At 37.0% G+C, this 243,793-nt stretch overlaps 2 protein-coding genes, 3 long non-coding RNA genes, 1 other non-coding gene and 1 pseudogene across 13 annotated transcripts; 4 read left to right on the top strand and 3 right to left on the bottom strand.

Moving 5' to 3' along the window:
* Positions 1-344: 344 nt before the first annotated feature.
* On the bottom strand, positions 345-25,276 carry LOC132694681 (uncharacterized). 4 transcript variants are annotated; one of them, XR_009617434.3, is made up of 5 exons: positions 25,203-25,276; positions 16,191-16,278; positions 16,040-16,106; positions 4,390-4,501; positions 345-2,629 (listed from the first exon to the last, which is right to left on the bottom strand). It is a non-coding gene; the product is annotated as an uncharacterized LOC132694681 (long non-coding RNA). The 4 variants fall into 4 exon arrangements; XR_009617431.3 differs by lacking the exon at positions 25,203-25,276 and adding an exon at positions 17,153-18,616; XR_014137921.1 differs by lacking the exon at positions 4,390-4,501.
* Positions 25,277-33,216: 7,940 nt separating this feature from the next.
* PLBD1 (phospholipase B domain containing 1) lies at positions 33,217-86,259 on the top strand. Its single transcript, XM_060658314.3, has 11 exons — positions 33,217-33,942; positions 45,866-46,085; positions 56,818-56,901; positions 58,040-58,178; positions 63,778-63,918; positions 64,363-64,507; positions 78,871-79,071; positions 79,178-79,318; positions 83,844-84,029; positions 84,646-84,752; positions 85,964-86,259. The coding sequence occupies exons 1-11, from the start codon at positions 33,834-33,836 to the stop codon at positions 86,144-86,146; spliced, it is 1,656 nt and encodes a 551-aa protein (XP_060514297.1). The 5' UTR covers positions 33,217-33,833; the 3' UTR covers positions 86,147-86,259.
* Positions 62,333-69,226, bottom strand: LOC144616939 (uncharacterized). The gene is made up of 5 exons (XR_013556860.1): positions 69,134-69,226; positions 68,846-68,976; positions 68,703-68,768; positions 67,317-67,437; positions 62,333-62,661 (listed from the first exon to the last, which is right to left on the bottom strand). It is a non-coding gene; the product is annotated as an uncharacterized LOC144616939 (long non-coding RNA).
* A 711-nt stretch (positions 86,260-86,970) lies between the features above and the next one.
* ATF7IP (activating transcription factor 7 interacting protein) lies at positions 86,971-207,699 on the bottom strand. Of its 5 annotated transcripts, none has more exons than XM_060658310.3 (15): positions 207,563-207,699; positions 153,750-155,293; positions 147,957-148,040; positions 146,319-146,464; positions 144,856-144,993; positions 127,641-127,706; positions 116,164-116,240; positions 115,485-115,573; positions 111,350-111,988; positions 106,703-106,767; positions 104,939-105,017; positions 102,747-102,902; positions 101,165-101,347; positions 95,524-95,636; positions 86,971-91,637 (listed from the first exon to the last, which is right to left on the bottom strand). In XM_060658310.3, the coding sequence occupies exons 2-15, from the start codon at positions 155,284-155,286 to the stop codon at positions 91,218-91,220; spliced, it is 3,792 nt and encodes a 1,263-aa protein (XP_060514293.1). In that variant the 5' UTR covers positions 155,287-155,293; positions 207,563-207,699; the 3' UTR covers positions 86,971-91,217. The 5 variants fall into 5 exon arrangements, with proteins under 5 accessions (XP_060514293.1, XP_060514292.1, XP_060514291.1 ...); XM_060658309.2 differs by lacking the exon at positions 207,563-207,699 and adding an exon at positions 190,899-193,981 and having other exon boundaries at positions 147,957-148,037; XM_060658308.2 differs by lacking the exon at positions 207,563-207,699 and adding an exon at positions 190,899-193,980.
* LOC132660524 (U2 spliceosomal RNA) lies at positions 164,497-164,706 on the top strand (annotated as a pseudogene).
* On the top strand, positions 176,123-176,238 carry LOC132660493 (small nucleolar RNA SNORA40). Its single transcript, XR_009601833.1, has one exon. It is a non-coding gene; the product is annotated as a small nucleolar RNA SNORA40 (small nucleolar RNA).
* A 161-nt stretch (positions 207,700-207,860) lies between the features above and the next one.
* On the top strand, positions 207,861-222,268 carry LOC144616940 (uncharacterized). Its single transcript, XR_013556861.2, has 3 exons — positions 207,861-207,983; positions 208,575-208,646; positions 219,838-222,268. It is a non-coding gene; the product is annotated as an uncharacterized LOC144616940 (long non-coding RNA).
* The last annotated feature ends 21,525 nt before the right edge of the window (positions 222,269-243,793 follow it).

Raw genomic sequence — 243,793 nt, 5'->3', positions numbered from 1 at the left:
ACATCGAGGGGGAAATTACAACAGTCATATATTGTCAAACAACTTCTCACTGAAACCAGAATCCAACAGGGTAATTGGCCCTTAAAAATATAACAAAGTAAGGGGCACCTGGGTGGTTCAGTTGATTAAACGTCCGACTTCAGCTCAGGTCATGATCTCACAGCTCATGAGTTCGAGCCCCGCATTGGGCTCTGTGCTGACAGCTCAGAGCCTGGAACCTGCTTGGGATTCTGTGTCTCCCTCTCTCTGCCCCTCCACCACTTGAGCTCTGTCTGTCTGTCTCTCTCTCTCTCAAAAATAAACATTAAAAATATATATAACAAAGTAATGGGTATTGAGTTCTATTTCATAAATGAACATAAATAAGATAGAAAAGAAACATGCTATGGCCTAAGTAACATGCCTAGTGTGCAGTGAGAGCCCCACCCCACAGCCTCCCTGAGGGAAGCAGAGGCATAAACGATTAATGGCTGGATCCCACAAGATGTGAGAAGTAGTATTTTCAGTATCATTGAGTTCTAAGTATTTTCAAAGTTTGCTTATTATTTCTTCTGCCGCCCATGAGTTATTAAATGTGTGTTTTTAAAATTCTTAAATGTTTGGGGGAGGTTGTCATTACCTGTTTGTTACTGAAACTTATTTAATGCCATCGTATGTCTATACTGTCAATTCTCTGCAAGATATTGTTGGAGGAGGTCAGCAAGAGGACGTGACTGCAGGTTGACCCATGAGCTGGACCCGGCAGTCGGAGGCTCCTCGCCTCCAATCCTGTCCTTGGAATATACACTCCGCTGGCCTTCCCCACTTCCAGAAGCTTCCCCAAGGACACGGCCTTGAGATAGGTGGTGATGAGAACACCCGCATGGTGTACATGACTGAGCCCAGGTAAAGCCTCCATATAAACTTCTAAGATCTAGCTGGTGGTGCAGGGATTAACTTGCTCCTCAGGACAAGCCTCATATGTAAGTTCCCTTGTTTATTAAACCTGCCACCCACCGACCTGGAGTGGCCTGCCTCTTTCTCTGGTTTCCCCTTTCTTTCTGCTTGCAAGGCCAGTTTCAGATTTCACCTGGGAAGCTCGGATGGGGTTGTGAACTAACTGTTGAGCCAGCCAGGACACTAAAGAAATGGGCCTTGGGAGAGAGGCATTCTACAGAACAATCCTGAGTTGGCCATCAATTTCTGCGTGCGGGGCATGGCGTCCCATGGATTAGAGGCTTGTGGACCACACGTGAGTATGGGGACACCTCGAAAACGCTGGTTGTCTTAATGCACTTGTTTGAGAAACTGCATGTAGCTCACTGGGGGCAAAGAGAATCCCTCGGGAGGTGAGCAGAGTGAAGAGCAGGATGTGGTGACTAACAGTGAAGCGGATGTACTGTCCCCTGCCTTCGAACCCCAAACACAAAGGAAAGCAAAAGCCCAGCAACAGCAACCCCAGCCCCCAGGGAGCCCCCAGTTCAGGAAACATTCATGAAGAGAGAAGATACTCCCCCTAAGCTTATTGGGATAGCTTCCAAGTTCCTGAAAAAGGCCCGGGAAAGTATCCAGGTGTGGCTAGCACAGCTATGAGATGAAGGGGCCATGGGATTTCTCTGACTGGGCAGGAGGATGAGAAAATGAGCAACATCAACCACATTCGCTGCTCTCTGGCAGCACCTGCATGGTACTCAGGGGTTCAAGGTACTCACTCCCTTGTTGATTGGGTTATTCTAGCCTGCAGGGAAGCTCAGCCCAATGAGGAGGCCTCTTTGGGCACCAGGGACCCTGGAAATCTCTACAGGAAGTACAAGAAGTTCTTAGAACTTCCTCTTTCTCTTCCGGTCCCAGGTGCTTCAGGAGTTCCGGGCTTCAGTACAGAAATTGCCCAATGCAAGAACCACACCACACACAACCAGTCACAAAAATTGCACAGAAGTGAAGAAACCCCAGTCACAAAGATATGAATATCCCTGTCTCTTTTTTTTAATGTTTATTTATTTTTGAGAGAGAGTTGAGCCGGGGAGGGGCAGAGAAGGAGACACAGAATCCAAAGCTGGCTCCAGGCTCTGTGCTATCAGCACAGAGTCCAATGTGGGGCTCAAACTCACAGACCATGAGATCATGACCTGAGCCAAACTCGAACATTTAACCAACTGAGCCACCTAGGTGCCCCAAAGATATGAATCTCTTAAGGGAGTGGACCCCAAGTTCCTGAGGAACATGTGCTTTGCCAGAAAGCACAACAAGAAGGGCTAAAGGAGATGGAGGCCAGTAATGCCAAGGCCATGGCTGTATGTGCTGAGGCTATCAATGCCCTTGACAAGCCCGTGATCCCAAAGGTTGGCAGCCGCAAGCTCAATCAACTTGCTTACATCACTCACCCCATGCTCTGGAAATGTGATCATGCCTGTAATGCCAAGGTCTCAGGCTCTACCAACCAAAGGCCAAGGCCAAGGTTCAAACCAAGGCCCAGGTTGTGGCTCTGGCCCCAGATGTAGCTGGAGGTGCCAGGTCCCTGATAAATGCTCTAATATGGAGGCTTCTGTCTGCCAATGTGAGGACAGAAGGACTGGTGTTACCCTGGGCTTCTATCTGCAGGGGCTGGTATCTTTCTGTGCTAGTTGCACAAATAAACCTGAGGCAGGATCTGTTGGAAAAGAAAAAGAAAAGAAAATTCTTAGAGAATTGGAAATGAAACAGACCATCATCTATGCCCCTGTCTTTGAAGGCCCTAATCAGGCCCACATGCATTGCAGGAATGAAAACTAAGATTCTCTATTCTGCTCCAGCACCCAGTATGGGATGCTGATGTCTGTGCTGAGCCCAGTCATGGGACAAACGTTTATGATGTTGGCTGATTCATTGCTGATCTGAAGGGGACTGACAAATGCCAGGAATGAGGATGGGCTGTGGAGAAGACCCAAAACAGAGAGGGAGCTGGAAGAGCCAAAAGGCTGTAAAGGATCCTATGAAAGTAACCTGAATGAAATGTGGTTTGACCTCACTGCTGCGGGGATCCCATCTGAACAGATAGACCAATAACCCAATGCTGTGTTGGATGTCGTATGGGAAGCTTTAAAGCCTGAACAATTCAGACCTGCCCCATCTGCCTCTACCGTCCCTGATGCCCCACCTGCTCCAACAGAGGCTTTAGGAATACAGTCTTATTTACGGTGGGTGCCTCCCAATGCCCTGGGCATAGGATGCAAGCCAAGATTACCTCCAGGTGAGGGTCAGTAGAGGTGACCAGAAGCCTCGTATAGAGCTCACTATTCACTGGTCCTCCAGAAATAAACAAAGGGTAAACTCTGGTAGACCCTGGAGCTGAATGTACTCTAATACATGGTAACCATCAGAAGTTGCCTGGCCCCTCACACCATTGATAATTAAGGAGGGCAAATAGTTATGGTCAGAAAGGTCTTTTTGACACTGCAATTGGGTGTTCTCCACCCCTGCCCAAGAACATGAGATTTTTACCTCCCCAATACCAGAGAACATATTGGGCATTCATACCCTCCAAAGTCAATCTGCAAACCTGTATTGCTGAATTCCACCTGTAGTTACAGTAATCAAATAAGTGCTGACAGGAAATGCCAGCTGGGAACTGGTAAGCCTGCCACCCCCATAAGGGGTGGTAACAGTCAAACAATATAAGTTCCCTGGGGGCATAAGGAGATAAGAGAAACTTATCCAGGAACTGCTCAGAGTGAGTATCATACTTCCTGCTCATCATGCTTTCCATAGCCCAGTAAGATCTGTAAGTAACCTTCATGGCAGATGACAGCGGAATACTGAGAACTGAACAAGACAGTGCCCCCATCCATGCAGCTGTTCCCAACATCGCCACCATCTTAGATACCTTGGCCAGGGTCCTAGAGTGTATCATGCTATGCTGCACTTAGCAAATGTCTTTTTCAGAAACCCCCTGGCACCTGAGTCACAAGATTAATCTGCCTTCACATGGCGGTGGGGGGGGGGGGGGGACAACAATGGAACTTTCAAGGACTTCTCCAAGTAGCCCAAGATCTGTCGCTATTCTCCTTCCCCTCATCAGTACAATGGGCCCATGACATTGACGATATAATGTTAACATGCAAAGATATGCTTGTTGCAGGACACCTTGCAGGTGATACACTTACAAGGGAGAGAATAGACAGTGAACCTACAGAAAATTCAAGGCCCAGGCACTACCATAAAGTCTTGGGAGTCATTTGGTCAGGGAAGACACGTGTTGTCTCGGAAGCTGTGATCGCTAGGTTGTGAGCCCATCCAATCCCTTTAAGTGTGAAAGAAGTACGAGCCTTTGTAGGGATTTGGTGGTTTTAGAGAACGTTCATTCCCCACTTGACACAGTGCCTCTATTCCTTATCCTGCCTAGAAAAGAAAGGGAATCAAAGCAGCAAGAACCTTTGAGAAGACAAAAGTACTAGTGAAGCAGATGAAAGCTCTGGGCATCCCCAAAGCAGGGCCAGCATTTGAGTTAGATGTGTCTGTGACTCCAGAAGGGCTGGGTCAGGCACTGTGACAGAGACAACAGAAAGACAGAGTGCCCCTGGAATTTTGGTCCTAGCACTAGAAGGGGGTAGAACCCCGATATACTGCCATAGAGCCCTAGCAACTGACCCTTCCGTAGATACAGGAGATTGGGTGCACAGAAAGATTGGGGCCATTGCACCCAGGCAGGATGACATGTTGCTACAGACTCTGGATTGCCCTTGAAATAAAGTGAGTTGGTTTAATGCAGCAACAGCATGTCCTGTGTGTTCTACACAGTGTCCAAGGCAACCACCAAAGGAGTCTGGGACCAGCCGCCGGAGTTCCTAACCGATGAGAGATTGATTACATTGGCACTTGCTCCTCTGATCATTCATGCCCACATTATGATCATCCCATGCAAGATAAATATTTTTGGTGCTGGCTGTGCCAGTGGGAGGGGCACTTAAAATTCCTCTACTAAAAATAGTCCCTTCCAGTTTTTAGCCCAAATTCCTCAGCACCATTGCCCTTCTTATACTCTTCTGAGTGGTCCCCCTTTCCACTCTCCTCCACAGTGTTTCCTGTGGTCTTGTTGATATCAAATATCATCCAAGCTACACCAATAACTGTTGTTCTAGGGAGTATGGAAGACCTTCAGTCTTTTTTCTAATTTTTAATGAATTTTATAACTAATTCTAACTAATTTTTAATTAACTTTTTCTATCAATAAGGTAGTAGCTACCTGATTGCATAAGTAGCTCATCTTTATTTGGGATAATTTTGAAATCATAGATAAAGCACAAAGAAAAGAAAGAACACTCATGTTTCCATAGAAGTTTCTTTATATAGGAAAGCCACTCATAATGTTTTATGTATACTTTAATACCTTGTTTCTATGCATATATACCTAATTATTTTACGTAAGTGGATAATATGAATAATACTCTGAATTTATGTTAATATAATTTATCTGGCTCTCACAGATTCAGAGATATTCCACTCTCATAGCCACAGTGCACTATTTATTTATTTATTTATTTATTTAAATGTTTATTTATTTATTTTGAGAGAGAGACAAAGAGAGCATGAGCTGGGAAGGCGCAGAGAGAGAGAGAGAGAGAGAGAGAGAATCCCAAGCAGGCTCCACACTGCCAGTGCAGAGCCTGTAATGGGGCTCAAACTCACAAACCAACCATGGGATCATGACCTGAGCTGAAGTCAAGAGTGGGGTGTTAACCAACTGAACCACCCAGGTGCCCCAATAGTGCACTGATTATTTAGCACGTATGCTCTCCCATGGTAATTTCTTTCCCCTGAAGCCTTAGCATGACTTCAGTTCATGGCACTGCCTGAATATGCGCTGTTTGTGCCTATTCCAGAATGCATTCTCACCACACACTTATCAGCCCAAGACCTGCCTCTGTGTCCAGATCTCATCTTTCAAATAACCAACAGTGAGAATTTGTGTATATATGAAACCAAATAGACTAAGTTTTTGAGCAATCAGAACAGGAAATTGAGCTCATGTTGCTCAGACCCTTATGTGAACCAGACAGATGCCCACTAGCTAACTCCTTTTGTTCTGATTTCAGGATCCCAGGAGACAAGTATTTAGCATGTCTGTATGAAGGAAATGTACCACTCATGACAGGGTGAGTATTTCAGTTTGTGCAAATTTCATATTTCTTATTGTTAGTGAATGCATTGTAGCTTATAAATTTATCTGTTATTTTTTTATTAATTTTTAAATGTTTATTCATTTTTTTCTTCTTTTGTTTTTTATTTTTTTATTATTTTTAATTTTTAATTTTTTAAAATTTACATCCAAATTAGTTAGCATATAGTGCAACAATGATTTCAGGAGTAGATTCCTTAGTGCCCCTTACCCATTAAGGTGCCCTTTACCCATCCCCCCTCCCACAACCCCTCCAGTAACCCTCTGTTTGTTCCCCATATTTATGAGTCTCTTCTGTTTTGTCCCCCTCCCTGTTTTTATATTATTTTTGTTTCCCTTCCCTTATGTTCATCTCTTTTGTCTCTTAAAGTCCTCATATGAGTGAGTTCATATGATTTTTGTCTTTGATTGACAAATTTCACTTAACATAATACCCTCCAGTTCCATCCACATAGTTGCAAATGGCAAGATTTCATTCTTTTTGATTGCCGAGTAATACTCCATTGTACATATATACCACATCTTCTTTATCCATTCATCCATCAAAGGACATTTGGGCTCTTTCCATACTTTGGCTATTGTTGATAGTGCTGCTATAAACATGGGGGTACATCTGTCCCTTCAAAACAGCATGCCTGTTTCCCGTGGATAAATGCCTAGTAGTGCAATTCCTGGGTCGTGGGGTAGTTCTATTTTTAGTTTTTTGAGGAAACTCCATACTATTTTCCAGAGTGGCTGCACCAGCTTGCATTGCCACCAACAATGCAAAAGAGATCCTCTTTCTCCACATCCTTGCCAACATCTGTTGTTGCCTGAGTTGTTAATGTTAGCCATTCTGACAGGAGTGAGGTGGTATCTCATTGTGGTTTTGATTTGTATTTTCCTGATGATGAATGATGTTGAGCATTTTTCATGTGTTGGTTGGCCATCTGGATGTCTTCCTTGGAGAATTGTCTATTTATGTTTTTGTTCATTTCTTCACTGGATTATTTGTTTTTTGGGTGTTGAGTTTGATAAGTTCTTTATAGATTTTGGAAACTAACCCTTTATCTGATATGTCATTTGAAAATATCTTCTCCCATTCTGTCGGTTGCCTTTTAGTTTTGCTGATTGTTTCCTTTGCTGTGCAGAAGCTTTTTATTTTGACAAGGTTCCAGTAGATTTTTGCTTTTGTATCCCTTGCCTCCGGAGACGTGTTGAGTGAGAAGTTGCTGCGGCCAAGTTCAAAGAGGTTTTTGCCTGCTTTCTCCTTGAGGATTTTGATGGCTTCCTGTCTTACCTTTAGGTCTTTCATCCATTTTGAGTTTCTTTTTGTGTATAGTGTAAGAAAGTGGTCCAGGTTCATTCTTCTGCATGTCGCTGTCCAGTTTTCCCAGCACCACTTGCTGAAGAGACTGTCTTTATTCCATTGGATATTCTTTCCTGCTTTGTCAAAGATTAGTTGGCCATATGTTTGTGGGCCCATTTCTGGGTTCTCTATTCTGTTCCATTGATCTGAGTGCCTGTTCTTGTGCCAGTACCATACTGTCTTGATGATTACAGCTTTGTAGTATAGCTTAAAGTCTGGGATTGTGATGCCTCCTGCTTTGGTTTTCTTTTTAAAGATTGCTTTGGCTATTTGGGGTCTTTTCTGGTTCTATACAAATTTTAGGATTATTTGTTCTAGCTCTGTGAAGAATTCTGGTGTTATTTTGATAAGGATTACATTTAATATGTAGATTGCTTTGGGTAGTATCGATATTTTAACAATATTTGTTCTTCCTATCCAGGAGCATGGGACCTTTTTCTATTTTTTTTTTTGTGTCTTCTTCAATTTCTTTCATTAGCTTTTGATAGTTTTCAATGTATAGATTTTTCACCGCTTTGGTTAGATTTATTCCTAGGTATTTTATGGTTTTTGGTGCAACTGTAAATTGGATCGATTCTCTTTCTGTCGCTTCATTGTTGGTGTATAGGAATGCAACCAATCTCTGTGTGTTGATTTTATATCCTGCAACTTTGTTGAATTCATGAATCAATTCTAGCAGTTTTTTGATGGAATCTTTTGGGTTTTCCATATAGAGTATCATGTCATCTGCACAGAGTGAAAGTTTGACCTCCTCCTGGCCGATTTGGATGCCTTTTATTTCTTTGTGTTGTCTGATTGCAGAGGCTAAGACTTCCAATACTGTGTTGAATAACAGTGATGAGAGTGGACATCCCTATCTTGTTCTTGACCTTAGGGGGAAAGCTCTCAGTTTTTCCCCATTGAGGATGATATTAGCATTGGGTCATTCATTTATGGCTTTTATGATCTCGAGGTATGCTCCTTCTCTCCCTACTTTCTTGAGGGTATCAAGAAACGATGCTGTATTTTGTCTCAATCTGCATCTATTGAGAGGATCATGTGGTTCTTGTCCTTTCTTTACTGATGTGATGAATCACATTAATTGTTTTGCAGATATTGAACCAGCCCTGCATCCCAGGTATAAATTCCACTTGGTCATGGTGAATAACTTTTTTAATGTATTGTTGAATCCGGTTGGTTAATATCTTGTTGAGGATTTTTGCATCCATATTCATCAGGGAAATTGGTCTATAGTTCTCCTTTTTAGTGGGGTCTCTGGTTTTAGAATCAAGGTAATGTTGGCTTCATAGAAAGAGTTTGGAAGTTTTCCTTCCATTTCTAATTTTTGAAACACCTTCAAGAGAATAGGTGTTAACTCTTCCTTAAAGTAGAATTCCTTTGGTAGAATTTCCCTGGAAATCCATCTAGCCCTGGACTCTGTTTTTTGGGAGATTTTTGATAACTAATTCAATTTCCTTACTAGTTATGGGTCTGTTCAAATTTTCTATTTCTTCCTGTTTCAGTTTTGGTAGTGTATATGTTTCTAGGAATTTGTCCATTTCTTCCAGATTGCCCATTTTATTAGCATATAATTTTTCATAATATTCTTATTATTGTTTTTATTTCTGCTGAGTTGGTTGTGATCTCTCCTCTTTCATTCTTGATTTTATTTATTTGGGTCCTTTCCTTTTTCTTTTTGATCAGACTGGCTAGTGCTTTATCAATTTTGTTAATTCTTTCAAAGAACCAGCTTCTGGTTTCATTGGTCTGTTCTACTGTTTTTTTGGTTTCAATAGCATTAATTTCTGCTCTAATCTTTATTATTTCCTGTCTTCTGCTGGTTTGGGGTTTTATTTGCTGTTCTTTTTCCTCCAGCTCCTTAAGGCGTAAGGTTAGGTTGTGTACCTGAGATCTTTCTTCCTTCTTTAGGAAGGCCTGGATTGCTACATACTTTCTTCTTATGACCACCTTTGCTGTGTCCCAGAGGTTTTGGGTTGTGGTGTTATCATTTTCATTGACTTCCATATACTTTTTAATTTACTCTTTAACTTCTTGGTTGGCCCATTCATTCTTTAGTAGGATGTTCTTCAGTCTCCAAGTATTTGTTACCTTTCCAAATTTTTTCTTGTGGTTGATTTCGAGTTTCATAGCCTTGTGGTCTGAAAATATGCATGGTATGATCTCGATGTTTTTGTACTTATTAGGGCTGATTTGTGTCCCAGTATATGTTCTATTCTGGAGAACCTTCCATGTGCACTGGAGAAGAAAGTGTATTCTGCTGCTTTAGAATGAAATGTTCTGAATATATCTGTTAAGTCCGTCTGGTCCAGTGTGTCATTCTAAGCCATTGTTTCCTTGTTGATTTTTTGATTAGATGATCTGTCCATTGCTGTGAGTGGGGTGTTGAAGTCTCCTACTATTATGATATTGCTATCAATGAGTTTCTTTATGTTTGTGATTAATTGATTTATATATTTGGGTGTTTAAATATATATATATATTTGGGCACATAAATATTTACAATTGTTAGGTCTTCTTGATGGATAGACCCCTGGATTATGATATAATGCCCTTCTGCATCTCTTGGTACAGTCTTTATTTTCAAGTCTAGATTGTCTGATATAAGTACGGCTACTCCAGCTTTCTTTTGTTGACCATTAGCATGATGGTTCTCCATCCCCTTATTTTCAATCTGAAGGTGTCTTTCGGTCTAAAGTGGGTCTCTTGTAAACAGCATATAGATGGATCTTGTTTCCTTATCCATTCTGTTACCCTATGTCTTTTGATTGGAACATTGAGTCCATTGACGTTTAGAGTGAGTAGTGAAAGATATTAATTTATTGCCATTATGATGCTTGTAGAGTTGGAGTTTCTGGTGTTCTCTGGTCCTTACTAATCTGTGTTGCTTTTGGTATTTTTTTATTTATTTATTTTCATTTTTTTTCTCCCCTCATTGAGTCCCCCTTAAAATTTCTTGCAGGGCTGGTTTAGTGGTCACAAACTCCTTTAATTTTTGTTTGTCTGAGAAACTTTTTATGTCTCCTTCTATTTTGAATGACAGCCTTGCTGGATAAAGAATTCTTGGCTGCATATTTTTCTGATTCAGCACATTGAATATATCCTGCCACTCCTTTCTGGCCTGCCAAGTTTCTGTGGATAGGTCTGCTGTAAACCTGATCTGTCTTCCCTTGTAGGTTAGGGACTTTTTTTCCCTTGCTGCTTGTGTGAACCAGACAGATGCCCACTAGCTAACTCCTTTTGTTCTGATTTCAGGATCCCAGGAGACAAGTATTTAGCATGTCTGTATGAAGGAAATGTACCACTCATGACAGGGTGAGTATTTCAGTTTGTGCAAATTTCATATTTCCTATTGTTAGTGAATGCATTGTAGCTTATAAATTTATCTCTCATTTTTTTATTACTTTTTTTAAAGCTTATTTTTGAGAGACAGAGAGAGACAGCATAAGCAGGGAAGGGGCAGAGAGAGGGAGACACAGAATCTGAAGCAGGCTCCAGGTTCTGAGCTGTCAGCACAGAGCCTGACGCAGGGCTCGAACTCATGAACTGAGATCATGACCTGAGCCAAAGTCAGACAAACAACTGAACCACACAGATGCCCCTATATCTTATTTTTAAATTGAATTAGGCCTCAAGAGATTGGTCATCTCTTATTAGTTGACAATCAAGTTTCTGCACCATTAAAGCTGAAAACCATGGTGACATCATCTAGGCAATTCCATCAGTGGTAGTAGCATATCTGGGCTCCCAGCCATCGGGTTCCTTAAAATATGTTGTGTCACTCTGCCTACAGCAATTCCTGGTATGTTCCACTCCCAAAGCAATAAAGTTTTGACTCATCCTCCTATTATCGTGTAATACCTTGTTCTTTACATATCATTCAAATAGGCCAATGAGTTACAAATAACTTTTTAGTAGTAAAATTTTTTTAAATTAAGCAACGCATGAAATTCCAGAGTCTTTGAGTTGAACTGCATAGACAGAGGGACTTTAAAATCTTTTCCCTGCTTTCCTCCTCTCTTTCTTCTGCTAACATCTATCTACTCACTTTAAGAACCAGCTCCAGACTTGATGTACCTCACCCCAGGCTGTACGCTTCCTTCTTTCAACTCCCAAAATACCTTGTGTTGATCAATCACTGCACTTACCACACTATAATTACATGCTTATGCCTTGACTGCCCTGAGAGATCATTGAAAGCAGATTTTGTCTTATTCTTCTTTGTAATCCCTAACACCTAGCAAAGTTTCTGATGCATGTTCCTTTATGAATAAAGGAATGAATGTCTAAAGCACTAGCCCACATGTAGTTCAAAGACAGCTGTGTGACTTGATATTTATTTCTGTATTGAATAGGTAGGCTTTCAAATTTGGTTGCACACATCTGCCCATCTGACAACATAATTACAATTACAAATATAATGATAGGTAAAATTTACTGGGCATGTACCATGGTAAGTAGCTTTATACCCATTAGCTCATTTAATCCCCACAACAATGCTGCAAAGTAAATGTTGTCATTTAAAATGTTCAAGTAAAGAAACTGATTCCAGACCCACACTTATGCCATATTGTTCATATTGCCTAGTTCACCACAGGCAAGCATACCTACGGCCCCTCAGATTAAATCTAGCCACACAGCCCAGGTACCCTGTGGAAGTCTACAGCTATCTCCATGTTTTCTTCAAGCTCTTCCACTTCTCAATAACTGTACGCTTCTGCATCCATGAGGATTGTCTCTATTTACCCTTACAAAATCATCTGACTTAAGAAATTAGGCTGTGAAGAGGAGGAGAGACATATGGCCATTTTTAGAAGGGAAAATAAGATGAAGGATTTTGTTGGCTTTGTTTTTAATGATGGGTTTCAGGAGGTTTGTTTGTTTTGCAAAAGAATCGAGAGGCCACAGACAGGGAAGAGGGAATAAATAGGTGACAGCATGAGGCTGAGTTAGGAGTGAAAGGGAAAGAAGACGGGAGGATCTGACACTGTTGGAGAGATTGATCTTAGCTAAATGGGAGGAAACACTCCTTTACTGTAACAGGCTAGAACAGAGATGGGTGGAAATCCAGATGCTTATGTAAAGTTGTTAGAGGGAAGAGAGTAAAGGGAGTTTGAAGTAATCTTTGTGGAAGGGAGAAAGCAAACTGACCAAAGAAACAATAGCATGGCTAGGCAGAGATGAGGGTTCATTCTGGGTTGAGATTTATGAACGCCTAATGGCACCAAGCTTTTCGCCTGATTGGTTTCCTCCATCAGAGGTTCAGATAGTGGAATGGAAGCACAAACAGACAGACAGCTGGATTCATGCAGGTAGTCAGCTGGGTTGAACTGGTAATTGTGATGCCATTAAGAATGCCTAAGTAGGTCCACTGTGATGCAAGGTTGTCCTCTTAAAGCTTCTGTAACCCAGTGATGCCAATTCAGTCCTTTTCGAAGCAAACCATTATAATGCAAAGAGGTTAGTTTAGAAAAGTGTGAAATAAAATAGAACCATAGCAAACCTTCCCCAGATTAAACAGCACAGAACTAAAGACTTAGTTATGCTGACATGTATAGTTTAACTCTAATGGAGACCCATGTGCTTTCATTCATCTATTTATGTGAAATCTAAAGCTATTTTACTCACCACGTCTCCAATGCCTAGCACAGTACCTGAAGCATGTTAAATGTACAGTAAGTGTTTCGTGAATGAGAGTGTCAATATGACTTGCTACTGAAATGGTAAAAAGTATTGGAAACATAAGATGACTCAACACCATAAGGAAATTAGTCCTTCCTAAACTAACATAAAATGAACACCATTTCAATAAAATATCAACAAAAGTTTTATGGAGTTAGATAAGTTTTTACTAACGTTCATATGAAAAAAATAAACATGCAAGAATAGATAGGGAAACACAAAAAGAAACAAAAACGAAGGGGACTAGCTCAACCAAATATTAAAATACAGTGTAAAGGCTCTATAATTTCAAGTGTGGGGATTGGAACATAAATAGATGGACCAATGGAATAGAATAAACTCAAGTACACATAGAAATTAGTGTAGGATAAAGATGGACCATTTATTACCACTGGGTAATAAATGATGCTGGGACAACTGTTTGACCATTTGGGAAAAAAATAAAATGATATCCCTGCCTAATGCGGTACACAAGAATAAGCTTCAAATGTATTAGGAAAATAAAAGTAAAAAAGGAAGCCATACAAGTATTAGAACAAAACACAAATGATTTTTTTAACATTAGTATAAAGGAGGGCTCCACACTGAGCATGGAGCCTGCTTGGGATTTTCTCTCTCCCTCTCCCTCTCCCTCTGCCCCCATCCCCCACTCATGCACTCCCTTTCTCCCTCTCTCTCTAAAAGAAAAAAGAGCAAAGAAAGAAAATTACTGTCGGGAAAGCTTTGAAATTATAAAAATTATTAAATGATCAAAATCCAGAGGCAATAAATTAAATATTTATAAATGTGACTATGCAAAGATACAAAATTTTGTAGGGCAAAAAAAAAAAAATACCATCAGATTGTCACCTATTCTGTTGACAAGACTTTGTGGAAGGAGGCATTCTCTTATTGGGTGGTGGAAATACAAACTGGTACACTCTCTTAGAGGAGGCCCTGGCACACAAGTTAGGATAACAAAACTACATGTGGACTTACTTTTTGACCCAGCAATCCCACCGCTAGGAATTTACACTGAAGATACACCTCCAACAGTCTTCCATTGAAGATACACCTCCAATACATATGCACATTGCCGTGTTGTTTGTAATTGCAAAAACACTGGAAACAACCTAAATGCCCACACGTTGGAAACTGTGGAATAAATTGTGGCCATCCAGAAAATGCTGTAAGAAATGATGGTCTCTATGAACAGTTGTGGATGCATTTTTAAGCGAAAATAGCAATGTGTAAAAGAGTATTTAGTATGATAGCTTTCCGTTAAAAAGAAGGAAAAATAAAATATACACATATCAGCTTATTTGTGAAAAAGAAACAGGAAGGATAAACCAAAACCTTAGAAGACTGGTTCTCTATAGGGAGTATATGGGAATGGGTTATAAAAAATGTGGGAATTGGAGCAGGTAGAAGGGAGGGGAGGGGAGATGTAACACTTCTGTGGGTGTAACTTTCTGTTTTCTGAATTTGAGAACCATGTTAGTGTTTCATCTACTCAGAGAATACATGTAATTTAAATCAACCAGGATTGAGGAGGGAGACCATACTAAAACCAGGATAACAACAACAATAAAACTATTTAAATGTATCACGGGTGAATGGCATAACTACACTGAAGGGGTTGGACAAAAAAGAAATAAACAAATGAGGGAGGGGTAAAGGGTAGGGGAAGTAGAAGAAGAAGGAGGAAGGAAAAATATTCATCAGTATCTTGCATCGTGTAACAAAAAATAATTCAAAAAAGATTGTAGACCTAAATATAGAACATTTATAGATGAAAACATTGGACTTCATACAAATTAAGACCTTCTGCTCTTTCAAGACACTGTTAACAAAAATGAAAAGGTAAACCATAGACTTCAAGATAATATTTGCAAATCAGATATCTAGTAAAAAGTCTTATATCTGTAATATATAAAGAACTCTCAAAACTCAGTAAGAAGAATTAATACTGAGTGACATCAGCAAGATGGCAGAAAACTCTGGACCCTCCTTCCTCCCACAGACCCATCAATTCAATTCATAATACACAGACAAATTCCCTTTGTGAGAAATCCAGGAACCGGATGAGAGGCTCCTGCACCATGAGCGAGTGCAAAAGCATCCACATCAAAGCCAGTGGGAAAACTCAAGTCACCATGATCCTTCCCCTCTGGCACAGCACTGCCCAGCTGGGAGGAAACCCTCATCCCAACTTGTTCCTGGGGAGGGAAGAAAAGGACTGGATGATACATCCAACATTCTCACTTTTCTGAAGACTGCCCAAGAGACTGGTTTCTGTCTTACCTGAACTTGAGCAATAACAGGTGAGGGCCCCAGACTGGGAGCCACTGAGAAAAGAGGCAGCCCCTTATTGGAACTGGCATGCAGGCAGCAGTTTGGACTAGCATGTACACATTTGCCATAGACCCTCCTCCTGGCTCAGTGTACTGTGAGCGAGTAGAAATCCTCATATCCTAGCTTTGCTCTCTGAGGAGGGAGAGGTGGACCTTGCAACCAACATTCTAACTTTTGCAGGAGTGTCCAAGGGACTGGCTTCTGTCTTACCTGATTGCTTCTGAGAATGTTGATGAGGGGCACCTGGTTCACTCAGTCAGTTACGTGCCAGACTGTTGATTTCGGCTCAGGTCATGATCTCACGATTCGTGAAATCAAGCCCCGGGTCAGGTTCTACACTGACAGCATGGAGCCTGCTTTGGATTCTCTCTCTTCCTCTCTCTGCCCCTCCCTTGTTCACGCACACATGCGGGTGCGGACTCTCTCGAAATAAATGAATAAATAAACATTAAAAAAAAAAAAGAATGTTGATGAGACCATGCACACTCTAGATGACTGGTGGCTGCTGAGGATAAAGGCAAAGGTTTGGAATGGCATTTACTTACTCACAAAAGCTCCTACCCATGATTCAGCACAGCCCAATCAGGAAGATCCCCAGCTCCAAGATTATCCCTGATGAGGAAAAGAGAAGACAGAAATATATATACAACATTCAGACTTTTTAGGTGACTGCCTGAGAGCTGGTTCCAGTCTTACCTATCTCTGAGCACGGATGGGACCTGGCATACTCTAGACATCTGGGGATCACTGAGGACAAGGTCATGGGTGTGCTGCTCCAGAAGATCTATGGTATAGCAGACAGATATCAGCGGGAGGAAGGGATTATAAAATCCTGCAATAAGAAACCAGCAAGTCCCTCTGGGAATTTAAACATACAAGGGAAGGGAAGGCATATAAACAAAGAAGATTTGAGAGCTCCACCCCCCATATTTCTCTGGCAGGGCTGACAGTGACAGTCTCCTCCTGTATGAAGCCAGTCCAGGAAGATCGGGAGAGGTGGATGATACCAAAACAGAGTCAAGGAAAACAAAGAAAAACAGGGAAATGTGCCCCCCCCCAAAAGGAACAAGCTAAATCTCCAGAAACTGACCCTGATAAAATGGAGATATATGAATTATATCACAAAGAATTCAAAATAACTATCATAAAAATGCTCAGTGAGTTCAGGCTAACGATGCACAGAAAAAATAAGAATTTCAACAAAGAGACAGAAAGTATAGAAAAGAACAAAACAGAAAACTTGAAGCCAAAGAATACAACAGTTGATCTGAAAAATTGACTGGAGGGGTTCAACAGCAGATGAGCAAGCAGAAGAAAGAAGGGGTGAATTCAGAAAGGTCATTTGAAATTATCCAGTCAGAGGAGCAAAAAGAAGAATGAAAAGTTCATGGGGCTTATGGTAGACCAGCAAATGGACCAGTACTATGGGAATCCCAGAAAAAAAGAAAGAGAATTGGCCAGAAAGCTATGTTAAAAAAGAATGCTCAAAAACTTTCAAATTTAGGGAAGGATATGGACCTCTGCTCCAAGAAGCTCAACAGTCTCCAAAAAAAAAAAAAAAAAAAAAAAGATGAATCTGAAGAAGTCCATAATGACACACATTATAATCAAACTGTCAAAAGCTAAAGACAAAGAGAAAATTTCTAAAGCAGACTTACCAGATATGCTGAAGGAAGTTCTTCAACTTGAAACAAAAGGATTCTAAACAGCAACACAAAAGCAAATGAACCATAAAACTTGCTGGTAAATGTAAACATGGATAGCAATGCAGAACCTGTAATACTGTAATGGTGGTGTATATATCACTTTTGGTTCAAGTGTACAAGTTAAAATACAAAAGTACAAAAAAAAACTATGACTATAAAAACACATGAAGTAGATACACAGTAAAAAAAAAAAAAAGGTTGTAATATTTGACGTCAATAACATAAAGTGTTTTAGGGGGAGACATAAAGGTATAGTTTTGTGATTGAAGTTTTTGTCAACTTAAAGCAGAATGTTAAAAGTTTAAGAAGTTTTATGTAAGCTCCATGGTAATTACAAAGAAAATACCTATAGAAAATACAGCAAAGAAAGTGAGGAAATGAGAAAGCAATCAAAGCATGTTATTAAAAGAATAATAATAATAAATTTAAAAATTAATGAACCACAAGGGAAGACAGCAAAAGAGAGAAGAAGGGACAAAAGACTTACAAGATAATATCACACAATTCATAAAATGGCAATAAGAAGTCCTTCTCTATCAATAATTACTTAAATGTAAATACATTAAACTCCCCAGTCAAAGTACATAGAGTTGTTTAAAGGGAAACAAACAAACAAAAAGATCCAACTATATGCTGTCTCCAAAAAACTCACTTTAAGGACATACAGAGGCTGAAAGGAAAAGATGGAAAAGATACTCAACAAAATAAAAGCAAACTAAATTTGACAATATATTAAAAGGATCACATACATAACCAAATGGGAATTTTCCCTAGGATGCAAGTTCAGTTGAACATAACCAAATCAATGTGATATACCACATTAACAGGGTAAAGGGAAAAAATAGCTGATCATCTCAATAGATGCAGAAAAGACACTTGACAAAATTCAACATACTTGCATGATTAATAACTCTCAACAAAGTAGAAGTAGAAGGAAATTGCATCAACATAACAGAGGCTATATATGAAAAGCTCACAGCTAACATCATACTCAACAATGAAAAACTGAAACTCTTCCTCTAAGATCAGGAATAAGACAAGGATGGCCGCTCTTGCCACTTTCATTCAACATAGTACTGGAAGTCCTAGGCAGAACAGTTAGGCAAGAAGAAATAAAAGGCAAAAAGAAATAAATGGAAAAGAAGAAGTAAACTTGTCTGTTTGCAGATGGTATTATCTTATAGGTAGGAAATCCTAAAGACCACTGAAAAACCGTTGGTACTAAAAAATTCAATAAAGTTGCAGGATACAAAATTAACATTGCATTTCTATACAATGAAATCTGAACAGGATATTTAAAAAACAATCCCTTGGGGTGACTGGGTGGCTCAGTCAGTTAAACTTCAGACTCTTGATATCAGCTCAGATCATGATCTCTCAGTCTGTGAGTTTGAGCCCTGTTTTGGGCTCTGTGCCAACAGCTCAAAGCCCGGAGCCTGATTCAGATTCTGTGTCTCCCTCTCTCTCTGCCCCTCCTCCACTCACATTCAGTTTCTTTCTCAAAAATAAAAAAATTAGAAGAATTTTTTAAATAAAAAATATTTTTTAAATCCCATTTACAATAGCATCAATAACAATAAAATACTTAGAAATAAACTTAACCAGAAGGTGAAAGACTTATACATCGAAAACTATAAAACATTAATGAAAGAAATTAAGGAAGACATAAATAAATAGAAAGACATCCCATATCACGGGCACTTTTTGCAAAAATAGTAAAAACAATACTGAAATTCATATGGATCCAAAAGGATCCTGAATAGCCAAAACAATGTTGGAAAAGAAGCACAAAGTTCGAGGCATCATGCTTTCTGATTTCAAAATATGTCACATAGTTACAGTAATTAAAACTGTATGGTACTGGCATAAAGGCAGACATATAGACTAATGGAAGATTATGGAGAGCCCAGAAATAAACCTATGCATACACAGTCAATTGATTTTTGATAAGGATACCAAGAATACACATTGGGAATATGTATTCAAGAATATATCTGGAAATATCATACACAAAAATCAATGTAAAATGAATTAAAGACCTAAACACAACATCTAAAACCAAAAACTCCCAGGAGAAAACATAAGGGGAAAGTTTCATGAAATTGGTATTAGTAACAATTTCTTCACTATGACACCAAAAGAACAAGCAACAAATATACCTGTGGAACTACATCAAACTAAAAGCTGCATAGCAAAGGAAACAAATCAATAGCGAGAAGGCATCCTATGGAATGGAGGAAAATACTTATAAACCACATATCTGATAAGGGGTTAATATCCAAAATATATAAGAACTCCTGAAACTCAATAGCAAAACAACAACAACAAACCTCATAACTCTATTTAAAAATGGGCAAAAAACTTGAATAGGCATACCTCCAAGGAAGACATACAAATAGCCAAGAGCTATATGAAAAGATGTTCAGATCATCAAAGAAATGAAAACCAAAACTACAATAAGATATCAGCTCACACCTCTTGGGATGGATATTATTAAAAATAGCAAGTGTTGGTGAGATTGCGGGGAAATTGAAACCCTCTGCACTGGTGTTAGGAATGTAAAATGGTGCAGCAGTTATGGAAAACAGCATGGATGTTCCTCAAAAAAAAAATTAAAAATCAAACTACCAAACGATCCAGCAATCCTACTTCTGGGTATTTATCCAAAAGAATTGAAATCAGAATCTTCAAGAAATATTCACACTACCATGTTCACTGCAGCATTATTCATAATAGCCAAGAGGTGGAAACAATCGAAATGTATCTGTAGTTGAATGGATTCAAAATGTGGAATGTACATACAGTGGAATATTATTCGGCCTTTGAAAAGGAAGAAATCCTGCCATATGCAACAACTGGGATGAACATTGAGAACATTATGTTAAATGAAGTAAGCCAGTCACAGAAAAACAAATACTGCCTAATTCCACTCATGTGAGGTGTGTAAAATAGGCTCGTAGAAACAGAGTAGAATCATGGTTGTCAGGAGCTGGGAAGAGGGGGAAATGGAGAGGTGCTGTTAAATGGGTATCAAGTTTCAATTAAGCAGGATGAAAAAGTTGTAGATATCCACTGTACCACGTTGTGCTCAAAGTTAATACCATACCACATACTTAAAAATTTGTTGAGAGGATGATCTTATGCGATCTTATCACAATTAAAAAACAACTTAGTAACAAGGAAACAAAAATAATTTAAAAATGAACAAAAGATTTGATATTTCACCGAAGATTAAAAGATGCTCAACATCGGGGCGCCTGGGTGACTCAGTAGGTTAAGTGTCCAACTCTTGATTTCAGCTCAGGTCATGATCTCACAGTTTGTGGGTTCAAGTTCCACATCGAGCTCCATGCTGACAGTGTAGAGCCTGCTTGGGATTATCTCCCCCACTCTCTCTTTCCCTCCCCTGCTTGTGCTCTCTCAAAATAAATAAATAAATTGAATAAGTAGAAATAAACTTATTTCTATAAATAAACAGAAATAAATAGATAATAAATAGAAAATAATATAGAAAATATTAGAAATAGTATTTATTATATTATTATATTATATTATTTATTATTATATAATATATTATATATTATATTATTTATTATTATATAATATATATTATATTATTTATAATATATTATATTATTTATTATTATATAATATATATTATATAATATATATTATATTATTTATTATATTATTATATTATATTGTATATATTATTATAAAATATTAGAAAATCAAAATAAATAGAAAAAAAAGATGCTCAATATCTTTCTTCATTAGGAAAATGTGAATTGAAACCACAGTGAGATACTACTACGCATCTATTAGAAAGGCTAAAATTAAAGACTAACCATACAAGTGTTGACTAGTATATGAAGGAACTATAATACTCATATCCTGCTGGTGGAAATGTAAAATGGTACAACCATTTTGAAAATCAGTTTGCAAATTCCTAAAAAGTTAAATGTATATCTATCACATAACTTGTCTATTCTACCCCTAATTATTTTCCCAAGATAAATGGAAGCCGATGTCTACACAAAGACTTGTGTGTATATGTTCACAGAATTTTTATTTAGAATAGCCTCAAACTGGAAATAACACAAGTGTCCATAAATAGTAAATGAGTAAGCAAATCATGGTCTATCCATACATTGGAATATTACTTGGCAATATAAAAAAGAACATGGGATAGATCTCAAAGAACGCTAAGTGATAGTAGTCATATAAAAAGAATACATCCTGCATGATTCCATTTACATAGAATTCTAGAAAATGAACATCACAGTGGCATAAAACTGATTAGTTGTTCCAGATGGGACAGTTGGAAGGGGTGGGAGGGAGGGATTACTAAGGAAAGGTGGGAAATTTCTACGTGATAGATTCTTTATCTTTAGAGTGATGATGGTTTCATATGTGTATACTATGTGAAAATGTATGTACACTTTAACTGTACACTCTAAATATGTGTGGTTATGTCAATGAGACCTCAACAATGTTTTTTTTTTAACTGATACAACATAGATCCATTCAGCAAAAGTGAGAATATGGAAACTCTACAGGACAGCAGCCTGGTATCTCTAACAAATAAATTGTAAGGAAAAAAATATGAAAGGGAAGTGATACATTAAAAGTGACTTAAGACACATATTAATGAAATGTAGTCTATGCCGAGTAGACTCTGTCCGGATCCCAATGCAAAGAACAAAAAAAAAAAAAGAAAGAAAGAAAGAAAGAAAGAAAGAAAGAAAGAAAGAAAGAAAGAAAAAGAAAGAAATCTAGGAGGTAATTGGGGAAATCCGGAAACTGAGTAGTTGATGATATTAAGGAATTGCTGTTAATTTTTTTATATATTATAATGGCATTATTATGTTTTTAGAAAATGGTCTCTAGCTTAGGTGGGATGAGGATATGAGGTCTGGATGAATATTGGCCAAATTATTGAAGTTGGTGACGGTACCTGTGTTTTTATTCCGATTTTGTTTAAGTGTAAAATTTTCCATAATACTTTTTAAAATTATATCTAAGCTGCATTTTGGATGCATACATTGTATTTTCCATGGTGATATTATAGAGGAAGAAAAACTTCTCCTTGACTTTCTCAAGGTCCCTGGCTGGGACTGGAAATTAAACTGATCAAAACAGATTAACAGGAGAAAAGCACACAAATTTTGTTGAATTTCTCCACGTACATGGAAGCCTTCACAAGAGAATAAAACCTAGAGAAGTGACTAGAGTAGGAAGCTTTTATATCTTTAGGACAAAGAAACAATAAATGGGTGAAAAGTTGATAAGACAAAGGGGTTTGGGCTGGGGACAGTCCAACGAGACCTAGGTGGTCCCTGTCCTCCTTAAATAAGGATTCGTTTAACAAGTTTTGTTTGCAAATTCTTCTGGTGCCCTCTCTGTCACCTCTTCTGGTGCCAATAAAGTCTGTTTCCAGTAAAAGGAGAATTTATTTTCTGCCTTCGTGCAGAAAAGGAGGCCCTTTTTCTGCATTTACTGCTTCTTAATTGCCTTCAGCTCAAAATAATTTTTACTTCATAGAGGCCTATTTTGGGGTGATATATTGGAATACAATAAAGTCAAAACTAAATTAAAGCAAAAAGGTACTTTTCTACTGAGATTAGCTCCAATCTAAAGATTCAATAGTTTGAATTCTTAAAAGGAATTGTCTTGCATCATTTGTGTACACAGAATCTCCAGAAATTGGGAATGTAGAAAGCCATTTTTTTGTAAAAAAAAAAAAAAAAAAAAAAAAGTAACATTTATTGAGTGCTTTACATGTATCCATTTATTTCATAATTATATGATATCAGGTATGATTATAGGTTCTTTGGATGGCCAGACTTAGCACAGTGACCCTCGGACAAAAGGCAGAACTTTGTCACAGCTTCAAACTAGAAAAGGCTGCCATGCAAGTCACACAGCAGTTTGTACCTGGGACTGAGCCAGCCAGCAGAGCCGAAAGGACAGTTTTTATGGCCAACAGAGTGATGTCAGCTAGGTTTTGTGTCTTTCTAGGGACTGGGTATTTTGAATAACTCCATGGGCCCAAAGATCAGGCCATCCCTGGGTGTTAGTATCCGGGAGCCTCTGGCAGTTGGATACTGGATACTGTAACCCAAGGGTGTTAGAGCCTAACAAGGGAAGTAACTGGGGTAGGGGTTTAGCAAACTACCTGGAAGAGGAATGGAGAATTTCTAGCTCTGACTCCAAAACTGGATCAAGAGAGCACTTGTGAAATGTTATGTTACGTGGATATTGTCAAATCACTTTAGTTCTCTGAACTCACAAAATGCCTATGAGGTAGGTACTAGCATTATCATTACCATTATATAGAGGAGAAAACAAAGGCAAAGAGATAAATATACCTGCAAACTGAAGTTAGTGGCAAAGTTAAGATTTGAAACGGTGTTGCATGGAAAGCATTAACAAATAGAAACGCAAACTCATTCTCTTAAGAGCATCAGAATTTCTCCATCTGAAGCTAGTGAAGCAATTTGGATGAAAGGAAGACCGGGAGACCAGTCTTGGAGGTTACAGAGCAATCTTTCTGCTTTTACTTAGCTTACTGTTTATTTGGAAAGGCTTAGTGGAGTCTCTTTTTTATTTTTTTATTTTTTTTTAGTTTTATTATATTTTTTAAGAGGGAGGAGGGGCAGAGAGAACGGGAGTGAGAGAGTCTTAAGCAGACTCCACATTCAGCACAGAGCCCGACACAGAGCTTCATCTCATGACCCTAAGATCATGACCTGAGCCGAAATCAAGAGTGGGACGGTTAACTGACTGAGCCACTCAGGCGCCCCAAGTCTCTTTTTTAGAGTGTGGGGCACTTCAAGTTCATTCCCCTGGTGGAGCCATTGCATTCCCATCATCCATGCTGTTGGATAATCCATCTACGTTGGGATTCAATTCCATGCAACCCAGGTATCCCACTATTTTGGGCTACCCTGGGGGAAAACAAAATTCATTTAAGAGTTGCCTTTGATTTCAAGTTATTTAAGGAGAGTACACCCACATAAAACACACATAAAAAAGAAAATAAGGGCCAAAATTAGTGCTATAAATAAGTACAACAATAATTTAAGGCAGGAAAAAGTGAACACAGATCAAAGCAACTTCGGGATAAAGCTCATTCTACCCTCTTTGCACCTCATACAACTCGTACCTGTGTGGCACTTAGTATTATTCTGTCTGGCATTGTAGTAATCTGTGTACTTACCCAAATCCCACTGCCAGGTAGTAAGTTCTTCTTCCAGGGCAGTAGCTACAAACCTTCTCATTGAGCAGTATCTAGCACAGTGACTCATTTTTTACTAAGCCCTCCAAAGTGCTTGTTGAACAGAGCGGATTTGGGCCTAGAGCTGAGCCTTAAATGACAGCTTGGTTTGGAAAGGAAGGGAAGAAAGGAATAAGCTAGGAGAACAAGCTCATCAAAAATGGAAAGAAAGGGCAAGATGTTTCAGACCTGTTGTAGACCAGAAGAGGGTTCACCCAGGAGAAACGAAATGAGATAGAAAGGCATAGAGTCATATCGTGATTTGAACTTTCTTATATAGGCTGTTGGCTTTCAACAGCACAGGCTAGGGGGAATTTGAATCTTTTGGGAAGTTTTTAAAATCCCAGCCCAGAGAAGATCAGACTGATAAGGGGCATTAAGTGACCATGAGCATTTTGAAAATGCTTCCTAGATGATTTATACCTTCAACTGTTGCTTTTGGCGTTGAAGAGGCTTTGAAAAAAAGTGTAACAACAACTACAAAAATAACATGACTTAAACTGTTAATATGTTCATTCAAAGTGAAAAAGCTTGATCGAATATATACTTTAGGGCAGATGCTTGGCTGGCTCAGTTGGTAAAGCGTGCAACTCTTAATCTCAGGGTTGTGAGTTCAAGCCCCGAGTTGGGTGTGGGCTTGAAAACAACAACAACAAAGTGAGAAAACATACTTTATGTTTCAAAGTATACAATAGCCAATTTAAAACTCCTGATTCTACTTACAGTCTATTTAGAAGATTTGTTCAGTCAGGACACCGTCAAATATTTTCACTTTTTTATATAAAATGAAATTTCCTGTGGATATTTTAAAATAAAAATAAAATTTTTAGATGACAAAACTACTATGTTCTTGTCATAAAAAATTTTGGGAAATACGGACATGGGGAAAAATCACCCCAAATCCTACAACACAGAAGCATGCATTACAACACACTCTTGTAATTCTTTCCTTTGCTTAGCTGGCTTCCCCTTCTCCACCCCATTTAAAATTTGTATCCATTTGAATATGTAACAACTTATGCATGCAGTGAGACAAATTCAGGTTTGGTACAATTGTCAATTAAGTCCCATCCTTCTTCCAGCCACATTTCCATTTCATTAACCTTGCACAAGCATGTCCCTTATATTAAACTATTTAGTTTTGGGGCTCTGCTCATGGTATCATGGTGAGGCTTGACCATAGGATGCATTTTATCTCAACAGGGTCAATGCAATTTGGTCCTCCCTGCAGTTTATACTTAGTGGAAGCCATGTGAACAAGGAAAGTATTCTCTTCCCCACTGCACAGCCCCTGCTGTCGTCTGGCACAATGATCTAATGGCCCCAAGTCTCACAAACTCCTTGACATTTGCTTTTTCTGCCTCTGCCTAAAGCCCCTTTCTCCTCTGAGAGCTCAAATCAAGTTAACAAGGCAGGCAAGTTATGGCGAGACATCATGCTTTTCTCTCCCTCCCTTCTTCCTTTTCCCCACCCGTTCTGTTTTTCCCCAAGAGCCCACACACAAACCTAATTGTCCAGTATCCTTCTTCAGTACAAACCACCTCAGGTAGGTGACTACATATGGGCTCATGCATGCATCAGACACATCCAAACATGAATTCTAGTTTAGCTCAGCCAAAGATCCCACACTACCAAAGCCTAGTTAATAACATCATTCCCTAGAAGATAAACAGTAAGAGGATGGGCTCTGGGACTGTTAATAGATCGCCCCTGAGTCATTTGCTTCTCAGAGCCGATTTTTAAAAGCATGACTCGTTATTCAAGAGGAGTTATAAGGATGTAAAAAAATCATTGCTCAATTTATTTGGCAATGAAAATGGCCATTATGGTTTTTATGCAACGTTGCTTCTGTTAGGTAATTCTTGTTGACCTAGCGTTCCAACCAAGTTGCTTGGTAGCAAGTGCTGACCAGAAAAGCATCGACTTGTGCTTTAAATGGTTATCAACCACAGCAAGGAAGTAATCTGCCCTGTGCTATGAAGTATGCAGCTTGAGAAATGCACCTTGTGTCACAGGGCAAGAAGAGGAAGCAGAAAGAAAACACAGTCTTGGCGAAGGAAGCCCTGAGGCCACCCTGCCTCTAGCTTGTGGAGCCCAGCTGAGAGCACAGCGAACTTGATCCCTGAATTTGGGGTCTTGAATTACCAAACCGAGTGAAAGATCCCCCTCTCAATTTTTACATTATGTCTTCCCCATTCTTCTGGCCTGAATTTTGACGTGTCAGTCAGTCGAAGACTATCAAAGTAATTTTTTCAAAAATGATTCAGAGAAGTTCTATTTTCTGAGTCATTTAATATCTGTTACCTTAATACATGAACTAAAATTAACCCAGTATAAAATTTCATGACCACAACCTTTCCTCCCAAAAAGTATGTATGTAGATGATTCTCCTGTGGCAAAGTTAATCTGATGTTTCATGTTTTGTAGGTAACATTTCCCACACACAACCCCCTACTGGAAATTTCACAGTTTTGTTTGGTTTTGTTTTTGCTTTGGGACCAATTCAGAACCTACTCTTTTCTTAGAAGTGGTATGCAATTACCCCTAAGGGGAGAACCACCTTTGTTGAGAGAAAGCTTTGATGAGCCTGAAATGTGTTCTAGCCTCCAGGGCAGTAAGACTGATGGATTGAGGCTTGAGAGAATCAGTTTTAAGGGAAGGATCTGCTGGCTGCCGAGAGAGGGCAGGGCAGGGGTGCCCGGAGCTTAGGTATTGGTGGTAGCGTGGAAAAGGGGATTCTGAAGATGTAAACCAATTAGGAAGTGTTTGAGAGAGAGAGAGAGAGAGAGAGAACAGCCCCAAATTAGAGTCACTTGTGCTAAGCCCCACATGGGTAAACTTAATGTCTATGACTTAATGTCTAACATAACAGCACTTTCTACCTCTCCAGAGATGGTGATTTTTAACCAGTCAACCTGGAATTACCTGATCAATACCAGTGAGGTAGTCTCCACTTCTGCTCCCCTTAGGAGGGGGACCTTTCCTGAAACTGTACTCTATGCAGGGAGAATTTCCTTTTTCCACCCCCTTTCTGCCTTTAAAAACCTTTCCTTTTCCACAGCTCAGTGGAGGTCTTTTCTATTTGCTAGACGGAGTGTTGCTCGATTCATGAATTGTGGGATAAAGCCAATTTGATCTTTAAATGTACTCAGTTGAATTTTTATGATTTAACACAAGCCAATGAACAGCAGACAGTTTCTCAACAGAGAGAGTATTCAAATTTCCTTTGACACCACTCCCTCAGGACTCCCTTCTCAGCCTACAGTTGTCTGGAAAATTAATATGCACCATGTACACTCCATTTCCTGTGTCCAGGAGAGGCAAATCTAGTTTACGCCACTAGGCTAAAATAGGATCTTTTCCTAGTAACATTTTCTGGAGTTTTGACCCGGGTTAACGGTGTTGACTTCTAGACAGTTTGCAAGAATTAACTGCCTAAAAGTTTCTTCTTACTGTCTTTGTTTTAAAACATCAGGAGCAGCCATCCTTATCAAATATTTATCAAGTATTTTTCATTTATTCATTGTTATGTACCATTCAGGTTTAAGTCCTTTCTTATAACCTGAAAGAAAAGCAGGGACATGCATCACCGAAATATTTCACATCTATAGTCAAGGTTAAGCCCCACGAAGGAAAGGTTTAATTTGCAGTTGTTTTTATTGGGCATTTGTACTTCTGTCTATAGAATGAAGAGGTGATGCTAAACTATTAACAGTAGAGAAAAAAATAGAGGAAGCCAGTGGTAGGTACTCCAGGATGTAGCCACTTAATTTCGGCAAGAGCTAGAAAAAGAGATTTAGAACATTTTGAAAAAAAAGGGCTGTCTGGCACCAGATTACATCCTTAAACAATGCAGAAAATCCTCTGTATCCTAAAAGTATTTGGGAGTGACTTTTTCAGCCTCTTTGGAGGGACAGATGGGTATAAAGATGCCTATCGGCAGGGTAAAAAGTTCGTGTGTGTCAGCTGTAGGAAAAAGAGTGATCACAAACTACTGTGTCAGTATTCAACTTGTACAGAAACTTCTTTCTTAAGTGCTACATCTCTGGCTGCAGTAAACCATTGCTGATACACCTCTCACCTGTATGCCATGACCCTAAAGCCAACACATGCTGATTACCCTACAATCACTGACCAAGGGCAGCCCCTCTTTCGTGTATGCAACTTGCAAGACATGTGCAGCCTGGCAAGTATAATGGGTGGCAGCTTATAGAAAGGGCAGGCCAGTGAGTAGCAGAAAGGACAGGCACACATCACAGTACTGTGTGGGAAGTAGTCAAAACTAGTTCCACAAGCATCAAACCCAAGTCCAAGATTTCTCAGGCATGTCCATCCTTTCTTCGGTTCTGTAGCCATCTCAGCTCTATCTTCTGACACCTATAGGCCAAATGATAAGTTTAACTACCAAAACGGCCTACACACAATAATGGAGGGAAAGAATAGAAAAGACGAGAAGAATTAGTTATAGAAGTAAACATACAGAATAGTTGGATAGCAGTCTAAGACATTGCCCTACACATTTGTCTTCTGAGAAACTGTTTAATCTTGTAAAGCTTCCTTCACTCTATTTATTCCAAGAGTCCAAGGCTCATTGCTCAAGGGAGGAAAAATGAAAATACTGAAAGATCAAAGCGTAAAATTTGTGTCTTTTTGAGGTCTTGAGTAGACAAAGACCGTAGTCTTCAAAGCTGTAACCTTTCTTCTGGGAGAGGAAAATATTTTAAAATATTCAAAAACTTGGTTTGGAACCTTTAAAGACATAGATTTAAATAAAAGGGCATAAAGCATATTCGAGAACAATAAATTGGGGGGACACCTGGGTGGCTAAGTTGGTTAAGCGTCCGACTTCGGCTCAGGTCATGATCTTGTGGTTTATCAGTTTGAGCCCCAGGTCAGGCTCTGTGCTGACAGCTCAGAGCCTGAAGTCTGCTTCGGATTCTGTGTCTCCCTCTCTCTCTCTGTCCCTCCCCCACTCATGCTCTGTCTCTCTCTCTCTGTCTCAAAAATAAAATAAAATTTAAAAAAATATATTAAAAAGATAAATTGGAATAAGAAATATAATAATGTTGAATTAGTTTTATCCAAAGAAGTAAAAAGTTTGAAGAGTTGATAAGAGAAATGTGTAGTGGGTTGGTGCAAAGGCCAGTACCACCCTTCCTTTGGGGGGGGTGAGTCACCTACTTACTGGGTGGGGCTGCGTGTGGAAATATTTGGTAACAGAAACCCAAGATAGGTCTCGAATTACCAGAGGAAAGTATGTTTAAAATTTCCAGAGCATAGTTCACGAACTTGCAAAACTTAGAATGAAGTTGTGTGCCCCTCACGGCACCTGATTTGTAGAGTAGCAACAACTGGGGGAAGTGTCTGGGGAGATGTACCCCCAGAAAGGCTCACTAATCGACACACATTAGAGTATCTTTGAGTCCCTACTGCCACACCCCAGAGATCAGACACACTTGAGAATGAGCCAAAGGACCCAGTAGAATCCAAATCTGGATGGAGAGGTTGCCAAATAGTATCAGAAACAGCTAGCTGCCCACAAAAAATCATGTTTCCCTACTGGGGGGTGATGTTCCAGGTACAAACTGTTGCATTTCCCAGCCTCTCTGGCATATAGGTATGGCGATATGTCTAGAGACTGCCAGTGGAATACGAGCAAAAGTGATTAAAAAGCAGGGCTACACTATACTCTTTCCCCTTCTTCTGGTTGGAAGAAAAGACTCCAAGGTCCTAGGGTGATTGTCTCTGCCTCTAGTGTGACAACCATAATGAGTTCACAAGACGTGCCTAGAATATATTAAATTTTCACAGGAAATAGTAATACCAGTAGGTCACACCATAATGAACTGAAGAGTGTATTTGGGATATTATTGATTTTTGAAGAAAGCATACCACTGTCCCAGGACACTGAGAAAACTACTATTATTAAGTTGTTTAGCACTAACCACTAAATAAAAGGAACTATTAGATATTTCTTTTGGTCTGCAGCCCCAAGAATATATTGCTGAGACCCCAAGGACACTATGAACCAACAAAGTTTGGGAGCCTCTGCCTCAGGGAATGTGGAACCACAAGATGAAAGGAAGCTGGGTTTCTAAATTTCTTTTTCCTTTTTCTTTTTTTTTGAGAGAGAGAGTGAGAGTGAGACCAGGGGGAGAGACAGAGGGAGAGAGAGAATCTTAGGCAGACTCCGCACTCAGCGCAGAGCCCGGTGCAGGACTCAATCCCACGACCGTGAGTGACATCATGACCTGAGCCGAAATCAAGGAGTCAGGCGCTTAACTGACTGAACCACCCGGCACCTCTGGGTTTCTAAATTTCTAAATGAAAGGAAGCCACATACAAATTAAGAACTCCCACACTGAACTGGGATATGAGCCACACATAAACTTCTGTTGTATTAACCCATTGAACTTTTGGAGTTTATTTGTCACAATAGCTAGCATTACCCTAACTAATACACACAGAATGTGTAAGAATCTAGACTCAAAGCCAAGAACCACAGATAAAGGATCAGAAAAGATAAACCACATCTCGGTGGAGGCCACTAAGCCCAGAGGGTGACTCACAGAGTAGATGCCTCTTATCCAATATCAGGTCAATATGTAAGATGACTGAAACTGAGATCAATGTCCAGGAAATGGGGAAGGATACAGAGAAGGCAAAGGATGGTAAGGACTTAGCCCAAATAAGACTGAATAACCCAAAATTTGACCTGTGAAAAGCTCTCCTGTCAGTGGATAAGTGTTTGAATGCTAAGTTAGTTATGAGAAGAAATAAATTTACATGTGTGCATTGCATTCTGGAACTGTACACTTTTGAATCCATCATATATATGTTACAGCAAGGAAAGAAACACAGAGGTCACCATCTCTGTTTCTGTAACTGGTCACCCAGCTATAGACTGGGGCCAGTATCTCAGCCGGCTGGGGTTGTTTGCCTAGAGGGGTGAGGAGACTTAGTCCCTGGTGGTGCTGCCTAGGTGAGGTGACAGCACATTCATTAATCACTTCAGTAGGAACTCCCCTGAGCTTCTTCTACTGCTCCCTCCTACTACTCTGTAGCTGTATTTCCATTTCATTGTCAGGCTCAACCACTCTAACCAACACAATAATCCCATTCGCGTCCTTTTTATTTTTTTCCAGAGAAGCCCAGTGAAGACCAAGCGGTAATTTCAAATCCCAGCTCAATGAAACTATTATTGTGTCTCTGGGTGGAAACATGCCTCCCTCTTGCTCACTGAAACTCCTAAACCAGTGGAGCCCAGATTCAGGAAAAAGTAGCACCAGGAATAAGGTAATGGCTGGTGAGACGCCCCAAACCACACATGTCTGCCAGAAAAGTGATAAAGACCTTTCATAGTCAACATCTTCTGTGGTCCTTCTCTTCTCAGTTTGGTGTGAGTTTGGCTGCTCATATCCCTCCCTGAGAAGTAACCCTCCTGCCCCGCCTCCAATTTAAAGAAGGTAAGATGTATCATCATCCAATCCAGTGATTCTCAACTGAGGGCAATTTTGCCCCTTAGGGGAGCATTTGGCAATTAGTCTGGAGTCGTTGAGATCGTTACAACTTGGCGGGAGGGATGATACTGGCACTTAGTGGATACTGGCCAGGGGATACACAGGACAACCCCCAACAACAAAGAATTGTATGGCCCAAAATGTCACAGTGCTGAAGTTGAGAAACCCTGATTGAATTAATTTATTTACATAATTTGCTTCCCCCACTAGAGCGCAAGCTTTGTGAGAACAGAGATTTTGTCCACCTTGCTTATTGCTCTATGTCTGGAACATGGAAGTCAACAAGTATTTGATGACTACCTAATAGATGAATGCATGTCTCATAGCTCCCACCAGGTATTTTTACATACATGATCACATCCAAATACTTGGCTCCTTGCATTGGAAGGATTAGTAGGATGAAAGAAGGTGGTAGAGGGTAGCATGACTCAAATATCTGGGGCGGCACAACTTCTTTGAATGTCCCACGTAGCTCTCTTCCCAAGGTGGCACAGCCAGAATCCTCATAATTTGCCTTCACTTTAATTTTCTAACTTGAAGAAACATGTGCACTTTTTGCAATGTCCTCAGTTCCTTCATTCGTTAAGTGACGTTATCATCCAGGTACTGTAATCGGTGCTGTCACCAAACAAAATGATGGCTTAGGACTTGTGTTCAACAATTTGCAGAGATGTGGTGTAATTGTTCTACATCTTTTCTAACAACTGTAAATGTATCTCCCTCTCTAAGAAAGCTGCTTCTTGTCCTCCCTTCCCATCTCCCCTTGACATCTCAGTTAAGCTTGCAAGAAAGACCAAGAGAAAAGAGTGGGGTACCTAGCGCCTCCCCACCCCACTCTGTAGTGGCTTGTCCCAGTCCTGGGTTCCCACACTGTACCTTAACCATAGCTCTGTTACAGTACTAATGGCAACTTCTGAGCACCCGCTTATTTATAGGCCTTTGTCCCTTCTTGTCTGGTAGGACATGCTCTTGGTTGTCTGTATATCCCGGGCACCTAGCACATAAGATGGGCTCAACAAATGCTTATGGAAGAAATAAAATGCATTTTGCCTACTTCACAATGTCACCTAGGGCACCTTTTGCCAACTTCACAATGTCACCCAAGGCATAGTTTTGCCTACTTCACAATGTCAACTGACCCCCCCCCCCCCCCCCCCACAGAAATGGGAACTTCGCGGGAACTCAGGGATAGATCTAGTTTCAGCCCCGTCTGAATCACATTGTAGTGGTGGCTCCAGCCAATGGAGAGAACGGCAAAGGAGCGAAAGTCCTGGGCTGCAGCAAATGGATCTAGGTTAAACAGCCGAGATGGAGGGGCACTGATCACTGAGGGATTAGGGGACCCGTGAAGACCACTGCAGAATGGCAAAGAAGCAGAGCTGCGTATAGGCATGCCTGTCACCATTGCCCAGGGTGCCTCATCCCAGCAGCTACAGACGAGTGGCCGAACCTGGCGACAGAGGCTAGCGGTGTTGATGTGAACTGGTTCGTTCAGACCTTGGGCCGCAAAACTGCCCGACGAGCGCAGGGAAAGTGGCACGTACCCTCTCCAGATCGCATAAGCGCAGCTGGGGAACTTGCCCAGCCCAGCCCACAGGGTGCTAAAGGGTCAGAAAGGACCCGCCTTTCCCAGACTGGGGCCCGGCGGGGCAAAGGTTGTTCCCAAGGCCACGTGAGGCTTCCTCGCCCCTAAAAGCCCCAAACAGGCAGGGCTAATGGAAGAGGGAAGTTAGGGACGCCCCAACCTCGGAGACGCTGCGCGGTGCAGCCGGCCCTAGAGCCGCTCTCACGACAGCTGCCTCGTCCAACCAGGGGAGGTCGCGGCCGCCGAGCGATGGCCCGCCGCAGCCGGGACGGGCGCCCCGGGCTGTCCGCGCCGCCGACCCCGCCGCTGCTGCCGCTGCTGCTGCTGTTGGCCGCCGCGGTGTCGCCGAGCCTGGCAGGTGAGTCGTGCGCGCCCCGAGGACCTGAGGCCCCGGGGAGGGGGAGTCCGAGGACAGGCGCCTGCGTGCCCCGCGCTGCGCCCGCCGCCGCTCCGTGCGCTCCCGCCCGCGCCCGCGCCCGGGCTCGGCCAAGTTGACTCCCAGCGGGTGTCTGGGTTCTGGGAGGACGCCGCGGGGCGGGGGGACGGGCCGGACCCGCTGCGGCCCGCCGCAGCTCGGGGATGGCCCCCGAGAAGGGCACGGGGTGTCTTCTGCGAACTTAAGAAGTGTTGGCCAGAATTCTTGGCCAATAAATCAGTTCGCTCCTGCACGACACTTGGCTTGCTGAGCCTTTCTCTACTGGTCCTAAAAGAACCAGTATAAATAAATATATTGATAATAAATATAATAAATAAATATATAATAAATTAATAAATTAATAATAAAATATAAATAAAATATAATAAATAAATAATAAATAAAATATTTAAATATAAATTTATTTATAAATAAAATGTATTTATTCACATCTTAGAGGTCTGATTGCGGACTGCCAGTTTTTCTTCTCAACTGCCAATGACTTTGGTTTAAAATAACCGCAACCTGGTATTGTCAGCTTGATATGTGCCAGGCGGTGTGCTAAAGGGCTTTTCCTATAATGCTTACCACAACCCTAAATAGGATTTGTTATCCTCATTCTACAGAACGTTTGAAATTGAGAGAAATTCATTGTCTGGGTTCAGATACGCAGCAAGTGAAGTCGTTGCTGAGTTGACAAATGGCATTTACTTAAATACAACCCCCTTTGTAAAACGGGTGTTATCCTTACAGATATTAACACCAATCTATACCCTTTGTGAAAAAAACAAAAACAAAAACAAAACGAAACAAAAAAGCAAACAAGAACAAAAAAACTCCTGGATTTATCAGTTTTATTCCCAATGGATAAGACCAAGATTAACCATAGACACTTGAAAGACTTCAACAGTAATATTAAGGGAGGATTAAGTTTATTTCATAAGCCCTTTTCTGTGCTGAACTTGTGCAAGAGTAGGGTGGAGTTCGGGAGAGCAAACCCCTTCCCAAATGAGTGTACTGATTCTTACTACACCACCTTCCATCGACAAGCAACCACAAATATCAGATTTCAAGCTCTTTGCTTTCACAACTTGCCCACTTACCACTCTTAAATCTTTCCAGTCTTTTAAACTGCCTGGGCCTCTGGGATCAGCAGCCATGCACCCCCAGACCCCTGACTCCTGATTTACCTGCACATTCTGTTCCTTGCCTAGGATATGGAGGTGGCGCTCATGCCACACTTTTAGCCCAGCTGCTCATTCAGACATGCCTGGGACAGGCTAGAAAGTGCTCCAGAAACGGAAATGGCTTTTTGTGTCCAGAATGATGAGTGAAACCCTTCTCACTTTTCTGTTCTCTGGAGTTTTCGGGTTTGTTTGTTTATTTGTTTATTTTTACATTTATTTATTATTGAAAGACAGAGAAACACAGAGGGTGGTGAGCAGGGGAGGGTTAGAGTAAGGGGGAGACACAGAATCTGAGGCAGGCTCCAGGCTCTGAGCTGTCAGCACAGAGCCCGACGCGGGGCTCCAACTCACAAACTGCGAGATCATAACCTGAGCCGAAGTCGGTCGCCTAACCAACTGAGCCACCCAGGCACCCCTGGGTTGTTTTAAATGTTCATTAGATGGAGGGGACAGCCTGAGGAGTGAGGTAGAGATGTTGTTTTTCTGAAGATGAGGCACTGTTTATTTAAGAAGTTATCACCTGATAAGAAACAGCTGCTTACACTAGGTCTCCAAATAATCAGCTGACACCAGGCCAGTTTGGTCAGGAGTCAAGGCAAAGAGCTCGGAAGTTTCTGCGGCCAGTGATCCTGACAGCACTGTGCCTGGCAATCCGGAAAAGACTTCTTACCACGGTCTTGTGGAACAGCTGGTGATGCCCACACTGATTACTTAGAACAGACGTGATCTGTTTCCTTTGTTCCACCCATAGTAACCTGCTTTCCGGTGCAACTTTTCTGCTCTGTTTTACCCTTCTGCTAGACTGACAGCCTTTGCTACCTCTTGCTTGTCATGTTTTCTCTGAAGTGCCCTGCTCGGTACTCTGAATTTGATGAGTACCCAACAAACACTGAAGGGATTGCACTTTCATCTCCCTGGGATGATTTTGATAGCTACCAGTGTGCACCTATTAATCCAAAAACATCCTTAATTTTTATTTATTTTTTTTAATTTTTTTTTTAACGCTTATTTATTTTTGAGACAGAGAGAGACAGAGCATGAACGGGGGAGGGTCAGAGAGAGGGAGACACAGAATCTGAAGTAGGCTCCAGGCTCTGAGCCATCAGCACAGAGCCCGACGCGGGGCTCGAACCCACGGACAGTGAGATCGTGACCTGAGCCGAAGTCGGACGCTTAGCCGACTGAGCCACCCAGGCGCCCCATCCTTAATTTTTAAAGCTTACTTGGTAGCTTCATTCCTACAGAAACATTGGCAAATAATTGCACATTCATCCTTGCCTGTCTTTCAAACTGTTATACACTTTAGCCATTTAATAGCATTGCCTTTATCCTTCCAGATTGAAAAGCCCCATATTTGTTTTTAGGAATGTCTTACATAATTTTTCTAAGTGGTGTGTATAGTGAGGTCACATCACTAGGGAAAGAGATGAGTTGGTTGCCGAGAACTTTTAAGTTGGCATGTGCTTTGGTAAAACTGGTTCCAAATCTGGCCCCTGGACTTGCAGGGCTAGATTCTGGAAATGCATTCTCTCCCGAGCTCTAGAGCTGATCAGATACAAAGAAGCTGATTCACCCTGGTATGCGCCAGAGTCTCTTCACCAAAATACCAATAATTAAGTTTGAGCAGATTGCCCCAGCCACTTTCTTATAATGAAATTACACCAGATAATATCAGGGCTTCTCAGGCTGAAGGCCTGATTGATTTGCTCCCCAGTAAGACTGAGGCTTCCGTTGGCCTAGACAACACTTGCCTGGCACAGCTGGCCCTTGACTCTGGGACACTGCCTCTTCCACACTTCCATGACTCACCGGTGCCCACCGGAGACCATCATTGCCTCTCTAGATAGGCTAATACCTTTATGTGTTGTGGGGGATTTGCCGTCTTGGGAGCTGTTCAGTCTCCTTCAGGTGCCTTGGTAGATCTTTGGTTGAGGCTATTCTCAGTTGATCCTTTAACTCTGAGGCCCTTCTTATTTCCAAATTCACTTGAGGTAGTTGTTCCATGTGTTCATTCTTTCTGTGGCAGTTCATTTTTGGAAGTGTAATATGAGAGAGGTAGCATGGAATTCTAGAAGCAGAAACCATGGAGCCAGACTGCCTGTGTTTCAGTCCTGGCTCCCATACTTACTGTGTGACCTTCAGCCAGTTATCTACTATCTCTATACCTCAGTTTCCTCTTCTGTAACGTGGGTATTGTAGTGTCTGTGTCATAAGGTGGTTGTGGGAGACAGCGCCCCGAACGGTGGGGGATGTATAACTGAGTGACCGTTACTATTGGCCGTTGGCGTTTCCCTTCTCTGGAAAGTCATCATGGCTCTTTTGATAAGACAACCAGGATTGCAGATGATAGTCTACGTGCTGTGAAGTAACAACTTGTTATAAAAGCAGGGTTTTTTCCTTAATCATGGTCCAACGTTTCAGGGATTTGGAGTACACACCAGCATGTTAAGCAGGTGCTGCAGAAAAGTGAGCAGTGCCCTAGGTCTCTTTCCTGGGTTATAACTGATGGATTGAAATCACCTTGATTTCTCTAAATGCAATTTTTTAAATGTTTTTTAACGTTTATTTATTTTTGAGACAGAGAGAGACAGAGCATGAACGGGGGAGGGTCAGAGAGAGGGAGACACAGAATCCGAAACAGGCTCCAGGCTCTGAGCCGTCAGCACAGAGCCCGACGCGGGGCTCGAACCCACAGACCGCGAGATCATGACCCGAGCCGAAGTTGGCCGCCCAACCGACTGAGCCACCCAGGCGCCCCTCTAAATGCAATTTTATTCATCATGATTTAATCCTGAATCAAGAATTTCCCAACTCTTTTTGGTCTTTCTGAGCCTCACTAAATCTTCCTACAGCTCATCCCCATTGTCGTGGGGTTTCAGACTCCAAAGAAGTCAGTGTTCTTGGTAAACTTGAATATTGTCTTGTGCTCTTCCTCTATCAGTTTGTTTATAAAAATGTGTACAAGATAAGTTCCAGAACAACTTCTGGGGAAAGTGCCCATTCGCCTTTATTATTAAAATTAGTTTCCTGGTCCTTCTGGAAATGTGAATCTGACGGCAAAGATCAAAATCTTTCTCCAGAAGAAAATGTAAGAGGATCCTCCTTCAAGTCTTTAAATCAAGGTAGAATATTTTTTAAAAACTTTTCATAATAAGTAAGCTATGAATCATGTAAACTCCAGCTTGGAACCATGTCTGACGTACAAAACAGAAATTTTTGTTTTCACACTTTTTTACGCATCATTTTTACTTTTGTCACCTGTTATCTTTTAGGGTTTTTTGGGGGGTGGAGGAAAGATTCTAAATTATAAAGCATTAACTATTAAGATAGCAAAAGAGGTAGCAGCACCAAAAATGGAATGAATCTCAAAGGATTTATTTTGTTCAATTTTTTAAGTTTTTAAAATGCATTTGTGCTTCATCTTTAAAAAAAAAAAAAATGGAGTGAGTTCCAGTTGCTCCTACAACTTATATTTCACAATCACTTGAAGATTGAACTTTACCTAGCCTCCTGGGGTGCCTGGATGGCTCAGTTCGTTAAACACCCAACTCGTGATTTTGGCTCTGGTCATGACCTCACAGTTTGTGAGGTCGACCCCACATCAGGCTTTGTGCTGACAGTGTGGAGCCTGCTTGGGAGTCTCTCTCTCTCTCTCTCTCTCTGCCCCTCCACTGCTCTCTCTCTCTCAAAATAAATGGATAAAAATTTTTTTAAAGGATGTAGTTAGAAAATTTATTACTGTTATTATGTTGATTCTTTGTACTACTGCAAAACAGGAACTTAATGCAGTAAAAGATGAAACTAAGAGAGGTAGTGAAATTATGAGGAAACTTTGATCTAAAACTTGAAATTCATCCGCACAAACAGCAGGTATCACGTTACAGTCTTCCAGGGGGAAATTGTGAAAGTCTCTTGATTCAGGGCTTGCTCCGAAATGTGTCAGTTAGCCTTGCAAATGCAGTGACAATCCCAGCACATGAGGTAGTGGCGAATTGTTGCAACCAGCATTTGCAAACCTAAGATACCAAAATTCGAATTCACCATTAGAATTAATATACAGACAATACCAGCCTGTCCCCTTCCCAGCTAGGGTGAAAGTGTGACCTTCCCAGCTGGTGTGAAAGTTCGGGATGTAGGCAGTCACATAATCAATAGAACACTTTGATAGGCCCGATGGAGTCAATGAATGAAGTAACAGACGCCACCTCTGATACTCAAGGAGCTTGTAATTCAAGTTTGTGAACCAAATTCACCCAAATGCATGTAAACTAAAGAGTGTTCTAGATGAGGAGTGAGCTAAGAGTGCAGAATCAGAAAGGGGCCAAGTGGATAAGACTTTTAGCAAGAATTTTGATTTAAACTAGCAGTGAGGAATAGGTACGTTCCAAGGGAATGAAGGAAAGGGATCATTCCATATCCAGGCAAATGTCTCGGCATTTTTCTACATTAGCGTTTTGTTTCTTCGACTCTATTTTTTTAAATGTTTATTCACTTTTTTTGAGAGAGAGAGACATAGAGCTTGAGTGAGGGAGGGGCAGAGATAGAGTTCTGGAGACACAGAATCCGAAGCAGGCTCCAGGCTCTGAGCTGTCAGCACAGAGTCCAACGCGGGGCTTGAACTCAGGAACCAGGAGATCACGACCTGAGCCTGAGTGGGACGCTTAACTGACTGGGCCACCCAGGCACCCCTGACACTATTTTTTAAAAGAAATGTCCCTCTCTACTTACCTAATATATTGGGCACGTTATGCATTGCACCTCACACCTTCTCACTGCCCTTTATTTGAGCTTCTGAAGCTGTAAGGTAAGGCACATTACCCTAGCCACGCTGTAGGGATTCCTTGCTTTCTACCTCAGAGCTTCTCTGGCGTGGTAACCACCTAGCACTGGAGCATCTGCAAACCGGGGAAGAGGGATTTAACACCCCACAGGGCAGCCTTTGCCCAAAGCAGGATGGAGCAGGTGGATAAATGCTCCTCCTTCCATCCCTGGGATGGGGTCATCAGGGGTTTATCTACACCGCTGTTCGGGCCATCTCAAATCGCACCTTCGAATTAGCTTTTCCCTCCTTCCTGGCCTCACTTTCCCCATTCCCCATCCCCATTCCCAGGGAGCACTTTCCCAAAATAGTCCTCCATCCAGCAAGAGTCCCAGGCTCTGATTTCCGCTGGGAGTGAGAGCTGAAACACTTACAATTTTGCTGCCTGGAGGTCGTTCGTTCATGAATCAGTTATTTTCTTAGTGATTCTGTGAAGAGCCGAATCAAATCTAAAATCCAGATAGCAGTTTACTGAGCCCTTCCCGAGAAGGGAAGTGGGGAAGTATACTGCCAAGGTATGCCAAGAGATACTGAGAGATCATGGTCAGTGGACATAAAGGAGAAAAACACTTTAAGGACCAGAGTCAACACTACTTAGCAAAACTCAATCTGAATAGCTTTAAGTTGCAACCTTAATTTTTAAACTATTTCTCTTACCTATTTTGTATCCTTCCTCCCCTTTCTTCCTCCTTTTCTCTTCCTAACTTACTGAATATATTAGGTACAATTTCATTGCTCTGGGTTGAAAACCACTTACTTTGTCATGAATGAAGTGCTTGGGAAATTAGGTTCCAAATATGGGAGAGGGCGACTTAAGCCACTTATGACTATTTTACAAATGCTAAGACAGTGTTAGGATTTTTTTTTCCAGCCGAAAACAACTCATAGAAAATGTTAGAATACACAAGTCAATAAATTTAATGTGAGCGTTTGGGTTTTGATGTGCAGAGTAATATAAAAATGAGGTGACCTCTTCCATTTTTATCTTATAGAAGAAATATGCTTTGTTTTTATAAAGTAACGCTCCCAGATATTTATCAAATGCGTTGGCTTTGAAGACGTTGCTGTTAAAAAGTTTTAAATCTCATTTCCCTGTTAAGAACTCTAGGGAATATATCAACAAGTGGCACTTGCCCCTTGGGTGTCTGAACTATCCCCAAACCCCTTCCCTGAGCTTGAAGACATAATGACTTGCTTTGACTAACTTCTGTGAATGGCCTAATAAACTTCACTTTCATTTTAAGAACACATGCAATTAAACTAGACTCACCCAGAAACAGTATTTTGCCAGGTGCAGCGCTCCCAGGGTATACATTGGTCAGCAGGACCATTCTGTCTTCACAGAGTTGGTATAAAGCTAGTTTGGGATTAAAAGTATAGTTTTCTACCTGTTTGTTATTGCTTATCCTTTTCACAACATCTGCCTCCCAACATGGAGATGTATAAAAAAAAAAATAGAGGAGCGCCTGGTGGCTCGGTCATTTGGGCGTCCACATTTTGGTGTTAGCTCCCGTCATGATCTCAAAGTTCATGAGTTCCAGCTCCGCGTCGGGGTCTGTGCTGGCAGTATGGAGTGTGTTTGGGCTTCTCTCTCTCTCTCTGTCTCTCTCTGCCCCTCCTGCTCGCTCTCTCTCTCTCTCTCCCTCTCTCAAAATAAATAAATAAATTTAAAATAAAATAAAAATTTTAAAAATTAAAAAAAATAGAAAAGTGCAATAGCTTAAACTACTAACGGATTTAATTGGGGCACCTGGGTGTCTCAGTCCATTGACTGTCTGACTCTTGATTTTGGCTCAGGTCATGATCCCAGGGTCGTGGTATCGAGCCCCACACTTGGCGTGGAGCCTGCTTAAGATTCTCCCTCCTTCTCCCTCCCCCTCTCCCCACCTCTCTCTCCAAAAAAATAAATAAAATAAAATAAAAACTATTAAAGGATTTAAGAACATCAGAAAGTAGCACAGTGCCAGGAAAACCAGAAAGAGTTGATGCAAGGAGAAAACCTTGAGGCAGGGAATACCTCATTTGGTGGGGGGAGTGTAAAACTTAGATGCTGGCTAGATTCTCAAGGCACGTGCTAAATCAGTCAGTGTGTTAGCAGGAAAATTTTTATCACCGAATTCTCTTAAGGGAAAAGGTTTCTTTCGAGCATGGAGGCGCACTAGTGTCAAAAACAAGCACAGATTTGCAGAAGTTCATTATTTGCGGTCAGGAAGTTATGGAGTGCCGGCAACAGTGAACACACAGCCCTTGAGTGCTTGGGAGAGGGAGCAAGCCAAGTTTATGTCCAGAGGGGCTGCTGGAATGGAAGGTGAAGTTGGGGAAGGCCACGGCCGGTGTTCAGGGAGAAATGCTGAGGTTTCAGAGAAAGGGAACAAACCTAAAAGCATGCCTGTGGGTGGAACAGAAAGGGAAGAGCCTGGCGAGGCTTGCTCACCTTGCTTCTTCCCTTTACACTTTCTGTTTCTGTCTCTGCCCCTGATGCAGCAGTTGTGAGGGGGGTGGGGGGGGGCTGCTTTTATATAGTCAGCCTGCTTTCTTCACTTTCCTACAAGACTCACTGGAGGTGAGGGTAGAAGAGAAGGTGTGAGGAAAGCTAGGGAAAGACTGAGGCCAAGGCACTGTGATCCAGAATCAATCTGGAAAACATATTTATTGCATTTGGTAGCAAAAGAAGAGAAGTTGCTATGGATGCTACCCACAACTGTCAAATTGCAGCCAATCGGCTTCATTAACAAGTAGACTCTTATTTGTCACCCAGAGTTTAACTAAGTACTGTGAATCTACCTATGCTTAGTAATGTCATTATTTTCACTTGGCCAAATTTTTTTTTTCATTTGAGAGAGAGAGAGAGTACACACGGTGGAGAGGGACAGAGGGAGAGAGAGAGAGAAAGAGAAAGAGAGAGAATGAGAATCTTAAGCAGGTTCCACGCTCAGCTCAGAGCCAGACACGGGGCTCAATCCCACAACCCTGGGATCATGATCTGGACACGAATCAAGGGTCAGACGCTCAACTGACTGAACCACCCAGGTGCCCCAACCACTTAGCCATTTTTAAAGAAAGGCCATCAGGGGCACCTAGGTGGCTCAGCCAGTTGAGTGTCTGACTCTTGATTTCAGCTCAGGTCATGATCTTACAGTTCATGAGTTTGAGCCCCAAGCAGGCTCTGCACTAACAGCACAGAGCTTGCTTGGGATTCCCTCTGCCTCTCTCTCTCTCTCTCTCTCTCTCTCTCTCTCTCACCCCCTCTCAAATAAATAAATAAGAAAGAAAGAAAGAAAGAAAGAAAGAAAGAAAGAAATGAAAGAAAGTCCACCATTATGGTCATGACTTTGCTCAGAAGTAAAATGACTTTCCTGCTAAGAATCATTCTTCAAGGGTCATTATTAGCATTAGCTTCTAAGCCTGACCAAGTCCCAGCCAATCACCCAGCCCCCTTGGAACAAGGTGCTTTGATACTCTAGTTTTAAGATTATATTTTTAGCACTCATTTGATAGGCAATCTTTGCATCAATACAATAAATCGATAAATAAAATGTTGAGTCCATTTTTAATGTTGACAACAAAAAAACGTTTATAAACATTGAATCTGAACTTTCTAGTATCTTAACCACTAAAAACACAGTATGTCCAAAACTAAATTCATATTCCCTCCCTCCCCATCTGCTCCCTTTCTGAGTCAATGATACAACATCCATCCACTGGGTCTCAGTCTGGAACCCGAGAGTCATTCCGGCTTCTTCCTACCTCTTTGAAGACCTGAATATGAAGTTGGTCTTTCACCTGAGCGGCTGTGCCATAGTTTCTTAGGCCAAGAAACAAATGCATCACGTACCATTTCCTTTCTACATTTCTTTTCTCTTTTTCCTTTTCTTCCTCCGTCTCCTTTCCTTTCACAAATACTTACTGAGTATCTGCCATAGGCTAAGCAATATACTAGTGCTGAGTCTTTGGCCTCGAGGAGTTCATAGGCTAGAAGCAGCTGAAGACATGTGAGTTACAGTGCAATGTGATAGTCCCAAAGAAGATGCACCTACGAGCAAGTTACATTGAGCTTGTAGGGCAAGCGAGCCTCCATGAAGTGGGTGCTACTTCCTACATCTTAAGTAGCAATTTTGAGATTGCTGTGTGGTTAACAAGGCAGAAACTCTCTGGTAGAGGAAACAGCATATGCAAAGTGAGAGGTGTTGGACCAGCTAATGGCAGGTTGGACAGTGGTATACAATGGCTTCCAGATCACCAAGTGCGTGGGGTAGTGGATGAAGATGCATAGGTAGGCAGAAACCAGATCATGAAGGCCAAGAGTATAAGCTGAAGAACTTTATTTATAGGAAATGGAAGTCACTGAAGATTTTTGGTAGGCAAGTAAACAAATCAGGTTTGCATTTTAGGAAAGTCACTCTGGCAGAGTATGAAGAACGAATTACAGGTCAGAGGGACCTTCAAAAAGGCCTTTTTTATGGTTAAGGCTAGTTGTGATACCTGAAGTAACATGCTGCAGAGGAAGAGACTGGAGGAAGAGATACTTAGGAGGCTTTGATTCAACATGAGTTTGCAGAAGAGAGAGGAGGCCTGGATGGGCTTGGGTCTCAGGTGGAAAGATCACAGAGATAGGAAGCAGAAGGTGGAGGATGGGTGAGAGAGAATATGAATTCTGTTTTGGATATTTGGAATTTCTTTCGTTTATGGAATCATCCAGCTAATGTTATCAAGTGTGCGTTGGGCGTACAAGATAAAGAAAAACCCAGGGGGAGAATGAGGGTAAAAGCAGGCAGAAGAGGAGGAGACTCAGGAGATTCATGCTGTCCCAGATGCAGGGGAGGAAAGAGTTTTAAGAATAAGTGGTCACCAGCGTCAAAGGCTTTCGGCAGTTCACGCGACATTAAGATTCAAGGATATCGTCGGTGACCCCAACCAGAGCAGTGTCGGTAGCATGATGCGGATGAATACCAGTCTGCAGCAGGCGGAAGGGAGGAAGTTGAGGAAGTGGTGTGTGAGCATGTGCCTCTTTCTAAGAGGTGAGGTCTGGAAATGGGCCAGTCATATTCGTAGCTCTCTCACCACACTTGGCATAGCCCCTGACCCAGCACGCCCTAGAATATATTTGGAATAATTTCACGAAGGGAGTGAGAGATTCTGGCGATGGCCAGATCTGGTCCCAGGCTCCAAAGAGACCTTTTGTGATTGGTTTTCCCTTAGGCATGAGACAATGGAGCATGTCAGTCCACTTCAGTGGGAGGAGCCATGGCAGGAAGAGAGCTTTAGGGTACAGGAGCAGGAAGACACAGGATGGAACCAAGTTCCCCAAAAAAGTGAGAGGGGTCAATCCATAGCATGGGTAGATGGATGGAGGTGAACCAGTAGGGGGAGATGGCTACAGGACGTGACAGGATAAATTCACAAAAATATCAAGAACTCGAGAGGCTCACAAGCAATAGTTTATATTATTTCCCGCAAAATAGGAATCTAATGTCAGGTGTGAAGAATTAGGCAAAAGAGAGACAATAAGGAGCCTGAGAATATGGATGCTTTGATACAACGGCTGAGGGGATCAAAGGAGCCCCGGCCCTGGCCTTGCCCAGAATCCCATCTCTAAGGGTGAAACATTGAGACCCACCTCTGCGATGCTCTAATTACTTCCCCCCACCTTTGACCTAGTTCTCCATGTTCTGAGCTCATCCCCCTTCATCAGGCTCTGGTTTTTCCCCCACTTGTAACAAGGGCAAACTACAGTGGCAGATGTCCCGATTCTAATACAATGGGATTCCTTAAAAGCAACTATGTTGGAATCGTTGGTTACCTGGGAAAAAGTGTATCGGCAAATCAGTTAAATGGCATCCTGTTATTTCTTTTCTTCCAGGAGTCCACTATGCAACTGTGTACTGGATGCCTGCTGAAAAGACAGTACAAGTCAAAAACGTACTGGACAGGAATGGGGACGCCTATGGCTTTTACAATGACTCTGTGAAAACCACAGGCTGGGGCGTCCTGGAAATCAGAGCGGGGTATGGTTCTCAGGCCCTGAGCAATGAGATCATCATGTTTGTGGCTGGCTTTTTGGAGGGTTACCTCACTGCCCCGTAAGTACTCCGGTCATGGTGAAGAACTACCAGGCAACTTCTGTCCCTTTCTTTGTCCACCAATGCTTCTTGTCTTCCTGACATTGAACATTAGAACTGGAAAGTAGCTGAGGTCCTCCTCAGCGGATAAAAACATGATCAGAATTACATTTACACCAGTAATCAGGACCTTCCTGGAAGGAACAAAGCCCCCATTGTGGCATTCTTCAATTCTCATGGTACTTAAAATCTTTCCTTTTCATGAAACTGTTTTGTTTATTTTTTTAATGTTAGTTTATTTTTTGAGAGAGAGAGAAAGAGCATGTGCACCAGTGGGGGAGGGGCAGCAAGAGGGGGAGAGGGGATCTGAGTCAGGCTCCATGTTGACAGCAGAAAGCCTGATGTAGGGCTTGAACTCACGAACCAAGATCATGACCTAAGGACCGTGAGATCGTGACCTGAGTCAGAGTTGGATGCTTAACCGACTGAGCCACCCAGGAGCCCCTCGTGAAACTACTTAAAACAGAGCTAAGCTGTTTTATCCCACTAGTCATTTATTGTCTGGCAGAAGGAAAATGATAGGCAGAGTGACCGAGAAGCACAAAACATGGAAGATTTAATTTAAAATATAAGAGCATTTTTTAATGGTCTTAAAACAATAATTTCAAGTGGGCAAAGATTTTAAATTGAAATTCTGATGTCTAATATAAATATCCCTTCCAGTTCTATTGTTACTTAATTCTCTCGTCTTTCCCTTGTCTTGTGAAAATAACAAGGATGTAGTTCATAATAATGCAATCAGGGCACATCCCTTTCAGAGATAAGCTCTTTAAGGAAAAGAAGGTCACAGCTCATTTAATCAAGCCTCATCCTTCCTTTGATATAAAAAGTGTCTTGACGATTTGGCTTTCTCTGTGACCTAGACCAATGAGGACAGTTTAACCAAACCCTATTTTGCCCCATTACCGCCTGAGTAAGGCACGTTAGTAAGTTCAGTGCCAATCTCACCTGATTCTAAGTACTGGAGATTATGTCAAACGTTGAATAACTAGTTACTGTGCTCTGGTCGCTCTTTTTTAGAGAACTAGAAATCCCTTTTTTTCTTTGTTACCAAATTTTTGTTACTCTACCATACGAATTCCCTTAACGGTATATTACTCAGAGATGTATAAAACTTTATAGATTAAAACCTGTTTAAAACTGTGTATAAAAGTGTGTGTGTGTGTGTGTGTGTGTGTGTATAACTTTTCATCCTTGTCTCCAAATCTATAATTATTGTGTATCCACTTGTTCTGATTGCATTGTTTAAACTGGGTTGCAAGTTTGGAGAAATAATTTGGGCTGAAGTTGTGTGACTATAAATACATTAGGTTAGGGGTACCTGGGTGACTCAGTCGGTTAAGCTTCTGACTCTTGATTTCAGCTCAGATTATGATCTCACGGTGAGTGAGGTCAAGGCTTGCATCTGGCTCCATGCTGATTCTTTCTCTCCCTCTCTCTCTGCCCCTCCTGCACTTGCACATGATCTCACGCTCTCTCTCTCAAAAATAAATAAACTTTAAAAAATAATAAATAAATAAATAAATACATTGAGTTAAGTCATGTGGGGTAGACATCATGGGCTTTTAGGAGAAGCTGTGATTTGAGGGAGCAGCTCTATCTAATCTGAGGCTGTTGTAGGCATAAGCAGGTGTTCCATAGGTCCGGGTATCACAGCAGCAGCTCAGGGAGTTTGACAGAAGGCTTCTGACACAGGAAGAACATCAGATACTCTTATGTCTCAGGAAACATAAGTGTTAACATCTCACTTCTTGGGGTGGGGGTATGACTTTATCATTTTACCCTTATTTCTAATATAAAGCATTGACCTATCCTTGGTGCCTTTCCTTTATCCATTGATGAAGAAAATCCATAGGATATGGGTTCATATCCATTCTATTTAGTAACTTTTTAAATATTTCTGTATTAGAGTAAAAATTACTGAAATTTTATTTTGTAAAAGAAAAACACTTAGCTACTATTCAGTAACTGGTTTTTGTTTACTCTGTCTTTTTGCCACATCCTTTCAAAAAAAAATTCAATATGTGTAAGCGAGTCTTTTAAGATTAAAGCAAACAACTTCCTGCATTTTGTGACCCATTTTGAGGATCTGGCAAGTGAGTCTTCCTTCCCCTCAGACCACTAGCAGCAGCCTGTGCCTGAATGATCAGGAGTGAGGGAGAGGTGGGTCTACTAATCTCAGTAAATACTGGATCGTGAAGGAAAAGTTGGGAGACTCTCCTTGGGAGCGTTTCTGCTGCAGAGAACAACCTGGAATGAGTGCTTTAATCATAAATACTATAACACTCCAAGAAAAAGGCCCCTCATGGGCCAAAACAGTCAAAGAAGGCCTTGTGGAATGAGTGAGTTGTGGGTCTGGGGTTTGATAGATGAGAATATTTGGCCTGTCCAAGAAGAGGAAGAAATCATTCTAGGCAGAAAGAAACAGAACCAAGTACTGAGAAAAGGCAATGCATCTGAAATGAGTAGTTGCATTTACTCATGCAACTCATGCAATGAAAAGTTGCATTTACAAATGAGTGAGGAGTAGAGGAGTAGCCTGCCCATTCCACGGGTGCCATCCTTTATTTCGATGGTAGAATGCTCAGAGGTTTCTCAAATTTGAAAGATGACCTCTCTGTTATCTTTGTTTTGTATTCATTACTGAGAATTCAAGGATGTCACCTGCTCAGGGATGGACTTCCCATACGTGTAGTACTAAGAGTCTGAGAGGACCTCTGCCCTGCAGGGACTTTGCTAGAACAGAGGACGTTGGCGAGCAGGAAGACGCATGACAAGGAACCGAAGGGGCTGGATGGAAGACAGAAGTCAGGAATGTGTATATTTGAAGAAGGAGGAGAAAGAAAAAGAGGAAGAGGAGGAGGAGAGGACACAAAGGAAAAAAGGAAGGGAGCGACGGAGGGAGGAAGGAGAACAGAAGCAAAAAGAGGAGAAGGAAGAATTATAACCAAAGCTATCTTTTGAGAGGCTGTCATTCTAATCACATTCTTGAAAGGTCAAATAAAGAGGGGAATTTCTGCACCGTCCACAGTAAACTGTCCTCCCCAGTCCCGACTGAGAGGCAGGGTGGCTCCCTCGGAGCAGAGGTATTCGCATTCTCTGAAGCAAAGCAGGGAGCTTAAAATGTAAACCATCCGGAAGCTGTGATTGTAGTCACAAACCAATAGCGGAGGAGGAATACAAGTCACAGGCTAGGGTTCGGTTTGTGTGTTTGTTTTCAACCACACATGGGCAACTGTCTGAGGAGCAATAGCATCTTCATACACAAACATCATTTTATCCACCTAAAACCTATACTCCTGGGGACTGTTACTTGGGGAGTGTTTGAGTAACAAACGTACTTGAGGGTATGATTCCACTTACTGAGACACAGCCTTGGAGCAAGAGCATCTGAGCCTGGGTGGGAAGGTGAGTATATGCCGAAGGCGGAAGGAGAGAGTCGCCTGTTTTTGTTTTCCTCTCAGCTTGCAAAGTAGCTCAGGCAACTGCCGGAAGCAATGGGAAGTTTATGGGTGCCATGTTTTTCCTATATCACCACATTTCTTTATTTCTTTCGTGTTTACTTATTTTTGAGAGAGACAGAATGGGAGCCGGGGAGAGGTAGAGAGGGAGACACAGAATCCGAAGCAGGCTCCAGGCTCTGAGCTGTCAGCCCAGAGCATGATGCGGGGCTCGAACTCATGAACCACGAGATCATGACCTGAGCCGAAGTCGGACGCTCAACCGACTGAGTCATCCAGGCGCCCTTCCGACATCACCGCATTTAAAATGGAGTGATATTCCTTATATCCTCCAGAACCTTGGGGGAAGAAGCATATGCGAAGTGGGGTATTGTGGAATCGACAATTCAGATATTCAGATAAAGTGCTCGCTTTAACCACCTCAGAGGAAATAGTTTGCTCTTTCAACCTATGACATACTTGGGAGGCCAAACGAAAACATACAAAGAAATAGCCTCAAATCCTCCATCATTTCATTTGAAGTGTTCAATAATGTGTTGCTTCCTTGAACTCTTACAACGCTCTCCCGATAACAGTTGGGACCCGGGGCCAGCCCTTTGTGCTGTATCACAAAGCTCCAGGCCATCTAACATGCTGCCGCTGCACAGTTATCCCAGGTACAGTGGTAGCAGCAGGTACACCTGCACCAGAGCTTGGAGGCAGCACTAGATATTTCCAGGGGCTTCTCTCACCGTCTTGCCCTTCCTCACGCCCTCCCACCCCGACCCATCTCCTGAGGAGGCAGTACCTGCGGGATATTGCCATTAGCCTGCAAACCTTCATTCCAGGTGGGGCCCTGAGCTATCCCATGCTGCTCCTTCGGCCTGTTACACACCCCTTTCCAGTAACTCTTAGCACTGTGTTTTCTGAGAACCAGATGCTGCCTGTCACATCTCCACTGATTGAAATATTACTCAACCCCCTCAAGCAAGACCCATCCCCCGTGCGATCTTCCCAAGGCATTTTCTGATTCCATTCCCAGTGGACTGAGCTCTGTCTCTCCCCTCCACTGTCTCTTAGTATTTTAGGGGCGGGTCCCCAGACACCTGGCACAGTACTTCTGCCCCCAGCAGTTACTTAATTACATGCTGATTGGGTTTGATTGAATCCGATGTTGTTCCAGTTCCTTAGAGATGAACGAGAAGTGGGAGGTACATATTTCCATGTAATGCAGTGTCTAGCAGCCATAGCCAAATGGAGTTTCTTCCTTGTTTTTTAACTTAAAGGGGTGGCTCCCTAATCAGAGTATCTCTTGTCTCCTTGATGATGTAAAAGCTGATGAATAGCCCCAGATTGTTTTTAATAAAATGAGTCATGAAACCTTTCTGGAAAGAAGGATGATGAGGGTGTGGGTACCAGGTCCGCTCTAGTCTTTAATAAAGTGGCTTATATCGTGTGTGGCCGAGGCAGCTGCTGAAATATCTCCTCGGATATTACCTAATTTGAGTAAGCCAATTCAATGCAACCAACACTTGTTGCATGGCCTTGTGCCAGGCTCTTGGGATGGGGAAAGAGGAGGGAGTGAGTTCGCTCCTGAGCACATCCTTCCAAGAGAATCCCTTTTAAGTTAAGATGTTGACACAACAGTTGCTAAAACTGTGATGGAAAGGGGTTCTAGCAAGATTATGGCACACGTAGAGAAAGTCATCAAAGGTGGGTCCTTTTTTGTTTCTGGCCAACTACCAAGAAAAATCTCCTCCCTATCCCCCCAACTCGCTCCTTTGACGTTAGAAATGAAATATGCTTCCCACTCAAGCCTGGAAGCAAAGCAAAGTGAGACACGGTCCCACCCTCAAAAATATCAAAGGGTCCCTCAACTAGTACTGATCTGGAATTGAACATGAACCACAAAGTGCTGCTTCTGATGATAATGATGGCAACAACTGGCCTTTATATAGCATTTAAAATGTGTGCCAGACATCGTTCCAAGCATTTTACCTATGGTGAATTACTTCACCCGCAACACTGTGATGTACACACTCCCGTTCCCATATTATTGACATGAAAACTTGAGCACAGAGAAGTTAAGTAACGAGCTGAAAGTCACAAAGCTAGTGGGCAGAGACCAGGTTGTACAGCTACAGAGTTTGAGCGCACACATCCACGGACATAGGCGAATGGATTAATTGCTATGGAAAACACCAAAGGATCTCAGACCCAGAAAATTAAAGCAAGTAGAAAAGAGAAGACAGCACCGACAAGTGCTAAATGATACTGTATTAACATAACGCAGAGAGATTCAGTAGCGTGGGAGTACGTACGTGTGTCTTCCCGATTCTTACGTGTGCACGTCAGAGACGTAAAGTTAAGCAAAGTCTCAGCCCACTTGGGAGGACACTTACTGACTTGACACACCACAGGGCTGAGCTTAACGTAACACATCCATGAGGCGGATACTAGCGTTGGCTCTGCTTGATGACAATTTGGAGGCACGGAGAGATTGGGACTCTTGCTTACGGTCATACAACCTAGAAGTAGTTGAAGTCAGCCTTTGAACTCAGAATTCAAAGGCTCTACCCTTAACTGCTGTATGAGGTTACTCCATCACACAAAAGTGCAAGATCCAAGACCCAGGGATCAGGGAAGAGCCTCAACCTGAGGGAACTGCAAGTGGTCTGGATTCCTCTGAGCTCCTGGATGCTGCGGGATCCGTTGAGGCCACTTCTGACCCCCAGGTGGACATTTCTCTTCCTCTGCTCTGAATGTCAGAATCAAAATATCTAGTCCCCCCACTCCCAACAGAAAAGAGAAACGTTCAATGATTCCAGACAAGTTACCCTCCTGTACTTGCATCTGTCCTGTCTACTGTTATGTGGACATCGTCCGCAAGTACCCCCAAGTCAAGATCAAGGTTCCTCGCTTTCAAAGTTTCTCAGCCTGGGCACTATTGACATTTGGGGTTGAATAATTATTTGTTGTGGGGGCTGTCCTGTGCATTATAGGACCTCTACCCACCAGAGGCCGGGAGCACTTTCTCCCCCGCCACCTAGGGTGACAACCAAAAATGTCTGCAAACATTGCCAAATGCCCCATGGAAGGAAAAAAATCACTCCTGTTGAGAAACCTGGCTCCATTCTGAAATAGACTGAAAAATTGAGAGGATTTAGCACTCTGGATGGAGCTAGGCAGGGTACAGTGATGAAGGTTTTGGATAAAAAGTATGAATTATTTGCTTCTTTACCTGAGTGGGCATTGTAGATCCCACAAATTATTTTTTCCAAAATAGAATTTTATTTTCATATAAATCATTTTAATTTTAAGAACCCGTTCCTCTTAAAAACAAACAAACAAAAACAACAACAACAAAACCTTCCTCCTCATGGCAGAAAAAGTTACCGTAGCCATTTCTGTACAGAGAAAAAAATTTATTATTTAAACTGAATCAATTCAGAATGGTTCACTCCCCTCCAAACACTTTATCTCAGAATGGATTGGTATTACTGAAGCATCTTGGAGGGAGGGAAGGTGTTTGATCAGCGGTTGTCCTGTAGGCTTCTAACGCAGAAAACATTTGACTGCTCCCAGGGCTCACTAAGGTATGCAGGGCTCATGAGCCCTGACGGCCCAGGCAGCCATCTCCACTTCCCCACGTAGTCCTGGGGTGGGAAACCGTGGAGTTATTGCCTTCCCACACAACTAAATCAAGTCATCCAACTGACAGGGGATTTATGTATTCCATTCACCTGCCCTGTGAGCCCATGCACAGGATCCCTTCCTTGTCATCCACACACCTGTCTAGCTTTACCGCTGTTCTCTCCCTCAGTTTTACAGGTGGCGGATAGAGAAAAGTGACGAGCTTGATAATATAAATGTGGCAGCATAAATAAATACGTGAACAAAAGTTAAATGCGATAATTCAGTTTTTAAATTTACAAATAATTTGAAGGAAAAGCTCTCGTGAAGTGAATTTATTGAACTCAGGGTTAGATTTCAAAGGATTTTAATGTTGTTTGCCTAACTGGCAATAAAATGATTTTCATTTTAGCAGTTCCAGTTCTGGAGATTACTAAATAAGGGGTATCTAAAGTTCCAACGTACGGGGAGCTGAATTTCTGTTCCTGTAAATCTGAGTCACCTCCTGTATCAAATAAAAACCAGAACTGAGACCTGAGATAAACTTGCAGTCCAGAGAGTGCAAGAGGTTCACAATTTACCCACTTTGCTCCAAACTTGTAGCAAAAGGTAGATACGATATATAGAAAGAAAGCATTATAGTAATATAGTGGGCCCCAAAACAAGATTAAACATATTTTGAGGCAGAAATGGAGCAGAAAACAAAGTGATGAAGTGTGGATCTGCTGGGCCTTTGGCATGAAATGGCCAGAGACCATCATCCCTGCTGATGCGTGAAGGCCTCAGTGCTTCAGTGAGCTGAGTCAGGGCCGAACCGAAGCAACCTTGCTGCTTTTGACTGTATAAAATGAAGAGGCCACAGAATAACTTGTGCTGATATGCATGCTAGGCTTCAGATTATAAGAAACCATGAGCTTGGGATCGGGTGGGGGTGGGGGGGACAAGAACCAAATCATTCACGTGCTGGTTCAATTACAGATACATCTGCAATATTCCATAGGGAAAAAAGTCCCCAAATTCACAATCAGAGAAATAAAATCTGAAATCAGAAATTAGTATTGAGGAGTTTACATAAAACATTTCCCAAGGGTAAGATAAAGGGTAAAAACTCTGAGAGAGCTGTTGTTAGAACAGTTTGATTAAGAAACTCCAACATAAGTCTGTTAGGAGTCCCAGAAAAAGAGACTGGAAGAAATCACAGATAAGCAATAATTGACACGGTAATAGTGGAGAATTTATCAAAATTTAAAAAGACCTAAGTCCTTAGTTGGAAAACACTACAATGTAGTGGGTGAAACTACAGAAAATTGGGGCTAAATAATCTTACAAGCTATTAGAAAGAAAACACATTGACTACAAAGGACTCTCAGCTAAACTGACAGCATATTTCTCATCAGCAACAATAAAATGAAAGGTGATATGAAAATAATATCTTAAAACTACTACAGGAAAATAACTTAGCTTAAATTTTAAAACCATTTAAATCACCCAAGAGCAAGGGCAAAATTAGGATATTTTCAAATCTATAAATTAAAATGTTTGATCATCCACAAACTTCTATGAAACTAAATAAGATCCATGTTAACAAGAATAGCGGGAGGGAAAGTTTGGGATATAAGGAGCAATAGTTAATATAAGAAAAACGATGTTAATAAAATTTCATTGTAAAAGTTAAAAAACTTTCATAGAAAATTTTTTATTAAAAGGGTAAAACTAAATCTTTGAACATAAACATGATGGGGTGTCAATGGGCAGCTAAAACTTGTTAACATATGAATCATGTTCAGAGGAGGAGAAAAATAGAAAATTCATTTAGGCTTCATAAGAAAATTCATAGTGATGAATGTTTCTAAAAATTTGAGTGATCATAAAAGAAGAGAAATACATTTCACGACTTTTAAATTAGCAGAAGTAAAAAGAAGGATAGTAAAAATGGTATATAAACGAGGAAAATGTAAAAAGGAGGTCAAAGAAAGAAATGGCGAATGGAAAACAGAAAAGATTGTAGAAATACATCCACGCATATTCTATCACAGTGAATGTAAGGGGATTATTTTCACCAATTAACTGGGGAGATGTTGTTTAAGGGTGCAAACTTGTAACTAGTAGATAAATAAGTCCTGGAGATCTACTGCACAACATAGTGATTATAGTCAACAATACTGTATCATAAATGTCAAAGTTGTTACAAGACAAACTTAATTGTTCTCACCACAAAAGAAGAAGGAATTTTGTGATGTGAAAGAAGCGTTAACTAATGCTACAGTGGTAATCATATTGCAATAAGTGAATGGATCAAATGAGCACATTGTACACCTTAAACTTACACAATGCTGTATGTTAATTATATCAATTAAAAATGTTTACAGCATATGAGACACATTTAAGTTTTTAAAGTTTTATTTATTTTTATTTTTTAAATTAAGTTTTAACATAAAGAATCCCAAAGAGCCAATATTTGTGGAGGCGAGGGGGATGAAAATTAAAACAATGAGAAGCCGTGTAAACCCTATCTAAATTGCTGAAAATTTAGAAGTCTGACCACACCAAGTGTGGGTGAGACTGCAGAGCAAGGCAAAGTCTAATCTGTAGCTAATGGGAATATAAATGGGTACAGTCACCATGGAGAACAACTTGGCAATATATAGTAACTATAAATATCGAGAATATTCACCCCGGCAATCCTACTTTCATATGTGCTATATATATTCTAGAAGAACATGCAAATATGTAAGGAAAGACATTACAACAGTGTTTGAAGTTGCATTATGATAGCGAAAAGTTGAAAACTGGTTGCATACATGAACTCTTATATAGTCAGACCGTGAATGCTATCAGCAGATGAAAATAATAAATTTAAACTGCAGAAGATAATGCATTTCTTCCAAAATGTGTTGACGGGCACCTGGGTGGCTTAGTCAGTTAAGAGTCTGACTTTGGCTCAGGTCATGATCTCGCAGTTTGTGGGTTTGAGCCCTGCATCAGGCTCTGTGCTGACAGCTCGGAGCCTGGAGCCTGCTTCAGATTCTGTGTCTCCCTCTCTCTGCCCCTTCCCCACTCATTCTCTCTCTCTCAAATAAAACCTGTAAGAAATGTGTTGACAGAATTGTTACAGTATAGTATGAAATTAACTATAAGTACCACTGTATACTATTTGTTGTTAAATCTATAGTTAGTGATGGTACAGAAACATTCATGATAGAAATAAATCACCAATTCAAGATTGGAGTTACCTCTGTGAAGAAACGTGTGGAATTAGTGTCAGAGAACTGTATACAGGGGTTTCAACTCTATCTAATGTCTATTTCTGTTTAAAACTATATGCCAAACATGGCAAAATACAACGATTTTAATAAAATTGGGTAGAGATACTTGGGTGTTGATTTTATTATATATGCTTTTCTGTATATTTCTCAATTTTAAATTGTGTGTTCATTTTATTATATATGCTTTTCTATATATTTCTTAATTTTAAATTGTGTGCTTGATTTTTAAAAAGATGGGGAAGGTTTGCAATAAGGGACCTTCTAGTTAGTCAAAAATTTGTGTAATTTACTGTGATGGACTACTCTAAGGAGAAAAATAGAAATGCAACCATTTTTTTTTTTCTGTTGTTTCAGACACATGTATGACCACTTCGTTAACCTCTACCCACAGCTGATTAAGAAACCTTCCATCGTGGATAAAGTGCAAGATTTTATAGAGTATGTATAATAGCTTTCCTCTTGTTATTCACACTACAGGGCCTGAATCTGTCATTGCAAACAGCAGTTTTTCCTTCACCAGTGTCCTTTTCTGGCTCTTAGGCAGGACTCCAGAGCTGGTCTTGTAGTAAGGTATAGCACTTTTTGGTAATGACATGAAAACTGGCTGTCCTCTACAGCATGCCCACACAGCATGTCCTCTAACTTGGGCTCGTTCAAAGGTCACGTTGAATATCATTATCGGCTGCCGGCACAGCTGGAGGAAGCCACCATGAGAGTAAGGAAGGCAAAGTTAAATGCCTGGACTGCCTCCACCTAAGGGCCCCACTCCTTTAGGGATCACCGATCCTCCTCCCTAAGGTGCTTCGGTTTCATGGGCCTGGTGACTAATCCTAGCTAAGGTACCAGCTGTTATCTAGTCCTAATTCACAACATAACTCTGAAAACATTTCCATTTTGATAAAGTTTTGATAAAGCTTTCTGAAGCTAACAATTCTCAATATTCAGATTTCTTTTCTATTTGTTTTATACGTGGGATTTGTTCTATGTTTGTGGCTGTGATTAACTTGGGGACAAAAGGACTCTGGTTTGACCCTCCAAATCATACACTAAGCAACCCCTTCATCAAATCTAATGTCCTGCAGCACATCATTAAAAATTATTGGACTAGATCCCATGAAGCAATGACCTTGTATTCTAAGATTGATATAGAGAGGTGCTGGGTGGCTCGGTCAGTTAAGCATCCGACTTTGGCTCAGGTCATGATCTTGCAGTTGGTGGGTTTGAGCCCCACGTTGGGCTCTATGCTGACAGCTCAGAGCCTGGAGCCTGCTTCAGATTCTGTGTCTCCCTCTCTCTGTGCCTTTCCCCTGCTCATTTCTCTCTCTCTCTCAAAAATGAATAAACGTTAGAAAAAAAAGTACTTAAGATTGATGTAGAGATAGCCTGAACAAATCAGAAAAGCTTTCGGTATACAAAGTTATGTCAAATCAATAAGTGATTGGAATGTTGTAAGGTCCAGAATTTAAATTACACTAGCATAACTATCTGAATATATAATCTGTAAATGCCTGGGTTGAATTTAGCTTTGGATGAGCAACCATGAAGATCCCTAGTGCAAATCTAATTTCTCTTGCAGGAAGCAAGATCAGTGGACCCGGAAAAACATCAAATATTACAAGGATGACCCATTTTGGAGACATACAGGCTATGTTGTGACACAAATGGATGGATTGTATGTAGGAGCCATGAAGAGGGCTACGTTAGAAAAGACAAAGGTAAGATTTTTAAAAAGCTACTCAGAATTTATACAGTATGGCAAAAATATTGAGAATTATCTTTAAAATAACAATCTTTCACTGGGTGTTGTATGGAAACCAATTTGACAATAAATTTCATATATTAAAAATAAATAAATAAATAAATAAATAAATAAATAAATAAAATAACAATCTAACTTAGAAGCAGATCAAATTAGGACTAGCACATTAATTTCTTGTACACAGGCACTATCTTGTTATATTGCTAGCACCTGACTCAGTGTCTGCCCTAAAATTCAAGCTTAACACACAATCTCTTTATCTCTTAATTTCCTTCATAATCCTGTGCTCTGGAGTAGGGTAAAGAATATGCTGAATGAATATTCTAGCTGTTTAACCTAATAAAGCTGCTACTTTCATTGATATAATTTTTAAGGCAAAATATCTAAGTGTACAAATTCTATGCTTCCCACCCTCTACAAAACACACACACACACACACACACGCACACACACGCACACATAATAATATCTTGCAAAGCTTTATTGAATAATCGAAGATTCAAAGGTACACTTAATGTATTCCCAAAAACTATGAAGATTTTGTTTCCTGGGGGTAATACACACACACACACACACACACACACACACACACACTCAACCGGGCATATACACACTGGAAAAAATATACAAAATATAGTTCATAGAAACGTGATGCAAAAAATTGTTAATCATATAAACCAAACCTTACTCATGAGTTTAGAAATGCAAATTAAAACCATAACTGAGACATACTTTCTCACTTATCAATTTGGCAAAAGTTCTAAAATGTGAATGTATACTCTGTTGGCAAGGCTAAAGGTGAAAAATACTGGTAGGAATTCTCAAAATATTGGTAGGAATACAAAATGGTATATTCTCTATGGAGAGAAAAGTAGGCACTCAGTACCCAAATCATATGCTTATTTACCCTTTGATCCAGCAATGCCACTTCTAGGATTATCACAAAAGTTCAGTATGGCATATGGGCCAGTCTTGTCATTGCAGATAATTTGCAAGAGCAAAAGACCAAAGACAGCCAAATACATAGAAGACTGGCTGTGTAAATGACATAGCTGTAAACAGGAATGAGGGAGATCTCCAAATACTGCTACAGGGTGATGTTCGGGATCTGTTATTCTGTTATGAAGTGTAAAAAAGTGGGGTGCCTGGGTGGCTCAGTTGGTTAAGCATCTGACTTCGGCTCAGGTCATCTTGCGATTCATGGGTTTGAGCCCCACGTCGGGCTCTGTGCTGACAGAGCCTGGAGCCTGCTTTGGATTCTGTGTCTCCTTCTCTCTCTGCCCCTCCCCTGCTCACATACTGTCTCTCTCTCTCTTTCTCAAAAATAAACTTAAAAAAATAATAAAAATAGTAAATAAATAAAAAAGTAAGGTGAAGACCCGTGTAAATTATTTGCTACTTTTTACATAAGATACAGAAATAAGATAGATGATGATAGAGAGATGGATAGATTTGCTTAATTTTCCAAGAACAAACAACAATGAAACAATAAACCCAAAACTAAAAAAAAAAAAAATTACCTATAAAAAAAAGAAGAAAAGAAAGTGAAAGGGACAGGAATGAAAGGTACATTTCTCTGAATGTATCTTTAAACATTTGACTTTAGAACCATGTGAATGCTGTTCATAACTATAAAACAAAATTTAATAACATAGAAGAAAAACAGTCCCCAAAATCTTAAAATGAATGGACATGAATATGTCTAACTATATGTCAAGTTGATAGCGTAACCATGCAGAAAGCAGTTATTTCCAGTGACCTGAACACAGTTACTAGGGTACATCCTTAATGGGATAGATCCTAAGGACAAGAAGAACCACCAAAACCAAAATAAACCTTAAACTGTATCCAGTAATGTCACTTTGGCAATAATATTGATGTTGTCATTTTGAAATTTGATACAGTTAGATATAGTAACTAACTATAAAGCAAATATATTTATAAAACAAATAACTATGTTGACTATCAAGATTTTCAGCATAAGAAAAATCAGTGAAGTCAAGACCTTGTAGTTTTTATATTAATTTTTTTTTAACGTTTATTTATTTTTGAGACAGAGAGAGACAGAGCATGAATGGGGGAGGGTCAGAGAGAGGGAGACACAGAATCTGAAACAGGCTCCAGGCTCTGAGCTGTCAGCACAGAGCCCGACACGGGGCTTGAACTCACGGACCGCGAGATCATGACCTGAGCCGAAGTCGGACACTCAACCGACTGAGCCACCCAGGCGCCCCAAGACCTTGTAGTTTTTAAAGTTGTATAGGTAGGAAATCATTACTTTTAGCTTCCTTAAAAAAAAACCCATAGTTTCTTGCTTTGCCCCTTGAAAAGGCTTAGAAATAGTGAGAATAGCATTGACCCCGTAGCACTGAGCATCATCCCCTAGGAGACTATGACTTAGGGCAAACAACAGCATCTCAAACAAAGCAAAAAAGCACTAGCTGTGAAGAAAAATATAAATTCAGCTAATTAAAATAAACTTCTTTTCATCAGAACACACTATATAGAAAGGGAAAAGATAAGCTACAAACCAAGGGAAAACATTTGAAATACATTTAACCAGCAAAGGATTTGTATCTGAAATACACAAAGAACAAATAAATTTTTAAAAAGAAAATACCCAATTGAAAAATGGGCAGTGGGCAAAATTATCAGCAGGAATTTCACAGAAAAGGAAACCAAAATGACCCATAAGCATGTGGAGAAATGCTTAATTTCAAAGAAATATATATTAAAACCTCAATGACATCCTATTACACACCAGAAGTGGGGAATCTTAACCACTACTGGATTGAGTAAATTGTCCCAACTGCTTTGGAAAAGAATTGGATGTTACTCAAGACATTTAAAGATGATACATATTCTACAACCTGGCAAATCCAGAGATTAACGACATTCTTGCCCATGGGGGGCAGGGGGGGGTCCCCGTACTAAAAGTTCACAGTACCATTATTTTGCTACAAACTGGAAATATCCCAAATGTTCATAAGTATATCACGATACTATATACCCTTATATGAATGAAAATGAATGAACTGTTTCCACACTACCAACATTGATACATGTCAAAAAAAAATAATGTTGAGCAGAAGAATGCACACAATATGATTCTATTTGTACAAACTCAAAAGCAAGCAAATTTAAAAATAACCTGTCTATGGATGTGTACATAGATGATAAAGTAACAGAAAAGAGGGTAATGAGCCAGAGTGCTTACTACTGATAAATAAGGAAGGAGAGAGATGAGATTGGAGGTTTCTGAGGCACAGCTAATGTTCTATTGCCCAAACTGTGAGATGGGTTCATTAGTGGTCTTTTTCATTATTTCTTCTTAAATTGTGCATATGATCTTTATCCTTTCATAAGTATGATATCATTCTTAAAAATAAAGGCAAAAAATTAAAGGCAAATTAAAAACTGGAAAATAATATTTGCAATTCATATCAAACAATGAACAAATCTCCCTAATATTTAAAGAACTCCTAAAAGTTGATAAGAAAAAGAATAAGAAAAATAAATAAGGCATATGAACAGTTCACACACACAAACAAAATTCAAACGTTTTTTAACATGCTCTGCCTCACTCACTCGTAACAAAAGAATTGCTAAGGGGCATCTGGGTGGCTCAGTCCGTTGAGCATCCAACCCTGGATTTAGGCTCAGGTCAGGATCTCGCATTTCGTGGGTTCAAACCGTGCATTGGGCTCTGTGTTGACGGCTCAGAGCCTGCTTCGGATTTTCTCTCCCTCTCTCTCTGCCCTTACCCCACTCCTCAAAGTAAATAAATAGGCTTTAAAAAAAAAAAAAAAAGAATGAGGTACTGTTTTTCACCTATCAAATTGAAAAAAAAAAACAAAACTCAATGTTTAATATGTCGTTGAGGCTGTAAGAGTGTCTGTTGAAATAAGCCCTCTGTAGACAACTTGGCAATATTTATTAAAATCGAAACTGCCTCTAGGTATCTATCCTACACAAAGACTCACACACATATGAAATGATGTGTCCAAGATTGATTTTTGTAACACTGTTTATAATAGCAAAAGACTAGAAACCACAGGAAAGCCCATCAGTATAATACTGGTTAACATATAATGTATCCGTTCACTAAAGTCCTGTTCAAGAGAATGAGGAAGATTTTTACATCTAATTATGGAAAATTCCCCCAAACAAGTGAAAAATATGAAGAGAGAAAAATCAAAGTGAAGACTGAAGCATGTAATACACTACCATGTGTTTAAAAATGTATTTATAAGACACTGTAGAGGCACCTGGGTGGCTCAGTTGATTAACCGTCCAACTTCGGCTCAGGTCATGATCTCCCAGCTCGTGAGTTCAAGCCCCGCGTCGGGCTCTGTGCTGACAGTTCGGGTCCTGGAGCCTGCTTCAGATTCTGTGTCTCCTTCTCTCTCTGCCCCTCCCCTGCTCACGCTCTCTCTCTCCTTCAAAAATAAATAAACATTACAAAAAAATTTTTTTTAATGTATCTATAAGACACTGTAAAAAGTCTAGAGATATACACAGAAATCAACACAACAAAATTCCACTATAAATCTCATTATAATTTTTTAAATCTTTAATAATGCAAGTGTTATATAGTCAAAGAACAAAAAAAAAAAAAGAGAGAGAGAATATGTGTATAAACAAATAATCAGTTTCTGGTTTTCGCTTTTGTTTTTTTGTTAAAATGTCATTTGTGTTTGTCTTGTCACCAAGTCCGCCTAAAAACCAATTTTTCTGTAAGATTCTCGGCCCCTGGCTACTCTGGTGGATTAACTCTTGGCGGAGCAGGGCTCTCTAGCACTAAGTTCACGTTCAGGTCTGACCATTGCTTTGGGGTAAATGTCAAGTCAGTTAGTTCTACATTAAACACACAAAATCAAAAAGCGTCATGGGGCACTTGGGTGGCTCAGTTGGTTAAGCATCTGACTTTGGCTCATGATCTCGAGGTTCATGAGTTGCACCCCTGCACAGGGCCCTGCGCTGACAGCTCAGAGCCTGGAATCTGCTTCAGATTCCGTCTCTCGCTCTGCCCCTCCCCTGTTCATGCTCTGTCTCTGCCCCCTCAAAAATGAATAAACGTTAAGAAAAAATTTTTAAAAATAATAAATCAAAAAAAAAATTAAAAAGTGTCTTAGTTGAATATTTTGCTGTAAAGCAGTGATTCTCAACTGTGAGCAATGTCCCTCCAGGGCAGAGTTGGCAATGCCTGGAGACACTTTTAGTGATCAAGACTGGGAAGGTGCTAACTGCTATCTAATGGGGAGAGGCCAGGGATGCTGCTAAATAGTTTACCATGCACACCCCCCCCGCAAAAGAATTATTTGGCCCTAAATATCACTAGTGTTTTGGGTATCAACCCAAACAGATGCTAAAGCATCTCTTATAAACCCTAAGATAATAGCTATTTTATAAGCTACAAGAAAATCGAATGCATTTGTTACATTAGGGACCCTTGGCAAAGGAATAACCGAGGGTATCCCTGACAATGGGAAAACTAGAAAATGGCATCCTACTGCCACAAATCACTGGTAAGAGTATTCTTTGTCTCTCCCCAGCCTATGACCCTGTTCCAGATTCAGTTCCTGAATGCCATTGGAGATCTGTTGGATCTGATTCCCTCAGTTTCTCCCACAACAAATTCCAGTTTGAAGGTTTTTAAGAGATGGGACATGGGACATTGCTCTGCCCTTATTAAGGTGAGACACAAAGCCGCCTCTCTCTTTCCTTGTTCTGGAACACACAGACTTTTTCCGTATGGCAGCCCAAGTGTGGCAACATCTCATCACCCCTGGCTACAGCCCTATTATCAGCTTATGGCTCCTCTGTCTAGAAGTTAAGAACAGGAAGAAACTGATGGAGGGTGTTGGAAGTACATGATGTTAGCTCTGTTTCTTCCACCATTCCTCCCGTGCTATGTGAACCTGCCCCTCCCCCTCCCACAGTCTTCCCTTCTGGATGCTTGAAGGATAGAGTCTGTCTGTTTTTGCGCACATTAAAGGTTAATTTTGTGCTCTTGGCCATATTTCCCGATAATAAATATGGCGGTGAATAGCGAAATTGACACAATTGCTCTATGCGTCCTACACTTGTAATCAGTTATCTGTATACCTCTGCATCATTCACTATGATTCTGGCTGTAGGTTCTTCCTGGATTTGAGAACATCTTTTTTGCTCACTCAAGCTGGTACACGTATGCAGCCATGCTCAGGATATATAAACACTGGGACTTCAACATCAATGATAAAGACACGAGCAGTAGTCGCCTCTCTTTCAGCAGTTACCCAGGTAAATAAATTTCGAGGGACATCTGAGTACTTGGAGTACTATTTCAGGATAAAACCTTGGTGATTTGGAGTAACCGGAATGGGGGAAGAAATCTTTAGGGGTTGGTATACATTAATGACGATTGATTTTCTGAATGCTTTTTGAAGAAATATAGCTCTAATGCTTTTATTTAATAGAATCGTGTGATCAGTTAATAGGTGCCAAAAATTGAGTTGAACAAATGCCAACTGAGGTACAAGGCACTTTCCGAGGCTCTGCAGTGGAAGCCAAGATAGGCAAAAGAGATCCTGCTCTCAGCATCTCCTTGAGGGTTTCTTTCTCTTATTCGTCACAACATCCTCAGAACTTAAGCTAGTGTTTGGCATCTTGTCCTTAATCAATTTTTGCTGAATGGATGGATGAATGTGTAAGCTTCCAAATCCTTACACTAGCAAGATAAGTACAATACAGATAATAATATTATTGGGTACTGTGTGGGCTACAAAAAATATGCAAGGAATGTTGTGAGTAATCAAAAGACAGTCAGCTCACATTGGGTTGCTGGGGAAGGAAAGAGAGGATGACACTTGCGATGAACCGTCAGTGATGACTTGAACTTGAACAGGTGGACATGGGCGGGAGGGACAGCCTCTGTGGAGTGGGAGTTACAAGCTCCTTTCTTAAAGGGGCCAGGAGGATGAGGTAAAATGAATAAAGGGGGGGGGGCGTGGTATAAGAAAATGAAAGTGAAAACAATTGTAGCAAACACAAGACCCCTTGGAAGAGGGCCACCTGCGGAGCTCCCACTGACTGTTGTCACCCAGCAATATGGAAGTCAGTGTTGCCAGATCCTCCAACTTCTGAAAACAGAAATATGGATATAATGAATAAAACCCACTGTGTGAACCCAACAAAGCATGTCTGCTAGTGGGAATTATGCCCTCAGATGCAGGTTTGCAACCTCGTCAGGGAACATCATGGGTAAAGGCAAGAGGAAAATTCTCACCAGACATATAAGAGTCCAGCGTGGATACAAGGTGGACGCTTTTGACCTTTAATTACACACTTGTAATTTACAAAGTGGTTATACCAACCAACGGTTGTTATCTATCTACCTTTGTCAGAGTATTATTGCCCTTTCTGGTATTATTGTTCTTGGCATTAATACCTTCCTATTAGGAATTCTGATCAGTGGCATAACAATATTTTTCTGTCCTTATCACCTCATCCTTCCTTTGAAGACACTTCGGTTTCTTCTTTGTCATTGCTTGCTTAATTTTTTTAGTACTGAGGGGGACTGGGGACTCCTCTCTTGGAGACAGACCGTGTTTTGATTCTTTGTGTTCCTTTAGACTGAAATTTAAGGACAGCAAGAGACTGAGGCTAGTCAAATATTCATATTCTTCTTCTTACTTGCAATAAAATGCAATGTTCAGATGTTACCTGCACTGCTTCAAAATGTCTACAGAATAGTGTTTCTCTGTAGTCTTAACAATCCTGGATTCCAAAGGTAGTGATGGGGAAGGAAATGGAGGAATTTCCTATAAAATGTATAACTCTGTTGACATTTGCATATATGTACATATCTTTCCAGAATAGATGAACACATAGATAATAGAGATTTTTTAGAGCATTTAAACTGAGAGAAAACAATACTTTTTTTTTTTTTTTGACCCCAACGTTTTTTACAGGAGCTTGTATAGCAAAGTGATTCATATTTTCTTTAACTGGACAGTTTTGTTCTCAACAGAAAACATGAAAAACGTGTAGGATCTTATTTCTATAACAAAGAATTGTTCAACTGATGGATCAGCTGCATTGGATTCATCCAATACATATGGAGCTAAACTTTGCCCGGAACTTCATGCCAGAACAAAGCTCGGTGGCTTGTTTTGTTTATTGTTGTTTTTGGTGGAGGAGATTGAGTGGATTAGGAGTGTGGTGTCACTTAGGTCATGGAGGCTTTCGTGATATGAGCAAGGATATTAAGAATTACTGAGACAGAACAGAAATAGCAAGTCATGAAATATTTGTGACTTGGCTGAGGCACATGTTAAACATGACCGTAACTGGGATGGTACAGATACCATGATCCTAAAGATACAAATAACTCTGAAGAATTCAAATGCACCTATCCATACTTTTACACTATATCATGACACCTTTGCCCAATTCTGTAGAAGTGACCACCAAGATGATTGGCATGGAAAACACTAAAGCTTCAAGACACAAAGACATTTTTTTTTGTTTTGAGGTTTCCAAAAAGGAAAATGGTAGACCTCAGACAACTGCTAAACTTCCACAACGTACAAAATCCAACTATTTCACTTTGGCGAGCCTCAGCTTTTTTTATCTGTAGGATGAGACTAATATAAAGGCTTACTTCATCAAGTTGTAAACATTATGTAATTTACTTATTCATCTACAATTTTCTATGAAATTGCCGTGTTAGGCAAAGTATGTATGATGAGAAACAGGGCAGATACAGATCCTATTCTAACAAAATTTGCATTCTGGTGAAAGAGACACATTTTTAAAAACCCATTAAAGTGTGGTTTGTGTAATACTAGGGAGGACTAGTTTGGAGAGGTTGAGATAGCTTCCAAGAGAAAGTAAAATGGAAGTTGAGGCACAAAGACAAATGTAAGTTAGCCAGCAAATGGGGACAATGGGGGGATGACGTTCCATGTGGAACAGACAGCATGTATAAAGGCCTGTAGGCAAGAAAAAAAAGTGGAGAAGGCCAGAAAGAGGGAATGGGGGACAATTCAAGACCATTAAAGTGATGAGGGGTAGAAGTGACGTTCGTAGACTTGCATTTTAGAATTACCTGGTCCACGAGAGAGGACGAGAGAGTCTGCCGACAGGACATTTCGAAGTCCGAGGTGACTCAAGCCACGTAATGTTTTTTAGATGGTCAGTAAATAGGTGCATGGAAGACTGATATCCATCTTCAAGAAGAAAACAGTATCAAAAATGACTGCTGAATTACTATAGCAATTCATGGATTTCTGTGTGCTCCCACTGTCCTAGCCAGAATCTTTGAGGGGCATTGACCTACTGAGAATTGTCAGAAGGGCACTCCCAGAGCTGTACTCCAGCCGAGAAGAATAGAAGGAACAGTAATAACCCAGCACCCTCAGCCTTAATCTAAACCAATCTTAATCTAAGTCAGTCCCATGCTCTGTGTTCACAAGAGCTCCAGGTGACTCTGTAAAACTGGAGGTCGTCATGTCAAGGAAACAAATTAAATAATAACCCCCGTGTTAATCTAGAAAGGATTAGGTGACTTGGTCACTTGATACTTTCATACTTTTTCAGACTGTTTTTTAAAAACTGAGTAGGAATTTCCTTTACCTTTGGGGAAATTATTTCAGCTGAAGATACTAACATAAAATTTCCTGAGAAAGCCAAAAGTACCCCACAAGTATGCTAGGTACCGATAAACCTCAGTAGTACCCTTAGGCCCAGGTGAGTGATGTCCCAGCTTTGAAGTGCCTTCCTCAAACTTTTCTAAGTCCCTCTCCAGTGCCCCAAGAACAGCCAAGTTGGCAGTACTGGGATATCCCGGCACTGGCCTGTGTCCCTTGTGTTTTCCAGAAATTTTCAAAATATCCTTCTAGTGCCCAGTACTAGCCAGATGAGCAGAGCCATCCAGGTGGGGCTAAGCTTAGACAGGAACCCATGTGGGTCCTGGTCCTTGGATGTCCCTTTTATGAGAGCTCCTCCCCTCTCCCTCTACCTATATGTGGGTGCAACAAGATGGTGCTCGGGGCGCCTGGGTGGCGCAGTCGGTTAAGCGTCCGACTTCAGCCAGGTCACGATCTCGCGGTCCGTGAGTTCGAGCCCCGCGTCGGGCTCTGGGCCGATGGCTCGGAGCCTGGAGCTTGCTTCCGATTCTGTGTGTCTCTCTCTCTCTGCCCCTCCCCTGTTCATGCTCTGTCTCTCTCTGTCCCAAAAATAAATAAATAAATAAATAAATAAATAAATAAATAAATAAATAAAAAAAAAAAAAGATGGTGCTCATCAACATGAGGAGCTCTGGGACTCAGGCCTATGAGGTAGTCCTGGTGAGGAGATCCTTCCTGTTGGCCCTCATGGTATATTTTCTGCATGACCAAGCTGACAGAATATTAGCGACATGATGATTTGAGGTGGCCCTCATGTTAGACACAGCATGTGTTCAGGGCTCTAGGCTATCGAAGGCTGCTCTTACCCTCAAGCTTATGCATGTATGTAGAACTCTGCTTTCGCCTTGTTCTCACTGGCACGGCCCTGCTTCCTGAGGGCAAAAGAGGAAGCAACAAGTGAATTTACTGTGTGTGGCTCCAGTGTTGGCCCCCTGGGCAGTCACCTCACCCCCTGCAGTTTCTGTCCCTCGTGTTCGTGTTCCGCAGTTCTCTGAGGAAGGCCGGGCCCGGCCCTCACAAAGGCTTTTGAGAATCTTGCTCTGCGACACAAATAGGCCTTTGCAGCAGGTCTCATGGTTTCTGTGGAGCAGGACTTTAGATTAGGGCACAAGTGAGGATGGCTTGTCTCTACTTCTCTATACCTGGGGCTTCTGCCGAAGACTCAAAGAGTGAGGGGCTGAAATCCATGATAGCTTAACTGAAGCTAGAGGATACACTTCCAAGGTGACTCACTTACGTGGTTGACAAGGTGACATTGGTTCCCCTCTACTTAGGCGTCTCCACAAGACTGCTCCAGTAATCTCATGACGAGATGCCTGGCTTGCCTCAGACCAAGTGATCCAAAAGAACAAGACAGAAGCAGCAATGCCTATTATGACCTAGTCTCAGAAGTCATCTATTGTTACTTCCACCACGTTCTATTCTTTAGAGGCACATTAGTATGATCAGCCCACACACAAGGAAAGGACATCAGAATCGATCTTTTAAAGGGAAGAGTGTTCAAGAATTTGTGGACATTTTAAAACCTCCCCAATATAGAAACATATTTTTATATATTTCCTGTGTATCCTAAGACTTCTCTAAATTCACTTGTCAGTTCTAACAACTTTTTTTGTAGATTTCTTGGGATTTTTCTGTATACATAATCATGCCATCTCTGCATAACTTCCCTTGGGTGTCTTTGTGTTCTTGCGTGAGTGCACTAAGACCTCCAGGACAATGTAGACTAGAAGTGGCATAGAAATCCTTGTCTAGTTCCTGATCTTACGGGAGACATAGTCAGTCTTTTATCATAAAGTGTGATGTTGGCTGTAGGTTTTTGGAGATAGTCTTTATAAGTTTAAAAAGGATTTCCCCTCTTCCTATTTTGTTGAATGTTTTTGTTTAATGCATTTTTGTGACATTCTCAGCTTCCATTAAAATGATCATATGATTTTTCTCCTTTATTAATGTGTTAAGTTCCATTGATTGACTCTCAGATATGAAACCAACTTGGCACTCCTGGGGTTTACTCCACTTAGTCATATTATTCTTTTTATTTTTTATTCAACTTACTAATATTTTGTCAAGAATTTTTTCATTTACATTCATGAGAGATATTGTCTATGGTTTTCTTGTGATAGTTTTGGTATCATGGTAAGCCTGTCCTTATAATCTGAGTTTGGAATTATGTTTTTCTTCTATGTTTTCTGAAAGAGTTTGTGTTGGAGTGGTAATATTTTTTCTCTTAAATTTTTAATAGAACTCATCAGTTAAACCATCTAAACATGGGTTTTTTTGTTGGAGAGTTTTTAACAATGAGTTCAGTTTCTTTTGTTGATAAAGGACTTTTCAGGTTTTCTAATTCTTCTTGAACCAGTTTTAAAAATTTGTCTTTCAAAGAACTTGTTAATTTCTTAAGGTTATTCTGTTTATTGACATAAAGCTATTTATAATCTTTTTATGAGTCTTTTATTATCTGTAGGATCTGTAGCTAAGTCCCTTTAATCATGTATGATCTTTTTTGTATTTGCTGTACCCTGAGGTGTGTCAATTTTATTGATATTTTCCAATAACCAGATTTTATTTTCATTGATTTCTTTCCTATTGTTTGCTCATTTTTCCTTCTCACTGATTTCCATTCTTATCTTTATCATTTTCTCTTTTCTGCTTTGCACTTAATTTTTTTTTTCTAACTTCTTAAGGTAGAATCTCAGATAATTGATTTTTATCTTTGTTCCTTTCTACTATATGAATTAAATTTATAAAGACTATAAATTTCCTTCTAAACACTCCTTTCAGTGCATCTGACAAATTTTAGTATGTTTTGTTTTCATTTTCATTCAGTTTAGAATATTTTATAATTTCTCACATAATTTCTTTAATCAATGACTTACTTGGAAGTATATTGTTTAATTTCCCCAAATTTGGAGACTTTCCACATATCTTTGTGTTTTTGTTTTTGTTCTTGTTTTCTTGTTTAATTCTGTTATGAGTAAGCTGTCTTTCCTTCAAGCTGCCCCAGGACCCGATGCATAATTTCTTCATTAATTCAATAAATATTCGATAAATATTCATTTATTCCACATTCACCCTGTGGCCCCAGAGGCAACACATGGCATTGCACGTTGTAATCATTGACTAAATATTTATGGAAGCTGAGAAGGAAGAAAGAAGGAAAGAAGGGAAGGGAAAAAGGAGAATGGGAAGAAAAAAGAAAAGGTGAGAGACAATAGATAATGGATGATGTATTCCCATGTGGACATAGCAGGAACTGCAAGGGGGAGAGAGGGGTAAGCCAAGTAAAAGGTGGAGGTGGGGGCTGCCTAAAACATCATCTTCTCTCTAGTACTGCTCTCCTTTTTACATCTTTGATTTGAAAGCAGGAGTCCAAGATATTTAGGAATTGTTATCAAGGCATTTCATATGCATTCCCGATGTTTAGCGCAGAGCTGGACCTTGAAGCCACTCTTTTGTGGCCACCCTGATTATAAATGACATGTATAGGACCTAACTAGTTGGTTTTTTTTTTTTTAAGTTTATTTATTTTGAGAGACAGAGAGCATGAGGGAGAGGCAGAGAGAGAGAGAGAGAAAGAATCCCAAGCAGACTCTCCACTGGCAGCACAGATGCAGGGCTCGATCTCACGAACCATGAGACCACGACCTGAGCCAAAATCAAGTCAGATGCTTAACCGACTGAGCCACCCAGGTGCCCCAGACCCTAACTAGTTTTATGGGATTTAGGCAGCACCCAAGTTTTAACTAAACTACTATTAACTTGTTTGTGCTCAACTTGTTATTGAAATAAAAAGAAAAAACAGTATTTGTTTATTTCCTACTTATGAGCCTGCCAATGTGACTGACACTGTGCTGAACATTTCGTCTGTGTGATGTCATTGAACTGTCATGAAAACCTAACAAAGGAGGGTATTGTATCTGCATTTCCAAAGAAAAAAGAAAAAAAACGTGTTCAGAAAAGTTAAATAACATACTCAAAATCACTAGACCTGGCTGGAGACTGAGTTCAAACACAATATATATGACTTTTAAATATCTATTGTTGGTTGTTGTTGTTATTTCAACAATGGTTCAGTGTGCTTTTTAAAAGAGTTTTTTTAAGAATGCGTATTTATTTTGAGAGCGAGAGAGTGCAAGCAGGAGAAAGGCAGAGAGAATCCCAAGCAGGCTCCAGGTTGTCAGCATAAAGCCCGACACGAGGCTCCATCCCACAACTGTGAAGTCGGAACCTGAGCCTAAATCAAGAGTCAGAGGCTTAGCCGACTGAACCACCCGGGTGCCTTGTTCAGTGTGCTTTTAAGTTAAATGGTTAAAACGGAAAAAAAGCCAGGAGCTCAAAGACCCTCAAAGGCTCTTACCATGTGGGTGGAGCTCTTCACTGAACAAAAGCTGGAATCCATTCAGAGTCTTAATCGAGGATTCCAGTAACAGTGATTCCTAAGAAGCTGAGTCTTCCAGTTTAATCATCCAGACACGAGGCTCTCTGGAATACTCTGTGTCTCACCAAGCCTGCAGGCATTCCTACTTTGCATAACACCCAGACATCCCATCACCACCCGCGCACCCCCCCTTAGGCTTAAAATCCCCAGGGGAGCTGGCTAAAATTGCAAATTCCAAAGTGCCGTCCATCAACTTCTTATTCAGGTGGTCTGGGCTGAAGCATTTGTAACAATCACACCGGGTGGTTCTAACATCCTGGATCCAAGCCCATCCACTGAGACTCTGGTGGCTCTACTGGTCTGCCGCACAGACTTTGCTCAGCCTTTTCTCGTACTAAGCTCAAGTACTTGAAAGTAGGTGCACAGGAATAAGAAAGGATGGTCTCAAAGTTCCAAGAAAATGTAGTTGCCTCCCTCATAGTCCATAAGGTTATTTACTTTCCTAAGGTACAAAATTGCCAACTTAGTGCACTATAATTACTTTTGCCAATTTCATGTTACCTCTTTTATCTCAGATACTTTAGTCTTAAAGCCGAAATATATACAATCTGCGAATTAATATAGGCCAAGATTTATGTCTTCTGCCTTTTAAGAAGTAGAATCAGGAGCACCTGGGTGGCTCAGTCGGTTAAGTGTCCGACTTCAGCTCAGGTCATGATCTCGCGGTTCATGAGTTCGAGCCCCACGTCAGGCTCTATGCTGATGCGTCAAAGCCTGCAACCTGCTTCGGATTCTGTGTCTCCCTCTCTCTCTGCCCCTCCCCTGCTCATGCTCTGTCTCTCTCGGTCTCTAAAAAAATAAATAAATAAATAAATGTTAAAAAAAAATTAAAAAAAAAAAAAAAAGAAGTAGCATCAAGGGAGGAAAAGAAATAAAAGTAGAATGAGGGCACGTATTCCGAAGCATGGTGGATAGATTTTGCAACACTTCATTTCTGTTTTCTTAAGTGCCTTTCTTTTGTTCTCTGGCACCAACCCAGGACGCTGATGTCTTCACCCAGGCCATACCTGTCCCTCTCCATCTTGCTCAGGAAACTTCCTCCCTTCTATCTTTCTAAAAACTCTATGTTACTTTCCATGGTTTTCATAAGGTGATTGTCCCCTACTCCACCTTGCTTAAGCCTGCAACTCCCCATGACTCACTTTCTTTTTCATTGTTTCTACTACAGTTGCTCCATTGCGTGTGTTAAACGGTGTTGTTGCCATTTGCATGAGTACATGCCTGTTCTGTCACATTTGTCAGGCTTCAGGTACAGTGGGAAAGGCATGTGTTGAAAGTCAATCTCAGATTTATTCCTGAAAATGCTGTTTATTAGCTTTAAATAGATGCATATTTTATTTTATTTTTAACATTTTGAGAAAGTGAGAATGTGAGCAGGGGAGGGGCAGAGAGAGAGGGGGAGACACGGAATCTGAAGCAGGCTCCAGGCTCCAAGCTGTCGGCACAGAGCCTGACACGGGGCTCAAACCCACGGTCTGTGAGATCATGACCTGAGCTGAAGTCATGTGCTTAACTAACTGAGCCACCCAGGCACCCCATAATAGCTGTGTACTTTTAAAAAGAGCTCATCGAAGACCTCTTTTTGTGAAGGTCAAATGATGGTATCCATCCTTCTAAAGCAAGGTATCTGGTGTATAGTAGGTACACAGTCAATGTTAGTCACTACTATCTTCTCTTTCTTCCTTAGATTTAACAGTTATTTATTGAGCACCTACTATGTGTCAAATCCTCTTCTTGGTGCTGGAGTGAACAAGACAGAAAAAGTCCCTGCCCTGATGGAGCTTACATGCTATGGGATAGATGGAAAAGAAAACAGTAAACAAATTAATATAAAGTAAATAAGATAATTCATTGTTGAAGAAAAACATTTCATTTTGATGTGGATAACAGAATGTTGATTAAATATAAAGCTGACCTCTTTAAAAAAAATTTTTTTTTAGTTTTTTAACGTTTCTTTATTTTTGAGAGACAGAGACAGAGCGAGACAGAGCGTGAGCAGGGGAGGGGCAGAGAGAGAGGAAGACAGCATCCAAAGCAGGCTGTAGGCTCTGACCAAGCGGTCAGCCCAGAGCCAGACATGGGACTCGAACTCACGAGCCCATGAGATCATGACGTGAGCCGGAATCAGACGCTTAACCGTCAGAGCCACCCAGGGCCCCCAAAGCCAACTTTTTATAGTCACTGTAAATAATCTTTAAGAGACCTACCAATTGCTGTATGTGGACCACTGCAGGATGCTCAGACCCCACAGTACCGCCTTCATGTGCTTGAATATACGATAGTGTGACTCCTCCATTGATCACATTCCTCCTGCAGGATTAGGCAGAAATGTGCTCAAATAAATACTTCGTTGACTGAACGATAATCGCTGGAAGAAGCGGAGATTGCTTCTCACTAAATGCCATTCTGGAAGGGGGGGAAAGACTGAGGCCATTGTTTAGTAGGCAAAATAAATGGCTGAGGGCTTTTGTGTCCTGGGATATGAGAGAGCCCCACCGGCTTCCCTTCCTGAGAGTGGGGAAGGAGGGGTCTCCTGCTTCAGGCAGCAACCCTGGAGCAGGGGTTCTGGTGGAGCCTCTGAGGGCAGGCGAGGGGAGCAGGGAGGGCAGTCTGGGCGTGAGCCTTTTGGGAAAGCTCCTGAGGAGATTCTGATACAGTCTGTGAGCTGGGAATTATTGCGTGGTGCATGGGATATAGTCCGTGTGTGATGGGCAGTAATTTACTGACTGATTATCGCACTGGCTTAGAGAAGGCAGAGAGCCGAGCTGGGGCTGAGAACCGTCCCTCTTCAGCAGTGGGAAGAAGCTGAGCAGAGAGGCTGACCATGATACAAAGTTGTTATTTTGTTTTTTTCTTAAAAGAAAAAAAAAAAAGAGGGAAAAGAGAGTTCCCACAGGGTCACAGCCACCTGTGTTAAATCAAAGGGCAGTAAGACATTTCAAAACAAAATATATTGTGTAATCGGATAGTTATTGTATCAGTTTGCTTTTTCTGTGGAAAAAAATAACCTCTAAAACTTTGTGGCTGGAAACAATTTGTGATTAGTATTGCTCTTGAGTCCACAGGTCAGCTAAGTGGCTCTTTCTAGACAACTCAGCTGGTCACATTCATGCATGTGTGGTTGTCTGTGGCGGGGGTGGGCAGTTCTGCTGACCTTGGAAGAACTCCCTTGCACATTTGGGGGTTGGCCGGCTAGAACTTGGCCTTGGCTGAGAGGGTCGGTCCTCCTCCACCCGGTCTCTCATATACAGGAGTAACAAGGTTACAGGAGAGTAAGCAGAAATGTGCAAGGTCTCTTGAGGCCTAGACTCAGAATTGGCACATTCCGTTAGCCGAAGTAAGTGCTAAATCCAGCCCAGATCTAGGATCTGGGGACCCAGACATCTTTTGATGGGAGATGCTACAAAGTCACATTGCAGAGAATGTGGGGGGAGGGGGTGAAGAAATCCAGCACGATCCAGACTACTGATGCTGAGTTGGAGGTTATTTATGTTCTTGGTCAACACTGATTCTACTCTTCTGGAAAAAATGAGTATGTTTGGTCTGGAGCTTTGGAGCAGTTAATTAATGCAATATGGGAATGGGCACACTTTAAATGCACCTGACGGGACAATAAGGGTACATTTTTCTGGGTGGTGCTAACCAATGGGTCTAAATGGCATCAGAGGGTAGTGGTCACTGTTTATTTTTGTGATTCAAGCGATTTTTGTTTTAAGTCCTGAGATTTATTAACTGTCAGGGTCCCCTTTGATTTCTTAATTAAATTCAGCAGTAAGCTTCCTACGAAATGTTATTTGCTGGCTGACTTTCACACTTGAGTTTCTCCTGATTTAAAATAGTCTGCCTTTCAAAGCTGCTAATGGCAGATAAAAGCAAGAATATGATTTTACATTGTCAAAGAACATTTGTTTCTCTTGTCATGTTTTAGGGCTTTGTTCCCACTCAGCCTTTTCCTTTTTATTTTATCTTAAACTCCAAACTATAGAATTAACCTTCTTAACTAGAGTTGTGGTGCAAGCCAGTTCATTCTCTTTGTTCCAGAACTCTGGGAAGCCTACATTTTTCCATCTTTAATAAAGTCTTGCTCTTGAATGAACCACTGCTCCTTACGTGTTAGTACTAGTCAGTCACTCATGCATATTAAAGAATGCCTGCCCTCTTGTGTTCATGGAGGTTGCTACAAGGAGTGAATTCATAAGTTTATTAGGCCAGAAGTACAACCTTCCACCCTATGGAGGTTCGGTACCAGAGGGCTTACCCGAGAATGCCAGGTGTGGTTGTATAGTTTGCACACTGCAAAATGACCCCAGCTTAGGAGGTGAATGAATGGTCATTGAAATCCATCCCACACTTTGCTTGTGAAGCCATGCATCCAATGTCTAGGCTGTATCTACCAAGAGGAGTTTTGCCCATTAAAGTCCATTCAAGTGTGGCATCCACTCATTAAGCACCTGGAGTGTGCAAACTTCTGTTATGCAAACTTCTGTATAGGCTAATGACAGCCTTGTGGAGGTTCATTATGAGCTGGTTGGACACTGCTCTCATCATGTAACTTTTCTACTTGGAGATTTCCAGAAATTAAAGATACTCTGTTAGCGCTGATCACTTAGTCCCAGGTTATCAGAGGAAGGGAATAAGGAACGGAGAAGCTAAATGAGAAGTGCCAAATTTGCTAGTTGTGAAGCAGGGAACTAAAATGTAGGCTTTCGGACTCCCACTGCAGCTCTGAAGGCTTATCTTTAGCCTCAAGTGATCCCATTATTTCGTTGCACCCTACCTAATCCTACCAGGCCTAAAGCGGAGGCACGATAGCTTGTTCGTTGAGTGAATAAACGAATTTCCAACTATATTTTCTTCTTTTTTAATTCCAGTGTAGTGAATATACAGTATTATATTATATTATATTAGCTTCAGGTGTACAATGTAGTGATCCATACATTACTCAGTGCTCAGTAAGGTAAGTATACTCTTATCCCCATCATCTATCTCACCCATCGCCCCTCCACCTCTCCTCTGGTAACCGTCTGTTTGTTCTGTATAGTTAAGAGAATGTTTCTTGGTTTGTCTCTTCCCACCACCCCACTCTGTTCATTTGTTTTGTTTCTTAAATTCCACATGTGAGTGAAAGCATATGGTATTTGTCTTTCTTTCACTGACTTATTTCACTTCGCATAATACACTCTAGCTCCATCTTTGTCGTTGCAAATGGCAAGATCTCATTCTCGTTTGTGGCTGATAGTCCCTTGTATGTATATATACCACTTCTTTATCCGTTCATCTATTGATGCACATTTGGGCTGCAATAAACACAGGGGTGCATACGTCCCTTCGAATTAATGTTTTTGTATTCTTTGGGTGAATATCCTATAGTGAGATTACCGGATCATAGGGTAGTTCTATTTTTAACTTTTTGAAGAACCTCCGTACTGTCTTCTAGAGTGGCTGCACCAGTTTGCATTCCAACAGTGCGTGAGAGTTTCTTTTTCTCCACATCCTCACTAACACTTGTGGTTTCTTGTGTTTTTGATTTTAGCCATTCTGACTGGTGTGAGATGATATCTCATTATAGTTTTGATTTGCATTTCCCTGATGATGAGTGATGTTGAGCATCTTTTCATGCATCTGTTGGCCATTTGTATGTCTTCTTTGGCCAACTGTATTTTCTAATGGTTTTTTTTGTTTGTTTGTTTGTTTTTGCCTCTGCCTCCCAAAATTTCCACTCTCCCTATGGGAGTTTGGAAAACACCAGAGGAGATATTTACCTCGGTTCCTTCTAACTCTCTCACCGGGGACCTTCTCTGATGTTTCTTCACCACTGACAATTCGTCCATCACAACTGGTGGCTGGTGACAGTATATTCTCTCCCATTGTTATAGCTGGGTCTGATATTCTTTGATTTCTACCACACTTATCAAAGCATAAAGCGAAAAACAGACCTTTCAAAAAGACTTGTGGCTTCACTGATTTTCCCGTATTGCTGCCACCTTTTATAAAAAGCAGTGACTGACCCAAGTGTCAAGATCCTATTTTAAAACCATGTTTACCAACGTAAGTATAGATGTTTTTCCTATTTATAAAACTCATGTAGACTCACGAGGTAAAATTTGGAAAATACAGAAATGCAGAAAGAGAAGAAAGAAGGCATCCATAATCTTATTATCCAACAATGAACCCCATTAATATCCCTCCCTAGTTAAAAGTTCTGCAAAATCCTAGTTAGTGGGGATCTATTTCTATTTATCATTTTTGAAAATTGGAATAGTCCTGATTTAATATATTTTTATCGTTCAAATTATAAAATAAAAAATTATCAGTAGAGAATCTAAGGCCAGAGGTTCACTGGCATCTTTATAAGCAACTGTTAAATAACTGTCACAGAGGTGAGTCCAACCTAGGGGAGGCCTGCTACAGATAAGGATCATTATAACTAATACTCTTTGCAAAATGCATCGTGTACGCAAAGCGCTGTGCTAATGACGTCGGGTTGAATATACCAGGCATACGTACGCTGATTTGTGTATTTCTCTCTCCTGTAGGATTTTTGGAGTCTCTGGATGACTTTTACATTCTTAGCAGTGGCTTGATATTGCTACAGACCACAAATAGTGTGTATAATAAAACCCTACTGAAGCTTGTGGTACCCCAGTCTCTCCTGGCGTGGCAAAGGGTCCGTGTGGCCAATATGATGGCAAATGGTGGCAGGCAGTGGGCAGAGATCTTTTCAAAGTACAACTCTGGTGAGTGGCCCGAGAGAATAGCTTTTAGACATGTACATATGTTTAGATTTTGAATTAACCAGTAGAGTCACATTCACATTCTGCTTCGTGTCTCCCAATATTTCAGGCACCTACAACAATCAATACATGGTTCTGGACCTGAAGAAGATAAAGCCAAAGTACAGCCTTGACAGTGACACTCTGTATATTGTGGAGCAAATTCCTACATATGTAGAATATTCTGACCAAACTAATGTTCTACGGAAAGGTACTTTCTTCATGCTAGAAGTCTGGAAGTCTGATGAGTGTGTGAGTGTGTACGTGTATATGGTGGGGAATGTGTGGCGTGTGAATGTGTCATGGCGGGTGGTCTATAGTGGGAAAGAAAGGATGGGAATGCTGTTGCTAGTTACGCTGGGAAAGAATTACCGGGTTCAGCTCAACATGTAAAATCTACACCTCTAACTCTTTATGTGGCATTGTATAGTTTGTGACAGAGCCAGACATTTATTTTTTTAATGTCTATCTATGTATTTTGAGAGAGAGAGAGAGAGAGAGAGAGAGAGAGAGAAAGCACGTGAGCATGAGTGGGGGAGGAATAGAGAGAGAGAGGGAGAGAGAGAGAATCCCAAGCAGGCTACACGCTGTCAGTGCAGAGCCCGACGTGGGACTCGATCTCATGACTGTGAGACCATGACCGGAGCCGAATCGAGAGTCAGAAGCTCAGCTGACTGAGCCACCCAGGAGCCCTCAAAGCCAGACATTGATAATCTTATGACTTCTCATAGCTCTAATATTACCTTCTCTCCTTGGTTCCTGAGTAAAGCTTTTAGTCAAATTCAGCAAATATTTATAGAGGTGCTACCTCGGCTCAGGGACTGGAAAAGCACGGATGCAGGTACAAAATCCCTGACCTTTAGAAACTCAGTCTAGTGAGGAAGCAAGGCACATAAAGCAGCCATTAGAACCCAGAAAGGGAAGAGCAGTCATAAAGTCTGGGTGTCCCAAGCCCAGTGGGAGCTGCTGTCAGTGGGAGGGATCAGAAAAGGCGGGTCTGGAAGGCAAGACCAGAACTCATATATTTGAAGCACAAGGTTTGGAGTGACACTGCCTTGATTTGAACCTCTGCTCCTCCAAATCTCAAACAAATGATCCCCTCTCTCCAAGTCCCACTTTCTTCATCTGTAAAGCATGACAGTAGTGGTACAGGCCCACAATCACTTATTTGTAATTTTGAAATCTCAAAGTTTTTGTTGTTGTTGCTTTTGTTTTGTTTTGTTTTTTCCCTAGTAAACTTAGTAGCAAAATATGACCTGACCTGAACTCATTTGGGTAGCAAAACCTACCAGTTTGGTAGTTTGGTAGACTTGACCTGCCCATTTAGTCTTTATTTCCTCTCGTCTAGGGAGACTACACATTAGGCTACAGAAATTTCAGGGCCTTTATGAGATATTCCCCATGGAGGCTGCAGTGTCATATACAGCAACTCCATTGCTGTTCTAAAGTCTGCAAGACCCTGAATTCTGAAACATCTGGCCCCCAAGAGTTTTCAGATGTGGGAGTGTGCACCCTTGTAACTTCACAAAGTTGTTATGAGAATTAAGGGAGATGATTCTTGAGCACATTGCTGACACAAAGCACGTACTTTTATTTTGCATTGAACCTGCTGTTTGGCACACATATTTGCACATTTGTTGAACAAATGGGAGCGCAGATGATGTCTGAGTGACGATCAGAGGTTAAAAAGAGCTCACCAATTTGATAAGGGGATGCCCGGACAAATGGAGGCACGAAAAGTGTGGTGTGTTTGATAAACTGTTAGCTCGAGATAGCTAGAGGGAAGGCTATGACGTGGTGGGTAGTGGAAGGTGAAACATACCAGCCTTGTATATCCTGCTAAGCAGTGTAGACTTTATCCTTTAGAAAATGGGAGTTGTTGAAAAGGGAGAACAGACTTGAAGTCAGAGAGAAGGCAGGAGTCTAGTTAGGAAACTATTGCAATAGATCACCTGATAGAGGAGTCGGAATGGAACCAAGGTAAGGTATGGACCCTGGAAATCAGGGCCTGGTCCTCAGGCTCCCAGGTCCCCAGAGATTTTATAATGACATCCAGGGAGAGCCGTCTCAGCAGAAATGGCTCACACACGCTACATGCTCATAATCTGCATAAAACAGAGTTAATGGAGGTGGAAACTTCAATTGCCAAGCAGATCAGATACCACCAAGAAGCAGACCTACCTCCTTTTTTGAAGGAAAATTGACCTGAGAAGTCAAATCATGAGGCAGTCACTTGGTTAGGATGACAATTCAACACTGAGAAGTCGGCTGTCTGAGCCTGAAGCCTGGTTCATCCAGCCGGTAAGAGCCTTATAAAACTAGCATGCCTCAAGAGGGAGACGCGTGTTGAAGGGGACAGATTATTCAAGGCCTTTTCTTGGACTGCTGCTGATTATTGAATGGCAGATTCAGGTTCTTTGCAATGTGGTGCCTAGATCCCATGAAGAAACCTACCCTGGGACTAAAATAAAAGCTGGTGCTGATCTGTTTGTAGTTATTTTGCCAGTGGTGGGAAAAACAGAGAGTTAAATTCATTGTCTCCTATATACTAGGCAGTCCCTTCTGGGCCTTTTACTTACTTTCCGTTGTTTGGTCTTCATTAACATACTTCCAGATTAAGTGGCATTGTCACCATTTTACTGTAAGGAAAGAAAGGCTCAGAAAGAAATATGTGATTTGCCCAAATAATTAAGTGATATCATATAGCCATTATGATAAAAGACAAAAAGTCCCATGAGCCTCCTAGAATTTTCTTTTCCTTTCTTTTTTTTAAAGTTTATTTATTTTTCAGCGGGAGAGAGAGAGAGAGAGAGAGAGAGCAAGCACAAGTGGGGGAGGGGAAGAGAGAGAGAATCCAAGCAGGCTCCGCACAGTCAGCACAGAGCCCCATGTGGGGCTTGAACCCATGAACCATGAGATCATGACCTGAACCAAAATCAAGAGTCACTTAACTGATGGAGCCACCCAGGCCCTGCTTCCAAAACTTGGAAGCAACTGTGGTATATCGATAGAAGCCCTTGATCAGAAGGGAGGCATCTGTCATCTCTGAAGCTTTATTTCTTCCTTTATTAGGAGGGATGGTAATGCTTATACATCATTAGGTTGTTGGGAAATATACAAGATACTCTATTTTAAATGTTTTTGTAAATCATGAAGCTTTATGAAAATGTGAAGGATAGAGCAGCTATTTTTATTATCCATTTGATCTGTGTTCACATAAAGAGAAATATAATTATAGGGGTGCCTGGGTGGCTCATTCGGTTGAGCATCCGACTTTGGCTCAGGTTATGATCTCACAGTTAGTGGGTTCAAGCCCCGCATCGGGCTCTGTGCTGATAGCTCAGAGCCTGGAGTCTGCTTAGGATTCTGTGTCTCCCAGTCTTTCTACCCCTCCCCCACTCATGCTCTGTCTCTGTCTCTCATTTAACATTAAAAAGTTAAAAAAAAAGGGAGAGAAATATAATAGTTAATATTCATCTAATGCTTACCAAGTATTAGACACTATTGTAAGTATTTCATCTGTTTGAACTTATTTCATGCTCATAATAATCCTTATAATGTAAGTACTGTCATTGTTCACATTTTATAGATGAAGAAACTGAAGCACAGAGAATTTAAATACTTTGTCTACGGTCACATACCTAATGATGGCAGAACCAAGCTTCAGATCCAGGCAGTCTAATTCCCAAATCTATATGTAGCCTAGATATACTATATTATACACATGATTTTAGCCTGTCATTTCAATGTTGTCTTTATCTCAGTTCTTCCTGATGCTGGTCTGTGTCCTAGAATCAGCACCATCGAATGTCTTGTCATTTTTTTAATCAGTGACCTCACCCCAAAGTAGGGGGTTCTATAAAACAGTAAAAAAAAAAAAAAAAAGGAGAAAGGCAAACCAATGCCAAGACAATATGAGGGTGGGAGGTTAGCCCCTGAACGATGGAGGAGTCACTGTGTTGACTGACTGTCCTATGGACGGTAGCCCAGGCCATTGTAATATGGGATGTTCCTGAAATATTGATTGTACCAGAGCTGTGTCACATGTTTGATGCTTCGTGACTAATGGGCTCTGTGGTCTTGGCACATTATGAAGTTCTGAATGAAGCTAAGCCTTAATGAATGCTTACAAGGAAGTTAAAACCCACTGGAACCTTAAAGATCATCTCTAGTCTCTTCAAACCATGGATTCTTCCTTTCCCTCTCCCTGTTAAAAAAGAAAATAAAGTGACGTTAACTGCCTAAGACCTAGAGAGTCAGCCCTGAGACTAGAATTCAGGTTTCCTCAACTCTAGGTACTGTGTTCTTCCACTATCCCATGATTAGCATCTGGCCTGTTCCCTGGTGGGGCCACATTGTGAAACCATCTTTTGGCATTTCAGTAACTAACTTAAACCAACTTAAACCAATTCCCCCAGACCACTCTGTGTTATGCTTCATTTTGCTCTATAGATAATAAAGTTATTTTCTGGTTAACAGATTGCTTTAAGAATTTTGAGAAACAAAGAATTCTGATGCTCTTCTTTCCCTAATGGAACAATCTAGAAGTGTACTGATTCTGTAAATTTAAAAGGATCCAGTGTGAAGGCCAGTGTTCACATTCAAAGCTTAATTTTCTTTATATCATTTTGTAATTACACACCTGTGCCAATTTTCAAAAGAAACTATCGTTAATAACATCTATTTTGTCCCATCTCTCTTTTCTGTCTCCCTGCTTCCTTTCCATTCCAAATCAGGATATTGGCCCTCCTACAACATTCCTTTCCATGAAAAAATCTACAACTGGAGTGGCTATCCAATGTTAGTTCAGAAGCTGGGTTTGGAGTACTCCTATGATATGGCTTCACGAGCCAAAATCTTCCGGCGTGACCAAGGGAAAGTGACTGATATGGCATCCATGAAATATATCATGCGATACAACAGTACGTAGCACATTTCTCAAGAATCATTCTTCAAAACTCCTTTTCTTCCAAAGGGATAAAGAATCCATGTAAGTTTCCCCACGTAAAGAATCCATCTCTGTACTAGAAGGAATTATAAGAAGTTAAGTATTCAGTATTCAATCAATAATATACATATTTTATTCTGAACAAATAGAATTTTGTCCTATTTTATAAAATGACAGGGAAAAAGATTCTACATGTTTTTTTAACTGGGAAAAAATATGTAAAACACAGAATAACTCATACAGTGTACTTTCTTTTTACCACCCCCCCACCAACCCTAACCCAGGTTTTCTTCTAAGGACAAAAGCAGCTAATAAAACAAAAATTATTCATGAATACTTTATTTGTGATGAACAGCATCAAATTTGTATTTATTTTGTAGAAAAACATTGATGCACATTTCTCCTTTATTACCTCTCTTCTGTCAACTCTTCACCGTGCAAGTTTCTTGAGAGCAGACTAGGTCAAAGAGGCCACTGGGGTATACTCTCTGATCATCTATATACTTCAGCAGGTCCAAAAAGCTTACCAGGGGGGTAGGTGTATCTCCGAATAGCCAGTACTCACCCTTTTCCCCATCACTGTTTTCTAGATTATAAGAAGGATCCTTACAGTAAGGGCGATCCCTGCAATACCATCTGCTGCCGTGAGGACCTGAACTCACTTAACCCAAGTCCTGGAGGTTGCTATGACACGAAGGTAACATGCTTATTGGCTTTTGAATTTAATTTTCACAAGCACATAAACCTATTCAAAGGCAAAGCTGCAGGGATTTCTGCGGCGTAAAGCACAATACTGTCTCTGACCATAAAGTCAGTTTCAGGAGTCAGCTTTTTAAGAGATTCTGATAGTAGGTCCCATCGCCTAACTTCAAGGCCCTCCTCTGCCAAATAATAGTAAATTCCACGATCTTGTAATGCTTGTTTCCCTATCTGGAAGATGGGCATAATAATAGTACTTGCCTCATAGGCTTCAGAGTAGTCTCGTTCCTACTCAAGCTACTTTTTAGCTACAGGAAAGCTCTAGTCTTAATGTGTAAAGTAAATATGTTGTGTAAAGTTAAAAAAAAAATTAGTGGGTATAGAGAGCCTGGCACACATGAAACCCCAGTGAATGTTTATTTCTTTTTAATGGTATTTGCAAACATTCAGTAAAGTGTGCAAGAAGTGTTCTAGCCATTCCCGAATACACAAAGAGAATCATGTCTGCTGCCTTTCCTGAGAGAACCCAAGCCAAGCCTCCATCTGCCAAATTTACTTTCCTCTGGAGAGAGGAGTCTGCCGATTTTCATCAGAAGAGTTTCTGCTAAAGGATATACTTAATTTATTAGCATTTTTCTTGAGCCATTTTGAATACGTGGAAAATCAGAAGTTAGGAGACATGTTCTTCCTTTTTCTCTAAGGTTAAGATCTTGTTTAGGTGCTTTTGAGAACCACAGACCTCCTATTTTAATAGAGTTCCTTCTACTTTAAAACTCGTTACTGCCCTAATAACAACTTTTATTGAAGTCTACATTCTGCTTCATATAAACTGCTCCCTAACTCCTTCTGACAACCCCTCCAAGAAGTTGGGTTATTACCCTTTTGCAAATGAGAAAACTGAGCGAAATAGTGGTTATTTTAAAATAAGTTTTGGAGCTAGAATTCTGAATATGAGCACTTTGACTCCAGACCTCACACTTTTGGCTACGTTAACCTAATGCACTTCTGCTCAATTCACATTGGAACGCCAAATGGTTATGGAAGAGCATATTGTGGGAGCTTGCAAGATTTTGTTTTAAAAGGGGGGCTAATATTGTGACTTTGGAAAAAAAAGGATAAAAACAAAAAAAAAAGGGAAAAAAACGGGGATTTAGTGAATTTTTTTCCAAATGTTTTTTTCTAAAATGTCCCTCTCCTTTCCCTTTCCAGGTGGCCGATATCTACCTAGCATCAGCGTACACAGCCCATGCCATTAGTGGTCCCACAGTACAAGATGGCCTCCCTGTTTTTCACTGGAACCGTTTCAACAAAACTCTCCACCAGGGCATGCCAGAGACCTACAACTTTGATTTTATTATCATGAAACCAATTTTGAAACAGGACATAAAATGAAGGAGGGATTTGAGGGAACAGAGGGAATAGAAGGTCGCAAATAAGATTCCAAAGGCACTATTTTAGCTATGTTTTTTCCATTCAGAATTAATCTTAATAAAATATATTAAATTTTGTCTGTCACTTTTATTTTCTACTATTGATTTTGTAGGTTTTGACAACAAACATTCACTATAGGGTGACAGAGTGTAGAGGAAATATTCTAGAAGATAACTAACTGGCTTCAGCATACAAGTTTATATACAGGACGGTATGGCAGAAACTGCTCAGCCAGATCCATATTCTCCTTTTATGCCTGGCCACACAGAACACATCACCCAGGTTCCCCTAGATAGTTGTGCCGTGTGACAGGGTTCTTGCCAAAGGAGTCCAAAATTAGTGTCACTTCTGGGCTCGGCCCCTAAAAACCTGTACTCTTCCATGCTCTTTCTCCTTCCCCTGGCTGGATATACTTAAGGGCAAAGCCCTAGGGGATGGTGGAACTGCGTTTTCAAAGGAACCTCTAATGGAAATGCAGTTAGTGATTTTTCTGATCATTAATAAGCACCAGCTGATTCTTCATGGTGCAGACTAGGCACACAATATGACCTTAATGTTGTCTCCCACTAGTTAAAAGCAGCATATCTAATCTGGGAGCAAAACTGTATAGAGCAATTTTTCTTTCAAAGCTAGAGAACTGTATGCGGTTTGAGTGATGAAATATTGCCAAGTAGGTTAAATAAACAATATTACACAGTATAATGGGTGATTCTTAATAAGGTGAGAACTTCCAAAAGCAACACAAGGGCTGAGAATAATTACAATGAATCAGAATACTCAGAATGTTAAAAACCCAGTAGTTTATTTCAAAGTATAAATGTCAGGCTTGCTGGACAAAATCCCACTACAGTTAACACTTATACAGACACCACTCTACTGTACATTTAAAAAAGAAAAAAAAACCCACAAAAACCTTCAAAACCTAATAAAAATAGGGCAACTTGCTATAGCCCAGTTTATATTAGACATTAGGAAGGTCTTAAACATTGTCTTACTATTTACACTTTCACCTGCAATAAAGAAAAATCAGGATGCAAGTTTCCTACAAAAGATCTACTTTTATATTTAATTTTGAAATGGCTGAGAAAATAATAAAGCCAGGATCCCCAAAAGGTGTTTGATTGCCCAGTTACCTTATGTACAAAAACTAAAAAAAAAAACCAAAAACCAAAAACAAAACAAAACAAAAACAAACCCCCCCCTCAGCATTTAAACATAAATGATGGGTACTTAGCTGACTCTACAAATTAAAAAAAAAAAAAAACACAAAAAAACAAAAACTTACGTAACATGATAAAACTATTTGAAGATGAGAAGACAAAACGTGTGTTTTATCATCCTTTCCTCCCCATTGGCTGGCTCAAGGGGAATATGTTTTAGGAATTAGATCTATGTCTGTCACACTAACAAAACACCTGTTCTTTTTGTTTGTCCAAAAATTTTAAAAAGTGGGAGAGGGGCATCACCCACCCAGTAAATAGTAAGGAAGGCAAAATCATACATTGCTTTTAGAGAGACTTATTTCCAACAATCCAAATTTGGGGCATGGTTTTTTCTGGAAATTAGAATAAAATAGGCCAATGACTGGTCAATGATGGAATTAAAATAACAAATAACTCATATGATACTGAAACAGCCCAAGAAGGAAAGTTGGGGAGAACACTTGGAAGGTCTTTTCAGTACTCTACTGTGCTAAAATCACAGTGTATCAAATATCAAAGTAAGATAAGATACCACAGGCATTATTTTGTTAATTTTGTACAGTACTGGAAAATTCGTGGAACAAGATAAGTGCATATCATGCAATATTAACATTCACCTGGCTGCATAAATGATAATTTGGAAAATGTAAGCAAAAGAGCAAACGACAAAAACTAAGTTAACACTTTCCCAATACAGTAAGAGAACTGTATAGTACAGCCCATCTAAGGAATTTGCAGACAGATGTACCAAAGATTCTAAGCTCCTTGCTTTAGGTCACGTTTTTCATTTAAACCTTTTATTTATTATCCAGCAATCGGGGTAGGGTGAGTGGGGAACACTCTCTGTGAGGCAAATGACATCCCAATAAATACTTTTCAAGGAAGAAAGCTGTATGTCCTCACTTCTCTCATAAACGTCTACTGTGTTAAACAGTATTCTGCATATTTTAAAGTGAGTCCAAAGAAACAGGGATATAGTTACCTCATAAAGTTAACAGCTAACAACAGATGTTGTCTTTGTAATTTATAAATTTACTGGCAAGAACATAATTTTTAAATGAGGCTTACACTTAAAACAGGGTGAAAGTTACTCTGACAAAGTGCAAAACAGAGAGTAACAAACATCACTTACTTTTTAAAAGCCATATGAACACCCTACATCTCAGGTCAATATATCAGAAGTTTTCAGAATTTCCAATAAGGCAGCACTTGGACAAGTATTGTCCAGCTACAAATGCAGCAAACTTGCATTCCCAAAATGGGATAATCAAACTTATCTGTAATACTTTGTGAAAAGGTACCATGAAATAAAAAAGGTACCATGGAGTGTGAATTGCTACAATATGGTCTGTAATCAGTAGCTATTTCTAGTTGAGTCTTCCATTCTTTCTCCCAAAAGAAATGAACCAAACAGAAAGTCAGCTCATCAACATTAAAACCTGCCCAAAATAAAAGCCAACAGTTCTAAGCTTAGCATTTTTCAGTAAATTCAATATAGATGTTGCCTATAAATCCCATGGCAGGCTAATCTGAGGAAAGCATCTCATAATAAACGCTTTCCTCAAATAATTACAGTCTCTCTTTGTAGCTTCCTTCCTTCCACCTTCTGGAATAAAAAGTTTGATTTTGCTATAGTAAATATATTTTTAGGGTTACTATTTGGTAATTTATTATTTCTTCCTTTGACAGAAAACACACAATATAGGCTAAAATACTTTCATTCTACTGGGCTTTTTTGCCTGATTACATAATGCTATGAAAGCTTTAAAAAAAAAAAAAAAGATTAGTGAATATAAATAAAAACATTCACCAAGGGAAGCTTTTCTAGGCTAGGGCAAATTGTCATCACATGACCATAAACCGGCCAATAAAGAACAATTTTGAACACGGGCCTTCCATTCTGCAGACAGGAATGATCTTGATCACATAATCAACAACGCAACCATTGCAGGTAAAAACATATATACATGCAGATATAGATAGGTGTTCATACACATCTAGAAGGTCATCAAATTCTCCCTTTCAGAATTTTGATTGGCATGACACTGGCAACTTCTTTACCACCATCAGTCCTAGAATGAGTAACATCTACATGCTTGGCAAATCTGATTGATAAAAACTTTAATTCTCATTGTGGTCTCATTTTCTGAAAGTGAAAGGAAGGTTTTGGAACATTTACAATTTTGGCAATCTGTAGACTTTCTTCAGCATCAAACTTCACACCTAATGTGACAGTACACTGACCGGTGAAAGTCTCTAATGAGAGTTTTACAACTAGAATGCTTCTCATTACAAGCCATCAAAGTTGCAAACAAAGCAGCATTCACAGAAGGAATAGCTCCCTCCTATAATTCCAGGGAAAACTAAAGATGAATTTATTTTGAGAAGGTAGGAATTTAAATAAGGTAAAGGAAGATGACTTGAAAAACTATTTCACAAACTCCATGAATTCCTTTCACACTATTCCCAATCATTCTCTCTCATCCCCAAACTTACCCCATTTCTCCTGCCCTAAACTATCTACCCTCGAACACCTACCTGAAACCAGGAGAGCTGGCACTCATACTGAAAGTCCAGGACCTAAAATGAATTTGATTAACTTTGAACAGGAACAGAGACACACAGAAAGTTATACCTAACTGTTAAATAAAATAACCCCAAATCCTATCTAAAGCTGACAGAGGGTAAATCAGACAAAACTTGGCACCATCAAAATAAAGTTAAAAGGTTAAAACAGAAAGAATGATATGACAATAAGGAAATAAAGCTTTCCCTTTGATATTTAGTTCACTGTACTTTGTGAATTTTATTCTTTACTACATTTGAAAGAATACTATGCTTTGAGTGATAAAGAGAACTAACACTGCTTTTATAATCTCTAACACAGTATGCAACATAAATCCTAAAATATGTTTGAAAAACAATTTTCTTACATAATATGGTCTTTCTTGGTCCATTTTACACAGTTAATTTAAATAGTGACCAAAGATAAAAGCACTTACATTATTAGAAGAAAAGAGCAAGTCAAATTTGGAGAGTTAAATGTAGTGATGCCACTGATAACAATATACCTAAAAGGATTGGTTTAAAAGTGACTTGAGAGGAGGTGTGCTATATTTAGTGGAGATGAAGGAGAAATGAAGGGCAAAAGCCTGAAAGAGAAGATCAACAATGGACAAATGGTCATGTTTATTTTTGTAGTTAATCTCTAAGGCACAAAATAAATGTAAGAGCCAGATTAGGAAAGAGAGGGGCCACTGCAGATCTTTTTTACCTAATGAACAACCAACAAAAGAAAAAAGACAGATCCTTTCCTGTGTTCAAATGAACCTATTTTAAACTATTTCACCATTTTTCTTTTTCTTTCTTTCTTTGGGTTTTGTTCAGATTCAGTTAAAATCATTTAACCATGAACTACAGATCCCTTAGAAGTAGAATCGTGCCAGTTACATACCATACTTCTGATCCCTCGATCTACTTACTTAATACCTGAAGAGAGGTAAAATTGAGAATGGAAATAGGAGGTTCCACCGCAGTAAACATATAAATAGGGAAAAACACACATAAACACCCACACATATTCCCCAGCCTTAAAACTAAAGCAAGGTGCACATTTACATTTCAGAACCTTGAAGCTTCAATTGTCCAGGAGAAGATTCTTGCTTTATGGGCTGTTTATTTTACTTCTGATTATAAACAAATGTAGTGTATATACACAGCTGTCCAAGAAATCTTGCACAATGTGGATTTTACAATGGATATCATGCACAAGATTAAAACAAGACCAAAAAGTGGAAGTCAGAAAGAGGAAGAGATAGAGGCTCCAAGGTTTAACTGCTCTGGGAAGAAGAGATCACGTCTGTTGACTGAGGATCACAGAAAGGTCCAAAACGTCCATAAATATCCTTGGCTCGTACTGCAAAATAGTATTTGCTGCCAGATACAAACTGGGTGAGAGTGCATGCCATGGGCAAGGGAAGTGCCTTTACTTCTCCAATCTTTTTCCATTGTGAGGGCACAGTGGCACTGGGTTCCTCATGGTAAGCATAGAGATGATAGCTGTCCACAGTGGCACAGCTTCGATCTACCTCCAGGACACTCCATGACAGTACAATGCCGTTTTGACTCTGAACTCGTGCTAACTTCAAGTGTGGCTTCTGAGGCAGAGATGTGCTGGCAGCTTCTGGGGGCAGACGCTGTGGCTGTGGGGCTTCTGGTAAGGGTGCTGGGTGAACAGGGCGGGGGGGCTCCTAACAAAAAAAGAGTCATGTTGACTTAATAATGATTACAGAAAGGACTATTTCTGAATGCTACAACTAAAACATCTTAGAGGTCATTTAGAGAAATATCATTTTATATCAAGAATACCAAGAAATACCATATACTATGGCACATATGGCTAGTCCTATTTGGTGATTTGTAACCAATCATGCCATAAACAATGGTGCTGAGGTTACTCCTGTATACTTTCTACATCTAAAAAATTGCGCTTTCCTCAGGAAATAAAAGCCTTTGCTAATGGAACATCATTTTGATAGAAGCTAAAATAATCATCTATCTTGAACAAAATAATTTATGTTTACCTATGTTACAGATTCTTATTTTAGAATAATATAACATTTTAAAATATCACGTGTTATGATACAGTCTATAGTAAATAATTTGAGTATTTAACTCTACTTTTATTTTTAGGCCATTTTTCTATCTAAAGACAGTAGCATACCATGAATAAGCACATTTAATGCTGAATGTATATTATGTTCTTGGTCAGTCTGCACAAAAATGGTCACATTTAAAGTGCACTAAGAACGGTAAGATTTAGAAATGCAGCAAGAGCCATGTTCTTTTCTGCCAATAGGTAAAGCATGAATAAGGGATAGGAAAGTAAAGGGATTTAGGGGCAAAAACAAACATTAACTTTTACTTAGAAATAGGGTGTATGAATAAAAAAGATAAATTTGAAAAGGTAGCTGTTAAGGCCATATGAAAAAGCGTGAATATTAAGTGGACCAATTCAAACTGACTTGTTTAACACTGGACATTGTTATCATTATACCTAGATTTTAATAAAGATTACAATGATGATAATTTTTTCAAAAAAGATTCAAGTATAAACCAGGAAACAGGGATACGAGTGATCTTTTTTTTCCCAAGTGAAACATATCACTGCTCACTGACTTTAGGCTGAAAGTCTGAAACAAAGATTTCCTTAACTGAAATTCATTTCACAAGAACTGTGTTTTAATACGCATTTCATAAAATGGATAATTTATATACACTAAATAGTGAATTCTGTGAAGGTCTGATATCTTTTTAATCTCTATCCCTTGTCAAAGCTTAGTAGCAGTAATGTGCACATAGTAAGAACTCAAAAAGGATAATTTCAAGGAATACAAATCTGCTTAAATTCATATGCCTGGTGGAAAACATTCATATACACATCTGGAAGAGGATACAATTCACAGTTAAAAAGCTAAAATAAACATAAAGTCAGAAGGGAAAAGAATAAAATTTAAATAAAACACTGAAAGTTGGAGAAGTAGGAGTGATTTGAATACTGGCCATGTTGCTATATTTTCTCTTTCAAATTGTCTTTTTTCCTCAAATAATTTAATCACATAAGTAAATAACACTAAATAAACATATAATCAGCAAGATCTAAGAGAAGATGGCTGAAGCCATGAATCTAACTGAAGGTAGTAGAGGAATTTGACGAGTCTGACAACAGCTTTAATAGCTGTTATATACCTTCTAATTCTTAAAATTCTAAGACTCTGAATCTGCTCATATCTTAAAACTTAATATTAAGTCAACTGAGTTTTGTCTTTTCATTCTTGCCACTGCAATGGAGATTTTTATTCAAGTTTTACAAATGAAATGATACGATAGGGATTTGCTTCAAAATAATCCAGTATATATTTGGGTTGCTGGAATAAATGGGTGAATACAGATGAAAAAGATTAGCCATACGCTGACAAGTGTTAAGATGAGTGATGTGTAAGTGGGAATCACTATAGTATACTATTTTTATATATATTTGAAATTCTTATTTAAAACCATCTTCTAAATTAATTAAAATAAAAGAATGTTCCTCCTGTAAGATACAGTTTATTCTACTAAGACAATACACATGGGCTCCTGTTTTTGTGGGTTTTTTTAGTGTTTTGTTTTTTTTTTTTTTCTTCTTGAGACAGAGAGAGAGGGGCAGAGAGAGAGGGAGACACAGAATCTGAAGCAGGCTCCAGGGTCCGAGCTGTCAGCACAGAGCCTGACGCAGGACTCAAACTCACTACCCGTAAGATCATGACCTGAGCCAAAGTTGGACACTCAACCGACTGAGCCACCCAGGCACCCCATGGGCTCCTGGTTTTTAAAAAATGTTCTTGACCAAAAAAAAAAAAAAAAAAAAAAGCTCTTGATGGGTCATCAGATTTGCAAACTATAAGGTATTAGAGATATTTACTATATAGTTTTTGAAGAAATATGGAATGAAAGAAGTTATTTGTAGCTGCAAACAACAGTAATGGTATATTCACCACATACCCTAACAGGGCCAGATTTGAAACACTGAAAACACACTGCAGGTGCTGGGATCAGACAACCTTAGTTAAAATGGCTCTGACATTAGTTTGGGTAACGACCCTGAGTAACCTAAGTAACCACTTAACATCTTTGTGACACTGTACCCTTTCCTATCAAAGGAGAATAATAATACACCTAGGGTTGTTAAATAAAATAATACATGTAAAGTGCTTGGTAGAGCTCCTGGTATACAGTTAGTGCTCTGTTAACATTAATTTTTTCATTGTAGTGGAATAGTAAAAATAACAGCTGTTAAGAGGATAGGCTCTAACGCTGGAATGCATGGGTTTTCATGAGTTATGACCTTGGGTTGGTTATTCAACATCTTTATGCATTAGCTGCCCTATCTATAATAAAGAATAAAAAAGGAGAGAAGAGTCCTAAAGGATTGCTCAGTGAGGACCAAGTATATTAACAGTGCCTGGCACAGAGGAGGTGCTCAAGAAATGCTAGCTGTTATTATGTATACTTAAAAAAGGACACTTGGATGAAAAGTGATATGAAGCCTCAATCTACTCCCTTCTCATAAAGCCCACATGTCCATTTACATGGTGTACCATACCAAATGCTGTTCTAATCATGTCACGGAAGATTGTGACATTGTTTTGGAGCCTAAATCTAAGGAGACATTTTTGATCCATGTCATCTCTTAATAAATGAATTCCCAATGTCACTGGATTAATAAAAAACAATAAAGTGATGGCAATATACCAGTTAGAACTGATATAAGGTTCTGAGGAAAAAAATGTTAGAAAAAATACTTTTTAAAATACTCTTTAAATGCTCAAAATACTCTTTTCAATTTAACCATGAGATTTTTTTTTTTTAATTTTATTTTAATGTTTATTTACTTTTGAGAGAGAGAGAGAGAGAGAGAGAGAGAGAAGAGCACACATGGGGGGAGGGGAGAGAGAGGGAGAAACAGAATTTGAAGCAGGCTCCAGGCTCCGCACTATCAGCACAGAGTCCTGATGTGGGGCTCAAACTCAGGAACCGTAAGATCATGACCTGAGCTGAAGTCAGACGCTTAACTGACTGAGCCACCCGGGCACCCCTAACCATGAGCTTAAAATGCTCTATTTCAGGGGTGCCTGGGTGACTCAGTCGGTTCAGCATCCGACTTCGGCTCAGGTCATGATCTCGTGGTTCATGGGTTCAAGCCCCGCATCAGGCTCTGTGCTGACAGCTCAGAGCCTGGAGCCTATCTTTGGATTCTGTGTCTGTCTCTCTCTCTCTCTCTCTCTCTCTCTCTCTCTCTCTCTCCTATGCTTTCTCTCTCTCTCTCTCTCTCAAAAATAAATCAAAAAACATAAAAAAAATTTTTTAATGCTCTATTTCACTTCACACATACCAGCTGTGGACTCTTCTTATACACTGTACACCACCACAAGCAGAATCAATGATCCTTGATGACCAACATCCCTAAGAAAATTTGTCATAATGGTAAGATCTATATTCTTAAATTAACTTCTGTTGCCTGAAGAATAAATGCTAACTACAATATTTGACAGGTCTACAGATAAAAATTTTGGAAATACGAGCATCGACACTAACAGTATGCACTTGTGGTGGTCGGTGATGCACTGTGAGCTGAGGTCCTGTTGATCCCAGGGTTAGTCCATTGTTTACAACATATGTAGTTGCTTGAGGCACTCGAACTGTGACACCTACAAAACAAAATTAAGGCTTTTATAAAACTAGAAATCTATTCTAAATCTGGTAAAACACTGATTAAACACTTGAAGCCAGCAAAGTGTTGTTTATAGAATTTGGAAGGAAAAATATTTCTAACCTAGAAACCTATACTCAACTGAAGAATTAATTGAACATGAAGAGAAAGAAATTCTCCCATATGCAAGCAACCAAAAAAATCTACTTTCTCAAGTTGTCCTTCGAAGACGTGTGCCACCAATTATGAGAGAAAATCAAGAAAGAGGAAAATGGGAGATACAGGAAACAGGAGATCTAACACAAGAGAAAAATAAATGGAATCCCTACCAAGAGGACTATGAGAAAAAATCCTAGAATAGAACACAGCCGCACATCACATGTAGAAGGCAAAGCGAGAACGGAGCAGTGTAACTCTAATGGCAGACAAATTGAAGCTGTCTTCAAAAATATCTCTGCTGTCTCATCTTTTCAACTAGGACAGAAATCTCAACTGTAAGTTATCCCTGATGTATATTAATGAGGTCCCTCGCTTTCTGTCCATGCCATGCTGAACAGCTGAGGATACTCAATTCACTGAACAGAAAACTATTTTGACATATATTATGGTAACAGAAGCAGACTATTTTTTTAAGCGTTTACTTAAATTCTAGTTAGTTAATATATAGTATAATATTGGATTCGGGAATAGAATTTAGTGACTCATCACTTACAGATAACAGCCAGTGCTCATAACAACAAGTGCCCTCCTTAATACCCTTTACCTATTTAGCCCATCCTCCACCCACCTCCCCTCCAGCAATCCTTAGTTTGCTCTCTATATAGTTAAGAGTCTCTTACGGTTTGCCTCTCTCTCTTTTCTTCCCTTCCCCTATATGTAAATCATTTTGTTTCTTAAATTCCATGAGTGAAATCATATGGTAATTGTCTTTGACTTATTTCACTTAGCATGATACACTCTAGTTCCATCCATGTTGTTGCAAATGGCAAGATTCCATTATTTTTGATGGCTGAGTAATATTCCAGTGTGTGTGTGTGTGTGTGTGTGTGTGTGTGTGTGTGTGTGTGTACACACGTACACCACATCTTCTTTGTCCTTTCATCAGCAGATGGACATTTGAGCTTTCTCCACTGTTTGGCTATTGTTGATAGCCAAATTGACTACTATTGATAACCAATAATATCAATATTGGTGTAGGTACCCCTTCAAATCAGTATGTTTATATCCTTTGGGTAAATATCTAGTAGTACAATTGCTGGGTTGTAGGGTAGTTCTATTTTTAACTCTTTGAGGAACCTCCATACTATTTTCCAGAGTAGACGTACCAGTCTGCATTCCCACCAACAGTGTAAGAAGGTTCCCCCTTTTCCACATCCTTATCGATATTTGTTGTTTACAGGTATGAGGTGCTATCTAATCCTGGTTTTGATGAGTGATGATGAGCATCTTTTCATGTTGTCTGTTGGCCACCTGGATGTCTTCGTGGGAAAAAGGTCTGTTCAAGCCTTCTGCCCATTTCTTAACTAGATTATTTGTTTCGGGGTGGTGAGTTTGGTAAGCTCTTATAGATTTTGGATACTAACCTTTTTTTTTTTTTTTTTTTTTTAAAGTAGGCTTCATACCCAGTGTGGAGCCGACACAGGGCTTGATTGTACAACCCTGACATCAAGATCCGAACTGAGCTAAGAGTCGGATGTTTAACCAACTGAGCCACCCAGGCGCCCCTGGATACTAACCCTTATCAGATATGTCATTTGCAAGTATATTCTATTCTGTAGGCTGCCTTTTAGTTTTGTCAATTGTTTCCTTTGCTGTGCAGAAGCTTTTTATCTTGATGAAGTCCCAATAGTTCATCTTTGCTTTTGTTTCTACTGCCTCCAGAAACGGATCTGTAAGAAGTTGCCATGGCTGAGGCCAAAGAGGTTTGCTGCCTGTCTTCTCCTCTAGGATTTTGATGGCTTCCTGTCTCATACTCAGGTCTTTGATCCATTTTGAATTTATTTTTGTGTGTGGTGTAAGAAAGTGATCCAGTTTCATTCTTCTGCATGTAGCTATCCAGTTTTCTGAACACCATTTGTTGAAAAGACTGTCTTTTTTCCATTGGATAGTCTTTCCTGCTTTGTCAAGTATTAGTTGACCATATATAGTTATGGGTCCATTTCTGGGTTTTCTATTATATTCCATTGACCAATGTGTCTGTTTTTGTGCTAGCACCACCCTGTCTTGAGGACTACAGCTTTGTGATATAGCTTGAAGTCCAGAATTGTGATGCCTTCAGTTTAGCTTTTCTTTTTCAAGACTGCTTTGGCCCTTTAGGGTCTTTTGTGATTCCATACAAATTTTACGATTGTTTGCTCTAGCTCTGTGAAAAATGCTGATGGTATTTTGATAGGGATTGCATTCAATGTGTAGAGTGCTTTGAGTAGTATAGATATTCTTCCAATCCACGAGCATGGAATGTTTTCCCATTTCTTTGTGTCCCCTTCAATTTCTTTCATAAGTGTTCTACAGTTTTCAGAGTACAGATGTTTTACCTCTTTAGTTAGGTTTATTCCTAGGTATCTTGTGGGTTTTGGTACAGTTGCAAATGGGATTGATTCCTTGATTTATCTTTCTGCTTCTTCATTATTCGTGTATAGAAATGCAACAGGTTTCCATACAGCAATTTTATATCCTGTGACTGCTGAATTCATGTAGCATTTTTTTGGTGTAGTCTTTTGGGTTTTCTACATAGAGTATCATGATGTCTGCAAATAGTGAAATTTGGACTTCTTCCTTGGCAATTTAGATGTCCTTTATTTCTTTTTGTGAGAGTGAAACCCATGTCTTGTTCCTGACCATAGAGAATAGTATTAGCTGTGGGCCTTTTGTATATGGCCTTTATGATATTGAGGTATGTTCCCTCGATCCCTGCTCTGTTGAGGGTTTTTATTAAGAATGGATGCTGTATTTTGTCAAATGCTTTTTCTGCATCTATTGACAGGATCGTGTGGTTCTTATCCTTTCTTTTCTTTTTTAAAATGTTTTATTCATTTTTGAGAGACAGAGAGACAGAGTGTGAGCAGGGGAGGGGCAGAGAAAGAAGGAGACACAGAATCCGAAGCAGGCTCCAGGCTCCGAGCTGTCAACACAGAGTCCCATGCAGGGCCCGAACTCATGAACTGGGAGATCATGACCTGAGCTGAAGTCGGATGCTTAACCGACTGAGCCACCCAGGTGCCCCTCCTTTCTTTCATTAAAGTGGTATATCACATTGATTTGCAAATATTGAACCACCCTTGCAGCTCAGGAATAAATCCCACTTGATTGTGGTGAATGATTCTTTTAATGTACTGTTGCATCCAATTTGCTAGTATCTTATTGAGAACTTTTACATCCATGTTAACCAGGGATATTGCCTATAGTTTTCTTTTTCAGTGAAGTCTTTGTCTGGTTTTGGAATCAAGGTAATAGTGGCCTTGTAGAACAAGTTTGGAAGTTTTCCTTCCATTTCTATTTTTTGGAACAGTTTGAGAAGAATAGGTATTAACTTTTCTTTAAATGTCTGGAAGAATTCCCCTGGGAAGCCATCTGGCCCAGGACTCTTGTTTGTTAGGAGACTTTTGATTAGTTATTCAACTTCTTTGCTGGTCATGGGTCTGTTCAAATTTTCAGTTTCTTCCTGTTTCAGTTTTGGTAGTTTGTGAGCTTTGTCCCTTTCTTCCAGATTGCTCAGTTTGTTGGCATATGATTTTTCATATTATCTTATAATTGTATTTCTGTGTTGTTGGTTGTGATCTCTCCTCTTTCATTCGTGATTTTATTTATTTGGGTCCTTTCTCTTTTCTTTTTGATAAGTCTGGCTAGGGGTTTAACAATTTTATTAATTCTTTCAAAGAACCAGCTCTTAGTTTTGTTGATCTGTTCTACTAAAGTTTTTTTCTTGTTATTTCTCTATAACTTATTTCTACCATAATCTTTATTAGTTCCTTTCTCCTGCTGCCTTTAGGCTTTATTTGCTGTTCCTTTTCTAGCTCCTTTAGGTATAAGGTTAGGTTGTGTATTTGAGACTTCTTGTTTCTTGAGGTGGACCTGTATTGCTATGTACTTCCCTCTTACGTCCACTTTTGCTGCATCTCAAAGGTTCTAGACTGTAGTGCTTCCATTTTCATTTGCTTCCATGCATTTTTTTTCTTCTTTAATTTCCTGTTTATCCCATTCATTCTTTAGTAGTGTGTTCTTTAACCTCTATGTATTTGTGGTGTTTCCAAATTTTTTCTTGTGGTCGACTTCAAGTTTCATAGCATTGTAGTCTGAAAATATGCATAGTGTGATCTAAGACATTAGTTGAGTCATTAGCTGAGGCCTGATTTTTGACCCAGTATGTGATCTATTCTGGAGAACGTTCCATGAGCACTCAAAAAGAATGTGCATTCTGTTGCTTTAGGATGAACTGTTCTGAATATATCTGTTAGAAAATTTAGTTGCCTACTGCCTGGACCACATTCCTGCCATATACTCAGTTCCTGGCCTATCCTATAGTTCTGCCTGGCACCCTGACTATGGTGAGCGCAGTTTCCCAGAACTCATTCATGACCGTACTGATTTCCCAGAAAAAAACTCTTGTAAGCTGGAGAAAACTGAAGCCAAATTGTGAACCAGAAACTCTGCTTAGTTTATTTTCTCCTGGAAATCATCACATAATAATGACAGTTTCTTTAAAAAGCATTTAAAAATGCCCGTGTTATTAAATTTTATAAAGCTGCTTTTTTGGGAAGCCTGGGTGGTTCAGTCAGTTGAGCGTCCAACTTTGGCTCAGGTCATGACCTCATGGTTCATGAGTTTGAGTCCTGCATCTGGCTCGCTGCTGTTAGCACAGAGCCTGCTTTGGATCCTCTGCAGCCCCCTCTCTCTGCACCTTCCCTGCTCATACTCTCTCTCTCTCTGAAAAATAAAATAAAAGCATTAAAAAAATAATAATAAACTTTACATATGCTTTGTATATAAACCTCTATATGCACAATATATTTTACTACCAAATATAATATATATATAAAGTATGTATCTGTATGTATATATGTATATAAACACATGTGTTGTGTGTGTGTGCATGTGCATGCAAACAATAGATTTCCTTTAACATTTTCTGATCTTTTACTTCTCAGCCCACCTTCCATATCTTTAAGACTCTCTCATTGGAAGCTATTCTTTACCACTATTTCCATTATCTGGGCCAAGCCACAATTGATCATTCCCACTTTAATTAGGCAATGTATCTCTTAACAGAGTACAGACCAGTATCAAACAGAGTATTTTGAGAGTATAAACCATAAATACAGTTAAATTGAAGACAACACCTGGAACACAAATCATATAATATACATGTCCAATTTTTCTGGTTAAGTCTCCAAAGGGAAGAAAAACTTAATATTAGTTTTGTTATGATATTATAAGCATTTTTTCTCAAATCTAATGTTAATACAAGCCAACTAAATGCTAAAGAACTACATATAACTTGGGGCCCTACACAAGAAAAGAGTCTCTTACTGTTTTGGGGATTGACCTGCCGAACAGCAGGAGCCTGCATAACAGTTCCTCGCAGGGGAGCCTGAGCTGGTGGTGCTGGGAGGGTTGTATAAACCACTTGGTGGTTTGCAGGCGCTCTCGGCACAGGGAGTCTTGTGGTCACCTGAGTTACTGGACGATGTGTTACATTCACGGTGGTTGGAGCTAATGAAAAGCAGAGAAAACATATCAAAATGCAGTTAAGTTCTATGTTAACTAAACAGTATTAATTGTAATGAATGCTGTACAAAATCTAATTAACTATAATAAAGACAGAAATACAGATAACAGTCTCTTTTTGTAATCTTGAAACATAAAAGTAGTAAAGCCAACCAAAATTAAGAACACTATTATTATAGTCCAAGCTTCAGAAGAAAAGGCTGCCTCAACCATGCCCAATGCCTTTCCCACTCTTGTTTGACTAGGTAATAAGCACGTGAAGATAAAGACTTAAGAGCATGATCTTAAGGGAGTGACTTAAAACAGCAAATTTTCACTCCTTAATGTTTAATTATTCCTAGTAGAGTGGAATTTGGGCCCCTTTAGGCTTTCTACTAATGGCATAAATCCAAGAGTAACTGTATACTCACAGTTCACGAAACTGGCTAGCTATTGTTACTGACATTTTCTTTAGGTGAACTGAGCCATCCCTTATTCAAAACAATAAAACATCAATTAAAATACAGAATTCTTCCTTCTCTACTCCAGCATTCCTCCTAATCTATGTTCCAAAGAACATTCATACCTTGAGTGATATTAACATATATCTATCAAAAAAGTCCTAAATGTTCACCAACAGCATGGAACTATAATAATTACTTTAGGAGTTAACATTTTCTTGTTATTAACTCTCTGAATTACTATCACATTTTACAAATGATCACACATTAACTATACAATAAAAATAATAAATCTACTTTTATATGGAAAAATGCATTCTATAATAAAATAAATTTGTAGGTAAACAGTGGATATGACAAAGATAAAAAGGTTTTCTTTACTAATGGCTTACTTACTAAAGTCTTTAGTCTTTACACTAATAAAATGATGGAACATTTTATTAAAAAAGGCAAACCGTCTTGATTGGCTTTCAAACAGTTTAGGAGATCTAGGGTACATCTTGAAAATGTCAGATTTATAACTTCTGGAAAGGCAGTCAGTAAAATACTAGTATGTATCTCCCAACGATAGTGTTAGGCCAGTTAAAACTAGTTCAAGTTAAGAATCATTTAAAATTTCTTATTTCATCAGTCACTTATTACTTCAAGAACCAGAACAAATCATTACACCCATCCCTTCCAGAGAAACTATATTCATTTCTGCTGCTTACAGTGGCAGATGACAAAGACATATACATTTTTCTTCTTTATAACCACTCCGTATCAGTGCCATTACTTAAGATGGTCAGCAAAACTAAGTTATACTCCATTCAAAAAGATGCACTGTCTTCAAAATAACAGAAAATTATCCTTAATCTCCTGTCTATTCTTTCCACTTAATTCCATAGTCGTATTTCACTGGAGGCAAAACTAAAAGCTTCAACTCAATGATTCAGCAAGTCTACCTGTAGGTAGTAAATGTATGGTTGTCTGTGATGGTCCACTTGTTGGCACCCCAGATGGTTGAAGAGGTGGTGCTGGCTGGATGGGTTGCAATGGTCGAGACACAGGCTGAGAAGAACCCACGGTTGACACAGGGGTATGATTTGGCTTTTTCGGGTCTATTAATTAAAAGTGAGACATTGTGATTACTGATAGAAAAAAAAAATCAGAAATACAGGTTCTTCTCGTATTTGTGAATTTTGTGTTTGCTTGCCCCTCAGTTACAATTACCACTAAGAAAACAATTTATTTCCAATTTAATTATGTGTATATTTGCTAGGTTGAAACACCACATCACAACCTTAAATAATTCACTGTTGGTTCTATCACATCTTCTAATTCACATTTACAGAGATACAATCTTACATTTTTTTATGAATGAATACTATTTTTGAACTCAATACAATATCATGTCAATCAGAGTAATTTCATTTCCTAATTCATATATATCTATGTATCTATTGTCAAGGACAATCTCCTAAACAAATACCTATAAATCAATGAGCTTTTCACCAGCAATCTTGAACTCCAATTACTGTTGTTTAGGTTCTTTTGTTTGATAATACAGATGGTTGCTTATTTACACTACCCAGTCTTTAAAATAAGATACACATAGTGTCTAATCTCAAAAAAAGTCTTATATAGCCTATGGAATAAATGTTTGCATCTCAGAACAAGCCTTAAATACTAGGTAACCACTATATGGCATAATGTAAAGAGTATAACCAAAAGCCCTCTATCCAAAATGATCCCCATTGATTTCTGTCCTAAGGAATTCTGCACTAAAATGTAAATAAAATTTAAGGCTGTAGCTATGTTAATTGGGTCCTGATGGAGGGAGGACAGTACAATGGAAAAATTTAAGGTGCAAAGCTGAGGCCATAGGAAAAGACCCCATGAGGCAGGGATGCTAGAAAGGGAGCAGTCAGAGCACTGAAAACTTTTAGAATCAGCCCTGACTGTGTCCTCTAAAAAATAACAAGTATTTATTTTGTCCTCTAGGGATTCATTATATTTAGACTTGTCTATAAAAATAAAAAAAAAGAAAAATCAATGCAAATAATTTGAAACGTTTTATGTAAAAAATAATCATAGTGGTATGAATTCAATTCTGACAAATGATGGCATAAATCTTCCAATTTTACATCAGTTATACAAAAAAATTGACTTCCTATCACATAATCAGCTTGTTTTCCTAAAACCAATGAATCTTATTCCCTAAAATATTTAAACTTTAGGTGATTTTTAAATTTAATGTCTTTAACATAACAATTAGCTGACTACCTTATCTTAGTTTTTCCATATGCATTATATAATTATCACCACACAGTTTCACAGATATGTCTGTGAATAGTTGTGCAAGTAAGTTTGAGAAATACTTTATATCTTGAATTTCTCTTGGAAAAATTATAGATTAGCATAGAAAAGCTCAGAGAAGTCTGTATAAAAGGAAAAAAAACCATACAATTTTGTTTCATTCAGCATTTCTCTAAGTATATTTAATTACTGAACTTTTTATTCAGATTACCTATTAACATTGGAGAAGAATAACTAAGAATATTGGTTGTAATTTCTAAATACTGTAACTCAAAATAATATTGAAGAATTTGGTGTGCAGGTTTTTAACATCACCTTCATTTTTGTTTATATAATACTAAATAAAGAAAATTAATTCAAATAACCAAAATTAAATGTATACACACGTGATAGTACCTACATTAAAGGGCACCTGAATGTGCATGTGTGCACACACATACATATGCAGAAAGAACACTTAATTTAGAGTCAGAGGACATGGGTTTGATCCCCAGCTCCCTAATTGACTCTGACTTGTTCTCTTTGAATCTACTCTCAACTATAAAATAGGCATTATACGGTTACTGCAAAGATCAAGTGAAATAAGATATAAAAAGAGGAGTGTTCTAGAAGTTAAACAGTCTCTTAACTGCTCTGTTTTTCTCTATGCTTTGTTCATATTCATCCAGATTAGATTTCAATTTTTAAATTCTAATATAAAAAACTCTCTTTCTAACATAGATACAAATGTATCAAGGATAATGCTGTAGATATCTGTCTTCACTGATTATCATACTGAATTAAGAGAAAAAAATGCTACAAAGCATTCCTTGGTACTGGTACCATTACTTGTAAGTACCTTGTGAAGCTCCACTCTCTTCATCATCCATTGTGAGATCAATGACACCACCTGAATCACTGCCTGTGGCTTTTCCACTCTGAAAAACAAAATTTCTGTATTTTGCAAAGGAAACTCTAGCAGACATAGAATAAAACTTAAATACTAAGGGGCAACAAGAATAAATGAGTAGCCTGGTTCAATCTGGACCCCCCCCTAAAAGGCACTACCTGAAAAAAAAAGAGTTTGTCAGATAAATGATCCCCGAATACTCATAACATATGTCATATAAAAAATAATTGTGAAACATTCTCACAAGAAATTCTACAAGTTGTTTTTTTTTTCTCTAAATCTGTCAATTGCATAGAGCTATTAAAGTGATTAGGTACTTTAACTGGTAAGTGATTAAACACAAACACTATATATTTTCCAACATTTAAAACGTTGATGAATTCTACAAACATTACATTAATATTATTTACTACACTAATATTAATACCAATATTAATTCACCAAAGTGCCAAAAGCAACTTCAAAGCTAGAATTAAGTTACACAAAATGACCTAAGTTTCTTCCCTAAAAATTTTATATGGTAGGATAAGATATGGTGTGCTATACTATTAACTAACATCCAATTTGACCAAAGTCAACCCATTGTCCTAAATCATCAGAAATGCAATTAAAACAATTTTTTTTAACTCCACAATAGCAACAAAAAAGGAAAGTAGTACAACACAGACCTAAAGAACCAGTATCTTTGAGTCAAAAAGACCGATGGCATCTTTTAGTTCCAACACATATTAGCTATGTAAATTTATGTTAAAAGGTAATATCCTCAATTTCCAAAGTATGGATATGCGATCTGTTATGAGGACGATTCCAAATATGCATAGAAAGAGCTTAACACTAGGCATAACACGTGCTGTGTAATAAATGCTAATCATAATTACTTTATACCATACTGAGATCAGCTCCAAATGATTAAGGTTTTTAAAAACTGCAAAACTCAGACTTCACAAAATTAAAGGAAACAATGCCTTGACATTAAAAACTTCAGGCCCAATCTGAAGGTAATGACGTAATTCTAAATCTTTCTATGATGATGACTTCATTGAAAATGACTTGTCAACACACACCACAATCTAAAATCCAAAACTAAAAGTTCTTAAATCCTTAAAGAATGCAACAGAATCCACTTGCTGCAGTGTATTTTATAAGGTCCACTTTTCAAAATTTTCTAAATTTTAAATTTATCAAAAATTACTAACCATGCAAAGCCCAGTAAAAAAGAACCCAACTAAAGACAAAAGACAGTCAACAGAAAATAAGTCCAAGTAGAACCAGATGTTGAATTCAGCAAAGGCTTAAAAGCAGCTTTAAAAAACAGGTTCAAAGAGGGGTTGCTGGGTGGCTCAGTTGGTTGAGCAACCAGCTCTTGATTTTGGCTCAGGTCATGATCTCAGGGTTGTGAGATCAAGCCCCACATCAAGCTCTGTGCTGAGTGTGGAGCCTGCTTGGGATTCTCTCTCCCCCTCCCTCCCTCTTCCCTCCCCCCTCTCTAAAAAAAAAAAAAAGTTCAAAGAAATGAAGGAAAATACAATATTAATGAATGCACAAGTAAGCGATCTCAAAAGTAGAAACTGAAATACAAAAACAAATTCTAGGTCTGAAAAGTATGATTAACTTAGAATAATTTTCATTGTATTAAAAAATATTGATGGAAATCCATTATCCCTGAGGACTATAACTGGAATTTTACTTTGAAATAGAAGGAAAAAATCTTACCTGTGATGTGCTATCAGCTGCTTTCTTATTAACAGAAGCATCTATTGTTTTGTTTGTCTGGTTTTCTGAGGAGTCAAAAAAAAAAAAAAAACCCATTTTAAAAGCACCTACAAAACGTAAAAAGGTTGGTTGTTTTATATGCAACAATTCATGTAACTTTCTCCAATTATTTTTTTTCTGTCATCATGTCATATATGCAAATGAACTCTCTCATAGACCACTGCTACAGTAAATTTCAAAAGAGCAAATTTACAATAGAGAAAAAAATTTCACATACCCATTGCCCAGAATATTTAATTCTATCCTAGAGAATATCTTTGGAAATAATTTAGGATATGTATAACTTAAACGTCCTCACATAAGTAAATGGTTAAATAAAATACAATTTTTCCATACTATATACCTTTGGAGAAAAAGATTTAATGACATGGCAAAAAGCATAATAAATTCATTAGCAAAATCATTACACGAGGATTCTGAGAAAATTTACATGCATAATCTCAGTAGTTAAATCAGATTTTTCTTTAGTCATTTTTCAATTAACTTACATTGAGTTTGTGATACACATGCATACATACACACAAAAGTTACTTCTAGAACAGCAGAGAAAATCAATCAAGTATGGTTTTCTGACTCAACTTCTAAAGAGAAGGTATTAAACTTTATCAAATGTCTTTAGCATCTACTGAGGTAATTATTTAGCTTTTCCTCTTTGGTAATGTGGTGAATTTCCAATGCTGAAAAATTCTTATCCTTGCTTTCTGTAGATAGTAATATTCTTGGTTAAAATATGGGAATTCTTTCATTTCAAATCATCAGAACACATATAAAGTAAATTATTTATGCTAAAAGGAAACAGTACTATGTATTTCATTATATATAAAATACACACATACATACACACACACACACACACACCTGTATGTCAAAAAATTTTGGATAAACATCTACCTATTAAAAGAGGGTTTTCCAGGCTACAGAAGTAAAAAGGAGGCCCTTGTAATTTCTCCCTACCCTTTTTAAATTATCTTAGTTTTCTTGTAGGAAGAATATATTAATATATTCCTTACTTTTTAAAAAAAATATCTTAAAAGTACTTCATTTATAATGCATCAGCATCTGTTCTGGACTGTGAAGTCCCTGAAATATTACTTAGTAAAAAACAAATTCCATTTTACTGATCCTACATGGCAGAGTATTAATATACACTGATGACATTACAAAACATCAGTGATTTACCACCAAAGTTTTTTATATATAATGTTAGAATATATTCATTTGGGCTTAGAAGGATTTTATTCCCATAACTGTAATAATCTTCCTTAATCTAGGTTTTTAATAAATATTCTCTGTGCCTTTATTGTAGACTTTTTTGATTCTTAATGTAACAGTTTACCATTTCACTTATAATATCTACTTCAGATGACTGTAAATCTATCAATAAAACTGGTCAGGGTGAGAAATTAGAAATTGTACCTTAAAATCTTTCTATCATTTGGGAAACCTCTCTATTTTACTATTCTTAAAAGATGATGTCATATTTAACCAACACTGTATTTTTACTGAAGTCATAAAAGGGTTTTTACAGAAGTGCCAATTAGTAGTATTCCTTATTAGGTGCTGGATATTTGGTGTATTAAAATGAATTGAATGCAAAACTTTTAAATCATTTTCACAACACCATCTCTCATCTGGATTACTACCACAGCTTCCTAACTGGTCTCTCTAACCCTACTTTTATCCTCGCCAAAGCATTCTTCTTATTGCAGCCAGTGTTCAGGGATGTCACACTCCTCTGCAAAAATCCTTTAATTCCTCTGCCTATCACCTTTCCATATATTATCACATACCTTTTCCAGATCTCCCACATCCTCTCACAGGAACCTCATATCTTAACATTCATCACATTTATAGTTAATTACTTATTTAATGGCAAGGTTCCCTATTTAATTGTGAGTTTGGTGAGAATAGGAACTATTTTGTACATTTCTGTGTGCCTGCAGGATTTTAGAAGAGTTACAGGTATTCAATATTTCATGAATAAATAATATTAACTACAACTTATACCCTAAATCTCCTAGCAGTCTTTAGGATGATTTTTTTCTTTACTATAGAAACAGAAAATACTGACTTAATACATAAGGGGACATGAACTATAATAAAATACAAATTCATGCATTCTAGTTGGATAGCTTATGTTCTCATTAAATCAATAATACCTACATAAGACTTAAAATGTTTTAATTATAGAACTAATATATTTAGCATACTACAAATGTATTAAAGGTTGGCTTCAACCTTCATATTCAGCCAAAATTTGCCATATGGCTTCAGTTTAGGTTTTGGGAAGCCTAAATAGCTAAAGGCCTACTTTAATGTCATTGATGGCACCTCTAAAATTTTGCATGATAAAAAAAATATATCATTGCATCGGATGTCACTTTTTTTTTTTTTAATGTTTATTTATTTTTGAGACAGAGGGAGACAGACAGCAAGTGGGGGAGGGCAGAGAGAGAAGGAGACGTAGAATCTGAAGCAGGCTCCAGGCTCTGAGCTGTCGGCACAGAGCCTGATGTGGTGCTTGAACCCACCAACCATGAGATCATGACCTGAGCTGAAGTCGGACGCTTAACTGACTGAGCCACCCAGGCGTGCCACATCAGATCTCATTCTAATTAACATTATGAACAGTATGCAAAGAAAGCTTATCATTCACATTTATGGTTAATATCCAATAAGTTACTTTCAAATGTAGGTAAGCACTCTAAATAGAACTTGAAACAATGATCTCCTTAAAATAATTTATACAATAAAGTACATAATATGTGTTAAATAAATATATATTAAAAAATTAATTTTAAGTGTAAGTATAAATGTATATTATCACATAAGTAGAATGATGTACTGATTAAAAATGATTGTGAAAATTATTAGTTTTACATACAAAACAATTAAGAACAGTCAAGTCATTAAATGAATATGAAACAAACTGACACTTACTATGACTAATAGAATACCTTAGCTAGGTAATTTTGGGAAACATATACCCTTTGTGTCAACAAATGTTCATAAGTATTTTAAGAAAACAGAATAATTAAATTATAACTCTGATACCTGTAGAAGTATTTAGGGTATGAGCATTCACAAAACTAAACAATATCTTTTAAGTTATTTATTTCTTTTCAGGCCATAGTCTTTTAGGAAAACTTCTATATTTAAGGATTTGTCTTATTTTGTGACCATGAATTAAAAAGTGTCAACTTAGGCTCAATCTTTCATAAAGTGGAAAAACTCAAAAATCACATAAAACAATGTCTAGGAGAAATCACCTTCTACCTGACATATTAAAAAATACTAAGGATTAGAAAAAAAGAAGTTAAAGAAAAATGAAGTAACCCCCTTAAAATCTTGTTCACTGACCTCATTTAAAAAGCAAGTATCTTTCAGTGCTGCAAACATGGATTAGAGTGTCTAAAGAATAATGTGGTAGCAGATAAGGCTAACAAATACTGTTACTGTACTATGCAAGCATTTACATTTTAAATACTCATATTAATAATTGCATTTTTATATAAAATTTCAGATTTCTTCTTATATCCCAGATGTAAATTTGTATGAAGCTGACATTTAGCTCCAGTCCACTGTTAATTCTGATCAGCCACCCATTTATTCTCTCAACAGCCTTGTGAAATACAAAATACAATCACTATTTATATGAGTAAATATACTTGAAGGGCAAATACACTACTAATGGCTACATGGGAAATTAAAGAAAACAAAAGGCTTGTATATCTCACTTACAAAAGTAATTTTGTATTTTAGAATGTTTCTTATATTTCATGGTCACTATATCAATAAGAGATATTACAACAATTTCACTATACACATTATGCCTACCCATTTAGCCACTTTACAATAGTGGAAATAAATGTGAGGCCAGAAATGAAGAATAAGTAAGTTCAATAACGCATACAAAATGTGTGCTTTCTAAAGACAAGGAAGACATAGAGTTTTACAGATTTTAAATACAGGTAAAATCCATTTCTCCTTTTTGCAATTCTGGAGAGTATACAGACATATACAAACATAATCATATACTATGTCACAGGGGAAATATATAAAAGATAAAACAAGAAGCAGTCAAACATTTTATAATAAATTAGAGAGAAGAACCTATTTTTAAATTGTTCAAATTTAGAAGACGTGAGTGATGAATGCACAAAGGATTTTTCCACATGCGTAGGGAAGATATGTTGTTTGTCATTTCCTCTTATATGCATATATTCTGTAAATTAGATACTTTAAAATAAATTTGTTCTATTCAGATATTCCTGCCAAACGCATAATAAAAGAAATTCATAATGCTTGCCTCAAAGCCTAAAGGAAAAATTTCACCCAGATTAGGAAAAATTACTAAAAGCTACATTACAAATGCTAACTTTTCATTCAAAATAAACTGTATCTCAAATACCATTTTAACAACATCATTTCTTAGGTAGCTAAAAACTTACTAAAAGTAATCTCCAGGGTATTCTATTTACTTTCTTCTTCAAATAAAGATAGCACTTCCACAAACACAAATATTCAATTATCTAAAGGCCATTAACATGCTTGTATTTCTATTATTAAGCCTATATAGTGACTTACCAATTCTTGGGGTAGTAGTGCTGCTCTGTTCTGCAGGAGACGAAGTACTAAAAGCAGAAATTGGAATTTTCATCTGTATAGGACCTCGATTATTTGATGGACTATAGAGTCCCGATGGGCCTACTGTAGGTAAAGAAGTCCTTGTGGCTTGTACAATAGAGTGTGCTGTTGGAACAGCCTGTACAGCAAGTGTTGTTCCTAAGGTTGCAGCACTGGCAGGAGAGTTCCTTTGAATACTAGGACTGGCCACAGAAGGAACATTGTTTGGTTTAGAGGGGTTTGGCAAGGCTGGCAAGGATACTGGATTTTTGGTGAGACCACTCACAGTAGGTGGGCTTTGTACAGAAATGAACTCAACGTTGCCAGACGGTTGATTGGTCACTAAAGTCCCTGGATGGCTCTGTAGGAGTTGAGGCTGGGAGGATACCGCAACAGGTACATGCAAAATCACTGGTAAAGGTTGTAAAGAGATTGTAGGTTGGGGATTTCCACTAGGCACCTGAGTAGTAGCAACTACTGTAGCTGTGTTGGGTGCAGGAAGAACTGACGTTGCTGTCAGAGAACCCGAAGTAACTGGAGTCTGCAACTTAGGTTGACTACTGACAACTGTTGGAGGAGTGACAAGATTGGTTGAAGATACTATAGAAAGAAAAAAGAAGTCTCAGTTTAAATGGCTGTCTTCATTTATCAGCTAGGATAATACAATACAAATTTAATGCACTGCAATTGCTACAGTAAAGTCTTTCATAATACAATTTCTTCAAGACTTAAATTTTGGAAGTCTTTTTTAAACTTTATTTATTTTGAGAGAGAGAGAGACAGACAGACGGACAGACAGAAAGCAAGCCAGGGAAGGGCAGAGAGAGGGAGAGTGAGAATCCCAAGCAGGATCAGCACCGTCAGCACAGAGCCCAATGCAGTGAGGCTTGAACTCATGAACCGCAAGACAATGACGTGGGCAGAAATCAGGAGTCAGACTCTCAACTGAATGAGCCACACGGGGTCCCCTTAGATTTTGGAAATTCTTAGAATTAAATTTATAGAAACATTTTTGCATCTATTTTTGGCACACAGCTTATGACTAATATGGAAGACTAATCTCTCAGTATCAAAACAGTGCCTGAAAATTACTATCGTCATTTCAGAGTAACTGGTAAAATGACTAAAAAACACTGAACTTGGTGAAGCTATACAGATAATTTTGAAACTACACTAAAAATATAAATGCCTTAGGACAATGACAATATATAAACTCAAATAGACAATCTAGGAAGAATCATCACTATTAATGAATAAAGGAAGCTTGGCCATGGTATTTTATCATTCGGACCATGTGTGAAACCTCTATCTGTGGACTAAGTTTTACTGAATTACCTGGGAGGAACCAAGAAGGGGAAGCTGCCTCTACTGAAACTCTAATGACATTATACAATATAGGACATAACACACTGAAGGTGGGAGATGAATTAAGAAATAAGGGAGTTAATACCAAAACCAGAGAAAATCAAAATGCTGGTCACTGAAGTTTTATAGTAATTTTGGCTCAACTATTTATCTTTCTTTTTTTTTTTTTTTTTAACGTTTATTCATTTTTGACAGACAGAGAGACAGAGCATGAGCAGGGAAGGGGCAGAGAGAGAGGGAGACACAGAATCTGAAGCAGGCTCCAGGCTCTGAGCTGTCAGCACAGAGCCCGACACGGGGCTCAAACTCACGAACTGCGAGATCATGACCCGAGCCGAAGTCGGACGCTCATCCGAATGAGCCACCCAGTCGCCCCTATTTATCTTTATTTTCATTTGAACAGGTTTCAAACTGATGACCAAGCTTCTTTCTCACTGATCTGTACTGTTTCCAAAACAATAGGCACACTAGAGCAGCAATTCTCAAAGTGTTATCCAGGGGAACACGTGCAGATTATTGAGACCCTCTCAGGGAGCTGGTAATATCAAAACTATTTTCATAACAATAAGACATTACTTGATTTTTTTCACCATGTAAATATCTGCACTGATGGAGCAAAAGCAATGGTGAGTAAAACTTCTTGATGCCTCAGTACAAAAATCAAGGTATTGAGTGGTACCAAACTGTCAATACATTCTTTACCCCCAAATGTTCACAGTAAAAAACAAAGTCAGTTTCACTCAAGAATGTCCATGATGAAGTAGTAGAAACTATTATTAAATCTCAGCCCTTGAGTACAGGTCTTAGTATTCTGCATGAAAAAATAGGAAATCTACAACAAGCATTACCACTGCATGCCAAAGTAGCATGTTTGGCTCAAAGCAAAATGCTTGTACTACTGTTTGAGTTATAAAACTAAGCTAACCACCTTTTTCACAGAAGACCATTTTTAGTTGGAAGAATGACTTAGACATACTGTGATTATTCACACTGGGTATTTAACAAATTTTCTTTCTTTCTTTCTTTCTTTCTTTTTCTTTCTTTCTTTCTCTTTCTTCTTACTTTCTCTCTCTGTCTCTTTCTCTCTCTTTCTCTCCCTCTCTCTCTCTTTCTTTCTCTCTTTTTTCTTTAAGTAGGCTCCACACCCAGCATGGAGCCCAAAGCGGGGCTTGAACTCATGACCCTGAGACCAAGACCTGAGCTGAGATCAAGAGTTGGATGCTTAACCAACTGAGCTACCCAGGTGCCCCAACAAACCTTTTCTTGAAAATAAACCTTGGCAGTCAAAGAAAACAACTAATAGTATTTATTGGCAATAATACAATTTGAGTTTTCAAAAAAAAAAAATTAGAACTCTGGAAAAACATGTATCTGCCACTAAGCGCATTACAGATTCCCAAATCTTCAAAGACATTTCTGACAAAAATCAATGTGATACTTATTTTTTTTTAAGTTTTTTTTTTTTTAAACATTTATTTAGTTTTGAGAGAGAGCACAAGAGGGAGGGGGCAGAGAGAGAGAGAGAGAGAGAGAGAGAGAGAGACACGAATCTGAAGCAGGCCCCAGGCTCCGAACTGTCAGTGCAGAGCCTGACACGGGGCTCACATTCATGAACTGTGAGACGCTTAACCGACTGAGCTACTTGGACACTCCAGAATCAATGTGCTTTTTAAAAAGTTTATTGAGGTGTCAATAATAGAAGCCTTACATAACTCATTGAGTATTTTCCAAATGATTGATGAATGATATTAGTAGAAGATCCATCCAAGACAGACAAATAGATTTTACTGAAAAACTTAGAAAAGTTCATTGATATGGTTTCACATTCTACTTTGCAACTAACCATTAATAAACTACTTGACTGTGTCAAACAATATTCACAAATCATCTAAAATGGCTAGCCCTTTCCCAAGTACATATTTGTATGAGACTGAACTTTATTCAAATACTTCCACCAAAAAAACAAATTGCAAGAGATTGGATGCAGAGACAGATAGAAGAATCTAGCTATCTTCAACTGTCTTAATGTTTTAAGTATAAGACAGATTTGTAAAACTGTAAGACAGTAACACTTCCACTAATTGCTTTAAGCTTGGGAAATAGTTATTTTTTCGTTAAAACATTATCTGTGGGGCGCCTGGGTGGCTCAGTTAAGCGTACGACCTCAGCTCAGGTCATGATCTCATGGTTCGTGGGTTCGAGCCCCTCATCGGTCTCTGTGCTGACAGCTCAGAGTCTGAAGCCTGTTTCAGATTCTGTCTCCCTCTCTCTCTGCTCCTCCCCCACTTATGCTCTGTCTCTCTCTCAAAAATAAATAAACACTAAAAAAAAATTTTTTTTTAAACCATGTTATTTGTGTTTACATGATATAGGTTATTATTTTTAAATGAATACACATGTAAAAGTTTGTATTTTAATTTCTACTCCAAGTAAATATCAATTACTATAAGCCACAAAAACAAAAGTTCTTTGGGTTTCTTAATAATATTTTAAGATTATACAGGGATATGGAAACCAGAAAGTTTGAGAAGCACTAGAGACTTGAATTCCTATATTTTCTTGCATATCTGTAATCCTGATTTTTAAATAAAATTTTGTACTCATTATTTAAGTTTAGATAAATATGCTCAGTTCCTTAGATCATTTCAGTCTCAAAATAATGTAAGAACAGAGAACTAAAGCCTTTATAAAATTCCTAAGAAAATGTTATTTTGTTGTTTAAAAATATTACCTGTATTCACAGGGGTTGGAAAGGATGTTGGTGCACTCTCACTTACATTCCTTTTGGACTCCAGCATCTGTCTCACTGTGCCTGCATTTCTACAAAATATACATATATATATATATATACACACAAATAGTCAATGCAAATGCCATTCCGGAGGACATCAATTTATAGAGAAAGCAGTGGTCCGTAGGGGGAAAAGGGCGACTAGATTTGGGTACTATAGCACTAAAGTGCAAATGAATATGCTGAGGCCAAGATGGCACATAGATTTCAGCACGCTGGGGTCTATGGCATTAAGGAAGAGTCTTTCTCTTAGATTCTAATGTCCTTAACATTTTTACCAAAAAACCAAACGTATATCCTAGTATTTGTAGACATTAGTTCTTATTACCCCTAATCAAAGCATTTCTCAGTTACTTTGAAAGAATTCTATTTAACACAAGTTGTTAAATCTTAAATGACCAAAGAAAAGCCTTATAATAAATTAGCAAAGCCAGTCACCAACCACAAATGAATAATTATAGCAAAACAAAACAAATAAACAAACAAAAAATCTATTTAATTTAGGATACTAAACTTCTCTACAAAATAACTAGAAATATACTCCAAAACATTCTTATAAAATAAAGAGAATCAGAACCTTGTTCTGTTAAAAATCTGACAGATTGTTTACAATTCTCACCTGTATGGCACATTGTTATTATTGCTGTTGACGTCAACCACAGACTTTCCTGGTGATACAGGTGGGTTTGGTGGATTCTGGGGGAGAAAAACACCCAGGTAAAATAAAACCCAATACAAAAGGAGTCTTTAAAAATAAGACCTTAACTAGACTTACTGTGATCATTTCATAATGTATATAAGTGTTGAATTATTATGTTGTGCACCTGAAACCAACTTAATATTAAAAAAACAAAACAAAACCCTGATGTGGTTTCTCAACATATTATCTGTTACTTCCATAATATAGTAGAAAATATTACTACATGAGACAAGAATTTGAACCTTGGCATTACCACTTGTTAGCTGTGCCTTAAACAAATTAATCTGTTGAGACAACTGCTTATCATGTGAATGATTAATATAATAATTCCTATACCTCAGTTTTTAAGATGAGTAAATAAAATGATGTGAAAACGGTTTACATGCTGATAAATATTAATAATATGAACCTAAAGAATAACTAGACATACTCATTTAATAAATATCTAGTGAATGCCTACTATATACCATGCATAGCAGGCACCAAATTACCAACAGAAACTCAACAAACAAGGTACAAATGTATTCCTTCCCAAAATAGGTGATTACCAATTAAGTGGTGCCTAAGGTCACAAATCAAAATTCTCAAATCAAAATTATTTTTACAGTTATTGTTTAAAAAATAAATACTTGCCACTAGGTGACATGTAACTTCATAAAAAGATGTCTCAATTCTAAACTTAAGTATCAACTAATTTCATCCTTTACCCCCAAAAACAGGGAATATAGAAATGGAATTCTTATACATGTAAATAAGCATTACTTGGGCCTCCATCAGTAATTACACTATAATTATTTACTTCTTAAATGAAAAATATAAATAACTCTCAAGACTTATTTAAATATAATAATAAGTATTAAAACAAATTAAATATTGAAGTGCTTAATATTACATCAAGTACATGCTATTAATCACTCTTTTCAATCAACAAATCTTTTCTTTTTAATTTTTTAAAAATGTTTATTTATTTTGAGAGAGAGAGAGAGAGAGAGAGCGAGCACAAGGACAGGAGAGAGAGAATCCCAAGCAGGCTCTGCACCATCAGCGCAGAGCCCAACGTGGGGCTTGATCCCATGAACAGGAGAGATCATGACCTTCGCCGAAATCAAGAGTCAGAAGCTTAACCGACTGAGCCAGTCAGGCACCCTCAATTAACAAATCTTGATGCTTTTTATAGGATAAAAGGATAATTTTCATCAACAAGTATGGCACTGTATTAGTTATACATGTAGAGAGGACAAAAGATACAATTACAATATATTACTCTAAAGGTGTTTAAAATCTGTGAACAAAAACGTATTAAACAAATAGAAAAACAAATTAAAGTAACTGTGCACTCTCAATTTTAAAAAAGTTTTTAAGGAAAACCTTCAAATAGGTCTTTTGAGTAATTAATTAGTACATTCAAAATAGTTAAGATGAAGGCAAAGAACATTTCATGGAGAAAAACAGAAAAAGAAAAAAAGCATAAATAAATACAATTGGCTTAGAACACAGTATGGTCACTGGATAGAAGTCCTTAAAATAAATACTAGTGTGGTGACATCAGCAAGATGGTAGAATTGGAAGACCAACACCCTCCTTCTCTCATGCGATGGACCAAATTTCCTTTGTCAGAATTCCAGAAACCAGTCAAGAAGTATAGGACCCCAAGCAATAGCGAGGCCAAGAAGAGATGCACTGTAGTGAGTAAGAAAGTCTGTTGCACTTACCTACCATACCCCAAACCCCTCCCAACACAGTATGGCACAATCAAAATTCCTCACTTGTGGCTTCTCCTTCAAAAAGGAAAGAGAAGAGTGGAACATTCACGCAACATTATGGCTTTTCAGGGTACTGACCGAGGCACTGGTTTCTGTTTCACCTGACCTGAAGGAAGTAGTACATGCTGGATGTCTGGAGGCCATATGAGAACAAGTTAAACCTATCAGCTTGGTACAGCACCAGAAAAATTATAGTAGCACAGACAGAGAGCAGGGGGGACCTCCAAAACAATGGCTTATAAAATGAAAACTATAATATGGAAGACAGATGATTGGCGGGGGGGGGGGGGGGGGGGGCGGGGGGAGGGGGGGGCTCCCAAGTAGAAACAGACAAGACTCTTCAGATAAGAGATTACACAAACAACCTCAGTGAAAATGCATCTCTAGAAAAAGTTTGAGAGGTTGCTAGAGTATCTACCTGAGTTGAATAATAAAGGTCTTTTTCTGTATAAATATACTGTGAAAAGACAGGGAAAGGTGGCTGTTTTTTCAAGTGCCCAAATTTCAACATAACAGAAATAGACATACAAAGAAACAGGGAAATATGGCTCCACCAAAGAAATAAATCTCCAGAAACTGACCCTAAAGAAATAGGGATCTATGGATTATCCATTAAACAATCCAAAATAACTGACATACAGATGTTCAATGAGGTAATAGAGAACAGAGACAGAAAACTAAATGAAATTAGAAAAGTGATGCATGAAGAAAATAAGAATATTAACAAATAGAAACTAAAACAGAACCAAAAGAAATTTTGGATCTGAAGAGTAACTGAAATGAAAATTTCACTACAGGGCATCAGCACCAGACTGTACTGAGCATAATAAAGACTTAGTGAACTTGAAGACAAGCCATTTGAAACTATGGAGTTAGAAGAGCAAAAAGAAAAAAGAATGAAAAAAAGGGGAAAGAGCCCAAAGGACTTATGAGAAAATGCTGAAAGGACCAATACATGAATATGGGAATCTAAGAATAGAAGAGAAAGAAAATGAGCAGAAAGTCTTTGAATAATGGCCAAAACTCCCTAAATTTGAGGGTGAAAACTGATAATACAAATTCAAGAAGCTCAGAAACCTCCAACTAGAATAGCTCAAAGAGATCTACACTGAAAAACACGGTCAAGGTGTTAAAGGTCACAGATAAGGAATTCTGAAAGTAACAAGAGAAAAGCAACCCACCACATTCAAGGGAGCTCCCGTAAGATTATCAGTAGTTTTCTCAGCAGATACCTAGAAGGCTAAAAGGGAGTGGAATGATATATTTAAAATGCTGAAAGAAAAAACTACCAAGCAAGAATACTATATCCAGCAAAACTTTCATTCAAAAATGTAGGCAAAATTAAGACATTCCTAGATAAATAAAAAGCTAGGGAAATTTATGACCATTAGATCTACAATGCAATACAAAAAAATGCTAACAGGAGTCACTCAAGTGAAAACGAAAGGACATTAGACAGAAACTAGAAAGCACACAAAAAAGATGAAATTCTCTGGTAACGGTAAATACACAAATACAGAATCCTGCATTACTATAAAGCTGGTACATTAAATCACATTTAATTCTTGTATAGAATTTAAACACAAAAATAACCACATTTTTGTTAAAGGATACACAATATAAAAAGATATAATAAAACCAGTAACAAAACTGTGAGGGGAAAATATAAAGACTAGAGTTCTTAAATGTGATTGAAGTTAAGTTGTTACCAGTTTAAAATGATCTATGTAACCCCCATGGTAACCACAGATAAAATACCTATAGATGATACACAAAAGGGAATGAGAAAGAAATTAAAGACTGTCACTGCAAAAATTAAAAATATATAAACAAAACACACAGAATGTAAGCAACAAAAAAGAGATAAAACAATTCCAAGACAAATAGATAATAATTAACAAAATACTAATTAAGTTCTTCCCTACAGAAATTACTTTAAATCCCAATGGATTAAATTCTCCACAGAAAGACATACATTGGCTTAATGAATAAAACACAAGATCCTGCTATATGCTGTTAAAAATAAACTCACTTTAGATCTAAAGGTATACACAGGCAAAAAGTAAAATAATGGGAAAACATATTCCATTCAAATGATAACCAAAAGAGAGAAAGGGTGACCATACTTATATAAGACACAAAAGAGCTTTTAAAGTAAAAAACTATTACAAGAAACAAAAAGAACATGATAAAAGCATCAACTGACCAGATACAATATTAATAAATATATATGCACATAACATCATGGCTTCTAAATGATATAAACATTGATAGAACTGAAAAACAGATAGAAACACAACAGTGAGAGTCTTCAGTACATCATTCTATATAACGGAGAGATGATCTGGAGAAAAATTCAGTAAGGAAATAGCAAAACTGAACAATATCACAGACCAAATGGACCAAACAGACATTTGTAGAAATATTCACCCAATGGCAGAAAAATCAAATTTTTCTCAAGTGCACACAGAATATTCTTCGGAATAGATCAGGTTACAAAATAAGCTTCACCAAATTTCTAAAGATGAAAATGATGAAATATCTTTTCCAACCACAATGGAACAAAAGTAGAAATCAATAGCAGAAGACAAAACGGAGAAGTTACAAATATGTGGAAATTAAAACACACTTAAAAATCTAATAGATAGGGGAACCTGGGTGGCTCAGTTGGTTGAGCGCCAACTTTGGCTCAGGTCATGATCTCATAGTTCATGAGTTCGAGACCTATGTTGGGCTCTGTGCTGACAGCTCAGAGCCTAGAGCCTACTTTCGTTCTGTGTCTCCCTCTCTCTCTGCCCCTCCCCTGCTCGTGCTCTCTGTCTCTCTCTCTCTCAAAAAATAAAATAAAAAACAGTAAAAAAATTTTTTTTAATCTAATAGATTAAAGAAATCATAAGAGATATTAGAAAATATCTTGAGACAAATAAAAACAAAAATACAACATACCAAATTTATAGGAAAAATTTATGCAGAAGTAGTACTAAGAGGAAAATTTAGGGGCACTTGGATAGCTGTTAAGTGTCTGACTCTTGGTTTTGGCTCAGGACATGATCTCACTGTTTCGTGAGTTCGATCCCCACATTGGGCTCTGCACTGGCAGCATAGGCTCTGCCTGGGATTCTTTCTCTCCCTATCTCTCTGTCCCTACCCCTCCTGCGCTGTCTCTGTCTCTCTCAAAATAAGTAAATAAAAAAAAAATAAGAGGAAAATTTATAGTGGTAAATGCTTTTCTTAAAAAAGAAGAAAGACCAGAACTCCTTGGTGGCTCAATCAGGTAAGCATCCAACTCTTGATTTCGGCTCAGGTCATGATCTCATTTTTCGAGAGATTGAGCCCCGTATAGAGCTCCTCCCTGATAGTGCAGAGGCTGCCTGGGATTCTCTTTCTCCCCCTCTCTGCCATGCCCCTTCCTGACTTGTGCTCACACACACTATCTCTGGGGAAAAAAAAAAAAAAAAATCGGAAAAAAAAAGACCTGAAATCAACAATCTAACTTTATACTTCAAGTGACTAAAGAAAAACAAACTAAACTCAGAAGAAGGAAGGAAATAATAATGATTAAAGCAGAAATAAATAAAACAGGAACACAAACTCAGTAGTAAAAAAATCAACTAAGAGTTGGCATTTTAAAGGATCAACAAATTGGCAAAACCTTTACCTAGATTATCTATGAAAAAAAAAATACATAAATAAAATCATAGATGAAAGAGAAGGCATTACAACTGATGCCATAGAATAAAAAAGGATCATAAAAGACTACTATGAACAATTATATGGCAACAAACTGGATAACCTAGAAGAAATGGATAACTTCCTGGAAATATATAACCAAGACTGAATCAAAAATTAAAAATTTGAACAAGACCTGAATAAGAAATCAGACTGAATTAGTAATCAAAAACATCCTAATAACAAAAAATACCAAGGACTAGATGGCTTCAATGGAGAATATTTAAAGAATTAACAGCAGTCTTCCTCAACTCTTCCAAAGAATTGAAGAGGAGGGAAAACTTCCAAACCCAGGCCAGCATATCCTGATACTAAAGCCAAAGATCCTACACTAAAAGAAAACTATAGCCTAATATCACTGATGAACATAGATGCAAATATCTTCAACAAAATTTTAGCAAACCAAATTCACCAGCACATTAAAAGAATTATATAACATGACCAGGTGAGATTTTATCCCTGGAATGCAAAGATAGCTTGACACAGGAAAATCAATCAATGTATAAATCAATCAATCAAAACCACATTAACAAAATGAAGGAGAAAAAAACTACATGATCTTCTCAATTACTATAGAAAAAGCATTTCATAAAATTCAACACTTTCATGATAAAAAAACAAATAAACAAAAAAAACCTCAACAAGTTAGGAATGGCAGTAAACTACCTCAACCTAAAAATACTATATGTCAAAAGCCCATAGCTACCATCATACTCAACAACAACTCCTCTAAGATCAAGAATAAGGTAAGGTTGCCCACTCTCATCAACTTCAGCATGGTACTGGAAAAATCTCACCAAAGCAATTATGCAAGAAAAGGAAATAAAAGGCAGCAATAGTAGAAAGGAAGAAGTGAGGATGTCTGTTTGCAGATGATATGATCTTATAATCAGAAAACCCAAAAGGGTACACACAAAAAAGTTTGAACTAATAAATGAATTCAGCAATGCAGCAGGATAAAAAAAAAAAAAGTCAAAATCAATCATATTTCTATATACTAACAACCAACAATCTGAGAAAGAAATTAAGAAAACAACCCCATTACAATATCATCAAAGAGAATAAAATATGTAGAAGTAAATTTAACCAAAAAGGCAAAAGACCTTTAATATGAAAACTACAAAACAGTGTTGATTAAAATAAAAGACACAAATGGAGACATCCCATGTTCATGGACTGGAACACTTAATATTGCTAAAATGTCCATACTACCCAAAGTGATCAAAAGTTTCCATGCAATGTCTATTAAAATCCAATGTCATTTTTTACAGATATAGAAAAAAGCATACTAAAATCTATATGAAATCTCAAGGGACCCTGAATTGCCAAAACAATCCTGGAACAGAAGAACAAAGTTGGAGCCTCCATACCTCTTGATTTCAAAACATGTTACAATGCTATAGTAATCAAAACAGTGTGGTACTGGCATAAAGACAGGCACATGGTCCAATAGACTAGAACAGACATCCCAGAAATAAACTCTTATGTATAAGGTCAAGGGATTTTCAACAAGGATGCCAAGGCTACACAATGGAGAAAAGACAGTCTTTCAATAAATGGTATGAAAACTCAATATTCAAATGCAAAAGAATGAAACAGAACCATTACACCACATATAAAAATTAATTCAAAATAAATCAAAGACCTAAATGGAAGACCAAAACTAAACATTTCTAGAAGAAAACACAGGGAGAAAGTTTTAGGACATCATATTTTGTGATGATTTCTTGGATATAACATCAAAAGCACAGGCAACAAAATAAAGCAAAACAAAGGAGGCTACATCAAACTTGAAAACTTATGCACATCAAAGGAAACAATCAACAGAGCAAAAATGTAACTTGCGGAACAGGAGAAAATAATTGCAAATAATATATCTGATGGAAGGGGTTAATAACCAGAATACATAAAGAAGTCCTACTACTTAATTAAAAAACAAGCAAGCTAATTAAAAAACAGGCAAAGGACCTGAACAATTCTCTACAGACATGCAAAATGGACTGCAAGCATATGAAAAGATGCTCAACATCACTAATTATTAGAGAAATGCAAATCAAAACCACAATGAAATGCCACCTCCCATCCATTAGAGGGCCATTATCACAAAACAGAAAATAACAAGTGTTGACAAGAATGTAGAGAAATTAGAACCTTGTTCCCTGCTGGTAAGAATGAAAAATAGGGTGGTCTCTTTTATTAAAAAGTTTTTTAATAAAAAGTCTCTTTTATTTTGAGGCTCCTCAAAAAACTAAAATCAAATTACTATTTTACTTTCCAGTAGATATCCAAAAGACTTGAAACCAGGATCTCAAAGAGGTATCTGCATACCAATGTTCATTGTAGCATTATTCACAAAAGAGCCAGGAGATGAAATCAGCCCAAATATCCATCAATAAATGAATGGATAAAGAAAATGTGGTGTATACTATATACAATAGAATATTATTCAACCTTTAAAAAGGAAATCTTGTCACATGCTACAATACAGATGAGCCAAAAAAACAAATACTATATATAATTTCACTTAAGAGGTATTTAGAGTAGTCAAATCATGGAAACAAAAAGTATCCAAGTGCTGAAGGGAGGGGAAACTGGAGTACTTGTTCTATGGTTTGGAGTTCCAGTTTTGCAAGAAGAAAAATGTCTAAAGACCTATTACACAATGATGTCATTAATATAGTTAACACTACTTAACTATGAAGTTAAAAATGATATATTTTATGTTATGTGTTTGTAGCACAATTAAAAAAAAAACAAAACATTTTTAAATAAAAAATTCAAACGTAGAATTTAGATTTAATCTAAAATTTTACTGAATCAATTACATCATTGATTTTCATAGATAAAGAATGAGAAATATCTTTACATTTCTTTTATAGTAAGAACTAGAAAGGATATAAATTAGAGATAGCAATTGTAAGGCAATAACACAGATTAGATTATAAATGTGGACTTAATAGTAAACTGCCTATGAGGGTTTTCTGCTTTTAAAACCTAAAATGGAAAATGTTTTAAGACAAACCTGCATGGTGGGGTTTGTTTTTAACTGGTTAATATCAGAGGACCAAGGAGCAAATCTAAATAGAAGAAAAGCATTTAAAGTATTATTGTTTATTTATTTTAATAAGGGCGAGAACTAAGTTCTAAACTTTCATTCTGTATCTCTCCTGTTTTCAAAATCTAGCATGACATAGATGTAAAATTATAGTGGATACCATAGTTAAAGAGAATTAGGACATGAAAGAACAAATTCTTGAGATTTCTAGAAATCGCTGTTGTTACAAGAAAATATTAACAAGAATAGGTAGAAAGATGTCCCAGTTTTGGCATATAAAACTGGCCTTACCCAAAAGCTAATTGAGGAAGGAACAAAATTTGAAAGTTTGAAGACCACCTCAATATTTTTATTCAAGTACCACATGCCCTAATTGTTCAAATTAACCTTTTCCAATCTTGAGGAATTATACAGTGTTTGTCATTTCCATTATACTTTTAGCTCTCCATAACAAACCTCTCAGGCACTGCAATATTTTCATTTTTATTCCTTAAAGTTTGTGACTGCCTAGAGCCTTTGAATAAATTAAACAAAAAGAACTAGAAAGTAGTTTTGAAGACAAACTCGACATACACAAACACTGGAAAAATATATAGTGGGCAGTATGCTGCGTAGTTCAGACATAAAAGGGAAAAAGTGGAAATTCACATTGTATAAAAAACAAAGGAAAAATTACAAAGCCCTTTGTTTGGTTCAAGAATAGCAAATAAAAAAGGTTAAAAAAGGGGTGCCTCAGTCAGTTAAGTGTCTGACTTCGGCTCAGGTCACAATTTCACAGTTCATGAGTTTGAGCCCCATGTCGGGCTCTGTGCCAACAGCTCAAATCCTGGAGTCTGCTTCCGATTCTGTGTCTCCCTCTCTCTCTGTCCCTCCCCTGCTCGTGCTCTCTCTCTCTTTCTCAAAAATAAACATTAAAAAAAATTGTTTTAAAGGCTAAAAAAAAGGTTTACATCAATTTTCTAATATAAGAAGACAAATAGTTCAATTTTTATATTATGACAAAAAAACAAAAGCTGAGAAAAGTGGAGTTTAGAATCTAAGAATTAATTATAATAATTAAAGAAGCTATAATAAAAAAAAAATCTTTGGGTACGGCCAATGGAGGGTTTGGTGGGATTAGTCTGTGTAGAACAAAGATGAAAACTATCAGTTGCTCAAGAGAAAAGAGCAACCAGAGCTTAAAAAGTTAGGTAAAAGGAATATAGAGATGAACAACCGATCTGTGGTTGCCAGGGGACAGGAGTGGGTAGGTATGGGAAATGAGATAGGTTGAAACTATAAAATGGCAGGATGAGGGAGTCCCTTCATGGTGACGGAACAGTTCTAGATCTTGACTGTGGTGGAGGTTACATAAATCTGTACGTGGGATCAATGTGTACATGCACACACACACACACACACACACACACACACACACAATGAATTCATGAAAAAACTGGTCTACATTTTGCAGAAATGATTAAGGTCTACAGACTACTTAACAGAATTGTACCAATATCTTGGTTTTGATATTGCACAACAGTTATTCAAGATTTCACCACTATGGGAAGCTATGTGAAAAGTTCACAGGAGTCTATGTAGTATTGCTACAACTGCTTGTTAATCTATAATTATTTCAAAATGGTTTTATTTAAAGTCAAGTAAAGAAGATATGAAATTAATGAAAACAGGAAAATCCTACAGTAATAATTACTACTGAAATAACTGTTATTGGCAATTGGTAAGTGCCAGACAATGTTGCTCTCATGACAAAGAAATGTAATGTACCATAATAGAAAAAGTCAAGAGGAAAATAAAGATATCAAACTGAAAACTATAATGCAATATACAAGTGCTATATTAAAAATTTGTATTACAGGAGTGCCTGGGTGGCTCAGTCAGTTAAGCATCTGACTCTTGATTTCGGCTCAAGTCATGATCTCACGGGTGCATGAGATTGGGCCCCGTGTCAGGCTCAGAGTTGACAGCATGGTGCCTGCTTAAGATTCCCTCTTTCCCTCTGTGTCCCTCCCTTACTCATGCTCTCTCTTCCTCTCTCAAAATAAATAAATAAATAAATAAATAAATAAATAAATAAATAAATAAATATTCTTTAAAAATATATGTATTACAGGGGCGCCTGTGTGGCTCGGTCGGTTGAGCATCCAACTTCGGCTCAGGTTATGATCTCACATTTCGTGGGTTCGAGCCCCGCATTGGGCTCTGTGCTGACAGCTCAGAGCCTGGAGCCTGCTTTGGATTCTGTGTCTCCTTCTCTCTCTGCCCCTCCCCCACTCATGCTCTGTCTCTCTCTCTCTCTCTCTCTCTCTCAAAAATAAATAAACAAAAAAAATTAAAAAAATATATATATATATGTATTACAGAATAACTAAGGAAACAACAAAAAGCAAAAGGTAGACTATACACTGGAGTTTTATGTTATGCTATGATCTTTGCACTTAACCACCTGAGGTAAAGCAAAGATGAGAAGGGGCCACTCCAGGCAATGGTACACTAACGCACCTTGGGGGAAATAAGAGACAAAAATAGGACCCTGGCAAGAATGTAAAAAGAAAGAAACATGAGAAGATAAATCCCAAAAACAAAATTTTAAAAATGAAACAAAACATAACTTCAGGAATACTATAAAATAGATTAATATAAGTGTTGATATATGAAAACAGTAATTGAGGATTACAAAAGGGTTAATATTAGCTTCAGAGTTGCAGCTTCTGAAAAAACATATAGGAAGTACAAAGTAGGAAAGCAAATTTCAGACCTGTAATAAAGGAAGAATTTCTTCCCAGCTCACGATTATCCAAGTACCACTTAGAGCTCAATATTAATTATACAAGAATAGAAATTCTTACTTCTTGTCTTTTCTTAAGATCTTCTTTGGCTGCTCCAAAGCGTTTGGTTAACCTTGCTATCTTGGCCTAAAAAAACCAAAAATGAAACCAAAATCAAGTAACATATGGTATCAGAAAGGAACTCATGCATACATAACAAGAAACCCAGAAATAAAAGGATTGTCAGAAGATAACCAACAGCAAAGAAAATAAGGCAAGCTGATTATAAAATACATTAATTGGAAAATACAGAAAATCATAATGAACACTAAAATGACCTTTGAACTTAATACCTAGAGGTAAACACTCTTGATTTTAGAACATTAGTTTTTTTTCCTCCTAGAACTCACAAACCAGTACATTTCTAAATATGTATAATTGTGGGGATTTTTTTTGCTGTTATGTTTTAATATGTTGTAACCACACAATTTTCTGAGAATTCTATATTAATACAACTATAAGTCATAAAATATCCAATGCCAATACTGCTTGTGGATATACACATAATATATTGAATCATTATTTATACACTCTATTTCCCAGTGGAAATGTTTCATGTTTCTCAATGTACTGTTATAGTCAAATAACAAGGCAATTAATAATTTTGTTCTTTCAGATTATTTCCTTGGGTAGTACTCACACAGGTGTAACTTCTGAGACAGAATAGCTCTTGTCTAAATAATTATTCTTATCTAAATGATAATTGATAACTAAATTATCTAATAATTATCAAATATCTAAATTTCTTTTTCAGAATGGCTTTGCTAATTTATACTTTCAATAGCAGTATATATGACTACTCATACATTATTCTGTGAAACACTTAATAGTGTTAATTTAAAATAACCTAACAAAAACGTTATCTTACTACTAACATTTCAATATAATTATTTTATTAATCACTTGCACTGCTTCTATAAAATGCCTGACCACATATTTTGCCCAAATACATATTCACAGAAAATTTAAGAAAACAAACAGAAAAGAAAAAACAGAAAAATACCTCAACACCACATGAATATTTTGTATTTAAGTCTTTTACTAAGGCATAGATGTGATACTCAACTGTTTTTGTTGCTGTTAACTGCTGCTGCCATCTTATGTTAAATATATTTTCAAGAAATTTAAACTAAACTTGAGTGTGTTCATGAGACCTGCCTAGGGAAGAATTCCTCCAGAAAATTTCTTTTATCCAATATAAACGTATCATAAAAAGAAAATGGTATTATTTACTTTTAAAGTTTCTTTCAGAAAGTAGTCACTTCTGAAGGAGACCGCAAATGTTACAAAGTATTTAAGTCCTTTGACAAGTCCTTTTAAGTCCTAGGCAATCAATCACATAGGACTCTGAAGACGAAGATTTCCTCATGACTTGAGTATTTATTTATGCATGTTTTTAACACCCAAAGACGTACAGCATAATTTTATATTCTTAATATGAATTTACCTTTCTGTGGCTAAAATATTTCAAGCAACTTGTTCAAGAAATATATATGGGAAAGTGTTTTCTGTCCCAATTTATGCAAGAATGTCTTTCATTCTTGCCTCTATCTGGTGGATATTCTGTAAATTGCATAATCTGTATGGTATTGTTATACTATTTTTACTTATACTAAAAGGTCATTTTGATATATATACGAGGTAATGTCTAGAAGGAATAAATACCAAAGTTAAAAGTAATTACTTCTAGAGGCTAGTATTGGCAGGCAGTGAGGGAGAGTGTAAAGATAAGGGCTTCACTTTCACATCATATACAGTACTTAATTACTTTTTAAAAAGAATTTTATCAGGGCACCTGAGTGGCTCAGTTGGTTAAGCACCCAACTCTTGATTTCAGTTCAGGTCATGATCGCATGGTTTATGAGACTGAGCCCCATGTCGGGCTCCATACTGACAGTGCAGAGCCTGCTTGGGATTCTCATTCTCTCTCTCTCTCTCTCTCTCTCTCTCTCTCTCTCTCTCTCTGCCACTCCCCCACCCCATCCTCTCAAAATAAATAAACGTTAAAAAAATAAAAAACAAATAAAAATAAAAAGAATTTTATCACTTAGAAAATTAAACTATTAGAGAAATAAAATCCAAATCTGGACACTGACTGACTGCCTCCAATTTAATGTTATAAAAAAGAAATCAAAGACCAGCCTTTTTGTTGTTATTTTCATTTAGGAAACTGTACAATTTTTTTGAACTATACTTCAAAATATCTGCCATAATGTGTCTAAGATTAGGACTCTTATCTTGGCAAGTACTGTGTGAGATTTTCAAAAAACTATATAAACAAGTCATTTTTTTAGTCCAGGAAAGTCATATTCTATTACTATATCTTTACTACTTTTGTTTCATTTTGCTCTTGGTCTCTTCCTTAGGTTTATCTATCATTTCTTGTATAATGGCATAAGGGTAGGTTTAAATATAAGTAACATAAATTGGTGAGATTCAGACATATTGACCCTTATTTTGCAAACGAGGCAAACTAGGGATCTCCTTGCTTATGCACCAAGGAAACTCTTAGGAAACAATTGAGAAAAGACTTAATCATGCATCAAGTCTGACTTGACAAATTATTAGCACCCAAAAAGGCTGGTGAATAAACGGACACATATACCCATTATTCAAAACCATCTCTTGGATTAGGCAACCACAGATTTACTTGTTGCAGGGGTGGGAAGGGGAACCAAAAGAAAAAGTGAAAAAGCTATTTTTAGTTAAAACTACTTAAAATGGCATTTTATAAATAATAACCAACGGAATATTATATTCCAAGGAGTGTTGATGGCTTTTCCATTTCTATAAAAAAAATCCACTTGAAATTTTGAGTATTCTGAATCTATACAATCAGTAATTTGAAAGGAATCAAGTCTTCATGTCTAGGAACATGGTAGAAACTCAAAGGTTTTCTTTTTCTATCCTTTCACTTCATAATGGTCTTAAAGTTCTTTTTTGGTTTATTCTTAAGCACTTATTTATTTTTAAATATCTACCATATATGAAATCTTTTTCTCCTATTTACTCTTTATTGATTGTTTTCCTATAGAAAAACTATTGGACTGTTTTTCTTCAACCAAGTAATTTCTAAATTTCCTACTTTTTCAATAGTTTGCCAAGTTAATTCTATCGAGTTCCCAATCATTACTTTTAATTTATTTTTCCTGTCATTATTTTATTGCCCAGACTGCCACCAAAACTCTATTTAGTAGTACAGATAATAGGCATCCCAACTTCAGTGGAAGTATTTCCACAATCCACTATTAAATATGATACTGGTTGTAATTTTAACAGAGTTCCTTATAATTTTAGGCATTCTACTTTCTTCTTAAATAAAATGGACTGCATAGGTATAAAGTTGTGTAGGGGCGCCTGGGTGGCTCAGTCGGTTAAGCAACCAACTTTGGCTCAGGTCATGATCTCACAGTTCATGGGTTTGAGCCCCATGTGCTGTGCTGTGCTGTGCTGACAGCTCAGAGCCTGGACCCTACTTCGGATTCTGTGTCTCCCTCTCTCTCAAAAATAAACATTAAAAAAACCTTTTTTTAAGTTGGGTATACTAATGTTCTCTTAATGTCCTCTGTGTATTTGTCTCATTTTTGAATCCTTATGCAGTTTATTTACACTCATCATTTATAGATCAAAAATTAACCTGCTTTTAAGTTGTCTCCAAGAATAAGCTTTTATCTTCATTGTTCAATATTCAAAATGGGTTAGGCTTTTTGCTATTTTATTAATTTATTAACTCATTCTTCCTTCTTGGGGTTTAGTTTTAATTGTTGTTTTTTCCTAGCATTGGACAGGAACATATAATATTCTTCTAATTTCCTTCTAATTTCCTGTTTAGTAGTAAAACTAATTTCCTGTTTAGTAGTAATGTGTGTAATTTCCTGTTTAGTAGTAATGTGTAAATGTCCCTTTGAATACTACTGTGGCTTTAACTTATAGGTTTTGATATTCAGTGCTTTAAGTACAGTTCTGATCTAAAGAGTGGAGAATTTCCATTTTTACTGCCTTTTAGCAATTCTCTGGAAATATGTTTTGGGAAGAGTTATGATCTGGGAGGGGTAGAAAAGCTAAATATTTGCTGACTATTTCTATTTTTATTACACAGTTGCTACTGAACCCACAGCAAATGACAAATATCTGCATTTTAAGACTCTCTTAGAAGTTACTATAGTTCTAATCTTGACAATGCATCAAAGTTATATAAATCTAAAAATCATACATCCTTTTACTTAAAAAATAATTAAATTCATGGAAATAACTGTTGAGATTTATACTACACAATCTGACATCCCTGAAAAAGTGAAAATACACAAAAGTTTTCCACAATTCAGAAAGCAACCAGTCCCTAAAGTAATATAGAAAATTATTACATAACTAATTCTCCAGATATTTTAGTGCTGAAATTTATTTTCAGCTCTTATAAAATATGTGTAGTACACAGAAAAGGAGGTAATCATTTTAAAACAGGCATTAATAAAAAGATGTGGACAAAAGTTGTATCACACAGCAAACAAGTATAAAGTCATAAAAAGAATTTTAAATAATCCCCATCTAGCCCATTTTAAAAATACATTAGAATGATGACTGATATAAAAATCAATAAAAATCTACTTTCCTGTATCTACAAAGAAATTTATACCTTAAAATCTTTAGCAGAAAAGAGAACTTCTTGAACTTTTCTCTAGAAGTAAAGTCTACATGACTTAATTCTATGCTTTCACCAAATTTTCCAATGTATAACAAATTTTTACACTATAGCAAAAGGATCATGAATCCCTCAAAAGTCTATTTTTTAATAACTGCTGCATTAAAACAACAGAGCACTAATATAAAAATTAGTAATTATATTTATTCCTTATAGCAAAATATCTAAACTCAATCAGATTATGTTTTCAAATGTGTTTTAACTTTTAATTTAATTTATCTTTTTAAATATTTATTTTTTGAGAGAAAGAGAATGAGAGCATGTGCACACAAGCGGGGGAGGCAGGGGAGGGGCAGAGGGGGGGTACAGAGGATCTGAAGAGAGCTCCATCCTGACAATAGAGAGCCTGATGCAGGGCTAGAACTCAGGAGCCCTGAGATCATGACCAGAGCTGAATTTGGATGCTCAACCAACTGAGCCACCCAGGCACACCTTAACTGTGAATTTTATAAAACTCAGTAAGATTTTGCCAAAGTGAGTCAGATATAATAAATGGATATATACATATGCAAATGAGAAAGATGCACTCATCAATTGCTATGGAATGAAATATAGAATATACATATACATGGTAGGATTTTCAAAAAGCTTATGGTCAGCTGTATATAAAAAAATAAATAATTGAGCAAAATATATAATTATTTGCTGAAGTAAGTGATATATAAGTTTTAAATACTAGAAAGTAATAATAATAAAAATATTGGAACAGAGTGACATCACCGAAAATAGCAGAGTAGGGAACTTCAGGGTGCAGTTCCTTCCCAAACTCAACTAATGAGCTGACAAACATTGTTAGAATCAACTTTTGCACAACTCTGGAATCTACTCAAAAACTTAGAACAGCCAGGGGAAGACTTAGGGAAGAATAAAGCTGTTGCTTTGCAGCAAGAGAGCACTGTGGTCTTTTAAATTTTCCATTCACCATTCCCCATACCCAGATCTGCAGCAGCTATGAAGATGACAGCCTGAACGTCTGATACAACCTGATAGTGCCACAGAAAGGGTATGGACCCTGCTGGAACTGGCAACTCCCTTAAGGACCAGCACAAAGGCTGGCCTCTGTTTCTCTCAACTCTGAGTAATACCCAAGGCTGGGGCACCATCCCAGACAGCTTTTCCCAAAAAGATTTAAAGGTACAGTTATTGGCATAGCAGCCTGGGGCAAAGGACACCAATATAGACAAGCCTTAAATAGAAAAGCCTAGGAAGGAAAAAGTTAGGAAAGGTGAAACACAGCAAAAATGGGACTTTAAAAGCTCATGCTCATATGGGGGAATTGAGAAGACCATGCAAATGCCCAGGAAAAAAAGCATGCTCAGAAATGGGCTGAAAAGACCCTAAGCTTTCACTTATGCAAACAGTAAGTGAAGGATAAAGCAAGTTATAAATGGCCTGGTTAAGCACTGAAGAAGTGCCCCAACACAAAGGCAATGTACAAAGATAGGGAAGGTATTTTTTTTCCCTTCTTGCTTTTTTCCTTTTTTCCTTTTTTATGCTCTAAGCATTTAAGGTAACTGTCCAAACATCACCTGACCACTAAGATCATGAAACACAGACTTCAGTAGCCACACACAACAAAGAACATATACTTTCAAAAAATAGTTTATAAGAGTCATCAAACCAATAAACAACAAACCACAACAAGCAGCATCTACAAACTCTGCGTAGTGGGAAAAAATCTGATTCCCAGAAATGCCACACTATAATATTTAAAAATTCAGTTCTCAACAAGAACGAAAAATTAGGAGGCATTCAAAGAAACAACAGAAAAAGAAAGTATGGGCCATTCACAGAAAGAAAATAATTAATGGAAAGATAATTCAGGTTATTGGACTTATTAGACAAAGACTTTAAATAAATGGTTTAAAATCTGTTCAAAGAACTAAAAGAAACATGGAACAAAGAACTTTAAGAAAACACATGAAAGCCAGGAAAACAATGTCTCTCCAAACAGAATATCAAAGACACAGAGACTGTGCAAAGAAAAGATACAGAGGAAAGGAGTTAAGATGGCAGAGTAGTAGGAGGATCTTGCCTTGTCCCTCAAACACAGCTAGATAATTTTCAAATGATACTGAACACCCAGGAAAACAACCTGAGGATTGAGAGAACAAATTGCAAAACTAGAGGGAGAATAGACGCCACATCATGGAAGGTAGGAGGGGTGGAGATGTGATTTGGGGGAGAAAAGAATCGCAAGTGCTACAGAGCAGACAGAGCCCTGATCACAGAGAGAGGAAAAAGAGAAAGAGAGAAGGTCAGGAGTAGGGGAAGAGAGAGAAGAGAGAGAGGAGAGAAAGGGAGAGAGGAAGAGAGAGGGAGAGAGAGGGAGAGAGAGGGAGAGAGGGAGAGAGGAAGAGAGAGGAAGAGAGAGGAAGAGAGAGGGAGAGAGAGGGAGAGAGAGGGAGAGAGAGGGAGAGAGAGGGAGAGAGGGGGAGAGGGAGAGAGAGAGATAAAGTAGCATGCAGGGGATTACAAAAGAAAAACACTTCCCCAAAACTACTGACAGGGAAAACGAGTCAGAGCTGATTATCTCAAGTTTTTTACAAGCAGTGAAGCTGGAAGTCTGAAGTTTAGTTCATGCCATCACCAAAGTCGAGCCTGGTAGGCTTAGTGATGCTCCTATGGAGAAAGAGGGCAGAGGCCTCAGTTTGGACAGCGAGCTCTAAGGATCCTGTGTCATGCTAGAAGAGACAGCTCCCCTTCCTTGCATGGCATTTGAGAGCATCACTGCCTCTAAGGGGACAAAGAGCTGGCGGGTGCTGTTGGGCTCTTTGGTTCATTGGCATACGAGCAGAGACACCTTCTGAGGGCAGCTAACCTGGATGCAGGCTTTTTACTATGCTTTACCATTTATAAAATCCAAGCCCCTACATAGTCATGCAACTATCCTTCTGGAACAAATGTGTGAGCCACAGTGAACTGAAAACCTCCCCAGAGGATCAGTGCAGGTCCGGGCCTGTGCAGGGTCCCTAAAATTTGGAATTTAGAAACCCAGTCAGGCACCTGAGATAAATAAAACAAAGGAGCACTGCGCTGCCAGTGGCTCAGACACAGGTTGAAGGCATGGATCGGATGGAAGCTGAGGGCACAAGGGGGTAAACTGTTTACTCTTCTGTAAGGGCATGCTGAACACTGGCCAGCATACACTCCCCTCTCCAGGGAACAGAGTGGTCTGATGCCATTTTTCACCCCTCCCATCAGCATGGAGAGACTTCAGCAAGTAGTACAGTACACATGACAAGGGCTTGAGCCATTTACATTACGCCCCACACCCCTGCACTGTACAGGTGCCTTTTTTCACTAGGGCAAGTGTGATTAAGAGCCAGAGCAATACTGGCTCCTCCCACAGAAGACCAGCACAAATCACCCCACATGCACCAGGTCTAATGATCATAAATTGCTGCAAAGTGCCAGCTCTAGGGGAAATAGGACAAAGCACAGGCTTTCTTACCACATAAAAGACAGAGACCAAGGTAAGATGCTAAAATGGGGGAATGCATCCCAAAAGAAAGAACAGGAAGAGGTCACAACCAAGGAGCTAATCGAAATAGATATAAGTAATATGACAGAACCAGAATTTAACACAACGACCATAAGAATAATAGCTGGGCTTGAGAAAAGCATAGAAAAAACAGACACACCTTTACTACAGCAATAAAAAAAATGCTAAAAACTAGTGAGGCTGACATAAAAAATGCTATAACCAAGATGCAAAATGACTGGATGTAATTAACACAGGAATGGAAGTAGCAGAAGAAAAAAATAAGTGATATAGAAGATAAAATTATGGAAAATAATGAAGCTGAAAGGAAGAGGGAAAGAAAAGTATTGGATCACAAATGTAGACTTAGGAACTCAACAACTCCATGAAACATAATAACATTCATATCACAGGAGTCCCAGAAGAAGAAGAAAGACAAAAGGAGGAGAAGGTTTACTTGAGCAAATGACAGCTGAAAACTTCCTTAATCAGGGTAAGGAAACCGGCATCCAAATCCAGGAGGCACAGAGAATTCCTATCAAAATCAATAAAAGCTGGCCAACACGAAGCTGTATCATAGCAAAATTTGCAAAACACAGACTTAAGGAAAGAATCCTGAAAGCAGTAATGGAAAAGAAATTCCTAACCTAAAGGAAAGACAGGTCAAGTTAGCAGAGGATCTCTCCAGAGAAACTTGGCAGGCCAGAAGAGAGTGGCACGATATATCAATGTGCTTAGTGAGAAAAATATGCAGCCAAAAATACTTTATCTAGCAAGGCTGTCATTCAGAGTAGGAGAAATAAGGAGTTACCCAGACAAACACAAACTAAAGCAGTTTGTGACCACTAAACCAACCCTACGAGAAATATTAAAGGGGACTCTGAGTGGGAAAGAAAGACCAAAAGCAACAAACACTAGAAAGGAATAGAGAAAATCTCCAGAAACGACAACTTTTCAGGTAATACAATCACATGAAATTCTTTTCTGTCAATAATCACTCTGAATGTAAATGGACTAAATGCTCCAATCAAAAGACATAGGGTATCAGAATGGAATAAAAAGAGAAGACCTATACATATGCTGCCTACATGAGATTCATTTTAGACCTGAAGACACGTCCAAATAGAAAGGGGATGGGGGCACCTGGGTGGCTCAACTGGCTGAGCATCTGACTTCAGCTCAGGTCATGATCTCGCGGTTCGTGACTTCGAGTCCTGCGTCAGGCTCTGTGCTGGCAGCTCGGAGCCTGGAGCCTGCTTCGGACTCTGTGTCTCCCTCTCTCTCTGCCCCTCCCCTGCTCACACTCTGTCTATCCCTCTGTCTCAAAAATAAATAAACATTAAAAAAAAAAAAAAAGGTTTTAAGAAAGGGGTTGGAAAACCATCTATCATGCTAAATAGACATCAAAAGAAAGCCAGAGTAGCCATACGATTATCAGACTAACTAGATTTTAAACCAAATACTGTAACAAGACATGAAGAAAGGCACTATATCATTATAAAGGGGTCTATCCAAAAAGATCTAACAACTGTAAATATTTATGCCTTCAACTTTGAAACACCCAAATATATAAATCAATTAATAACAAACATAAAGAAAATCATTGATAACAATGATAGGTGACTTTAACACCCCAATAACAGCAATGAACAGAACATCTAAGTAAATAATCAACAAGAAAACAATGGTTTTGAATGATACACTGGACCAGATGGACTTAACAGATATATTCAGAGCATTTCATCCTAAAGCAGCAGAAAACATATTCTTTACAAGCGCACATGGAACAGACTCCAGAACTGATCACATACTGGGTCACAAATCAGGCCTCAACAAGTACAAAAAGACTGAGATCATACAATGCATATTTTCAGACTATAACACTATGAAACTTGAAGTCAACCACAAGAAAAAATTTGGAAACACCACAAAGATATGGAAGTTAAAGAACATTCTACTAAAGTATGAATGGGTTACCAGGAAATTAAAGAAGGAAAACAAAATATATGGAAGCAAATGAAAACACAGCACTCCAGAACCTTTTGGAATGCAGCAAAAGTAGACATAAGAGGAAGTACACGGCAATACACGTCTACCTCAAAAAATAAGAAAAGTCTCAAATACACAACCTAACCTTACACCTAAAGGAGCTAGAAAAGGAACAGCAAATAAAGCCTAAAGCCAGCAGAAGAAGGGAACTAATAAGTGTTAGAGTATAAATAATTTATAGGGAAACAAACAAACAAACAAACAAAACAGTAGAACAGATCAACAAAACTAAGAGCTGGTTCTTTGAAAGAATTAATAAAATTGTTAAACCCCTAAGCCAGACTTATCAAAAAAAAAAAAAAAAAAAAAGAGAGAGAGAGAGAGACAGAGAGAGAGAGATGGAGAGAGAAAGGACCCAAATAAATAAAATCACAAATGAAAGAGGAGAGATCACAACCAACAACCCAGAAATACAATTATAAGATAATTTTATGAAAAATTATATGCCAACAAACTGGGCAATCTGGAAGAAATAGATAAAACTCACAAACTACCAAAACTAAAACCTGAAGAAATAGAAAATTTGAACAGACCTATAACCAGCAAAGAAATTAAATCAGTAATCAAATTGGCTATTCTTCTCAAACTGTTCCAAAAATAGAAATGGAAGGAAATTTTCAAACTCATTCTACAAAGCCAGCATTACCTTGATTCCAAAACCAGACAAAGACCCCACTGAAAAACTATAGGCAATATTCCTCACAAATATGGATGCAAAAATTCTCAATAAGATACTAACAAATTGAATCCAACAGTACATTAAAAGAATTATTCACCACAATCAAGTGGGATTTATTCCTGGACTACAAAAGGGTGGTCCAATATTTGCAAATCAATCAATGTGAGATACCACATTAAGAAAGGATAAGAACCATATGATCCTGTCAATAGATGCAGAAAAAGCATTTGATAAAGTACAGCATCCGTTCTTAATAAAAACCCTCAACAAAGCAGAGATAGAGGGAACATAGCCTCAACATCATAAAGGCCATATACAAAAGACCCACAGCTAATAGCATCCTTGATGGGGAAAAGCTGACAGCTTTTAGGGATAAGGAATACCACAGGGGTGTTGATTGTCACCACAGTTATTTAATATAGTACTGGAAATCCTAGCCTTAGCAATCAGACAACAAAAAGAAATAAAGGACATCTAAATTGACAAGGAAGAAGTCCAACTTCCACTATTTATAGATGACCTGATACTCTATGTAGAAAACCCAAAAGATTCCACCAAAAAATTGCTAGAACTGATACACGAATTCAGCAAAATCACAGGATATAAAATCACTGTACAGAAATCTGTTGCATTTCCATACGCCAATAATGAAGCAGCAGAAAAAGAAATCCAGGAGTCGATCCCATTTACAACTGCACCAAAAACAATAAGATACCTAGGAATAAACCTAACTAAAGAGGTAAAACATCTGTACTCTGAAAACTGTAGAACACTTATGAAAGAAATTGAAAGGGACACAAAGAAATGAGAAAACATTCCATGCTCATGGATTAGAAGAACAAACATTGTTAAAATGTCTATACTACCCAAAGCAATCTACACATTTAATGCAAACCCTATCAAAGTACCACCAGCATTTTTCAAAGAACTAGAACAAATAATCCTAAAATTTGCTTGGAACCAAAAAAGACCTTGAAGAGCTAAAGAAACCTTGAAAAAGACAAGCAAACTGAAGGTATCACAATTCCAAACTTCAAGCTATATTGCAAAGCTGTAGTCATCAATACAGGATGGTACTGGCACAAAAACAGACACAAAGATCAATGGAATAAAACAGAAAACCCAGAAATGGACCCACAACTATATATGGCCAACTAATATTTGACAAAGCAGGAAAGAATATCCAATGGAAAAGTGTCTCTTCACCAAATGGTGTTGGGGGTGCCTGGGTGGCTCAGTTGGTTAAATGTCTGACTCTTACTCTCAGCTCAGGTCATGATGTCACAGTTTGTGAGACTGAGCCCTGCAATGGGCTCTACGCTGGCAGTGCAGAACCTGTTTGGGATTCTGTCTCTCCCTCTCTCTGCCCCTTCCTGTTCACTTTCTGTCTCTCAAAATAAGTAAATAAACTTAAAAAAAAAAAATGGTGTTGGGAAAACTGGACCACTTTCTTATACCATAAAACAAAAATTCAAAATGGATGAAAGACCAGAGTTTGAGAAAGGAAACCATCAAAATCCTAGAGGAGAAAGAACACAGGAAGAAAACCATCAAAATCCTAGATGAGAAAGAACACAGGAAGCAACCTCTTTGACCTGGGCCAGAATAATTTCTTACTAGACATGTCTCAGGACACAAGGGAAAGAAAAACAAACATGAGCTATTGGAACTTCATCAAGAAAAATCCTTTTGCACAGTGAAGGGAACAATCCACAAAACTGAAAGGCAGCCTATGAAATAGGAGAAGATATTTGCAAATGACATATCTGATAAAGGATTAGTATCCAAAAATCTATAAAGAACTTATCAAACTCCATACCCAAAAAACAAATAATCCTAGTAAGAAATGGGCAGAAGGCATTAATAGACATTTTTCCAAAGAAGACATTCAGATGGCCAACAGACACATGAAAAGATGCTCAACATCACTCATCATCAGGGAAATACAAATCAAAACCAGGATGAGATACCACCTCACACTTGTCAGAATGGCTAAAATTAGCAACACACAAAACAAGAGATGTTGACAAGGGTGTAGAGAAAGGGGAAAACTTCTTAACTGTTGGTGGGAATGCAAACTGGGGCAGCTACTCTGAAAAGAGTATGGAGGTTCCTCAGAGTTAAAAATAGAAATACCTATGACCCAGCAATTGCACTAGTAGGTATTTACCCAAAGGATACAAATGTACTAATTTGAAGAGGCACATGCACCCCAATGTTTATACCAGCATTATCAACAATAGCCAAATTATAGAAAAAGCCCAAACCTCCATCAACTGATGAATGGATATGGAAGATTTGGTGTGTATATACAATGGAATATTACTCAGCCATCAAAATGACTGAAATCTTGCCATTTGCCATGACATGGACAGAGCTAGAGTGTATTATACTAAGTGAAATAAGTCAGAGAAAGACAAATACCATATGATTTCACTCGTGTGGAACTGAAGATATAAAATGATGAACACACAGGGAAAAGGGAAAAAAAAGAGAGGCAAACCATAAGAGACTCTTAACTATAGAGAACAAACTAAGGATTGCTGGAGGGGAGGTGGGTAGGGCAGGGGATGGGCTAAATGGCCTATGGGTATTATGGAGGGCACTTATGTTGAGCAATGGGTGTTATATGTTAAGTGATGAATCACTAAACTTTACTCCAGAAACCAGTATTATACTATATGTTAATTAACTGGAATTTAAATAAAAATTTGAAAATAAGTAAATAAATAAGGGGCGCCTGGGTGGCTCAATCAGTTAAACATCTGACTCCTGATCTCAACTCAGGTCTTGATCTCCGGGTCATGATTTCATGCCCCGGGATGTGCATAAAGCCCACTTAAAAAAAAAAATTATATATATATATAATTAAATAGATATATAAAAAATTATATATGTGTATATATACATTATATATATAATGTATATATACATACACACACACATAAATATATATATAAAATAAACTCTTCTTACTACTAAAAAAAAACATATAAAAATTGTGCAGCAGAAAGTATGATAATTGAAATAAAAAATTCAGCAGCAAGGGTTAAGAGCAATGGTAGACTATTAGTAGTTAAGTTTTCAGGGAGTCAAATGTTACACATGGATTTTCAACTGCACCAAGGGAGGGGCCAGCACTCCAACCTCTGTGTTGTTCAAGGGTCAAGCATTTATATACTACACACTCATTATGTATATGTATATGTATATGTATGTGTGTGTGTGTGTGTGTGTGTGTGTATTTTAGCTTTTTCCTTAAGTGATTATTCTAGAGATTACATTTAACATCTTGAATACTTACTTATTTTCAGTGTATACAAACACTTTCAATAGCATACAAATATAATTAAATATTACTTAGCCCAAAAGAATGCAGTACTGAAATACATGTTACATTGTATATGAACTTCAAAAACATTTTGAATGAGGCCAAACACAAAAAGTTACATATTGTATGATTCTGTTCATATGAAATATGCAGAATAATCAATTAGACAAATCAATAAGACAGAAATCACAGTAGTGGTTGCCAAGAAGTAGGGGGAAGGAAAACGAGGAGTGACTGTTTAATGGACACATTTTCTTCTGAGTTGATGAAAATGTTTCTAACTAGATAGAGATGACAGTCACACAACAATGTGAATATACTAATACCACTGAATTGTAGACCAAAACAGTTATTTTATTATCTGAATTTTATTTCCATAAAAAACTAAATATCAGAACAACACAGAAACAGGTACTAATTTAAGCTCAGTAAAATTTAAGTAAATGGCATGGCTAAGGACAGATCATTAAAGGTAAGTGAGTGGGAGAAACAATATGAAGTTGAAAGCCTAAAATAAAAATACTATGAACACTGATAAACTGTAGGACAATGAAACAACTGGTAGGTATTAGGAAAAGTGGATCAAAAACTAAGAGATCCAAATATTAAAATCAAAATATGAATAGTAGCACTCAACTGAGGAACCTGGACTATATGGAGGTGAATGAGACAAACAGTATTTTAGAAAGATGAGTACAGCAGTTGGGAAGTTCAGCAAGGACTTAGTAAGTAGGACCAGAGTAATCATGTAAAAGGTTGTTGCTATAATCAGGGAATTATAAAAAGAAAACACATTTACAGTATTATACATATATTTATTGAAAAAAAAATCCACATAGAAGTGGATGTGCACCTTGTGGAAAGTGAGAAGAAACAAGATAGGCTTTAAAAAAAATTTTTTTTTTAATGTTTACTTATTTATTTATTTAGAGAGAGAGAGTATGAGCAGGGGAGGGGCAGACAGAGAGATACTAAAAGAGAGAATCTAAAGCAAGCTCTGGTGCCACCAGCACAGAGCCAGATGCGGGGCTCAAACCCACGAACTGTGAGAACATGACCTGAGCTGAAGCCAAGATTCGTACACTCAACTGACTGGGACACCCAAGCACCCCAGAGATAGATATTAATAAGAAATTAAAAAGTTATAATTTGATAACCCACTGTATATGTGAAATGACTGAGAGATCTATTTCTAAGAACTCAAAAACTATCAATTGGAAGGAAAATGGAAAGATATTCTTGGAAAATTTTTCTAAGAATTCAAGAATTACAAATAAAAGGAACAATGGGAAGTGGATTTATTTGTGGAAGAAAGCTTGGTTTGGTGTTGAAAAACTTCAGATTCTGCGGCTACCAAGAAACACCAAGTGCAAAGGTATATTAAATATTAAGAGATCTGGACTTGCATATTACATGAGAATATGAGAGTCAAAATCTCATGTTCTAAAAACACAAAATGAGAAACAATGAAATCACTTTTTAAAATCTTCAAACATTTTAAAGTTCTAATTGAAAATTCTCAACAGTATTAGTAAAATAAAGTTTAGTAATTAAACAACACTACTACTATTAGAAAGACCTGCTAAAGGAAGAAAGAGGACTAGTGTTGTTCTAAATTACAAAATTACTACAAAGATCTTATTTTAAAAAAGTCTAACTTCAAAAAAAATTAACAATATAAAACCAAGAAAAAGAACTTTTAGGCTGAGAAATATAAACATAAATTCTAGTCACTTTTGGATGCAATTTATAACTAGAAAACAGTCACTTTTCATGGACCACTTTGCCGTCATTTGTTTGCTTGTTTTTAATGTTTATTTCTTTGTTTTTGAGAGAGAGAAAAGAGAGCACACACATAGGGAAGGGGCAGAGAGAGGAAGAGAATCTCAAGCAGGTTCTGTGTCCCCAGCATGGGGACCAAGCCCATGAACCTAGAGATCATGACCTGAGCCGAAATCATGAGTCAGACACTTACATGACTGAGCCCCCCAGGCGCCCACCTCATTTGTACAATAAACCTCTGTAAGTGGTTTGCAAACTCATCATCTATAGACTATGCTCCAATTTCAGAAAAGCCTAATAGAAACCATACATTTACCTACGACAGAATGAATGTACTGATAAAAATTTCCAATTTCTTAGTTTTGGAATAAAATGAATTACTACAGCATGTTATCATGTGTTCAATTCAGTCAATTAGAAGCTCTGGCACTGCATGTTAATATATAGTTATATTTAATAAAAAACGAAGTAGCAATTATTAACAAACATAAATTAACTAACATCTTTATAACATATGATCTGTGGGAGGAAGTGGATTAATATAAACAGAATCACTTACAATAAATATTATTTGGTACTTACGCCATGCTAGATACTACCAGCCTTTCTTCAGTGACTAAAAAATATTTAAAAACCACTAAGATAGGTTTGAAGCTCTATTTTGGGTTGAACTGTGTATATGTGCCTCAGAAGTTCATACATTGAAGTCTGAACGCCCAAGTATCTCATAATGTGACTCAATTTGGAAATATGGTCTTTAAAAAGGTTATTAGTTAAGATAAGGTCATACTGGGGTAGGGTGGGCCCCAATCCAAAACAACTGGTTTCTTTGTAAAAAGGGGAAATTTGGGCACACACAGGTAAACTGCAATGTGAAGACAAAGCCAGCGATCAGGATGAAGCTTCTACAAAGCAAGGATGCCAAAGACTGTCAGTAAACCATCAGAAGCTAGAGGAGACACATGGAAGAGATTCTCTCTTACAGACCTCAAATAGAACCAATTCTTCCAACACCTTGATCATAGACTTTTAACCTCCAGAACTATGAGACAATACATTTGTTGCTTAAGCCACCAGTTTATGGTACTTTTTTATGGCAGCCTTAGCAAACTAATGGAGACTACTTTTACTTCTAATATTTGGAAAATGTGCCCTCAAAAATAAGTTACAAAAATAATGACACGAGTATACAATTCAAGTCAGTATACAAACCTGTAGTTCAGTAATAACTGTTTTATGTCTCTTGTTGCATTCAATCTTTTCCACTCGTGTTTTCAATTCTGCCAAAGTCTTATCAAATACAGCACACTGTAGCGCACACAATTTTTCTTCTAGCAACCACTGTACAACCTAAAGAGATACACATTTCTTTGTTACAGCAAAGAAGGCATTTCAGCAAGCAGCAAACTGTACATATTCTTATGTACTAATAAGACGGTACTGATGGTATTGATTAGTTTAATGAAAAACATGCTGGCATTCATGACACAATGTCATCTGCTGAAAGCCTGCACTTCTACAGATGTAATATCTGCTATGATACAATTATACTAAAAATAGAAAATTTCGAGAGAGTGAAATTTTATAAATAAGTTTAAACTGAAGTTTTAATATTTATTTCTTGTATCTTCTACTGTGATTCAAAGGAAATCAATTAAAGGAAAGGACCAGTTTTTAAAATTTCTAATCTGTTGCAGATGATATTTTTTGAGACAGTAAGAACGTCACTGCACTATGAAATTTCTATAAAATATTTCTGAATGCCTACTCACAATTTACATATTTATCTTATTTTGGATCCATAACAAATAGAATAATACATAGTGCATGTCCACGGTCCATACTTGAGTAATACTGTTGCAAAGGAGTAAACTCTCAGTACACAGAAGTTTCAAATAGAAGTTTCAAAATTCTTTCACATGCCTATCTTCATATTTGTAACAACGCTATAAAAAAGACTAAGTAAGCATTATTAGTTCCATATGACAAATTTAAAAGTTGGAAGGAAAAAAAAGCTACTTTTTATTGCCTCACTATTCTTTTTTCAATGTGTATATTTATACTATATCTTAATGGAAGGACATTAGCCTAAAACCTAGATTAGTTATAATTTCATCATTAAATTTACAAGACCTTAAAAAATTAATTTCAGCTGAGTTTCATATTCTTCTTTAAAAGGCAGTTTTCATACATATCTGTTAACACATTTTGAAAAATATATCAAATGCTATGTATTTTCAGTATTTCTAACTCTAGCTTCATAGATTTGGCTGACGTTTCCTAAGTCCACATTTTAAATACTCCCTTTCCCTAGTCATTCTAAAGCTCTGTCCCTATCATTTTTAATACTAAGCCTAAAGTACATAACAAAGACTTACAATATAGGAACTTACAACCATGAAACCAGCTTGTAACAAAGATTAAAATGTTAACATATAAGACTCTAATATTTCCACTAGAATAAAGTTCAATATAGAAGAAAAAATAAAATCTTAAAAAAGAATCAGAAAGTTTTTTAAATTATTGAGAATAATAAGCTCAACTATTTTTGTCAAGTTCTCTCTATGAAAAACCCAAATATACCAGTAAAATACAGAATAATGTCAAAAACCTAATAGAATAAAAATAGTCATGTTTTTTATTTAATACGGTTTTTGATTTATAATCTGTAACACCTTTTGTAGCTTCTGGTTAATATCTCCCTTGGCTGTAATCTTCACTTGAAATTCTGCCTCATACTCTTCTTCCATGTATCGACGACGTTTGGACTGTACATTGTCCATGTCCTCTGACTTAGAACGCTTTCTTCTGGAAAATTCACCTGAGAACAAAAAGCATAATGATTAATCAGGTTTTTATTATAGACCTTAATGCCTCTTCTCCACTCTCAGCAAAGTATTATTCCTACCTATCACAACAATACCATTCTCAATCAGTTATTTTATGAATTGTTTTTGAGATTAGAAAAGTGTGGTAAGGGCACCTCGTGGCTAAGTCAGTTAAGCATCTGACTCTTGATTTTGGCTCAGGTCATGATCTCACTGTTCTTGAGATCTGCCCCTCTCTGCCCCTCTCCAGCTTGCGCACATTCTCTCTCTCTTTCTCAAAATAAATACACTTAAAAAAAAAAAGTGAGTAGGTAGCTTCTTTGCTCTGAGCTTCAAATGATTTTCAATATACTAAACAAGAACTTCTTAAAGGCTGAGCAATGTACAATATAAACATAAATATTCTTTCCTTGAGAATCACCTAAAATATGAATATGATATGATATGAGAAATCAGCTCATATTCATTCCCTTTCCTAAACTTTATAGTGCACATGAATCCTTTGACAAAATATATTATTCATTCTCATGTCACAGGTTTCTAACAACTGCATAGCTTTAATTATTTAATTCTTCCTTTTCAGTATATTTTTTTCTCAGTAAATTTAGAAAAAAATTCTTAATCATTAGCTTTAGAAAAATAACATAAGAATATTCTTAATATATTCTAATGAATGTCAAATAAATAAAAATAAAGTCAATGTCATTATAGAAGTCAATTTGGTAAAGATATTCAAAGATCTTCATTTAAAAATTTTATATTTCATATATTGGTAACATTCATGAGATCATAAGCAAATTTTATTACCTGGTTTCTTTTTCAATATATAAAAAGTAAAAATACTAAAATCTCCACTTATTAAATGCAAATGTCCTTATGTAACCATAACTATCCCTCTTCACTTTTCTCTATATCCATATAACTATGTGCCTACTCTTAAAATCCAATTCTCTTCTATAACTTCTCTTGTAATCATAACTTATATGTCATACATGGAAACCAGAATGACAGGGAAAGATATAGAACCTAGGTATCCTGACTTCTAACCCCATGATAATCTTATAAACCTAATGACACCCCATTCCATCAATTTCCCATCTCATGAAGCTTAAGTACCTTAAGGAGACTAAGATACATAATTTCATTTGTTTATATCACTCCTGAGAAAATTATTAGTCCCATACTCCAAATATAAATCTTACACAATTTATCTCAAGACATTCAGATAGTACTTTACTAAATATTAAGCTTAAATCTTTCTTATGGAACAATGAAAAGTATAAATAAAACACTGAAGTATATGAAATAATACTTTCAAAAATCCTTGGGTTAGCTCTCAAGAAAATGATTGAACTGTGTTTCACTTAAACTAAAAACATTTTTTAAGTCATCTCATGGAAATTAAAGTATATTTCAGAGCCTTAAAAGAAGAAACATTGAATTACTATTTTTTTTAAACAGATCAAGTTTTTTGTACATGCTTACTTTTCTCAGAAGGTCTTTCATCTTCATTTATTACTTTCTCTTCTTCCTCAGGTTTGCTGTCCTTTTCATCAGTTTCTACTTCTGCTGTAACAAAAATAAAAAAGGAAATCTTACTTACATTGGCATTCATAGCAGCTCATTGTAATTTACACTTTGGTATTAACTACCCTGTCAATAAACTTTTATAAAATCAGTCTTGGGGTGCCTGGGTGGCTCAGTCGGTTGAACGTCCGACTTTGGCTCGGGTCATGATCTCATAGTTTATGGGTTCGAGCCCTGCATCAGGCTCTGTGCTCACCGCTTGCTTAGAGCCTGGAGCCTGCTTTGGATTCTGTGTCTCCTTCTCTCTCTGCCCCTCCCCCTCGCATGCTTTGTCTCACTCTGTTTCTCAAAAATAAATAAATGTAAAAAAAAAAATTGTTTTTTAATAAAATAAAATTGGTCTCAAAATGTGACATTTTAGGAATAAAAAGAGAGCACAGAATGCCCAAGTCCACTTTTAAAAGCTCTTAATGTGGAAGAAAATTCACACTATAGATTTTAAAACAAAGAATTGGCTTAGTAATTTACTGTCAACGGTAGGTTAATAAAATGCGAAAACTATTATAAAGCATTTAGACTCCATTACATTCAATTATTAAAACTAAAGTACTGTAGTAGTTGTGACAATTACAAAAAAAAATTACAAAGTACTGGCAAATTCAAAACACCTAAAATTTTAATGAGACAAATTAAATCATTAAATTATTTTAATGGATATGAGATAGTTTATAAAATGGAAATGGAAAAACTACCCTAAAGATAAAGAAAGCTTAATTTAATTGATGCCAGTGCCAACAACTGAGTTAAGTGCATGACATACATTACTTCATATCCTTAGTATAATCCTATACATTATTTCTGCCATCATATAGATGAGAAAAGTCCAATGTACAAAAAGGTAAATTTTCATAAGGCATATAATAAAATATAACTAAAGAATGCTACCAAAAAATACTGCTAAAAATGTCTATACAATTGCATTATTAACACAAATAAAATCCCAGAGGTACCAGAAGGGTCTTTAGTAAATCAATCTATATCTCCTCAATTAACATAAACATCAAATGGGGGAGAAGAACAATTCACTAACATGTTTGGGTATCTATTTTTCCTCCTTACATCACTGCAACTGGCTCCCCAGTGGTTTCAATAATGCATGGTGTTTCCTCATATTCTGCAACCAAAATTAAATAAGTAATCACAAGAAATATAGCATTATATAAAGATTTTGATAAGGCATTTCTTCTCCAAACAGCAAAGTTTAAATCCCAACACCCTGATGGTAGAAGTCAAGGCTAAAATGACTGAAAAGACCTTTTAGGTGAAAACAGGATCATTGATGAACCTATTAATAAGACCCTTAAGAATATTTTTTTCACGCTAAGGTAAAACAATAAATCTGTAAACCATGACTATAGTCAAAACAAAACAGTTAACAGAGCACATAAAGATTATTAAGACTATTTTTTTAAGTAAGCTCCATGCCCAACATGGGGCTTGAACTCATGACCCTGAGATCAAAAATCACATGGCTCTACCCACTGAGCCAGCCAGGTGCCCCTACTAAACCAATTTATAAACTTTAAAATAAATTAAAAAAAATAAAAAGCATTAGAAAATTAACTCTCCATTTACTATGCTCATTGGAAATATCTTAAGATCCTATCCTTCAACTCCAGTTTCAATGAAATGAAAATTTGTTTTGCTCCCTTATAGATCACAAACTCATTACAAAGCATTATTTTTCTATATATAGTTTTCCAAATCCTCCTGATTTTAATACTGAGGGTGGTGATTCTTGAATTTCTTAGTACCCAGTTTCCAGAGACACAGAGTAGCTGGACTGCTTGAGATGAAAGTTTATAGAGTCTTTATTTTCCAAATTATGATACCACTCAAAAAACAAATTTCACTTTTATCAATAATGCCACATTTTGCTGATATGCTTTGTGAAGTTGAGAATCTTTATGTTTATTGGCTATTTGTATTTCCTTTTCTATAAATTGCCTGTTCATCAATGTCACTTCGCTAATAACAATTAGGAAGGGATGCTGGAAGATGAAAATCAAAATTCAACTGAAGAGTAATTAGGAAAAGGAAAATATAGTGTTAGCCTATTACTGTAACTTGAAGAACGGCTCTGAAAGAGAGGAAAAAGATGGAACAGGAGCTAGAGAAAAAAGAGTCCATAACGTAAGAGTGAATGGAAGACAAACTATTATGTGTACCTCCTCTACTGCTGCCTGAACTTTTCCAGAGAGAAATTTTTATTTTCCTAGCCTTCTTAATAAACAGATTATGATTTTAGTCATCTGGTAAACATCAGTTATCATACAGTACTATGCAACAATATGACAGTGTCTTCAGGCCTGCTCAGTGTATCTGCAATACTTTTTAGGTCTTTCTTTTACTATTGTAAAATTAAAATGGTTTTCTATTTGCTTTCTGGTATCTTTCATTATTTTTTGTTGCTGCTCATAGCCATCATAACTGCTATATTTAAGCAGATTTGCTAAAGTGCCTGAAATGACAGAGGTTTATATTTTCCTGTTAGTACAGCAAATAAACATTAGTAGCTAGAGGGAAGAGCCAGAGTTCAGTACTTCAATTTATAACTCTGTTCTGAAAACATTAAAAATTAGTCAAGAATTGAAAAATGAAAGTAATACCTCAGAAGGTACAAAGCAACAAAAATGACATGTGCTACAGTCCCTCCTCATTTGCAGGGGCTATGTTCCAAGACCCCCAGTGAGGGTCTGAAACCATGGATAGAACTGAACCCTATACATTTTTTTCCTATACATACCCACCTATGATAAAATTTAATTTATAAATCAGGTACAGGAGATTAACAACAATAACTAAAAATAATTATAATAGCATACACTATTATATATATAACGTATATAATTATATATTGTATATAACTATATATATATATGTATATATATATATATATATATATATATAATGGTCTCTCTCAAAATATCCTATTGTTGTGTACACAGTTCTTGTGATGATGTGAAATGATAAAATACCCATGTGATGAGAGGAAGTGAGGTGAAATATATATATATAATTTTATATATATAATATATAGTATGCTATATATTATATATAATAGTAATAAATTATATAAATATGGTCTCTCTTGAAATATCTTATTGTTCTGCACACAGTTCTTGTGATGATGTGAAATGATAAAATACCCATGTGATGAGAGGAAGTGAGGTGAAATATATATATATATAATTTTATATATATAATATATAGTATGCTATATATTATATATAATAGTAATAAATTATATAAATATGGTCTCTCTTGAAATATCTTATTGTTCTGCACACAGTTCTTGTGATGATGTGAAATGATAAAATACCTATGTGATGAGATGAAGTGAGGTGAATGACATAGGCATTACCATCTAGATTTGGACTACCCCTGACCCAGAAAGTCAATACTAAAGACAGTAAGTCAGAAGAAGAATCATCTGCTGCCAGACCATGGTTGACTGTGGGTAACTAAAACCGCAAAAACTGAAACCATGCAAAATGAAACCATTGATAAAAGGGGACTACTGTAACTACCGTAACAGATTCCACTACCATGTAAAGAGAACAGAGCACAGTTTTAAGACCAATGAAGAAAATATACTTCAACATACTATACACAAAATTTCCTTGGGGGATTGGGGAAGGGAAGACAGGAAATAAAAGTTTACTTATCAGCTAAGAAATTAAATCTATCACTACACTTACTCGCTAATAGCATAAAATCAGATAAAAGTCTAAAAGTAAATAACCACATGGATGGCTTAATAGTCATGTCCTGGCATTTAACAGCATTGAGTGGGAAGGATGGTTCCCAATATCAAGTCGTGACATAAAGGTAAAATGTATAAACTCATGAAATAATAATATGCAATTTGCTATGACTTTCTTATATAGTCTACCAAAAGGTGGTTTAAGGACTTGCCCTAATACCACTCTCTCTATAAACAGTTCTTACTGAATGAATGAGTTAAGGTCACCCTAAACATGGTTACTTATCTTTCCAAAATGTAAACCTCATCATATCATTCTCCTCTGCTTGAAATCATTCGATGGCTCCGCAGTACTGTTAGAATGTGTTAGCATTCTAACCAAGGTCTTCCATAATACACTTCTCTTATATTACCAATTATTCATTCACTCCACAAATATTCACTGAGCACTGACCCGAGCATTATTTTGACCTGATGACGGTGGCTCAGAGCAAGGGGGACAGTAGTGGATGATAAGAGACTGGATTCTACATCTATTCTGAAGGTAGAGGCAATAGGATTTCCTGATGGACTGATGGGATATGGAATACAGAGAAAAACAAGAATGGCTCCAAGATTTTTGGCCTGAGCAAGTAGGATGGACATGCAATTAAGAGGGATTATCTTCACTAAAACCCTATATTATGCAGACAATGAAAGGAAAGTGCTTTCCTGAATACATTTATGTTTTTATAAAGTTACCCTTCTATAAACTCCCAGAATACCAATTTAACGTTATTAACTGTATTCACAGCCTTTATTTAATGTCCTGTGATTGAATTCTTGTCTGCATCCTAAAGGCAAGTACTAAATTTTATCTTTAAATCCCCAGAACCAAGAAGAGCTTGGCCTGTCTCTCTAGACAGCTTTAATAAATGAATAAATACTCTTTGGAAATGAAGTCATCTTTTAATAACAAAAAAATCTCTACCTCCAAAAATTGGTATGATCTATTGGGGAAAAAAACATCCCCTGAGTCTCCTAGGCCTCTTTTTCTTCTTTTGAACAAACTAGAAACCAAATGCTGTGTTTAATGCTACAAGGTCACTCCTCTCACAGAGTTCTAAGGCAAAGAGAAGGACATAAAGGTATTCATGCCACTCTGAAAAGAACTGAGAAGTTTCAAACGGAAGTGATATTTGAGTTTGACCATGAAAGCAAAAATAGGATTTTTCTCACTCTTTCCTTTTTCTCTAGGAATAATAAAAAAGATGGAAAGATAGGCTTTTGAACAAATTATGGAGCTTATATACTTTCATATAAAGGGTTTGGAATTAACCTAAAAGTAACAGGGACCTAATGAAAGAGAAGAACAAAATCAAATAAAAGACTTAAGTTACAGAGAGATCATTCAGAAGATGCAGAGGAAGAGAGTAAGTTGGTAGAATCAAGAGGGCTCAGAAAGCAAACAGATGAAGCCTTTATCAAATAGATTATCAGGCTTCAAGTTTCTGGATTTTAGCAATGGTGGTGTTGTTTTTCAGACAAAGAATACTAAAAATGGGAAAATCAATTGTAAAAGGTGATTTGTTATACTCGAAGCAAACAAATTAATCCACTCTAAGTTACTTGGTTGCTAAGTGATAGGAAAACCAATTGTTAGGACTTTGATCAATTATGTACTGACTTAAAACTGTTATCTCACAGTATTATATTGGTCCATCTCATCTCTTTATTCCTAGACAATAGGCCCCTTAAGGGCAAGAGCCATATTTTCCCATTATTTTACCTCCCTTCTTGTCACTTCACATAATATTGCTCTCAGAGTAGATACTTTGTAAATCTAAATTCTGTTAAGAATCTATGAAGTTAAGAGATCATTCCAGTCACCATCGTTCTCAACTTTCTCAGCAACTAAAAAAAAATTTTAACTTTGTAAAACTGCTTTATTAAGCAGTTTATCAAACCTAATCAAAATCTTTATAAAACTTAAGTAATATGCTAACCTGGAGAGCATGTTTCATTTTGTGGTACAACTTCAGACTCCTCTTTTTCACCAGAAATATCCTCCTCATCAGAAAGGACCAAAAAGGCTTCTTTTGGCAAACTCTCACTACTTTCTTGTTTGGATGGTGAACCAAAAGAACCTTCCATCTTCTCTTCCAAATCTGGGTTTGTCTCATCAATTGGAAGAAGAGAAGTTTTAGAAAAGCAAGTAAGTTCATCCTCGGCAGGTGCAAGCTTTTCCAAAATAGGAATGATTTCATCTGTCTCCATAGAATCTGTGTTTTCCAAGATAATCTCATTTTTCTCATCTTTTGTAACATTTTCACTAATGGTTTCTGAAAGGTCTGCAGAATTTTCATTTTCATTCTTTTCACTTTGGTCAATTTCCATACTGCTAGATATAGCCTCCTCTCCAAGAGCAGGTTCTGTGACAGTATCTTCCTTTACCTTCTTTTCATTTTCAGGAGGTAGATCTGAACAAATAACTGTATCATCTGTTTCTAGAGTTTCTTCATCACCATCAACATTACTATCAGCCTTATTTTTCTCGCCAAATGAGAAAATTTGGTCTAACTTTTCATCATCACTATTTTTCTCAAGAAAATCACCACCTTTATTGCTACTAGGCTCTGTAATGTCAGTTTCAGGAACAGATTCACAAACTGGTACAGAACTTGGTTCAAAGGTAGGATCAAAGGCTGATTCAGAAGTCAGTTCATCAGAAGTGGGTTCGTCAGAGGGCAGATCACCAGAAGCTGGATCACCAGAGGCTGGATCACCAGAAGCCGGATCACTAGAGGCTGGATCACCAGAGGCCAGGGCTTCGGAGGACAGATTACCAGAGGCTGAATCATCAGAGGCCGGATCACTAGACACTGGCTCAGCAGAGACTGATTCACCAGGGACTGATTCACCAGAGACCAAGTCACCAGAGAATGGTTCACTGGAGACTGTTTCACCAGAGACTATTCCACCAGAGGTGGGATTGCCAGAGGTGAGATCACCAGAGGTGGGTTCACCAGAAGTGGGATCATCATCAGAGGCAGGATCACCAGAGGTTAGTACTTCAGAGGCCAGATCTTCAGGGGCTGAATCTCCAGCAGCTGGATCTCCCATAGCCAGATCACCAGAGGCTGGCTCATCAGAAGATGGTTCAGCAGTCAGTTTACAGACTAGTTCAGGAGCTATATTATTAGGAGACAAAGGTTCATGCTTTAAGTCATCATCCTGCTTATTTTTTACATTAACATTTAAGGTACAGGAGGTTTCTTTCCATTCTGATTTGCTTTTTTCAGGGTCAAAACAAAGCTCTTCAATGCCATTCACCTCCTCCTTGTCAATAATATAATCCATATTTTCCAAAGGTGAAGTTGGGTCCAAATCTCCATTTTCATGGTTGCCATTTAATAGCTTGACATCAGCTTTCAACAGTTCCTCTTTGACCTTGTACACTGCTTCAAGCTGCTGACGATCACTCACTCTCATTGTTTTTCGAGCCTTGAAGACTTTTTTCTGAGGTTCTTCTATACTATCCATTTTGAATCTTTAAAAAGAGAAAGAAAGAGAGTTTAATAATGAAAACCTAAGCCACCTAATCATAAGACAAATTGCAAATTGATCTTATAAGCAAGCACACTTTCATGTAATTTTGAAATAATGATATACAAAGCATAATAATCCCTGCTGTGTTAATTTTCGTATTAATTGGATTTATGTAATATAAAACTGATGACAGGTACAGTCCATAGAAGATCAATTATTAAGAAGCATTAGGAAAAAAAATGACTTGCTTTTTTGGGGGGACAGCAAAAGAGTAGGTCTTTGGAGCCACCCCTGGAGCTGGAACTGTCATGTTCCCACCTCTTGCACTTTCCATTGCAAACAATAACGACCATTCATACCATTAAAAAAAAAAAAAAAAAGTAAAAGAAAAAAGTGACTAGTTTCTAGTTTTAATTCTTAGTAAGCTAATGGATTCAGAGTCTGGAGGAGATACATTAGCATAAAAAAAAGTAAATTCAGTAAAAAAGTAGATGGAAAAAGAAAAGTATAAGAGAATGAAAGCAGAGGAATGGGAAAGAGGTACAAAGATAAGGAAAAAGAGAAGAGAACTAAGGAACACAGGAGGAAAGATTACATTTGCAACCAGGCATATCTAGATTAACAGTACTATAAACATATTTACAAGAGATTATCATCAAAAATTTGCTAAGACAACTCACACAATAGGAAATATTTATAAATCATATATTTGCAAACATGTATCTAAGAGACTTGCATCTAAAAAATACTAAATACTATTACAACTGAATAACAACAAAAGTAACCCAACTTAAAAATGGACAAAGGAACTGAATAAACATTTCTCTAAAAGACATATAAATTGATGAGGCGCCTGGGTAGCTTGGTGGGTTAAGCGTCAGAATGCGCCTCAGGTCATGATCTCGCGGTCCGTGGGTTCGAGCCCCGCATCGGGCTCTGTGCTGACAGCTCGGAGCCTGGAGCCTGCTTCAGATTCTGCGTCTCCCTCTCTCTCTCTGCCCCACCCCCACTCACTCTCTGTCTCTCAAAAAATAAACTAAATAAACATTAAAAATTAAAAAATTAATTAATTAATTAATTAAAGACCTACAAATTGCCAATAGACGAACTGCCGATAAGCACTAAAAATGAAAAGATGCTCAATGTTATTAGTCATCAGAGAAATGTAAATCAAACTTCAATGACATAACACTTCACACATAGCAGGATGGCTATGATCAAAGAGAATAACAAGTATAGGTAAGAAGCAAACAAACTGAAACCCTCACACAATGCTGGTGGGATTATAAAATGGTATAGCTGCTTTGGAAAACAGTCTGGCAGTTCCACATCATGTTAAACATTAATTGTTAATTTTCTATCTTTCCTCTTTTGTAATACACATAAAGCTATAAATTTCCCTTTTAACGTTGCTTTAGCTGCATCTCATATTTTGATGTGTCATATTTTCATTGTTGCTCTGTTAAAATATTCTCTAATTTCCACTGTGACTTATTCTTTCACATGTGAGTTTCTCTAAAAGTAGCTAGAAGTTTCTTTAAAAAGTAATATGATTATGTGAAACGCCTTAAAAAAATACGAAGTTGGTCTCATACTAAAAAAAACATCAAGCAATGTAGATTATGAGTCATGAAGCATTATGGCTTTATTCAGGCCCAACCAAGGTGTCCATTTGATAAAAAATTAGAACCCTAAGCCCCAATACCTCAGAATGTGACCTTATTTAGATACTTTTTGCAGAGGTAATCAAGTTAAGATAAGGTCATTAGGTGGGCCCTAATGATTGGTATCCTTTTAAAAAGGGGAAATTTTCGATACAGATACACACACAGAGAGCCATGTAAAAATTGGAGTTAAGCTGTCACAAATCACAGGTAGGAGAAAGGTCTGGAATAGATCCTTCTTTAATTCCTAGTTCCTGCAAGGCCCTGGATCACCTTGATTTCAGACTTCTAGCCTCAGAACTATGAGACTATAAATTCCCTATTTAACAAAAGGGGGAAAAAAGAAACTTCAAGGAATGTGATTCACTGCAAAAACAGAATAGAGAGTGAAAATAAACACCAGATCATCAACAGACACAGACCATTCATTTGAGAAAATTCAACACTGACTCAAAATTAAAATTCTCAGTGGCTCAGTTGGTTGAACGTCCGACTTCAGCTCAGGTCATGATCTCGCGGTCCGTGAGTTCGAGCCCCGCGTCAGGCTCTGGGCTGATAGCTCAGAGCCTGGAGCCTGCTTCCGATTCTGTGTCTCCCTCTCTCTCTGCCCCTCCCCCATTCATGATCTGTCTCTCTCTGTCTCAAAAATAAAAAAATGTTAAAAAAAATTTTTTTTAAATAAAAAAAATTAAAATTCTCAAAAAACTTAGAAGAAAACAAATATAATAAAAGTTATCTACAAAAAAAAAAAAAAACCCTACAGATATCATACGTAACGGTGAAATAAGATCAGAACCAAAACAAGGATGTTCTCTAATACCATTTGTATGTTAACATCTAACCAGTGCAGTAAGGCAAGCAAGAAAGAGTGCAAGGACTCGGTCCTGGAGAAAACAATGTAACCAGTTTCTAACGGAATAAAACAGAAGTCTTTTAAGGACTAAGATATACAGGAAGCAAGAATATTGCTTTCATATTGTATATTCATTTATCATCACCATTACCTGTAGGAATGATGGTAAGATACACTTGCTTTAGCTGGAGAGGGAGAAAAAAGCAGCCTCTGACATCTGGGAACTTATCTGACACTTACAACTAGATCTCATTATTATAAATTGACTTGATGCTTACAGCTAAGCCATGTTGTTCTCCTTCTGGACATAAAATCACCCAAATTAGACAAGGTCACTGTGCAACCCATGAAATATCAAACCTCTCCCTCTCTGAGAGTGATGCCTAATTTTTTTTTTTTATCAACACTGCGCAACCCATGAAATATCAAACCTCTCCCTCTAAATGAATGATGCCTAATTTTTTTTTAATTACATCTTTATCCTAACTGTAGTCTGTCCTCCCTACAGAGATTTATTGAGATAACCAAGCATAGAATTGCCCCCACTTTTTTTTTTAACTTTTTTTTAATGTTTATTTATTTTTGAGAGAGAGGGAGAGACAGAGAGCATGAGCAGGGGAGGGTCAGAGAGTGGGAGACACAGAATCCAAAGCAGGCTCCAGGCTCTGAGCTGTCAGCACACAGCCAGGAGCGGGGCTTGAACCCTCAGACTGCAAGATCATGACCTGAGCTGAAGTCAGACGCTTAACTGATTGAGCCACTCAGGCGCCCTAAATTGCCTCCACTTTTTGACAGCACCCAATCCAGAGTAAGGCTCTATTTCCTCAAACTCGCCCCCAAATAACCCAATCTCTACTACACTAAACCCAAATCCTATACTAGGGTTTTTTCTAATATCCCTTACTGATGTGCCTCACAGTTTCCCCAAGGATAAGCATTCTCCCTCACTGCAACAAGTAATAAATCCAACTTGTTCAATTACAGGTCTGATTCTGGTGTTCTATAGTTCTTCTGGCTAAAAGGCATAAAACAATGGCCTAGCCTATCTGCCAGAGGTCAATACAGCTTGAAAACCTACCACTTTTATTACAGTACTTCTAGATTGTGGTACGTTCTGCATTCATTTGTTCACTTTAAGCCAATTACTTATAATGTATTTCCTAGTCTTCCTAGACTTTTAATTATGGAACTCAGTAAAACTATTCAGAAAAATTACCTTTCAATTGAACAGAAGATTTACTGCAAAATTATCATAGGCACTATTTTAAGGGTTATTCATTACAGTCTAACATTAAAACTTCAAGTTTTTTCCCCACCCACTATACATTCCGAACTCATACTAACTGGAAATTTTTCTGCAAAGAAGATACAATGCAAATTTTGTAATCACTTTTTCTTGCTGACTTCAAAGACAGAAAATAATTAAATTTATAACCTAAGGAGTATGGTTACTTTTTACATATTTTTAGACCTGAGCTGCAATTCTTTTGGACTCTGACCTCATAATATCCACATTTGTCAGCTGTTACATGGATACCTGACAGTTATTGTGAGTTGCATTAAAAGCAAGCATTCCTCTAAAAAAGTGTGTATTTTCATAATTTTCAGTAACCCCACTAAGAACATGAATTCTGCAGACAGAAAACACGGATTTGAATTCCAGCTCTCCCATGTGTTTACTATGTGACACAGGGCAAGTTTCCTAACATTGGTTTCAGCAATCTTAAAAAGGGCGTATCATTATCAGTACCTGCCACAGAGGTTGTAGTCATGATTAAATGAGATTCCATGCATTAAGAACTTAGTAATTGTCTATGTATATACACAGTGTTTTTAGGCATAAACTAGAGAATCTGAGACAAATTTCTCAAATACTTCTGTTATTTTGTATATAGGTGAGAAATCCAACATGCAAACATTACATTTAAATTGCCACCACCAAATAACATTTAATAAAAATAAGTACACTCCACGCAAGCTGGCTTTTTACCAATTAAGTTGTCATTCAATTCAGTAATAATATAGTACTGTACAAAGAATTACAAAATAACTACCATCTATACCCACAAGGGAGCACACTACAGCCATTTACCAGATATTTTATGGGTTCTAAGTATAACGAAAAATAGACAAAGCATAAGGAAGCAGCATGAACCAGTTCAAACTAGTTCAACCATATCTGTGTAAACCAATCAGCAATAACTTTTTAAAAACGTATTTTGCATAAGCAAAGTATATTTAAGAAAGATACACATTTGAAAACAGTGTGTTACCTGCAAACAAGTCTCCATGGCTGTACTACCGGAAGAATACATTTCTAAGGATCAGTTTAAATACCGTCATCTGGAATTGAAATGCCATTCACAAAACTATTCTACAAAAGAAAAACTACTTTTTTTAGATTGCAACACTAGAATCATGAAGCTTTCATATGCCTGTAATTCATTTCCACAGGAAAAATCATTTATATTTTACAGTAGAAAATGCCTGCCATATCTAGAAGTAAATGTGTAAAACATGAACTTTCTCTAGAAAATACTTTTTTCATGAAGAAGAGAGTCAAAAACTGTTTTTAGGTCTCTATTCTTTATATTCAGACAAGAAAATACCGTCATTAATAAAATCTTTTTCTAATGCATTAAAAAGGGCTTCACCTTTACCAGAGGAATTTATAATTAAATAACCAAGAGGGTATGTTACCTGCAAATAAGTATCTATAGCTTGGAATTTTTTTCAAATTTTGGGTAAATTATTTTTAAGGAAAGGCCAATAAGCCTCTTATTTTTTTAAGTGAAAACGTTATTCTCTTCTCTGCTTCGCCCCCCCCCCCACCTACAACTTTTACCCTTTTTTCTAGCAAAGAGATCATAGCTATGAAACAACAAAGGGAAGTATTACCAAAAGCTGTAATGTCTTAGCCTACAATCTGCCTGCTCAAAAAGCTCAAGAATTTAAGTGGCTGTTCAAGAGCTGCTCACAAACTCAGCCAATCAGTAGCCAGCATTCTGATTCCTGCCCAGCAACAGGAGACAGACAATAAGGTCAGGGAAACATAGTTAAAACCTGGATCCGAAATATGTTAGTGAGGTTCTTTATCTAATATAAGTAATCTAGAACATAAATGCATATAAAATCTAAATCTATACAATACATATTAAATATATAACATAAATAAATAAAAATATACACCTTTCATGCTATTTTAATTTATCTTTCTTTAAATACCCCTGAATGTTTCCAGAAATATAAATCAATTTCCTAACTGGAGAATGAGTCAAACATGGACCATACATAACAAGAATATACTTCTCTCCCCATAAGAAAGAATCTGTAAAATTCAAATGTAAATTTCTTTCTTAAAACAATCCACAATCCTTAATATTTATAAAGCATTTATAACTAAAAATTCAGCAGAACCTTAAATCCAAATGACAAGATTATTTTCATACCTACCTATCACTATTGTTATAGATCTGACTCCAAAAATTAATAGTATTTTGGACCCAAAGATTTACTACAGATAGCATCATCAAGTGCTTTGTTGTCTACTGCACTGAACTGACTCAGTTTGATTCACCTAATGAAATTAAAATGTCTGACTCCTGACAACCTATATTAAGTGTTGTAAGTACAATTACTACATCTTTTTCTCCTTAACTGCCTTTCACAGCATGTTATGAGCTCTCCCCTTTTTTTTTTTTTTTTTTGAGCTCTCCCCTTTTGAAGCAATAAAGCAAATGTGTGGATTACAACAGTAAATATTCATGTAAATTGAAGGGGAATTTTTCGTATACTATATCATTCTGCAGTCCTTTAAACATAAAATTATAAAATAAAAATAGGTAATCTGTCATCTGAATATATTTTTTCTCAAATTAACCACTTATCAGATTTTCTTAGTAAACAAGTTTTAAAAATAAACCTCATTTTTTTTTCTCCTTCAGTTCCAGATGAACCTTGTAATTTTTCAAACATACCCAAGAGGGAGCTTGCTGCAGCCATACTCTTAGTTTATATAATCTCCCCATAGAAAAAAATAAATCAGCAGCTGCTTCAGTGCTTCCTTGTGTGAGAGAACCGAAATTCACTGCCTGATTGGCTCAAAGCCATAGTTGTCTAAAACCAATCAGACATCAGTATCACAAACCTTGCCCAGCAACAAGGGAAGCAGATGAGGGCAAGTACTCTACCAAGAATCCAAAGGCTGTGAAAATAAAGGTGAACGATTATAGTGAAACATATTCGATGAAACTGAAATATACTCATAATATACTCCCAGATTTATTGTTTGAATAAGAGGTCTCCTGTAGGGTTTTTCTGATGAAGAAACAAGGGCCTGTACTACTGCTTTCCAAGAACAGTTAACAAAACAATAGGAATACCTGGATTGTTAAATCAAAACATATGCATACATACACAAACACTATCCTAATTCAAAGTTATGGATACCTGATGAAGTGTACTTAAAATAAAACTTAGCAGTAACTTGTAAAATGTGAAGCAAAGCCATTTAAGCAGACTTGACATTTCTATCTTTGACGTAACACTCCAAGTGCATTCATGCTGTTAACTGATGTTACTATAACATTAATCTGAATACTGAGATGCTGGGAACAATTTTATTCAAATTTGAGTTTTCATTAAATGGACTAAATAAATATTGGCCAACAGGACTAATAATGGCTTATTCTTACATAATCACTTTATGCTCATGATTCCTAGCCTCTTTAGAAACACAATTCTGCCACTTGATTCCCTGAGAACCCACTCTCAACTGAGAAGTGCATGATTTTATTTCACACTCCCAAATTTAGTTGAGAATTCCACAACAGTCCTGAAAATAAAATCATAAAGAATATTCAGTGTGTTACACAATAAATGTGTAAATCTGCTTTACTGTTTACTGTCCGTTAATGAGACTGGTAAAACTGATAATGCAATGGTTCATCCACTTTAATACTTATCTGTACAAATTTAGCATAAAGAACTTTCTAAATTTTTAGTTTTTTATAAATTTTTTTGTTTTTTGCATTTTATTTTATTTTTGAGAGACAGAGAGACAGAATGCGAGTGGGGGAGGGGCAGAGAGAGAGGGAGACACAGAATCCGAAGCAGGCTCCAGACTCTGAGCCATCAGCACAGAGCCCGACATGGGGCTCAAACCCATGAACCGGGAGATCATGACCTGAGCCAAAGTCGGATGCTTAACCAACTGAGCCACCCAGACACCCCTAAATTTTTATCTTAAATAATGATATCTTTTCATTTCTGTTAATTATTTTTCTAAAACTTTAGTAGAACTACTTTCACTACTTCTGTTTAAAAACCCACATCATCACATTTCCATATTCTCTTGCTTTCTATAGGTTCTCTCTCCCAGTCACTCACAAAGCACTGGCAATATTTACTTGAAGATCCACAATCTCCCATAGTTCGCAATTTTTCAGTTCTATGCTATCATTCTTCTCTTAATTTCATAAAACACATTCAATAGCTATCCTACTATCTTTAAAAAAATATTAGTTGCTGAGATCTATTATCTAATACTCGTTCAGTAAAGTATCAAGTGATCACAATATTTGACACCTCAACAAAGAATCCCTTCTGCCTGTCATCAACCTACTGATATTAGCTGGAGTTATCAATGTAGAATGAAATATCCGAAATTAAATTTTTAAAAAATAATCAACAACAAAGGAAACAGGGAGTTTGGTTTACCAACAATTCTTTGGGAAAAGTAGGATCAAATCATGTTCTTGAAATTTTGGTCACATCAAAACCAGACTGGTCACTAACTTGTTGCATTCACTGCTATGTTTTCAGAAAGTCTAGGGTAGTCTACATGAAAAAAATGCAAGATACCCTAAAATCACTTTTCCAAGTGTATTTTTGGGATCATTCTGTTATATAGGCAAATTAAAACTGACTGACCTGATCTAACAAATGCAATTTTAAAATACACTTATCAAGTTACACTCCCTTAGGAAATTAGCCAGTTATCCTATCCCCCAGGGCCCTATTTACTAGCTTGTCCTACTCACCAAATTCTACCACCTATGCAGATAATGAGTAAAGTTACATAAGTCCATGTAATAATTTCTTCAGGAATTTAAACCAGTTGTCCAAATGTATTTTTCATAGTTTGCCTGGGTGAAGTAAAACACCCAGGATGATTTATGAGAAGGTGAAAACCGTAAATTCTTCAAATGTCAGGAAACAGGTCTAACTTTTCTTATTGACCAAACCTAAGAAGAAAGAGTGAAAAGCTTACTTTCTGTATCAGCCACCTTTCACTAAATAATACTGCAACAATACTTCCACCCCTAAAATCTTATTGGCTAATAACATTCTTCATCTTTCTAGGTCATAGGCTGAAGGAGTGGCACCCCCACCCCAAATCTAGGTCTTGTGGCAAAGGGAAAAGACTACGATGACAGAACAGTACAATACACCAGGGTCTTAAAGCTATTTCTTAGACATAGTACACATCACTCTCACTCACAGTCTATTGGTTAAAGCCAAGTTACACATTAAAGGCGTGGAGAAGTAAAAAGCAACCACTGGGAAATACTTCATGTCACGTGACAAAAGGCATAGATATATATCATCTTCTTACAAGAAGCTTACAAGAAAGAATAATGGTGAAATATTATATAATCTACCACACTTTAAAAATACGTGTTTATAATCACTTCTCAGCCTTTTGGCTAAGATCAAGTGTAGCATCTGTTCTTATCAGCTTAAAAATACATAATTATATAGGTGCCTGGTGGCGCAATTGGTTAAGCATCTGACTCTTGATATCAGCTCAGGTCATGATCTCACAGCTCATGAGTTCGAGCCCTGCATAGGGTTCTGCACTGATGGCATGGAGCCTGCTTGGGATTCTGTCTCTCCTCTCTGCCCCTCCCCTGCTTGTGTGTGTGTGTGTGTACTCTCTCTCTCTCTGTCTCTCAAAATAAATAAATAAACTTAAAGAATATATGCATAATTATAAAAAGCTTGGCCTACCCAGGATTTCTAAACTAACAAAACTGGGTCTCCTCAATGTTCGTTCTAACATTAGCAGAACAATCAACGTAGGATAAATCACCCTAACTCTCTAGATTTCAGGTTGCTCAACTGTAAAAACAAAGATCAGACCAGATGCTTGCTAAGTTCCATTCTAACTCAAATTTTATATTATTTTACAAATGTCTAGCAATACTGATTGCGTTTATAATTCAGTATTCATTATAAAATACTGTGAACATGCAGTAAGACATAAATTCTGAGATAATGACCATGTGTGTACCCACCGTCCAGATAAGAAATAAAACAACTAGAAATAGAAAACAAAGCCCTTTTTATGACTACCAGATAGCATGCTCCTCCTTCCCCACCCCCATCTCCTTAACACAAAGATAAGCATAATCTTGAGTTTCATATTTATTATTTTTAGGCATGCCTTATACTACTTTTTCTATATTATAAATTCCCCTTTTTGTTAACAAAACAATTTAAAGGGAGAAAAAGAAACTGACACTTATCAAGGGACAATTATATGTCAGACACTACACCAAGTCATATTCTTTTCTCATTTATTTGACAACTTATATGACATTCACCTTAACATATGATCTAAATGAATACATTAATAACCATGCTGCTATCACACATTCCTTTACACAGTAGGAATTTTAGCTTGGCAAGGTCAACCAGATACCCAATTCAGTACCAAGTTGTTTTCATTGGCACAGATGCCCTTCTTATACATTTCATCCTTTAAATTTTGCTACCATGGGCTGCTCTATTGTATCAAAATGTTAAGTAATAAATAAACTACAGGTGACCCTTGAATAACACAGATTTGAACTGCATGGGTCCACTCATAGGCAAAAAGTTTTAAGGTACAGTACTGTAAATTTATTTTCTTTTCCTTATAATTTTCTAATATTTCCTTTTCTCTAGCTTACTTTACTGTAAGAATACAGTACATGATACATATAACATACAAAATGTGCTAATTGCATGCTAGCAGAAAGGCTTCCAGTCAACAGTAGACTATTAGTACTTAAGTTTTGGGAGAGTTAAAAGTTACATGCAGATTTTTGACTACATTAGGGATTCGCACAACATTGTTCAAGAGTAAGCTATACATGATGTTTGCCACAATCTTCTTCTCTATCTCTTTGAAAATGAAGAAGTCATTTAATATAATTCCTAAAGCCTAACCACACAGTAAATGCAATCTGATAGTAGACTCTTAATTTTACCAACCTACAGACTGGTTCTTATATTAGCTACAACAGTATTATCAGCAGAATACTAAATATTTAATTATCTTTTAAAAGTAACTTATCTACAAGCCATCTTAGCAAATGATAGAATTCACTCTACAAACAATAAGGGAATTTCCTCAACCTTCTAAGGGGAATTTAGGAAAAACCCACAACTAACACCTACTTAACAGTGAAAGACAGCTTTTGCCCTAAGATCAGGAACAAGACAAAATGTTTGCTCTTACCACTTCTATTCAGCAATAAGTAGAGGTTCTGGCCTGGGCAAGTAAGCAAGAAAATGAAATAAAGTTTATCCAACTTGAAAAGAACAAAGTAAAGCTATCTCTATTTGCAATGACACAATCTTATATACGGAAAAATGTAAGGAATCCACTAAAAAATTATTAGAATTGGTAAATGAGTTTAGAAGGTCTCAAGACACAAGATCAATATATAAAATCTATTGTATTTCTATACCGTTGCAATGAACATTTCGAAAGTAAAATTTAAAAAACAATTCAATTTATAATAACATCAAAAATAACAAATTTAACAAAAAGAAGTACAAAACTTTATTCTCTGAAAAACTATAAAACATTGTAGAGGAAATTAAAGATTTAAATAAACACTAAGACAACGTATATTCCTGAATCAAAGACTTAATATTAAAATGTCAACATTCAAAACTAATCTGATTCATCGTAATCCCTATCAAAATCCTAGCCATCTTCTTTGCAGAAACTGACAAGGTGATCCAAAAATTCATATAGAAATGCAAGGGACCCAAAATAGCCAAAACAATCTTGAAAAAGAAAAACAACATAGAAAAACTCACTCTTGATATTTTCAAAGCTTAGTACAAGCTACAGTAATACTATCAGTGTAGTACTACTAGCAAAAAGGACAGACATATAAATCAATGGAATAGAACTCCAAGTCAAGAAATAAATCTTCACATTTATGGTCAACTGATTTTTGACAAGGGTGCCAAGACCATTCATTGAGGAAAGAACAGTATTTTCAACAAATAGTATGGGGATAACTGGATAGCCACATGCAAAAGAATGAATTTGGAGCCCCTATTCTCATGCCATATATAAAAAAATTTAACTCCAAATGGCTCAAAGACCTAAATTAAAAAAAAAAAATTTTAATGGTATTTATTTATTTTGAGAGAGAGAGAGTGAGCACGCACACACAAGAGAGCAGGGGAGGGGCAGAAAGGGAGGGAGAGAATTCCAAGCAGGTTCCGCATTGTCAGTGCAGAGCCCAATGCGACGCTCTCTGTGAGACCATGACCTAGGCCAAAATCAAGAGTCAGATCTAAATTTAAGAGCTAAAAGTTTTAAATCTTAAAAGAAAACTTAGATATAAATCTATAAAATCTTAGAATAAGCAATGGTTTCTTATATATGACCCAAAAAAAACAAGCAATGAAAGAAAATAAAACAGATTAACTGGACTGGACTTCATCAAAATGCAAAAACTTTTATGCTGCAGAGGACACATCAAGAAAGTGAACCAACAACTCAACTCACCCAATGGGAGGAAATGTCTGCCAATAATGTACCTGATAAGATACTTGTATCTACTAGAACATACAAAAAAAAAGTTACAACTCAATAATAAAAAACAACCCAATTTAACAAAAAGCAAAGGACTTGATATTTCTCCAAAGATACACCAATAAACAATAAACATGAAAAGAGGTGCAATTTCATTAGTCATCAGAGAAATGCAAATCAAAGTCACAATGAAATAACACGTTACACATATCAGAATGGATAATCAAAAAGAAAGAAAATCACAAGTGTTAGCCAAGATGTAGAGAAATTGGAAGCCTCATACAATGCTGATGGAACTGTAAAATGAAGCAGCTGATTTCCAAAACAGTCTGGTAGTTCTTCAACATATTAAAACATTGAGTTTCCATAAGATCTAGCAATTCCACTCCTAGCTATACACCCAAAAGAGATAAAAACATATGTCCATGCACAAACCTATACACAAATGTTCATAGAAATGCTATTCATAATAGCCAAGAAGTAACTATTCATAATAGCCAAAATAACTCAAATATCTACTAACTGATAGATAAATAAAATGTGGTATATCCATACAATGGAATATTATTTGGCTATTAAAAAAGAAATGAAGTACTGATATCAATGTTACACTATGAATGAATCTTGAAAACATGCTGAGTAAAAGAAGCCTGTCACAAAAGGCTACATTATTGAATGATTCCATTTACATGAAATGTCCAGAACAGGCAAATCTGTAACGACAGAAAGCACATTATTGGTTGTCTAGGGTTGGGGGATTGGAGAGAAAATGAAAAATGGCTGCTAAAGGGTGGGTACAAGGCTTCTTTTGGAGACAATAAAAATGTTCTAAAACTAATTGTGGTAATGGTTACAAACTCTATAAATATTTTTAAAACCACTGAGCTGCACACTTTATACAGGTGAATTGTACATGAATTACATCTCAAACCTGTCCTTTGAAAAAATATATAGCAGAACTATACTTAATTTTTTGTTTTTGTTTTTGTTTTACCTAACAGCCCCCTATTACTGGGTCACACTTTCAACATAGACAAAACAACTATACCAAAAGAACTGAATGTTCAGTTATACTTTAGGGAGTTTACATTTCTAAGTTTATCTATAATCACAACAGTGATGAAAGGCAATGTACATAAAATAACAACATCCATATTCTCCTACGTGCTAACCTTAAATAAGCCTGTTATTCTTTTCCTTTGTCCTAAATGGAACAATTCTTTAGTATGCTTATCTCACAGGATGATAATAATGGGCATGAGATACTCATAAAGGATTAAAAAAAAATTTATCATAAAGAAGAAAGAAAACAATACTGAGCATCATGCAGATAAACACTCCATGTAAGTACATTAACAAAATCTTCTACACATGGAAAATTACCAAAAGGACTCGAAAGTCTTAAGTAAAACAGAGGCAATGCTTGTATTATTAACTGGCACTATAACCAAAAAATCTTATATGTAATTAATACTGATGAATTTGTTTTAAAATGAGGTATACTTACTGAACTTTCTGAAGTTACATCAGCTTTGTCACATTTTATTAATACTGTCTTTATTCAAAATGACGATCTTACCACCATTTACTGTATTTGTCAATACTTCAATGTACCCTTTTAGAAATATTATCAAAATGGACTTTACTACCTATATTTATGTATTTCTTAACAAATCACTCTGGCACATCTCATCATGCATCTAGTATAAGATTAAAACATCTCAAGTGCCCACTGCTTTGTTAGAAAACATTTTAAAATATGTTTTAAAATAAAACATATTAATGAGTATACAATGTCTGGCACATAGTATATACTTAGTAAATACTGGCTAAAAGAATGATGAACTATATACATATATCTAATATCTAAAATAATTCTTAAATTAAAAATTAAATTACCCTTTTAGGAAGCAAAGATAGTAATCTACAATATTTTTGACAGAATTGTAAACTAACATGCTGATAGGTTCATATACACAGGTGTACATACAGAGGACAACCTTTCTTCGGGGACTCGGGATGCTTATTTACTAACAAAAAGTAACAATATATACCCACTTACACAAATTGCTGCCTCTGAAAAAGTGCAATACATAGCACCATTAAAATTAATCAAATCTGACATGAGAGTCATTTTTCAAGCCTTATAAAATTTGTTTAGTTTGATTTCCTATCTCAAAAAATATCATTTTGAAAGAAAGCTACTTTAAAAAAAAGAAAAAGAAATCTACTTTTGTTTATTACTACATAATGATGACAATCTTCTCTACAATAATGAACATACCCCAAAGGGAGCCCCCTGCAGCCATCTTATCAGTTCTCTCATAGCAACAGAAACTGAAATACAGTTTGCATAGTCACTGTGGTTGGCTAAAGAAAGCAGGTTCATGCAACCAGTCAGAAAGCTAGAAACTGGGCAACCATAAAAGGAGAAATTTTAAATCTGCCTGGCAACAGTCTAAAAATAGAAAGAATACACTAGTATAAATCCCAGAATAGATGTGAATATAAGAGTAAAACTACCAGCAAAAACTTTATTTTCTTGGGGGAAAAGACGTGCCTTGCATTTCATCATCTAAAATACTAACTTGGCATCTTTTCTTACTAGATGGCAATTAAAGAAAAATGAACATAAAGCTCAATAAATGGGCCACTTTCAAGTTATATGTCATTGTTCATATTACCTTATTTATATATAGCTGTGTGTGCGTGTGCGTGTGTGTACACATACATGTTTAAGCGTTTTTCTAAAGGAGAATGATGCAGCATTTTAATCACAGCTCTAAAACATTCAAGGCCCTATAAAATCTCTCAAAGTCTGAAAAGCACTGCATTTTTTTTCTAGCACTTTTCCCCTGCAATTATTTGGGAATCTGAGTTACAGATAAAAGACTGTTTACTGTTTATTAAAATCACAAAAGATTAAATAATTTATCAAAGCAGATCTCTAAACAGAGTGGGGATTATGCCTTATTCTTTAATACAAACTTGTTCTAACATATAGTAGTAGCTTTCATACAGTAGGTATTCAACAATTGTTTTTCTCAATTAATTTATGTGAGGAAAACAAATTATCTAACTGTTCATGTCAAGTGGAAGCTAAATTAACATGTAAAATTATAATCTGTATAATACTGCTATTTTTGACTTTTCAATTTTGCCTAAAGTGGGATAATGCTAAAGTTGACAATGCCTAACATTTCTTATCGTTATCCAGATAACAAAACCTATTTCATCATTCTAACTTTCCAATGTAATAATGCCTAATATACATGTTTCTTTGTACTTTACAAATTTACTTTGCAGTATGTTTTAATTCCTAAAGATCACAAAAAAAAAATGTGCAATCTAATGTAGTAACTACAAAGACTGTGGGCTAGTAAGAACTAACCAGTCATAAAGGGAGGAGAGGCAGAAAAAAGGAAAAGAAAAAAATTTTAATTTCAAGAAATTAAATTACACCTGCTGAAATAAAAGGCTGGTTAAACAGTCATGTTAAAACAACTGCTACTTATCAAAGTACTTGTTCTATGCATTTCTTACATCAAATCTTCCACCAAAGTGTTTTAATGAAATGGCAAGTTAATTTTTAAATATTTTCTTTGGTGATTATCTGTTAGCCAAAATGTAAAGTGAATTCATACATTTGATACCAGAAAATTTAGTTTATACTATACTAAAAATTTGGTTATGAAAATTATATGTAAAGGGCTATTTTAATCATAAATAAGGCTTAGAAACAATGCCTTTAAAACACAGGAACATAAAACAATTTTAAGTAACAAAAAAGAGCTCCAGTGAAGGATGGAAAAATATGCGCAATATAAAATCAAATGAGCAAATTGAGTAATACAGCCTTTTAATGTAAACAGTTAAAGATAGCTAGATTTTAAAATTAAGTATAACCAAGCTTTTAAAATATAAATAGTATTATTTTAAACACTGGTCTGAATGAAAAGTAACTAAGCTTACTATCTTATTTATTTTTCTTACTGTTGTACTCATACGTGACTTGGATATCCAAAATCTAACTACAACTGTATTCACATCTTTTATGTACACAGATCTTGTTTACTTTATCTGAAACAAATAAACTATAATCCTCATCACAAAGGAAAGCAATAGGAGTTAACATGAGTTACAATTAGTGAGGGAGAACATAAATATGGGTCAAACTTTGATAACAAGGTGTTCCAAGTGGAAAAAATTATTTTATAATTCTAGATACATAAGTCAAGTATCATTTTAAATATAAACCTCAGCACTTCCTATTTGCTTAAATATTATTTAAAGCAGCTATACTTTTTTGAAAAAAAATGTTTTTATACTACCCAGTTTTATTTCAAGAGAACAGAGAAAGCATGATGTTTGCATAACAGTATTCGACAGCAGTCACACATCACATACCAATCTGAATTTGAGGGGTGGGGGGGCACTAAATAACCAATGACACCTCACTGTTAATTAGTACAACAACTAAAATGCCTTGGAGGAGTTTAGACAGTGCCAGAAACTTTACCTTTCATTTCTCCATTCTATTCCCCCTCTGCTGGCCTTCTCTCTCAAGAACTCACAGGAGTTTAAAATGTCAGCTGAGAGCCAGATGTTCTGGGGCCCTCGCCTATGTGTACAAAAGTGTTGCTTTAATAACAAACATAACTAAAGGAAAGACCCTAATCTTCTTTCATATCCTGGAGCAAACTCAAATTCTTCTTTGTACGTATTATTTTTCCTTTTCTATAGCAAAGCAACATTGTTGGTACGTTATCCCTCCTTGCAGATCTAATTAAAATTATATTTACCACAACTTTTTCATCTGATTGGAAAAATAGCAAATCTGTATCTTCATAAATTGATTGTTCTTCAGTTAAAACTTCAGAAAAAAGTTATGCTTTTGATGGCAAGATCTCTCCTGGGCATACAAGTCAGAATGGGCCAACACCCCTAGGGAGCAAAGAAAAATTACATTCCCATTCTAAATTTTTCTCATTAGTAATGCATAAAAATACAATCTACTTGTTTCTGGCAAATATTCCTAAGAAGCTTACTTTCACAGGTTAGGCTGTCAGAAGCTATTATCAACAGTTCCTAATCAACAGTTCCTATCAACAGTTCCTTCATCTAAAGCCATGAATTATCACTGTGTTTCATCATTTCAAACCTAAAAAACACCAGCAGAGATCTGACCAAATAACACTATACTTCGGAAACTCTCTTAACCACTCTCTTTCTAACCATCATAATAAATGAACCAATGTTCTCTACCCATTCAATAAACATACTGACTGGTAACCACAAATACACTGAGATCTTATGTTATTCTGCTCTCATCTAAATAAACCCGTTCATATTGGTTGTGCTTGTTACTGTATTCTGTTGTAGGTTTTTATTATAAGCTATAGAATACAATTAAATTTTGTGTAAACTAATGAAATATGAGTGCAAAAAAAAGAGCTGGTAGATTATGCATCAATTAAGAGACTGATGCACAAAAACACAACGCAGATATGCAGGGGGCTATTGGCTTAGGTATATCATTTAATAAAATCTTTAGTTCTAAAGTTTTCTATCTAGAATAAATAGAAATTAAATTAGGAGACCTGAAAAGATCCTTTAAGGTTTTTTTTCTTTTTTTAAATGTTTATTTTCAAGAGAGAGAGAGAGAGAGAGACAGAGCGGGAGCGGGAGGAGGGGCAGAGAGAGAGGGAGACACAGAATCAGAATTCAAAGCAGGCTCCAGGCTCTGAGCTGTCAGCACAGAGCCCAATGCGGGGCTCAAACCCAATAAACCAATAGATCATGACCTGAGCCCAAGTCAGAGGCTTAACCAACTGAGCCACCCAGGTGCCCCAGAATCCTTTAAGTTTTGATTCTTAAATAAAATTGTGATAAATTGCACTCCAAAATGCACTGTTCTTCTGAGAAAAAATAAAAATACATTGGTTTTTTTTTCATGTATTCAATCTTTATCAAATGCCTAAGTGGTCACTATTATAGAACGATTTTAAAATACTCTAAAGAACAATGTGATTTTAAAAAATACAAAAACATAGCATAGATTAAAGTGTTACTGCATGTAGATTCTAATATAAATGTGGAAGAGATATACAGGCAGTAATATAATGCATGGATGTCTTTCTACATGAATGCCCATGAAAACTAAAAGTTCTCTACTTTCCATTAACTGCCATCTCTCCAAAACAGACTGTTTATTCTTAATAATCAAAAACATGATTTCAAATGTGTCATTATAAACAAGACCTCTACACAGCCCTTATTAAGTCTTCCTGATAGGGTTAGTACTCTTAATTTTTATAAACCAGATTTCTAAAAACTGACTCTGCATAAAGAATCACTCAAATTTCAGCTGGGAAACAGAAAGAGTATGCCTTTCTTTACAATTTCAATTGCAATTGCACTTCTGCTCATAACCCTATTTATAATTCAGTTACATCCACAAGACTTCACAAGTAGTTGCTAAGCAACAGGAACATACTGAGTTCAGAGCTATTGAAATCTGGCCCTCTGCCATATGAAAATATTTATCAGAGCCTAGAGCCTCCAGAATTTACAAAATGAAGAAGAAAAGGAAAGAAAAAGAAAGAAAAATTCCAAAGAAATACAATAATAAATAGAGTAAATCACAAAGCTCTTTTAAAAGATTCACAAACTCAGATCAGGGACTTCATTTTGGCATTTCCAAATATTTACTATAATTCTCTCCTCAATTTTTTTTTAATCTTTCTCATGTTGAAACAAAGACTCTGAAGTTATTCTACTAGAGAACAGAAGAAATATGATTAGCCATGTCACTCTTGATGGTGTAACAAATGACCTAATAAATAAATATATTGTGTAAAGAACATTCCTTGGAGAAACTAGAAGAACAGTCTATGGGACATGACTGAGACTTTCTATGTTGGGTCTTTAAGGCCAGGAGATAAGAAACTATACAATTTCATCAAATTCTTTTATCCTCATATGCCTGGTTAACTGCTAAGAGATAATTTTTATTGCCCCAAACTTCACGGTTTTCCAATTTTAAGCACCTCTAATAATTAAAAAATTAAGCATATTTAAAAATTTATTCACAACCCAAAATGGTTACAAAAATTAACTATCATTTTTCAACAGATAATGAAATGTCACTTAATATGTTTCAACACCCATTCACTGATAAAAATAAAAATTAAGGACATAAAGACTGCTCCTTACATTCATAAAGGCTACTTGAAACTTTATATTTAGCGGTAAAACACCACAGGTATTTCCATTCAAGGCAAAAACAAAGTGTGATAACACACTCAATACTGTTCTAGAAATCACACCAAAGTTAGTAAGAGCACACAGAAGATACAATGAAGAAAACATTTATTTCAGAATCACAAGAAAAAGGTATCCAGAAACAATGACATATGTGAAAAAATTCACAGAGGTAGAAAATACATGAAATATTAGAGCTACATTGGATATAAGACTTGTAGAAAAATATCAATTATTCCTGGATAAAACTTACTAGAAGTAATTCTAGCTAAAATGCCATCTAGTTACTTTTATAGCACAACAACCTTGTGAAATTAATCTGCAAAAAAAAAGGCAAAATAGGAAAAAAACTGAAAGTCAAAAGAAAAAATGATGCTTGCCTTCTCAGATGTGAGAGCATATGACAAAGCAGTAATTATTATCGTAAGTATTAAAAGGTGAGTGCAATAAATTATCTAGAAGACAGACACAAGCAATAAAATATCTGATAGAGACAACATCAGAAATTAACAGGGAAATGAATAGACTTTGAAATAAATGGTTGAAAATGGGTCAAAATAGCAGTTGAGTAAGTGATGAACCACCGAATTCTACTCCAGAAACCAATATTGCACTGCATGTCAGCTAACTAGAATGTAAATTTTAAAATTTTGAAGAAAAAAAAATAGCAGTTGAGCATATCAGTACAATAACAAACTAGATACGAAATCACAAAAATTTTCAAAGGCACAGAAAGCACTACAAGTAACCACAAATTCTGAGGAATACTTGAAAACTAAAAAGCACAAAGATATGGAATTAGTATCCAGAATAAAAAAGAACACCTATTACTGAATAAAAACGACAATTCAAAATAAAAATTAAAAATCATAAACAGGCAATTCATAAAAAACCAAACATAAGAAAAAAGTTAAACTTAATAATCAGAGAAACTTATTATTAAACTTAATAATCACAGAAACACTAAACAAAAAGAAAACACATTTTTACACATGTGATTGGCAACTATATTTAGCAATAATATACAGCAGTGAGTAGTCTCAATACACGGCTGGTAGAGGACATCATTGTCATAACCATTTTTAAAGGCAAATAGGCAAGAACTGTGCATCATTTTGACACACCAGAGATATTCTGAGAAACCTATCTTAAGATAAACTAAAATATTTTAAAAAGGAATGTTATCATGATACCTACTAGTGAACCAAAATAGCAAAAATACAAATTGTTTTTGTTTAGTTTGTGGACAAAGACTTAGACTAAGACAAAAATAAATTCTCTCTTGCAATCCAGAACTCATTGTTCAAGTATGAGTTTTGATACAGGTAAGAAGGAACATGATACCTAAAAAAGATAAAAGTAATGAGGGTATTGATAAACATGAAGGTTGGTTCCAGGACTACAGAATTACTAAAACCATATGATAGAAGGGAACTCTCAGCCATACTGAATTAGTATTCTAATATTAATGTTGACTTGAAACAAAGATGCCTTCTTTTTTTAGGTGTTTTCATTTGAGAATACAACGTCCGGGTTTAAAAGTATTGGTGTATCCTAATAATCTGTACAATTCTAGGGTGTGATAGTTCAGGGGTGAACATGATTTGAACTTATTCATGTTTAGAGGGTGTCTGAAATGGAGAACCAGGCAGATCCATCTACTCTGACCCTAAATGAGGCTCTAAAGTAAAACTGCTTAAAGCAGCTGGATCCCAAAAATTACAAGTGGGGAATTTTTGAAGTATGTCCATATTCAGGGGGAGATCGAAGAAGCCCAACCAAGAGAATTGTAGACAAAATGACAACAATGACTGTTCATAGAACAAAAAGTTCTTTTTAAAAAGACAATGTGAAGATGATAATTCGGACACTGGAGGAACTTAGGTGCCTGACAGTGGAAGGAATCACAAGTGAAATTCCTTAAGTAAAGGAATTTACAGACTTTAAATTAAAAAAAAAAAAAAAAAAAAAAAAACGAACACACAAACTGGGGCGCCTGGGTGGCTCAGTCGGTTAAGCATCTGACTTCAGCTCAGGTCATGATCTCACAGTCCGTGAGTTCGAGCCCCGCGTCGGGCTTTGTGCTGACAGCTCAGAGCCTGGAGCCTGCTTCAGATTCTGTGTCTCCCTCTCTCTGACCCTCCTCCGTTCATGCTCTTTCTCAGTCTCAAAAATAAATAAACATTAAAAAAAAAATTTTTTTAAATACAAACAAATATAACATCCATCACTAAGAAAATAGGTTTAAAAAAAATGCTGTGGAGCATCCACACTAAGAACACGAAAAAGGTTAAGAAGAATGTGGTAGATTTCTTTCATGGGCATGAATATAAAGTGTACCACAAAGCAGCTGCAGAATTCTTAGTACTTTTGTGCTGCAAAAGCTGGAGCCAGACATACCTTTTTGAATACTGGTACTATCGTTTCCCAACTAAGTTACCTGTTCAAGATAATATATCCCCTCTTTTCCTCAGTATCCTCAACTATGAAACTGAAATGGTTCATGATGCCTCTCCTCCTAAAAATGTTACAGGGGTTAAATGGGATAATAAAATAGAAAGTACTTAGGTATGTAAGTAGTCAATATTTTCCAGGTTTTATATGTCATTGTGTTAAAACACAAAAAAATATATTTCTAAGTATTTATATAGGAATGCAAGTGATATTTTAAAGTCTGGAAGAATAAATGCCAAACTAGTTTATAGCAGTTCACACGGAGAAAGACAAGAGAACAGAAATACAGAGTTTCACCTAGATGTGCCAGTTCCAATTTTCACAATGAAAACACATTCATGCAATTTGTATGTTGGCGGTTAAACTAGCTCCACTTTTCCCCATCTCTTCCACGCTAATGATAAGCCAGGGCAGCAGTGGCATTTATAAATGTGATTAGTTGACCCACCCAGACATTAAACCCCAGAAGAGACAGAGAAGGGAGGCTAATATCCAAAAGATAAATTCCCAGCATTTCCCATGAGCAGCAAGTACAAGTATCACTTCCCAACCCCTCACAATCACTTAATTCGGCACTGATGCAAAGTAAAACAGTAAATCTCAGATACAAAAATGAATATAATCACAAATAGGTGCCAAACCCCACAAGCAAAAACTAGTTAATTGCCAGAATGAACAGAAAACATTCCAAAATAGTACATTAAATATCCTGAAAGTGTACTGTACCCAAGTTGATATAAGAGGAAATTAATTTTAAATATTAGAAATTCAAATCATGAGCTTCATGGACACAGCTAAAGTGAGACACAGTTAATCAAAACCAAATGCTCTCTCAAAATACTATACAAAGGAAAACAGAAAAGCTAAGAGAGATAGAGAACACACCCAGAAGCAACAACTTTCACTGAAGATGAGTTTTAGGAAAATAAGAACTGAGAAGAAAAGAAAATAAGAAAAACCAATTCAGAGTTAAATTTAAAAATATATACATACTTTTTCCCTAGAACAGGGCTACTAATAACAAAAACAGACTAAATTAAAACAAGCAAAAAAAACTAACACCTAGACATACTGGGTTAAGATTTCAGAAAACCAATGAAGAAATACTAATAACTTAGAGTAAAAAAATCGTTTAACCACAAAGGAAAAAGAATTAAACTGACATCAGACTTGTCATCAACAATACTGAATGCTAAAATAAACAAGAGAATATCCTCAAAGTTCAGGGGAAAAGTTATTTTTAGCCTCGAATTCTACTGCCAGAAAAACTAGCAATCAACAGGATAGAGAAATAAAGATGTTATTTCTGAGCAAAGACTGAAGAAACAAACCCTTGCTAAAATAATTACACAAAGATATAGTACAGATACAAGACAGCAAAAGACCCTAAGAAATTGGAGGAATGCTCCAAAAGGAAACATCAATGCTCCAAAAAACAAGTAAAACTCATGGGCTGGCTGAAATTGAAGATCCATCACCTTCAAAATAAATATTCTGGAATTAAAATCTCAGATAACCATAAGATGGGAGTTAACAGATATATGGGTTGTGAAATGTAGGGCAAAAATAAAATTGTCAGCCTAAAAAAAGTATCAGGTTTCAAACTGGGTAAAGTGACAAAAATATCAGATATGCATTATAAAACAAGAGACACACCCCATAACAAAATAGCACAGAAAGGTTAAAAATTTAAAGGACAGAAAAACAATACACTATTTAACATGAAAAAAGGAATTCAAATAGAAAATCATGTAATTGGACAAAAAAAATATATTTCCTATAGATAAAAGGTACAATCTACTAAATTGTATCACTTCAAATCATATAAAGCAAAAACAGGGTTAAAAAATTCAGGAAGAAATTAATAAATCCACAATCAGGGCTAAACACACCAATCTACAGATGAAGAAAATGAAAGCAGTATAAACAATGCATTTCTTAATCAACATGCTAAAAAAATAGAAAGCTAGAACTGTATGTCCATCAAACCTAGAACATGCATTTCCCATGAACACATCTGACACACAATATTGATCACATATGCAGTGACAAGGAAATATTAATAAATTCAAAGACAAAAAAAAAAAATCACACAAGGCCACATTCTCTGGCCATAAGATAACAAAGTTAGATGAGCAACAATGAAATGAGAGGAAAAGGATCTCCTTATAAATTTAAAAGAGTAAAAACTCTTTTGGATTAAGGAGGAAATCATTAAGGAAATGACAGCCTTAAATGCACATATTAATAAAAAAAAACCACAAACTCAAAAATGTTAGTAAAGGAGGAAAAGTATTACAATAAAAACAGAAAATTATGAGAGAAAACTCAATAAAACAGCAACCATCCATAAAACCAACAGCCAGTTCTTTGAAAAAACCATTAAAAAGTGGAAAATATATCAAGGAATATCGAAAGAAAATATAATAAACAATATAAGAAATTATAAGAAAACATGTAACTACAAATATAAAGCATTACAATACATTGAAACAATGGTTCAAATATCCAGGTATATTAACGGTTATCAAAGGTGTGTGTGAAAAATACTGAGGGATTTGAACTTATGGAACTTATCAATAAATTTCATCAGTGTTAGGTGGCTGCCAGAAATGTCAAAACAAAGTTAAACTGCAGACCCGAAGCACACTGCCTAAGGGAAGAGAGACATTTTTTACTATTACATTTATTTCTGAGTGTCCCAGATAAAGAGGGACTCAAAAAACAGTAGGACAAAACAGGATGATCAGGCCAAAGAATGACCTAGAACAACGTGTTGTATGAGGAGTAGTTGGGAAAATAGAGGATATTTAGCCTAGAAAACACAGGTGAATTCTAATGGCTTTCTTTAAATAGCATTGGATCTATCATGTAAAAGAAATACAGAGAGAAACGGGCAGGTAGGCAGGTAGGCAGGCAGATAGACAGACAGATGGACAAATAGACGGGCACAGAAACAAAAAAATGAAAGGCCAATACCACCTCAAAATCAACAAATGTTGATTTGTTCAGATGCCCCCCCCCCCCAAAAAAAAAGGAATTGCCTTATGAAATTAGAGACTCTCCCTTCTGTCATTAGAAATGTTGAAGCAGAAACTAGATAATTACTTGTCAGGAATAATAAACAGAAGATTCCTGTGAGAAGTGTGATGTTACTTGATCACTTAGGTCTATTCCACTTCCAAGATTTTAGTATTCTACATTGTTTGCTAATAAATTTTGTTACCTAAGAGGAACACAAAAACTAAAAACTCAAAGTTTATCCCAGACTTTTGAATCATTCACACTCGACTCCAATAGTCTCAAAGATTACACATCTTTATCCTCAAGACATTTATTACTGTCTTACATGCTTCTCTTTAGGGTTATTTGTCTATATAGAAAATACTCTTCCATGTACTTTGCTATGACCCCCAACTGAATATTTATTGAACTACATTCAATAAATTCCTCTGTTTTGGTCTAACTCCCTTGCCTCTTTACCTATAAATAAAACCCCCTCAGTCGGCCTCGACTATTCTCCTAATCTAACATTTTCCCAATTAATTACTCTAGAGAAGTGTCAAAACTTCCCAAATGTTTCAGAGATGTGTGTTCTCCACAAGAGAAGCCCTTCTCCCAATCCAATAACCTGCAGCACATAAAGCAAAATTGGTATCTTTCTACTATAACCATTTCTCTAATCCTAGTGAAGCTGTTTACTGAGATGAAACACATACCCACAAACAAAACCTAAGCAACACTGTCAAAAGACAAAAAGAAATAGGTTGTCCCCCTGATGCATGAGTGTGTGGCTTTCATCCACACTCTAGCTGGCCTCTAGCTTTTAAGTACCCGACTATGTAGTAATAAATGACCAATGGCCTTTCAGAGAGTCTAGAGAGCTGGAAGCCCCATCTAAAACTAACACTTCTAGGTTGCAGAAAGATCCTGCTGTTCAACTTCTAGAGAGGAAGGCAAAGAGCAAACAACTTCCTAATACCATCCCTTTCCTCCCTTACTTCTCTAAACTAGCCTCATTATCACCCATTGCTGTGTCACCTACTCACCCTCATCGCCCCAAATATATCAATCAGTAATACATTTTATCATTGGCCATACTGATATTAGCAGACACACATACTTGCATTTCTTTATAAACATAAATCTTTATGCCTTTATAGTATGGTTATATATTCTTTATGTTGTATAGTTCCTTATTTTTATTTAAATTAGATTACGGTTTTTTGTATACAATTTTTCAAGTATACAAAAAATAATATAATAAATGATAATAATTGCTTCTTGTGACCCTTCATCTAACTTAAAACATATTAAAATAAAACTTCTAATACATTCATTTTAGTTTCAGACTTAAATTCACTTTGTTAAAATGGTGATAAATTTAAGTATGTGGAAATGGAAAGGATAAAGGGAGAACTAGAAAACTTGACCATGTTATGTTCATAAATACACACTGTCTAATGTATGTCAATGAACCATTTGTGAAAACAGAAGCAGTCAGATTTTGATGATGAATTCAAAGTGGTACATTTACACTAAAACTTTATAGTTAGTAAGGTCATAAAATGTCATTTCTCTGTGTATACCAGTTGGTGTCACTACAACTGAAAACACAGTAACAAGACTATAATGAAAAGAGGTCTAAAACTGATTTCTATGTAATATGAACATATTGTATGCATGAGTAATGTTCATATATGAAGCCCGTTAGTTCATTTCAATACAAACCTGAGGAAAATTATAAAAAGTGAAAATCATTTTTTAAAAGACCAAATCCAAATATGGTATTCTAAATCTCCTGAGAAATTTACATTAAACAATCTACTAACCTTGGTATGATTAAAATTAAAACCAAACAGAAAAACTTCCCAAAGGTGAGAGAGAGATAGACATAAGGCCTGAGGGGTCAAGGGTGGGAAGTGGGGGTGGTCACAAAGAAAGGACCTGAATCTCTTACCTGTGGGTAGCTTGATATTGTGAAAAGGGCTTCCTCTTCTGTGAACCACTGCTACTTAGTTCATTTGTATAAACATTAAAAGCTAATGCAGACTTCTAGAACAGCCTTCTTGAGCCTAAATTCCTTGCTTGGTTCATATTCATAAAAAATTAAAAAAAAAAAAAAAACAGGCATACAGTAGATTGGCTACATATTAAAATTCCTTTCAAACAGTGGTTCACATCTGTTGTATAGTTTGTGCAGCAAACATCCCATTAACCACAAAAGCCAAAAAACGTCAGACAGTATGCCAATGAAGCTCACAGAACACACAAAGTACATCTTCCAAAGGACTGTTGCAAGTGAAGATGCCTAGAATCAGAATTCTTTTGTACTGCTTTCTATTCTGCCAACTATTAGGACTGCAGCAACTGTGTGCAGTTAAGTACCTCCCACATATTACCCAATAGTATCAATAGGCATAAAGCTATAAAAGCAGAACTATAAGCTTTAAAGGCTTATAGCTTCTCATTATTGCACATATTGTCAGTTGTGGAGGTCTCAGTACTCTTATTCTAAAGCATCAACTCTGTTCTTTCAGTCCAAAAGGCTGAATTCTTATACATTCCAAACAGAAAATCCATGACACATATTATTTGCTGCCCTAGCACAGCCAGACTGCAGTTACAGCTAGCTGGCACCAGTAAGAACAATTTACATAAAGCAGTCCTCATTTCATGACCAAACTAAAGGAGAATACTGCTGAGTAAACCCTCCCCCATTCGTTCCCCAACAAGCACTGACTGGTTCTAGAATATATCTAGTTATGTATTTATCAATATGATTCAAATCCAGGTAATAAGAGAAAATCAACTTACAATTCTTATGTAACTGAAATTCTACTTCCACCATGCCAAAAATATTTCTAACACCCAGAGATATCCAAAAGCCTTAGTTTTTCTGTGGTATAGATCAATATGATTACATAAATCCAAGAATTGCTATTTTTAACAATCATTAAAAATACAAATTATAATTCACATTAGCTAAAAGCTGTCCTCATCCTACTCCACAGCCAACTTTCAAATTTTAACTAATAGCTTAAATAGTAAATGATCATTAAATACATTTGTTCTTAGAACCACACTGCTTTACATTTCACCAAATAAGAAGACTTAATGCATCCTCAAGTACCACTGTTACACATATTTACCACTAGTTAATATTACTAAAGTTTTTTTATAAACTCAGACATGGTAAATTACAAATATCTACACAAGAACATATTTTTTCAGTGGCACATTCTTGTTTAACCTAAATCATTCTTGTGCTGGTTTTAATGGCCAGATATGACTGAGCAAGAGTTGAGTCACTGTCTACGAAGTCCTTTAAATTTTTTTCAATAATTACTTTATGACCTACTAATAAATAATTCTATATCTTCACTTTTATCTTTCCACTTATTTTAGTGGGTATAAATATATTAAATTTCATTTTCAAATAAGTCTGGAAACTAGGTTAGTGCATATCTAAAATGATAATAAAATGAAAAGAAGTACTTAATATGCTAACTAGGGGTTATCCAAAATATGTTTATTTTTTAATCTTATTTTCAGCTGTTTTAAAACACTGTTCTTAAACTATCTCTATTACACAATAAAAACAATGGGGCTCTAAATTAGGGGAAAGATAAAGTTATCATATATCAACAGGAATTAGTAGACTTCTAATCCTAAATATCTAGGTTTTCTTTGATAAGCAATAATAGAGTTTCTCAAATATTCTCTTTTCAGAATCTGTGCTCCACCAGCAGCAGGAGGAGAAACAGGGGCAAATAAATATAAATAATATGGTATGATTCTACATAATATACACTGTGTAAGGAACATTTGGCCACTGATCATAAAATCTCAGAATTGGAAACCATCCAAGTATTGTATTCCTTCCAGTTTTAATTTTGTTAGATGTGTCGTCCTTCTCTCTTCCTACTTTATGCATCGAACTCTTTAAATAAAAGTACTTGAAAATCAAAGAACCTAAAATCATTTAGACCAGCATAAAATATAACGTAATTAACAACTTTTTTTTTAAAGCTGATTAAGTTAAACAATCACCTAACAGTGAATTAATCATAAGAAGTTAAATTCTCTACAACCTGCTTACTAAAGAACCAATAATGTTAGTTATTATTCTAGCTCAGTGCTTTGCAAATTAATAATGATAAATAACTAATGTTTTATTTCCAATCCATCAAAGATCAATACTTTTGTAAATACAATGAAAATAAATTACTTGAAAAGTGAAACAAAGAGGAGGTATATAAAATATATGCCTCAATTATTTTTATTATTTGACACAAGTGACATAACATTACTTTATCAGATTGATATAAAAATTTCTAGACACTCATAACTTCAGCTCTAATCTCATGGAAGACCAGAACAAACAAAAACTAATCTGAACTGACCTTGAACTGGTTCACAGAGCACATTTTGGCAATGTTCACCTAGCTATTCACTACCTATTCTATCTTACCCCCAGGATTCTCAATCCCTTGGTACTTTCAACTACTCATATTTAGTGTCTATCTTCCCATTTCTCCTGCCCCAATGTAAATTCCTTGAGGCCAGGGATCTTGTATGCCAGACATCAAAACAGTGCCTGGCAAATAACAGGTACATAATAAATACTTGTGAAATTTGTTGAATCAACTGATCAATTCACAATCCATTTTTGTTTTCACTCTATCATGCTTCCTTAGCACAAATAAGAATTCTTACTGTGTCCTCTATGAGCTCTTTAAAGTCCTCTCTTTGAGATTTAAACACCTTACTTTCTGGCATTTTTACTGTAAATCAGCCAGACCCCTAACAACCCCTTACCCTAAAGATCATTTTCTAAAGTATCCAAGTAGTCCAGATTTCTCTCCAATTACATAATGTTTGAAAAACTAAAACAAAAACAAAACAAAACCAAATGTGCCAGAGGGAACCTCGTGAAGAAAAAGTAACCGATATTTACTAATAATTTGTATCCCACACTGCACTATGTACTTTATATATACTATGCTCATTTAAATCCCAATATCAAGTCTGTACGGTAGAGACTTTATTCCCATTTTAAAGATAAGAAAACTAAAGTCTGAAAATAAGCAACCAGCTTCATCCCATAAAAAATAATGCATAAGACTTATTGAGCACTTATGATAGACATTATACTTTGAGCATTATATATATATTCCTCATATAAACTCTAACTAGTCAGTGAAAGAAAATGAGTTCACTTTCACTCTGATCGCAAAGTCTGTGTTCTTCCCTGACTCCTTATCTAATCCAAATCCAACTACCTCTCTCATTTCATGGTTGCAGAATGGTATAAGAGCATAAGTAATTTATCCAAAACTATACAATTAATGGCAGTACCAGACAAAAATAATCATTTCTTGACTTCCATACTAATAGCTTCCACTATGCATGCCATGATACTTCTTTGTCAGCAAAGGAAAGCAACAGGTCACATGACTCCTGAGTAAGTAGCACCTGGTTTACTACAAGGAGGGTAGAAGTCCTTTGGCAGATGCAGAAGCCACTCCTCAAACATGGTATTAAAGTCCCTCCTTTCATTAAACTCAAAGGATTCACTGAATAAGTAACATGTTTTCATCATTTCCATATGCACACATTAATGACTAAGAACTGACTGTTACAAATTACTAATAGAGAACTCTGTGGAAGTTCTAACCTGAGAGATTTAAAAAAAAAAAAAAAAAATCCCTTATTTGAACAGACTTTAAGCTTTCTCCCAAATCACTATCTCTTTTTGAAGTGTGAAGAGTTAGGAAAGCAGGAGAATAAATGTTTCCTGTGCAAGTTAAATGCTTTTGTAATTTCCACTAAAGTTTCCTCTCTAACTTAAAGCCATTTTCCAGAAAAGAGTAACATTTCCCTAGAGTTAGCAATGTCATGATATTACATGAATGTTAATAAGTTGGCTTTCGCTCTGGAAAATGTGAAATTCAAAAACACATCAAATCGTGATCATAAACAACCATGTTTTCTGGATCATTAATATAGTCTCAAAATAGTTGAGACAGTGAATGTTATATAAACAGAAGGAAACTTTTAACAAAAATAAGTCTACGATGGCCCTAAAATTAGTCTAGTGCAGTTAAGAAAGCTTTCTACTAGCAACTTTCTCATTTTAAGTGATAAGATTTTTCAACTCAACAATTTAAACAAAAATCTTTTATAAAATGTATTTTATTTACCTGGTCAGTAAACTGTATATCTTGAATATATATCTTAACTTTTTCTTTTTTAATATCATTAAAAACATCAAAATGATAAATTTAAAGAAAAGAGGGCTTATTATCACACTAAAAGATCTCAAGGTACTCCTGTTTCTGATCAGTATTTCTTTAATCTCTTCACTTTCATTCTATTGTCACTTTTTGCTAATGTCCCTGGATCTCTTCAATCAGCACCACCGTACTCTAATACAGAAATCAGGACAAGGCTGAAGATTAGCAAATGTGCCACACCTTCTAACGAATAAACTGTCTTCACATATGTGGTCTTTCCTACCAAGTAATGAGGGCTAGATTTTACTTATGTTTACTTTCTTCTAGGTTAAAAGCTACATACTAAATATAAAAGGCTGTCAACAACCTGTCAAATAACTAGGATAGGGATTTAAAAGGAGTTTACAGGGGCCCAGCAGGTAATGTAATTAGTGAATAGGACCAAATGTGAACTATATAGTCCCTATCTGAAGGGACAGCAGCTACTCCACTGTAGATTATTTTTCTAAAGCAGAAATACATTGTTAGCAGTGCCCATTTTTCAGAGATGAGACATCCAGATTTTTGCGTAAAATCTGACAGCTTTAATGACTGGACAAGTAGGACAGCGGCTAAAGAATAAAGTCTGTCAGCTGCCAATTTGTGGCTACTGAAAGAAAACTCTACTGTTAAGATCCTCACGTATACTGAAACACAGAAAATTCTAGGCCCTGAATTCAAATCATCTCTTCAGAGAAATTATTTTCTCAGGGTATATTTGGATTCAGCCAGACTAGAATTGAAACATTTCTCCCACTTACTCCCCTAATTCTGTAATGTCAACATTCTACATTGGCTTTACTTAATAAACATACCTGGCACTATCCACATACAGCAAAAGGTGGCTAATTTATGTAACAGAATAGGACCAGTAGTAGAAACATGAATACAACATATTACCAAGTGGATGTGGATGTACTAATATTAAAAACTTTTTTTTTTTACATTTATTAATTTTGAGAGACAGAGACAGACAAAGCATGAGCAGGGGAGGGGCAGAGAGAGGGGGAGACACAGAATCCGAAGCAGGCTCCAGGCTCTGAGCTGTCAGCACAGATCCAACGTGGGGCTCGAACCCATGAACCATGAGATCATGACCTGAGCCGAAGTTGGATGCCCTACCGACTGAGCCACCCAGGCGACCCTAGATGTACTAATATTAGTCAGCACTTCTTGCTTCTGAGTATGAGCTATATGAGAAATTTCCCATACGGTTTAAACATGCCACATTCCTTGATCCAATCACATTTAATAAAGTACAGGACATCTGAGAAGCAAATAAAGTAGAAAGCATTCAAATATTACTGGAAAATTAGCATGCTGGACACTTGTAAAGTATTTTATGGTACTCTTCAGAAACATTATATAAACTAATTCTTAGCCTATTCTTGCCAAATAGATAGGAATTTTTTCCCATTTTACAGATGAGGAAACAACAGTCAGAAAATGGAATGAGTTGGGGCGCCTGCGTGGCTCAGTCGTTTGAGCGACAGACTTCAGCTCAGGTCATGATCTCACGGTTTGTGAGTTCGAGTCCCGCATCGGGCTCTGTGCTGCAGAGCCTGCAGCTCAGAGCCTGGAGCCTGCTTCTGATTCTGTGTCTCCCTCTCTCTCTTCCCCTCCCCCCCACTCATGTTCTGTCTCTCTCTGTCTCAGAAATAAACAAACATTAAAAAAAAAAAAATGGGATGACTTGACCAATATAAGAAGAAAGTAGTAAAAACAACTCAAATTTAGGTTTGAACTCTTCATCCATGTTCTTTCCACTACATCAACATTTTCCTTAAAGGCTTATACTAATGAAATGGCTTAGGAAAAAGGATAAACAAATAGGGAGCTAAGAAGTGACAAAATAATAACACAAAACCTTAATTACCCAGCTCCCAGATTTATTATGCCTTCAGTTATTCACCTAATAGCTAACCTGGAATTCAGCATAGACAATTTGAAAACTGTCACCAATCCCCAAAAGTAATAATCCCATTGAGGTCTAGTTTATGCTTATAGTTGCAAAAATGCAACATGGCAGGGAAAGAATTAGGAATATCCCAAGCAACCACAGTGTTCCTGTTTCCCCATGTACAAGTAATAATCAATGGAGTCATCTTGCAGAGAGTAGAGATAAATTGTATAATCCACAATAGAAGGCAAAAAGAGTAGACAAGTGAAATTTCCCCCAAGGTCCCACTCTGAAGATCAACATCAGTTGGTCAATAATTTCAGCCTCACAAGTTTTTCTCTAACAATAAACAAGAACAAACTGAGTAACTGGCTTGGACTGTATGAAATATTTGATATACAGTGAGCTGTTCATTCTATGAGAGGCATAAAAATAATAATAATGATTAAGGGCATCACACATTCACTTCCTGTGTCATACTCACTCTAGGGCAAAACCTTACTGAAAAGCATGATGGATAAAATCTCTCTCACACACTGAATTTGTTCTTCCTCTCTTTGGGGGGCAAGCTCATATGACTGTATTTACATAAAGTAATGTTCCAATTATAAGAATCCACCATATCACATAAAAGAGTCCTAACAACTTCACAAAATAATAAGCTAATGGAAGTGAAACAAATATGTTAAAGCTGTTAATGAAACGGAGTGATCCCAAATATACTTTAAGCCACTGTATAAATGGGCAATGATTAAGTTAGGAAAAGCAATTATTTTCTTTCAAAAAAAAAACAACAGTAGAACAAATATAAACATAATTTTGTGGCAAGGCAGCAATTCCAAACTGTTAAACTGTGCAAATATAGATCTTATACTCTACCTTTATGAAATTAAGAAAAAGAAAAAAACATAACACATGTTCTAGTATACTGAATCCTACAGTCCCTAGCACCTGGAGTTCTATAAAGAAGCAACCTAGATCCTAACATTAATAGATTATAATTGTCATATATCATCTGGTTTCAAACTTTTGTTTTCATCATAACAGCCTAATTGCTCTCATTTTATTAAATAAACTTACAATAAATAAATGCTATAAACTTAAATTATAAAATAAATACAGAACAATAAAACACCATATGTATCCCTTTTAAATACAGGGGTCTTTCATAAGAATTTAATGTGCAAAAAGTTGCTGTTTTTGAAAAGTTGCTCTATCTAGAAAGTTCAAAACTTACTGTTCTATGTCATATTAGTCAGGGATATATTCATAATACTCTAAACAAAATTAGAGAAATGTACTATACCATCTATAAAAAAATTTTAGTAAGTACCACAATTTAAACATTAGAACTTAAAGTGTAACAGTTCTGCTGTCTGAAATATATGAATAAAAACTTCATACTCTCTGGATCTCTATGAACTTATCATATCTCAATAAACATTTCTACTTCAGAAGAATGTTAAGAAAGCTTTTTGCAAACTGTGAAACTAAATTTACAAAATCATTGAATTATATTATTTTTAACAATACCACAGGTTTAAACTAAGGCTAATGTGGACATCAGCAATTAATATCAATTAACTAAAACAACTGAGTATTTCTTTCAGCTCTGTTGTATTAGAACACATTAGCTAGAAAAAAAAAGGGGGTATCCAGAGCTAGATGTGAACTTGTTTCTAAACTCAAAATCTGAATCTGAATGACAATTTAAGCAAAAAGTAATTAGCATAAAAAGTTATCACCATTAAAAATATGAAAGAATTGAATGACCCAGAGGAGGCAGCATAATGAGAAAAAATTGGAACGCACTGTACAAAAAAAAGTCTAACAGTGCTAAATTTTTTTTTCTTTCTGTAACTATGACTTATATTCAGAGAATTAACATTCTTCTCAGAAAGCTACCAAACAAAAGCTCCAACACACACACACATACACACACACACACACACACACACACACACACACGGAAAAATCTCACTCTTCATGTAAAACAAGGCTTATTTATGGCTTCTTTCCAAAAAAAAAAAAAAAAATCTATTCAGAAAATATATTGTTTTTAATTTTTACAAAAAAATATCAAGCAAACTAAAATATCTAACACAAAAAGAATACTAAGTTAATTAGGGCCAGAAAAGCACTACTGTGGTGATCTAATGTTCTGGCAATGACAGAACATAAGATGGTGAGAAATTACAGGAATTTAACCTTTGACCTCACCATCCTATGTACTGTTTCCATAAAAGAGGCTTAAAGCAAACATTTCAACTTCTTAGCAAGCTCCAAGTTCACCTTGCTATATAAACTCAGTAAAATTCAAGTATTTTTTAATTAAAATGTTCAAAGATAAAGAGTAATTGGTTCTTACCTCTGGTCCTGATGCATGTGCCAAGTCTCCTCACTGGCATAGTTGCTGCCTAAGCAGCTACAAAGACTAGGTCAGCAGCCATTTTGAGACAGCTGCACTGTCTCAGTTGCACTAAAGTGTAATTAAGATGGCTGCAATGTGCACTCAAGAACTCACACAGTGAAAACTCAGCTATGTATCAAAGAAAGTCCCTCCCACTTTTTCAGCCTGCAGGAAACTGAACACAGACAACAGCTAATGCATATACTGCAACAAACAATGCAGCTGCTTAGGACACAAAAAACAGAGAAGGCAGCAAGCCAGTTTTGTAACACAATGCCTGCGAATCCACCCCGACTTGCAATACAGACTTTGGGCACATCCAGATCCCAGACAGCTTGAAGTCCATGCCACATATTAGCAGTTACAGAGATAGAGCCAAATCACACACAGCAAACATCAGGGAATTCGCTTGAAAGAAAGCCTCCATTTCAGTCCAGAAAAAAAAAGTCTGCTCAAGGCCCCTTTTTTTTTTTTTTTGTCTTTTATAGTACTTTTATCACAAAAAGAGTGCCAATTTTTAAAATTTCTGGAAAATTAAGTTGTTTAAATCCTGATAGTCAATTTCCATTTATAGAAGGCTAATTATTCTTTTTCCCCACAGAATCTAAGCCCCAAAGTCCTCAAATCTAGCAGAATGGTTAAAGCTTGCAGTCAAATTTTTGAATCTCGACAATAATTTTAAGTAATCGCTGGGAAGAGACTAGAGTCATTAGAGCTACAATGACAACAAAGCTTATTTTGAGTCATCAGCTATAAAGATAAAAACAATTTCTTCTCTTTTGTAGTCCAGATGGCCACAAAGACATTTCCAGGTGAGTGTTTGGTCCCAGGGCAAATTAAATTTCATGCCCTGCCACAGACCTCCCAACATTTTAATATGGGTGAAAAACAAATAAAAATAAATAATGTAGACACCCCTGGAGGAAAAAAAGAAAATAGGGAGAACAAAGGGGTAAAATTCAGTCGGAAAGTGGATATATAAACAAGACAAATTTGAGCGAGATCCCAACAAATCTGTCTTGGCAGTAACCTACCCATCAAGAGAAGTGAAGGACAAGAGCACAGAAGGAACCTGTGTGCTTGATAGATAGCTCACATCATCTAGGAAATCCACCTTTTCCTTCTCTTTTCCTTGGTTAAGCTTCCTAAAATCTAGCTGCCCTATGTGATCTTGTGTCTATCCACCACTAGATGTAGGGATTTATTAAAATTCATTAAGGGTGCAGGGAGGTAGAAGGGATATATTCAAAAGGCGATTGGCCCCATAAGTTGATGATTGTTCAAGCTGAGTGATGGGCACATGGAGTTGATTCTTTCATTTTATTTCTGTATATATTTAAATCTTCCCATAACAAAAGTTTAAAAATGAAACAAAACTATTCAGCTTTTTAAAAGATCCCTACTTATTCTCCATTAGTCAAATTGGACGGTGTACGTAAAAACTGCTTCAAATAGTACATTGGGGGAAAAAGGTTACATTTAACCAAGCCAGATTAATTCTTCAAAATAATAATAATAATAATAATATTCTCTGAGGATGGCTCAAATCTAGTTGCTAAAATCAAGAGACTGGTAAACTGTGAAAGATTCAAACAGGATAGACATTACTGTGGCACTGAAATGTGACTAAGGTTAATGTCAAGACAAATAGCCAAAATTTTTAAAGCTGCTGAATGAGCAACTTCTAATATTCAGGAAGCAGATTCTTTTGGAAGTCTGTTCTACAAAAATTTAAATTATGTAACACACCCTCAAATGTACCCTGTCCCATCCCCTCCTCCCCAAGCCTCCCCTGTCTTGCCAAATACTTTTCCAATGTAAATCCTGACTACTTTTTTCTCAGTCTAAGCTTTTTGAAGCAAGCTAAGTTGCTGGCTATTACTATTAGCTATAACAACTTCTTTTCACCCAATTTAGACTTCAAAATAAAAGACATAATCTACATTCCCTCATTGTACCAATCCTCCTCCAGCCAATACAATCATTTAACTACCAATGTACTAGATTTTCTCTATTATCCCAAGGCACATTAAAAAAAAAAAAAAAAAAAAACAATAAATATACTGATTATCTACTTCACACATGAGACTTTAGAAAACAAAGCAGTAGGGAAGTACGTTAATATAGATCAAATCTTCAGATGAGTTTTACATGCATCATTTCAATTAATTCTCACACTAATCCTATGAGGTTATGTTACTTCCAACTCATGACTGAAAACAACAGGCTCAAAGATTAAGTAACTTCACAAAAGTGCTAAGAGCTGAAATCCATCCTAGACTACACCCAGTCTGAGCCCATGGAACTTCCATCACCCATTTCTTCCCACATTGGTTCTGTTTCTACACATCATGAAAATAGTTCAGAAAAGAAAAATACTTACACTGTTATTCAGATAACTGTTGCCACTGCCCATATGTTTCACTCTATCCTAAAGAAACTATCCTAGTTCACCCAATAAATCTTACTCATGATTCAACCTAAATTATCTCATCAGTAACAATCTTTTACTTATTCTCTTTTCCCCTTACAATACCCATCCCCCAAGCCAGCTGTAATTTCTCTCTCAAGATCTTTTGTGCATACCATCATTACACTTATCACATTTCATTGCTTATATCTTTATACATGAGTTCCTAAAGGACAGAAATTACATCTTATGTCATTTCCCATTCACTTCCATAGTGTGAAACACAGTATTTGTTCAATAGACGGATATTGAGCTGAAGTTAATTCCCAGTGTTTTCATTTCTACTATAAAAATCTCAGAAAATTCTACATCTTTAAAACGTTCATTTTCAGGAGCTCAAATCTTACTTTCTAGGAAAAAGAAGTCAACTAATGAGTCAACAAGTTTTTAGCCTTGTCCTAAAACACCTCTGTACTTAAAACTCAACATAGAAAAAATACCTTTTGTAGAGCATTGTCCAGTTTTTAGTGTTTTTATAGGATCTACTATGTGCTCAGAATAGCTGAACTATGAAAAAAGCCTATAGAAAATTATGGAACATAGGTATATTATTTACTTTTACATTTTCAAATTTTACTAAGAATACAGCTTGACTTTTATGTCATACAAGAAATTTGCTTTAAATAGGATAAGTCTTAATGAACCCAATTATTGTTTATTTGTAAAAGCAAACACATTTCAAAGCTACTTCAAATATTAGGTAAACATTTCCATGATTACTCAATGTTTTATCTCTTTCTAAATAAAAACTAGCACTTTTCACATAATTTTTTCATTTCAGTCTTAATCATGTAAAACAAGAGTACCAAAATTTCAAATTTTTATGAGCAGAGAATGTGACCATTTGCTATGGGTTGCCCAAGCAACAAAGAGAACTGGAAGAGAATAACTGTAATTAACTACTATAACCTTTTATATAACATATACCATACTATTACAAGATTTTACATATGCAAAATATTGAAGATTCCATAGAACCTAAATAACAGGTTTCACTATATCAAGTAAAAAGTAAATACACTTTTATTTAACTAATATACTTCAGTTACATGTTATTACCAATCTTACGTATGCTAAAAGAAAAAATAAACATGAGAATGGTATTAAGACAATGAAATGAAAACACCTTAATTTCCCTCTCTCAAAGCCCACTAAAACTACAATGAAGGTAGTTTTTGAAAGCATAAATCCTTAGGAACAAGGAGAAAAGTAAAAAAGAAAATAGCTAAAAAGATTTGGGAAGATGAAAATAAGCAAAACCACTGGTAACTAACTTAGCAGTTCCCAAAACATCATAGTACATGCTTCACTGGGGACAAGAACCAATTTAAGTTACATGGCGGCAACTTCAAAAGACATAGCAACTAAAAGAACAAGGACGACTGGGACGAAGGGAGCAAACAGTAAGGCTGGTATGACTGAAAAAGGGAATACTAGTGAAAGCTGTTTGCAAATCAATAAGATACCATCGATATCCTTACCACATTCCACTGAATACCTCCTCTCTAGAGTCCTAGCAAAACTATGAAGGCAACATCCACAGTTAAAAATGAGAGTGGCATACCAAAAAGAGAGGGACTAAATGCTGGCTGCAGAGACACCTAGTCCTTTTCTTCCATTAATCTTCCAGAATGCTACCAATCAGACCCTTATTCTCCACATAAGAAAATGAAAACGGAGTGTACTTAAAAACCACAAAACACAAGACTGTAAGGTCTTGGGAGCTCTCAAAACCACCCCACACAGAAAAGCCTAAAAAGCTTAAAAGCTGACAAATTTAGATATTCTAATCAACTTCTTAATTTTCCACAACAGCCAGGCAAGAAAAAAAGGACAACTGAGACAAGTCTCACATGGAAGACAAAGACCAAAAACAAACCAAAAAACAACCTAAACAAAAAAACTCACAAAGACTATGCAAGAAAAAAAACTTCAAAAAAATTAATATTCTCAGATAAGAAAAGATAATACAATCATATGTCAATAATAGAATACTAGGGGTTCCTGGCTGGCTCATACAGTAGAGCATAAGACTCTTGACCTTGGGGTTGTGAGTTCAAGATCCATGTTGGCACAGAGTTTACTTAAAAAAAAAAATAGACTACAGGCTAAAACCAAAAAGTAGAAATTAAGAACATAACATAAAAAATGAAAAACTCAATAGAAGAACTGGATGACAAAGTTGAAGAAATCTAGCTGAACAAAAAGACAAAGCTGTAAATACGACGGAAAAAAAAAATCTAAGAAAAGTCAAGTACCCCTCCAAAAATTCACATTGGAATGACAGAATGGAAAACAACTATCACCAATGAAATCACTTAATAAAAAATTCCAAGACTGAAAAACAAGAGTTGCCAAACTGAAAGGGCCTGATGAATTCCAGCAAACAATGATAAACATATCCACATCAAAGAATTGCAGTGAAATTTCAAAACACTGAAGACTAATAACAAATTCTACAAGCGGCCAGTGAAGGGAAAATCACAAATAAGAATGGTTTCAGATTTCTCAGCAGTAACAGAAGCAAGAAGACAATGGAACAGTGCTTTTAAACTTCTGAAGAAAAATATTTTCCAACCTAGGTTTCTATACCTAGCCAAACTATCAATCAAGTATCTAATATACAACGATAATTTTCAGATACATACAGTTTCACAAAATATACTTCCCATTTACTCTTTCTCAAAAAGCTACTAGAGAATACGGTCTTCTTCCTCTAATGAATAAACCAATAAAAAGACATGACACATGGAAAACAAGGGTGCTACACAGACAAGGGGTAAAGGAAATCCAAACATTGTGAATAAAATTCTAATAACAGCAGTGTATACCATATGAAGAGAGCAACTAGACCAACTGTAGCAATGAGACTCAAGAAACAAAAATGAGTCAACATCCTTGCTGCCACTGTACCCCAGGAAAGAAGGAAAGATGTACATCAAAAGATCCTTAGTAAAGGACTGAACCAAATCATCTGAACTGTTACTGTTATGTAGAAGAGACTCCTGGATACAGGCATCCTGGGATAAAGCTGACCTTACCTTCATGAATCAACATCTGTAATCACTAAATCAAGAGAATGGGTGAGGATTTCTACGATTCTGTTAGTCCAGTGCAGACAACTTTGTGTAAATAGATTACTTAACCCTAGATCAGTGAAACAAGAATTACTTACAAGTAAATGAACTGACTTAACTATGGTTTTTTATTTTTAACGGTTACAAGAGAAAACACTTTCTTCTTAATCTATCTTAACCTTCAATTTAAAATATATTTCATATAGGGGCACCTGGGTGGCTCAGTCAGTTGAGCGTCTGACTTTGGCTCAGGTCATAATCTTGCAGTTTGTGAATTCGAGCCCTGTGTCGGGCTGTGTGCTGACAGCTCAGATCCTGGAACCTGCTTCAGATTCTGTGTCCCCCTTCTCTCTCCACCTCACCCCTGTTTGTGCTCTGTCTCTCTCTTTCAAAAATGAATAAACATTAAAAAAAATTTTAATATATTTTGTATAAATAATAATACCTTGATCTAATATCTTCAGAATTCCAGGGGGAAAATATCCTGTGAAAGATCTTAACATTGGTTATAATTAATAAGCCACCAGAACAATTAAAAAACCATTCTGTAGAAAAATACTGAAAATATTATTGGCTTTATCTAAACTGAATCTCTTTACTTTTTTATAAACTAGTTTACAAAGTTCCAATAAGAATGTTTTCCTTCCTGTCAGGATAAAATTGGATAAATCAAATTGGTAACCATGACTACAAGAGAAATGTGACATTTAAAAAAGAGGTAGCTTATAATTAGGTATGACAGGGAACAAAGACTACACCTCAAATGTAGAAATGACTGCCCTGCAAATGCAAAAAATGATGCCTCATAAGTCCTCCCAGAAATTCAATTTAGTAATTCTTCTATAATTTATGGATTCCCAAGTTTAATGAGAATAAAGAATATCATTTCCTGACAGAACAATATTGACAAATGCATAAATCTCAGAACCATAATACCCTACAGTTTTAAGTATTGCAGGTGAAAACTCATTGAGATAAATTAGATGGCTCTTGGTTCCTGATCTTGTAATCAAGCAGATAAGTTATTACACTTTACAAAACATCTAGATGGAAGCTCTTTTTTTTTAATCTTTATTTCTGAGAGAGAGAGAGAGAGAGAGACAGAGTGCAAGCAGGGGAGGAACAGAGAGAGAGAGACACAGAATGTGAAGCAGGCTCCAGGCTCTGAGCTGTCAGCACAAAGCCCAACGTGGGGCTCAAACTCACAGACCATGAGATCATGACCTGAGCTGAAGTTGGACGCTTGACCAACTGAGCCACCCAGGCGCCCCTAGATGGAAGCTAACTCTTAAACCTCATGTCAAATGTATGTAGTTTTGTTAACCAGACAATAGGGAATTCTTTGAATATTAATCAGCTATTCATTAAACCTGTGTAAATAAAATAAAACATCAAACTAAAATAATCAGAAGATCAGTAAACAAACTTATGTGGTGAAATTTGTTTCTTAAGGGGCAGGAACTTGGCCACATGAATGATTCTACAAGAAAACAGACACTTTGTCTGGCTTTAATTTTGAGTGAGCATGTCCAACAAGTTCCATACCTGGAGGGTTAATAAAGAGAGAGGGAGCACTTTGCACCCTTTATTTAAAAAACAAAAAACAAAAAAACGATGGCATATGTGGATCTAGTCCCCAAAATAAATTATTTCATCCCTAACTTTGGCAATGATGATTGTCTGAAAAAACGTGACCAACTGTGAAGATAAAAAATTAATATGAGAAAATGGCTGTAAACTTAGTAAATTTAGTAATCTTGTAAGGCTTTTATTCTTTAAATGCCTTTTAAAATAAAACAGTTCTAAAGGTAGACTCCTTCACAAACCTTTACAAATAAATGACTTCTTTAAAGTTTTGGGGTTTCTTTTTCTTTCTTTTCTTTTTTTTGAGAGAGAGAGAGAGAGAACACAAGCAGGGAAAGGGCAGAGAGAGAGAATCCCAAGCAGGCTCCACACTGTCACCATGGAGTCTGACATGGGCAGAACTCACAGACCATGAGATCATGATCTGAGCCCAAATCAAGAGCTAGATGCTTAATTGACTGAGCCATCCAGGTGCCCTGCAAATAAACTACTTCTTTAAATGCTTATTCTTCTCTACTAGTGAATGGTCTTCTAAAACTACTTTTTGAAATTACTTTTTAAATGCATTTAAATTCCAGCTCCAATAATCAAGAATATTGCCATTTTCTATATATCTCCTCCATTGAGGGTTCCGTATAGCTTCAACTAGCTGCCTCTTAAATATTCATGCCTAATTGATTCAATTGATTGAAGACAGAAAAGTGTGCCAGGAAAAACTGCTAAGTATTTTTTATATCTAATCTCATTTAACCCTCACAACCACCCTATCAGATAGGTAGTACCACCATTTTATATTAAGTAATAGTGTTGGCAGACTCTAAATTCCCAGATCCCAGTATAAAATTATTGCTCTTTCCACTTCATTATATTACTGATTTTAGGAAAATCCTTCGCCTTTTTGTTTCTTCATTTATTTGCTATCTTCCAACTTTTATATCACTTAAGTTTGATGGAAAAGGAAAGAATTACACAAACTTAAAACACAAAATAATTATTTAATTCCATCTTTTTATCAAACCCTTATTAACTTACACACATTATGTCCTTCAGAGTTAAATCTTAGAAACTTATTAATAGGTGAGCAATGGTGTTTCCTTGCTTTCTTCTATTTCTTAATGAATGAGATGGAAAACTTTCTTTCTAAAAGTTGTCTCACAATTTATAATTTTTCATATGCAAAATGCCTGTCCAACCTTTTGTCCATTTATCTAGTTGGTGCTTAAGTAAATTACATGTTCAATTATTTAAAAAAAAAAATCTAACATCTGTAGATAATAGTAAGTTAAATAAAAAAAAAGAACTATAGCATATCTTACTTCGCTTTTTGGCACTTCACCTAAAACAAAAGGATTCTTGCCTTTCAATAAACAAATATTTATTGAATTTTAAGGAAGGCAATGTGGAAAGCAATCTTATACTTTTAATAGTGGTCTTATCATTCCTAATTACAAGGGTTTTTTCCTTAACATGTGACATTTGTCAAAAACATCAATAAGATACAATTCCTAAATGCAGGAAGCTTATGAAGTATTATGCAACTAAAAACAAAGAAGTAGAAAGGAATAAATGTCTTCAAGCAAGATAGGAAGTAAAACAGAGTAAAAAAAGAAATGAGAGAACTTCTAACTGAGAATAACAATATCCTTTATTAGTTACATTATGTAGGCACTATGGCAGCAATGACTCTTACAAAACTCAAGGATCTATATATGAAGGTGGTATTTAGAGTTCTCCTCACACACTACCTTCTTTCTCATTTCTTTTTTTTTTTTTTTTCAACGTTTATTTTTGAAAGAGAGAGAGACAGAGTGTGAGCGGGGAAGGGGCAGAGAGAGAGAGGGAGACACAGAATCTGAAGCAGGCTCCAGGCTCTGAGCCATCAGCACAGAGACTGATGTGGGGCTTGAACCCATGAACTGTGAGATCAAGACTTGGGCCAAAGTCAGACGCTTAACCGACTGAGCCACCCAGGTGCCCCTCTCGTTTCTGATAGATACTCTGAACACCTTATTCATTACCTTTACTAAGAATATCCTTCTAATTCACCCCTTAAAATACAACCCTCTAAGATTTCCTTGATCTCTTCCCACAACAGTTTCACTTTCTGTGCCATAAACAAATACCTACTGTGTCTTACTTGTAGTCTATAGAAAGCTTCTTTTAACTATCTACTTATTATACAACTAAGCTTTACGTATATGCAAAGAATTTACAACCACAATCTTTTTACTTGTATACATTACAAGGTCCTCAAAAATTATATTTTCCATCTTCAAAATGTATATTTCACACATACAGTTACAAAACAACAGGATCTGGAAAAGAATATTAAAACATAAACTCGGGGCACCTTCCTGGCTCAGTCAGTGGAGCAAGCAACTCTTGATCTTAGGGTAGTGAGCTTGAGCCCCCTGCTGGGTGTAGAAATTACTTAAAAATAAAATAATTAAAAAACATAAATTCAACTTTAGACTAAAGCAAGCAGTTCAAATAATTGCGATTCACGACTGTCATTACAGTCCTTACCTGCAGTCCTTCATCTTTCAAAATAAGCAACTAGCAAAGTTAAAAAAATATTACACTGAAATTTTAAAATTAAATTAAAATTCCAATTCTTATAAAGCTAAATATAATTTAATACATTTGCAAGGGCAAGCAGAAAGGGAAAGAATTGCACCATTATTTGGTGGTATACACACACACAAACACACACACACACACATAACTAGAATCTCAGACACAAATCACAAACACAATGTTCTCAAAATTCCACTTGAAAAGAAGATATAGAGTTATAACTATAACTCTTGAGACAGAAAAACAGTTTTTAATATCAAATTATGAATTACTTTGATACCACTTCTCCAGCTTCCTTTTGTAGCAGAAAGGGCTGGTTGTTCCATTACACTCATTTATCCCCTTTTATAAAATTCCTTAATTTTAGCTGAGCACATGATTGTCCAGCTAGATACTACATTTCCTAGCCTTCCTTTCCCAGCTAAGTATGTTCCAATGACTAAATCCACACCCATAAAACTTGAGTCAAAGTGATAAGTACCACTTCCAGATCATGCTCTCAAAAGAATGAGGTGTATACTCCCACTGCCCTTTCTCCCTTGCCCCTGGTTGGTGAAACTGTGGAATAGTCATGTTCAACCTGGAAACCATATGTTAAGTCAAAGCCACCTACAAACTCTAAACAGTCTTCTTTGTTAGAGGAGAAAAACACTTATCATCCTTAAACCATCATAATAGTCTCACAAAGCAGATTAGCCTTTACTGTAATCCAATTACTCCTGACACCATCTAAAAAGAAATAAAAGAAATTTTCAAAGATAGTCTCTTTTCTCTTCCATATTTTTCACCACTTCTTCCTTTTAAGACATTTCTCTAATAAGGGTAAGAAGTCAGAAACATTCCTCAACTCCAATGCCTTAGTTGAGAATATGCTGAAGCAGTCATGTCATTCATTGTTTCACCAAACTCTTGTCCTCCTGGTTCTTAAAATGGCAGATTCTATTCTCACCTTCTAGGTTTACCTTTCTACCAACTGGAAGGCATTATCTTTGAGAATTACTGACTCAAGGAGAAATCTTTTCTGAGAATCAGAGTCAAATTTCTCATTAGAATGTAAAAGTGCCACAAAGTGCTGGAACATAATTCCCAGATACCCACCAAGACAATAATTCCCCAAAGTAGTATGTACAAACAACAAAGAAAGTGGAAAAGAACTGTACAGTAAGACATTATGACATTACTATCTCACATCAAAGGGGCCTTCTCTCCCAAATTAAAGGGTATATGCTAGTTATTCATAGTTATTAGATACAAAATAACTCAAAATATTGTTATAATATTCTGAGCAAAGAAAAACTGCAGATATGAATAAAAGAATATTTCTCACAGTCAAGTTAATAGGTCATCTACATTTCCCAGACTTTTATGTTTATGTAGATCCAATTATAAAGTCTCTCAGGAAGGTGGTATCAACTGTACCCTTAGGCCTATCACATTTTTTGGAAAGTGGCAAAGCAGATGCCAGAAGTCTTAAAGACTCAAAAATGCAAATGATCAAAATTCACAACTGAAGACATTCACATTGTACAAATAAGCACTAGTGCCCTGGTCTTCTCATTTTGCAGGCATTTAAAAAATGAAAATGCTGGCCAGCACTCATATTCTCTTCCTCCAATACAAAATGGGTTTCCACCATGTAACTTGAAGCACAAAGTTTGATTTTTTGGAATTCACTTTTCTGTCTTAAACAAACTAAAATGACAGGATAAACCACTGATTTACTCTGTAGATTTCACGACAATCTCAGAAAGAACACTGCAAAATCATTTTTAAAGTCTTGAGTTACGTAAAGAACATAACAAGGTCAAATGGATAAGAATTTCTAAAGAGAGCTTCACTAATGGATGCGTAATTTCTAGATACTCTGGGGAACTTATAGGGACTATGGCTTCCCAGAGCTACTTAATGATTTTTTGTATTCTACCATTTAAATTTTGTTAAAACATCACCTAAATTTTGTCTGTAATATGCCCCACATGTGACTTCTTTGAAAAAGTAGATTTGCCTGTGCACGAATTTTCCATATACCTCAAAACTTAGAAATCATAATAGAAGCCTTTCTAAACTAAATCTTGAGCAAGTTAAACAAAACTAAATATTCTGATTCAGAATCATTTAAGATCATCAATTATAATTAACATAATATAAATACGGATTCAGCTCTAAAAACACTAATTCCCAAATTAAATAACCTCAAAACTAAGTCTTTAAATTCTTGCTTCTAACACTTGAAACACATCTTCACTGTCAAGATGCTAGCCATCACTCCTTCCTCTTATCCATATACATTTCTCTGGTAGCCACTTCTCCTGTCCCTACTTTGCTATTTCTCACCTATCATAGTCTGAAAACTTAAGTATCATAATTTGTCAGAACTAGAAAAAGTTTTCAAGTAAGAGCAAAAGTCACATAAAAAAAGTAAAATATGCAAATCTCTGTAAGCGGTTTTGCTTGAAAAAGACCCAAAGATGAGAATTTTTCATTTAAAAAGTTAAATGAAAGCCAATAACACATGATTTCTACCTACTTCCTAGATTTATTTTCATGAAGCCAATGAACACAAATAATAGATTTAATGTACAATGAATTTTTACCAATAATTAGAGAAACATCCTTATTAGAGAATAATTTACTATTATTAAGGGACTAAAAATAAAAGTTTTTAACTTTATTATAGCATTAGGCACCATCCTGACCAGAAAAATTAGATAACTTTCCAACATTCTTCCATTAAAAATGTCTATGTAAATGAAAAATTTTGGTTTCAAATATTGAAGAATACTTTAACTGGACAACCTATTTTCCCACTTCTAACTTCATACTTGCACTATTTTCATATCACCATGTCCTAAGACAGATTAAAAATAGAAACGTAGTCCTATATCCTCTAACAACTTATCCCTATTAACATCATATCAGCATTAGGGAACAAGTTAAATAACACCTTAATGAAAAATAACAAGTGTCACAAATTTTCCCAATGTTTCTCTTAAAAAGTACATTTTGTGGAATCTGCGGGAAATATATCCCATTTATGAGAAAAAAAAACACAGTAAAAAGATGTAAACTCACCCCAATTTAAGTTTAATGCAATGCTAAACTAAACTATCACTACAACAAATAAAACAGTGCACTACTGCTACACGGATAAGACCCAGGTACGGTGGTTGTTAACCTAGCTTTAGATTTTGTATTATATATTCCTGTGAAAAGCTGATGAAAACTATAACTCTTTCCCCAGAAAAATGCACATAGGCATAATCACATAATGTTGTGCACATCAAGGAATCAATCAAAGGATCTACCAAGGAATGTTCTTACTATCTGTAGAAACTCCTGAGGCCAATGGACCAAGTTAAATATCCCCAGTAAATGAAGCAGAACTATAGCTCAAACCTGGTAACTTAAGATCAAAATTAGCAACTCAAAGCAGTAAGAAAAAAGATCACCAACGTAAGAATCTAAGAAAACTAGGTATTTGGAAAAACTGGAAACTAATAAACTCCATACAGATTAAAACACTTATTTTTTTAATCATTAAAATACATAGAAAAAATAAACAAAATAAGTGAACATTTAAGTTCATCTCACAACAGGTTATTTTCTAGGCAAAGAAGTCCTGGAAGAAATCACAAATGAGAAAAAGCAGTGCATTAGACTACAAAAAAAAAAAAAAGGAAAACTTCTGAATATATAAAATAAGCAATTTAAAAAGTAATAAACTAAAAAAAAAGCCTGCCAAAAGTATGAAAAGCAAAAGGCTTATGTCCATAAATAGCTGTTATCAATAGGAAAAACATTAACATCCACCATAGAAAAGATTAAAAAACCTCAAACAGCTAATTCACAAAAATGAGAACATTGTATACATAAACATTAAAAAATTCAACTTCACCAGATATCTATAGCTATACATCTATATCGATATCGATTTCTATATCGATATCGATTTCTATATCTATATCTATATGGTACTGTTTTTCAGCCACCAAACTGATGGTGGTATGGGAAATGCTTTTCAAAAAAATAAATTTTTATTAATTTTGTAATTACCTTAAAAGCCCTTTGAAACAATATTTGAAGCAGTAATTTCAAAGAAATCATTTCAAAGAGATGCAGTTCATAACTCATGTGTAAGGATGTTCAGTGTAGCATTATTTATAACAGAGAAATGGGCAACGAACAAATGGTCAATAAAAGAAATGCTTAGTAAGTCACAGTACATTCTTATTAGATATAACAATATTGTAGCCGCTTAAAGACATTTGAAGAATATTTCATGATTTGGGGTATTTTCTCAATAAAATATTATATACCCATTAAAAGAAATTTTTAAAAGAATGTTATACGTTGAAAGAACATTAAGTATTTTAAAAGAATAATGAAATGAGATAAATATCTACAACATAATACAAAATTAAAGAACAAGAATGAAATTATGGTCCAAATGAAAAACTGATCAATATTTATTGAACAATCAATATTTATTGACCAATTGATAAACCATGAAAAAATAACAAAAATCACCAGAACATTTATGCTGTTTATTTCTAAATGTTGCTAATTTTCAACACTTTCCAAATGTGCTACAATGAATAAGTAAAAAAGTATTTAAATATATGTATCAAATATTCAAATCATAATTTAAAGAAAAAAGACAATTTTAATGGTTTATGACTTAATCATTAAGTCTTTTTCTCTAAACTAAATTTTCTGATGTTTAAAATCTACAAAACTAAAAATGACCCCAATAATTTAATATTCATTAGTCTTAATATTATATATTCTGCATATATGTCAAAATTTTGTGGCAACATAACTAAAATTTCTAAATCAAACTAAAATTTCAAAAGATGCTTTTTATTCAAAGAATAACAAACAAAATAACAGACATTCAGACAATTCACTGGTCTTTAAGTTTATAGAAGTATACTTCCCTTTCTAACAAATAGCAAAATTGTCCTACTAATAAATATTTACATTGTACACTATGTTCCTCAGTATTTTCAAGACCTCTTACAATCTTCAGCATTAACCTAAGAGGCAATCTTTTGTATTCAAATGAAAACAAACTTTAATACACAAACCAAAATATTTTACTTTTCTGGAAGTGCAAAACGTACCACTGCCCTAAAATCAAAGTTCTTTTCTTAACCTAAAACACATACATACACACAGATACAGAAAATACAAGATAACTTTCAACTCTAAACACCTGAAATTATGTATTAGGAAGTGGAGGAGGGGTGTGCTGGGGCAATCACCCAGAAGTATAAAAAGGCAAGATATTACACAACTGCCCTCTAAATATATTTCTGTGTAGAAGAGACCAGAGGGCCAGGTTTATATGAACAGCTAATTTTCTGTTGAGAAAAGAGAGTTACCTTCCCTATCACTTCATTCTATCTCATACGTGACGTCATTTTTAAAAAATCCACCAACCAAAACTATTCCTTTCAATTACATCTACTTAATGCTAACGGTGTTTGCTTTGGGCAATAAAACCGTCCCTAACCAACCATTATAAAGCAATAGGCACTTCTTCATTTGACAGATGACTGATTTAAACTTAGTCTTATATAACCAACCAAGAAACCAATTATTGTACACACAAACCACAGGTGAAATCTATGAAAAACAGTTACAAATTTTTAGTCTAGTAAGAAAAAATTTGCACAATGGTAGAATTATATCAGATTGTATAACACTTCTCCCAGCGGTGTTATATAAGATTTAAATATAGTGACACAACCATTGTAAACTAAAATAACCAGTAGCACACCTCTAACTACCTTCTTTAAGAAACGAAAATTAGGAACACACAATTTTAAGAAATCAAACACAACTGTATTTCATACACATATACAGGGCAGTTTCTTTAAAGAATCAACTAATTTTTTCATTGATGGTTGACTTTATTTCCTCATAAAGGCCTCAGTTTAGTGAGGAGTTCTTTGCAGAATTCTTTATGAGAAAAATTTACCAAGCAAGTTTTATTTCACATATCATAACAAACCAAAGGCTAAACAAATGACCTAATTTTAAAAGTCAGAGTCACAAAAATGATCAAACTGAAGCAGTGATGGACAAGTGATCACAGACTTTAAAAATCTAAAACCCAAATGCAAGTATGATCAGAAGCACACAAACTGGTAAAATTAAAACTTCATTAACTTAGAATCAAATATTAAAAAAATAAATAACCAAGGAGATTGAGATTTCTTTTTAAACAATAGTATATAGATTCTTCCAATGCCCCTTCCCCCTCATATCTCCAAAACTCAAATTCTCGTTTGTACACATTCCCTCTTAACAGAACTGGTAAAAATAGGGTTAAAATGTATTTGCAAATATTCAGTTCAATTAAATGTACTGCCCCTGAGACCACCACTAGGTGCTGATCTTTATCTCCCCAAATATAAACTTGAACCCAGCAATACCCTAAAAGTGAAATTATAATCAAGAACCACAAGTGACAATCATTTTTACAGAAAATTAAGTTCACAGCTTCTCAGAAAATCGGAGAAATATAAAAGAGTTTAGAGGGTCGGTATAGGAATGCAACACAAGAGAAACGTTTTCCTTGAAAAATGTGGCAGTTTGAGGACAAGAAAATGAAACTCCTCAAGAATGAGGAAAATTAAATCTAGAACCCAAATGGCGTCCAACAAGAACATTAGATCTTGAAAATGAATATTGCGCTTGCGCAGCCACCGCCCCGCCAGCTGCACAACTGCAGCTAGAGCCCGACCCCGCAAGATCACGTGCTCCCATGCAGCGCCCGCCCGCAGCTCCGCAACCGCGCAGGCGCACACACAACTCCCGCAGCCGCCATAATGCGGTCTTGACTCTTCATAAATACAATAGTAATTTAAGAAAATGTGGTTATAACAGCCCCTAGGAGTCACATATACCTTTCGGGGCGGGAGATGAGGGAGGGGGAACCAAGTTCCTTCCTACAGAGCCGTTCCGCGCAACCGTCCTCAACGCGGCCGCTTCAGTATCGCGCGCTTCAGTCGCCGCGCCGCCGCTGCCGCCGCCGCCACCTCCGCAGATTCAAAAACAAACCCGCTTCTGCCTTGCACGCGCCGGGGCCGTTATGCAAATTAATGTAGGCGGGGCTCTGTGGTCGTACTATTGGCCACGCCCACGGTGCTGACAGCCAATAGGCTCACGGCTCAGCCGTTCCCCATGCAAATCTCCTGGTTTTTTATTTGAATGAGGGAAATTGGCCACGCCTCCTGCCTTGGAAAGGAGAAGGAAGTCTGAGGTGGTGGCGCTGCGCCTTTTAGTTGCAGTGTGAAGTGTGTTTTGAGTGGAGCTTCGCTTTATCCAGTGAGTAGCACTTTGTGAGCGCCCTCTATGAGCCTCAGCAAAGAAGGAAGGAAATAGGTTGGTGAGAGTTAAAGAGCTGAGAGAAACATTTTCAAAAAAGCCTTAAGTATATTTTTTCATCATTTATATTAAAAATTCACAAAGTATACTTTAAACTGTAAGTAATGAGAGAATGGCGAAAACACATCTTTTCTTTCAGTTTTGTGCCAGAGCAAGCACTTCCAATCATACCCTTTCACCAGAAGTTGTATCCCTTATATTCAGTTTTATATTGGGAACCAATCGTTAATGAAGGCCATAGGATGCAGTGAAAAAGGTGCAACTCCTTTTGTTGGGAGATCTGGGCTCACGTCCAAGTACTCCTGCCTTCTTGCCTGTTTCTTGGAACACGTGTGTTAACACGGTTTTCTCATCTCTAAAATAGTGATAATGCCTGTGATTCAAGTCGGTTAAGAGAGGTCAATGACAGGATAAATCAATGTAAAGGTGTTTTGCCAAACAAGAAGAGCCTGATAAATAGATCATAAGGTTTTGTTAACTTGTTTTGAATGTAATTTTTTGCTTAAATTGATCTACTCATTTTTTATTTAGTAATCACTGTGGTCTAGCCCGGCCTCAAGAAATCTATACTAGAGGAAACAGAAGAGTAAACAGGAAATTTTTGTAAGTAATAAGAAATTAGTGGAGGGTGGTTAATACTTATTTTTATACTGTGGGTCTTTCAACTCAGTTGAAATACTGGGTGGCTTTTAGGAGAATCGCTTAATCCAGACTTGGAAAATCAGTAATGCCTTCCTCGAAAGGTAAATTGTAACATGAGAACTGATTTAGTAGATTTTCTGCCTAAAAGCTGATATTTGTTATAAAGTAATGAGGGATCATTTAAAAGGTTCTAAGTCAGGAAATAACACATTTAGATTTGTGTGGCTTTATTGCTTAGCTTTGTAAAGTATGTAACACAGAGCATAGTACATGATTGTTCAAAAAGTTACGAATAGAGGCTCAATTATAATAAATTATGTATTATAATTTATTTAGTACATAGATGCTCAGTTATAAAATACTCAACTAATTATAAATATTAATATAGACATTAAAAGTTGCACTCTATAATAAGAAAAATGGGATTGGAATAATAAAGCCCATCAGGTTTCTTTTTGTATGTTTCCTATAAACAAATAAAAAAGAATCATGTTTATAATAATTGACTCGCAATTGTCTAGACTAATGGCAAAGGGGAAAATAATTCACCATTGACTCACTAATTGATTGATTTTAATAGATATGCTCATATTCTAGACTTGCCTCCCTAAGGCTCCAACTAGACGGTTTTATTGTATTTGAATTTCCCCAAATATATTCAACCACACATTATGTAGTCTCTTCAGACATTCCACTTGGTGGTTGATCTAACCAATCATTCATTGTTTCATTCAACAAATACAGTATTAATTATGTACTCACACACTATTCTAGCCACTAAGGATGCCCAGAGGAAATGACACTGCCACTAATGGAGAAAGAAACATATATACAGATAAACATTATGAAATAATTACTATCATGAAATTACACACTAAATATAAAAGAAATACAGAACAAGAGAACCTAAATCTTCCTCATAGAATATAGGAAAATTTCTTGCCTGTTTCCTGTAAAAAGTGTGACCTGAATAATAATGAAGAGCTTAAAGTAGCTGTCAGAATAATACAAAAGAAAAAGAATTCAAGTTAAGTAAAACAGAAATGCAAAATATTTCTCATTCCTTATGGCACTAGGCACTGGCCAGAGTGGAAGCAGACATGAAGACCTTCTACTGTGTCAGATGTTAATCATTTAGTTGTCAGATTGTGAAGAGGTCCAGCGCTTATTTAACTGGGGACTGAGGCAGACTGGATGGTAGGAGGAGTATTCAGAGGTGGGACAGCTACTTACCAATCAGTACTAAAGGATTTCCATATTTTGTCAACCATTTGGCTTTATACAAACAGACTGAATATTCTTCTAGGAAAAAAAATGCAGGAGTAAAGCAAAATCACAGAATTTCTCAGAGAAAAAAATTCCAAAAAACAAAAAAACCTAAAATAATAAACATAAATAAATGAATTTCAGTGGTAGCAATTGAGCACCAATTGAACAGAGAAAATAGAACTTTTGAAAAACAGCATAAACTTGAAAAAGGAATAGATAAAAAGGGAAATTGAAGTTTTGAAGCATATAAAATGAGACAGCGTAATGTAACAATTACGAAAAATGGCCTTTGAAAGCTTACTACCTGAACTGGAATCTTGTCTCTACTTTTTTTTTCTTTTAATGTTTATTTATTTATTTTGAGAGAGAGAGAGACAGAGAGGGAACAGTGGAGGGAGAGAAGGAGACAGAAAATCCCAAGTAGGCTCCTCACTGTTGGCACGAAGCCCGAACTGGACCTTCCCTGAGGAGAGAGATTCTTTTTGTTGACTTGATGCAGTAAAAAACTATGTTGAAGAAGTCAATATTAAAAGTTACTAAATTGGCCTATAGAATGTTGGGTAGCCTGAGAATGGGCTTCAGCCATGTAGCCATCTAGCCATGTAGCCTTGTAGCCATAAGGAAATAAATTCTATAAATAAACCAAGTGATCTTGGAAGCAGATTCTTTACCAACCAAGCATTTGGATTAAAATACATCCCAGATAATACCTTGATTGTAGCCTTGTGAGACTATGAGCAAAGGAATGTAAGTCATACCCAAAATTCTGACCCACAGAAACCAAGATAATAGATGTATAATTTTTTAAGTTACTAAATTTGTAGTAATTTGTTACTTGGCAATAGAAAACTAATACAGGAAGCCATCAAGAGGTATCTAAACCATTTTCCAAGGTACATATGTGACCTTGTGACATGAATGAAATAAGTGAATGAAAAAATAAGTGAATGAAATGGGTTCTATTAGAAGATATTTAACTGGCACTTAATAAAAAGGATAGAACCAGTACTATAATTATACCTTGGCAAGAGGAGCCAATCTTCTGGTCCCCATATCTTAGAGGCCCCTATATGTCAGAAACACACATGCACACATTTGCAAGAACGGAAGGATGCCTTTGTCACTCAGAATCTGACACTCAGCACTACCATAATGGTAACTGTGACCTTAAAACATCTGCCCTCCTAATATTACTCATGGCCTCAGGGGAATGCTTCTCCATATTTTTTGCTCTGTGTCCTCAAAACAAATGGCAGTTGTCAGAATACAATGAAGGTCAGAAGGTTGAGACATACACACAACCAGAGTATGTAAAGATTTGAGCAGCAAAATAAATTTAAAAAATTAATTTTTCCTTCCTCTCTGTTAGTACATATTCAATAGATTTTTGCTTAATAGTCATTTGCCAATAGTGTCAAGCCTCCATTTTCTTGCTTTTTTTTCATGTTCCAGTTTGTGGTTCTGTGGGCACTCAGAACTTACTGCAGTACTCCCAGAATTTGTACTTAGCTCCTGGAAAACTTTTTGAGATATCAAATAATCCATATTAATCTTATAATGCATACCACACATGTGGATGTTGATGTAATATAAATGAAACATGATATTCACTGTTAAATTAGCAACTAAATTACATTGAGTTCTAGAACTATAAATGATTTTATTTTAATAAGTATATTTCAATTCTGAAAAACCAATGGGTCAAAGATGAAATCAAAAGACAAAAAAATAACTTGAGACAAACAAAAATGGAAATACAGTATGCCAAAATTTATGTGATGTGGCAAAAGCAGTTCTAAGAGGAAAGTTCATAGCAATAAATGTCTACATCAAGAAACAAGTAAAATCTCAAACAACCTAACTTTATACCTCAAGAAACTCAAAACAGTTGAATAAATAAAGCCCAAAATTAAAAGAAGGAAGGAAATAGCAAAGGTCAGAGTGGAAATAAGTGAAATAGAGATTGAAAACACAATAGAAAAGATCAATGAAACCAAAAACTGGTTTTGAGAAGATAGACAATATTGACAAACCTTTATCTAGGCTCACTAAGAAAAAAAGAAAGGACTCAGATAATGTCAGACATGAAAGAGGAGATGTTACAACTGACACTACAGAAATACAATGTATCACAAGACACCACTATGAACAATTATACACCAAGATGTTGGAACACCTAGAAGAAATGGATAAATTCCTAGAAATATACAATCTATCAAGAATGAAGCATGAGGAAATAGAAAATCTGAACACTCTGATTACTAGTAAGAATTAATAATCAAAGACCACCTGACAACAAAAGCCCAGGACCACATAGCTTTACTGATGAATTCTACCAAACATCTACAGATGAATCAATATCAATCAATATCAAAATCTTCCAAAAAATAGGAGGGAACACTTCCAGACTCATTTTATAAGGCTAGCATTACCTTGATAACAAAACCAGAGAAAGACACCCCAAGAAAAGAAAATTAATGGGCCAATATCCCTAATGAACATAGATGCAAAAGTCTCAGCAAAATAGGGGTACCTGGGGGGCATAGTCAGTTGAGCGTCTGACTGTTGATCTTGGCCCAGGTCATGATCTCACGGTTCATGAGTTTGAGCCCCGCATCAGGCTCTGTGCTGATGGTGCAGAGCCTGCTTGGGATTTTGTCTCTCCATCTCTCTGCCCCTTCCCTACTTGTGCTCTCTCTCTCTCTCTCAAAATAAATAAATAAACTTAATAAAAATAACTTTTTTAAGTCTCAACAAAATATTAGCAAACCAAATTCAAGAATACATTAAAAAGTACATAAACCATGATCAAGTGAAATTTATTCCTGGGATGCAAGGATGGTTCAATATCTGTAAGTCAATCAATGTAATATACCACATTAGAATGGATAAAAATCATATGGTCATCTCAATAGAGGCAGAAAAAGCATTTGACAAATTCAACATCCATATATGATTAAAAAAAGAAACTCTCAGCAAAGTATGTATAGAGAAAATTTACCTCACCATAATAAAGGCCATATATGACAATCTACAGTTAACATTATCCTCAGCAGTGAACAGCTAAAAGCTTTTCTTTAAGATTGGGAACAAGGCAAAGATGCCCAGTCTTGCCACTTTTATTCAACGTAGTATTAGAAGTCCTAGCCATAACAATAAGGTAAGAAAAAGAAATAAAGTCATCCAGATCAGGAAAGAAATAAAACTGTCACTATTTGCAGATGACATAATATTATATACAGGAAACCCTGAAGACTCCTCCAAAAAACTGTTAGAATAAATGAATTCAGTAAAGCTGCAGGATAAAAAATCAATATGGAAAAATATGCTTCATTTCTATACACTAATAACAAACTATTATAATAAGAAATTTTAAAAGAATCTTATTTACAATTCCATCAAAAAGAATAAAATACCTACGAATAAATTTAACCAAGGGTGTGAGAGATTACACTGAAAACTGTAAGACATTGATGAAAAAATAGAAGATACAAATAAATGGAAAATATTCCATGTTCATGAATTAGAAAACTTGATATCATTAAAATGTCCAGACAACCCAAAGTAATCTATAAATAACTAGCTATCAAAATCCAATGGCACTTTTCATAGAAATACAACAAAAATCCTAAAATTTGTGTAGAACCATCAAAAAACCCAAATAGCCAAAACAATCTTGAGAAAGAAGAACAAAGCTGGAGACATCATGCTCCCTGATTCCAAACTATATTACAAAACTATAATAATCAAAACAATGTGATATTGACATAAAAACAGACACATAGATCAATGGAACAGAATAGAGAGCCCAGAAATACACCCATGCATGTATGGCCAACAAATTTGTAACAAAGGAGCCAAAAATACACAATGAGGAAAGGACAATCTCTTCAATAAATAGTGCTGGGAAATCAGGACAACTACATGCAACAGAATAATATTGGACCACTCTTATACCATACACAAAAATTAACTCAAAATGGATTAAAGACTTGAATGTGACACCTAAAACCATGAAACTACTAGAATAAAACATAAGCAGAAAGTTTCTTGATATCTGTCTTAGCGATGACTTTTTGGACAGGAATTTTCACACTCTTACAGGATATTCCTCCAGGAATTCAACCAGGCTTTCACAAGCAAGAGTGGGGAGAATCCTGAGAAAGATTCCTTCACTGTGCTGGGTGTGAGAGGGAAACAACAGCCACTGCTGAAACCCATCTTTTCTATTTCTTCTATGGAACAAAAAACACTTAAATTGAGGTGAAAAGGGCACCAAAAACTGTAGGCAAAAAGAATGCTCTACCCTTGAAGGAGGGGCAGGAAGAAATGCTAGGTCTAATAATTACATTTTTAGGAGAGATAGAAACACTTATGATGTCCATACCCAAAACCTAAGTTTACAGTGCCTACTTACAGCTATTACTTAATCTGAACATCATAGAATACCCTCCTTCCTTACCCACCACCTCAGGATAAAGTGATTTGATTTTTAAAATAATAGTACAATATGACTAGGACAGATACAAGAGACAGATTCTCCCTGGAGAGCAGTGCAAAGGAAGACCCATATGATCAAAATAAAAAAACACAGTAATGGAAATGAACAATGTTTAGATGAGCTCATCAGTAGACTCAACACAAGTAAGCAAGGAATCAGTAAATTTGAAGATAGGTCAATAAAAATCACCCAAACTGAAATGTAAAAAGAAAAGAACACATTAAAGGAAAGAACAGGACAGACTATCCAAGAGATGTGAGACAATATCAAATGGCCTGATACATGCATAATTAGAATCTCAGAGGAGAAGAAAAGGCAGAATATATGAATAAGTAATAGCCAAAATTTTTCCAGAATTACTGATAAACAGTTAAGTCACAGAGCCAGGAAGCTCAGAGAACACCAAGTATAATAAATACCAAAACCCCACTCTTTAAGACATATTATATTCAGACAGTAGCAAACCAAAGACAAAAATCTTAAAAGTATTCAGGGAAAAGGAAACATTACCTATAAAGAGACAAGGCTTAGAATTATAACACATGTCTCACCAAAAAAGTATGTAAACAAGAAGACAAAGTGACATCTTTCAAGTGCTGAAAGAAGAAAACTCAACCCATAAATCAATGTCAGCAAAAGTATCCTTAAAAATGAAGATGAAATAGGGGTGCCTGGCTGGCTCAGTCAGTGGAGTATGAGACTCTTGATCTGGAGTTGTGAGTTTGAGCCCTGTATTGGGTGTAGAGATTACTTTAAAAAATTTTTTATATGATTTTTAAAATGATGAAATAAAAATATTCTCAGACAAATCAAAACTGAAGGAATCCATTGCCAGTAAAACTACAAGCAATGTTACAGAATATTCTTAAAGGAGAAAAAATATCATATACATCAGAAACATAGATCAAAATAAAGAAATGAAGAGTGTCAATAATAGAATAAATGAAGATAAAATAAAATGTTTTAATTGCTGTAAAAGATAATTTAGTGTTTTAAAGCAAAAGGCCATTCTACCATTCCATTAGGACAGTTATTTTTAGATGATGAGGACATGGTAAGACTAGTGAATTTTATGAGATAAACATATCACCACACTTCATTTACTGTTAAATGAATTTTTTGGTGGGAAAAATATATTCCAAAGAATTTTGGAATACTGTATATTCCAAGGAATTTTGGAATACTATACATTCCAAGGAATTTTGGAATACTATACATTCCAAGGAATTTTGGAATACTATACATTCCAAGGAATTTTGGAATACTATACATTCCAAGGAATTTTGGAATACTATACATTCCAAGGAATTTTGGAATACTATACATTCCAAGGAATTTTGGAATACTATACATTCCAAGGAATTTTGGAATACTATACATTCCAAAGAATTTTGGAATATTATGAGTAAGGCATTCTATAAATCTACTGGTTGTGGTGGTTTGAGCTGAAGCATCATGGGCAGGAAAAGGAAATATGCTTCCAAAGTAAGTCTCTTCCAGTGAGAATGAAGTGTACCCTTCGAATGATGGAATTGATCTAATGTAATCAACCTGCTACCAAAGTTGACTTATCCTCCATGGAATGATCCTAAATCAAGGGTTCATTTTTGGTGTGTACTATTCTAGCTTTATTTCATTGCAGTGGTTTTAGTCAGTGAAGATCCATGTTGCTAAGTCCATGCATAACCTCCATTCCTGCCCACATGACCACTTTTGCTTCTGTGTAGTTGTTGCTTCTGTGGGTCCAAATCAAGTATTTGTTTCTCATCATCAAGCCTGGCAGATAGGAAGACAAGGTGGAGGTGAAGTAAAGGAGAATAAGGACAATCTAGAGCTTGCCAAGCTCTTTGTTCATCACCACATCTGACTAGGATGGCCCTCAGAGTAATGGCCAATGCTTTACTTCAGCCTTGTGAAATACATTCAAATCATAAAAAAGAGAGCTGTATTTTAAAATATTTTGGTAGGATGTTTGAGTAATACACAAGATAAAGAAAAATCCTACGAATTTTAGTTGGTTATTGGGTTAAGAGAGTGCATATGCCATGGGTGGATATTTGGCGGATAAGTGAAGGATGGAGATAAAACATGGTATATTTGAAGAAGCAAAAATCACATTGACATCAGACTTCTCCTCTGTTATATTAAATACCAACTACTTAATGAAGCAATATCATCAGAGTTTTGAGGGATAAAGGATGTGACATTAGAATCTATGTTTAAATTGTCTTTCATGTAGAAAAGTAACAAATTTATTCTTAGATACTCAAAGGTTTGGAAAATATATGACTTATCTACCCTTAAAGAAAAGCTACTATTAGCTTTAGATGTACTTACCTAAGAGATTAACCAAAATTAATACTCCAGAATTAGGAAGTTTAGGTGTTAATTTAAAAGACTTATTTAAAAGAATTGTTGAGGGGCTCCTGGGTGGCTCAGTTGGTTAAGCATCTGACTCTCAATTTCACCTCAGGTCATGATCTCACAGTTCATGAGTTTGAGCCCTGCATTGGGCTCTGTGCTGACAGTGTGGAGCCTGCTTGGGATTCCCTCTCTCTCCTTCTCTTTCTGCCCCTCCCCTGCTCTCTCTCTCTCTCTCTCTCATTCTCTTTCTTTCTCTCTCTCTCTCTCTCTCTCTCAAAATAAACAAATAAACTTAAAAAATAAATAAATAAAAGAATTTTTGATAGACCTGAGTCCCAATGAGAATTATAATAGTAATTCAAGAAGCCACATCAAATTGACATTACCACACTAATCAACTTGCAAGAATGCAAAAGTAGAGATGCCTCCTTACCACTGGAATTTAGACAAATTTTAAAAACAGTCTCATTATGAATATGATTTTCCTTTAGGATTTGGCAGAAAATGTTTCTTGATAGTAACTTCACCCTCAATAAAAGTACATACTTAATTTCAGATTTTCAATTAAATAATGAAACAATTATAACCTATATAGTCCCAGAACAACTTCATAAGAAAATACATTAAAATAATGATGTTGTTTTATTAAAATGATAGTATTTTGATTGATTTTTGTCTTTTTTTATTTGGAATTATTTTTTAGGTTGTCTTTCATAGACAGATTATAAATTTGTTAATTGCAGGGCTTCTGCTTCCAAGTGAGATGTGATTGGTCTCACAATGCCTGATCTCAAAGTCCTGCTAGAGGAATAGGTATGTTATACACACAGCAGAGAACTCCAAATATCACCCTCAAGAAGTTTGAAACCTGAGGTGAACTCAAACAAAGTGACATTGAAATCCAAATCCAACAGAGCATAATGCCTGATTGGCTCAGATTCAGTGTCTCTTATTCCAACTTCCTAACAGTGGAAAAGATATGCACTCCCTGGGACAAAATCTTTCAGTTCCCATAAGCTTTTGGATATACAATGCTCAACATACAATAAAAAAAAATACGATACATACAAATATGAAGAAAAATGTAACTTGCAATCAAGAGAAAATACAGCCATTAGAAGCAGACCCACAGAGTGACCCAGATGTTGGAATCGGCAGACAAGGACTTTTAAATTAGTATTATGAATGTGTTAAGGAAAGCACAGGAAAAGATATATGAAACAGATGAAAATATATAGAACTTAAACAATAAAGCTGTATCTATAAAAAAAGAGCAAATAGGACTGGGTCAGTTGGTAGAGTATTTGACTCTTGATTTCAGGGTTATGAGCTTAAGCCCCGTTGGGCATAGAGCTCACTAAAATAATAATAATAATGATAATAATAAAATAATAAAAAAGAGCAAATAGATATTCTGGACTTGAGAGATACAATAGCCAAAATTAAGAATTCATTGTATAGGTTTAACAGCTAACTGGACATAGGAAAAAGGATCAGTAAATTTGAAGAAAAGTCAATATATATTATCCAAACTGAAGCACAGGGAAAAGAACAAGAAAAAAGAGATGGGGGGCGCCTGGGTGGCGCAGTCGGTTAAGCGTCCGACTTCAGCCAGGTCACGATCTCACGGTCCGTGAGTTCGAGCCCCGCGTCAGGCTCTGGGCTGATGGCTCAGAGCCTGGAGCCTGTTTCCGATTCTGTGTCTCCCTCTCTCTCTGTCCCTCCCCCGTTCATGCTCTGTCTCTCTCTGTCCCAAAAATAAATAAACGTTGAAAAAAAAAAATTAAAAAAAAAAAAAAAAAGAAATGGGAAGGTGCAAGGCATAGAGAGCCATTGAGAGAATTTTGGAAACTTCTTTGCCATTTTCTCTTCAAATGTTTCTTCTGCCACATACTCTTTCTCCTCTCCTTCTGGAACACCATTAGGTTGCATGTAAGACTTTTTCACTGACTAACATTTCTTTCATTCTCTTTTTTTGTATTTTTCATTTATCTTATGCTGTTTTCTGTAGTTTCTCTGTTCCCCCAGGAATAGTTCTCTAGATAAATTCTGGAATATCAACTTCTTGCTTTGTATCCAGAAATAGAAAATTCCCTCAGCACAAAAGCATCAATAGAGGATCATTATCTACAGTAAGATACTCTATCATGTTCTTTAGATGTTGCAAAATACCTAAGATAAGAACAATAGAAAGCTGTTTTAAGCAGAAGAGTGACAAGATCAGATGTACAGTTTAATATTAATATTACTATTTGTAACACCTAATGAAATAATAAATTCAGGGATAATAATCACTGGCTGCTAAACCCATTAGCTCAGTTGTTCCCTAACTTCTTGCTTTCAGGAATGCTTCACATTTTCAAAATTATTGAGGATGAAGAGATTTTCTATAAGGGGCTTATATCTCTAAATATCATATTAGAAATTAAAACTGAGAGGAATTTAGAACAAAAATGTCACATAACCTCTGAAAATTTCTGCTATACACTTGTGAGAAAATGTAAATAATATCTATTACTATTTTGAAGTCTTTTTGGCCTTACAGACTCTCTGGAAGAATTTTGGAGATTCCCAGGGGTCATGTTTGAAAGCTATGGTATTAGCTTGGGAAACTTGATGATGAATGGGTTAGGCTAACAACATACCTGAACTCAAAATAAATCTTATCCACAGAAAAAGAAAGTCAATTATTTGATTCATGATGCAATACAATATGAAGTATGCAACAACATCTCTTGAAATGTTCTTGCCAAAGGAAAATGAACTTCAACCTAGTCAAATCTCTACATTTAACAAGTTACAGGAAATACAAGGAATAAAAGAACATGTTTGCAATTAGCAAAACCCATAATAAAAATCATAATACAAGATAAATAAAACAGCTTTTTAAACAAATAAATGGGAGGAGGAGAAAAAGGGGGGTTATGATCATATAAACCACAGAAAATCTGTGGGCTTTATGTGGATTGATCCTATTTTAAGCAAACCAGTTCTAATTTTTTCTTCAAATTGGTACAGCCACACCATCCTCCTCCGGAAGGCATCTCACTCCTGTGCATCTCCAGGGCCCTTGGGACCAGCATCCAGCAGGTCCTGGACTAGGTCTGTCTCTAAACTAGAAGGCTGGTGGCCAGACTTGTGCATGAAGAAAAAAAGCAGCAACTGGAAAGAGCTGACAGAACCCAGGGGGCAAGCCAGGCCTCAGAGGAAGAGGAAGGCAAGGGCAAGCTGAGCTGTCATGACCAGAGGGGGACTGGCAGTCTTCCTTACCAGGCACTTAAATGCTCATCGAAGAGTCACCCCATGAGCCGTGATGAGAGACATGAAAAAATGCAAGACACTGAAAATCATTCACCGTCAAATAAAACACTGCAAAGACCTGATAGTCTTGAAAATAAATATAGTGACAGCACAGGTCACAGTAATGCAAAAAATGTGCATATTCACAGAGTTCAAGAGAGAGATAGTGGGACCAATTACTCTCCACAGGATAATTCACACAACCATAGTGCTCTTCATAGTTCAAATCACATTCTTCTAATCCAAGCAATAATCCAAGCACCTTATGATTCTGAAGATAACTGGTCTGAGCATATTAGCTCTTCTGAGGAAAAATATGACTACAATGTCAAACAGAAATTTCACAGAGGAAAAACAAAAGAATGGCTTGAAATAAAAAAGAGACAAAAAGAAGCAAAGAAGATAGAAATTAATAGCTTCCCAAAAGGTAGGGATTACAGAAGGGAAATGATGCAAGCAACAGCCACTAGTGGGTTTGCCAATGGAATGGAAGACAGGCATTCCAGCGATGCCAGTAGATTGTTCCCACAGAATATTTTGCCTCAAATAAGCAGACACAATTATACAGACTACAGACTGCCAAGAGCAGAGACATACAGTAGTTCTACATCAGTATAGCACCCCATCATACCAGTGTTTCATGCAACTATTACCCCCACTCTTCCTTCTAAACCGTTTACATTATGGCTGATCACCAGCCAAATAAATCATCTGATGCTAATGGAGCATCTACTTTATCAATACTGCCTACACCCACATCTTCTGTCCCTGCACAAGAAACAGAAAGAAAAGATATGCCATGCTGAACTACAGTTTTTTGTTTTTTGTTTTTTTATGTTTATTTTTGAGAAGAGAGAGTGACAGAGCATGAGTAGGGGAGGGAAAGAGAGAGAGGGAGACACAGAATCCAAAGCAGACTCCAGGCTCTGAGCTGTCAGCACAGAGCCCGACGGGACTCGAACCCAGCAACCTTGAGATCATGACCTGAGCCAAAGTCGGATGCTTAACTGACTGAGCCACCCAGGCACCCCTGAACTATAGTTTCTGAGTTTCTGATTATATTACATTATTTTCATTTGGTTAACTAAGACACTTAATTATAAATTTTTTTTTACAGTCTTTTAGAATGTTACTGCATAGATTTAGATCTAGATTTAGCCATATTTAGCTTTTTAAAAAATGTTTTTTTTAATTAAGAAGACTCAGAACTTTTTTTCCCTTTGACACTTTGAAGTCAAGTGCTTCAGTTATAACAGTTACTAAAGATTTAAATAACTGTCAAAGCCAGATGCCTGTCTTTTATATTTGTATAAAGTAATTTTCAGTTTTTGCGATAATTGTCATGATAGTTTAGTTTAGATATTGTCTCACTTTTTTATTAATTAAAATTTAATATGAAGGGGGGGAGTTGGTGCAGCTACTATGAAAAACAGTATGGAGGTTCCTCAAAAAATTAGAAATCAAACTACCATATGATCCAGGAATTCCACTTCTAGGTATTTATACAAAGAAAACAAAAGCACTAACTCAAAAAGGCATAAGCACCCCATGTTCATTGCTACATTATTTACAGTAGCCAAGACATGGAAACAAACTGAGTATTCATTAGTGGATGAATGGATAAAGAAAATGTGTTGTGTATATACAGTGAAATATTATTCAACCTTAAAAAAGGAATGAAATTATGTGATTTGTAACAACATAGATGGACCTTGAGGGCATTATACTAAGTGAAATAAGTTACATAGAGAAAGATAAATACTGTATAATCTCACTTATATATAGTGTCTTGAAAAATCAACTTGCAGATATAAAGAAGCAGATAGATAATTGCCAGAGGTGAGGGCTAGAGGGTGGGAAAGATTGGTTAAGGGGGGGGGGGTCAAGAAGTACAAACATCCAGTTATATAATAAATAAGTCATGGGGATATAATGCATAGATAACATGGTGACTGTAGTTAATAGGACTATAAAGCCTATTTGAAAGTCTGTACGTCTCTATGGTCTTTAAAGTTCTCATCACAAGAAAAATAATTTTTGTAACTACATATAGTGACAGATGCTATCTAGACTTTTGATCATTTTGCAATATATGTGAATATTAAATTATTATGCTGTACACCTGAAAATTGTATAATGCTTATGTTAATTAAGCCTCAATTGAAAAAATAAAAATAGACATTCCATCTGAAAGAAGTGACACAGGAAAACTTGAATAGTGATTTAACATTTGTTGATACAAAGACATGATATTATGCCTGATTTTAGATAATCTGGTGGAGTAAGAAAAGGGGGGGCAATATACAAGACAAAAATGGCCATCATAATTTTTGAAGTTTGGTGATGAAATCCATGGGAGTTCATTAGACTGTTTTTCCCATTCTCCCTACTTTAGTATATGTTTAAGATTTTCCATGATACTATGTAAAAACAATCAAGATTAAGGATTTTGATAAAGTAATTATAAGACAAATATAGGAAAACAAAGAATATGTAAAAAGAGCTAAGTCAGTTTTGAAAAATAATAGCAAAGAAAGGAGACAGCCTTCCCAGATATTAAGATATACTACAAAGAGTAATAAAAACAGTGCTGTACTTACACAGGAACAGACTGGTATATCCAAAGTTCAAAATAAAGAGCCCAGAAAAAGATCCTTGTATAAAAGAGAAATTAGTGTATAATAAAGATTGCATCATGACTCAACTGGTGGAGGAAGGGTGGAGATTTAAATATATATTTTTTATCAAAATGACTCATTATAAAGATAGGAAGAGTTGAATCAGCATCTGTGTCATTACAAATACAGTATGATATCACACTTATATGTATAATCTATAAAAGAAAAACTCATAAAAACAGGGTAGAATGGTGTTTACCATAGGCTGGGGAGTGGGGAAGTGGGGTGTTGGGTAAAGGGTACAAACTTTCAGTTAGAAGATGAATAAGTTTGGGGGATGTAATGTATAGCATTTTGATTATGGTTAACAATACTCTATTATATACTTGAAAGTTGCTAAGTGTGTAGATCTTAAATGTTCTCATCACTAAAAAAAGAAATGGAAATTATGTCACATGATAGAAGTTTTAGGTAATACTATGGTGGTAATTATTTTGGAACATATAAGTGAACTGAATCAACACACTGTATACCTTAAACTTAAGCAGTTTAACTCTCGTGATAATTAAAATATTTAACTGTATAAATCAAAACTATCAGAATAAACAAATGTTGGAGAGAGACTACATGATATTGGGGGTATTGGTGGGGAGGAAAGGATTCTTAAGAACCCAAAAAGCATACGTTTTAAAAGGAAGGAATGATGGTTTTTTTAATATCAAAATTATATGACAAAAGATACTAGAAAAATAGTTAGATCCTAGGCAGATGGATAAGGCATTTATTAAAGATTACAAGTGATAAAAGATTAGTGTTTAGGCTACACAAGAAATTGGGTAAAGGATATGAACACCAAAGAAGAAATGTTCAACATCACCAGGAATCAGAAAAAATACAATTTTTTTTAAATGGGAAATCTAAATAGGCCACAATTTAGAAAACTCTAAACCCAGATGCACCAGATCCACATATGAATTCTTTTATACACTTAAGGAAGAAATAATACCAATATTACACAAAATATTTTTTCAAAACCAGGAGAGGAAGGAACACTTTAATTCATTTTGTTAGGTCGGAATAACCTTAATACCGAAATGTGCTAAAGACACTGCAAAAAATAAAAATTAAAAAATTAGGCAAATTAGAGTTAACTTGGTGGAGAAGTAGGGGGGACACTGAGCTTTCCTCATCCCTCAAAGCTGTATTGATGTCTAATTACTTGGAACACCCAGGAAATTGATCTAAGGACTGGCGGAAGGATCTCCACAGTGGAAGGAAGACAACTGGCAGGTGCAAGGTGCGTGGATGTGAATTGGAGAGAGAAAAATGGTGGTGCTGTGGAGGGGAAGGAACACTTTCCATGGAGGACAAAAGGAAGAGAGAGAGGGGTTGAGAAAGTATGGCATCGAGTTAGCACAAGAGGGAAACCTCTCTGGACCACGGACTGGGAAAAAAGATGTATTGAATGTCCCAGGTTTTTTTGCAAACAGCTTTTGGAGCTCAAACTCTGAGGTTTTGAAAGTGCCTGACTTTCTGTGGAGCAGAGCTGTGATGCAAACTCCTGGGGAGGAGGGAGCTGGACTTTGAGTGCATAGGGTGGTATAAAGATCTCCAGGGTGCGCTAGGAGAGAACAGTCCCCTTCCTGGAGTACTTTTGGAAGACGGTTTATTGCTTCCCCAAGGACAAAAGACCCTGAAGGTACCAGCCAAAGGCCTTTCAACAGCAGAGTAGAGAGGCTCTGCTCCAGAACGGGGGAGCCTATCCGTGAAGTGGCGGGTCCTTTAAGACTTTAGGTTTTGAATCCCAGCCACACGCCAAAGAAAAAAATCCAGGAGAGTTGTGGTGTAGGGCGAGCCCACTGCCCTTCCTATTCTATGAGGGCTGCCTGAACAGCAGGGGTTGAGATCGCTGTTTGGAGGATAAGAGACTGAGGTGGCACCATTATTACCCCAACACCAACATGGGGGGACTTCAGAGAGCAACACAGCAGCCCCCAAAGGAGGCAGGACCCACTTATCCCAAACCTGGCCTCCTGTGCCTGGCAACTGCTTATTTACTGGGGCAAGACTGACTCGAGCCAATTCAGCTGGCCTCTCCTCCAGACCAGCACAGACAGGCAGCACCCCCCATCCACCAACAGACAGCTCTTTTCTTTTCTTTTCTTTTCTTTTCTTTTTTCCCTTCTCCTTTTTTTCTTTTGGAATCAGGCTGATGGTTTCTTATTTGTTTTGTTTTGTTTTCCTTTTCTCTTTTTATTTGGATCAGGCATTTTCATTCTCTTTTTTTTTTTTTTTTTGCTTCTTTTTTTCTTTTCTTCTGCTTTTTTCTTTCTTTTTCCTTTCTTTGTCTTTGAAATCAGCCTTACAGGTTTTTGATTCTCTGAGTTTTTTTGTTCTCATTCCTTTTCTCTTTTTTTGGGGATCAGGCTTCTCCCCGCCCCGCTACCATTTTTTTCCAGGGTTACTTCAACAAACAAATCAAAACACACTTAAAGGTCCAAACACTCCAAGACTGCAAGCAAGGAGGAGCTCTGCAGAGGAATGACCAGTGGGAAAGAGTAGCCAAAACACAACAGAAGAGTGCATGCAGCATATACCAGAAACACTTCCTGAAGTGCCAGGCCCTACACAGTGTCTGACCCCTTTTTATTACATTTTTTAATGTTTATTTATTTTTAAGAGAGAGAGAGACAGAGCACTAGCAGGGGAGGGGCAGAGAGAGGGGGAGACAGAATCTGAAGCAGGCTCCAGGCTCTGAGCTGTCAGCACAGAGCCCGACGCTGGGCTCAAACTCACAAACTGTGAGATCATGACCTGAGTGGAAGCTGGATGCTCAACCAACTGAGCCACCCAGGCGCCCCCCCCCCCCCTTTTTAATATAGTAGTGCTGTCAGGTGCAGGAAATATAATAAGCTTTTAAAACATGCAAAGGACAGACACGTAGCCAAAATGACAAGACAGAGGAATTATCCCCAAAAGAAAGGTCAAGAAGAAATCACAGCCAGAAACTTGTTCAAAAAAACATATAGGCAATGTATCTGAACAAAATTTTAGAACAACAGTCATAGACTATGAGCTGGGCTTGAGAAAATAACAGAAGACACCAGAGAAACACTTCAGAGATCAAACACCTAAGAACTAGTCGGGATGGATTTAAAAATGCTATAACTGAGATGCAAAATAAACTGGATACAGTGACAATAAGGATTGAAGAAGTAGAGGAGAGAATAGGTGAAACAGAAGATAAAACTATGGAGAATAATGAAGCTGAAAAAAGAAGGAAAGGAAATTACTAGATCACAGAGAAAGACTTGGAGAACTAAGTGATTCCATGAAATGAAACAATATCTATATTATAGGAGTCAAGGAAGAAGAGTGGGGAAAAGGGACAGAGTTGTTTTGTTTTGTTTTTTTAACAAATTCTACCTGAGAATTTCCCTGATCTGGGGAAGGAAACAGGCATCCAAGTCCAAGAGGCACAGAGAACTCCCTACAAAATTAACAAAACAGGTCAACGCCATGACATATCATAGTGAAACTTGCAAAATAAAAGGATAAAGAGAGAATTCTGAAAGCAGCTAGGTCCTTAACCTACAAGATTAGACATAAGGTTAGTAGCAGACCTGTCTACTGAAACTTGGCTGGCCTGAAGAGAGTGGCAGGAAATATTCGATGTGCTGAATAAGAAAAATATGCAGCCAAGAATCCTTTATCCAGCAATGCTGTCATTCAGAATAGAAAGAGAAATGAAGCCTTTCTCTTATGAATAAAAACCAGGGGTGCCTGGGTGGCTCAGTCGGTTAGGCATCTGACTTCAGCTCAGGTCATGATCTCACAGTATGTGAGTTTGAGCCCCAGGTTGGGCTCTGTGCTGACAGCTCAGAGCCTGGAGCCAGCTTCAGATTCTGTGTCTCCCTCTCTCTCTGCCCCTCCCCTGCTCATGCTCTGTCTCTCTCTGTCTCAAAAACAAATAAAAACATAAAAAAAAAAAAAAACAAAGGAGTTTGTGACCACCTAACCAGCCTTGCAAGAAATTTTAATGGGGACTCTCTGAGGGGAGAATAAAAAAAGACTAAAGCAAGAAAGACTACAAAGGACCAGAGAACATCATCAGAAACAACAACTCTACAGGTAACACAATGGCACTAAATTCATATCTTTCAATAATCACTCTGAATGTAACTGGACTAGGGGTGCCTGGGTGGCTCAATTGGTTAAGCATCTGAGTTTTGCTCAGTTCATGATTTCACAGTTTGTGGGTTAGAGCCCCATGCTGAGCATTCTGCTGACAGGTCAGATCCTGGAGCCTGCTTCAGATTCTGTGTCTTTCCCTCTGCCTCTCCCCAACTCTCTCTCTCTCTCTCACTCTCTCTCAAAAATAAATAAACATTTTTAAAAAATTAATGTAAATGGACTAAATGCTCCAATCCAAAGGCATAAGGTATCAGAATGGATAAAGAAGAAAAAAATCCATCTATATGTTGCCTGCAAGAGACTCATTTTAGACCTAAAGACAACTGCAGATTGAACATTAGGGGATGGAGATCCATCTATCATGCTAATGGACGTCAAAAGAAAGCCAGAGTAGCCATACTTATATCAGAAAAGCTAGGTTTTATTTTTTTTCAAAATAGTATTCTTATTATGCAAAAACTTACTCATACACACATACCCCCATACATTTTAATTAAAACAAAATTAGCTATACATATTTTTCTGAAATTTCTCTTGTAACCTAATAATATATTTTAGAGCATTTTCTATGTTTGCATGTTCAGAAATACCTCATTCTTTTTAATGGGTACATAATATTTTATGACTGTCATATTTTGTTTATTAGTGGACATTTAGTTTGTATTCTATTTTTGATTATTATGAACATTTCTGCAATAGATACCCTTACACATTTTGCCACAAAAATGTTAGTTTTTGTATTTCCTTTATAAGTTTCGTGTTTTCTGTTCTGCTTAAAAATTTTTTTCTACTCCAAGACCAAAAATGTATTTCTTTTCTGTCTTTAAATGTTTAATGCATTTGGATTTTATTTTTTACATATTCTATGATGTAGGCAGCATTGCTATTTTCCATATATTTTAAAATTGTCATTTTTATTTATTTTTTTCATTTCAGTTAACTTTATTTTATTTATTTATTTTTAATTTACATCCAAGTTAGTTACATATAGTGTAATAATGATTTCAGAAGTAGAACCCAGTGATTCATCCTGTATATATAACACCCATGGCTCATCCAACAAGTCTCCTCCTTAATTCCTCTTGCCCATTTAGCCCATCCTCCCACCCAATATCCCTCCAGCAACCCTCCATTTGTTCTCTGTATTTAAGAGTCTTTTAATTGTCTGTCCCCCTTCCTGTTTTATATTATTTTTGCGTCCCTTCCCTTATGTTCATCTGTTTTGTATCTTAAATTCTACATATGAGTGAAGTCATATGATATTTGTCTTTCTCTGACTAATTTCACTTAGCATAATATATTTTAGTTCCATCCACATTGTTGCAAATGGCAAGGTTTCATTCTTTTTGATGGCTGAGTAATTGTCCCGTGTGTGTGTGTGTGTGTGTGTGTGTGTGTGTGCATCACATCTCCGTTACCCATTCATCTGTCGATGGACATTTGGCCTCTTTCCATACTTTGGTTATTGTCGATAGTGTTGCTATAAACATTGGAGTGTATGTGCCCCTTCAAAACAGCATACCTGTATCCTTTGGATACACACCTAGTAGTGCAATTGCTGGGTCAGAGGATAGTTCCATTTTTAACTTTTTGAGGAACTTCTATACTGCTTTCCAGAGTGGCTACACCAGTTTTCCTTCCCACCAACAGTGCAAAAGGGTTCCTCTCTTTCCACATCCTTGCCAACATCTGTTGTTTCCTGAGTTGTTAATTTTAGCCATTCTGACAGGTGTGAGGTGGTATCTCATTGTGGTTTTGATTTGTATTTCCCTGTTGATGAGTAATGTTGAACACTGGATTATTTGTGTTTTGGGTGTTGAGTTTGTTAAGTTCTTTATAGATTTTGCATACTAACCCTTTATGATATGTCATTTGTAAATGTATTCTCCCATTCTGTAAGTTGCATTTTGATTGTTTCCTTCACCGTGCAGAAACTCTTTATCTTCATGAGGTCCCAATAGTTCATTTTTGCTTTTGTTTCCCTTGCCTCCAGAAACGTGTTGAGTAAGAAGTTGCTGTGGCCAAGGTCAAAGAGGTTGCTACCTGTGTTCTCCTCTAGGATGTTCACGGTTTCCTGTCTCACATTTAAGTCTTTCATTCATTTTGAGTTTATTTTTATGTATGGTGTAAGAAAGTGGTCCAGGTTCATTGTAAGAAAGTGTTCCAAGTTCATTCTTTTGCAAGACAAACTAGATTTTAAAACAAAGACTATAACAGGAGATGAAGAAGGGCATTATATCATAATTAAAGGGGTCTACCCATCAAGAAGATCTAAGAATTGTAAATATTTATGCCTCCAACTTGGAACACCCAAGTATATAAACAAATTAATAACAAACATAAAGAAACTTATTAATAATAATACCATATGAGTAGGGGACCTTAATACCCCACTTACAACAATGGAGAGATCATCTAAGCAGTAACTCAACAAAGAAACAATGTCTTTGAATGACACATTGGTCCAAATAGACTTAATAGATATATTCAGAACATTTCATTCTAAAGCACCAGAATACACATTCTTCTCAGGTGCACATGAAACATTCTCCAAAATAGATCACATACTGGATCACAAATCAGCCCTCCACAAGTACAAAAATATCAAGATCACACCCTGCATATTTTCAGATGACGATGCAATGAAGCTTAAAATCAATTACAAGAAAACAATTGGAAATCCCTCAAATACATGGACGTCAAAGAACATCCTACTGAAGAATGAATGGGTGAGGCACCTGGGTGGCTCAGTTGGTTAAGCATCAACTTCAGCTCAGGTCATTATCTCACAGTTGGTGGGTTCAAGCCCTGCATTGGGCTCTGTGCTGACAACTCAGCTGGAGCCTGCTTCAGATTCTGTGTCTCCTTCACTCTCTGCCCCTCTCCTGCTCACACACACACACTCTGTCTCTCTCTAAAATAAATAAAACATTAAAAAAAAAAGTATGAATGGGTTAACCAGAAAATTAAAGAATAAATTTTTAAAAATCAAAGGAAACAAATGAAAATGAAAACACGGTAGTCCAAACCCTTTGGGATGCAGTAAAGGCAATTGTAAGTGGAAAGTACATTACAATTCAGGCCTATCTCAAGAAGCATGAAAGGTCCCAAATATACAACCTAACCTTACACCTAAAAGAGCCAGAGAAGGAGCAGCAAATATAGCTCAAAACCAGTAGAAGGGCGATAATAAAGACTACAGCAGAAATAAATGATATATATCTGTTGGCCATTTGGATGTCTTCTTTGGAAAAGTTTCTATTCATGTCTTCTGTCCATTTCTTCACTGGCTTATTTATTTTTCGGGTATAGAGTTTGGTGAGTTCTTTATAGATTTTAGATACTAGCCCTTTACCCCATATGTCATTTGCAAATATCTTTTTCCATTCTGTCGCTTGCCTTTTAGTTGTGTTGATTGTTTCCTTTGCAGTGCAGAAGCTTTTTATCTTGATGAGGTCCCAGTAGTTCATTTTTGCTTTTAATTCCCTTGCCTTTGGAGATGTGTCGAGTAAGAAATTGCTGCGGCTGAGGTCAAAGAGGTTTTTTCCTGCTTTCTCCTCTAGGGTTTTGATGGTTTCCTGTCCCATATTCAGGTCCTTCATCCATTGTGAGTTTATTTTTGTGTATGGTGTAAGAAAGTGGTCTAGTTTCATTCTTCTGCATGTTGCTGTCCAGTTCTCCCAGCACCATTTGTTAAAGAGACTGTCTTTTTTTCCATTGGATTCTCTTTCCTGCTTTGTCAAAGATTAGCTGGCCATACATTTGTGGGTCCAGTTCTAGGGTCTGTATTCTATTCCATTGGTCTATGTGTCTGTTTTTGTGCCAATACCATACTGTCTTGATGATTACAGCCTTGTAGTAGAGGCTAAGGTCTGGGATTGCAGTGCAGGGAAGTGCAAATCAAAACCACACTGGGATACCACCTCACACCGGTCAGAGTAGCTAAAATGAACAAATCAGGAGACCATAGATGCTGGAGAGGATGTGGAGAAATGGGAACCCTCTTGCACTGCTGGTAGGAATGCAAACTGGTGTAGCTGCTCTGCACAGTGTGGAGATTCCTCAAAAAATTAAAAATAGAACTACCCTATGACCCAGCAATAGCACTGCTAGGAATATACCCAAGGAATACAGGAGTGCTGATGCATAGGGGCACATGTACCCCAATGTTTATAGCAGCACTTTCAATAATAGCCAAATTAGCGAAAAAGCCTAAATGTCCATCAACTCATGAATGGATAAAGAAGATGTGGTTTATATATATAATGGAATATTACTTGGCAATGAGAAAGAATGAAGTCTGGCCATTTGCAGCAACATGGATGGAACTGGAGGATATTATGCAAAGTGAAATAAGTCAGTCAGAGAAAGACAGATACCATATATTTTTACTCATATGTGGATCTTGAGAAACTTAACAGAGGCTCATGGGGGAGGGGGAGGGGAGCAAAAAAGTTACAGAGAGGGAGGGAGGCAAACCATGAGAGATTTTTAAGGACTGAGAACAAACTAAGGGGTTGGGGGAGAGAGGAAATTGGGTGATGGGCATGGAGGAGGGCACTTGTTGGGATGAGCACTGGGTGTTGTATGGAAACCAATTTGACAATAAATTATATTTTTAAAAAATGATATAAAAACAAAAAATTAAAAGCTGGTTTTTTGAAAGAGTAAGCAAAATGAATAAACTCCTAGCCAGACTTCTCAAAAAGAAAAGAGAGAAGACCCAAATAGATAAAATCATGAATGAAAGAGGAGAGATCATAACCAACACCACGGAAATATAAATAATTATAAGAGAATACTATGAAAAATCATATGCCAAAAAGCTGGGCAATATGGAATAAATGGACCAACTCCTAAAAACTCACATACTACCAAAACTGAAACAGAAAGAAATAGAACAATTTGAACAGGCCCATAACCAGTAAAGAAATTGAATCAGTTATCAAAAAATCTTCCAACAAACACGAGTCTTGGGCCAGATGGCTTCCTGGGGGTTTTCTACCAAATGTTTAAAAGAATGGTTAATGCCTATTGTTCTTAAACTGTTCCAAATAATACAAATGAAGAGAAAGCTTCCAAACTCATTCTATGAAGCCACCATTACCTTGATTCCAATACCAGACAAAGACCCTACTAAAAAGGAGAATTTCTAGCCAATATCCCTGATGAATATGGATGCAAAAATTCTCAAGAAGATACTAGCAAATTGAAATCAACAGTACATTAAAAGAATTATTCATCATGATCAAGTGGGATTTATTCCTGGACTGCAGGGCTGGTTCAGTCATCACAAGTCAACCAATGTGATATACCACGTTAATAAAAGAAAAGGCAAGAACCATAGGATCCTTTCAATAGATGCAGGAAAAGCAATTGACAAAATACAGCATCCTTTCTTAATAAAAACCCTCAGGAAAGTAGGAATAGAGGGAACATACCTTAACATCATAAAAGCCTTATATAAAAGGCCCACAGCTATTTTCATCCTCAATAGGGAAAAACTGAGTGCTTTCCCCCTAAGGTCAGGAACACTACAGGGATGTTCACTCTCACCACTGTTGTTCAACATAGTATTGGAAGTCCTAGCCTCAGCAATCAGAAAACAAAATGAAAAAAAAAGGGGGGGGGCATCCAAATTGGCAAAGAAGAACTCAAACTTTCACTTTTCACAGATGATATTATACTCTACATAGAAAACCTGCAAGACTCCACCAAAAAACTGCTAGAGTTGCTATGTGAATTCAGCAAAGTTGCAGGATATAAAATCAAAGTACAGAAATCAGTTGCATGTCTATACACCAATAATGAAGAAGCAGAAAGAGAAATCAAGGAATCAATCCCATTTACAATTGCACCAAAAAAACAAAAAACAAAACAAAACAAAACAAACAACAACAACAAAAAACAGAAGATACCTAGGAATAAGCCTAACCAAAGAGGTAAAAGATCTGAAAACTATAGAAAGCTTATGAAAGAAATTGAAAGACACAAAGAAATGGAAAAACATTCCATGCTCATGGACTGGAAGAACAAATATTGTTAAAATATCTATATTACCCAAAGCAATGTACACATTCAATGCAACCCCTATCAAAATAACACCAGCATTCTTCACAGAGCTAGAACAAACAATCCTAAAATTTGTATGGAACCAGAAAAGATCCCAAATAGCCAAACTAATGTTGAAAAAGAAAACCAAAGCTGGAGGCATCATGATTCCGGACTTTAAGCTGTATTACAAACCTACAATCATCAAGACAGTATGGTACTGGCATAAAAACAGACACATAGTTCAATGGAATAGAACAGAGAACCCAGAATTGGACCCACAAATGTATGGCCAACTCATCTTCAACAAAGCAGGAAAGAGTATCCAATGATAAAAGACAGTCTCTTCAGCAAATGGGAAAAGTGGACAGCAACATGCAGAAGAATGAACCTGGACCACTTTCTTACACCATACATAAAAATAAACTCAAAATGAATGAAAGACTTAAATGTGAGACAGGAAACCGTGAACATCCTAGAGGAGAACACAGGTAGCAACCTCTTTGACCTTGGCCACAGCAACTTCTTACTCAACACGTTTCTGGAGGCAAGGGAAACAAAAGCAAAAATGAACTATTGGGACCTCATGAAGATAAAGAGTTTCTGCACGGTGAAGGAAACAATCAAAATGCAACTTACAGAATGGGAGAATACATTTACAAATGACATATCATAAAGGGTTAGTATGCAAAATCTATAAAGAACTTAACAAACTCAACACCCAAAACACAAATAATCCAGTGTTCAACATTACTCATCAACAGGGAAATACAAATCAAAACCACAATGAGATACCACCTCACACCTGTCAGAATGGCTAAAATTAACAACTCAGGAAACAACAGATGTTGGCAAGGATGTGGAAAGAGAGGAACCCTTTTGCACTGTTGGTGGGAAGGAAAACTGGTGTAGCCACTCTGGAAAGCAGTATAGAAGTTCCTCAAAAAGTTAAAAATGGAACTATCCTCTGACCCAGCAATTGCACTACTAGGTGTGTATCCAAAGGATACAGGTATGCTGTTTTGAAGGGGCACATACACTCCAATGTTTATAGCAACACTATCGACAATAACCAAAGTATGGAAAGAGGCCAAATGTCCATCGACAGATGAATGGGTAACGGAGATGTGATGCACACACACACACACACACACACACACACACACACACGGGACAATTACTCAGCCATCAAAAAGAATGAAACCTTGCCATTTGCAACAACGTAGATGGAACTTGAGTGTATTATGCTAAGTGAAATAGATCAGTCAGAGAGAGACAAATATCACATGATATCATTCATATGTGAAATTTAAGAAACACAACAGATGAACATAGGAGAAGGGAAAGAAAAATAAGATAAAAACAGAGAGGGAGGCAAACCATTAAGAGACTTAAATATAGAGAACAAACAGGGTTGTTGGAAGGGAAGTGGGTGGGGGATGGGCTAAATGTATGATGGGCTTTAAAAAGGACACTTGTGGGGCGCCTGGGTGGCGCAGTCAGTTAAGCGTCCGACTTCAGCCAGGTCACGATCTCGCGGTCTGTGAGTTCGAGTCCTGCGTCAGGCTCTGGGCTGATGGCTCAGAGCCTGGAGCCTGTTTCCGATTCTGTGTCTCCCTCTCTCTCTGCCCCTCCCCCGTTCATGCTCTGTCTCTCTCTGTCCCAAAAATAAAATAAAAAACGTTGAAAAAATAAATAAATAAATAAATAAATAAATAAATAAATAAATAAAAAGGACACTTGTTCGGATGACCACTGGGTGTTATATGTAAGTGATGTATCACTGGGTTCTATTCCTGAAGCCAATACTACACTGTATGACAACTAACTTGAATTTAAATAAATAATTTTTAATTGGATGAATTAAAGAATATAAATAGAAAATTTTCTTAATGAAAATTACCAAATCAAATCTAGCAATATACAAAATGAATACTTCATGGCCAACCACGATAAATGACTGTAGTATCCAAAACAAACAAACAAAATGGGTGGAAAAAATGGCATTGTTTTACATTTCTGAAAAATTTTACTATCTGGCTTAATAAGAGCTAGATTCTCAAATCTGCTTCAGCATTCCATCTGTTGTGATTCAACACATCATGTAGTCTCTTGAGAAATTTGCTGTCCGTTTGTGAAAGAGTGAGATTGAAAAAGGCAAGTAGAATCTTAATTTTACAGGAAAATTGTGTTGACCTCACAGAACCCCTGAAAGAGTCTTAGGAATGTCCACCAGTTCCCAGACTACACGTTAGGAACCGCTGATCTAAGCAATAGCAGTTTTAGTGCCAAGATGGGGGTAGCTGTAGATAGAAATCAAATGCTTAAGAAATTAATGGCAAGCATATAAAACTTTGAGGTTTTTTTTTTTTTATCGATGCTTATCAACTGTTGGCAAAAAGAGAAAGGGAAATGTTAAAAGTGGTGGTTTAAGGGAGATATGGTCAGAGGAGGCTTTTTTGCTTGTCTTTTCAAAGATGAGAGGATGCTAAAGGGACAGATTTCAATATAGAGCAAGAAGCTGAAAATCCAGGAGAGAGGAAATGGTGGGAGCACAGTTCCTGAGAAGGATGATGGAAAGAATTGGAAACCAGACTAAGATTTGGATAAAAGAAGGGATACCTCTTCTCAGGGCCAGAACTAGAACAAGGCTAGCAGGAACCATAGGACACAAAATTTAAGTATACACTTCCACTCTCAGGGTCTTGCAAATTCAGGACCAGCGATGGGAATGAATGCCTCCTGAATTCTGCACCCTAGTCTCAACCTTGCCTCCTCCTTAATTACATGGAGGAAGACCATTTTAGTAAGTTTGTAGATTTGGTGGCAGGAAACACAAAAACTCCTATACCTTGTTTTTTGTTTTGACTACGTAACAGACACTAAATTTGGCATGAGGGGAGAGAGAGGTGGTGGAGTATGAGAGTTGAGGAGATGGGAGAAAGTTGGGAATATATTTCTTCACTCTGAGACACTTTTTAAAAAAATTAATATTGCTGAAATTGGATGTTTCTTGAACTGTATATGTTTGGTATGATTATGTTTTGTCTTCCAAACATTTCTTTATTGCAAGAAGTATCAAGGATGATGTCTTAGAGAATCATGGAAGTATGGTAACAACTCAGGGTGAGGAAGCTGACTTGAAAAAAATTGTAGGATTGTCGAGCTACATTGGAGACACAGCTGAGGCAAGTAGCCATTAATTTGGGGCAATACAATCTTCCTGACTATGTGATTTTTCTCCAGCAATAGTTTACCCGAGTTGGAAACACAGAGAATGGGATAGGCAGTTCATACAGGTTTCTGGCAAGTGAGTTCACACAAAGCCAGAGGACAAAGGAAGTTAGGGAATACTCACTTTTTGACTTACACATATTTTACTCATTTTAAAAATAAGATGATGAATAGCCAACAAGTATGTGAGAAGATGCAAGGTCATTAATCCTCAGAGAAATGTAAATCAAAACCACCGCATACCCATTAGGATGGCCACTATCAAAACAGTAAAAAATAACAAGAGTTAGCGAGAATTTGGAGAAATTGCAACAGTTGGACGCTGTTCATGGGAATGTAAAATGGTCTGCTGCCTTGGAGTTTCCTCAAAAAGTTAAAAATAGAATTACTATATGATCCAACACTCCCTCTTTCTGGGTATATATCCAAAAGAATTGAAAGGAGGCTCTCAAAGAGATACTTGCACACTCATGTTCATTGCAGCGTTATTCACAATAGCCAAGAGGTAGAAGCAACCCAAAAGTTCATTGACAGATGAAATGGATAAAGAAATATGTCATATGGCTAGAACGGAATGCTATTCAGCCTTTAAAAAGAAGGAAATCTTGTCACACACTACTGCATGGATAAACCTTGAGAACATTACACTAAGTAAAAAACAAAACAGAACAAAAAACAGTCACAAAAAGACAAATACTGTATGATCTCACTTATGTGAGGTTTGTAAAGCAGTCAAACTCATAGAAACAGAAAGTACAGTGGTAGCTGCCAGGGGCTGGAGGAGAGGAAAATGGGGAATTATTGTTCAATGAATATATAGTTTCAGTTTTACAGGATGAAAACTTCTAGAAATCTGTTTCACAATAATGTGAACAAACTTAACATTATTGAACTGTGCCCTTAAAAATTGTGAAGATGGTTTAGGGGCACCTGGGTGGCTTAGTCAGTTGAGTGACCGACTATTGATTTCAGCTCACGTCATGATCCCAGGGTCATGTGATCCAGCTCTGTGTCAGGGTCCACACTGAGCATGGAGCCCGCTTAAGATTCTGTCTGTCTGTCTGTCTCTCTCCCTCTGCTCTTCTCCCCCACTTGCACTCTCTCTCTCTAAAAAAAAAATGCAAAACACAAAAATAAAAAAGCTTGTTAAGATGGTTTAAAATGGTTACATTTTGTTTTTACTGTACATACATACATACATAAAATGAGTAAAGTGACACAGCCATGTAAAAACTCTGGGTTTTGAAAACGTTTAATTTGATATTTCTGACCAAATTCTTTGGTCTCCTACTAAAAGGAATTATAGAAGCATTCATCTTCCTAGTTGCTATGTGTCTGAGTTTACTTTTCAGAACTCATGTTTCTGGAGTACTGTGTGTGTGTGTGTGTGTGTGTGTGTGTGTGTGTGTTAAGTGAAGAACTGGAAAAATTCAATTAAGATCAAAGGGAGGCTCACAGATAAAGAAATAAGCTACTATTTCCATTGGAGTCAAATAGAGATCATATGTCAACTGAAAAAAGAGAAGAGATCCTTGACATAAGCCACATATGGCCCCTTAGAAGTCTGGCAAAAGTGTTTTTCCTCCAAATACTCTGATAATGGAGGAAAAGGAAAAATAATATAGACACTGTTAATAGCCTAATTTTTAGAGCCTTGACTAACATCAGAATTTATTGATTTGGTAAACTTAAAACTACATTTTTACTTATTTCCATAAAACTTTTTAAAGTGTCTTGATATGATTTTAAAAAGAAAAAGGATGTAAATATATTTTCAATGTAATGAATATATCTTTTGCTTTTCTTATAAGAAAAATATTTTTACTTGTGCATTTAATTTTTTTTCTAGTACCTAACCAAATAGTTGACTAAAGAATAGGGTATTAGCAAAATAGCCCTTCAGTCACTATAGCTTACATCAATTATCTACAGGGAAGGAAAGTAAAATGGGGTAAAGAAAAGTTCCTAGCTGTCAAGAAATCATTAATACTAAGACCACTTCCAGGGGCACCTGAGTGGCTCAGTTGGTTAAGCGTCCCACTTCAGCTCAGGTCATGATCTTACACTCTGTGGGTTCGAGCCCCATATCGGGCTCTGTGCTAACAGCTCAGAGCCTGGAGCCCGCTTTGGATTTGGTGTCTCCCTCTCTCTCTGCTCCCCTCTCCCACTTGCACTCTCTCTCTCTCTCTCAAAAATAAATAAACCTTTTAAAAAAAACATTTAAATCCTAAGACCACTTCCAGGCTTAGAATTTAATATAAACAGATTATGTATGAGATTGTATCACGGTTCAGCTGTATCAAATATAAAGAAAGCAGTGTGTATATGGATATTTATTTTATTTCATGAACCATACCTGTGTCACTGTGTGTAAAAAGATGCATAAGCCTATCATTAGATACACTTAGAGCCGAGGTGCTAGATTACTTAAGGAAAAAGGCTTTGAGAACAAACAAGTGAAGAGGGATCTAACGAAGTTCATAAAAGAGAAATTAGAATTAAAACTAAAATGTTAGGTTTCAAGGTACTGAAATGAAGTCCTATGATTTTAAAGTGATTTCTCTCTAAATGTTGGTATAACCTTAAATTTCTTCCTGTTTATATTTCACTTCAAATACTACTTGTGTAGGAAGGTGAGGGAGGCATTTGTTCTGGGTCAGCTCTCAATTTCCATGAGTAGAGTTTGATTCAACCCCAACTTTGGACCATCAGGTAACAGGTGGATGCAGAGTACACTAACTGAGCAGAACACCGCAAGCCGCTGGGGAAGAGTGCAAGATGTCCATACTTCCCAAGTTCTTCTGTTTAGTTCTGTTTGGCCCAGACTCTGTCTCAAAAGTGCTTAATGTGCAGTCCTCTCCAGGGTCTGTACAAACAAACAAACAAACACAATAAAATGAGCAAAGTCTCCATCATCACTACATTCTGTACAAAGTCTGCAGTAGCGTCTCCAGCTGGCAGCTCAGACAACAATGTAGCTTTGCCTATGTCGCCATAATTTAAATTCTTATGTTTCTTTCTTTTTAGCTTCTTCCTTTGTGCTACCTTCTCATGTTTTTTCCCCTTATGTCTTCTGTAATATTTATTTAATTAAGAATTTAACGTATCTTTTTAACAGTGCTATTATTTTTATCAACATTTTTTTCTAGTGCTTTTGTTAAAATGTTGCATAAGTTTTGAGCATTTTTAGTGCATAGTTTTGCGAAATGAGAAGTTTTTTTAAGAATGGAGGTACAGTATATAGTTACAGCAGAAATTCAAGTGAAGCAGTAAGGACTAATCCAGAGCTTCCTGATCCAGATTTAACTCTGCCTGTCTTTAAAGAGTTCTGTGAGGGGCGCCTGGGTGGCTCAGTCGGCTGAGCTTCCGACTTCTGCTCAGGTCATGATCTCACGGTTTGCGAGTTCGAGCCCCGCATTGGGCTCTGTGCTGACAGCTCAGAGCCTGGAGCCTGTTTCGGATTCTGTGTCTCCCTCTCTCTCTCTGACCCTCCCCCGTTCATGCTCTATCTCTGTCTCAAAAATAAATAAACATTAAAAAATAAATAAATTTAAAGAGTTCTGTGATACCAGACACAAATGAATACCCTCTTCCTCTACCTGAGAATAGTCTTGTTAATGTCAATTAGGACTAAAATATAGTATCACTACATATAAAATCAAGAAATGCTCCAATAAGACCAGGACATAGTCACATAGAGCCTACAATAGACAGATGGTCAGAAATGCAAATTTCCAACCAGAAATAAAGAGGTTCCTTAGCAAAAGTTAGTTATCCCTTATTATGGTATAATCAAGCCTGATAGAGAAATTTTAACAAAATTACATGTGTTAAACTAGACTGCATCTGGAGAACAGGAATCCAATATATGATAACATTTACTGAAAAGAGGTACAAAAGACTATAAGAATTTTGTCAAAGTTCTTAAGCTTTGTGACCTATGTTTGTAGGTTTACTCACCTTTTCTGTTTATCTTAGAAATGGTAGTAAAAATGTTATATTTCATTCACTGAGGGTTTTCAGTTTGCTTAGTACTGGGCTCAGTGTTTTAAATATATTGTGTCATGTAATCTTCAAAATCTCAATAGGTATACATAGTCTTCATAGTGGAGGAAATTAACAATCAGAGAGATTGACAGTCACAGAGCTACTAAGTGGTAGGGGCAAGATTTGAATGCTTGACTCAATATACCGTAATCTTTTAAATGCCACGGAGATGTATGGAGTGCCAAAAACTGATGGAAAGCTGGTTAAAAGAGCAGGGAGAACTCAGGTCCTACTCTATACCTGTTAAATCCAAATCTCTCTATGACTGGCAATCTTCTCCACATTTCAAATTCCATAGTCCAAATTACCATGGAAGCTAACGTGTTTGTCTTGGATATTTACAATCACATCTACAGGTAATCTCATAGGTTGTAAGGTAGCTTCCCTTGAATTATGTACCTACACTGATCTAATCAGTGATGCTGGAATGCAATTCAAATCAGCTTCCCTGAGGAGGGCTTGAGTTAACAGAGGACAAGCAGGTATTGCAGCTAGTATGACTTTATGTCCAATATATTTCACTTCTTTGGTGTCATGCATGAACATCTCCTTATGATTCCAAAGATGATCTGTCACATGAAAAACGATAAATGTAAATGTGTTCAAATTGTCTTTAATAGACAGGAATAACTACTCTATCCAAAAGTGATATTAAAGTGTTTAGTAGAAGAAAAAATGTCCCCCACCCCTGCAAAAGATATAGTCACTTTCTATGCCCAGAACCTGTAAATACTACTTTATATGTCCAAAGAGTGAATATCACCTTGCATGGCAAAGGATCAATCCAAGGATTTTCAGAGGAAGATTTTATCCTGGATTATGTGAGTGGGCCCTTCATATAATAGTATGCATCTTATGAGAGAGGGGCAGAGAGAGATTAGACAGGCACACAGAAGAGAAGGCAACATGAAGACTGAGGCAGAGTTTGGAGTAATGTGACCACCAGCCAAGGAATGGCAGGGAGCCACAAGAAGCTGAAAGAGGCAAAGAATCAGTTCTCCCCCAGGGCCTCTGGAAGGAGTATGTCCCTCCCACACCTTGATTTAACACTTCAAGTCTACAGAACTTTGAGCAAATAAATGTATGTTGTTTCAGACTACCAAAGTTTTGGTGATTTGTTATGGCAACCACACTAAACTAATATTAACACAAAGGGTAATTTTCTTTTTCTTTTTTTCTTTTTTTAATGTTTTTTTACTTTTGAGAGAAAGAGAGAGAGACAGGGCAGGAGTGGGGGAAGAGCAGAGAGAGAGATGGAGATATAGAATCTGAAGCAGGCTCCAGGCCCCAAGCTGTCAGCACAGAGCCCGATGCGGGGTTCAAACCGACCAACCGTGAGACCATGACCCGAGCTGAAGTTGGACGCTTACCGACTGAGTCACCCAGGCACCCCAACAAGGGGTAACTTTCAAAGTTGTTTTTTCCTTTCAGGTCAAAATCCCCAGGTATTTCATTTTAGCCCTCTAATCCTCTGGAGACCTATCCAAGTCTTACTCCTTGCCATTCTTTAGTCTTTGGACTAAATTCTAAGTGTAAATACCACAAACATTCAGTGATTTACAAGTATTAGTGGCAGCATACCCAAACAGGCTTATCACTGGTATAGATTCTTGGGTCCTACCAAAGACTAAGAGTGGCATCTAAAAAACGAAATTTCGACAAGTAGCTCAAATCATTTTGATAGACTTGGTCTACATTTTGAAAACCAATTATGTATAATAGGGGAGGAAGCACAAAACATTAGTACATCAAGTAGAGTTAGGTTCAGTTGTGAGTGACAGAAAATCATTTATATAGACTATTAAAAGATAGAAGTTTCTCTCATACATAAAAAAAATAATGAGAGATAGGCAATCCAAGATTGTCACAGCCCTCCTTATGTACGGAATTCAGGCTCCTTCTAACTTGTTTCTCCTTCTAGCTTAATGCTGCCCCATCCTCATGAGTTTAATATGGCTCCTTGAGTGACAGCCATGTGTCCACATTTGTCTTGTAGGAACAGTAGCCTCTAAATACACTACTATGCAAGCTGTTACAGAGGTCATAGAACAAAAAGACCTGGAGACCAAATAAAATGTTTGAGTTATGTGGTTTAGAAAGTCAGTTTAAAACACAGAATGAGAAGTAAGGAAAAAAAGATGGGATACCATGTTAACACATAAAGGATAGGATGCAAATGGGATAAAAGGAGCATACTACCTAAATCCTGGATTCCGCAATGTTTATATAACCTTTCTCTCTCCCTGCCACATCAGTCTTCCCCTTTGATGGTGTGATTATGAGGAATGGAACTGGGATTTGAGCAGGAGAGTCTAGCAGACAGAACCAACACACTCATTTGCTCTGTCAGCAAGAGGCAGGGGTGGATATGCCTGGCAACAACTGGAGCCTCCTCATTAGCCAGCTGAACAACTATGGGTATTATCTGTTTTCAGGGTACAGCAACTGAGGCCAGAATGGGACCATGATGAATATCACCACGGAGAAGCTATGTTAATTTCCTGTTGCCGTATTACAAAGTACCACAAATTTGGCAGCATAAACAATACCAATTTACTACTCATAGTTCTGTAGGTTTGAAGTCTGGCATTGCTTGACTAGGTTCTCTGCTCAAGGTATTACAAGGTTGACATCAAGGTTCAGCTTCTTCGAGTTCTTCTCTGAGGCTTCATGGAAAAATCCACTTCTAGCTTCATTCTTCTTAACAGAATTAAGTTCCTTGAAGCTGCAGGACTGAGGTCCCCATTTCCTCACTGACTATCAGCTAGGATTGCTTTTGGCCCCTAAACGTTGCTCATCTTCCTTGCTATGTGGCCTCCTCCATCTTCAAGGCAGGAATGAGACATCAACTCCTCTTGCTTTGAAACTCTGGCTTTCTGTCTCTGATCTCTAGACCTAGATTTAAAGGGCTCTCATGGTTTGGTCAGGCCCACCTGGATAGTCTCCCTAATCAACTGAGCAAAATCCCTTTGCAACAACACCTAAATTAGTATTTGATGAACAACGTAAGAAAATGTATGTATACTAAGGGCCAGAAATTTGGGGGGCCATTTTATTTTTTATTTTATTTTTTTAAAGTTTATTTATTTTGAGAGAGAGAGAGAGAAGCAGAGAGAGAGGGAGAGAGAATCTCAAGCAGACTCTGTGCTATCAGCACAGAACTTGCTGCAGGGCTCCATCTCATGACCATGAGATCATGACCTGAGCCAAAATCACAAGTCAGACGCTTAACCAACTGAGCCACCCAGGCTCCCCTGGGGGCCATATTACAATTCTCCCTGCCACAGTCGCCAACTTGAGGATGGCATAGTTGTCAACTTAGAGATGTATCTGCACCTTGTGACTTGATATTTTCACCCCTTTCTACCTATAAATAACGTTCTCTTTTGTCCTGTCATATACTCCACTTATTATATACAAGTTTAACGTTCCTTACAAGTTACTAGCTTACTTAAAATCTGTATTTTATTAATTCTGCCTGTGTCTCACAAGCTATTTGCTTGCACCTTATCTATAGTTAACACATTCGA

Source organism: Panthera onca, chromosome B4 (assembly GCF_046562875.1).
Source record: "Panthera onca isolate mPanOnc1 chromosome B4, mPanOnc1 haplotype 2, whole genome shotgun sequence".
Lineage (NCBI taxonomy): Eukaryota > Metazoa > Chordata > Mammalia > Carnivora > Felidae > Panthera > Panthera onca.
The sequence above is the reverse complement of the archived record's forward strand: the minus strand, read 5'-3'. Positions and strand labels throughout refer to the sequence as shown.

What these genes read in the sequence shown, in the direction of transcription:
- PLBD1 (XM_060658314.3), top strand. Translation starts at nt 33,834, where the DNA reads ATGGCCCGCCGCAGCCGGGACGGGCGCCCCGGGCTGTCCGCGCCGCCG. An exon ending in GGTGTCGCCGAGCCTGGCAG is followed by an intron (nt 33,943 to 45,865) that starts GTGAGTCGTGCG and finishes CTTTTCTTCCAG; the next exon opens with GAGTCCACTATGCAACTGTG. An exon ending in ATTGCTCTGCCCTTATTAAG is followed by an intron (nt 63,919 to 64,362) that starts GTGAGACACAAA and finishes TTCTGGCTGTAG; the next exon opens with GTTCTTCCTGGATTTGAGAA.
- ATF7IP (XM_060658308.2), bottom strand. An exon ending in TGAAAGACCTTCTGAGAAAA is followed by an intron (nt 146,465 to 147,956) that starts GTAAGCATGTAC and finishes TTTTGTTCTCAG; the next exon opens with GTGAATTTTCCAGAAGAAAG. An exon ending in CAGCTGATAGCACATCACAG is followed by an intron (nt 105,018 to 106,702) that starts GTAAGATTTTTT and finishes TTTGTTTTTCAG; the next exon opens with AGTGGAAAAGCCACAGGCAG.